The 288,358-nt window shown below is 37.3% G+C and overlaps 3 protein-coding genes and 2 long non-coding RNA genes across 20 annotated transcripts; 3 read left to right on the forward strand and 2 right to left on the reverse strand.

Annotated features, from left to right (window-relative positions):
• Positions 1 to 17,489: 17,489 nt before the first annotated feature.
• Positions 17,490 to 19,315, reverse strand: LOC137489100 (uncharacterized). The gene is made up of 3 exons (XR_011008434.2): positions 19,213 to 19,315; positions 19,018 to 19,088; positions 17,490 to 17,627 (listed from the first exon to the last, which is right to left on the reverse strand). It is a non-coding gene; the product is annotated as an uncharacterized lncRNA (long non-coding RNA).
• Positions 19,316 to 31,351: 12,036 nt separating this feature from the next.
• Positions 31,352 to 32,420, forward strand: LOC141380588 (uncharacterized). Its single transcript, XR_012398869.1, has 3 exons — positions 31,352 to 31,433; positions 32,223 to 32,263; positions 32,348 to 32,420. It is a non-coding gene; the product is annotated as an uncharacterized lncRNA (long non-coding RNA).
• Positions 32,421 to 42,372: 9,952 nt separating this feature from the next.
• smc1al (structural maintenance of chromosomes 1A, like) lies at positions 42,373 to 99,850 on the forward strand. The gene is given in 26 exon segments (NM_212810.2): positions 42,373 to 42,771; positions 55,091 to 55,279; positions 60,665 to 60,777; positions 64,567 to 64,770; positions 64,906 to 65,144; positions 67,005 to 67,263; positions 70,986 to 71,126; positions 71,204 to 71,286; positions 71,376 to 71,475; positions 79,791 to 79,898; positions 79,993 to 80,178; positions 80,262 to 80,441; positions 80,594 to 80,740; positions 80,824 to 80,961; positions 81,994 to 82,110; positions 82,199 to 82,305; positions 82,396 to 82,537; positions 82,621 to 82,766; positions 82,846 to 82,999; positions 84,803 to 84,916; positions 85,002 to 85,158; positions 85,845 to 85,999; positions 94,317 to 94,468; positions 94,549 to 94,618; positions 95,928 to 96,038; positions 99,386 to 99,850. Coding segments are annotated over 26 exon segments (3,702 nt in total). The 5' UTR covers positions 42,373 to 42,662; the 3' UTR covers positions 99,467 to 99,850.
• Positions 99,851 to 102,689: 2,839 nt separating this feature from the next.
• Positions 102,690 to 115,405, reverse strand: ndnl2 (necdin-like 2). Of its 2 annotated transcripts, NM_001282090.1 has the most exons (11): positions 115,325 to 115,405; positions 115,141 to 115,203; positions 114,424 to 114,534; positions 111,634 to 111,697; positions 111,432 to 111,511; positions 111,254 to 111,348; positions 107,433 to 107,512; positions 107,296 to 107,338; positions 107,145 to 107,207; positions 106,642 to 106,756; positions 102,690 to 102,986 (listed from the first exon to the last, which is right to left on the reverse strand). In NM_001282090.1, exons 2-11 carry the CDS (start codon positions 115,189 to 115,191, stop codon positions 102,906 to 102,908), a joined length of 783 nt encoding a protein of 260 aa, NP_001269019.1. In that variant the 5' UTR covers positions 115,192 to 115,203; positions 115,325 to 115,405; the 3' UTR covers positions 102,690 to 102,905. The 2 variants fall into 2 exon arrangements, with proteins under 2 accessions (NP_001269019.1, NP_001269018.1); NM_001282089.1 differs by having other exon boundaries at positions 115,141 to 115,405.
• A 193-nt stretch (positions 115,406 to 115,598) lies between these two features.
• si:dkey-150i13.2 lies at positions 115,599 to 187,606 on the forward strand. Of its 15 annotated transcripts, none has more exons than XM_073939539.1 (10): positions 115,599 to 115,691; positions 116,636 to 116,711; positions 119,149 to 119,223; positions 120,122 to 120,249; positions 120,944 to 121,034; positions 121,796 to 121,913; positions 127,420 to 127,492; positions 127,566 to 127,675; positions 135,103 to 135,224; positions 135,523 to 137,773. In XM_073939539.1, the coding sequence occupies exons 4-10, from the start codon at positions 120,146 to 120,148 to the stop codon at positions 135,583 to 135,585; spliced, it is 681 nt and encodes a 226-aa protein (XP_073795640.1). In that variant the 5' UTR covers positions 115,599 to 115,691; positions 116,636 to 116,711; positions 119,149 to 119,223; positions 120,122 to 120,145; the 3' UTR covers positions 135,586 to 137,773. The 15 variants fall into 15 exon arrangements, 13 of the variants coding, with proteins under 13 accessions (XP_073795640.1, XP_073795641.1, XP_073795642.1 ...); XM_073939533.1 differs by lacking the exons at positions 115,599 to 115,691; positions 116,636 to 116,711; positions 135,523 to 137,773 and adding exons at positions 118,315 to 118,545; positions 183,034 to 183,160; positions 186,074 to 186,346; XM_073939534.1 differs by lacking the exons at positions 115,599 to 115,691; positions 116,636 to 116,711; positions 135,523 to 137,773 and adding exons at positions 118,315 to 118,545; positions 183,034 to 183,094; positions 186,074 to 186,346.
• The last annotated feature ends 100,752 nt before the right edge of the window (positions 187,607 to 288,358 follow it).

Below are 288,358 nucleotides of genomic sequence, written 5' to 3' on the forward strand. Positions count from 1 at the left end.
CGCTCTCGCGGCAGTCTTACGTCCTGGAGAATGGAGACTCCACCCCGAGTCTGTTCAGCTGATATGGGCGCCATTCGGGGAAGCCCAGATCAATCTGTTGCTTCCCCCGAGATCGCTCATTGACGGCTGTTCTTTTCACTGACCGAGTGCTCTCGGCACGGATGCACTGGCTTACAGCCCCTCTGGCTCAACCGGACCTGGATGTCAGAGCTCTCCCTCCTCGCGATAGCCCTCCCCTGGCAGTTCCCTTCGAGAGAGCACCTACTCTCTCTGGGACAGGGCACCATCTGGCACCCTCGCCGATTTTTGGAGGTCCTTAGATGCGAGGAAGACTTAGGTAACCTCCGATTGCGGTGGCTATTACCATCCCTCGGGCTAGAGCCCCCTCCCCGAGCACGCCTATACCCTGAAGTGGAGTCAATTCACTGAATGGTGCGTCTCTCGCAGAGAAGACCCCCGTAATTTACCAGATCAGCGTTGTGCTTTCTTTACGCCGAGAGAAGCTGGAGAGCAGGCTGTTGCCCTCCACACTCAAGGTTACGTGGCTGCCATTTACGCTCATGACGCGGTGGCTGGCAGCACCGTAGGAACGCATAACCTCATCATCCGGTTCCTCAGGGGCGCTAGGCGAATTAATCCTTCCCGCCCCCTCTCATGCTCTCTTAGGATCTCGCCCTCATTACAATAGCCACGTCAGACCCCTTCCATCCTCGACTCAGTATCTTTCTGTCCCTGAAGACAGCTCTGCTGGTCGGTCGCGTTGATATTGATTTGAGGGTCGGGGACCCGGAGGCATTTTTTCCCCGCCCGCGATATGTGCCCAAGGTTCCTACCACTCCGTTTTAATACCAGGTAGTGAGCCTGCAAGCGCTGCCCCCAGAGGAGGCAGACCCAGCCCTTTCTTATTGTCCAGTTCGCATCTTGCGTATTATCCGGACCGCACTCAGAGTTTAGATCCTCTGAGCAGCTCTTCGTCTGTTATGGCGGTCAGCAGCAGGGAAGTGCCGTTTCGAAATTAAGTTTTCCCACTGGATTGTGGATAGCATTCTCTCGCTTATCAGAGCCGAGGTGAGCCGCGTCCCCCGAGAGTGCGTGCGCACTCCACTCTGAGCTTCGCATCCTCTCAGGCGCGCGCACGCGGAGCCTCTCTAACAGACATCTGTAGAGCTGTGGGCTGGGCGACACCCAACACATTTGCAAGGTTTTACAATCTGCGAGTGGAGCCGGTTTCCTCAAGGTTATTAGGTAACCCTTTGGTGGTTAAGGAAACAACTTGGTAGGGTGTTGAAACACGCTTGTTGCGCCATTCTCCCTAACACGGCGATACGTGCGCCTCTTTATCTGTCAGTAAAGTTCCCCGTCAGGTGAGCCCTGCAGATTCCTCCGTGGCCCCCAGCACTGAGTAAGCGGAGGAGTCACCTGCTGGCCCACTACGTTGTAGGACTGCCCGCTGGTCAGCCCGCGTTTTGGCTATAGGTGCCTACTATGCGTGATCCCCACTAGGTGATCCCATATGCTTATTCCGCCACGGTTAAGTCCCCCCCCTGGGTGGACCCATGTCTTCCCTCTTCGCTAACCACTTTTTTCTATGCGTACTCCTCCCCCTTCTTAGGGCTAGTCCATATGTAAAATCTGCCATCTATTCCCCCCTTGGGTAGCGTATGGCCTCCGCAGCATCCTCCCTATCGGGATTGCACGCTTCCCATTGTACTGTCATATTTTCCTAGAATTATCTAGACGCTCAAGACTTCCCAAAAAATATATCTAAATCCATAAAACTTCTGTTGAAGTAGGATAAATTAGGGCCAGGGACACGTTGGAGGACCACGCCTCCCATGATGTGGGGAACGTTCGAGGTTACAGAAGTAACCCTTCGTTCCCCGAGGAGGGGAATGGAAGTGCTTTACTCCGTCGCCATAATGACTGTCCCTTAGCTGTTTGAAAGTCTCTTCAGCTTAAAAGGATGGCGTTTGCTCGCTCCAGGTGTGCTTATATGCTGGGATAATTGTCAATGAAGCACACCTGTGCAAGCTTACGCTGCCAATTCATTGCATTCATTGGCCCGTTCAATACTCTTTCAGACAAGCGGCTTCTGAACCGAAACCTCCCATATGTGGATTTTCAAATCAAATCCACTGTATAGCACTTCCGTTCCCCTCCTCGGGGAATGAAGGGTTACTTCTGTAACCTCAAACATTCTTTGCCTCAACCTTCTGCCCACACACACAAAGACATTCCTCAATAATAAACAAGACATTTATAACCCAAATTTCTTTCTTTTAAGTACACCTAACTTTTGGAATTTGTGTAATCCCTCATATAACCTGTACGCCTCGTACTTTTAAGCCTTTTAAAGCATCAATAATGTAAGGACGTGTGAATCATGTTGATGTATTTCTAAAAACTGTAGTGTTTAGTACCGTTATGTTCCTCTTGCCATTATACAACACATGATGCATAGCACATGATCAGAATCTATACGGCTTACATTCTTTAATGCTCTGAGTTATTGTCTCTTTGCATGCTTTCGGGCGGACCCTTATTTTGCCAGAGAATAAATGTATTACTTTATCAAGCAATATTAACCTTGATTTTTCTTCATGTGTTGATAATTTAAATTCTCTCCATCATGTGCTCTGATGTCACTATTCATTTTCATAGAAACCAAATAAATATTTCACTCAAACTTTTTAAAGCGACATTACATTGTTGTGGTGGAAAGGCACTGATACTGTGCGACAGCTATATTTTGTATAACCAATAATATTGATAATAGTCTCACATTATTAACTATAAAATATTTTAATTATTTCACCAGTGCTTAATTAAGATACATTAATAGTTACTAGATAAATAATATTTTTAAATTTTATTTTCATTAGTGAAGTTTAAAACTCGACAAGGTGAAAACAGTGATTTTGACTCATAAATCGAGGTTGAATAATATAGAAAACATGTAATAGACTGCTAGCAATTTTTTTAAAAGTAAGTTTTAGTATTAGTTTGACAAAGAAAAGAGAATTTGAACAAAGATATATTTATTTTTGGACATATGATCAAAGGACATAAAGGTGCCTGTAGTTAAAGAATTACCCAACTACAGAAATGCATCTACAATAATGCAATATACATAAAACCAAAGAGCACTTTTAATACTTACAAGTGCAATTAATCATATAACATTGCCCCTCTGTTTATTTATTGGTATATCAGTTGTTCTGAAAATTTTACTGCTGTTGAATTTTATTGGAACACAGTTGAACTGTTTATACATCATTATACTGCAATTTTGCAGTTGCATTGGATTTTGTACGGTTCAGTTCACTGCAGTTATTATTTGTTTTTGCAATTAAACTCTTAAAATTCTAATTAAAAAATAACTTGAATCCAACAAACATCTCTGAAAAAAGTACATATTCTTAAAAGATGTTGAATACCAAACCCCTTGGAACACAAGTGCAGTACATTTATTGGCATATTTTAATACATTTTTTAATACATTTCATATTTTAAAACATATTTTTAAGTAAAAATTGAGTTTATTTTACTGCAACTTATACAGCACACATATTGAGCTTTGGGTCTGCCTTAAAAAAAAAGTATGAGATCTAATGTGTGCAATCTGGAAGCGAGATCGCAGAAGACCTTGCTTTTTTATCAATTGTTCATGACTGCACGTGCTTTCCGAAGGCAGCCAAGCTGTGAGACTGCTCGCCCGCATGCCTTGCACGGCTTAAAGTATTTAGCCAATCATGAAATGTCAAATGTGTTTGTTTGCACTGTTGCACTGAGCATCACTGAACACCCTTTCAGTGCTGCTGCTACTGGCCGGGATGCACTACTGATCTGGCTAATTTAGCATGTTTTGTGTAGGATTGTTTGTTCATCTTCCACCAGTAAAGAACATTTATTTCATTTTTCCTGTAAGCTCACTGTACATCCACATTTAGCACTGTACCGTAATACATAGCATATGAGCAACCGGCGAAATACCTTAGCGGCTAGAATGACAGTTCTTATTGAACTAGCAGCTGGTCTGACCACAGTCAAAATTCGCTCTTTTTGACATCTCCTTCTCATTCATTGTTTAACCTTTGCAAGGATGGATTTTAATGTTGTAACAAACTATTTGATTACTTTCTCACACTAATCGAAATGCATCACATTTCTGTTTATTTATTGTGCAAGCCCAAGCTCGACCCGACCCCATTTAAAATGATAGAAATTAAGTCCAAACCCATCGGGTACAGGCAAAGATCTTCAGCTTTAGTCTGAACTAGTAACATTGTTAGGTCTAACGTTAGCTGCAAAAAATGTAGGGATTAACCTGGACCCGTTATGACTAGCTGCAGCAACGTATCGCTGGTGCTTTCGTCCTTTTCATGTGTGACTCAGCGGCTTTGAGTCCCATGGTCCCTAACAAAAAGGTCTTTTTGCAGAATTTACACATTGCCTCATTGCATGTCGTTAAATTTACACTTTCCCATTTTTGCATTTTGAACCTCACCTCGACAACTGCGTAATGACAGCACGCAGGTGCAGACCGACGTAAGCAAGACTCACGTGTGCATTACAATGCACGTGACGTGCCATAGAAATACGTGTCAAAGGAACATTGTTAACTCGAGAGCTTTTGTCATCTGGAAATGGTAAAATCTGGATTTGCTGCTCATCTCCTTTTAATAAAGACACGGATCCAGTTTGTTTTGATTGTCCTGTCTCTACAGATTTGGTGAGTGAGCGACTAGTGGTCTTTGTTTGTTTATTCAGAGGCAAAGTTATTTCGTATGGTCAGCAGTACTCTTTCAGTGTTTAAAGACGGACCTTAGTCAAATGATTTCTAAGTTTAAAATGTTTACCGTACGTTAACATCACTACAATATTATGGACTGAAAAATCAGTTGTAAATGCTGTTCTCCGAGTGTAAACATGTAAGCACCACAATCAAACTTACCATCGTGGAGGATTTTTGTAGCATTTTTTGACGGGAATAACACACACGGCTTTCTGATGCTACCTACCGAGTGCATCTAAGTTACAGAGATTTACAGAGGTTATTTTTCTCTCCTTCGCCATACAGTAACAAACATTGCATGAAAAATACATTTTTTATACAATTTATGACATTTTAAGATTTTTTAGGGACCCGCAGGAACCCTGTTTAAAAAAAAGGAAAAAACTGTGTAAATTATACAGCAATTTTATTGTATAAAACAGACAAATTGTTGTAATTTGTCATTAATTAAATAATACATAAAATAACAGTTAAGCTGTCAACTTACAGATACTGTTTGTAGTTTTTATTAAGTTTTTGAATATAAATTTAAAATAGCAGAAAAATACTGCATAAATAATACATTGATTTCCCTGTATAAAACAAAAATGACAGTAATTTGTCTTTAATGATGTAGTACCTAAAATGAAAGTCAAACTGTTAAGTTCGAGAGATTGTCATTTTATTGAGTTTTGAAGATAATTTGAAATGACAAAAAAGTACTGTAAAAAATGTAGATATTTTCTGTAAAATTATTTTTTTACAGTGTAATTGTAGAATAAAATAATACATTATATCTAAAAAGATTAATAATTGCAAATACAATATGAAATAGTATGTGTGTGCTATGTATAATTATAACTATAATTCAAGTATTACATCATTGTGTACACCACTGGCTAAAGGAATGTATAAAAATATATATTTCAGAGATATGTGTGTATGTGTGTGTGTGTGTGTGTGTGTTTTGTGTGTTTTAAACACAGTATATGTAAGTGTATGTATGCTGTAATGTAGGCTATGTTATGATAGTGTCAAATATGAATTTCGGTTTAGAGCGGAAATTAAATTTTTTTATTAAATTAAAAGTAAAATACATTATCATAATGGTAGTGGAATTACAACAATTGAAAACACATGCAGATAAATATTATGCAGAGTAGAATATAACCAATAACAAAAATGTGTGTGTAGTGAGTATAAATACAATAAAATAACTACAATATAGACGTAGCAAATTGTATAATAATAATATCAACAATTAATATAATATATAATATAATAAAAATTAATTAATATAATTAATATAACATACAATATGTTATATAATATTATGATTATATAATACATCAATCAGTGTATAATTTATTAAATGTAAACCCTTTAAACACAAATTTTGTGTTCAGTTTGGTAATGTGGTCCATCATTATTTTGTGGAAGACAGACATAACTAACAATTAGAAAGAAAAACAAAATATTGATAATGCCAACCAAATATTAACTTAATTTAGTTCATACAAGTTTACTTATGAAAGAAAATGCATTCAAATATTTTTGAAAGCAACCTCACTGTTACAGCATTTTACACAAATCTATAATTTTCCAGATTCCAGTACTGAAGCTTTGCAGGCAGGTTCTTGAAGTGTCTTGGAGATGTTCCTCAGTTCTTCTGAATGATCTGATCTCTTCGTAGAGGGTTGTTTTCGGCCAAACTCTTTTTGCAAACAAAAACATACATATACATTTCTACAACTATGATATTGTCACTTGATGAATAATCAAAGCAAAAGGATCCAAATGCAAGTGAGAGTTTATTAATGTGAAGTAAGGTAACAAGAGTAAACAGAGAGTGAGTAGCGTGGACAAAAATCTTAGACACTGGAATCACACCAGGAACATCTAGATTGCCAACCAAAGCTGATCCTGACAAAATACAGGGAGATCATGAACACAGTGTAACAAACTGACAATGATGTCCTGGTTTTCCGCTGTAATGTAGGTGAACTAAGTGCCATCAGCTGGGACTGCTGATATTCCTGCTGATCACGTGACAAAACACGCATCGGAGCACATGAGAGCCATAACACAGAACCACATAACAACAACAAACATGAATAGACAGAGCGCATGCACCTGATAACCATGACAATACCCCATCTCCTAGGAGCACTCTTCTCCTGGTGCTCCCAGAAAAACTTGCCTGTCGATTGTAATCATCGATAAGAGATCGATCCAGTATGTCCTTTGCAGGAACCCAACTTCTCTCCTCCATACCGTAACCTTCCCAGTCCACCAAGTACTGAAATCCTCGTCCCCTCTATCTCGAGTCATTTTCGAGACGTGGTGGGGGAGGAACTGGTGTGGGCAGATATATGGCCATATGAAAAACGGGCTTTAATTTGGAAACATGAAATGCAAAATGAATTCTCATGTATGAGGAAGGAAATTTGAGGCTGACTGCCACTGGACTAATAATTTTAGTGACAGTGAATGGGCCAATAAATTTAGGTGTGTTGGAATATCTAGCCAATTCCATGCGTGTTCAATAAGAAAAGGTCTGGAGAGGGTTTTCTTCAATGCCAAAAATATTAGTAATTTATTAGATACAAATGAATAATTCGATGACAGAGCTCTGGGTTACATTACCACAATGCAATACAAGAATTACATTCAAGAGGTTCGCAACTAACATACATTTCCTGACTCCAGCATATATACACAACTAATCTTAACAGGTGGAGTTTTGGTGTAACGTCACTTGTCAGTCATTGTTCAGTCCTCCATTGGCCCTTTGTACCCCTAGACATTACTTCCTTTTTCTGCAACCTTTCTCTGCATACCAGAACTGAACACTTCCGTGCATCTTTAGTATATTTTACACTTCTACAAGCATCATGACAACTTGTGACATGTCTAGACAGCAGTCTGGAACAAACCTAAATTTATTCTTATTCTGCTTTTTCCACTAGTCAGCAGTTCTTCTAAAAAGTATGCAGCACAGTAAAAAAGAGGAAGTTTGTCTGGTCAAGATGTTTTATAATACAATAGAAAAGATTGATTAATCTGTTGTTAGTCTAAACATTTTCTTAATAAAAAAACACAAAAGTAATGAAAATAAATTCCTTTTCTCCAACAGGTGCTAGTTTATTGCAAACAGAACGGAGAGGAGTATTCTTTAATGAAAGCCACACTTTTTGTCCAAAGACGTAAACGGGAGGCTTACACCATTGGCGATCAGCTTTAGCCTTGGTGCGTGCACCCACTTGGTTGGAGGGTCTGTCTGGCCCTCTTCCAAGTGCGACGGCACCTCTGGACAAAGGCTCGAGCGGAGGTGACAGCGACTTCAGATTCCAGACTAGGGAAAAACCAGTGGCTGGTAGCCTAAACTACACTCAAACAGTGAAAGGCCCGTAGCTGACACTGGTAATAAGTTATGTGTGTACTCAACCCATGAAAGCTGCTGACTCCAAGAGGAGGGATTCTGAGATACCAGACATCGTAACATACATTCAAGATCCTGGCTGGCTCTTTCTGTTTGACAGTTACTCTGAGGGTAAAACCAGAAGAAAGACTAACAGTGGCCTCCAATAAACGACAAAACTAACTCCAAAATTTAGAGGTAAACTAAGGTCCTCTGTCAAAAACCACATCCGTCGGGAGCCCATGTATACTACAAGTGATCAATGACAGCAACCAATGTCTCTCTGGCTGAGGGTAATTTGGGCAGAGGAATAAAATGAATAGCCTTCGAAAACCTGTCCACTACGATCAAAACAACTGTATTGCCACCAGATAACGAGAGTTCGGTGACAAAATCTATCGATATGTGTGACCAGGGTTTCGAAGGCACTGTGTCCCCATCGAATGACGTCAGACTGAATCTGCTCAGGCACAAACAAACGACTAGGTGAGACATTACCCCATCCAAGGCAGAGCGAACCTTAGACTTGATTTCCCACGTTACAGCAGAAATAAAAATATTCCATGGAACGATGAGCTCAAGGGACAAATTGCAATCGGAATTTTTTAAAAAGATGGGATAACGCATCAGGTTTGGTGTTTTTAGAACCTGGTCGATATGAAATTGTAAAATTAAAATGTCCACTGAGCCTGCCTAGAGCTCAAACGTTTGGCAGATATGATGTACTCAAGGTTCTTTTTAACGGTCCAAACAATAAAAGAAACCCCTGAACCGCCAGTAGCTCCCTATTACCAATTTCATAATTCTGTACAGCTGCGGATAATTGATGAGAAAAAAAATGCACAAGGGTGCATTTTGCCATCCGAAGAGGAATGCTGTGACAGGATGGCACCCACTCCCACCCCTGACACGTCAACCTCTACCACAAACTGCCGAGATGGATCGGGGCTACGAAAATTGGTGTGGAGACAAAACCGGACTTCAATTTGGTGAACACAACCTGTGCTGCATTCGGACACTCGAACAGAGTTTTGAGAGAGGTTAAGGCAGTCAGAGGCGCGGCAAGCTGGCTGAAATTGCGAATAAGACGCCAGTAAAAAATAGTAAAGCTCAGAAACCTCTGCAGGGTCTTGCAGGAATCTGGCGTTGGCCAATTCACCACAGCCTGAATCCTCTCTGGATCCATGCAAACCCCTTTAGCTGACATGATGTGCCCCAAAACAGGAACAGACTGTGCATGAAAAAAAAATTATCCGCCTTGTCATAGAGCCCATTCTCTAGCAGCCTCTAAAGCACTCGTGTTCCACATGTTCCTGGAGAGAAAGAGAAAATATAAGAATGTCATCCAGGTAGATATAAATGAACTGATCTATCGTATCTCGCAACACATCATTACCGAGTGCCTGGACAACAGCTCAAAGGCTGACGACATCAACGGCAAAGGATAAATATTCCTTACCATAATGCCATTCATCCCTCGATAATCAATACATGAAGTGAACCACCAGGGGCGAAGTGAACTATGCTTCTTCGTCACAGAAAAAAAAGAAGAGGGTCAAATGGTCTTGCTGCTAAAGAGAGTAAGAAATATACTTCTTCATTGCCTCCCTCTCAGAAACAGAAAGTGAGTATAATTTGCCCTTAGGCGAAGAAGTACCTAGCAAAAAGTCTTAAGCACAGTCATAGGGACAAAGAGGAGGCAGAGAAGCAGCTTGAGACTTACTAAACACTTTCTTCAGGTCAAAGTACTCACTGGGCACGTTTGACAGGTCCACACGCTCCTGAAACAAAGAACAAGACACAGCAGAACGAGCAGACGAAAGACAAGGTAAATGACACTGATCATTCCAAGATATAACAGTGTTTTGTCCCAAATAGGCTTGTGCCGGTATTCGGTAATGCGATAAATCACGGTAATGAATATGTACGATATTGTTAACACGGGCATTTCAAAATACCGTGAAAAATAATAGATCCGAATTTATATTCTTAGAACGCGCATTAGCTTATTTTCCATCGACCGCTTGAAGAAACACTGCGTATATGCTGCGCAGAACTGATGCGCACTCTGATGTAAACAATCCCCACATGTAGAAGCACATTGTGCACGCAGTGCGCGCCGCCGCTGTCACCGCTCTCTAATCCTCACACAAAGAAGAAGCATGGCGGAAGGAGGAACGCTGCCGACAATTCATCCCCCTTAAGCTTATTTTCCATCAACCGCTTGAAGAAACACTGCGTATATGCTATGCAGAACTGATGCACACTCTGATGTAAACAATCCCCACATGTAGAAGCACTGTGTGCACGCAGTGCGCGCCGCCGCTGCCACCGCTCTCTAATCCTCAAACATAGAAGAAGCATGGCGGAAATAGGAACGCTGCCGACAATTTATCCCCCTTCAAAAAGGGTAAAGTCAGAGGTTTGGAAATATTTTGAGTTCCAAAAAAATGCAGAGGGATTGCTGATCGAAGACGGTTTCCCTTTGTGTAAAACATGTGGACGGAAAGTGGCTGCTAAACACGAGAACAAAAATATGAAGAATTAAATACGAGAATTAAAAAATGAAGACAGTGCCCTCACCATAGACCTGAAGAGGGTAATGAAGTCAGATCTTGAATCCAGCTACAGTATTGATGCAAAGAAGGTGATGGACTTGACAAGCTTCATTGATCCCCGGTTTAAAGGAAGCTTTTCTGATGACCTTGATGCCACGGTCAACTGCTGTATTGAGGAAGCCTCAAAACTGGCAAAGATGACAACACTGAGGCCCCGTTTACACTAGGGCGTTTTAGTTTTAAAACTGCATTTTAGAATGAAAACTATCCGCGTCCACACTCGCGTTTTACCCAGCGTTTCTGAACTGCTCTCCGTCCACACCAAAACGCTGAAAACGCCACATCACGTGACCACACACACACACTCTCGGGCAAGCGCTGCAGCCCATCTACCCAGATGAGAGCTCTGCTAGTCGGACTTCTCATCAAGCATCTCCCGCTGGATCTAATCTCACTATATTTATTAAACGGGATATTTCATTCATCTTGTTGTCTTTATCTACTGACATAAGATAAGTTAATGATTAATGTAAGCACGTACATTCTGTATATTGACTGATCGCTTGCCTTTATTTCCTATAATGTATAAACTTATTGTATGTTATACTTTTATAAAGGCCATTATCGATTATTAAAACTGATATTCAGCAAAAGAGAGGGTATGTTTCGTATTTTCACTGAAATTGAAAGGAGGCAGTTGTTATTGGCTCTGTTTTGTTAAATATCCACACAGTGAAGATGACGCTCATATATGCAGCACGACGCCTCAACATTTCTGCTGTCTGTTTAGTTGTTAATATTAAAATGAAAATAGGCAGTTCCTTATATCATGTTTACATTTGATTGTTGAGAAAGTGAAACAACGTAGCACGGGTGATGTGAATGAAGTTATAAAGTACACTGTTCCCTTTGAAGATTTACCCGTGTCCTCGGTATAGTCTGTTTTCCATATCAAACTGAGAAGAAGAGACTGCAGCCTTGATCAAACTTGCGAAGTCTGAACTTACACGGAGAAGATGCAGGACTGAACTGTGTGTGTTAGGCTACTTAATATTGAGGAAAAGCCCCAATCAGAGAGGCGAATGTCTGCAGCCCCGCCTCCATTTTCAGATGTCTCAGTTTTCTATCATCCACACTGAGACGGAGCAGCAGCGTTTCAGAATAAAAACGGCCTCTCCAGCGTTTTCGAAACGCTGTGCTCCAGAACTCCGGCCTAGTGTGGACGGATGGCGTAACCGTAACCGTAACCGTAACCAGACAGAGCAAAGCAGCACAACCCCCCGCCCTTCACTCACACACACACACACTGTAGCGTCCTCCCCGATTAATGGTCAAGATTTAACTGATGGTTTTATTGATTTATTGAATCAAACACCAACGTAAGAGCTTAACAGAATACAACAAAAAATACATTAATACAATAGTGCATGAATTAGCTTAAATGCAAACTTAGCTGCTTACTATTATATTCTAAATGCTTCCACACAAGGCTAAAACACACAATATATACAGTATTATGAAAACACTAACCTTGTGCCTCTTCGGAGAGTGCTAAAGCATACAATATTGAACCTTTTCTCATGTAATGAGACTTGCTGTCTTCAGAAAAGTAGCGATCTCAATCCGCTCTTTGGCGCACTTTTGTGTGAACCTTTTTACCGGAACTACTAACGCAGGGAGGTAAGTTTCATAATAAACGTCCGTCAGTATGAAGCATACAATTTCAAAATAAAATCCAGTGTAATACATTCGAGCACCATTCAAACCTTTTACGTTCCCTTACAAAATAAATTTAAAAATAGGTCATTTACACTCCCACCAAAATTAAGAGTCCTTGTTTACATTCTACGAATAATTTTCACTTAAGAAATGACCTTCATTTGAACTTTCATAAATCCCATTTAAAGACTTAAAAAGCCTCTAACAAAAGAACTAACTTCTGTACTGGTCGCTCTAATATGGATGGCCTATTTAGGGGCAGCGCTGGGGTGGTCTTCATTTGGATAAGGTGATTGGGTGTCAAGGGCTCTAGGCCCTCCATCCTGGAGCGCACATCCGTCAGAAAATCCATGCCATCGCCTACTAGTTAATAGCTCCTGCTCTTGTGTGGCTGAGAGTGGGATATGCAAACATTTGGTTGCTTTGCTTTTCCAGACAGCCCATTACTCTGAAAGGTGTAATGTGTGTTGTCACATGAACAATTGTTTGGAATGGATCAATTATGTGTTAAGTTCCATGAAATAGATGGGTGTTTATTTATTTATTTAATACGTATCAGCCCAAATACCTCTCTATGCACAAGTTACAGAAGAAGCACCTGATTCAAGAAAACATCTGATTCAATGTTATTGTTTCTGTTTATCTGAATAAAATATTCTTTCAAAATGTTACTTTTTTTTGACAGTTTTTATTTCATATTATATACAGTGAATTATATTTGATGTGTACAGTGAATAAAATAAAGGTGTTTATTCTAAATTTAAAAAATTGCACTTAGAAAGTAGCTTATTTGTGAAGGTAAGTTCAGCTAGCCATTTGTTCAATAGAGATATCTATTTGTCTGAAATTAGTACTGATAAATGTTTTGTTATAAATCTGGAAGAAGGGCCTCATGCAATAGATTTTATGCTTAGTTGCAGGTATTTATTTAATTAATGAGAAGTGGAAACAAAAAAGATACCTCCGTAATTACTTAACAGTTAAGAAATAACATACAAAAACAGTTCAGTTATGGCTTCTCCCATATAAATATGTAATCCCAAACAAAGCAAAGGAAATACATTTTAAAATTCTACACAAAATATACCCGGTCAATGCATTAGTCTCAAAATTTACTGATATTGCAGATACTTGTTCCTTTTGTCAGGAAAATGAGGAAACTCTGACTCACATGTTTTTTTTCTTGTAAAACTTCACAAAAGTTTTGGTCTGATTTATATAATTATTTGAATAAATCCCAAGCAACAAAACAAACTGAAACTTTTAAACTGAAAGAAATTATATGTTATTACTCTAATCCCAAGAACAAAAATGAAAAATATATATATAACTTCTTCATATTATATGCTAAATTCTTCATCCACAAACAAAAATTTCTTAAATCCTCTCCCTCGTTTGCCCATTTTTTAATTGAAATTGATTCCATACTTAAAGCTATTTGTCTATCTAACAACAAGAAATTCTGCAAGTTAATAGAAACTTATGAAAATGTCATGCTTCAACTGTGTAAGTAATTAATGCTTTCTGTAATTATTTTCACTTTTAATTTTTTTTATTTATCTATTTTTTATTTAATTTTGTACTTGCCCCTTCCTCATGTCGTTCTCTTTTTTATTCTCTTTCTATTACTCCTTTCTTTTTAGTTATTGTTCTTATTACTTTGCAATTGTATATTCTTGTATTCCAGTCTTATACAAATTACTTCCTGAGTTATATTGTAAATTTCTTCTTTTCTAAATAAAAGTTTGTTTGAAAAAAAAAAATTAAAAAAAATAAAATAAATAAATAAAAAATTAAAAAATTAAAATAAAAAAAAAATAAAGAAAAAAAATCCGCTCTTTGGCGCACTTTTGTGTGAAACTTTTTACCGGAACTACTAACGCAGGGAGGTAAGTTTCATAATAAAAGTCCGTCAGTATGAAGCATACAATTTCAAAATTAAATCCAGTGTAATACATTCGAGCACCATTCAAACCTATTACGTTCCCTTACAAAATAAATTAAAAAATAGGTAATTTACACACACACCTCTGAAAAACAGCAGCAAAGCTTGGCCACCCTGCTCAACAAAATCACCTCCACAAGGCATCAGAGAGCAGAGCAGCAGGAGGGTGAAGGCAGCATGAAGTCAAAGACTGAAGCTGAGATCAAACTGTATCTTTCTCTGCCACTAATAAAATCAGAGGCAAATCCATTGCAGTGGTGGAGTTTGCATGCTGAAGAACATCCTCATCTAGCTTCCTTGGCTGAGAAGTTTCTCTGCATTCCTGCAACAAGTGTTCCTTCAGAGAGGGTATTTAGTGTCAATGGACATATCCTCTCACCTCAGCGTTCAGAGCTCAAGCCAGAAAAAGTAAACATGCTCACATTTTTGCACTTTAATCTCAAGGACTAAAATATGCCAGGCAGCCCAGAAGAGATACCAGGAATTGGTTGAAAAATGTTTATTGTTGATTCTTTAAAAATAGTTTTTTGCTGTTAAATCTATTTAAAAACATATAACAAATGTTGTTCTTTTGCAGTTTGCACATTCACTTTGATATAATTGCTCAAGTTTACTTTTATATTGTGTATTGTTTTATTTATATTTATTTGTATTTAAATGTTTGAAGTACTTTTAGTTAATTAAAAAGTTATTAAAGTTACTAAGTTGACGAAACTGAAGTTTTTGTGTTTTTTTTACCTGTTTCTCTAGTAAAATTACAATATCGTGATAATACCGTATACCGTGATAAAAGCTCAATCAATCAATGAAAATGTGATACCGGCACATGCCTAGTGCCGGCTATGTGTGATCCCCTCTGGCGATCCCATATGTTTTTCCGCCACGGTTCAGTCCCCCCTCTCGGGTGGACCCGTGCCTTCCCTATCCGCTAACCACCTTCTTATACGCACTCCCCCTTCTTAGGGCTAGTCCATATGTATTTCCATTTTGTCTCCCTCATTGGGTGTGGATGGTCTCCGCAGCATCCTCCCTACTGGGATTGCACGCTTCCCAACGACCTGTCGTATTCCTAGAATTATCTAGACGCTGGCGACTCTCAAAAAAATATACCTATTCCGTAAAACTTCTTTTGAAGTCGGGATAAGTTAGGGCCAAGGGCATGTTGGAGGACCGCGCCTCCCATGATTTGGGTACGTCACGCTTGCTTGACTGCCCTCTCATCGGAGGCGTTGGTAAGGTGCAGTCATTATGGCGTTTTCCATAGTCTCCCATACGTGGATTTTAACATCAAATCCACTTATAGCACTGGAGTTTCCCAACCAAAGGGGAACGTTTGAGGTTACAGAAGTAACCTTTCGTTCCCTGAGGAGGGGAACGGAAGTGCTATCCCAGATAGCAAAATACACTCGGGCCAGTTCCGGCTAGATTGTCGCCTGCCGGAGACTAACCCCTCGGCCCAACTTCGGCTGCCGGACTCGGGCCGGATGCCTGTGGACTCACTGCCCGATTCCGGCCCGAATCAAGCGGGCCAGATGCGGCGGCCGTAAGCGAGCCGACGCTGCGCATCCGCGCCGGAATCGGCGCGAGGGTAATGTGTGCTGCAGCCCGGAGCTGGCGCGACTCCGTATTTATACACCTTATAAAACCTTTTGGTATTACATTGGTACTTGATATATGGTATTACAACCATTTAAATTTATATAACAGCAAACACAGGCTATAATGTAAACACAAAGTGTAAGCACTGCGTTTAACCTTTGAATAAAGTGCAAACTGCATACATATTCTGTAACGAAAATAATCAGACAAATGACAAAATAAATAAATGTTAAACGTTTATTGATTGCATGAAAAAAATAGTACTAAAATTTTATAAATAATTTTGTAGTGCACAAGAATATCAATATAAAAACAACAATAAAACAACACAATAAAGACACACAGAAAGATTTAAACAAAAACTCTAAAAATTACACACAAACACAGATGTTTTTTAAAACAACCCTGTTTTCCCAATAGACTTGAATTAAAAATTTTTAAAAAACAGCTAAATTTTATATAAACCTAAATATAGAAACCAATTTAAGAAATAGCAAGAAACATCTTAAAAAAACCAATGACAATCCGTAAAATATCCAAGTCAAACTTGTAAAAAGTACTGCAGAATTCTGAAGAAACATCTTGAAACATTTTTTAATAAAACATTAAAATAATAATAAACAAAGATATATATATATATATATATATATATATATATATATATATATATATATATATATATATATATATATATATATATCTATATATATCTATATATATATCTATATATATATATATATATATATATATATATATATATATATATATATATATATATATATATATATATAAAATTGCAGAAGTATAAAGTCAAACTTTTTTTTTAAATAAACTTGAACAAAATCAATTGCACAAACAGCAAGACATGAGTGAGATGATTATACATTTCATATATATACACGTCTTGTGCAATTTTATATTTATAATTTTATTTGTATTACATTTATTAAAAATGTATTAAGATGTTTCTTCAGAATTTGGCGCACACACATACATACATACATACCATACATATACACACACACACACATATATATATATAAATGCAAATGAAAGAAACAAATTGTTCAAGTATCAGGGAACATCCTAATACACTTAAAATGTTGTTTAAAAAATAAAACAAAATAGTGATGTAGACATTTGACACATTAGCTTTCTCTTCTTTCTTCCTCCATCCCTGTCAGGGGCAAGTTGTAGCTACCTTGTAATGCATTTTTCCACTTCTTTATCAGTGGCGTGGTATGGACATTTATCCTCACTCCATCTGTGATTAAAAGATAAACATATAATTAGTAGTGAACAAGTACTAATATAAAAAAAAGAAAAAATTAGGAAAAAAGTAGGCTACCTACGAAGCAAAAAAAACAATAAAAAAAAAAACAAATAAACTTAAAACACTTTGAAATTAGCAAGAGCTTGAACTTACCAGTTTCTTCATTTGTTCAGGCTGCTCCTTTAGTTGATTTTCAAGCTTTTCCAAATCAAATTGGCCAAAGGAAGGTCAAATGTGTTTACATCTGGAATTTCATCACGTCTGTTTTGGTTTTGTGAGAATCAGGCCCAGCTGCTGCTTTATGACGTTGCATGATTTTAAAACTTCAGTCAGTCGTGCTAAAAAAGAAAAATAACAGATTAGTATAAATCAACCTGTAGCTTATTCTCATACAACTTCTGTAAATACAACAGTGGGTTAGACACTGCTGATATTCTCTAGTTGATCTTTACGTTCTAGCTGCATTAAACCTTAACAAATTTAGTGATGTCTTCAATTCTTACAAAGACATCACGAGATGCAATAAGTTCTGTCTTGATCTCAAACTGCACTAGAACAAAGACTGTAAATGTTCATAGGTGTACTGCAGGAGTGTCCAAACTTTTTGGGCCGAGGGCCAGATGCAAAAAAACAAACGTTGTCGCGGGCCAAATTTTACATACATCACACAGACACGTGTGTGTGTGTGTATATATATATATATATATATATATATATATATATATATATATATATATATATATATATATATATACAGTTGAAGTCAGAATTGATAGCCCCCCTAAATTATTAGCCACTGTTTATTTTTTCCCCAATTTCTGTTTAACGGAGAGTTAAACATTTTTTTCCACACATTTCTAAACATATTAGTTTTAGTAACTCATTTCTAATAACTGATTTATTTTATCTTTGCCATGATGACAGTAAATAATATTTGACTAGACATTTTTAAGACACTTCTATACAGCTTAAAGTGACATTTAAAGGCTTAACTAGGTTAATCAAGTTAACTAGTTAAGTTAAGGTAATTAGGCAAGTTATTTTATAACAATGGTTTGTTCTGAAGACTTAAGGGGCTAATAATTTTGACCTTAAAATGGTTCATTAAAAAAATTAAACCGCTGTTTATTCTAGCCGAAATAAAACATAAGTCTTTCTCCAATAATAAAAATATTATTAAACATACTGTAAAAATGTTCTTGCTCTGTTAAACATCATTTGGGAAATATTTAAAAAAAGAAGAAATAAATCAATGAGGGGCTAATAATTCAGACTTCAACTGTGTGTAGATAGATAGACAGACAGACAGACAGACAGACAGACAGACAGACAGACAGACAGACAGACAGACAGACAGACAGACAGACAGACAGACAGATAGATAGATAGATAGATAGATAGATAGATAGATAGATAGATAGATAGATAGATAGATAGATAGATAGATAGATAGATAGATAGATCGATCATAACAAGAACTGCTGCTTAATTGAATGCATGTAATAGCGACACCCGGTGGTTATTTATTGAATTACGTTCATTTTTGTATAGCGGGCCAGATTCTATTGATATTTATAAAAAGCCTCGCCGCGGGCCGTAGTTTGGACACGCCTGGTGTACTGGAATGTACAGTATCTGTGCATCTTGATGGTGGTCTTAAGATTTCTGCCATAGTCATTGATGGTGATGGTACTTGTGGTGCTGCATTGATTTCTGAAATCTTCATACCTGCCTTTTATCCAGCCTCTTTGTTCCAAGTAATTTTTCTTCATCATGGTATAGATGTGTCTATACTGTCCCTTGATCAGATACATTTACAAAACAAAACATCACTTTAGTATAGTGCCAGGGCAAAACTCACAGGTTGTAATAGATCAATGACATTATGTTGACAGTATGTGTTTAAAATAATTGCAAACAAACCTGTTCTGTCTTTAGATGTATGACAGGCGATCATCATCTTCATCTGTCTACCAGTCAGAAATCACAGTTGCGTGTGGATGTTTGAGCTTCCTCATATGCATCTATAATAAAACATCACATTGTTGTTAACCTCCCGTAAAGAAAAGTTCAAATCCTGAAATACTATCAAAGTTAATTAATGCATATAATACCTATAGTGTAAATAATCAGTACACAGAAGGTTGCACAAGATTTATTCGGAGATTCATGCAGAGTGACAGCCTTATGAATTTGAGACATAGATTTGTAAGATGGTCAAGCACATGCATTATTCTGTACCCATGAAGATTAACCTACCATTGTGAAAAATGTTTGATGATGATAGCCAATAACAATACACCATTTCAGCTGTTTGTGAAGCAATTAGTAATGTAATGTCTGAAAAGCTCAATCTATGTTGAAAATGTATCAGCAGTTTACAGCTTATAATGGACTTTTAGCACACAACTATAACATGCCTATTCACGTTCAAAAGAGTGTGCCATTGACTTCTTTGGTCGTGATGTGCTGCAAAATGATCTCACTAACCTTTGTTAAACAAGAACAATAAGACTTAACCAACAAATATTGTTACCCATTCATTTAAATCAGAATTTATCACTGTCAATGACATAAAAAACAAAACAAAAAAACATCAAAATCTGCTTCAAGACGTTCAGTTTTACATTAACTGACCATTACAGCTTGAACAAAAGATATAATTGATTCACATAGGCTAACACATATGAATTAAAGTGCATAGTAATACATTTCTCTTGGATAATTTAAAGAGAATAGTAAACAGTCGAGTTTCGATCATTTTCGTGACTAACTGCATAAACAAGATAAACAATAATATTTTAATCCAAAACGATTAGTTTTTATTTACACATAATCACAGAATTAATACTGTTGGATAAGTATACGCCTGTACAATGATTTTTTTCAACATCCACGGTACTTTATAATGTTAAATCAGGAAAAAAACACGTTTTGCCAAGTTAGTTAATGGATTTGTCTACAGAAACTTTCTTTAACGCAAAGTTAGTATACACACAAATTCGTTTCATGTTTCTTTAAAATAATTAAAATAGTTTTCAGTTACTACACACGTTACAATCTAACATTGTGTAAAAGGAAAAGGAACTTTCAGACGTGTTTGTAACTGTTAGCGTTAGCATACATTAGCTCCAGTCGTGTTTCTTAAAGCAAGTTACATTTCGTATCAAACTGTTTTAAATTACTAAACGCTGTTACAACCAAACACCGTGGAAATGTTTTAAGCTCTAAATTCGCTAATTATACAGAACACAAGCAGTAAAAAGCTTACCTTTCTGACCGGAATCCACGTGAAAACCAAACTTTTTCTTCTTGTGATCTTCGTGCCATGGTGGTTGACAACCAGCTTTTTGGAGCATTACCGCCACCGTCTGGATTGGAGTTTGGATCAGGAGTTTAGTAACGCATGTGTTTATTATGAAACCAACTTCTGCTTTAAAAAAAAAAAAAAAACAGTCAGCACAGGAGCGTGCTATCTCAAAAATAAGCGAATTTTACATAGTTTTTCTCTAGATGACATGTATAATCTATTTATAAATAATATTGTTTTGTTTGCGTCTAAACATTGCGACCATCCACACTAAATATTTTATTTTATTTTTTTTTTTTTTTTGCTATCGTACCATGAATATTTTCTCAAATTATCATTAAACGTGGAGCTAACAGATTACTAGATAAAATAAGAACTTAATCGGTTGCCATCAGCCGAGTCCTTGCCAGAAGCGGCCAGGATATGGTTGACCGGAATCGGGCCAGTGCTTTACAGCCGCATCACAACCGCATGTGCGCGAGCGAGCTGCGGGCCGCACTTGGCCCGGATAACACTCGCCGATGCCGAGTCGGAGCCGGAGGCGCCGGGGGCAAGCCGAGCTCGGGCCGATTACTGCCTGCTATCTGGGATATTCCATCGCCATAATGACTGTCCCTTAGCTGTTTAAGTCTCTTCAGCTTAAAAGGATGGCGTTTGCTAGCGCCAGGTGTGCTTATATGCTGGGATAATTGGCAATGAGGCACACCTGCGCAAGCTTGCACTGCCAATTCATTGCTTTCATTGGCCCGTTCAATACTCTTTCAGACAAGTGGCTTCTGAACCGAAACCTCCCATATGTGGATTTTAACATCAAATCCACTTATAGCATTTCCGTTTTCCTCCTCGGGGAATGAAGGGTTACTTCCTAACCCTGTAACCAAATGTGGGTGATAGCTGGCACATGTGGCTGAAGTATGGCATGGCTGAACAGATATTGGCCAGATTATTACCATATATGTTTTGCCATACTTTCAGAAAAGGCGGGAATTTTCTTCTGGCTCACAGCTCCTTTTGCAGTATGTGGGCCAGTTAACAAAAAGACACATAAGAGCCTATTAAGGCTCAGCTATGGCCGACATCGGTTGACATCAACTTCTGGCTGACTCTGGGATTGCATTTGAAAAACACGTGAAACTGGATACAGGTGTATCATTAGCAGACATCTGCCACACCACACTTCAGTTGGCAAGTCTACTATGTGAGCTTAACATTCTTCCCCCCTGTCATTTGCTTCAGGTAAGTGATAATTTGGCATTTAAAGTGATTTTACTTAAATGTTCATCATTATATGTAAAAGTTAGGACTCATTGAGTGATTAGTTATTCATTAAATTAAGAAATGCATCGAGTTGTATTGACCTTATTCTAAAATGCTGAAGTGCGCCTGTTTTCACGATTGTCTTAGAACTTCCAATTCAGTTGCATGGGAGAAATGACTAGGAATAATAAACGGCAGAAAAGGGTCAAACTACTTGCTCTACAAACAAATGTTTGCATGACTATACAGACCAAGCAGAATAATATTACAAGAAAATATCAAATTGCAACATCAAGCAGCGTAATGAGCAGTTTTAATGTCTAAAAATGAATGGAAGTGAATGAGACTGGAAGTCTAGAGCCAAAAAGATTCAAATGGCAGCGCACACTCGTCGGCGAAGAATAAGGTCAATAATGTTTTCCTCTTTTTAACATGGTTTATGTGACGTTAGCGCTCCAACAGTTCGCTGTTTAAATTACGTTAACATTAAAGTTATTGCCTATTTCCAATGACCACAAAATATGGTTTATTTAATATAGATAAATATCAATTTGTGAAAATGTTCAGTCATGTTTCAGTGAGTTTAGTAAGGTTTAAAATAATAGCGGTCCCATTAGGCCTAACATGATAGTGGAAACTAATAGAAAAAGTGGCTTATAATTGTAAAATAGACAATAAAGGTATAACGATTATATATAGAGCTAAAACTCAACAACAACATTTATAATTCAATGATTTTTTTGTAGTCTATTGGTCATTTGATATCAATAACTGTAATGTAACTGACTTCAATAACTCGGTTTGACCAGTGTGGCACTGTAACGGAGACAGATTTCAGCTCTTCTGGGACCAGTTCAAAAGAAGAAGAGACCTTTACTCTTATGAATAACACACTGGACAACAAAAATGACAGTACTTTATCATAGCGATGTGATAATGGCACAATGTAATCTCTGAAATCATTACTTTGACCATAGTACATTAATTTATAATACAATTATACAATAGTTTTAAAGCAAACATAATTACAGTATTAATCCTAAAGAAATAAGAGTGAAAAGTTTTGATTTTATCAAGCTGCTCAAATATAAATGTAAAAATAATATTATTGCATGTGTAAGTAGTTTGGTTTTCAAAAATTAACCTATGTCAGCTCTGTTTTGATAGTTTTAACAGTTAAAAGGATAGTTAACACAAAAATGTAGTTGTCATGAATTACTCTTCCTTTATTTGTTTTATTTATTTCTTCTGTTGAACAAAAAATAATATCTTTTGAAGAAACCAGGAAACGTTCGAGGTTACAGAAGTAACCCTTCGTTCCCCGAGGAGGGGAACGGAAGTGCCATAGAGTGGATTGATTGAAATCCACGAAATGGGAGGATTCGGTTCAGAAGCCGCTTGTCTGAAAGAGTATTGAACGGGCCAATGAATGCAATGAATTGGCAGCGTAAGCTTGCACTGGTGTACTTCATTGCCAATTATCCCAGCATATAAGCACACCTGGAGCGAGCAGACGCCATCCTTTTAAGCTGAAGTGGTCTCATATAGAATAATCCGAGCAGCATGAAGCGGCTGCGGATGCCATATGCCCCAGGAGCCTCTGAAATAGTTTCAGTGGGACCACTATTTTACTGTCGAGCTCTCTCAGACAGTACAGCATCAGCTGAGCGCGCTCTCCGGAGAGGCGTGCTGCCATGGTGACCGAGTCCAGCTCCAGCCCGAGAGAAGAGATCCTCTGCCCGGGGGCGAGTTTGCTCTTTTCTCGGTTGACCTCAAACCCCCACAGGTGGAAGTGCCAGAGCACTTTGTCTCTGTGCATAATCAATTGCTCCGAGAGAGGGCAAAAATCAGCCAGTCGTAAAGAAATCGAGTATGCAGATGCCCGCGAGCCGAAGGGGCGCTGAGGCACCCTCCGCGGGCTTGGTGAGGATCGGCGGAGACAAAGAGAGCCCGAAGGGGAGGGCTTTGTATTGCCAAGCTCGACCTTCAAACGCAAACCGCAGAAACTGACGGTGGCGAGGAAGAGTGGAGACATGGAAATACGCGTCCATCAGGTCTAATGCTGCAGACCAACCCAGAGGACGAACGCACCGGAGGATGCGCTTCTGCGTGAGCATTCTGAACGGCAGCTTGTGCAGGCAGCGGTTCAAAACGCGCAGATCTAGGATTGGCCGTGACCCACCACTCTTTTTGGGCACGATGAAGTGTGGGCTGTAAAACCCGCTCTCCATCTCGGCTGGAGGGAGCGGCTCGATTGCATCCTTCGCCAGGAGAACAGCAATCTCCTCTCGCAAGACAAGGGCGGACAGGGGGCTGACCCTGGTGAATACACACCCGCGACTTGGGGAGCCGTTTCGCAAACTGAATCGCATAGCCGAGTCTGATTGTGCGTATGAGCCACCGCGAAGAGCTGGCCCGCGCTAACCAGGCAGGCAGAGCTCCAGCTAATGGACTCATCGCTACAATCGCTGACGTACCAGCAGTGGGGCAGCGTGGAGTGGGTGTGCTGATCCGGGAAGCTCGCGGGTCCCACGGAAAAGCTGGAGGTGAGATATTTGCTCTCACTCCGAACCCGAGCTCCGGAGGGGAGGCTCGAGGGGTGGGAGAAAGGAGACCGTCCTCCCAGCGCTCGTGAGCCACTGGCGAAACGCACCGAATCTGCAAGCTAGAAAGCATAGCGTCCCAGACTGGCAGATTTCGGGCTGTCACATCCGGGGAAGTGGAAAGTGCCCTTTCATAATGTTTTCATGGCAGTAAAAAATGCCGTTGTGAAATGGGGCCCGCCCTCCAGCGGGGAAAGAGCAAGTTCCCTCTTCTTCAGATGGCCTGTCCCAGGGACGCTTCGCGGTCCGTTGCCAGACTTAGCGGCGTTCTGGGCAGGGGGGCTGCCTGCTTCCGAGGTGCCCGACGCGCTCGCTTCGCCAGAGGCGTGTGCGGGGGCGGAGCAGCTCTCGTAGGCGGGCGCCTTCGGCGAGGAGCAGGTATGAATGGCACGGCGGGCGGAGCGGGCTACGGACCGCCGATAAGACATCACCCATCAACTGCTCTCTCACCGCCTTGAATTCCTGGGTGAATTCACAGACGGTGTCGCCGAACATGGCTTGGGATATGGGGAAAGTCAAGAAAGCGGACTTTGTCGACTTCGCGCATATCAGCCAGGGGTGGCGCTCCTGGATCACTAATGTGGACATCGTCCTCCCCAACGCACACGCAGCGGACTCAGTAGTCCGAAGAGCTAAGTCGGCGGCGGTGCGAAGCTCGTAATCCTGGGTTGGACCCACCCTCGTGCAGCTCGGCCAGCGCCTGCGCTAGGTAGCGCTGGTAGGTGGCTATCGCATGCAAGGCGGAAGCAGCCTGGCCCGCAGCTATGTAAGCTCTAGCTCCGAGGGAGGTAGATAACTTACAGGCTTTGGATGGGAGACGAGGCGGACCCCGCCAAGAAGAGGCGCCGCGCGGATTTACCGCCATCACGCACTCAACCTGAGGAATCGCCACATACCCCCTGGCTGTTCCACCGTCAAGAGTGGTTAGGGTGGAGGGACACGCAGCACGAGCAGAAAAAAAGTGCTTTACAAGACCGCGTGAGCCTACTGTGCACCTCCGGGAAGAAGGGAACGCCCCTCTAGTCGGTCCGGCCGCAGAGCTGGGGGATAAACCATCTCCAACCCACGGCCGAAGCAGCCCGGGAAAGCACGGCTAACATGTCCGTTTCAGGATCCGTAGTGACAGCGCTCACCAGCCCGAAGGGGGCGAGCGGGTCTGGATCATCATCGGACAATGAAAGCCCACCCTCCGATGCCGCGGTGGACGTCTGGTCTCCGGTGTCATCGGGCGTAAGTGCTACCATCTGTTAGACGGATCGCTTCCCCCGCCCGAAGCTTGGATGGAGCGCTTAGAGGAGCGGGAGGTCCGCGGGCCCGTGGGCGACGGATTATCTCTCGCTGAAACCCTCAGATCTGCCCGAGTGCCCGCTGCAGAGCAGGGGACAACTGGGGTGGTTCGCCCTTTTGCAAAGGCTAGCCGCGATCTTTACTGCGCAACAGTCATGGCATGGCAATGACGACATGAACTGCCCGCGAGCAGCGCATTAACATGCTGGACCCCCCCAGACATGCAACGCAGTGCTCGTGCCCATCATCCGAGGACAGGAAACCACCGCATCCAGAAACGCACAGTCGGAGCGCCGTCCTGAAAAGGACGTGCTGCACAACTGTGTTGCTCTTTCTGTGAAGTTTGCAACTTTATACGCACCGCTCTGGAGGACCGGACCCAAAGAACGCCAGGCAAGGGAGAAACCCAGCTCGACCGTCTGCCGCTGCGTGCACTCTGGACCGGGAGAATGCTCTCGTTCGCTCAGAATCACTGGTCACAGCAGGAGGAACCCTCATCGACTCGATCAGAAAGTCTCTGAAGCGAAAAGGATGGCGTCTGCTCGCTCCAGGTTTGCTTATATGCTGGGATAATTGGCAATGAAGTACACCTGTGCAAGCTTACGCTGCCAATTCATTGCATTCATTGGCCCGTTCAATACTCTTTCAGACAAGCGGCTTCTGAACCGAATCCTCCCATTTCGTGGATTTCAATCAATCCACTCTATGGCACTGAAGTTCCCCAACCGAAGGGGAACCTGTGACAATTGACTTAGTATTTGATTTGACTTTAGTATTTAATTTTCCTATTATGTAAGTCAATGGTTACAGGTTCACAGCTTTCTTCAAAATATCATCTTTTGTGTAGCTCTAGAAAGAAACTCATAAAGGTTTGGAACTATGTGAACTTTATTACACATTCAGCTATAACAATCCTAATGCGAAACACAAAGGCAATGCCACATAAGTGTTTAGGAAAATGGGAAACATGAAAAATAAAAATAAGTCAAGTGCAGGCCAGAAGATAATGACCTAGTAACTAGTGCTTGGGTTAATGTTCACAAAACTGAACACTTTAGATTTGCAGAAAATTTTAAACTGATTTTAAACTTAACTGGGAGACTCATTAACAATGTATTGCAATTATTTGAATACTATATATAATAGAAAATATATTTTTATATATATATATATATATATATATATATATATATATATATATATATATATATATATATATATATATAATATATAAATATATTTCTGAAGGATCTTGTGACTCTGAAGACTGGAGTAATGAAGCTTAAAAATAATCATTAAAATAACTGGAATAAATGATTAAATTAAATGATAAACTACTTTTGAACAGTTATTTTACAGTGCAATAATATTTCACAATTTTACAATGTTTGTTTGTTTGTTTGCTTTATTTATAGAGCACATTTAAAAACAACAGATGTTGACCAAAGTGCTTTACAAAACGACCAGCATACAAAATCTATACCTATATATAAAAAATTTGCAAAATATATAAAACAGATTAAAATTAATTACAATCAAAGGCAAGAGACAGAAGGTGATTTTTTAGATGAGACTTAAAAGCACCAAGTGAAGAACATGATCGGATCTGTAAAGGCAGACCATTCCACAGTCGGCGGGCTGCAGCAGAAAAAGCCCTGTCACCTCTTGATTTCAACCACGTTTTGGGGACAACTAGCTGAAATGTGTTTTCAGACCTGATTGGCCTCAATGAAGTGTGCCAGTGAAGAAGCTCAGAAATGTAAGTCGGTGCCAGACCATTCAAACTTTTAAAAACTAGAAGCAATAATTTATATTGAATTCTAAATTGGACTGGGAGCCAGTGAAGAGACAATAAAACTGGTGAGATACTAGAGAATTTTTTTGTCCCAGTTAAAAGCCTAGCAGCTGCATTTTGAACCAGCTGCAGGCGTGCTATTGATGCCTGTGAAACTCCAGAATACAAAGAGTTACAGTAGTCCAGTCTTGACATAATAAAAACATTAATGACAGTTTCCAGCTCTTTAAAAGAAAGAAAAGGCTTCAATTTGGCAATGTTCCTTAATTGATAGAAACCACTTTTGACGACTGAGTTTATTTGCTTGTCAAACTTTAACTCAGTGTCAAAAGTAACTCCAAGATTTTTTACGTGACTGTGGACCTTAGGCTTGATCGAACCTAATTTATTAATTGTAGATTCACAGACACTCGGAGGACCAAACACTACTACTTCAGTTTTTGATTCATTCAAGTGTAAGAAATTACCAGCCAGCCATTCCTTAATCTCGTTAAAACAGGTGAAAAAGGACTGTAAAACAGAATTTTCTCCCATTTTTATAGGCAAGTAAAGCTGAGTATCATCAGCATAGAGGTGGTAGCTTACATTATGCTTCTTACAAATTGCTGCCAAGGGAAGCATGTAGATAGAAAAAAGAGCTGGGCCCAAAATTGAACCTTGGGGGACACCACACTCCAAACGTGCAGATGAGGAAGAAAAGTTACCCAATTCAATAGAAAAGGTCCTCCCTGAAAGATAAGAACTAAACCAATTTAAAACATTTCCTTGAATCCCAGCCCACAATCTTAAACGCTCAATCAAGATATTGTGATGTATTGTGTAAAATGCCGCAGTCAGGTCTAGTAAAATTAGAAGTGCGCATTTTCCAGAATCAACAGTCAGAAAAATATCATTAGACACTTTTAGGAGAGCTGTCTCAGTGCTATGCCGTGTCCTAAAACCAGATTGAAATTTGTCAAGAATGTCATTTCCAATTAAGTGACTAGAAAGCTGTTGAAAGACAACTCTCTCCAAGATTTTAGACTGAAAAGACAATTTTGAAATTGGTCGATAGTTTTTTAAATCTGATGAATCCAGATTGGGTTTTTTTAAAAGGGGTTGTACTACAGCATGCTTAAAACAAGAAGGTACGACTCCACTCAGCAAACTAGAATTCACTATTGATAGAAGGTCTAATCCAACCACCTCCAATACCTGAATGAAAAGATGTGGAGGGATAATATCCAGTGAACAATGGGAGGGCTTCATATGGAGGACCAAGTCCACCAAATCATGTAACGTGATTGGTTTAAATTCATCCAAAAAGTGTGCTAGTGAAGGTGGGATGGTACTGTCAAGGAAAGCGTCTTGAAGCAGAATCCCAGCTCTAAGGGCTTCAATTTTACTAATAAAAAACTGTAAAAACTTTTCGCATGTTGTCTGGCAAATAGCAAGACCAGACGTAGTCTCAGTGTTTAAGGCTAAGTTAATTGTTTTAAAAAGAACTTAGGTTATTAGGAGCCTTTTTTATGAGATTAGCAAAGTATTCTGCTTTTGCGGCTTTAACTGCCTTCTGATATTTAATCATAGAGTCTTTTAAAATTTCATAATGCACCTGCAGTTTAGTTTTCTTCCATATTCTCTCCGCTTTTCTCCATAGCTGACGAATGCTACGGGTATCACTATTTAGCCACGGTTGTTGTTTGGCTTTAGGTTTTAAAATTTTCAAAGGAGCACACAGCTCCATGATTTCATTACAAGTGGAATTAAATAGTGACATTGACTCACTTATTTCCAACCCAAAAGGCAGAGATGGAAGTAGTGAATAAGCCTTCGTAAAATCACTGCCCGTTGAAGGATTCAAGCATTGAGCACGACGGTCAGGTGGTTTGCTATTTAAAAAGGGGCTGGGAATTTGAATATTCAAAACAACTGGATTGTGATCAGACAAATAACCCTCTTCAATGTCGATATTTGTGATAGATATCCCTAGAGATAGTACCAAATCTAGAGTATGTCCAAATTTATGCGTAGGCTTTGAGACAGATTGAGACAGATTAAAAGAATCAATAATATGTAAAAATTCCTTCACCATAGGCTCTTTGGGACAGCAAATATGCAAATTAAAATCACCAAGTATTAAGATTTTCTCAAACCTTGGTACAATGGTAGTTAAAAACTCTGAAAACTCCTGAATAAACATTTTGTTGTATTTTGGAGGTCTGTATATGAGAGCACAAACAATCGGAACACAGCCATCTATTTTAACGATCTGCAGCTCAAAACTGGAGTAGTCCTGAACGGCCAGCGAGCGACATTTCATGATATTTTTGAATATAGTAGCGACTCCCCCACCCCTGCCAGAGAGACGGGGAGTGCTTAAAAAGTTAAAGTCTGTTGGAGAAACTTCCAATAGGCAGTCAGAGTCGCCAGCACTAAGCCAAGTTTCAGTTATGCACAAAATGTCCAGATCTCGTGTGGAAATAAAATCATTTAATAAAAATGTCTTGTTTGAAATAGATCTGGCGTTTATTAGCGCCATCCACAAACTTTCAACATTAAAAGGGTTTGAGAGAGTGGCAGAAGAGTGTGTCGGATTGGGAACGTACTCCAGTGCTTTAAGATTAAGGGCATTTATTCCACCGTTCCGAAATTTCACGGGCACAGTTCTAGAATGAAGCATTGTCTCCGAATAATCCGGTATGATATAACGAAGAAAAGAGGACCTTACTTCACAGGAGACCGGCCAGTGGCGCCTACTCGACAACAACTCACAGCCGACGCCCTCCACCGCTGACAGCTCCAGGTGCGAGGTCGAAGCTCCGGGTAAAGTTAATCTTCTACAGTAAGTCTCACTGAAACACCACCTCTCTTTCCCCGCTTTCTATATCGCTTCTTCCGATTTAGCAGGCAATCAGGTATACAACCGATGTTTACCGGTAGGCGGGTTTGAAAAGTAGGATCCGGTGGCCTCCGTCCATTTGAATCATAACCGCGTATCGTAACAAAGTTCCTGATGCTAAGCAGAAATTCGCGATCATACTTATGCAGTGATGAAACGCCGTTTAAAAGGAAGAAAAGCAGGATAAAAGAGCCGTAGACAAGAACAAGGCGACGGCATGCCGACAGAAACACAGGCGCCATCTTCCTTCCTTTCATGTGAATATGCTATGTGTTCTGTATTTTTGATTAAATAAATGCAGCCTTGGTGAGCAGGAGAAGCTTATTTTAAAACGTATAAGGATCTGACAGACCCCAAACTTTGACCGGTAGTGTGTGTTGAAACTTTTGTGTGTATTATATCATCTTTGCATCAAATATATGATATTTATATTTATCTAAAAATTATTTCTATTTTGTCTTTTTCTCTTTGTATGTTGTAAAATTGTTTTCTAGGTCTTTATTTGTCCACATTTTGTTCAATAATTGCTTTATCTGAATGTTATTTACATTGATTAAAGTAAATTTGATTGTAATTTTTGTTGTGTGATTTACTCAGTAATATATGGGGTCAGCTACATGTGGGGCCACATAAAGGCATAACAAAACTCAGCCTTACTAATCTTGAATACAAGGCCCATATCTGGGCCACATAAAAATGTATTACTTGGCTCAAGCGTGGTGGAGTTGTGGCACTACTTTGGTTTAGTTCTGGCTAAACAGATGCTAGTATGGGTAACTGCAGCCTGGAGAAATGGGCGTGGCACAAGGTAGGGGCGTGGCAAAAGGTTTTTCATTGGTCGAAATTTTTTCCGGTAGGGGCGTGGCAAAAGGTTTTTTATTGGTCAGGTTTTCTTTTCGGTCAAATGTTTTGGCCAATCAGCAATCACCAAACGCTTGCACAATGGCGTCGGTAAAGACGTGATGTTGACTGCTGTAAACAGACGTGTATTAAGATTTACGATTTAAACAGGTTGGTAATATGTTTAGGTGTCTGTTTTGTGTGAATATTTTGAGAGCCTTACACATGATACACACTCATCTGCAAAGTCACAAACCTCGCACAGTTTATAACGAACGTAAGTACTAGTTATTTTGCGGTATGCATTTTAATATAATTTTTTGGTTCATATGTGATGACGTGAACAGCTATCTCTCAGAAATCTGAAACATGCCAATGTGTACGTGCAAATTAGCCTTATATATAACATTCATGTTTATTTTACAACACTTGTCATTTATGAACATGCATTTAGAAATATAACAAATATGTTCACTTAGAGAAAAAAAAGTCCACTAAAATCATAGTATAAAATATAGGCTAGCTAGGAACATGCATGTACATATTTGTAATTCCAATAGTTGAAAACATAAGTGGACTTTTTTGCAACATTTCACAATATTTGTTGCATATATAACACATTTTATGCAAGTAAAATTCAAATATGAATTTGTATGTCAAGTAATTTCATATTTTTTATCTATGCATAAGGGATGTTACTTTTTTGTTAAATTTGAAACTTCTTATTTTAAACATGCTTTACTTTAAATGATGTTAATACATGACTTTTTTATGATGATTCTTGCAGATTTATAATTTATATTTTATATTTGTTTACTTGTTTATATATATTTTATAACATTACCCAGGACATTCCAATGTAGTGTTTCTCCAATAACTTTGAAGTCTTTGCTCATGGTAAGTTTTACAATGTACAATGACAACTGCATAATTTTAGAACTAAACATCTTTTACTTTTAGCCTTGTACATTGCTCCTGAGGTTGGGTTTGACTATTCTGAGGTGAGTCTTTGCTCAACACTTTGTTAGCCAGTATAAAAGAAGAATTTTATATCTTTTTAGTAATTGTCTTTTTATTTAAAACAGGCTATATGACTTGCATAAGGAGATTGTGGTGTGGGTTCTTGCTTGAAGACTCACGGTAAATAAAAAATCTTTTTATACAATTAAAGTGATGTCAGTTAGCACTTTGCAATTAATTTTTGTCTTCCCTCAAGGTCTCCTTAAGAACGAAAAAGACCCAGAAATGTATAGAGCTTATCTTGGGCATCTGTACTCAGTTCAATGCAAATATAGCAAGTTAACAAGTTGGTTATTTATATATATATATATATATATATATATATATATATATATATATATATATATATATATATATATATATATATATATATATATATATACACACACATACACACACACACACTGGCCACTTTATTAAGTACACCTTACTACAAAAGTGTCAAGGTCATTTCTTGGAGGACCCTAATCTAACACATCTGATCCAAATAATCAAGGTGATCAAGACTCTTTTGAATGCCTCAATTATTTAGATTAGATTTGTTTGATTACAGTTGGAAAACTGTGCAGAGCTGCGGTACTCCAAGAATTGACTTTGACACCTATGTCTTACTAGAACGGGGTTGAACCCCATTTGCCTTCAGAACTGCCATAATTCTTCGTGGCATAGATTCAACAAGGTACTGGAAAATTTCTTAGAGATTTTGGTCCATATATACATGATAGCTTCACGCAAGTTTCTGCAGAATCTCCTGTTCCACCACATCCCAAAGGTGCTCTATTGCATCGAGATCTGACTATATCATATCTGATCAAATCACCCCAATTTATCCTCCTTACACTGGCTGCCTGTTAAGTTTCGTATTGAATTTAAAATATTACTTCTCACCTATAAAGCTCTAAATAATCTAGCTCCTGTTTATCTAACCAACCTTCTGTCTCGCTACAATCCAGCTCGCTCTTTAAGATCTCTTTAAGATCTCAAAACTCCGGGCTTTTGGTAGTACCTAGAATAGCAAAGTCGAGTAAAGGAGATAGAGCCTTCTCCTTTATAGCTCCTAAACTCTGGAATAGCCTTCCTGATAATGTCCGAGGCTCAGACACACTCTCAGTTCAAAACTAGATTAAAGACCTATCTGTTTAGTAAAGCATACACTTCATGCATCACCTAGCGGGTTTCCACACAAGTTTCTACATCTTGTTTATATACACTATGAACAGCAGCTACGCTAATTATTCTCTTTATTCTCCATTTCCACCTGGGGATACTCATCCCGAGGTCCTCAGATTATGCGGAGTCACTGATTGGACCCAAGACCAGCGACGAGATGATCCCAAGGTGTCCATATACGGGACCAGGCCGTATCCTGAGCTGCTGCTGCGCTGTTGGTCATGGGGTGTGGAGAGCATGAGACTGATTCCAGTGACGCTCCAGGGACAGACGAGTCTTCGCTGAGGCCATCTTCCAGCCCACTGCTGAGACTGCAGCTCTGCACAAGACTTTTGGCTAGCGAAGAAATTAAAATGGTCGTGCCGAACTGAGTCTGGTTCTCTCAAGGTTTTTTCTTCACCCTCCTATCTGTAAAGTTTTTTTCCCCTCTCCGCTGTCATCACTGGCTTGCATGGTTCAGGATCTGAAAAGCTACTCATCAATGAATTTGCTCTTCAGTGTTTGGACTCTCAGCAATGATTTCAAACCACACTGAACTGAGCTAAACTGAACTGAACTTAAACACTAAAATCTGAACTAGCCTGATCCAGTTACTATGACCATTTATGTGAAGCTGCTTTGACACAATCTACATTGTAAAAGCGCTGTACAAATAAAGCTGAATTGAATTGAATATATATATATATATATATAACTGTATGTGAGCATTATGATATTTAAAATGTCTCAAACACTGCTTTTCAATTTACAACTACCAATGTAGCAGAAATCACTTTTTAAACTAAATTTTTTCCACTAGATGGCAGCACAATACCATTTATTGTGGATTGCTGCACTTGTAGGCTTGTTTTTTATTCTTAGAGTTTAAAGACACTGAAATTGCTGTGCAATCAAATTTACTACTTATTTAATCAAACTTACAACCTAATTAATTTACACATTATACTTTCCCAGTTATGGAATTACATTCCATCATAGTTGTGCTTTAGTGTCGTCCTAAATGATGGGACTTAAATAGCACAAGTGTCATAAAGGCTCTTAAATGCTTAAAACCTGACAATCAGCTTGTGTTTGTAATTATCAAATATATGTGTATGTGTATATACATACATATACATACACATTTCATTTTATATTTACAAAATATGTATACATGCATTTCCCTTCAGCTATGGATCCAAGAGGAGGTCTTAGTGATGTATGTTTAAATTTATTTAATTTTTTTCAATTTATTTTATAGTTTTTTTTTTTTAGTTTTCATTTTTACATTCGTCATTTATTATTTTGTGTGTGTGTGTGTGTGTGTGTGTATTTCGTCTTTAATTCAGCTACCATCAAACCTGTTCTGAAAGGTTATTTTAGATGTTTATGATGAAGGGGATGGAGCATTCTTCACACTGTTACTTGGTCAAATATATAGTAGAGTTCAAGCTCTCCAGATGTGAATCCTGTGGTTGGCTCTACAAAAACACCATTGGATACTGTGGCAATGGGAGGAAAAGGGATGTACAGAGCATTCAGACAAGAGTTTAATGGCTTCTGCTCTATGCACTGCTACTACACGATGAATGGATGGATTTGTACTTAATGGATTGTCGTGAACTGACGGATGTATGAATTTTTAGTCAGTGGAAGGCATGTTTTTTAAGAGATTGTTTTATTTGTTTTTTGATAATTAAACTGAAATGTTTAATGAACTTGTGTCTGTGTTCTAATTAAACTAATTAATATCACTTAACATAAGTTTATTAATGAGTTAATTTTGTTATAAATCTGTGATATTTGAACAAAATATTTTTACCCGACATAAAAAAAAAATTTCAAAATCTTTTTAATTTAAATTATTTTAGGCAATAATTTCAGTGACACAGTTAGGAAACAACTAAGTCACAATTTAAAATAGTTTAAATAAAATGCTTTTCTAAGTAGTGCATTTATAATAGCCAGTAAAAAGAACCAAAACCTATCATTTGTCTAATGATATTTAAGCATTTGTATCCTTAAGAATGCTGATTTACCCATTATTTTAATGAAACTTGTGATTACATTTAATTCATTCTTTATTCTTAACGCCAGTAGCATAAAGTAGAATGATCCACCCTTAAGCTAAACAAGCAGCTTAAGTAATATGTTATTCTAATTGGCCAACGCATTTGACCGGAAACAAAACCTTTGACCAATGAAAAACCTTTTGCCACGCCCCTACCGGAAAAAACGTTCGACCAATGAAAAACCTTTTGCCACGCCCCTACCTTTTACCACGCCCATTTCTCCAGGCTGCAGTTACCCCCTACTCGATTTTTTAATTAGAGTGATTTCGGAAAATTACATCTGGAACCAGTTCCGCTGAGAAGGGACAAAGGAAGAGGTGCGGGCGACAGCCATAGACATATACAATAGATCGCCTCGTTGTCCGCTTCGGTCCGTTGCTACGTCAACGCGGCCGCCATCAGATGCAACTGAACGGAGGAGCTGCTGTTTTCTCGGCTACAGTAACGGCACACTTACATTTATTAACTGATTTTATGATGTGAAAAACTCCACTTAGAAGTATGAAGGCTCGAAGGTGTAATGTGTAATGTATATTTTATTGTATAAAGAGACATGTATTATCAATAAATGTATCTCCTATCACAAGTAACTTATCTGGAATATGCTGTTGTGGTGGCCATTTATGGTTCGAGCCTCGGCGGGATCAGTTGGCGTTTCTGTGTGGAGTTTGCATGTTCTCCCCCCCGTTTCCTCCAGGTGCTTCGGTTTACCCCACTGTCAAAAACATGTGGTTTAACGTTAGGTGAATTTGGTCTAGGCTAAAGTTGTCCGTAGTGTATGAGAGTGAATGTGTATGGATGTTTGCTGAATAAACTGACCAGATTAATAAAGGGACTAAACTGAAAAAAAGAAAAAAGAAAAAACATTTTTGTGTAAGCAAGTATTTTACAGTACATTAGAAATACTCAAGAATGTCAGTGTTGTCAGACTATCATATTTGATTTACCAAAGTCACACAAATGAAAATTTCACATTTGTCACATCCATAACAAAGAGATGTCACATTCATAATGACACTTTTCCCCATAAATGCAAAAATATTAAATAAAATAAATACAATCATTTTTGTGTCACATCCATAACGCTGGAATCTCTCATTCACACACACACACATATATATATATATATATATATATATATATATATATATATATATATATATATATATATATATATATATATATATACATACAGTTGAAGTCAGAACTATTAGCTCCCCTCAATTATTAGAGCCCCTGTTTATTTTTTCCCCAATTGCTGTTTAACGTAGAGAAGATTTTTTCAACACATTTCTAAACATAATAGTTTTAATAACTCATTTCTAACTGATTTAATTTATCTTTGCCATGATGAGAGTAAATAATATTTGACTATATATTCTTCTTTAGAGCTTGAAGTGACATTTAAAGGCTTAACTAGGGTAATTTGCTTAAAAAAAGTTTAAATTAAACTTGTTTAAAAAAGAGTGAAAATAAACAGTAATGTTAATAAGAATACTGTATATTAACTACAACCATTTTATTTTATGATAAAATGTAAGATATATATTAAGTTTAGTAAGCTGACATTATACTTTTTAGATTCAAAAAGCTTTTACAGCTCGCTCATATCTATTGATTGTTAACAACAACATGTTACAATCACTAAAACAGGGTGTGAAAAATCATTCTTAACTCTGAAATGTAATTCCCAGAAACAACAATCTAAAGAGAGCCCCAATAAGCAAGCAACTAAGATATTTTACTCAATCTTGGTTAAAGATATAACAGCCATACGTGGAGGATAGTAGCATCTGTGTGCAAGTCGAATATAAACTAAGGATAGCTGATGTTGTGCTGCATCTTCTCTAAAAGTAACTGTGCAGTTACAAATACAGTGAAAATCTGTTTTCTAATTATACACACATGAACACAATAGTGCATCGAATGACTTTACGTTTTTGTGAGCTAAACTAGGTTTTGTGAACTAAGCATTGTATCAGTTGATATAATATGGTTATTTTCTGTAAATTAAAACAGTCCTATAAAACTTCCGTATTTTTACAGAAAATTCCTGACAACCACTGCCGGTATTTTTCAGTAAATTTAAACGGATTTTTTTTAAGCAGTGTAAATAAATTAAAGCTAAATTATAAATGTTGTGTTGATTGAACTAAACAACATTACCTTCACTCAAATAAATATTCTTTCTTTAAAGTAACTTAACTCGGTTAGGTGGAACCTGTTGACATAAAAAAGTTAATTAAAGCCAACATATAATTTTTTGAGTGTAAAACACAAATTACAGCCAAAACCAAAAATGAAATCAACTGAAAACAAAACTCTAAATAAAATAATAATTATCAAAATAATTAAACAATAAAAATGTTCTTTCTGAAGATCTCAGCAGAGATCAATAAACAACACTAACATCTTATTACAGAGCTCTGATTTTATTTCTGTCATGTGGACAAAAGGTCTTCATGAAATTTCTGTTGTTCATTTAAAGTCACCATGTTGGAGGACAGAGTCTGCTTTCGTTGGGCTCTTCAGCTGCATATTTTACCATTAATTTTTATTGGTTGCTATAATTAAAAGTGTTCATAATATTAGCTTTATAGTATGAAAAGCCAAAAAAATATATATAAGAATCTGTCTGATGAGATTAACCATGATATTAAAAACCTCCTTCTGCTGCTTGTTTATTTGTTGAAACTTCTTATTAGCTTGGTGTAAGTAATGATCTATATATGTAAATGAATCAACTAGAGCATCAGCCCTAAATACACTATTCACAATGAGAAAGTTTGATCTATGGTAGGCCTTAAAAACACACAGACATCAACAATTAGTGTTTGAATCTCAACAATGGTGACAAACCAAAGATAAAAATCTGATAAAAAAACAACTATACAAAACACTGTACTGAAATATTACACCCCAAAAACAACATAGACTAAAGGCAGAGAAAGAAAATGTAAGAACTTTAAGCAGCATAATTTATTCATGCTGCAATGCATGCTGGGAGTTTTGTACATTTTTTAGCAACCATGGTTGAGGTTCATATCCAGATTCTTGATGTCTGCGTGTCTTAAAGAGTTGCTGGAGTTCTCAAGATTTTAAGCATGACACTAATGATCAATTTTTATATTTATTACCTTTATTGTAATTGTGAATCTTCTATGAAAAACCTGCAGTATTGTCCCAAACGGCATTGATATAAATTCACAGTTCTTTTTTTATATGCTTTATAATTTAACTTACAAAAGACCAGATATTATATTTGCTACAGTTTAGTAAACCTCTTATTGTCTTTCTTGTTTTAACTGATGAGATTTAGACACAATTATAACAGCCAGAGAAGCAAGAAGTTAGGATCAAGAGCCCAACTAAAGCAGCCTCTGATCTCCATGATGGTGAGGTCAAATAAAAAAAAAATTTCAAAAAGTATATAAACCTCTGTTAATTATCAAATATTCCTGCAGATATGACAGAAATGTGTTCAAACTGTAATCAGTGAAGCTGCTAATGTTGTAATTTAATGGAGCTGTTTAATCCTGTTTTAATTCAGTTGGTTTGGTGTGAGAAGGTGTCTGTATGTGTTTAGGTCTTGTTCTTTCCTTCAGTGATTGAGCTTGTCTACACCAGCTGTTCATCAGTGTCTGAATTCACTCATTGTGGTCATTCACTCTGTCTAGTGGACTAAACTTATCGACTAATTTAGAGACTAGTGAATGAGGGTGTACACTCAAAAAAATGGATCATGGCTTTAGTTGGTCCAAAGAATGTAACTGTTCAAATTAAACAATTCACTTATGTTTGTCTATTAAAACCAAAAGAGTTGTGTTGGAAAAAATAGAAAAAGTATTTTTTTCAAATTTAAAGAGTAAGGGAAAGCTGCAGGCCCGGAGACCCAACTGCACGCTCAGACCTGCGCGCACAGACTTGCACTTCCAGACCAGACAGTGCCCTCTGCTGTTGGGTTGGGTGAAGCAGCAGGTACGGAGACCCAACTGCACACTCAGACCAGCACTTTCTAGCAAGTAGCAACATCAGAAACGCCAGTAAGGTTATTGATTATTAAAGCGATTCCTGAAAATTACCAAGTTTTATGGCATAAATTAATGTGGTGTAAAATATTACACTAACAAACAATTATTTCAGTGTTTGATTTGATCAAAATTAGTGTCAAAAGAGCATTATTTTATAATATTTACAGCTTGGACTTATTTTATGTATTATTGGGACAATTTTCTAACAATGTTTTCTGGCAAAATAAAAAAAAAACTTTAAAGTAAAAATGTTAAAATAAAATGTAGGCTATAGCACAATTATTAATTGTAACGTTTTTAAGTGCTGTATAGGTCTACTGTTCATATTACTGTATTATCTATCTGAAAGTGCTACGAAAGACAATAACAGTAACACAATAACAGTTTATCAATTATTTATAAGTTCTGTAATGATTACAAACACGTTTTTTGGAAATCAAAATATCAGTTAATCTGCATAGAATTTACAATATGAGCTCTCTTAGGTGAAATCAAAAATAATTTGATTGTGGTGTGTATTTTTTCCCAAATTTATATTACATTTAAAAAGTGGGTCTCTGCCAACACTAATACAATGTGCCAAAGACTGCAGATATTTCCAGTTTTTAAAAATCTCCCCAATAGGAATGTAAAGCATTTTATTACACTAACAAACAATTATTTCAGTGTTTGATTTGATCAAAATTAGTGTCAAAAGAGCATTATTTTATAATATTTACAGCTTGGACTTATTTTATGTATTATTGGGACAATTTTCTAACAATGTTTTCTGGCAAAATAAAAAAAAACTTTAAAGTAAAAATGTTAAAATAAAATGTAGGCTATAGCACAATTATTAATTGTAACGTATTTAAGTGCTGTATAGGTCTACTGTTCATATTACTGTATTATCTATCTGAAAGTGCTATGAAAGACAATAACAGTAACACAATAACAGTTTATCAATTATTTATAAGTTCTGTAATGATTACAAACACGTTTTTTGGAAATCAAAATATCAGTTAATCTGCATAGAATTTACAATATGAGCTCTCTTAGGTGAAATCAAAAATAATTTGATTGTGGTGTGTATTTTTTCCCAAATTTATATTACATTTAAAAAGTGGGTCTCTGCCAACACTAATACAATGTGCCAAAGACTGCAGATATTTCCAGTTTTTAAAAATCTCCCCAATAGGAATGTAAAGCATTTATGTTATTTGCGTAAAAAATAATTTTTACTCCAATTATTATTTTTCACAATTTTTCTATGCATTGTTTACAACTTGACTTGTAGGACCTCATGAAAAAATACACAAAAATAAAGTTTGTTGTGAGACAATTACTTAGAGTACTATAATTGTATGTGAAGAAATTTATTGTATATGAAGATAATATTCATTAACTCAACTCAATATGAAACAGTGATAAATCCTCAATAATGAAAAACAACAACAAATGTCTGAAAATATTGAAGTAACAGAACAATATCTATTTACAAATACAATTAATAAAAATACAACAGAATTAATGCATTTGAATCAAAAATCTAGTATGTTTAATATTTCATATAATAATCTATTCAATCATAGCCTAATATTTTATAGTAGAAAAATAGTTTCAATTACAATTTAGAAGCAGCTGAAATCAGGTTAGTCGATCTTTTAAACAGCAGGTGGCACTGTGAAGGTCTGGAAGTGCAGGTCTAGCTGTCTGAGCGAGCAGGTCTGAGCGTGCAGTTGGGTCTACGGGCCTGCAGCTTCATACTATTGAATTTAAACACTTCACTTAATTAAGATGAATAAAAGGGAGTTGTGTTGCTTTTGCAGTACCGCATTTTGGTCAATAGGTTAGTTGTTGTTTTAAAACAACAAAGAAAGGAAGATTCAAACCACAACAATCATTCTCATTTTATGGGAATCAAAACAGGAAGATTACAGTAAAAATTTAGAAAAATGCTGTGCACTATGTTCAATGCACTGAAAAAAATATGGGTGATTTTAACAGTACAAGTCTGTACAGTCCACAGTGAAAATCTGTTCTATAATTAGCAGCTCATTTCTGTACAAAATACGCAAAATAACTGTAACAGATCAAATCTTTGTTTTCCAGAATGGAATCAGAGTGTCTGAAATCTCACTAAAATGGTTATTCATGGAAAAATAGGAAGGAAGAGGGGATTATTACCAGACTGAGACTGGGGCATACCAGACTAAATGATTCACTGTTTTTAATTGGTGTACATGAGAATGGATGTGTGAATCTTGTGATGTCAAAGAAACAATCCAGCATGTAATATATGAATGTTTAAAATACAGAGAAGAAAGAAAGGAACTCATTGAATATCTTAAGGAGAAAGAAAAGGAAGCTAAAGATATAGGATACCTACTGGGGTATGAGTTTAATTATGACCATATAGGATATAGGATTCTAATAATTTTTTTTTATATAATACAGGATTGGATAAAAGGATATAGTCAAATATAACCAACAGTAATGTAACTAATAACAATATAACTAAAATATAACTCATGTAAGTAAATAAAATTGGTGATATGGTACAATTCTGGGCAGGCACGTGCACACATAGGGCTCAACCTGTGCAGTGCACATGCCCTTTTTAGTCTTGGATAGAAAGTACCCTTCCAAAAGTAGCGTCAACCGGTACCTGGATTCTGAGGTCTGTGGGATTGGGGCAGAGCAATAACAGAATCTGGTTGCACAACTGGCACAGTAGGTGGCGATATGTACAAAGAATACAAGTCGCCAAAAAACTAAGAAGAGGAAGACAGTGTCCACACGTAGGAGTTCTCGCGAGATAGTTGGTTTAACGATTTGAATTGAAATCTCGCGATGAGTGTTGTGTTTATGGAACAGTTAGCCCGCGCTGCAGGATTCTGCGTCCGCTTATTTTTGGTTTTGCTACGACTGATAACTTGAGTGTATTATAATGGTTTAGTTTAAATTTTGTTCTGCTGTGGAGCCCGGTTATTTTAGTGAAATATTTGTTAGTGTTTGTCTAAATTTGACGTGTCTGAGTTATTACTTTGTTCTCATTGTTCGTGCTAGCAATAGACACTCAGGCCGTATTCAGACAGTTCACGTTTTATTATTTGTATAATCAAAGTCCTTGAAGTAAGTGGTTCAGCATGGGCTACTTAAAGTTGATAGAAATCGAAAACTTTAAGTCTTACAAAGGTAGACAGATAATCGGGCCTTTCCACAAGTTTACTGCCATTATTGGGCCGAACGGATCGGGTAAGTGTCCTTTCATATAATTTTAACCTCACACCTTTAAATAAACACCGAAGTTTAAGTATAAGTACGCTCTAAAACATTTTTAAAAGTACCTGCGCATTCAGTAATGCTCACTATAAAACTTTAAAATAAAGGTCAGTTGAGTGAATACTTTGGGCTTTATTTGCATTGGTGCTTGAAGTGGATGTGTATGTGTGTGTGTGCGCGCGCCCGCCCGCGTGTTTAAGTGTCAGATAATATGATCCACCAATCAATTAATTTTTTTAATTTAGCATAAGGAAATGGATAAACAACTTCAAAATTCATTATACACATGTAGGCGGTGCTGAAACGCCAACTTTTCTTTGATTGGTTAACCAAATCTGAGCTCATGACGTAGCCCTCAAAATAAGAGCCCTCTGTGGACCAGCACCCAGGCTTTTAACTATTATTTAATTATATATATATATATATATATATATATATATATATATATATATATATATATATATATATATATATATAAAAACTAAGTTTAAATATTCTGTCATTTGATCAGTTAGCAGGCTTACATTCATTGCGTATGCATGAATTCAATAAAAATGTAAATTTGCAGTATTTCTAGACATTTGTCAATAAAATAAGGTCAGTTCGCTGCCAAACGTCCTGCTGCTGTGCACCTGATGCTGAGAAATGATAGCCATTTCCGAGCAGCACCTAGTTTGCATGATTATTTCTGAGCAAGGCCTATGTATTAATAATGATGTTAATAATAATAATAATAATAATAATAAATGCCTAGAGCTACCAAACATCTTGCTGTTGTGCACCTGATGCTGAGCAAATATAGCCATTTGCAAGCAGCATCGGGTTTGCATGATTGTTTCCTTGCTACTGTAGACCTAAATGATAATAATAATAATAAAAATTAATATTGTTCACTTACTGTTTTTTTTATAGTTTAGTTTTTTTAATAGTTTTAGCAGGACCAGTATAAAAACACATTGTGCTCAGTTGCTACAACAAAGGGTACTATTTTTTTCCTCCTGTTGGCTGTGCACGAGCAACATCTCAGGTAGCCTACTCATTTAAGAGCTGAACTAAACTTAAGTTTAAGGGCAATACAATACGGTCAGCCGCAATGCCTATTTCACATGCGTTTTCTCACACAACAAGACTTTCGAGACTTTCTAAAACACTGGATTAATAAACACATTTTCAAAGGAACTAATTAAACACATACTTATAATTCATAATTAATAATGTGTTGTAGTTCACACTAACAGATAAGCTTGCTGTCTGTGCGTTGCGCTAATAGTGAACTTGACATTTGCTCTTTTTGACAAAATAATGTTATACAGCGGGTCCAGTTCCATATTGCACATATAAATATTGCATACAGGCTATTCGGTGCTGCCAACTGTTTGCATTTTATTTTATGCATTTACTAATTCTGAATTAAGTTCTCTTTAACCTAATTCTGTTTAAATTGTAGAAAATCTTAAAAATTACGACTTTAACCAAGCCCTTTTCATCTGGAGAATTACAGTTATTTATAGCTTAGTCCTTATTAATGGTCAGTTTATAAAATACATCATTTACATATCTACTGAAGAATAAGACAAATGTGCAATAACTATAATATTTTTATACTTTACAGCTTAACAGTGCTTGCGTCAAAGATTTAGTCATTGATGTAAGCCTGCTAACTGATCAAATGACAGAATATCTAAACTTAGTTTATTTATAATTAAATAATAATAATAATAATAATTAAAAGCCTGGGTGCTGGTCCACAGAGGGCTCTTATTTTAAGGGCTACGTCACAAGCTCAGATTTGGTTGACCAATAAAAGGAAAGTTGGCGTTTCAGCACCGCCTACATGCGTATAATGAATTTTGAAGTTGTTTATCCATTTTCCTACCCTAAATTAAAAAAATGAAAATGTAGCCAAAATCTTGTTTTTTCGTTTCTTGGAAAATGGAAAAACGGACGTTTTCTTCATTTTCCTTTTTTTGTTTGAAAAAGGATATGGATTGGACGGAAGATACCCTGATTACTTTATCACAGGCTGGATATGTTTTTATTGCCTGTAAAACTATAGCCCCTGCACTGTTATCATGGTCCATAGAGAGGCAACACATCTTAGCCTGAGGGATTAATATGTTTTGGAGGTTTTTAATAAATTTTTAATGTTTGTCAATCATACTAAAATAATTTGTGACAGAAGTTTACTTAAAAGGGAAAGTTTTTTTTTGTCTTTAATTACTAGCACTCCCGTCATTCCTACTACTTTCAGAACATAAATTTAGATATTTTACAAAATAAAAATGCAATGAAATTATTGAAATTGTGAAATTAAAGCAATAGTGCAGAGATCTGGTCCCCGCATCAGGTCAGGGTGTGCCAGTAGCCTTTAAAACGTGCACGCTGAGATGAACTAAACTGACACAAGAAAGAACTAGACATTCATATTTTGGGTAACTAATTCTTTAAATGCAACTCTCTTAATCTCTAAAGGTAAAAAAAAAAAAAACGCAAAAGAAATTTGTCGTTAAATACATTTTAGCAGAGACGCAACTGCCTGTCATTTTCACATTCGTTTTACACTCTCAGAAAAAAAGGTACAAAATTGTACCATCACCAGGGTAAAATTGCTCCATCACTTGGCTGGTACCCTAAAGGTTACTATTTTGTACCTCTATTTAGAGGTACAAAATTGTACCTTCTACATTTGTACCATTTTAGGGACAATTTTGTACCACGAAGGAACAAAATTGTAGACACTGAAGGTACAAAAACGTACCTTATTAAATTATATAGCATTTTCAGGGAACTGAACCAGGCATTTTGATCTTTTTGGTGACTGCATGCACAAATAAATAAATAAAATATTTTGGTTCACAGATGTCCATTTTTATTTAGAAATGTGAACTGTTTATTTCTTAACTGAAAGTGTTAAGAAATAATTTTACACAGCAAGTAAAAAGCAGGAATGTAAAACAGTAAAAAGAACAATTTAGATAACAAATAAAAAATATTTCACTTGCTTTACAGTAAATCATCTACACTACTAATACAAAGACCACAATAATAATGTTTAAGATTTAAAAACACATTACACAGGCTACATCAAGTACTGCACTTTATAAAGTCCAACATATTTGTCTTTAGCCAGAATACTCAGTCATAATAAATCATTTCATCAACATTTTTTCTGTATTTTAAAAGGAAGGTAGAGTTTCTCTATAAATTGCTTCAATAGTGCAGAAAACCGAAAACATCAGTAGCCTCTTACTCAACATCAGTAGATTCTTCCTCTGCTTCCTCAAGTGGAGTTGTAATTTGTTGTAACACAATATGTTTATGCTTTTGGTAAACATGACATGTAAGGCACTCATAACTGGAATATGTTCTTTGATAGTAATTAGGACCCCAAGTAATTAAAAAAATTGCTTCATGTATGAATGACAGCAGTGTGCTAAATTAACTTGATGATTGTGATTATTATCCAAGAGCATACAGCAAAAACAAAAAACAAGGTTGATCACTCTGGTAACTGGAGTACGTCAAGGTTTGTCACCATCCATAGTTCATTCAAAACATTCCACTGCAAAAACATTAAGGTGTGCATCAAATGAGATGGATATGTCAAAAATGTATATTCGTCCACACCATTAGCTAAGCCAATCGCAATCCCATCAATTCTGAACACTTCCATGACTCGTCTTGCTAACACAGTTGTCCAGTCGGTGGTGTCCTCCTGTACTTGAACTGTTGGAGGTAGTAAAGATGGATCTCTGTAAATGACAAAACAATAATTACATGAATATCAGTCACTCCATCACTGATGAAGAGAAAATCAACATGCATAGAAAATGAAATAATTAATATTCACTGATTTAAAAAAAGTATAACAGATAAAAGGACTAATATAAATTTCATTCATTCATTTACTTTTCAGCTTAGTCCCTTTATTAATCAGGGGTTGTGACAGTGGAATGAACCACCAACTTATCCAGCATATGTTTTACCCATTATATGTAGTCGCACAAATGCTCCCAAATATATTATGAGATTGCATAGATTAAATTTCGGATGCATATTTTTATTGAAATACTGGAAATGGGTTTAAAACTTATATCACCGTTATTAAAATAAAAATTCACCACGATATATATTGATATTGAATTATTGTCCAGCCCTATATCGAAATTTGACTCCCCGGACAAATCTGATTCCCCCTCGCTTACACGCACGGCCATCAGCGCCTGCAGCTGTCACAACGGTTTATCAGAAATCTTTTACTGATAATTTCTTCCGCAATTGAGAACAAAAACGAATGTAGAAGCCTTGTCAAATTGACAAGCAGTACCTGAAAGTGTTCAAAAGACTTTAAAATGCCAAAATGGAAGGAATTTATACCGCATTTCGAAAGTGAAACCACCTCATATTCACTGATTATAAGTTCAGTATTCATTACACGACGGCCTCTTTACATTTACATTCTAACACATTTAGCTCTGCATTCTAGTGTTATGATTGTTTACTAGGGCTGTAACGATACACCAAACCCACGATTCGGTTCGTATCACGATTTTTGACCCACGATTCGATTCGTATCACGATTTTTTATTTTATTTTTTTCGTGTGGGGTGGGAAAAAAAAAAGATTTTTAAAACTATTTTTAATTAAATAACATTTGAAAAACTTTATAAACTAAACATAAAAGAACAATATTAACTATGCAAATTATTAACAATATAAATAGCCATATATAAAATAAATAAATAGCCAAAGCTATATCACTTCTGTTTTCTTTGTAACAAAATACTGTTGAAAAACCAAACTAAACTCCATTGTTTAGATGGTTCAAGCATGTTGAAAATTATTTTTCAATCAAGTTCTCTTGCATAGAAAAAGTAAATTAAATAGGGATGCTCATTTCGTTAATTTTGCTAACCGACAACCGCCGCTCATTAATCGGTTATTAACGGTTAACTGGTCAGATTACTATTAATTTTATATTAAACAAATTGACGTGTCTATTTTGTGTATGACACATTAAATATTGCATTTTAAAATACTGATTTTTTTTTTATATATTAATAGCGGAACAGAACAACATCTTCATGCACCTGCAGTTTTTAGCACAGAAGAGCAGAATAATCTAAATAAAATGAATAAAATAAATAGGAATGCCCTAAATTATTTTCACTTAAATAATTAATTTATTTTACAAAACGAAAATACTGACTGATTCTTTTTAATAACCGGCATAGGCTTTTTTTCCAATCATATGTTTATTTCTTCCGTCAAATAAAAATCGCAGACTTCCTCAAATTGCTTGCTCCACGGAAAATATGCATTTATTTAATGCCCCGCTGTTATTATTATAATCACAAAACCTTTTACATTTTAATAGAAATCCTTATTTTAAAGATTATGTCCTGATGTAGCCTTTGCTTTCCTCTCTCTCCCTCGCGGTTCAAGTGCGCGCGCTGCCTGATGAAAAGACAACAACACGCGCGCATATGTAGACTTTTTGTAAACAGTTTGTTTAAATATGATATTGCATTAATCTGCGTACATGTTTTAAGCTGTAAAATAAAAAGTAAAGCCTATTTGTTGCGTTTATTACGCAGATCCAGGTCAACATAAGCGCTGGTTTAGTATCAACAGGTCTGTATCAAACAGCAATATTCTTCTTCCATTTTGCTTCTTTAGCAAATGTGTCTGTAGGCACGGGTTATACGTTATCATCCCGCAAATTAAGTATGCCTTGCAGTTAAACAAGTGGCCGAAAACAAGGCGCCTTTATGTTGACAAGGAAAAAAGAAGAGGCTCGGTCCTCTTATAAACGACTGAATCAGCTGGGTATCGATTGTGCAAAAGTGTTGCTGTCTGTGTTGTTACAATTGTAATATTTAATACTATTGTGATATTCAAGATTTGTATATTCATACAGCTCTGGATAACTTAAAACAATGATTAGACCTTCAGAGCGGTGTTAATGCGTCCTGAAGTAAAGCGAAACGGCTATAAACTCCAGCAAGATAGACTGATTATATGCAGAGCCATATATCTTTATCTCTAAATAAAGTATAACTATAGAAACTGTGTTTATTTTAACTGAAAGCTTCGTCGTGTTTTCTGACCTCACGCACCTGTCAGTCAGCACTCCCAAAGGTTCAAACAGAAAGCGCACTGCACGGTTACAGAAAAGTTTGGCTGTTACCTGACATCTGGTGAACGCCCATCCCTCTCTGCGCAGCCACATTAACAGTGTGAGCAAATCAACGTATATGCGCTGAAAATCCGGCCGCTTTGACAGCATTGGCAATGTTTCTGGCGTTGTCGGTTGTCAAGCGGGGTTAAGTTGGTTTTGTTTTTGATATTCCTGACACATTCAGACGGTCCCTTACTAAGAGCTCCGTGCGAGCTCTCCCGGCTAAATATTGCGAGGGCTTAAACGGAGCAGTGCTTGTAATGTCGAACGAAAAAAAGTGTTAATTAGCTCAACTTTTGCAGGCACGCGTGACGTTATTGGAAAGGTATCACGGGGTGGGTGTGTCGCGATTCTTCCTTATTACACCGCGACACAGGATCGTAGATCTGAGTGTCGCGATTTCGATTTTATATCGTGTATCGTTACAGCCCTATTGTTTACATTTAAATGCTTAACCAGCATTTAATAACAGTACTTTAAAACAGTTTTGTTACTAATTTCATATCTATAGTCTACTAATTTTCATCTTATTTAATATTTAGTAAAATAAGTGTAGTCAAAACAAAAGAAAAAGTGTAGGATTTTTTACATGATGTGAAAGACTTATCTATAGATATATTCAAAATGTCCAGTGTTAAATAATTAGGCACAATATATGTGTAACTAAAAAATATACAGCTGATTTAATTGTTATTTATAAATCACACAACTCTGGTGTACAGGATCACCTATAACAACATTGTATTTGTGACATAAAATACTGCGCGTTTCATATTTGCACTCAATGTGGTTCTTTTCTATCATGCAATACCTTTTGTTGTGATACTATTTAAGTGTTCCTTTTTTGCTCTGACAATGTAGCTATGTTTTCTATGGTTCTGTTTACTTTGTTATTTGCAGTTGTGCTGTGTATAGCGTAGGGTTGTAACGGTATGAATTTTTTACGGTATGATAATCGTCTAAAACAATACCACGGTTTGACGGTTTCGCGGTATACGGTATGTTACAAATGTTACAAAATAATAGAACAGTGAAGCAAATTTGACTTTTTCCAAATAATATATTTTTAGTTACTATAAACAACACCACTTACAATGAACAAATAAAAAAATAAGAAAATAATAAATAATGTGTCAAAGTCCAAATAAAGTCCAAATAAACATGGTGCAAATCCTCAGTAAAAAATAGATATAAATATTTACTATACTCTAAATAGTTACATAACGAAACTAGATTCAATATGGAACATCCTTAGGTTTTATGTGCCAGCATGGATATGGTTGTCTGTGGATATGGATTTGGATATGGTTGTCTATTGGATATGTTGAAAACAGCAAGAGCAGCAGTTCGTCTTTGCTGTGTCACTGTTTTGTCATGTTTCTGTGCTGCTGTGCATGCAAAAGTACTTAGTATGAGAATTATTTCATCTCTCATTCTGTGTTGTTCAAAAAGCTCGTTGTTGGTCCAAAAACAAAAGCGAAACCTATGCTTATTGGTTGTGATATAGCGAGTTTGAACCAATCTGGGCATGGAGGAGGGACAATGCATCAATGTATCATGTCTGGTTTGTCCAGAGACACAGTGACGAGCGTTTCTTTGTCAAATCAGCGTTGTCAAATTTTGATGACGTAACCGCACTGATTCCGGAGCCTCTGAAAGTCCGCAAATGATATGTGATACAGCACTGGAAAGCTGAGATTCTCCTCTTTATGCCAATCTTTGAATTGTATGAATCGGATCAGCGGATCAAAAGTTATTAAACATTTAAGAGCAATACTTATTTTCAGCCGCGGGCGGCTGTCTCGGTCTTTAAGGGTTAAAACCGTTGATATGCAATTGTTCATGGTATGATAATCGTGCACGTTCAAATCGTGGTAAACCGTCATACCGGTATATTGTTACAACCCTAGTATAGCGTTAAGCAGGGGAAAAAAAAACAGTACTGTTTTTAGTTATCAAATATTTTTTTCTATAATTTGAAATTTTGGGCAACAGTTTTAAGCAGGAGAAAAACCTGTGCTGTATTTTATCTATCACTGATTTTTTTGCTGCTGTTTATTAGTAAACAGGGAGGGAAATCCTGTTTGAATTCTAATTTGCTCAAAAAATGTTTAATAAAGTTTCAATAAAACCAATAATGTTTCAATAAAACCATTTATGGGAAAATACTGGATATATCTTATACCGTCACATGTTTTCCGCTACATTCATTCTTCCGTGGCAGGGCGCCACACTAAAAATTCATCTTGCCACAGCTAGCTACATTACAGCTTCTCATTCAAAACATTCAGTCGTGTTTTTTTTAAATAACGGGTTATGATCACATCAAAATGTATTAAAAGGTAGGTGAAATATAACAGCAGAAACTTTTCTGTAACCGTAGTAGGGCTGTGCGCTATTTGTTTAACCCTTTAAGGTTACGTGCCAACTGACTGACTGAATGACAGGTGCGTGATGCGTGAGGCCAGCAAACACGACGTTGCTTTCAGTTAAGTTTCAGTTAAAGTTTTTTCAGTTAAGTTTCACAGTTTCCATAATTATACTTTAAAGATAAAGGTCTAGGACTCTGCATATTACGACTTTATCTTGCTGAAGTTTATAGCCATGTCACTTTACTTCAGGATGGTTTAATACCGCTTTGTAGGTCTATTGGAGACATTTATAAATATTTCTAGCAAATCTAATAAATGTTAGCCCTTTTACACAGATCTACCAACTATCTATGGCTGTATTTCAATGACAAATGTGAGCGCAGTATTAAGTTGAGATCGCATTTATGTAGTACGAGCATGTGAATCTCTATGCTCGAGTAGCGATTTCCTCCGTTCGTGCACAAAACTTCTTGCACGCCCTCAAAACTATGCTGCTCAAGTGTAGATTTTCTTGTGTGCTCTAAAATAAATGCTGAAGTGCGATTTAGTGAGTTTATGTATCGAGTGTCTCCAACATTTATTAGATTTGCTAGGAATATTAATGAATGTCTCCAATAGACCTAAAGAGTTGTATTAATACGTCCTGAAATAAAGTGAAAGCAAGCAAAAAGTCAAGCACGCAAGATAAAGTCATTAAATGCAGAGCCATAGACCCAAGACCCTTATCTATAAAGTATAATTATGGAAACGGTGTTCATCTTAACTGAAAGCTACGTCATGTTTGCTAGTGCACGCATCACGCACCAATCAGTCAGCATGTCACCTTAAAGGGTTAAACAAATAGCGCACAGCCCTACTACGGTTACAGAAAAGTTTGCGCTGTTATAATTCACTTACCTTTTAATACGTTTTGGTTCGATTTATAACCCACTATTTAAAAAAAAAAAAAAAACGACTGAATGTTTTGAATGAGAAGCTGTAATGTAGGAATGGCGGGATGAACTTTGGTGTGGCGCCCCACCATGCTTTTGAATATAACGCAAGCCGTAATCTGATAATGACAAATGTCTCATTCAAACAATTCAACTTCATAGTTGTACTGTGATGCTAACACTTTACTGTAAATTAACAACCAGGACAAATTTAAAGTCTGTTCAAGTCCACCATTTAAAGTCCTACAGGCGTGTAGACCTACACATCGTAAAACAACAACAGAACACAGCAGGTTTGTTTGAGCTCATGTCGACCATGGCTTGTTATTACATGTTATTACGGTGTAATGTCTAGGCTGTGTTTTTAAAAATGGTGGTTCTTTTGTTTTCATTTTCCTGCTTCTGCGAGGGACGTATACCTGTAAACCAATAGCATTTAGCTGCGTGACTTGCTCCACCTTTTGGTACCCTTTTTATGTGCTTTTGCAAATGGTAACTAAAATGTGGTATAGTACAGTTCGCTTTTAGGTACCCTTTGACAGTAGAAACATTCATAAAAGCGTACCGAACTGTATCGAACCATACCACTCAGTGGAAATGGGCCATATGATCAGCTGCACCTCAAGAATAAGTTTTACAAGTTAAAAATTTTTTAAAACAGTACATGTTTGTAATAAAGTCAGTAAAATTACTATGCAATTCATCGCCACAGCCCCATATCAGTATAATTATGAAAGAATAAGCTTCAATCCTGGTTTTTGGACGTTAGTGGCCCGTTTCCACCAAGTGGTACCATACGGCACGGTTTGGTACGCTTTCATGGCCTTGTCCACTGTCAAAGGGTACCTTAAAACAAACCGTACTGTACCACTTTTTGCACACCCTTTGCAAAGGGTACCTAAACATGACAAAAGGGTATCAAAAGGCAGAGCTAGACGTGCAGCTGAACGCTATTGGTTTACAGAGAAGCGTCACTTACGCATACACAAGCAGAAGGATGAAAACAAGCGACATTATACAATAATACTATATGCATCTAATAATGAGCCATGGTTAGTAGAGCTGTAATCGGGCCATAAAAATTAGGCCTGATTGGGCCCGAGCCCGACAGAATATGGCCCGACCCCGACAGTTGCGTTTTGACTAACAGCTCAATAAAGCCGGAACCAGTTTATAGTCTGACATTATTGAAATGTGCACATGCACACAGCTCTTTTGCCTTTTTTCAAGAATGAGTCATGTATATGTTTTAACATAATTTATTCGTATAGGCCACTTGGAAGTTGGAACAAAGAAATAAATTAAGTCTTGTAACATCCTAACATCTCAGCACTCTGGGTACATACACTTACCCTTTAAATTGGCCAACACACCAATGAAATAAGTCTTTCTTAACAAATTAAATGTAAATAAATTCTAAATTATGAAGGGTATTTGGCAATAACAAAATTAAGATAAAGGCTCTGTGAGATTTGTTTCGCCACTTCTCTTCACAATCTGGCCTTAAGGCAATGGTGAAGCTGAATATTAAAATAATAGCCTGATGCCAACATTAGCCTGTATAAACTACGCTGTCTACATTATGATTTTATGGTTTAATTAATATTTATTTATAATTTAAAAAACCTTTACCCACCAAGATTAGGCTACGTGTTTTTGTGGAGAAATATTATTGAATCCTCTGAAAATGGCTTTAGCGCAGTCCTGCTCTCAGCAAGAAGTGTCCAGCAGCACCGAACAACCTTTCACTGCTGCTGCTAAAGGCTGAGGCCCCATTTACACTAGTGCGTTTTAGATTAAAAACGGTGTTTTAGAATGAAAACGATTCGCATCCACACTAGCGTTTTACCTAGCGTTTCTGAACTGCTCTCCGTCCACACCAAAATGCTGAAAACGCACATCACGTTACCACACACAAACTCTCGGGCAAGCGCTGCAGCATTTCTACCCAGATGAGAGCTGTGCTGGTCGGACTGCTCATCAAGCATCTCCCGCTGGATCTAATCTCACTATATTTGCTAAACGTGATATTTAATTAATCTTGTTGGCTATATCTAACGTAGAGCTGCACAATTCTGGCTAAAATGAGAATCGCGATTATTTTTATTTTTTGCTTAAAATAAAGATCATGATTTCCTTATGATTCTGTATATGTAAAATAAAGGTATGCTAAAAACAAACATATGGCACAACATCAATAATAATATTATGTGATCTACTGATTTAAATCATATAAATAATATAAATATATAAATAATATATAATAATAAATGATATAATAATATATAATATTAATAATAATATATAATATAATGATATAAATAATTCTATTCTACTTATAATAATTATGATGTTGAATTATACATTATAAACAGACTCGTGCAGCCGCCTTTTCTTCTCTCCTGAACTTGAAATTATGATTGGCAAAATCGTAGACATGCTGGATTAAGATCGTCTAAAGGGTCGAATCGAGATCGCAATCTTTTAACGATTAATTGTGCAGCTCTAATCTAACAACATATTTGAAGACACAAAAGACATATCTTAAATATTGAAAGGGGGTAAAATAGGTGCCCTTTAATTACTTTAAGCCCCAAAAGTAAACTGTTGATCGTAGAGTTCCAGCTTATTGGGGAGTGTTGTGATGCTTGATTTGGGTGGTTTAACCAGCAGGAGAATGGGAACTTCGTGCATAGGGAACATACCACCATCTTCATTCTTTGTATTATTTAATTACTACTGCATAATCACATTTTACAATTTCAGCATGAATATTTTGTCTAAAGAAAGTTTTTTTTTTTCCTTAGGAAAATCCAATCTCATGGATGCTATCAGCTTTGTTCTGGCAGAGAAGACCAGCAATTTACGTGTAAAAACGCTAAAGGATTTGATTCATGGAGCTCCTGTGGGAAAACCTGCTGCTAACCGAGCATTTGTGACCATGGTGTACCAGCAGGATGGAGGACAGGAGCTTTCATTTTCCAGAATCATCATAGGTACACATTCGCACATTTTTAAGAAGATTGTTGTGGTTAAAAAAAAAAAACGAATGAAATGTCATTTTAAATTAATGCAATGAGGATTTCTGTTTCTAAAAAAAGTTGACCATTCTGTATCTTTATTTCAATGTCATTTTCTTGTATTTCACCCCTGGAGCATATAATTAGATAATTAGATAATTGTAATCACTGGTGTGATTACAACATTCAGTTTGTCAGGTCAAAATCAAATCACTTTTATTGTCACATCAGCAGCAGTATGTGTACTATGATGAGTGAAAAGCTTAGTATGTGATCAGCTTCTGAATTCAAATCTGTTCCCACAGGGCTTGACACTTTTTTCAGGAGCCGAGCACATCAAAGAATTTTAGGGGCGCAGTAAAAAAGTATATAATAAATAGTGTTTTTCCCTTATAAACGTACACAAAAACATCTTGTGATTATACACTTTATTACATTCAAAATGCAATAAAGTGGCTTTAAAATCAAGTAAAAAAATAAAATATACAATCTTTTGTATTTTCAAGTAAAATAGAACACTATACCAGATATGTCAACTAGGGCTGCGCAATTAATCGAAAATCCGATTTCGATTTTGGCTTCTAACGATCATGGAAAACCATTAACCGAGATAAACAATTATTGCATCATATACCGCCCCCTTTCCAGTTGCACACAATTGTTGCTCTTCAAAGTGCGAAAGACCGCATGCTTCTTAGTGTGTGTGTGTGTGTGTGTGTGCGCGGAGCCCCAGAAGCATGCGGTCAGCATTTGATCTTATTCGCACACAGACGAGCAGAGCGCACACAAATCTAAAGTCATGCACGTAAGCGTTTTAATGGTCAAATATGTGTCAAAACGCAGTGTTTAGTCGTTATTCATAATAACCCTTTGTGTAATAAACAAACGAGTTGAGAATCAAAAGACATGTGAAAGAGAAACTATTAAAGTGATGCGCAATTCCTGCTGCCGCCTGTTTTCGTCATTATTAATCAAACAATAAAAGGAAAAAATATCTTACTGCTCTTGACTGAAGGACTTTTGTAGCTAAAGTGTTTTTCTAACGGTGAAGATGCTTAAAGCACAGCTTGTTTCATATTTTATTATATTGTATTTATTTCTCTTTCCTTTGCAGGGTGGAAAATAACTGTATTCAGTTAAAGTCAGAATTATTTAGCTCTCCTGAATATTAGCAACCCCTTTCCTCCCCAATTTCTGTTTCATGGAAGATTTTTTTTTTCAACTTCTTTCTAAACATAATAGTTTTAGTAACTCATTTCTAATAACTGAATCTTTTTTCAAAATTCAAGCATTGAGGTAATTAGGCAGTTCATTGCATAACAGTAGTTTCTTCTGCAGACAATCATAAAATATATTGCTTAAGGGGGCTAATAATGTTGACCTTAAAATGGGTTTCAAAATATTTAAACCTGGTTTTATTCTAGCCAGAATAAAACAAATAAGCCTTTCTCTAGAAGAAAAAAATATTAGAGGAAATACTGTTAAAATTCCTTACTCTGTTAAACATAATTTGGGAAATATATAAAAAAAAAAATTCTCAGAAGCGCTAATAATTTTGACTTCAACTGATAATCGTTTTGAATAATCGTGATTACAATTATGATCAGAATAATCATGATTATGATTTTTCCCAAAATCGAGCAGCCCTAATGTCAACACTAAAGAATTCATTAAAGCTGGTTGAAAAGCCTAAAGCTTCACCATCCAAAATGTTTATGTTTATGTTGTGGCGTAGAACGATGTCACTTAATCAAAGCTGTCAGAAATCACAAAACATACTATTTAGTCCCCACTTATTTAACGTAAATTAAATTGCATTAGATTAGATTCAACTTTATTGTCATTACACATTTACAAGTACAATGCAACGAAATGCAGTTTAGGTCTAACCAGCAGTGCAATAGCAGCAAATGCAGGAGACAGGTATAAGTTATAAAGTGCAGTTATAGAAAAAAACTATGGTGATATTTACAGATGGATGTACTATCCAGAAGTGTACAGATAGATAAACATAATTACAAATGTATATGTACAATGGGTGTGTACATAATTACAGATGTCCATGTGCAGTGGGTATGTACAGTTCAAATAAGTAAATCAGTGCAATGTAGTGCAATGAATATGTGCAAAATTTAAATGTGCAAATGTTAAACAGTGCAGGGATTGTGAGGAGTTTAAGTTAGAGGAGAGTGGGGGGTATATTGGGGGGGCAAAAGAGTCCGTGAGGGGCAGAGTTCAAGAGGGAGACAGCTCTGGGGAAAAAAGCTGTTCCTCAGTCTGCTGGTTTTTGTCTAGGGGAGCCTGAAGCGTCTGCCGGAAGGCAGGAGTGAAAATAGTCTGTGAGTGGGGTAAAAGGTGTCCTTAAGAATACTGCATGCTCTGCGCAGACAGTGTTTTCTCTGGATGTCCTCAATGGCTGGCAGTGTGGTCCCTGTGATGCGTTGGGCAGTTTTCACCACCCGCTGCAGTGCCTTGCGCTCAGCAACAGAGCAGCTTTCATAACAGACTGATGAAAGCTGGTTCTTTTTAAGTTGCCTTAAGAAGAATAGGCGCTGGTGAGCCTTCTTGACCAGGCTGGAGGTGTTGGTGGTCCATGAAAGGTCCTTTGAGATGTGGGTCCCTAGGAACTTGGATGAGACGGGCTTAACGGCCATCCTATTGATGTGAATGGGATTGTTTAAGCCTTTTTGTCCCTTCCTGAAGTCCACAATGAGCTCCTTGGTTTGTTGGTGTTAAGAAGCAGATTTTTGTCGGTGCACTAAGTGGCCAGATGCTGTATTTCCTCCCTGTAGGCCGTCTCATCGTTTTTGCCGATTAGACCAATCACTGTGGTGTCATCTGCAAATTTGATGATGATGTTGGATCTGTTCACAGGCCTACAGTCGATAAATGGGAAATGAGTGAAAATATAAAGGAAGAGGAGGAGAGTTGAAAAAGGGGTATAAGGCAGTGTTTGAAAGAAAGCGGAGCGTCAAAGCAAGAAGAGTTAACTTATTAACTAGATGTGTAAAGAAGCAATTGACCCTTTGCTAAGCCCCACCATCCTTAGTTACTGTTGCTACACCTGTCAAGTTTTCACGCCTGGCCAACTATTACAATGTGTATGCGCCAGTGTCAGACATTCCCAGGGAAATAAATAGACATTTTTGGTGAACAGGTGAGATATCAGAGAAAACCAGACAAAAAAGGACTGCATTATGCATTACAGGAGTATATGTCATGTCACTTTTACAGACACTTGAAGAGCATGATGCACACTGAACCTGGACAAATGTAAACCCAATCAGAGTAATGTTAACCTATTTTGCAGAAACAAAAACAGAGTAATAGATATGTCGCGTTGTATATTGTAGCTATACTGTAAAAGAAAACAGTCAGGACTTAGTATCAACCTCTGCATGAAATGACAGTTGAGCTGAGCCTAGTAACACATAGTAAACAATTTGGGGCTTGCGTTTTCAAAATAGAAGTCCCACATGCATGGAAATTGAAAAATATATTTTAAATAACTAAGGGAGAAAAATTTTACTGTTGTATCACTAGAATACATTGGGCTTATTTAATGCAGCCTGAGGCATGCATGTTAATGATTTTTAGAGCTTTTTTATGATCTTAGAGCTGCATGAGAGTCATGTTTTCTTAACTGCTCTTTAGGTGGCATATCCACATTTTTATTATAGGACTCCCTTGATTATATTAAGTTAATAAACAGGCAATTAGTTGACTAATGGCTTAAATGAATGACTACTGGCCGATTAAGAAAATCTGTAGTCAGGAACAGCCCTAGCGATCAGTTTCAAGCTCAGGACAGGTCCTGAAAAGCATGACTGAGATAAAGGAGGGAAGTCCAGGAGTACTTCAACCGTCTATTGGAGTTTTAAGAAATATTTTATCATCGCCTTAAACAGTTTGGCTTCATCTCTCAAATGACCCAGGACAAGCTCATCAACAAATAACCTTACTCCCAGAACCCTAAAGAGTGAAATGAGGCACATTTCAGACCTGGTAGATTCAGTGCTGCCATTCAAGATCAAACTGAAAGATCACTGTTTTGGCAACTGAAAACCCATTTCGGGAGATGATAAAATTAGGGACTGATAATTATAGGCTGAAACAAAAAATTCTAGATGGATATTCTTGTCTTGAATGAAGAATGCATGCGAGTGAATGAATATGCGTGTATGCGAAAGGAAAATTTGTGTATGAATGAAAATGTGTGTGTAAGGGAAGTATGAGTGTAGGAGTGCTAAAATGAATTATGGCCTGTACGACCCCCATTTTTAACTGCACAAACAGCAGGGCTCGAAATTAACTTTTTTACTTGGTAGCACCAGTGCTCCCAACTTCAAATATTTAGGAGCACCAAAAAATTTTTAGGACCACCAGAAAAAATTTAGGAGCACCCACCAAAAATGAATGAGCACCGCTGCAAAAAAAAAAAAACAACAACATTAATAGGACTGACAAAAACCAGAAACAACTATCTAACTAATGCTGCGAAGACATTGATATTTGTGTGCAATAATTCCAAAATGAATGTCTAATAATTATAGAATATTAATGATGATGAAAATGACAATAATAGTAACAATGAATTACATTTCTCATTATGATACTGTCTTGAATGTGCATGAATTTAGGTTATCTGCTATAAAAAGTCTGTTACTTTATGAAAAATAATTGTATAGTTTGCATCAAACAAAAATTAAGCATTGCAGTAAGACAGCGGAATACCTTGAGTGAATGACAGCTAATATGAACCAATATAGCGGCAGGAAAGAGCGATTCAGCACGTTTTTACAAAAAATCAAAACAGGTTGCTATACAACCATTATCTGCAGTCGCACTAATGCGCCCAAATATATTATGAGGTCGCATAGATTAATTTTCGGGCGCATATGCGACCAAAATGGTTGCAATTTTGAGCCCTGAACAGGTTTAGACACTTGATTACAATGCATCGCAAACCCAAGATAAATACAAATACACCACAAATTTGCATGTAAATCAGTTTATTTCTATAGGCTGTTTATCCAGTCATGACTGAAAACTTGATTTTCTACAATGTTTTATTTTAACTGTTAGTTAAGACAAAGTTAACTTGGTCAAATTAATTATTTTGACTGCATGATATTGAGCAATACATGATCTAGACCTGTAGATTAATTTTTAACACCTTATTTGCTTTTGCATTCACCAAGCAGACAATATGATTGATTGCCCTTTATTACTATGCATTACTTGGGTAAGTTGGGGCTGCATTAGTAAAATAGTTTAATAATTGTGCAGCTGTAACACAGAGCGTGGTGGTTTTTGAATAATTATTTTACCATATTTCCTTGCTTTTCATGCTTTGTTTAGGTTCCTCTTCAGAGTACCGCATCAATAATAAAGTGGTGGGTCTGTCTGACTACAGTGAGGAACTGGAGAAACTAGGAATCCTCATCAAGGCCAGAAACTTCCTTGTCTTTCAGGTAATCAGATCTTGCTCCAATTACAGTTTTAAAACATGTTTAATTTATGTTTTATTAGTTTTTATAAATTAGTTCTTACATTTAGCAAAAATACGATAGTGGAAGAGATGTTGCTAGCCTTAAAGTAAGTTAAAATATTACAACTACTTTTTTATTTTACACAGAGTAATGGATAGTAATTGTTAGGTAATGTGTACTTTTTGAGTACATTTAAATATGTGTACTTTTAGTATTACTCGAGTAAATTTTTTGAGAAATATCATTACTCATGCCTTTAAATAACAATAGCATCTAAAAATACAAAGAAAAACATATTTTCCTGTACACAGGGTTTATTGTGCATATGAGGTGGAATTAAATGTGTTTCAAGTGGGGAATGGCCTGGATGAAAAAAAACTTCTTGTCTGGCTGTCTTGGTGCACAGTGCTTTGTAGCACCGGTTCATGGTTCGTGGTCCTTTACAGCAGCAACACAGATGCAGGGGAGATAGATAGTGACTATGTTTAAATGTACTTGAGTCATTAAATTATTTGCCTCAATCTCAATAAAACAATAATATCATTAAGGTGTTTACATAAGCTGCTTTTTGAATGTTCTTTTCATAATCCCGTTTTACAAGTTATAGCAATGGGATGCATTAGAAAACAATAAATTACATGAAATCCAACCTGAAGTTTCACACAAAATTTTAAGACATTTTAAGAATCGATTTGATCAAGTAGTTTTTACCAGATGTCGTATTGGGCATACGAGAATAACACATGTTTTTTTGCTCCAAGGTGAAAACCCTACTCAGTGTTTGTGCTGCAAAACTCCTCTTACTGTAAAACATATTTTACTGGACTGTCCTGCTTTTACTGATTCCAGAAGGACTTTTTATGAAATTAACTCTTTTAAGGACATTTTTGACAAAGTAACACCAGAAAAGATTTTAGAATTTTTATCATGTATTAACACAAAAAAATCTTATTTAATTTATGTTTTATTTTGTTTGTTGATTTTTAAATTGTATATTTATTGTTGAAAGATTCCTGCCATGAAGATAGCCTTGGTTGCTGACATGGCACTAATAAAAAATACATAACATACATACAAGTTATAGCACATAATTCGATTAGCGTCATTGCATCACCACACTATCCACCTTTTCTCTGGAGTTTCATGTAATTTTGGGTGTTTCAATATTAATTTGTTGACTTTGTGCTGTTTGCCACTTTCATTTTTATTCAGAAACATTTCATGCATGCCCCCCTGTGACAAACAAAATATTGGATGCCAGGAAATGCTGGAAGTGTGTAGGTTAAATGGAATTTTTGAAACTGCACACTGTATGGGAGAATCTCCACATTTCTTGTTAGATGCAGAGAATAGCGCTGATGCAGAGAACAGCTGTGTGTAGAGACTATCCTGTCACAAAATGCGGTGGAAATCTTACACAACGTAATAGTTTGATTAAGGGGTTTACATTCAAAAAACAGCATTTACAGCTAATCTTTCATTCCATTATATTGTAATGATATTAACGTACTCTAAACTTAGTAACTAAATCATTTTGACTAAGTTATGTCTAAGTTAAACTGAGAGTTATGCTGACGATACAAACTAACTTTGCCATCTGTAAACTTTGCCAAATCTCTAAAGAAATCATTTGGACTAATTATTGAAAATTTACTTGATGTATGGAACAAAATTGGGAAAATCACAGGTGGCTTTTTTTATATTCTAAGATATCCCCATTATGCCATAATGATGGTTTTACATGGACAACAAACTCTTTGTTTAAATCAGTTTATTTCTATTCAAATATTCACAGACATTTAGCTGTTTTTGTTTTTCCGATGTGTTTGCTAGTCATGTTGACAGAAGAGACAGAAAGAGAAAGCACTCTGTCTGTTTTACTAATTTTACAAAAACATATTGTTTTGTTGTAATTATGAATAGATAGAAATGAAAATAGACTCTTAATGGTTTTCAGATGTGTTTGTCTTGCCAATACTCTCAAAAATGATTAAGCTACTTTTATAGGAGTGTGATAAACCATGTAACCAAGTTTGCCAAGTTTGGGTTAAGTCAGTGAATTACTTGAGTGTCACTCAACAATACTTTTGTTATAGACCTTTTTCACCATTGATGCATGGTGGGTGCCATAGTGACCAGTGCCTTTCACCTGGCTGCTTAGAACTTCCGTTAAGAGTGATCATCAGCTAGAGCGGCATTTCTCAACTGGGTGTCAATACTGTTTTCAGTGTCTTATGGTGTGTTTTTGTGATGCAAAACTTTGATTTTGAAAGAAAGATGTGTTAAAGCTGTTATGCTGCTGTCAGATGTGGTTAAAGTGCAAGAGAAAAACACCCCTTCAATGTTTGCCGTCGGATCAGATGCTGAAATACAGCATCAGTGTTCCTGACTTGTCAGCCGTTATAGTGTATGTGCGGCTCTTTGGTGCAAACAAACACACACACACACACACACACACACACACACACAAACAATACATCACTGCATTATAAAGAGCAAACCATATTACTGGCATGAAACTAGCAGGTATGTAAGCCATACAGTTTCCAAAAATTACCAATAAAAGTATGTTACTGATACTCTGATGGCTAATTAAAATGTTGATTCTAATCTGGGACAGTTATTTTTAATTAATTTTGTTTGTGTTGTAATGTTATGTTAACCATGGTATGCAGTTTTCTGTCATTTCAAAATGCCACTTTATTTTTACTTTGTGACACTTATTCAGTCAATGTTTTAGTTGGACAGTCTAGCGCATACTCTTTTTGATTTTGTTATTATTATAATTATTATTCCTTTTCTATGTTTTTTTTATGTCATAATTGTAAGATTTTTGTATTATTTTAATTGTTTAATATTCAGCATATAAAAAAAATATATGCGGATAAAAGTTTGCTCACGTTCATCAAGCTAACCTCCATGAACTATCCATATATTATTTTTACAAATAAATAAGCCGAGTCTGAGAGTTTTAGTTTTTTGATAGTTTATTTTACTTTTCTTGTTTGTAAAGGCTAAATACAAATAAAAAAGTGAACTATACATTTATTGTACTGTTTTAATATATATAAAAAAAGTTATAAGAGCCTGGAGGTATTATTTACTTTGCATATTCAATTTGCTGAGATTTGTAGGTACAGACATCTATTGTGTGCGTTCTTGGCAGTTTTTTTCCTGTGTTTTTAATATTGTCCATATCGATATCGGAATTATATCATATCGACCGAAATGAAGAAATATATTGTGATATAATTTTTGCCATATTGTCAAGCCCTAGGTTGGTTATATATGTGACATCACATAATGTGTAAATGTTCACTTAAGCGATGACAAGGCTCCATTTAAATGGCACAAGATGCCGTCTTACAACGAGGGAAAAATACCTTGCAGCAGTTGTTTTTTTTCTATCCTTTTAGATTGCATTTTTAAAAATAACCAGTTCAGGAGGTGGTGCTGATCGACAACAGTAATAGTTGAAAGATGTTAAAAGAAAATAATATAGATTTAAACTGAAATTTCAAAACTGTCAATATGTGACTGTTTATACACATCACTTGCTGACCGGAAGTTCTTACCATTCTCCTTGCGCATACACGCAAAGCATAATGGATAGTTTTGCATTCTAAGAAAAAGGTCTATAGTACTAATTAACTATAATTTGAGTAGTTTGAAAAACAGCATTATAATTTTGCTAGTAAGAACTCAATGACCTGTTTGTCTGTTAGGGGTCTCTTAATTGTTCTGGAATAAAAAAGGTTTTCTTTTTCCCAGGGTGCTGTAGAGTCAATTGCAATGAAGAACCCCAAAGAGAGAACAGCTCTGTTTGAAGAGATTTCTCGCTCTGGAGAGCTTGCCCAAGAATATGACAGATGCAAAAAAGAAATGGTCAAGGCTGAAGAGGACACGCAGTTTAACTACCATCGCAAGAAAAACATAGCTGCTGAACGAAAAGAAGCCAAACAGGAAAAAGAGGAGGTGGGCTCCTAGTATTGTAATATGTTATCATGCAAATAAATCACTTTTCCTCAGTGTAGAAATAGATGCATTTAGGTGCTAAAAAAGCCTGAAGGCAGAAATGCTAATTATGTTTTCTCCTCCTGTCATATGCAGGCAGAGCGTTATCAACGCCTGAAGGATGAGGTGGTGCGAGCTCATGTACAGTTACAGCTGTTTAAACTGTACCACAATGAATCAGAGATTGAGAAACTTAACAGAGAGCTGGCCCACCGCAATAAAGAGATTGATAAAGACAGAAAGCGCATGGACCGTGTGGAGGAAGAGTTAAAAGACAAAAAGAAGGAGCTTGGCAGAATGATGAGAGACCAACAGATGATTGAGAAAGAGATCAAGTGAGTTTAAACCTTCTAAAAATCTCCCAATTAATCTTAAGAACAAAATAACAATTTTTAATTGTTTAATAAATTTTGTAGTGTTTGGCCTCAATTCATTGTTGTATTTTACATATTAAAGGGGTTACAAAAGGCAGTGCCTTACAACAGTGTGTGTAAGTAAAAAAACAAACAAACAAAAAAACATTGAGCATGTGGAAGAAAACAAAGTGTATCAATTTGTGTAAAGTATGTTTAAACATCACTCTACTGAACTGCTGACAACAAAATAAACAATTTAAATAGAGTTGTGTTGCGTCAAACTGAGTGCTCATAAGAATTTTCACTTGATTTAGTAGTTAATATTATAGCCTACATAACTAAATGATAAAGTGTAATATTAAACGATAGCTTCATTTTGTCTATATAATACATATTTTCATTTGCACAGCCATAATAAACAGCAATTAATGCATTCATTTTGAAAATACTCTTATTTACCCTGACAATTTTTAAGAACCATAACAAATATTAGCAAAAGTTAGTGTATAAATGTATAAATTTTGCATTTTGTACATATCATATTATGCACTTTTTTTAAACTGAAATTTATTTTGTATGAAAAATGCATTAATTCTGATGTAACCAAAAAAGCACTTATAAGCACCCTGCAGTAACTATATTACTATGTAGAGTAAAACTAGAAAAAAACGAAAAAAAAAAAAAAAAACAGCAAGTTAAATGTGTGTATATTAGTGATTTTGTTTCTCTGGAATGGGACAAAATGTAAGACTTTCACAAGACAGAACAAATGTCACAATGTCCATTTTAGGCCTTAACTGAATTTTTACCCAATGTCTAGTTATTGTATTTTTACCCTTTTATATATTGATTTACAGTGCATTTAAAAAAAATGCTATAGTACTTTTTACTGAATTCTGAAATCTTAAACAAGGACAAATCACAATTTAACTTTTTAGCCCCTCTACTTGCCCCTAGCCTTCAGTTTGTGCGTGAAGGGGTCATGACCCATTCACACGAGGCTTCAGCGTCAACGATAGACAGAGGACGTGTCTGAAGATGGGGCTAGCGCGATCGTCATAGCAGCATCAGCCAGTGAAATTAGTGAATGTCCCATAGTGAATATGAGAATGTCCCAACTTCTGCAGCGAGCAACGCCACTGAAGCGGTGCCGACAGATCTGCAATGCAGTTCGTCAACATCTGACATCATCCATTCAAAGCGAATAGGAAGTGTTGAAGTTGACGCCCTGTGTGAATGGGGCATCAGGGTTTCTAGATTCTCTTTTTCTTGAAACGGAAAGTAAGCGGAAGTGCCATACAGCTCTTTAAGGGACATTTTATAGGACTGCATTACAAATGAAGGTGTATGAGAAATTTCCCTGAAGGGCATTAATAAGGATTTTTAACACAAACAAGCGTCTGATTTATCAGATTTAAGATATCATTTTAAATTCTGTTAACAGTACCCTATGGCTTTATTAGACCAGTCTGTCAGAAAAGTCTGGTGGCAGGGAACTAGTTTTTGACAGCACATCTGGTATACCATTGATTCTTGTGGTTACTTCAATGATTGAGCAAAATGATTGTCAAAATCAGCTCTGAGGGGATGTTGAAACACCACGACTTGGGTCATAGGAAGTGATTACTGGCTTATTATAGTCATCACCTAACCAAGCAAAGCATCACTGTTCTGCTATTCCCTGTAGATAATAAATAAATATAGCTTGAAGACGAACAAAAATATTGAGCCCTAAGCTATAGCAGAATAAGGGCAGATTAATGAGATAAATTTGTAATTAAGTATTTTATTATAAGACTTTGAAATTTGTAATATGCTTATCGTTTAACATATCGACAGGGAGAAGGATGCAGAACTCAATCAGAAGAGGCCTCTGTACATTAAAGCCAAGGAAAACACTGCCCACAAGATCAAGAAATTGGAAGCTGCCCGTAAATCACTTCAGAATGCACAGAAATGCTACAAAAAGCGCAAGGGAGACATGGATGAGCTGGATCGTGAGCAGGGGGCAGTTGAAATGGCCAGACAGGAGTTTGAGGAGCGGATGGAGGAGGAGGCTCAAAGTCAGGGACAAGATCTACAGCTGGAAGAGAACCAGGTACGTGTGACAGATTGCGCTAGACTGGGAAAGGGAACATTTACAGCCTATGCACATTAATTTTGAGACTGCAATTTTTCTTTTGTTATGACTATAACAGGACTCGAAATTAACTTTTTTACTTGGTAACACCGGTGCTCCCAACTTCAAATATTTAGGAGCACCAGAAAAAAATTAGGAGCACACACCAAAAATAATTGAGCACCGCTGCAAATTGTATTTTAAGGGATTTATTGTATTTTAAAACAACATCAATTAGGACTAACAAAAACCAGAAACAACTATCTAACTAATGCTGAGATGACATTAATATTTGTGTGCAATAATTCCAAAATGAATGTCGAATAATTATAAAATATTAATGATGATGAAAATGACAATAATAGTAACAATGAATTACATTTGTCATCATCATGCTGCCTTGAATGTGCTTGAATTAAAGTTATCTGCTATAAAAAGTCTGTTACTTTATGAAAAATAAATGTATAGTTTGCATCAAACAAAAATGAAGCATTGCAGTAAGAAATATTTATTTTGTACTGCTGTTTATATATGCATGTCAGTTTATTAAATAATATTTCTGCTACAAAACACAAAAAATTATAATAAATAATTAAATTCAAGACTGAAAGCTGCAAAACAGTATCAGTATCCTAACTAATAAAAAATAATAATAATATACACCTCAAGTAAGAATAGACAAAATAAAGTAAGTAAAGTCTCACTTCTATCACTCTTTAAAAGTTTTGGTTTCAGTTTGTGTCAATTTAAATGTTCAGTCTGAGCTGATTTTCATTTTTCTGTGTTAGTGGAAAATCAGGCGAGTCAGCCGACCCAATTTATGAGCAGGTTGAACAGAATTCTTCCAATGACCACCGGCGCAATACCGCCGTCTGTTATGAGACGCAGTTTCCGTGTAAACTTAGTAAAGGCGAGCTTCTTTGGCGATGATATGTACAGTATTCTATTTGACTTTGAGCCGACATTTGCGCTGAACACGCAGTGAATGCAACGCATCGAGATTCGAGCGCTTTCTCCGAAAAGCACGTACTTGATTGATCTCAGCTGGCGGATGAATATGTCATGATCGCTCTCATCTGCGCCTCAACTTTAGGTGGGGTTTGCAAACCTGTGTGCTTTAAGTTTTCACTCTTCAGCCATTTGCATTTCCCGTGGTCATAAAAGCTCCTTCCCTGTCATCTGACAGCGGAATACCTTGAGTTATTGACGGCGTATATAAACCAATATAGTGGCAGGGAAGAGCGATTCAGCACGTTTTTAGAAAAAATCTAAACAGGTCGCACTACAACTATTATCTGCAGTCGCACTAATGCGCCCAAATATATTATGAGGTCGCATAGATGGTCAAAAAATGGTCGCAATTTCGAGCCCTGTATAACCATCTGCTATGGTTGCCCCATTATTAAAAGGGGGAGATCCTGCAGACCCAAATAATTACTGTCCTATCTCCAGACTGTTGGTTTTAGCAAAGGTCTCCGTTGTTATTTTCTATTTATATTAACGATTTAGGTCACGGAATACAATCAGCTAAAAGACACCTTTATGCCGATGACACAATAATATGTACAGCAGCACATTCTTTAAACCAAGCTGTACAGCATCTATAGATTGCTTTTCAAGTATTACAGTGTATGTTGCAAAATTTAAAATTGGTTTTAAATTAAAAAAGACTAAATACATGATTTTTAGCCGTGGCCGCACTAAGTTAACAGATCAGACAATAACAACTCTGAATGGTGTTCAAATAGAAAGAGTTAGCTTTTATAAATATATAGGTATTTGGATTGATGAGAGATTAGCCCTTGATATACACATTACAAGTTACTGAAAAAGCTTAGGCCAAAGTTAGGTTTTTTATACTGGTCAAGAAATTGTTTTCCTTATAAAGCCCGCAAAAAATTTGTAGAGAGTACATTTCTGTCTATAATGGATTATGGTGATCATCTTTATATGCACGCAGCCGCTACCCTACTAAGAAAATTAGATTCTGTTTATCATGCAGCAATACGCTTTGTCACAAGTGCAGACTCACGGACGCATCACTGTATTTTGTATGATTCCTTAGACTAGTTATTTTTATATCGAAGGAGAAAATTACATCTGTAATTATTTATTTTAAAGGCTCTTTTAGGTAAATTACCATCCTATATTTTTAATTTATTAACATTTCACACCAACAACCAACACACATGTATTCATCTAGCAGTTCCAAGGGTACTATTAGAACTTGGCAAACGTGCTTTTTCCGTTTACGCTCCCAGGGCTTGAAATGACCTGCGAAATCAGCTCAATCTTGACACTCTTCCGACTCTGAGTACTTTTAAACATCTTTTATACAACATCTTAAAGGACACCTGTAATTGTTTTTTATGAGCTGATGTTTTTAAGAATGGTGATTTTTGTAATTTTGTGGTATTGTTTGTGATTTTTATATGAAACTTTATGTGCTGCCTGCCATGTTGACCAGGTCTCACTGGAAGAAGAGACAGTACTGTCTCAATGTGATCTCCTGGCTAAATAAAAGGAAATATACTTAGCTGAAGATCATAACACATCTTTTTTTTTAATTTATGCAGAAATTCAAGTAATGCCAAAGGGTTCGTATACTTTTTCTTGCAGCTGTAGTTAAATTCATTCATTTAGCAGCATCACCCGTTGATTTCTTTAGCATGCTTTAATCGTGACAGTTACTCCAAATCATGTTGTTATAAATAATAGTATGTCAATCGCGCCATATATAAAAACCTGCACAACTTGGCTGTGCGAGATGGATTTCTAAAGCTGTGTTGCACCTGCAAAATCCCCCAGCTCAGACAGAGTCTACTCTAGCTGTGCTCAGTTACAAAAAAATGTTGTGCACTTCACCATCCAAAATGATGTTGCACACACCTAAAGCAGACTTCAGCCAACTGCATAATGACATCACATTCGCCGCATGCACCCAAGCAAACTTGTAAACATGTCAAATATAAACCAGCCTTTAGGGTGTATGTCCACTGAAGTGTTGCGCAGTTCTAAAAACAATTAGAACAAGTCCTATAGATGGAAAAATGTTGTCCTGCTGTTTCTGCATCCTTACTCGTGCTACATGATGCAGAATTGTTCGGGTTGCAACAAAATTGGTCTGTGTGCAAACACAAGCACAGGGTTTTTTTTGGTGGGGAACCTATCACAAAATAAGATTTTCTTTGTTATTTTTAAATTACAGCCAGTGTTTACTAAGATTTTTCAAAGTTTGGGCTACAAGAGGGAGGCATGGTAGGGGCCTATTGCTATGAAAATTACATCAGTAGAGATTTTTCTGTATAGTTTCTTTAAATGGTCATTTCAAGCTATGAATGTAAGATTTAAACTCAATGTCCGCTGAAATATGATTAAAATAAACTACAATATAAAAATGTAATGCAATTACATTGTTATTTCATATTTAGCTAACATTCTTATCCACGGTGACTTGGATTGGTTACTGTTTATCATCTTCACACCCCAAGTGCCCCTTAACGTAATTGCAACCTTAGGATTGAAACTTGCTCCTAGATTTATAATAGTTTAGATTAGAGCCTAATGGTATTTTATAGACTGGAAGTGTTAAAGACTGCTGTACTCTTTTCTTAAAAAATATTAAATGATATTTGCAACTTCCTTCACTACATTAGTAAAGACTGGATGTGTGGTGTAATTTATGGCTTTTTTGTGTTTAGGTTAAGGCATATCACCGTTTGAAGGAGGAGGCGAGTAAGCGAGCAGCTACCCTGGCTCAAGAGCTAGAGAAATTCAACAGAGACCAGAAAGCTGACCAGGACCGTCTGGACCTGGAGGAGAGGAAGAAAATAGAAACAGAGGTAAATAAAGTTTGACCATTTTTATTTTAAAATATAATTAGCAAACAATGTTAATTTGTTCTAATTGTTATTGATAGGCCAAGATCAAGCAAAAAATCAGAGAGATTGAGGAGAACCAAAAACGCATTGAGAAGCTAGAGGACTATATCACTACTAGCAGGTACAAATGCATCACAAAGCCACGCTTTATCCTGTGAACAACTGTTGATGGCTGTAGATCATGACTCTTTTTCTGTTTCTCTTCTCCAGGCAGTCTTTGGATGAACAGAAAAGAATGGAAGAGGAACTCACAGAAGAAGTAGAACAGGCCAAACGAAGAATAGATGAGATCAACATGGAACTTAACCAGGTAAACATCAGAAAATACTTTATATAGGGTTGGATGTTAAGCATTTGTGATGTTTATCTCAATATAGTTTAATCCTTATGTAGAGCTGGGTGATATGGCAAAAAATTATCACAATAATTTTTTTCATATCAGTCGATTTTGATATCACGATAAACGTAAAATCTTTATATCTATCAATTTTTATAAGATTTTCAGTATGCTAATGGCTTTGTGCAGCTGATTTAACACATTTAGTGAAATGTTTTAGCTGACTGACAATATAAATAACAAAATAATAAACAAAAGAACTATCCTAATTCAGCATTTACTGTTCAAGTTTTCAGCAACCAAAGACATTACAAGTTATTGGATATTATTGCTCAACATCAGAAAAAAATAATAAACCCGTTTTGGAACAAGTAAAATGTGAGTTAATGGTCACAGAATTTTCAGTTTTGGATGAACTCTCTTTTTAATGGCGAGTATGGTTAATTTAAGATGAAATATACTTTAATAGATTTTATTTAGTGATGCTAACGATTACTTTATGATATATTGATTGTCAATAACACTTTAATCAATAGACCTTATCGATGACTAATTAAGCATGGACATGTAAAGGTTTAGTTATGGTTTGCGCTGTGAGACGCGTCCATGCATTACATAATCAAGTGTGTGAAGTTTATCTTAGGCAGTCACCCTCTTGACATCGCATATTGCGGGACGCAGTTATGCGTAGATCTCCGTTATATCCGCGGATGTTTAAACCTAATTTGTCTGACAGACTACCACAAATAGGCCTATGCAGACTCTCATTTTACAAATTGTGCATCACAACGAAAACATGCGGGGAGCCTCTCCATTTACACAGCGAGCTTCTGAGCTCTCATCCGAGATTATTCTTCCGAGGTAACCCAAGAAATCTATCAGTGCTGCGAAAAGACTGTCCAGCTCATGCTGCTCAGACCACGCTTAGGTAATGAATTAAAATGAAACCGTGAAAATAGTTTAATGGATAGTTTTGGCGCAAAAGCATATTATCTAGCGGATTTTTTTAAGTGCTTTAACTCAGATGTTATCCGTTCTTCTTGTTTATGCTGTATATATATATATATATATATATATATATATATATATATATATATTCCTTGAAAATGTATCTTTTTGCAACGAATTTCGTTTTGTATAATGTGTAACTTAATTTTGAGGTATATTTTGTTGGTCAGTTATCTACAGCATAAACAAGAAGAAAGAATGCTGTTGTAAACGTCTGTCATATATTTGCTGCACGGCTTTCGAAAATGATGACATAAGGGTTGTGTAGTTTTAAAGGATGAAACAGGCTTGTGGTGTTACCTGCTTTGCACGTTGTGTTGCCTACATGTATGGCTGTAAACTTGTACGGCGTGCAGCATCCGGAAGGGCAGGCTGCAAAATGCTTGCGCAACGTTACGCGTGGTGCATAAATATTATCGAGCAATTATCGAACTGTCATCATCGTTTTATTGAAAAATTTTATATCGTGATATTTATCGATATCGAATCGTCGCCCAGCCCTATCCTTATGTTAAGAAAACATAAGTTTAACAAATGTTTAATTTGTTAATGGAATGTTTTAAAATATACAACTGGAACTAATTGCCATGACTATTGCAGGGGGGCCACCACCTGTTATTAATAGAAATAAAAAGTTTTGTATATTTAAAAATGCCTAGTCATGATTTAATGTATCCTGTAGGGATGCACCGATACCATTTTTTTGGAACCGATCCGATCTCGATACCAAAAGTCTGAATATCGATCGATACCGATGCGATCCCTATACTTTGCGCTCACAAGATGCTTAAAATAACCGATTAACTGTTAACTGAAAGGGTGCGTTTATATCCGATTAATGGTATCAGTTAAACCAGTGGTTCCCAACCTGGGGGCGCCTGAGTTCACAAGGGGGGCGTGGAAGAGGATAAGTGTTGAGGTAGGAAAAAGGCATAAAAATGCTCCACTATTATATAGGGCTGTGCAATTAATCAAAAATCCGATTTCGATTTTGCCTTCAAACGATTATAAAAAAAAACATTAATTGAGAAAAACGATTATTGCATCATATACCGCCCCCTTTCCAGTTGTACACGTGTTGCTCTTAAAAGCGCGAAAGACCGCATGCTTGTGTGTGTGTGTGTAGCACGCACACGCAGTCAGAAGCATGCGGCTGGTCAGTAGTTGCTCTTATTCGCACACTGAGACGAGCAGAGGATCACAGACATCTAAAGAGCGCTTTACGATCAAATAGGTGTCAAAACGCGGTGTTTAATGATTATTTATATTAACCCTTATTTGTGTAATAAACAAACGAGTTGAGGATCAAAAGACGTGAAAGAGAAACCATTAAAGAGACAGCGAGAAATATTCCTGCTGCCGCCTGTTTTTATTATTATTAATCAAACATAACGAGAAAATCCCTCTCTTGACTGAAGTGTTTTTCTTACAGTGAAGATGCTTAAAGCACAGTTTGTTTCATATTTGTATTTTATTGTATTTATTTCTCTTTCCTTTGCAGGGTGGAAAATAACTGTATGTATACACTTGAAGTCAGAATTATTAGCCCTTATAAGAAAAAGCTTGGGAAAAGCTTGGGAACCACTGAGTTAAACGATTAAAAATATTGTTTTATATATTTTTAAAGTTTGGCTGCATAAGGGGTCGATCACAGTGAACATGTTTTTTGCATTGAGACTGACAGGTGCATCTTCTGAATGGTTTACCAGCGTTTTGCCGTTGTGCGCAATGTGCGCTCGAGTGGAAAAAGCATGTTACCTCAGTCGCTCTTTTTCATTCTTCAATCAAATGAAAGCAGAGTCAGGGTTTTCTTTAAGGTGAAAGCAGTGTTTGTGTTGTCAAGACAACTACGCCGAACTTTTAATGATGAAGGAGACACATGTGGTCGCTGTTTCAAGTCATTTAAAGCTGTATGACTTTATTCTTGAATATCATAATGCTATTTAAAATTAAAATTATTTATACATTGACAAAAACACTGAGCACATACGGCTCAGCTAATTCTGTTGTTTCTTAGTGGCATAAAAAAGGAGCAACGCACTCCTTTTTTTCTTGTCATCAATGAATCAGTGTGGTGCGCCTCCGTTTTTAGAATGGAAAAGCGCGTACAGAACAGTAACTTGCGACCACACGTGCCTAGATGTATTCTGTCAAAGAAGCAAAATGAAATAAGGATATTTCTGGTCACAGTTTGACAGACGAGCTGACAAACCAGTGCTAAACTTAATAAATATGATTATTTAGTGTTTAATCAACAAACTAACCTTTTTTTCCATTTGAAAAATTACAGTTATTATTGTTCTTATATAATAAAAAAATTAATTCTTACATAGCCTACATAGCGTAATCTATCAATCAAACAAATCCAAAGTTTTTATTGATGTTTGCATATGAACTTTGCACCATACTGAGGCTTTAATTTTTACAGCTTAAAAAACATGTATGCAAATGAATGCAATATCATATGTAAACAACTACCTTTTTATATGCTATGTAGTAGCCAATACTTTACAAAAAGTCAACATTGAGCCTTAAGGTTCATTGTCATTGTCTTTCATTACAGGCAGAGCGCGCACACGTGAAGCGCCAGTGAGACATAGGAAATATGTCATAATCATAATTGAGACAAGTTTTAATGACTTATATTAAAAATATTTACAGAGGTTTTTAGGGATGTCCCGATGCAACGTTTTAACTTCCGATACGATACCGATATTGCAGCCTTCAGTACGAACCGATACTGATATTAATCCGATATCAGCAGAAATTATGAATACTTTACTTTTGCCTATTTTGTTGAGTCTAATGTATGGCTAGTAGAATGTAACGGCTAGATCAATCTGAGAACAAAAGTCAGCAACAGTAAGTATGGAAAATAAACAGCCAATTTTTTAAATATTGGTTGCATAAATGTGAACCTTTTACATAAGAATATATAAAAAGAATTAAATAATAAATATTAAGACCCTGAAAAATATCCTAATTGAATAAACAAAAATACATTTTCAAAGTGCAAAATACTAATTAAAAGTCACTTCAGTTATTTATTTTTTACCATCAGAAAATGGTAGAAACAGCTGAGAGCAGAAACATAAGGGAAAAAAATTATAATATTAATACAATTTAATACAATTAAATATTGTTAATTGAACAGCTGCTAAAGGTTCAGTGTCTAAAGTTTAAATTTCACACACAGCTTCTTGATGAATTTTTGATCCAGTTGAGCTGGAAAATATCTTTCACACTGGGCAGCAGAAATAATTTGTAAAGTTAATAAAAATGTGCAGTATGGTTAGTACAAACATTTACATGATCAGATCTGTTTAATCTGTGTTTGTATTATGAGAAGATTATGGCTGTATCAATGTTCCCAAACATTATTAATTTTATAATAATATATATTGCGCATATTACCTTTAACATAAATATACTTGCAGTAGCAGGATTAAAACACACCTTTTTCATGTTAGGCGATTTAGAAATCTTGGCTGAATGCAATTCCTAAGTCCCAAATAGAGGACATGTCCGGGGAAAAAGAGGATGTATTGTCACCCTAAATAATGAGCTAGATTAGTCTATCTAGTAAAAGGCTTTTTTCTGCGTGTCCTCGCGCTCTTCTAAAAGCTAAAGTCAGAGCAGGTGTCCTGTGGGTCTGCAGCAGCACAGCACGCGAGTCTGTGGCAGAGACTTTTCTCACGCACACAGAACCGGGCCGCCGAGGTAAAGTCTTATGTGTGGGAAGCGCTGGTGTTCAAGTAGGTATCACACTGGATAAACCACGATATGCCATGACCGAATTGAGGCACGCATGATGTATGCTAAGTCGCCATTCGGTGCCTTATGTTGCTTAGCAGCGTAACCTTATACAAAACAATGTAAAGATCACTTGACGTGAAGTAAATAAACAAGTAACGTTAGAGATATGCCGTTGTTGCTAGCGTCAGCGTGTGCTACCGTCACAATAGATTTCTTAATACACCATAACTTAGTGTAAAGAGCATGTTAAATCTTAGGGTGCTTTCACACCTACACTTTTGTTCGGAACGCATCTCGTTTGCCCAGTTAGCGCGGTTCGTTTGGCATATGTGAACAGGGCAATCGCGCTTTGTTGGCAATCGCGCTCTGTTCCACGCCAAAGTAATCGCTCTGAGATCGCTTGAGTGAGGTGGTCTCGGCTCGATTGAAACGAACCCTGGAGCGGTTCGATTGCAGTAAGAAAGCGATCCGATCCGAGCGCGGTTATATCACAGTGTTTTATGGATATGTAATAGGCTAACGGCTATATGAAGAGAGAATTATGAGTAGGGCGGGAAGTTTCGCGAGTCTCCGGATGCCCGCAAACGAGTGATGATCTCCCGGTAATCTCGCGTCTCCCTCCCGGTCCTCAAATAGGCATCGTCGCGCACCTTTCTCACCCCTCCCCACCGCGTCTCTCCTCAGACATGTCGCGCGCGCACCCTGTTAATCACCACCAAACCACCACCTCTCCTGACAGTTGAGCAGGACACTGCAAAATAAACCCTGACACTCTGACCAGTGTAAGGAGAGTTTACTCGCACGTGACTTGTTTTAGCTCTTTTGGTCTGATTAGAAACTTTGCCGTGTGAAAGCGAACCACACTTTTTGATCCAAGAGCAAAGAGCAATAATGTAACATTTATAATCTCTTTTTCGGAACAACTGAATCGATTCACAGGTATGAAAGCACCCTTTGAGACTTTGCTAGCAAGCAGTGTTGTGATCACGTGGCCTTTGCATGCTGGCTCTGGACGCTGCTGGATAGAATAGCTGTAGCGGGGTTAAGAGCCTATCGGACTGCTTATATCGGAGATTTTTAACGCAGTCTGATATAGTTTTTTGGACTGATATCGGACTAACTTACGATATCAATATCGGATCGGGACATCCCTAGAGGTTTTGTCATTTAAAATAGCAGAGCATTAATTAAATGCATATTTTCTGTGGTGCAATCTGTTTGAGGTAGCCTGATATTTTTATTTAAAGAAAGAAAAAAACATAATTGGACAAACAGCATCTGCCGGTTCTTAAAAAGAATTCAGTCAGTGCTTTAGTTTTGTAAAATAAATTTGTCATTTTAGTGAAAAAGCTGTAGACCAGGATTTATTTGATTTATTCTGGTTTTGTTTTGCTGCTGAAATGCAGGTGCATGAAGATGCTCTGTTTTGTTCTGTAGGCTGTTCGCATGCTAAAATAAATCAGTATTTTAAAATGCAATATTTATTGTGTCACAAAATAGGCACGTAATTTTTTTTTTTATTAAATAATATCTTAATATATTAATATAACATTAATGTTAGCTTCAGTAAAAAATATCTTTAGTAAAAAAAAAAACAGACCTATAGGTATACATGACAGATGGCACAATCTAACTAAAAACATGCTTGTTGTATGAGCATTCTTTGAGCATTTGTTGTGATATTGTCCTTTCCTTTTTTAATATTATGATTTTCCTTTGAAATCTGCAATAGGCTACAATTGACATTGTGGGCAAAATAATTAGCCTTTTATTAAATTTATTAATTTTGTTCAATTAAAGCCTGATATTTTCCTGCAGGTCTGATGCAGACTAAACTAAACCGTCTGATGCCAGTTTTACTTAATAATCCCTCTCCAAATCTCACCGTGAGTGAGACGGAGAAAGTTCAATACAAGGTCTGGTTAGGCCTATATGTTTTAGTGTCAAAACACAAACTGCTCTGATAAATAAAATATTAATATATAAAATTACAGTGAAATATTCTGTTTCAGAGTATCCTATATTAGGCTAAATCATTTTCTGTTAATGTCAGTCTATACTGCACTCGTCAGTTCCACTTGTATTAATTAAGTCAACTACTTTGACCACAATGGGCCAAGCTTTAATATTATTTGCAGCACTTAAAGAATTCCTTTTGAAAGAAACTCAGTCTGGAGGATGGGAGAACAAACTTGTGAAAATAATCTTATGGAGCGGTTAGGGTTAAAGAAAGCGCTTGATGCATCGTTGACTGGTATTTGCTGACATTTGCAAAAAAGCAGCTCAAATGGAAGACATAAGCACGTTGAAGATCTGTCCAATGTATTATTGAGGCTTTTCTAATTAAACATTTCAGGTAGGCCTACTTTGTGGGTGAAGAGCAGGATAACCCTCTCTACTCCTCTATTGCGAATGCGATTTGATACAGCGCTACATGATGTAGAAACAGAAATGAAATGAACTCCTGCTGCAGGTCAAAATGAACCCATTTAATGCAAATCTAAATGCATTTCTTCACTAATTATTTAAACTTGCAGGAACAAATAGTCTTGGAGAAAGTTTTTTCTGTTGTCTTAAATGCGACAAGCAGTTTGAATAGAGAATGATTGACAGGCGCAACGGCGGGGAAGCGCAGAACTGAACATGAATTTAATCACGTGAATATTCATCTGTGCTTCACATTTAGGATATAGTAGGCCTACATGACAACGTTCTAATGGCTTGTACTAGACTACCCTTATGGCTTAGTTGGCTTATAAACACACAATATAGCGCACGCACAAGATCAGATTTGGATCAGTACCAGCTGACCGATACCCGATCCAGCAAAAATATGCATATCGAACCGATATCCGATCCAAGTATCGGGATCAGTGCATCCCTAGTGTTATGACTATGATATTTAATTAAATGATGTTTATGATTTTAATCATTATGATGTTTAAGTGACAATAAATAAATAATAAATTGTGACTATGCGTTTACTATTCGGCTGGTTTAATATTAACAGACTTATTTAACTTATTTATTTTTTATTTGCTGAATTCATGTTAACAAGTCCAGTGCTTTAACATTAGTTCTCTGCTGGTTTTGACTGCTTATATAAACTAATACCTTAAGATAATACCTTAACTGATGAAATAAGTTAGTGTGGGGTGGTGCTTAAAACCCGCTTAAAAGATTGGTCAAAATTTAGCAGAAAATGCATATAGTCAATGTAAAATATAATTTCAAAAGGCAAATGGATTTGTATTTATGTAACGCTCAGAAACAAAGACGCATTAACACCTTTTCACTCGGTAAGCAGCAAGTGATGAATTTTGTGAATCTTATAAATAAATAAATTTGATGGTTTTGAATTACCATTTATCTTTTTTTTGAGTGTCTTCTGTCATGTCAAGTAACAACTAGTCTATATCTGTTTTTTCAAGATGTATGTTATCTAATGGTATTCACTACAGATGAACTCGGTAAATATTTAATGTCAATGTAATTGATCAAGCTGTATGTTGTGTATTTTTAAGGTGATGGAGCAGCTGGGTGATGCTCGTATCGACAGGCAGGAGAATAGCAGACAACAGCGTAAAGCTGAGATCTTGGAGAGCATCAAGAGGCTGTATCCTGGATCAGTGGTAAGAAGCGTCTCCTCTGTTAGCAGTGTCATTTCTCACTTGCCTTGTGCTCTTGAGTGTCCGTATGCTTATGTATGGTCCTCTTGTTCTTCAGTACGGGAGACTGATTGACTTGTGCCAGCCTACACAAAAGAAATATCAGATTGCTGTCACTAAAGTGCTGGGCAAAAATATGGATGCCATTATTGTGGATTCTGAAAAGACGGGTCGTGACTGTATCCAATACATAAAAGAGCAGCGTGGTGAACCTGAGACCTTCCTCCCCCTGGACTATCTGGAGGTGATATTACTGGATTTTTACTTCAATAATTTTGTTAGGCTTGAGCATCGTGACTTATATTATAATGTGCTCAAACATAACAGGTCAAGCCCACAGATGAGAAGCTACGTGAGCTGCGTGGTGCTAAATTGGTGATTGATGTAATTCGATATGAGCCACCACAGATTAAGAAAGCCCTGCAATATGCTTGTGGAAATGCCCTGGTCTGTGATAATGTGGAGGATGCTCGCAGGATTGCCTTTGGAGGACCATACAGACACAAGGTACAAAGGATAAAACAATGTCAAGAGATTATGCTTTAGATCATAGGTAAACAGACTACTACAGTAAGGCTGTCTAAGACCTGTAGTATGACTGTGTGTTACTTATTGCTTATGCAGACACTAATGTATAGGACATGTTATGTATTCTGTAGACTGTGGCTCTAGATGGGACGTTATTCCAGAAGTCTGGAGTGATCTCTGGTGGTGCCAGTGATCTAAAGGCCAAAGCTCGACGTTGGGATGAAAAAGCTGTTGATAAGCTGAAAGACAGAAAGGAAAAACTCACAGATGAACTTAAAGTAAGTTGTTGAATCAAGTTTGTTCTATCGACAAATAGATTTGTCAATGAACCGTTTGCTGAGTGTTTGTGTGTAAATGACAGGAACAAATGAAGGCCAAAAGAAAGGAAGCAGAGCTGCGTCAGGTTCAGTCTCAAGCTCATGGTTTGCAGATGAGGCTCAAGTACTCCCAGAGTGATCTGGAGCAAACCAAGACCAGACACCTGTCCCTTAACATGCAGGTACCCAACACTTACTTATCTTGAATCATTTCAGACATTTGTGGTTGCCACAGACTACAGCTCTGCGCAGGACTGTTTATTTTTTAGATAAATAAACCTGCATCTGCCCCATTCCAGTGAACTTATGTGCAGGACCACCCGTTCACGCAACTTACGTGTTCAACAATAACAAAAGCCTACTAACAATAAAGAAAGAAAGGAACAGCCTATTTGCCTAGTCAAAGAAATGTGATCACTGGACCTTGCACATCTAGCTTCATATTACTGTAAAAGAAAAATATATTGCTGACTGACTGTGGTCAATTGAACTTTTCTTCTCACTTTTGTTGAACTTTTTTTTCTTTGGGGAACTTGTCTTTTTCTTCATTAGATTTATATTGCATGCACAATTCCACTGTTCCTGCATGCTTTGCGTTATCCCTCTTTTCTGCTTCATAGATATGCTTGGTTAAAGTAGTAGCATCATCATGATCATGAGTTTTTTCTTTAGTTTTGTCGACTTGCAAAACTCACTGCATGCCGATACCTCTGCACAAAAGGCTGTTACTCTGGTTTCAGAGTCCATTGTAAATCGCATCGTGCCGCTTTAAGCAAGATGCTACCCTGGGCGATTGCACATGCCTAAATTGGGTCCAATATATGATAAAGCTGATTGGAGAATGGTAATGTGTGCAGGTGCAGAGCTGCCTGTCTTTTCAAAACTTATGCTTCTAATCTTAGGACTTTCGTGAAGTGAGAAGTGAAAGTATCAAACTGTGGAAAATAACAAATATTTTGTTAATGTTGTTAAGGCGAATTAGAGAAACCTAATGTTTGTTTTATTTTATTTTAAAAAATCAAGAAAGTGTATTTTTATTTGTTCATGCTGTCAAGTATGGTTCTTTGAAAGAAACCCAATCTGAATTGGCATAAATCATATATTAGCAGGTTGTGCTTCCAAAAAAAATCTGAATCATAGATTGTTGCATTTCTAGTTTTTTTAAAGCTTGTTTAGAAATATTTGTTTTGTTTTTTCGGGGTGGGGGATTTCAGGAAAAATCAAAGCTGGAAAGTGAACTTGCTAACTTTGGTCCACGGATTAATGATATAAAGAGAATCATCCAGTCACGTGAGAGAGATATGAAAGACTTGAAGGACCGCATGAATGTGGTAGGTACTTGACTCAGTCTTTGGGAAAAAAAATCTTAATTCATTTATCGCTTCTTTTTAGTGAAATTCATATTTGGTTTCATTTCAGGTGGAGGATGAGGTGTTTGTTGAGTTCTGTAAAGAGATTGGAGTTCGTAACATTCGTGAATTTGAAGAAGAAAAAGTCAAAAGGCAGAACGAGATTGCAAAGAAACGGTAAGCTAATTGAAATAGTCTATTTCGGGTTAATGAATCTTATTACAACAAGGATGTCATGATTCATACTTTCTTCAAACTGTCTGATAGCTTAGAATTTGAGACTCAAAAAACACGTCTGGCAATACAGCTGGATTATGAGAAAAACCAGCTGAAGGAAGACCAAGAGAAGGTGGTCATGTGGGAACAGACGGTCAAGAAAGATGAAAATGAGATTGAAAAGCTTAAGAAGGTAGAAAACATTCAGATGATCTCTTGATGTTTGAGTCTGGAAAATTTTCTGATTTTAGTGGTTTTGTTTAATATTTTTAACAGGAAGAGCAGAGGAATATGAAGATAATTGATGAGACCATGGCACAATTGCAGGATCTGAAAAACCAGCACTTGACTAAGAAATCTGAGGTTAATGATAAAAACCATGAAATGGAGGAGATCCGCAAGAAACTAGGGGGTGCCAACAAGTAGGATCAACATGTGATTTACTTCAGACATGCTCCGAGATTTTCAAGAAATTAAGTATGATGTAATGTGTGTGACTAGGGAGTTGACGCAGCTGCAGAAGGAAGTGACTGCTATCGAGACCAAGCTGGAGCAAAAACGCAGTGACAGACACAATCTACTGCAGGCTTGTAAGATGCAGGACATCAAACTTCCTCTCCGATCGGGAACTATGGATGACATCAGCCAGGAAGAGGTGTGTGTATATGTGCTAGTCTTGCAGCTTAATTTTACCTTTGCTGTTGAATCGCTAGACTGGTGTGTTTTTAGATATATATTGATTCAAGAGTTTGTTTTAAATTAGTTGTGTAGATACTCTACGTCTGCAATCAATGAAGCTTCAGTACTTTTAGAAACATTGTTGCCATTTTTTCGCACAAAAATGGCCAGTCAAAAATAGCCCAATGCTATCAGAACTTAAAATATGCCACCACCCATGTGGTATATAGTATTTATTTTTATCACTGAATGCTTTGTTATCATTATCAACTCAAAATAAGTGTAAAAATCATATTGCCTTAAAGGGTGGCCAAAAATTATGGCCAAAGATTTACTTTTACTTTTCCCCCGTTTTGTTACAAACGCCTTAAACTTTTGTTCACCTTAGCACTACAAATAGAACAAATATTTTTGTTCAACAAAAAAATTAAAATAAATTGTTCTATACTGACATTGAGAATGGAGAGCAAACGTACAAGAGTAGGGTAGTTTCTTAGATAGAACTGCAGTGTACTGTTATACTGTATCACCCTATATGCAATAGTTTTGTAGTAGTATACGTACATGAGCTGAGACCAGACGTGACATGAATGAGGCCCAATGGCAGAATATTTTGAGGTATTTAACTATTCTGAGCCATTTTCAATTAACAATGATTCCACAATAACACTACTTTTCTTCAAAGCCCTTTTTCTTTACAAGCAAAACTTGATGTGGAGCTGAAGAAATGAGTGGCTCAAAGAATCTTTGATCCTTTGTGCCATGTAAAATGGGCTACACCCATTGTGGTAGTAGTAAAAAAAAGAGGGTTTGAGAACATCATTGTGTGATGATCACTGCTATACTGTGAATACAGCTGTTAAGTCTGACGTACTGATCATTAATACTCATGGGCTCTTCAGGACTTAAGAGCGTTGCTGAAAGCAGATTGCAGATGAAAAGGGATGGTATGAACTATATGTAAAATCTGTTTGCTGTAGGGAAGCAGAGCTAATTGTTCCTAGTTTGCCTGTATAAAGATTTGTAGGTTTCAACCCTGATGATGCTGAAGATATACTCTGCAAACAGGGGTTGAGTGCTGTAAAAAGCCCCAGCACCATAAGAGAGGGTAGGCAGTATGACTTGGTGTATATGAGAATTTATATTAGAGGTTCTACATGCTTTCCTGGCTTTAATAATAGATGTCACTGTCAATATTATACCTAGTTATACAGCGTTAGGGTTTAGGATGGCTAAGCGAAACATTGATCAGCTGCAGGGTAGGTTGGTACCCACTACAATGTCTCCCTACCTAAACCTACATGAGCTGGAGCTGAATATTGAAAACCCCAGAGAAAAGCTAGCTGGTATTGAAAGTATATTTAAATTACTGGGTTAGCTTCCAGTAAGAGCATTATTACTTGGGGTTGTGGTTAAGAGTAGAGTAGTATGCTGGTGTTTAACTACATTGCTTTAATGCACTCCTGCATTTGCCTCAAATACTTGTGCTACTTCACAACTGTGGTGGGCTTTTCTTTTCATCTCGCGCTGAGTGCAGTCAACCAGTCTGGGTCATCGGACCAATCACAGCAGACTAGCCTCATCCAAAGGGAGAGGTTTGCGAACTAATGAATTGCTGAACAAATCATGAGGCTAATTAGGTAAAAATAAATGCATGTTATAAGACAATAAAAATGTTTTTGACTTTGTATGCATATTGGCCTGTTGTTGGATTACTTTTTATAATGCATAATAGGGGCTCTTTAACATATTGCATACTTAACTTTTACTTGTTTTGAAGGGCAATTCACAGGCAGAGGAGAGCCTCAGCAGCAGTCAAAAGACATCGAGCACTGTCTTGGCCAAGGAAGCTCTTATTGAGATTGACTACAACAGCTTGTCTGAGGACTTAAAAGTACATTACTATTTTTTCCATTACTTTTTATAATATCAAACATGTTAAAGCATTTAAAATGTAATTTGACTGATGCGTTTTGCAGGACTCCTTGTCAGATGAGGAGATCAAGGCAGAGATGAACACATTACAGCAAAGACTCAATGAGCAGCAGAGCATCCTGCAAAGGATCAGTGCACCCAACATGAAGGCCATGGAGAAACTAGAGAGTGTCAGAGACAAATTCCAGGAGACCAGCGATGGTCAGTCATTCTTAGCCTTTGTTGAGAACCATCAGAATAGACCAAATTATTATATTTAGTTAGTGATGCCTGTTAATTGCTTTTGTAACTGATATAAAAAGATAGCAGTAAAGATATATAGATACACTGTAAACAAACAATCTGTTAATAAACCATTTCCATCTTGTGAATTAATTTGAATGTATATTGACAGTTATAAATTGCATCATGGGGCTTTATTCTCAGCTTTGTTTACTTTCAATGATAAAAATGTACAGATTATCAAAGATGATTATTGATAATTTAGTAGTTTGACACAATATATTGTATAAAAAAATAGAGAGAATTAAATCTATAAAATAACTGATAAATACAGTTAGTTTGTTACCAGGTGTTTGTATCATAAATTGCAACACCAAGCCAGACAATACATAGTTTGAAACCTAAAAAAAATATTTATAAACATTTTTCAAAATCATCACAAGACTTTGAAGGAAAGATTAATGTCCCATAATGCAATTCAAATGTATGAATAAATGAGAGAAACATGATTTAAAACATGTCAAAATACAGACAGTGTGGACAAGACATGTATTTCATCCGCAATGTTTTCAAATTTTGAAGCTTTTTTTGGTTGTTTTTTTAATTCTCTTTATTGTTTTTTTTAATAATGTTTAAAATGTGTTTTACTTTTTTGAATGTCATAGAGTTTGAAGCTGCTAGGAAGAGGGCAAAGAAAGCCAAGCAGGCATTTGAACAGATAAAGAAGGAGAGATTTGACCGTTTCCACGCCTGCTTTGAGTCTGTGGCCACCAACATTGATGAGATTTATAAAGCTCTGTCACGCAACAGCAGTGCCCAGGTACTTAAATATTAATTTATTGTGTATATTAGGACTACAATACGTAAACTTCAGTCACAACTTTTAAAAGTCGCCTTTGAAAAGAACACATCTCTTAACTTGAAGGGATTGTTCACTCAAAATTTACAATTTTCACCCTCAAGTGATTTCAAAATTTGAGTTTATTTTTTTCCCTATGGAAGTCAACGGTTAACAGTTTTCTACATTCTTTAAAATGTCTTCTCCTGTATTAAACCCTAAAAAGAAACTTTTAGAAAAAGTGGAAGTGCATGAGCTTTCCCTTTAGCCATGCTATAACAATAAATTAGTCATTAATTACTAACACTCCTGTCATTCCAACCTTCATAATACAAATTTAGATGCTTTATAATATAAAGAAGCAATTAAACTATATAAATTGTTAAATTAAAGCAATAGCCCAGAGATCTGGTGCAAGCGTCAGGTAGGTGTGACGATGAGGAAATTTCCCCACTGGTTGATCGACATGTGACAACACCGGTAATACCGGTATCACCGTGGGAGTGGGCGTTTCTTCTTTTCCTCTTTTTTTTCTGCTTTTAAATAGCTTATAAATGCGTGCGTATAATACTTTCACTTTCAGTTTTGCGGGAGTTGCCAATTCGGCGTTAATTGTTTGAATGGACGAAAAGGAAACTACAAAAAAAAATCACTGTTTTTAAACAAAACATAACTTTTATTAACATAACGAATAAAACACAACAATGCTACAGGCTGAAAAAACTGTGGAAGTTGGAAGCATACAAATAACAACCATAAACGCCTATATTATATATTAACAGCTTAGAACAAGCCGTTTATAAAATTATGAACCTTATGAACAAGCCGTTTATAAAATACATTATTAACGAATCTATAGGCTATTGAAGAATAAACCGAATGTGAAATATGATCCTTGCATAATGATCACAACTAAACAAGCTGGCACTCATTTTATATATAAACTATAAATAAAAAAATAATAAAAAATGTTAAGAAATGGAACATTATGTAAAAAAAAAATGTAAAGACTACAGGCTAAATAAAAGCGCCTTGTCAGAGCTAAACATCACCGCACACGTGTCAGTTTACAGCTTCTGTAAAATTCAGACAGCATATACAGATCACACAATCTCAATAAACAACATGTAAATGTATAAATATTTTGATTAGTATTGTTATGGAATATTTATAACTATATGATCTTGCTTTTTTGTTATCGATACCAGATTTGATCTCTCTTAAAAGCAGCAGTTACAGGCGCTGCATAAGGGCGTCTTACACTGTCAGTGGCAGAATACACACAGCACTGGCAAGATGTTTTATTTTTAGTTTTATTTGTTGCAGATTTGCGTGTTGTTCCTTTTTAAAAATACCTTTTATTTTTAAAATCTCTCAAGTTAATGTTGTCTATCGAGTAACATAATCTCCCTCGGATTGGAGTTCGGTGCGCAGTAAGATTGACCAACACCGCCCTGTAAATTAACACACTGCATACTGTAGGTCCACAGCTCTGGGGCCTCATGTATCAACGCTGCGTACGCTCAAAAACTTTGCGTACGCCAGGTTTCACGCTCCGAATCGCTCACGTTTGGATTTACTAACAATGAACTGAACGTGGGAATGTGCGCAGCTTCACGGCAGCTTTCTGGCAGGCGTACGCACATTTTTTGTGCGTGTCTGTTTTATTTCCATTGGCGACTCCTAGAGGCAGTTGTGTTAAATTCCTCTCTACAAAGTGTCTGAGCCTTGCAATGGCAGCTGTATGAGACGGGTTCAGCAGGTATATAAGGTTTCCATACCATACATTTGACCAGCTAAACATTAAAGCACAATTTGCAGCAGTCGCCTGTTTTTTCCAATGTAATCTGAGCGATCTACCGCACGCACATTGCTATAAAGACACTATCTGAAGATGAATTTGCATGCGTGAATTAGAAACATTTCCATTCAATAAATGTGCAAATAAAATATGATGCTTATTGATATGAACTTATTGATGATTCCTACTTGTCTTTCTCGTGATAAATAGTTGGCAAAATCTGATATGTAGCGGGGGAAAAAACAAGAAAGAGTTCATCAGACGCTGGATTCGAGCCGAGTTCATGCTTGAACGTATCAATTCATGATCACAAGCGTCTTACGAGCGCGCCACTGAGACTGTTAAACATCCTGCAACATTTTACAGATATAAACCACACTATTTCTTTTTTTTAAAGGGTCACGAAACACCAAAACACATTTTTTGAGCTGTTGACAGTCGTATATGTGTCCCACACTGCTAAAAACACTATTAGGACACCTATATTTCACTAAAAAGTGTAAATTGGTTGTTTTTGCGTTATTTCAAGCAAATTCGTACTTCCTGTTTGAAACGAATTTTTGAAGCTGCGTCACGGCCATGAGATAATAGCGTGTATTCCAGCGTGCAGACTGGACCTCTGTACCAGAGTGAGTCTTATTACGTCTTACAGTGTGATGCATTAATGCATGAGTAAGGCTTGGGTCAAACCAATCACCGCGCTCTATTGTGCAACTTCATTAATATTCATTATTGTCACCGTGTTTACACCACAAAGACGCCACGTTGTGTTGGCAAAACAAGCGTGAAGTGTTGCTTTTATAGTTTGCTGCTGTTAAGTTTCGTTTTCATTTTCTCTCTGTGAGAGCTCTGAGTCACGTGTGGATTAACAGTGTACGCGACGCGCGACAACAATAACTTACGTGTCTAAGGAGGATTATTGTTTACCTGAGAGCTGTTCTCATCTGCAAACGCTGAAATCTGGATTTGCTTGTAGTATTCTCTCCATAAAGACACGGCTCTAGTTGCTGGTGATTGTCCTGTCTCTACAGATTTGGTAAGTGAGCGACCAGTGCTCTTTGTTTATTCAGTTTGTTCGTATCGAACTAAGTTAACTATTGCACTGAGTGCAGAAATGTTAGCACCGCATTTAGTGACCGGAATAACACACGCGGCTTTCTGACACTACCTGCCGTGTGCAAGTTTCCGGGAAATGCAGAGGTTTTTTTTCTCTCATTCGCCGTGCGGTATCAAACATTGCATGAAAAATACACGCTTGCAGCAGTTCCTCGAATCAAATATCTCGTTTGTCGCGAGAGGCATGAATGAATTCCCTGAATGAAAGAGCCAAACTGCAGTTAAAGTCCAACATTTAATAATTTGGCAAATAATTCGACTACAGATGTCCATGTAGGTTAAACACCATCACTTTCTCCTGTCTGTGTGGGTGTGTATTTTGACTCTGAAACTCGCGCGTGCACAAATAGACACTCCCACACCATCCCACTTTAGTTCCTCCGACACTCCCCCCTAAACAGAGCTGGACACTCCCACTTTTCTGACTTTTTCCAAAGTAGAAGTGTGAAAACACCCTGCTGAAACGAGGGGGTTTCATGGCCCTTTAATGCACTCAGTGCGATATGTTCAGACCCAACTGTGTTGACCGCATCAGCTAAACTCTCCCACTCTATTTTTTTCTTTTGTTGTTAATTCCGGAGAACAAACTTGCAAATAACACCGCTTTTCTCCGGTCTACCTCCGAAAGCTGCACCTCCAATTCACATTCTGTTCAAAGTTTCTCTTTTTGCTTGCTTTTGCCATTGCTTTTTCGTTGGGTTTTTCCATTAGCATAGTCATTAGCATATTCATACAGGGGAGGAGGCAGGGAGGGGTTTTGTGCTCGTGCATGTTGCGCTCAGTTTCACGTTCATTCAGATGTACAAAAGAATATGCGTGAGATTCGGCGTACGCAGTGTTTCATACATCTGAAATTTTTTCTGTTTTAGAAAGATTTCCACGCAAGTCTTCGTACATGAGGCCCCTGGTGTGTTATGAATTACATGTTTTAAATGACAGCGAGACATGCTACGTTTAGTTTTTATTGTAAAATATAGATTATAACTCTGTACACAGTACAAAGTACAATAATATTTTTTGAATGGCTTGCCTTTTGACGGTGTATTGTCTAACCGTTAAACTTAAATAGGCTGAGCATATTTTTATTAATATTAAAACACATTACAACAAACTAGCCACCCTTTGATTTTTTTTTCGTTTACGTATATTTTTATCAAACGAAAAATGCAATGAAAAGTTTTTTTTGGTTTTCATTTTATTAGAAATAATATAATTTAAAGGCTACACAACTCCTCCATGGTTCCAATTGCGTCTTGACAGATATCCTTGATAGACTTTCTGGCTCAAAGACATTTATGCCTGTTAATTTCAGCGCTGTATTTTGTCAGATTTCGCAAAGGCTTCAGCTATTCTACCTGTTAGCTGGTACCAGCCTCAATTTTGCGACTTAGTTAGGCGTCTGTGTCTGGATGACAGTGAGAGAGAGATGAGATCAGACCTCAGATTTGATGTGTGGCCGCACGTCTCAGTTACTTTATTTCAATTTTTAATATTGGCTCATCTAAATTAACTTTTCATTTATTAAAAGCCGAAATATTGGCAGACAGACGAAGCAACTTTCGGTTTTTGAAGAGAGCGTCCTCAGTGATAAAAGACGCGCGCACACACAGGTTAGCCTACACTCTTGTAGGCCGATTCATTATGGATTTTTTAACATTAAATGCATAATAATCAAGTGCAACAAAAAACAGCTGAACTTCGGAAAAAGTGCTCACGGCTGTTGCCACAATAGTTGCTTTGTTTCTCTGCAGTTGGCTTATTAATGGCGCGGCATTGCTAAATCACTCTTGTTGTGAGAGGTAAGATGATTGTGAGATGATGGTCGCATGATTTTTAAAATGAGAGTATGCCTTGCGTATTTATGGCTATTGATCTTATCTACCCGCGACCCACCTATAGTTAAACATCAGGTGTGTTGAAGGTGCGTGTATAAATTAGTTGTGTTTCCTCCAACTGCTGCCACCTTTGTCAGGCAAAGTTTGCAGATTGCCTCATTAACGTCTTCAGGTTCTCTTTTTGCATTTGGTTTGAACCCAAAATATAGCCAAACAGGTGCTTTTGCATTGCGCTTTGACACTTAATCGTCTGCCATTCTCTTTTTGTAAATTCGACTCCTCTCGTTCTCTTCATGTGATAAATGAAATATGACGCATTGTAGCTATGTTCAGATGATAATTATAGTGCATGCTGTTGTCTTAAGTAAATTATTTATAATTATGTTTCCCATTTAATTCAAATAAATATTTAATTTAAAAAAATGAATACTTAAAAAAAAAAAAAAAAAAAAATGTGGGGACGGTGTCACGGTGAAAAAGTGATGTCACCGGTGTTGCGTCTTAAAACCGGTATCACCGTCAACACCGTCTATTGTGGCAAGCCTAGCGTCAGGTCAGGGTGCATGCGGCGGCGTATGTGCACTCTAAACTCACACTGGAGAAAACTGGACTAGTGGATGACATGAAGGCTAACACACAGTCTTCTATTTTGTATTTCTTTTTTTTTTATTGCTATAGCTTTTTTATCTGGGAAAGAAAAAAATGTTGAATGAGAGACAACTTTTGAAATAAACTGCTGATTATCAACACTGTCGCATACCTTTTTCTTAGAACGCAAAATTACCCATTATGCTTTAGCAAGGAGAATGCTAAGAACCTCAGGTCGGCAGGTGATGGGTATAAACAGTCACATTTGAACAGCTTTGAAATTATAGTTTTAATCTATTTTATTTACTTTTATCATCTTTGAACTAATACTGTTGTCGATCAGGCCACCTCTTGGACTGTTTTTTTTTTTTTTTAATGCGATCTAATGGGATGGAAAACAACTGCCGTAAGGCATTTTCCCCTCGTTGTCAGACGGCATCTTCTGCAGTTTAAATGAAGCCTCTTCATCGCTCAACATTTTCTCTTTCTTTCAAATAAATAACCAGCCCAAACAAATGTAGTTCACCAAAATGATTGAAACACACACACACACTTAGCCTATTGTACTTTCCCACTAACGCACTGATATAATATAGAAAATAAAGTGACATTTTGAAATGACAGAAATACACAAACCGTGGTAAATACAACACACTAAATGAAACAAACTGCTCTTGATTAGAATGAACAGCAAATCAGCCAGCAGAGCATCATTAACAGACTTTTGTTCGTCATTTTTTTAATTGCATGACTTGCATACCTGTTAAATTTCATGCCAGTAATCTGGTTTGCTCTATGATACAGTGAAGTGCATCTTTTTCAAACGTGCACACACTTTTCAAAGTTGTGTGTCATAAAACACTTCGTAAACCACTCAAAACGCTATTGAAACCCATTTTTGGAGTTCAAATTACCAGTTAAAATGCTGTAAACGAAAGTTCTAACCATTCTACCGGAGAGACACTGGTCACTATGGCGCCCTCCATGTAGCATCCAAGAAAAATGTCTATAAGAAAAATATAAAGAATCAAATAGATGCATTATATTTATTAGGGCATTTTGTAAGCTCAGTGTCGTTTGCATCACGTGACTAGGGCTAGACGGTGACATTTGTTTACCACCGCGGTGGGAAATCACCAACAACCGCTGGTGTTGCGGTGGTTGTGGTTGTTTTGGTCTAATATGCTTTAAAATAATACATGACAGAAGTTCTCAAAAGTGAAAATTCTTTATGTCATTAATTACTAACACTCCCGTCATTCCAACCTTCAGAATACAAATGTAGTTGCTTTATAATATAAAGAAGCAATTAAACAATATAAATTGTTAATTTAAAGCAATAGCCCAGAGATCTGGTCAGGTCAGGGTGCACGCGGCGGCATAGGTGCACTCTAAACTCACACTGGCGAAAACTGGACTATTGGATGACATAAAGGCTAACACCCTAATTCATTTCATGCTTTGGTTAACCAATTCTTTAAATACAACTCTTTTGACCCCTAAAGGGAAAAAACGCAAAAGATATTTGCCGTTAAATTGAATTTAACTGCCAAGTCATTTTCACGTTAGTTTTTTTAGTTAGGGAATAATATTAGAGTAGCCTATTAAAAATATTTAGTCGGACACTGCACAGTCGCACGGTAGTTTACATTATAACTAATATTATAATTGATTAAATTCATTATTATTAGTTTAATTAAAAACTTATTATTATGTCAAGTTTACAGTGTTATGAAATAGGTATATAGTGTGTAAGCATTTGCCACGGATCAACCTCTCACATGTGCTGCAGGTTGGCTGAAAAGCACTCATTTGGTGCTGAAGCCATGATCCGTCTCCGTTTATGTAAATGGTACCATTGCAAAACTTTTATTAATAAAATCATAGCGAAACTGTGCATATTATTATTACTATAAAAAGTATTTTACTGCCTTAAGTCAGTAACGTAGGCAGTAATGCAAAGTAATAAATACATGAATATAAATAGTCTAAATGAAAGGAACAAGAGGGACCAAAATCGCCCATCAGGTCAAGTGCCCCCCTATGGGATCAAAATGCCCCCTCAGTTATGACATACTGGCCTGCTATAATGATACTTTATTCTTTCTAGCGAGAAGAAACAAAAGCAGAAACTGTGGATGAAAACCTGGATGTTTGTTTGTTTTTTAAAGTGTTAAGGACAATATTCACTGGCAAAAATGTTCCTCCTGTACAACCAACAAATTAAGCCTCTGTATGTACCCAAGTAGCCTACCTAAGTTAATTTACATTTTATGTAAAAATTATAAAATAACAAAGACCAAAGAATTATGCTAAAATATCCGTACAAAAGTATGTGTTTATTGATTAACTTTCATTGATAAAATAACACAAAACAGCCTATAATAATGTAGTTAAAAATTAAATAACTTTACCTTTAAAGCAGGTTTCTCTACCCTGCGGATGGTGCGTTCTCAACTGCTAAATTTGATGCTTCATTTCTCGTCAATGTCTTCTATTAATCACTTTCTTTTTTTCGTATCGTGCCATTTTTTAAAAGGCCTCTGTGATACCTGGCTAGCTAACTGGGCATTTGCATTCTGAAGACATGAGTTGATTATACATGGCTGGGTGACATAACCGGAGATGGCTCTGGAGATTCGATGTGTTTGCCCATTTAACACTTAATTTTTTTAGACAAACCCTTCATCCAATTTATTGGTTCTCTTTTCTCTTTGTGACCATCACAGCACTACATGTGTCCATAGGATAAAAACAAGTGTTTCGTTCTGGCATTTAGATACAGCCCCTGTGATGAAGAGGTTTTCAATCCCCAAATGGTTATTTCATCGAAAACAAACCAAACTAGCCAGCTTTTTAAAATAATTTCTTTCAATATTAAGTGGATGTTGCAATGCAAATGCTCGTATGAATTGTTTATTGTATAGCCATTATATTCACTGTTGCTCTGTGTTTTTAGGCATTTCTGGGACCTGAGAACCCAGAGGAGCCATACCTGGATGGTATAAACTATAATTGTGTGGCCCCAGGTAAACGTTTCAGGCCCATGGACAACCTGTCTGGAGGAGAAAAGACTGTGGCAGCTCTAGCCCTACTGTTTGCTATTCACAGGTATATTAATTGACATTTACTTTCATCAGGAATGATACTTTTCATTACTCTGTACCTGACCAATTTCTTAACATTTACAGCTATAAGCCTGCTCCCTTTTTTGTTCTGGATGAGATTGATGCAGCACTGGATAATACCAACATTGGCAAGGTTTGTATCAACTCTGTTTGCGGTACAAATGAGGGTTACTCTGTATATTGCTTTTATTTTTGCATCTTGTCAACGCAATGCTACAAGATGAACAGTCAACCTCTTGTATTGCTAATGCATGCATATTCCGCAAAATTCATTCGTATAGTGCATTTACAGTGTGGATTGTTTCAAAGCAGTTTAACATAGATTTAAGAAAAAAAGAGAATAAAAAGCAATATTTCAAACATTCCATCAAATTCAGGCCAGGATGAGCATAGTATAGGATGTGTCGATATACTTTACCAGAGTTCCAGAAAAGTTGTGAGTTTTTTTTAAATGCGATGAAATCAAGATTTTGATGATTATCTTTAACTATTTAATTGACAAAAGTACAGAGAGAAGTAGGTGAAGTGAGCCTGATCAAGTATGGTTTTACACAAACTCTAAATCGGTGGTCTTTTTTAACCCATCCAAGTGTATGTACGTATAAATGTGGGAAAAAAACTTATTTTGGACCTCATTTCGGGCTAAAATGCATCACAGTTTTCACTACATTATGAAGCGAGACCAAACTTTTCCATAACTGATCATCATAAGAGATAATGAGATGTTATTTTGTACCAATAATAACTGATCATAATGATTTCTGAAGAAACGTGACAGAAAAATCTGAAAATTGCTTTGAATCACTTGTAGAAATGCATCACAATTGATCATTTTTACTGTATTTTTCATTAAATAAATTCAGCCTTGGTAGGCAGAATTGCCATCTTTTAAAACCTTACCAAATGTTACTGTTTTCAAACTTTTGACTTATACTGTATGAAAATATTTCAGTCCACTTTTAGATTTGTTATTTTATCAGATTATTACTTTTTTTAATCAGGGGTTGCCACAGTAGAATGAACTACCAAATACTTTGTCATATGTTTTACCAGTGGAAACTCCCACACACTTTATCCCACACACTTTCTCATACACTATGGCCAATTTAGTTTATTCAAGTCTTCTGTACCTCATATATTTGTAATGTCAAGGAAACCTGATGAAAACCCAAACATGGACAGAACATGCAAACTATACACAGCACCATGGACCTTCTTGCTGTTTAGGTGCAGTCCTACAGACTAAGTAACATTTTTTTTAAATTGATTGATCAATGTTAATATTACTTAGTAGAATATTAATATCTGCAATAAGAGATCACACTGTAAAACTACTGTTTTTAATAAAGACAAGCAGCTATCAAACCTATTCACTTGTTTTCTTTTCTTGGAAAATGTTAAATGACTAATTTAAAGTTGTCTTGTGCATTTGTGTTGTATAGGTTGCAAACTACATCAAGGATCAGTCGGTGCAGAACTTTCAGGCTATTGTAATTTCCTTGAAAGAGGAGTTTTACACTAAGGCTGACTCCCTGATTGGAGTTTACCCAGAGGTCAGTTCACACACAAACAAAATGTTTCTTTAATTCATGTCAGTTGAATGAAAGCCTGGTAATATGATCATCATTAAATATGGCAATATTATAGCCTTTCACCCTTGTCCTGGAAGCACTCTAATATTACTTTTTGAAACTGTTGTCAACACACCTGAGGGGTGATCCACTATGACATCATATCTTAAAATTTAGTTGATGTGTAGCTGGCAGCAAGCTCTCTGCAGCTCTCACATGGTCGCCCACTGAAGCCAAGCAAAGCTGCGTCTGGTCAGTATCTAGATGGGAGACCACATGGGTCAGCTAGGTTCAGCAGGGGGCACTCAACCTGCGGTCTGTGTGAGTCCTATCACCTTAGTATAGTGAAGAGGACTCAATACTCTCAGCCGTCTTTCGGATGAAATGTTAAACCAAGGTCCCGACTCTGTGGTTTAATCCCGGCATCCTGGCCAAATTTGCCCACTGGCCTCTGTTCATCATGGCCTCCTAACCATCCCCATATCATAATTGGCTTCATCACTTTCTTTCCTCTCCACCCATCAGCTGGTTTGTTTGGTGTGCAGTCTGGCGCAATATGGCTGCTGTCGCATCATCCAGGTGGATGCTACACAATGGTGGTGGATGAGGAGATTCCCCCCAATTTGTAAAGCACTTTGAGTATCTAGAAAAGCGCTATATAAATATAAGAAATTATTATTATGTGTAATGTAGCTGTGTGAAAATTAACAACATCTCTGAATGTAATACGCTCAAAGTTAAATGCAAAGGGAGACATTGGCATATACAGACTAAGTTTAGCAAAACCTACAGTGAACAAAGTTTGAGGACTACAAATAAAACACATCTAGGCTAGTGAGATCACAAGCATTTCAGGTAACATGTTTCAGGTTACATCCATTCACCATGTGCATACACCCAGCACAGGAAAGGGTGCTGGATTTGGCTAAAAACTCTTTAAAGAAGAAGCAGCTCTAAACAGAATAGAAAAAGCTGTGGATTGTGAGGCACAACCTGTAAGTATTTTTATTTGTTAAAATTGGTCTGTTGTGCATCGGTTATGCCTTTTCTAGGATTAATGTTATGTTATAGCAAGGATGTAAACAAGAATGCAAACAATAGGAAATGCCTTTTGTCACAGTTAACAGTCTAGCTTCAAATTCATATTTTTTTCATCAAACCGCCGTAAACAGTCACAATCTTCAGCAGCGTTGCAGTGTCTCTCTATGCAGCCGCTTTCTCTGTGTTTTATCTTAAATAACCAACTCGCACAAGATGTGAATGTTTTATATCACATACACATGCTTATTCTGAATATATGGGAAAGACGCTTGTCAGATTTTATTTTAGAGAGCAGGCGTGAGTTTCAGGTCATTTTCTATCTGATTCAGGCACAAACTGATAAGGCTACGCTAACTGACTGTTTAAACAGCTCAAAAGTGCGTGCTTGTAGGGATGTGATGCATTTTCTGCTTATGTGGATTCGGCGAATCACAGCATGTTATGCACTTTTTTGTAGGGACTAGGAAATATGACATAATTTTCATGTTAGCAAAGTAGCTGTATATAATCAAAGGAAGATATATAAAAAACAAACGTGATTTTCTCCAAGTGAAGCATAAGCACACATTGCTTTGCATCTTTTTAAACACAACCAAGCCTTAAATACACTGTGGACCACTCCTTTAAATAAGATGCTCTTTTCCAAAAGAGGGGAAAGTTACGAATGCCCACGTGTCACCATTGTGGCAGATTTCAAATCAGGACATCATATGCTAATGAGGGAAAAGTAGTCACTAATGCACAGGGCTTTCCCCTTTGATGACACTTACAAAGGGAGAATGTCAAGCAAAAAATATTATTATTATTATTATTTTGCAGACTGTTATAATCAAGTGTGCTTTGTTGTTTTATCGGGTTTGTTTTGTTTGTTGTTTTACCAAAGCCTCACAGTCACATCGTTACATTTTGCAGTTTTATTTTCTTGTCGTTCATTTAGCATTTCTTTCTTATTTAATTACATTTTATTTAAGATTTCTCTCAGATAGTATGTACTAATTACAAGTTAATAAAATACTTAATCCTATGAACAAATTAGGAAGTTATAGAAATTATTTACCGACAAACAGATTTGTTTATAAGGCCATAATAAATGCCAGTGATTAATACCATTACATAGCAATTACAGAGAGATATCAGGGAAGGCTTGTTGGACTCAAACAACCAATCAGTCTTAAGCACCTTTTTGGACACCCCCTAGTAACTATTCTAAGACCCTAAAAGGCACATAGCAATTGAAGATCATATAGCCATGATGTCTGAGCCCACAATTCTCAGGGCACCAAATCACAAATCACCTTCAACACTTTCAGCCATACCCTAGCAACAATTAAAAACTTCTAGCAATGTAAACTCAATAATAAATTTCCCCTTCAAGCTCCCCTGCAGCATTATACTTACTAGATAAGCATGTTGATAAAATGATGCCTGTAGCTATTATGATGGTAATGCAATTAGCATGTAGCTAGCACTGTGGTAGCATGTCTAGCTTTATTGCTAACAGCATGCTAAGCAAGTGAACATAACATCATTTTAGTATGATGCTAAATGTTTCAGCCTTTGACTCTACATTACTAGCATGTTTTAACATGTGGCTAGGTTATGCTAACATACTTCATATATATGGATTTGTGGCATGGTAAAGTAAATGATAAAAGTAATCATTATCAGCATGTAACTAGTCATGAGTCAAAATCCCCATGTCTCTGTGAAGTTCTGAAGCAGAGATGATGTTGCGCCACTCAAATTTTATCCAGAAAAAGTACATTTCTACTTATTATCATTATTGCTTGCATATTTAAATCTGGTGCTTTTTATAGGTAGTTCAAACTAATGTTTTAATTGTTTTAAGTTTTTAAAAATCTTATCAAAGATATTACAACGCAACATTCTTTTTGATGAGTTTATAAGGTAATACGTTTCTCAATGTAATAATTATTACAATGTGAGAATGATATTTGATTACACTTTGAGAATTATTACATTATGAACATTTCATAACTAATAATGTAATAATTGTTACATTATCTTTTGCTTGCTACACATTTTTCTATTTTAGATTGTAAATTATTATACACACATAGATTATTATAGATGCATTAAATTTAACTTGCAATATAGCAATGGATGGCAAATATTAAACTGCTTGGTAATATATTGGCACCAAAAATAAACTTTATTGCTGTACAGCTTTAAACTGCGTAGCATGGACTATTGATCAAGTAATTCAGATGAGTGATTTGACTTGACTATGCACATGTGAGTGATTCATTGTTTATCTTTTTCAACAGCAAGGAGACTGTGTCATCAGTAAAGTTCTGACCTTTGATCTCTCCCAGTATGCAGATGCCAATCCCAATCCAAATGAATGACATGTTTCTGGAAACAACTGTGTTTTGCTCTGTTCTTTCTAAATATCAGCTTGTTTTAGTTCCAAGTTTTCTCTTTAAACTCTTTCTCTGTTCTTCTTTCATTTAGACACGTGATTAGACATTACCTGTGTGTTTTTGGTTTGTGATTTTTGGCAATCATGTGATTTTGATTTAATCCAGACTAATTTGAATTGAACATTTATTTTGATGCCATTACTTTTAAAGTTTTATAGTGTACAACGTTACAATAGAGGCTAAGTAAATGAAGACTTGCAGCAATAATTTCTGTTCATTTGTAAAAGAATTATGTCTTTTGCAGTTACTGCTTTTTAAGTGTGACATTTTAACTAGTTTTCTCTTGAAAAATAAACAACTTTACAGTCATTTGAATACGTGTGAATTTTTTGGATCTTCTACCTTTACCTGCAATTTTGAAATGTCTTATTGGGCTTTAAGGGATTGGTTAGTCGATAAAACTAAGTCAATAAAAAAACTAACTGGGTTAAAATAATAATTAGCAAAAATAAATGATGGAAGTTTTGTGGTGTGAAATCTGACCTGCAGCTGCATGGTTTTAGAAACACCTATACATGCGCTTTTACCCACAAACACATTAAGTCAAGTGAAAAGCTTGTTACTTTATATGTATTACAATGAAGAAAATGACATTTGCATTTGTATGGTTTTGGATTTTTTGTTTTTGTTCAAACTGTTGGTTTACTGTATTACTAGAGGTTTACACAAGAGTTAACGTAAGCTGTGTAAACATCTTGGTATGTATTCTGTTCACTCTGACAATTAGAATTTACTAACACTAAATATAAAAAACACAAACACTATGTGGATATGTGTCAACAAAATAAAAATTAAACAAAAACCAATAATGGAATGAAATAAAACTAATCTGAGATGCAAATATCAAAATTATCAATATAATTTTAAAATGCTAATACTAATTCAGAATAATAATCAGACCAATATAATAAATAAATAACTCTTCGCAAGCACAAACTTCTGATCACTTCCTGGAATGTAAGTAAATCATGCAATATTAACCATATGCTGTTTGTAGAATAGATTTTTTTTTTTTCTGTAACAGTAAAGTTGTTTATTTTATTTTAAAGTTCAACGTGTCAGGTTAGCCCACTTATTTTAAAGAACCACTATTTTTTTTTTTTTTATCAATAAATTAAAAAATAAGTTAATAAAAACATCTAGCTGAGATTTAAAGTGCATTGTGTATCAAACTATTGATTGTCAAAAAGTAGACTAAGTCGAGTGAACAATTTGTCATTATTTTACATTTTTAGCCATTTGTAGGGACTTTCTGAGTCCCTTTGTCTAATAAACTTTGCCCATAATGAGGTGCTAGACCTGTCTACCTATCTGAAGGCTTAATGGTGCCAACTGATGATCTGATGAATAACACATTTTACCTCTTCCCAACAGGGAAAAACACCAACAATCAAGAATGCATGTGGTTTCATATGCAATCAAAAAAATGTGGTTAAAGCGGAAGTCAGTTAGGCAAAAACTGGCACAAAACAATGAATTAGGGAGAAAATAAAAAAATCTTATGCAGTACAGTGCATCAAAGCCAATGTTGTTACTAATCTTTCACATGTCCAAGACTGTGATAGAACGTTTTTCTTAAAATCCACTCCACAATTACTTTTTCTAGAAAATGTCATTTTATTTCTGGTTTTCCGACCAAATTAGTGACATCATTTATGAATGTGGAAATTAAAGAGTTATATATTTTTATTATTATATTTAGTACTTTTGATCAGGACTGAGGTTAACAAATTTATGCAAAAAAGGTGACAAAAATCATCAGATGCATTTTACAGCAGTTATATTTAGTAAATGTTTTAATCCCGAAGATAAGAAAAGGGTAGTAAACAGTGCATAAGGAACAGTGCGTGGGGCACCAGAGAGCTTAGACTGTCAAATTAATTAACTATCAAATATTGTTAATTAAAATTATACAAATGTAAAGGTCTTTATTATCTGACCAAATCTGAAGGATAATGAGATCGTCTGACTTGTAGAGTCTTTTATTGTATTATCAACACAAGGAAGACACAATTGAAAAAAAAAAAAGTATTTATTAACAAAAGACTAAAAAGGGTAACTAACATTACTAAGGGCTCTATTTTGACGATCCATGCACAAAGTCTAAAGCGCAGGGCGCAAAAGCATTAAGGGTGTGTCAGAATCCACTTTTGCTATTTTAAGGACGGAAAAATCTGCTTTACACCGTGGTGCATGGTCTAACGGGGTTGAGCTTATTCTCGTAATGAGTTATATGTGTGTTTTGAGAATAAACCAATCAATCTCATCCCCCATTCCCTTAAAAAGTCAGTTGCGCCACGCCATATAATGCATTTGCTATTTACATGGTGGACTTTGTAAGTGGAAAAACTAAATGCTTTACTACAGAGAAAACAGTTAAACAGAGCATCTACAGCGCAAGAATGAGAGATGAGCCTCATCATTCTTTCACTCTTGTGGACAGGGAAATGTGTTGTACGCACAGACATCCATTAGCCTATACATAATTTATTTTGTTTATTAAGCACAAAGATTTGTTTCAAAACTATTTCTAAATTCAGTTCAAATTTCCAGCTAATGAGTAAATGAACACTAATAACGAAGTGTTCAAATGTTTTTGGAAAAGTTTTTCCGAATACACAGCTATGCCCCATATCCCAGCAAGAAATGGTTAGTTCTCTACATGTTCTGAGAATATTACCAAGGAATGTTGCATTACTGTTTTCGGCGGGTAGTTTTGTTTTAGTTCCCAGAACATTCTTTTAAAAGATAGGAAAACATTTTCTAGAAACATTCTAACCACATTAGCTGGAAACAATTTTAGAACATTATGTTCCAACATTTTTATAACATTATTAGTGGGTAGTTTTCTTTGAGTTCCCAAAATGTTTCTTTAATGGTAGGAAAACCTTCTCTAAATTCTAAATACATTTCACGTTAAATATATTCACTGTAAGAAAATGTCCATGATTTTAACAGTAAAAGTCTGTACAATCTACAGTAAAAACCTGTTAATGATTAACAGCAAATCTGTACCAAATACAGAAAATAGCTTTAACAGATCTAACCTTTGTTTTCGAGAAACTAATCAGTGTCTGAAATCAGACAGGCGGTGGTTTTTATATTAGTCACACATATCATTTATACACTGATGTAAATAACATTGAATGCTGTGAATAAGAAAAATGTAAAACAACTTTATTGTGTTTATGAAATACAAGTGTTACAAATAGAAAACTGAAGTAAACTGTTTTCACAAAATTATAGAGCTCCATGAAATTGTGCAGTATTACAGGATTTTTTAGTACGCTAAGCTTCAGTTCAGAGTTTAAGAATTAATTTAAATATTGCTTATAGTTTTAAACATCCATGTAGATCAAGGTTCTCATGTCGACTGGCTGCTGGTTCCACTTGTACTGGCCTCTCTGAACTGCTGTGTCCAGTTTTGAGGATCCTGATCAAAAAGCTGTGAGAAAAAAAGTGTCAAAATCAATGTTAGCGACAAAGCGATTTTGATTATTCAAGATTTGAGAAACTGAAGCATGAGGTGATGTGAAAAAAAATCATTAATCCATTTCGGCTGAACTGATAACTGAAAGCTTCTACACGCATAACTAGTTTGATGCACACTAGCTTAAAGATTTTCTTACTGATACATGGAATCTCTAAAGTCATGCAGACCCAATTCAATAAAAATGTGTACGATGCCTATTCTGTTTTTTAGCCAATAAGCAACTATCGGCCACAAACTCACAATCAGCTACAGGATTAAAGAGCTTAATGTGATGCAAACGTACAAAATTATCACAATAATAAAAAATAATTTTAAAATTGGAAAACTGTATTAAACTTTCTAAAATTAAGCTCAGCCCTCTCCTGAAACAACAGAAAATCAATAATTGTGTATTAAATTTATGATTCAGTAGGTTTCAAAACTGAAATCTCTTTTAATGAAAATGCTAGCACATTATGGGTGTAGAAAAGGCACTCACTGACTGCACACTCGAACGCACACTCGTGTCTTTGGCAACACTGCATTTTTTAGATGCTGTGTAAAGATCAGTTGATTTCAACTTTCACCCACCGCAATGAATACATGTTCTGTTACACTCCTAAACATCACAAATTTTTGTGAACAACAACAGAACTGATATTTTTATGTTATTTTTATTATTTAAAATTCATTATGGAAAACCACATATTTTGATGCATTTATACAGTCATGGCTAAAATTGTTTGTACCCCTGAATTTTTTCCAGAAAATCTAGTATTTCTTACAAAAAAGCATTGCATTAACACACGTTTTGCTATACACATGTTTATTCCCTTTTGTGTATTGTAAGAAGAGAAACAAAAAAAGCTCATTTGAGAATGTCACACATAACTGCAAAAATGTGCTGGAAAAAATTATTGGAACCCCTAACTTAATATTTGGTTGCACCCCTTTGGAAAAACATCTAAATTTTCAGAAAGATTTAGATCTGGACTCATTGCTGGCCACTTCAGAACTGCAGTGTTTCGTTGTTATCCATTTCTGTGTGCTTTTTGAAGTATGTTTGGGTTCATTGTCCTGCTTAAAGACGCAAGATCTTGGACACAAACCCAGCTTTCTGACACTGGGCTCTACACTGCGACCCAATCCTCTGGTAATCCTCAGATTTCATGATGTATTGTACACAGTTAAACTCACAGGGCATGCCCTTATCATTTGCATGTACTTTAGTTCAGGTACTAACATGAACACATTAGTGCATTGAATGATTTTACATTTTTGTGCACTAAGCTTTGATTTTGTGAACTGAACATTGTGTCAGGTCATGAAATATGTTTTTTTCCGTAAATTTAAAAAGTTCTATAAAACCTCTGTTTTGTTTTTAGGGAAAAATTCTGGCAAACACAGCTGCTGGTATTTTTCTGTAAGATTTAACAGATATTTTACACTATAAGAGTTTGCTTATTAACACTCTCTCAGTGTTGATAATGTTAACTCTTTCAAAAGTGTTATTTTAACACTTTTATAGTGGTTCCCATATAAACTCTGAGGGAGCGTTAATTTTAACTCTTACGTAGTTAAATCTATTATCTTAAATTTGCAGTGCACGAGTACATGCAGCAAACAAATAAATAAATAAGGGAAAAAAAAACATATAGCTGGTCAGTTTAAGCTAGGCTATTCCATAAAACAACTTATGGGCTAGTGGTCTTTTTGCTTATGATTGCCCTTATGTTTGCCTTTTAAATGCAAGTCTGTTGCATAAAATAAATTTATATGTGACTTTTCTTTGTTTCGTCCTCCTTGATGTTTGATTACGCACGAAAATCTTTACACCATATTAAAGAGCTCGCTTGACAGCTCTGTTGATGCCGCAAGCTACTTTCTTCTTTCTTTCTTTCTTTCATTTATTTTGGGGATGATACAAAACATAAATACAACAAAAAGACATAAAACTCCAACCAATAATGTCATATCTTGATAAAATAGCCCAAATTATTCAAATAATTATCAAGAATTACAAATATCATATATGATAAAATCACATTAAATAAATAAACCAATAAAAAAACTAAATCTAGTGGTGATAATGTAGGTATATACACTACAAAAATTAAACCGTTTTTAAGCCATTAACTTTTATTTTACAAAGGCCTATCTGAAAAAAAGATGTTGGATATTTTCTAAAAACAATCACCGGAGGAGGTTTAAAATATTAATGATAAAGTATTTAGATACGATGATCTTAATCAAATCGTCTAAACAGAGCACTTTTGGGTGAGTGAAAGCAAAAACTTCCCTCTTTTCTGTCACCTGTGCAGCGCCACTTTACAAATGCATCAGGGAAAACTGCAAATACAAAATGTGCTCTGTGTCCTCAAACAAGTGTTTATGTTTTTATATGACGTGGTAAAATTTAAAATTGAGCTTTTAAATGTAGAGCTTTATCAATGGATAGCTGCTGAGCACAACAAAATATAGGCTATATTTTATTATTTGCTCTTATGTGCTGAAGCATTTAACATTTTTTTCCTTAAGATATAAGAATAATATGCAACATCTTTAAATAAAGGGGAATTATTACCTATTGTAAGTGGCATATGGCCTAGGGAAAAAAATATATATATATATTTTAGGTTTCTCTGGAGCATTTGGGCTGAATGTTTGTCGACGTCTATCAAAACGAGGATTTTATAATGCATTTCATACTGAGTAATTACCAGAGATTTTCTGTGGTTTTATATTATGGATGAGTGCTCTCACTGCGCTGGGTCCCTCAGTTAGAGACAAGACCATTCGATGCATGATGCCAACAGTCGAGTTGAGTAAACAAATACAATGAATGGAAATACACAGGCCTGTGCATATAGACATGTAATGTACTGCTGTACAGTCATTTGTTTGTTTCTTTTTTTTAATCATTTCGTGATGGCGCGTTGGTGCGCTTTATCTGCCTGTATCCCGCTGAAGTGGGCGGGATGTGTGACGTTTGATTTCGGGGATATTCTGGGGGCACGGTTTACTGCGAGCTACTAGTGCGACAGTGGAAACGCAACATGATATCAGCCTCACTACTCAACCTCCCGGGCGATTGGCCCGGCCACATAAAAGCCTTGGCTCGCACTGGTCCGACAGTGGAAATGTGGCTAATGTCTGTAAAAATGTATTTAAAAATAAGGGCTTGACTGCACTAGTTCAGAGTTCCTTCAATGAAGCCACAGCAACACTGAGCTCTTCTTTATGAAGGGTTCTGCTTTGAAGATACCCAAAAGTTCTCTCTGGTTTTTGGCTCGTCTTAGAATTTCACAACAGTTTTGGTGCCATGACCCGAATAGAAAAATTCACAACACAACACTAGTGCCATTTAACTACATGCATTTTAAGCATTTTAACTGTAGTTTGGCTTGTTCGTGATTTAAAAGCTAATTCTAAAACAACGGTCAACTGCTGTCCATTAGCATGTTGTTACATTAGCCAAGTCATCAGCTATTCAATTATAAAGACAATTATACTACAAATGTGTTCAAACTGATTTTTTGGCTCAATGCAGCAGATGCTAGACAACACTTTTTGTTTAACTTTTGTCAACTGTTCAGAGCCTTAGCAACATTTTTAAAAAAGAACAAACCTCTCCAACGAACTCCAGCAGTTTGAGTTTAGACACCTCCTTCTCTGCCCGCAGACCCCAGCGGAATTCATATTCCACCGGTTCTGTGTGAGGAATCTTTCCATACTCCAGATATCTAAATGTGAAGATGAAATGTTTTCTAGTTTAAATTCTTGAAATGAAATCTTTACAAAAGCATCTGCTTGCTCAAGGGGTACATTTCTTTTTCTAGTTTAAAGGTTTTATAAGAAAAAAGAAAAAAAAAACTTGTCAGGAGTTATCTGATGAAGACCATGAATCTTTCTCTATCTTCATTCCACTAAACTCCTTTATTGTCTATGGTGTGATATAAACCACCTGTCCATGGTCTAAGGAACAGAAGCTCTGAACACACCAACTCAGCTGAAAATAAACCCAGAAGTGTTGTTAAAAAAAAAAAAAATAAAATTTAAAAAAAAAAAAAAAATATATATATATATATATATATATTTTTTTTTTTTTTGCTAACAGACACACTTCCTTACTTCTGCCGTACAAACTCTTCAGTGACCACCTTCTTTACATCTCCAAACTCATCATGCTTTTCCCTGTGAAGAGACAGAAGAACAAAAACTGAATTATTAAAAAGACTTAACAATATAAGAAATTTTTCCTAAAAGGTTCTAGGCAACAAACCCTGGATCCAACCGCAGCTTCTTGAGTGTATTCCACACCAGATCTACAAAATTCATGGAAACCACATCAAAAACCATATATTAACAGAATCTTAGCAATAAGTAACAGTATGATTGTCTGAATGACGCATGGCTTACTCTCTTTGATGGTACCACCCTTCATAAAAATTACACTAAGTATGACAAACAGCAGACCCATCTTTGGGTTTCCAGGATGCCTGTGGGGACAAAACTCAAAGTTTATGACTCCTCTAGTCTAAAGCATAAAAATAATTATTAATAAATCATATTAAGTGCACATTCTTGTATATCTGGAAAAAACAATGCAAAAGTCTTAAAAATGTGCATTCGTAGTCGGAATGTCTGTTCTTGTTTTGGTATTAATATCCCGCCCATGACTAGTTTACACAATTATATTTCAGCATGCCCTGTTTGAAAATGCCCCGTATTTCATTTCAGTCTTGAATCATTTCAGTCTTGAATCAGAATGAATACAACCTAATAGGGCATTTGCAAAATGACTTTTCAAGATTTTTCAGTAACCTGGTTAAAATGCTTCTGGTGAGCTGTATGCCGTTAAAAATATCCTGATGAATATAGAACATAAAGTAGGTCTCAGAGTGTACAAGAAGAACTGCATTAAATTACAGTTTTCCATGCCATGTCTATAAAATATGAACATTTATTTAACTTGATTATTTTCAATGGAGTTCCTGCACTAACGAGCAGGCTTTTCATCTCGTTTAAAACTTGAACAATTAAACGAATGCTTATGTCTATTTAACTGATTATATTTTAATTACATTGCAACATCGATGCTGTAAAAAGAACTGTTTAAAATTGAACAGTCATATTACCTTCCACCAGAAGTTTATTGGTATGGAAAAAAAATAGCTGCACTAGGGTTGTAACGGTATGAATTTTTCACGGTGTGATAATCGTCTAAAACAATACCACGGTTTGACGGTTTCGCGGTATACGGTATGTTACAAATGTTACAAAATAATAGAACAGTGAAGCAAATTTGACTTTTTCCAAATAATATATTTTTAGTTACTATAAACAACACCACTTACAATGAACAAATAAAAATAAGAAAATAATAAATAATGTGTCAAAGTCCAAATAAAGTCCAAATAAACATGGTGCAAATCCTCAGTAAAAAATAGATATAAATATTTACTATACTATAAATAGTTACATAACGAAACTAGATTCAATATGGAACATCCTTAGGTTTTATGTGCCAGCATGGATATGGTTGTCTATCGATATGGATTTGGATATGGTTGTCTGCAATGCAGACAAACAGCTGCATCTTCATTTGCGTCTTTTGAAAACAGCAAGAGCAGCAGTTCGTCTTTGCTGTGTCACTGTTTTGTCATGTTTCTGTGCTGCTGTGCATGCAAAAGTACTTAGTATGAGAATTATTTCATGCAAAACTTTTTTTTTTTTGCGTTTTATTTAGCCGCGCATAAATGTATGCCTATCTCTCATTCCGTGTTGTTTAAAAAGCTTGGTCCACAAACAAAAGCGAAACCTATACTTATTGGTTGTGATATAGCGAGTTTGAACCAATCTGGGCATGGAGGAGGGACAATGCATCAATGTATCATGTCTGATTTGTCCGGAGACACAGTGACGAGCGTTTCTTTGTCAAATCAGCGTTGTCAAATGTTGATGACGTAACCGCACTGATTCCGGAGCCTCTGATCAAAAGTTATTAAACATTTAAGAGCAATACTTATTTTTAGCCGCGGGCGGCTGTCTCGGTCTTTAAGGGTTAAAACCGTTGATATGCAATTGTTCATGGTATGATAATCGTGCACGTTCAAATCGTGGTAAACCGTCATACCGGTATATTGTTACAACCCTAAGCTGCACATATACCCTATTAGTACCTGAGGTGATCATTGTCATAGTAGTTTATGCTACTGTTTACCCATGCAAAATAGAAACTTTTCTAAAACCCAAATTACAGCTTTGACAAAAACTTTTAGAGTGCCGTCACGTGTAGTGTAGACTCAATAGTCACACACACTCATTTCTGTTGGTGTCTTCAAGCTGGCAACTTATGTTTGCATGGAGTCATTGAAGGTGGGTCTAGCCAAAAAAGTTTTTTAAACTCGACCTGCAGTACCTAGTTCAACCAGTGGGTGTCAATCTATCATACTGCACCTTCAACTTCCATAGAGCTTTATACCAGAGGTTCCCAAGAGGGGGGTCGCGGCCCGCAGGGGGCTTCAGCGAGCTTTGTTGGGGGTCGCTTCATATTTTTTAAAAATCTTAGCAAAGGACAATTAGGAGAATGATCATGTTGCCTTAGTTCATTTTATCCCCTAGCCCTGTGATCCTTAACCCCCGGTCCGTGGATCAATTGGTACTGGGCCGCACAAGAAATCATTAAAATTGAGTCTGAATTATCTTTTATTTTGAAAAGTCTCTTATTTTGAAAAATGACCGTATTCTCTCGCTTACATCTCGGTCACTTTATCGCTCAAATTTAACCCACAAGCAGCAAAATGAGTCTTTAGAAAGTTTCTTTGCTAAGGAAAAAGGCCCAGTGAACAACCCACGAACTGCCAAGAAATAGATTCGCAACCCACTTGTCAACAAATCAGGTGAATCAAGCATGTCTTGTGCAAGAAGATCAACTGATGGAGATCACAAATGACGGCGGCCTTTTGGGGGCATTTGCAAATCACGTTTTTCTAGAGTTTGCACAAGTTGATGGTTTGCAATGGAGGTGCGCGGCTTGCGTGCACAAGCGGTGTGATGCTCACATCAATGAACCCCGGGCCGCGAGCCCACCGCGAGTCACGTGACAAGAATTGACCATTCAGCTTCAGCTTGTATAGAATATTCACATTTCGGTAAGATTAGTTTTCTCAAACAAAGACGGAACACACAAACATTGCAGTGCTTTGTACTTTTCCCTATAAATAAAAATTCTATTAAAGAAAGACAGCAATGTTTTGTCAGTTTGTCATCCTCAGAGAAAACGGTTGATGGATGCATAGCAATCTACGAAACACCACCAACCCCCCGCAGTAAAATTGTCAGGCGTTGACCGGTGCATGGTGATAAAAAGGTTGAGGATTACTGCCCTAGCTGACCAAAAATAGACAAATTTGAAATCCATCCTCCACAAAAAAAAGACAGTCTCACAGATTCGCCTCGCAGCAATCTTCACACTAATTGATAGAGTATAACAAATAACATGCAAGAACTAAATTGTAATTGCCTATAATATTTTTTCCTTTACACACTTTAAGTGTGAATACTGATATTTTTGTTATTTAATTACAAATAGGATCAATTTAAAGGCCAAAGGCTTAGGTTTTTTAGTTTTTATGATTTACATTAGGCTATTGTTCATTCATTCATTCATTTTCTTTTCGGCTTAGTCTCTTTATTAATCCGGAGTCGCCACAGCGGAATGAACTGCCAACTTATCCATCACATATTTTACGCAGCGGATGCCCTTCCAGCTGCAACCCATTTCTGGAAAACATTAGGCTATTATTTGTGAATAAACATATCTAGATATAGTAATAAACATACCGTTTTTATAAAAACAAATTTTTTTGTCATCATTACTGCAAACTTTTATGAGCGATTATATCATTAAATGTGGATGGGGGCCTTACAATTTTTTCCAGGGCAAAAAAAGAGGTCTCAGGCAAAAAAAGGTTGGGAACCACTGCTTAATACAATACAAGCTGTGTAAAGCAGCTTTACCTTGCAGAATAATAGAAGCAATTATCAGAATTATTATATAATTAAAGTAAGTGATTAATATAAAACTGAAGTTCACTGAACATGGACAACTGTAGCAACTTAGCTAGTTGAAACCATCCTGTGAAAGATCTATCAACAATCAACTATTTTACTATCAATTCTTTTAGAGCATTTTTTTTTTACTATGGCTTACTAAATATAATTCGTCTGTTACTTACATGCTCACTGTTTGTCCACGAATAGGCTCCAGTTTATTGATCAGAATATAAATGTGTTGTTTGAGATCAATCTCCACTAGTTTTAATCCAAATACCTGCATCAAATGGAAAAGTTCACATCCTCCCAAATTCACATTCATAAATGTCCTTTAGTTATGATATGGTCATCCCATTGTACCTGCTCAAATGTACGGCAAACTCTGTTCATGACTTCCGCATAGATGTGTTTGTAGTCCTTTATCACATGTTTTCCAATGTCTGCAGGGATCAGCAAACACAATGCATTTGATATGAAAACAACACAATCTACCAGGAACAATTCTCTTTATAAAGCAATAGGGATCTAATGAAGTGGTATGCATCAACAACAAAATACAAACCTGCTCTTCGGATGGGGATTTTTTTTTGGTCTTTAATCAAGATGAACTGGACCACCTCTGCCACCTTAGAATTAAATCAGAGAAATGAAAACTATCAGTGACCAAAATTTCTGCAACATTATTTTGTGGACTAAACTAAAAATAATATTATAAAATTATGAAATATTATAAAAATGATAAATAACTGGGCTGTGGGCTATGTAGTATTTTAAGACACAAATCTAAGCTTTTTACCTAATGTAAATCGAAAGCTGAATTTTCAATATACAAACAACAGCTAACAGTTTGGTGACGCTGTCTGAGCCTTACGTCATAATTTTTTTTTATTACGCCGGTAATACCGGATACCGGGGTAAAATATGGAGGCGGTTTGACGGTATCAAAATTTGGATACAGCCCAAGCCTAGTGTTTGGACATTCAGCAGTGAAATTTAAATGACACTGAACTGAACAAGACTAAACTGAACTGAACTAACTCTGAAAACTGGACTGACGCTGGGGATGGGCTGATACCATTTTTTTTGGAACCGATCTGATCTCGATACTAAAATTCTGAGTATCGACCGATACAGCTCAGATCCCGATACTGTGACATGTTTTTTTTTTAAACATAATACTCAAATAATATATATTCTTTAGTGAAAAATAACACACCTACAGCTCTACTGTATATGACAGTAGACACAAACTAACTAAAAACATGATGTTTGCTATAAACTATAGGCTACATTTGAGCATTATTTATGACATTCATCTGTTGTGGTCCGGCTTATGTTTTCTTTTTAATATTAGGAGTTGAGGCCACTTTTTACTTAGTAATATTGTGCATGAATGGAGAATGATTGACAGGCGCAGCGGACGGAAGCGCTGAACTGAACAGGAATTTGGAACTTGAATATTCATCTGTGCTTTACATTAAACTGCAGAATGGCTTCAAAACATTTAGGATAAAGTAGCCTACATGACAACTTTCTAGTACCTTATAATAGGCTACCTTCCTGGCTTTTGTTGGCTTATAATTTACACAGAATATGCCGCACACACAGGATCGGATTTGGATCGGTACCAGCTGACCAATACCGATCTAGCAAAAATATGCGTTATTAAACAGATAACGTTACAAGTATTGGAAATGGTGCATGCCTAACTGACACAGTTTCAATTAACTAAAATTCTATGTTAAGCTGCTTTGACATGATCTACATCGTAAAAGTGCTATAGAAATGAAGATGAATTGAAATTTTTATTGAATATGTAGTAAAAAAAATATTATTAGTATGATTTTTGTTGTTCTTCAAACATTTGGTAAGAAAGCTATAATATAATAAGAAGAACTACTTTTGGCTAAAAGGCTAAATTTTGTTTAGACCTGAGCTGGTGGACTTTATATTAGTCCTGGTACACAATGATGACCTGGTACAACAGTGATGACATCAGAATACAACTATTTAAAATTTTGAAGCTGGGAAAAGTTAACATCAGTCCACAACCAAAATAAAATGTATGATTTGACTGATTAAGATATCAAAACAATTTTTGTCACATGTAGCCCTGATTAGCACAGTTCAGGTTATTTGATACTCCTGCTGTATTTTTTACTTTACGAGTTTGAATCCGGTAGATTTAAATTATCATTTTTTTATATTTATTTTGGTATAATGCTGTTCTGTCATCTTTACAATAACACCAACACCAAGTAATTAGATCTAATTTTATGGGCATGCTTTGTAGCAGTGAAAAATTGACAAATCTGCAAATGGGAAAAGTTATATCTGGAAAGGGTCACCAAACGGTTCAGGGCTTTACAGTGCAACCATTTCAGCGACTAAAGGCTTGGGCCTTAATATGGTATACCGCGGGATCTAAAAATAGCAACAATGTCTATTTCAATACCGTTATAAAAAACAATGCACTTAAATAGGATATAAGTATTAAATAATAAATATTATTTATTTAATGCCTACAAATGCGTATGCATGATTATCATCATGGCACAGTGTGGAGGAGAGAGAGAAAGGTAAGGTAAGATGGCGAGTCGTGCGAGTGACCTGCTGTTTGGCAGTATTTCCGAAGTTTTGACCGAACAAGGGAGACATGGTAAATTTGAACTAGAGGTCTGCATTCCCGCTGCTGTACCGTAGGAGCTGCAGGACCCGACCAGAATTCTTGCGGTACAGAAATAAATTTCCAAAAAAACAACAGGAGCGGTCGGTAACTCTGGTGTAATTTGAAAGGGAGCTCCCGAGCGAGCGGGCACGTGTGCATCTGCGTGGATGCTGTGTATGTGTGTGTGTGAACGAATGAGAGAGAGCGTGAAGCTGTGTGTCGCTTGGTGCTCTCTAAGTGTGTGTGTGAATGAGAAAGAGAGAGTGTGGTGATGTGCGTCGCTTTGTGCTGTCTCTCTGTGTGTGTGTGTGTGTGTGAATGAGAGAGAGCGTCCCGCACAGATCTCTAATACGAACAAGATAAACAGGTGACCGCGAACCTGAGGTCGCATATGCGGTATTCAGTTTCTGAATGGTTTGGGCACAAGTCAACAGTTTGGTGAAGCTGTCTGAGCCTTAAGTCATAATTTTTTTTATTATGCATGGTAATACCAGATACCGAGGTAAAATAGGTAGGAGGTTTGACTGTATTTGGACACCGCCCAAGCCTAGTGTTCTTACAACTTCAATAAAATAAAAAGTTATCGTAGAGCCCTGTAGTCACCAGTTAAACCATACCACCCTGATTGAACCCTTTTATCTTTACTTTAACATTTGCAACACTAAAGATCAATTACCAGACTACCTTGTGGTCTATCTGGTCAGACGTGAAGTTCTCTCGAGCTCTCTGAGCCTGTGATGATGTTATTTGGCTGAAGTTTGCATCCTCATCTTCCTCCAGCAATAACTGTGATCGCTGCAGTTACAGGGAATTAAGAGAGAGAATTACAACATTATTATAAACCATGTGTGTGTTGCAATTTGTTTTGTTTTATATAAATAATACTTCTTTTCTTATTTATACATGCATTTTCTAAATTTTAATTGTGTGCTTTTTTTCTGCATGTATACAGTATGCATTTTATAATTTTCATTGTTTATGCAATCTGTGATTCTTTGGCTATACTTGACAAGTTTTATTTGTTTAATTTAAGTTAAATATACAGTAAATTATAATATATTATTGTTGATTCATCCTAAAATGGTGGCTGTTAAATATCTTGCTTATGATACTGTATTATTATTACTGCGTTATCCTAAAATGTTGATGGTTTAAGTACTGTTTATTATGATTTTTTCCAAAATTGTTGTTTGTAAAATATACTGTTATCTGTTATTGACTTTTGTTTTCTAATGTTATGTTTAATGTGAATATAACAAATGCTTTGGCATTTGTGTATTAACATGCCAATAAAGCAAGTTTGAATTCGAGAGAACAATCAAATACAATTAAAGTTTAAAGTCACTTCTACTATTATTCAATAACAAGAATATCATGTCGTTAGTAAATAGGATTTCTTACTCTCTGAGTTTTGTTCTGAGAAGCTGAAGTCGCTTTCTTCCTCTGAGACATGGCTATCGGACCCTGAGTAATTAATAAAAAAAACGTTAAGATTTTACCAAGATCAATGCGTCTAACGATACAATGTCAACGGTTGTAAAACTATGTAAAGACCGGTAACAATGCCGGATGATATTAAAACAACCTTTCACTGATGTTTAAAACTATTTACAACTCGAGCTCAAACGCCAAAACGCAATTTCCCGGTTGTTTTCTTCTGCTGCTGGTGAATAACGCATAGATAACAGCTGACCATCCTCACACCGCCATCTGCTGGACAATGATGTTAAGAATCAAATGAATGACCCCCATAGATATATACACTAAATATCGCATAGGGACCCTGAGCATGCGTCAATAGGCGCCGCCACATTGGTACAGTGCTCCCAGGACAAATGTCATTCAACCGCACTAGTCAAGACAGTGTTATTACGTGAAGATGCGGGACTTTAGCGCTGTCTACGGGTGTAGTAACGAACAAACAAAGAAAACAAAGGCAGAACATTTCATAAGTAAGATTAAGTTTTTTACGTTTTTGTATGTTCTGAACTTTTGTGCTAAACAGGTAACGTTATTGATGATACAGTTGCTTACTGCATTCACCATAAAAGTCAGAGTAGCTCCAACTCGCACTAAACACGCTTATGATAGTTTTGTTGAATAAAATCAGCAAACAATGCAAAAGAAATATGACTACGAGATGCTGCTGTGCCAGAAACTAGTATTATTGTCGGCTAGTGAAGGAGTCGTTCATAACGGAGATTCATTCACAAACGAATCGCTCCCTCCGTCAGTATGAGAAGTGAAAGCAGGAGAGGAGGTGTGTTTCAGGACACGGATTAGATCAAATTTAATAGGAAGGGTGGATTGTACATTTCCGAACACACAAACACAAGCTTTTTGTCAGGAATGCCAGTGCGATCACTGATCAATCAATGTAGAAAAGTGATGTAAAATGATAAGCTTCGTGATAAAAAAAAATCGCATACTAAGATTCAGGAAAACTCCCGATCATAGATATATGTGTATATCTGTTCCAAAATGGCGGCTCTATTGACGCATTCCTTCCAATAGACAACAATAGGGTAGGCGACATCTAATGTATATATCTATGTATGACCCCTGCTAAAAGGCAAACGTACATCTTCTTCTTTGCTGTTTTATGGTGGTCAGCAACCAACGTTTAGGTGCATTACCGCCACCTACTTTACTGGCGTGTGAGCCTAAGTTAGCTACCTCCCGAAGGGGAAAAAAACTCTTATAAATAAAAACCTATTAACATATACCTGAATCTTTATTCTTTTAAATTCTGTAAATTAATCCTGTTTTTCTTAGGTATTTCACTAAACTTTCATTGTTATAACCTCCTAGTCTAATTTTTATGCTGATTTCTGAAGAGTTTTGTTTTATAATTTCTTTCTTTAATATTTCTCTTTCTATTATGAATTTCTTGCAGTGACATAAAACGTGTTTGACTGACTCCTCCTCCTGACAGTTATCACACAATCCAGTTGGATGTTTTCCTATTAAATGTAATGTTTTATTTTAACCTGTGTTTCCCATTTTTTAACTGTGTTATTATTCCTTCTGTTTGATTATTTCCTTTACTTATCCTCCAATTTTCTACTTTCTCTTGTATTCTATAGTAATGTCTACCCGCTATATCCCCATCCCAACTATATTGCCACTGTTTTGGTAAACTTCCTGTTATGCTTTTTTTCTATTTATTTTGGTCTTATTTAAAAGTTGACTTATATTGAAGGTGGTGGTCAATGCTTGGAGTATGACTTAGATGACTCGTTAAAACCCTTGGTTTTTAACCAAGTCATCTGAAATGCAAAATTTTTAACCAAGTCAAATGAGTATAATAAACACTGAAAAGTAAAACTATTGTGCATTTATTGTATAGTTATTTTTTTTATATATATATATTTTTTTTTTCAACAATGTAAAATTAACATTTCGTCTCAGTGTCAAACAATGCTTCTAAATCATAAAATTTACACACATCTCTATTGTGTGTGGTGCAGCATGATTTAGCCGACTTTGATTTTGTGAGATCTTTCTGGTCTTTTCCGCTGTCAATGGAGCAGTCTGGCGAAATGACAAATTAAGAATTGATTAAGAATGCTGATTGGCTCACAGAAAAAAACCTTATAGAGCCAAGCAAAATTTCGACTTTTTAGATAAACTGTTTTTTTTTTTTTTAATTAAAGGTTTTAAAATGTAAACAACTTATAAAAAATCACAAAGTTATCATTTAATAAGTTATCATTTAATAAGAATATGTGAACAAATACATTTTGATAAAATATAGAACCTTATAATTCTAAGATGTCAATTTGGCAAAGAGCTGGGATCTCCACTGTCAGTGATATTTATATTGATATTTTTTCCCCAGCTTTCCACAATTAATACAAAAAAAAATAAATAATAATAATCTCTTCATAGCACTTATTTCTTTAGACACTTGCAACTTAGAAACGTCGTTAAAATCCAGATTTTCCAAGATGTATATATCGTGTATGCTTTTTTTTTTTTTTTTTTTTTGTAGAAATAAAGATTTCCCCCGAGTTTAGACAACTGGTTGCAAGATGCAATAATGAGCTTCACTCATTTTGAGAAAAATGATTTTCATTTTGAGGTTTACAATAAACCGCAATACTAGGCTTTTCTGATACATGGGACCCATTTAGAATTTTCTTTTCTGAGCATGCCAGTATTTCTCCAGACTGTAAATCTTAGGACCTTTCAAATAATTTGAAAATGAGGATTAATGTTTGTAATATTGGGTTATCAAGGTATATGTGTATTTTGTCAAATGTTTTAATCTTTCAATTTATTTATTTATTTATTTTTTGATTTTTTTTTTCATTATTTTGTAATTTATTTATTTATTTATTATTATTATTATTTCTTTATTTTTTTCTTTCTTTTAACTCTTAGATAAATGTATTTTTAACTTGTTAGAGGGTAGGGGTGGGAATAATATTTGTTTAAATTTCTCTGTAAAAAAAAAAAACAATAAAAACGGTAAGGAGACATGGCTTTAAACAGCATTTTCATGCAATTCATGCCAATGCCTCTAGAAGGTGCGATTGCAGAGGGCTTAATGGGTTTCTGTAAGTTTAGGGTAATAGTGGTAAAGTCCATTGAGAGCAGATGGTCAAAGAGCAGACAGCTCTGATGTAGTTGTATGTAGTTGATGTAGTGTACCTTTGTTGAAATTTTGTTAGAATTGTAGAAATAATAATAATGGATACTGTGGAGTCAGACAGAAGAGTTTCTCCTCTGAAGAATTTTGTGGCAGGAGGGTTTGGTGGCATATGTCTCTTACTTGCTGGACATCCGCTGGACACAATCAAGGTAACACTTGCAAGACGAGAAGGATGGTTGTTGTCAATTAAATATGAGTGAAATTATTAATTTTCTTTATCTACTTTGTGCCCAGGAGTGTTTTTGGAGGTTGTGTTGCTTTGCATTTAAATATACAAGCATAATAATAGATCTACTTGTTGATACTACAGTAGAATACAAAGAATAGGTATAGGAATAATGGAGCATTAACTCAGACCAAGTTTTTTTTGACAGACTATATTCAGGTTGCCAACTATTTACCCTATACAGGCGAATATTACTTAATGCATGAATTTATTTTACTTTATTCTTTTTCTCTAGGTTTCAGTGTTCTTTTATTCCTTAAGTATTGTACATCTGCACTTTTACAGTGGTTAATGTTTTGAGGAAAGATGAAGTAACATGGTCAAATAGAAATTTTAACTGAAGGAAATTTTGTGACTGGAGATATGTTATCCAAAAGGCACAGAAGGAGCAAGCAACACAGATAACAGCCATTTTTACTGACATAGTCTATCAGTACTTACAAGACCATGCTTTATCTCACATTGTTTATAACACTTCCAAGATTGATATGTTGTTGTTAAACATGCAGTATTCATGTTTCTAAAGGTCCGTCTACAAACACAGGACTGCGCTGTCTACAAAGGAACATTTGACTGCTTTCGAAAGACTGTGTCCAAAGAGGTAACAGCTTTCTGCAAGCAAATGTTTTTTATATAAAATAAATGGGTGTCAGGGAAAATCAAACCTGTCTCTGTGACAGTGACACCGAATTTCATTTCAGTGTTTAAAGTTGCCTGAAATCTATCTGGTACTGTTTGAAAAGAGTTCAAAGTGGCTCTAAAGACAACAGTGTTGCTGTTACTCAGCACAAGTCAGTTTAATGATGCTTTAAAATATAAAATTAGATACTAAACCTTGTGTTATACAAAAGTAATTTCAATGTAATAAATACATTTATTCCAGGCACAACAACTCTGAGGATAAACAGGAAGTATAATGTTATATAAACATTTCAGTAAAAAAAAAAAAAAAAAAAAAAAAAAAAAATATATATATATATATATATATATATATATATATATATATATATATATATATATATATATATATATATATATATATATATATTTATATAACCTGCAACCTGCATGAAAGTCATTAATTGCTTAAAATGTTTCAATAGAACTAGTCATTAATTGTATCATTTCAATATTAGTAGTAGTAATAGTTCAGCCAAAAATCTTACTATTTACTCTTCCTAAAGTGGTTCCAAACTTTTTTGAATACACAAAAAAGCAACAACATATTATTAAGAAAGATGAAAACATGTAACAATTGACTTCCATAGTACCAAAAAACAAATACTATAAAAGTCAGGTAACTGTGAAATATTATGAAAGTGGTAACTGATTTTCAAAATCTCTTCTATTGCATTTGACAGAAGAAAGAAACTCGTAAAGATTTGAAACAAATAATGGGTAAATGATAAATGATTATTTTATTTTTGGGTAAACTATCACCTTTAACAAACATTTTCTCTGTCCTAGTCTATGTTTTACTCCTGTTTTTATGTCTACAGGGAATATTTGGCTTGTATAAAGGAATGGGTGCTCCACTAGCTGGTGTAACTCCAATGATGGCTTTGAATTTCTTTGGCTTTGGACTGGGAAAGGAACTTCTGCAACGTGACCCAACTGTACCAGCAACGTTAGTATAGGGGAGAGTACATTTGATAATTGTTGATATTTGGATTTTACAGTGGTGTTAATTTCAACTTAATGTCCTGTTTGTAAGTTTGTTAAAAGACAAACACTAGTTGTGATAATACAAGACAAGGCAACTATATACAATTAAATAAATAAATAACACAATTCACAGCATCAAATATTTACATCTCTGTAGCATTTTGAAAATTTAACTTTATATGCTACACTAAGTTGGCATTTTACAACATACTCTAAAAACAGCAACATGCTCTCCTGAACACACACACTGAATTTACACTTCAGCAAATAAGCTTGAGTGTACATCATACAACACTGTGTGTAAATGTCCCTATCATCAGACAGGGTCATCAGTTAAAGCATTTCCTAAGCATCTAACATTTTTGCATATATTGAGGACAGTACCAGAAGGAGAAATCTTTGGAAATTTGTTTCAGGAAAAGCAGTTTTCTGTCCTCCCTATACCTAATTATCTCAATATAACTTTTCTTTGCATTATATTTGATATAAAAATCTAAATGACAGTTTAAAAATCTGTAGTGTTAATGAAGCTATAGTGTTTGTCTTCATTTTGCAGCAGACAGCAGATTTTTTTCACACTGTTTTCATTAAGAAATGAAATGCAGACAACAACAACTGCCTTACTTATTTTATGGCCTTAACTCAACTTCTGTCAGGTACACACAGATCTACTTGGCTGGGATGCTGGCAGGGGTGTGCACCACTGTGATTGTGGCCCCAGGAGAGAGAATCAAGTGTTTACTTCAGGTAGGGCAATATCCTAATCTGTACACTTGAATCCACAGTATAAATTTAATATGACAAAAAAAGACTCATAAATAAGTGCTTTGGACAATTGTTATATCACCTCTGTCTTTCTGTGTCCACATTGTAATAGCTCACTTGACTTTCATTTACGATTAACAAGGCTTAAACTGCTGGCTTGCAAATTTTAATCAACCCTAGGGTTAAAATGTAATTTTAAGAATCTTTTAAAATTGTAACACTTCAGCTGTTTGTCCATATTTAATCCCAGTTTTCTTTGAAACACCCAGCATGTCTTAGGACAGCACAAGAAGAGAAATGTATTTGTCTAATTTACTCACAAAAGTAAAAAAAAAAAAAAAAACATGCATTATGCATTCTCGGTTTGTTGGAGATATGTGCCCAGGGCTACATGTTTGAAAACTGAAAAATATGTACCCTGAGCTAAGTGTGCATTTTTTTTTTCAGTTTTTGAGAGGTCACCATATACATTTTTTTGACAATCTCCAATATTTACTGGGGCATTTTTTCTCATTTCTTGAAAATCCACCAGAGGCTACTGTGTATATTGTCTTGCCAATCTCAATGTCCTTCTTACTTGCATCTGTTAGAGGAGCCCGTTGGTTTGTCGCGCACAACTTTATCAGCTTTTTATCGACTGACACACAAAAATGATAAATTCCAGTGTGCTATATATTTTTTTATTTATTGTTTGTGTAATATCTGTATTGAATAGGCTATATATTGTTTTATGTGTATTTTAGATCCTGCCCCTGGCTGGTCGAATGAAGTATACTGGACCATTAGATTGTGCTGTCAGACTTTATAAACAACAGGGCATTTGCAGTGTCTACAAGGGAACTATTCTTACTTTAATCAGAGGTGTGTGCACTGTACAGTGGTAAATATCATTGATTGTTTTCACTTAAACTTTGATTGACAACCCCAATCACTGTGTTAAATTTAAAAATGACATTTAGCCCTGCAGGGCTAGTTTATAAGTACATCTGCCAACCACTTTCCCTCTTAAGCTAAGTGGTTGGATGATCAGATCAGTTTTCTGAAAAATTGATGAGAACCTAACTTCTAGAGCCCCTTACTTTATTATCAAGACACAATTGTATTTAATTACATTTTATTTACAAAAAGTGAAAAAAGAGCAACTAACAAAAAAACAGTAAATGAATATGAAGATTCAATTGTGAGTGAACAAAAATATTTATTCAAAAATAACTAGAAGCTTTAGACAAGGAATTCTCACTCATGGACCTCAGTTATCCTCCAGTTTGGCAACAAAATTAAAACGAACATTATCCTAAAATAGTTTGATTTTATTATTAATATAAAAATGATATAATATATAAATAATACTATAAAGGTTATATTAAAATTATAGAAGAATGGCCTTTCTTGTGTTCTGTGACTGCTTCCTTCAGGTGCAGGTAATGGCAGCTAAAAATTAAAAACTGCTGCATGTCTGATGATGATGATATATATATATATATATATATATATATATATATATATATATATATATATATATATATATATATATATATATATATATATATATATATATATATATATATATATATAGAATGTTTCCTGAAGGATCTTTTGTGGTGGAATTTACACCTGCTGGTTAAACCGACACACCTAAGAATTTTATTTTTTTTTTCACTCACACACATTGGTATTACGTAGGCCACGGTCAAATTGAAGAATTTGATCATTTAAACAACCAAATGTAAAATCAAAACACATTTGAGAAGATATTTAAAGTTCCTCGTCATCTTCTCCTGCTTCATTGTGCCCCTCTGTTGCTGGTATATTTCCCCTACTCCCTAGTTTTGTATTATCTGTTTAATTTCGTTACATTTGAAAGGAATTATGTTGATTATGTTGGATATGTACAATGTAATATACATTGGAATACATAGCAATACTTAAATGTTATAGTAAGCCTAAGTTTCAATCACTTTTTCCTCCCTTAAAAAAAAAAAAAAACTTTTTAACAAAATTATCTCAAAATGCAATAAGAAATGTTTTAATGCCTTTAGCCTTTATGAATCACTGAGATAGTTACCTAAATGACAATTAATTATTAATATATTTTTAATGGCCAGGATTTACATTACAAATACACATAATATACAAAAAACATCATTTACAGTAGAAGTATTTAGCATGTTTTGTTGTTTTGTTAACATTAAAGAGAACTTGTGTAACCCAATTTTTGCTGCTCCACTCTGACTTCTACAGTATTTTCTTCCCTGCTATCAACAGCTAGCAGCTCTTTGGTCGCCCACATTCTTATTAATATATCTGCTTTTGTGCTCGGCATAAGAGGGAAATGAATACAGATTTATATTGAGTTTAATAACAGCATCCATTATCATCATCATTTACTTTCGATGTAACCAAATATAGATATTGTGTGGTTGCCGAAGCTTTAGAGCAAACTGTATGCTCTTGGAAAAAAATATGTTTGCAGCTCACATTCCTTGCGCATAATGATGCATTTTGAAGTAAAGAGAATTGGCAATAAACTTCAGCAAGATAAGGTAAACTCCAGCTAAAAAAAAAACTATAAATAAAGTATAATCATGGGAACTTTGATCTCAGAGAGTTTCATTGCGTTGCTGTGGTAACGAATGCAGAAATGCACTGTTTGCTGTGCTTGTTTTTAGCCACTGAAAACATCCTGTAAAAGATTTACTCTTTTCAAGTTCATGGGGTAGCTTTCCCAGTATCTGTAATATAGTGTGTTAAATTTGTTTAGTTATTCAAGTGTAAAACGAGATGAAACAAGTGATGCATGTGTGGATCAGTGAGCACAGTTAAAAAATTTAAAGTAAGTCACTTATTGTCTTGGTAACGTAAATGTAATGTAGATAGTGACAAGATATTTCTATTTTTAAGCACTCTTTTTTCGGTGAGCCAGTTATTTACTGTAACTGAACCGATACAGTGAGTGGCTGGCAACAGTGTTGCCAGTTATTTACTGTAACTGAACCGATACAGTGAGTGGCTGGCAACAGTGTTGCTAGTTAATTACTGTAATAGAGCAGCAGTGGTAACTAACTGGAAACTGTACAGTTAATTACTGTATTGTAGTTTTACAAATCACAGCATTATACTGCATACACATTAATAGTCTGTCATATATAGTTATTGTAGTGTTACTAAAATGAATCAGTATTCTTAGCTGTTATTAAAAAATAGAAGGCACAACATTTTTTAGACAAATTTATTTTATTGTTTTGGCACCAAACAAATAAATAACAGAAAAAGAATAACAAAATTAAATCAGCAGATATAAATATTGTCTTGCATATTACAGGTCTGCACAGTAAGGCTGCGGTCACATTAACATTTGAGCAAGCAAAATTCTGTCATACTGCACTGCGAAGTGGAATTAAACAAAATAATTAGAGATTGAAAAAGCAAGCCAGAGAGGTCATGTTTTGATCTTTGATTGGTCTCAAGCAATCACATGATGTGATTTCGCATGTCAGCGTTCTCCAAGCTTGATCTTTCCAATGCTGCGAATTATGAAATTTGTCGCATGAGCTAGCATTCCAGGTCTGCAGTACTCACATGCGTATGAATGGAAGTCTATAGGGAGAAAAGTGCAGTGTGACCAGGACTTTAAGCTGTAACTCTAATTAAACACACCTGATCAAACTAATTAAGGCTTGTTAGAAATCTACAGGTAATGTTGAAGCAGGGTGGGTACTAAACTCTGCTGCCCTGCAGTTCTCCAGGAACTTGGAGTTTGACCCCCATGGTATTTAGCAGGGGTGCTCAATCCTATTCCTTGATATCCTCCTTCCTGCAGATTTCAGTTGCTACCCATATTAAACACACCTGACTGTAATTATCAAGTGGTGTTCAGGTCCTAATTACTTGGTTTAGGTGTGTTTGATATGGGCAGCAACTGAAATCTGTAAGAAGGTAGATCAGCAAATGAACAGCAAAAAACACAACATAATTATTTAAAATTTTAAAGTTTTAAATAATTAAAAACTGTGTCAATTAAATGTTATTTTATCTCAATAAAAAGTTTAAAATAATTATAAAAAATAAAAAGTTGGCAACACTGAAATACCAAAGGATCCAGTCTTTTATTGTTATAATAATCTCATGACAACAAACTTTTTTATTGTTTGTAATATAAATTCATAGGTGGAAACACTGTTGTGAAAAATACTTAGCAACAAACCTGGGACCGGACAGTGGAGCTTTTGTGTGTGGATGGCTATGTGTATCATGTTTTTGTGATTCCCTGTGATGATGTGCACATGTTCCCTTACTGAGATGATGGAATTTAATTTTGGCTTAGTTGCCAGAAAGATACATACAACTGTTAGCATCTGTACATTATGGCAGTGTGCAATATCCAATAAATACATATACTTAAAAAAAAGTAATGTAAGAAGTTATATGAGGAGAGGCTAACTAGCTAACAATGTAAATTTCAAGTACACAGTTCAAGATAACAACAATATAACTTAAAACACAGCCTTATTTCAGAATCCCTCAAAAACATTTGAACACATTTTACTTACTCATTGTAGATTCTTATTTAAAGCCTAATACATATCAGACTCTACATCTGAATTGATAGACAGAGAATAGAGCATACTTAGCAGTAAACAAATCAAACACCTGGCTCCCTTAAAGGGCCAGCATTTTCTGAAAACTCTTTCTAACACCTTTGTGTTTAGAATAAGACAGACAACCTGTGGGAGTGTGTGGTGATGCCTAAATCATTATTGTCTGCCTTTAAAATGCTTGTCTCTATAAATAGCAACATAAACCGTCAGAGAAGATGGGACAGTAATGGTTGAACATTAATTTGCTATTTATTGTCAGTTACTTTCTGTAATGAGTACATAAAGTAAATTACTGGAATTTATTCTTTGCACTACACAATTTCCTACAAAGTCTACTCCTTTTACAGTAAAATAATATGTGTTAATAAATAATAAATGTTTCCTTTTATTACAGCAAAACACTGGCTATTTTACAGTTATTTACTGCACAATCTACAGAGTAACAGTGCAGTTATACTAATTAAACACACCTGATCAAACTAAATCTAAAGGAAGTGTGTTGAAGCAGGGCTGGAACTAAATTCTGCTGGGCTGCAGCCCTTCAGGAGTTCGACATCCCATGTACCTAGCATATTTTCAAAGGAATTGCCTACATTTATCACAATCATGCACATATCATTAAATAAAAACAATAAAAATATAAAAACTTCATCCAAAGCAAAAAAATAAATAAATAAATAATCTGATCCTCATGTTGTTCCAAACCTGTAGTAATAATAATAATAATAAAAACAAATAATCTGATTAATACATTTATTTAGGAAAGCCTTTATACTATACTGTTAATGCCACTTTTACCTACTTCATTTGAAGTTTTCCAAACAAATTCATTGAGTCTCTGCAAAAATGTATGTACGTGCTGTTTAAGATATTTTTTAAATAACACATTTTTATTTAGCAAAATACTAATATTCAGCTTAAAGTGCAATTTAAAAGCTTGACTATAGGCTAAACTAGGCTAATTTAATTATAGAAAAGTTAACAAAGTTATAAAAATGATTGTGATAATTTGGTTGCTCTGTGTGAATATTTTTGCCTTTAAATGCATCTCGTCGATATCTTTACCTTTTAATCAGCTCTGTGACATTGACATTGGTTGACTCCTGATACTCAATGTTAAAAACATAAAAGGAACCAAAGAAAACACAGGGATGGCTGCAGAGAAATTTAGCTTATCATCAATGCATTGTCTCACTTTCTCCTCAATACTGACCATTCACATACCAAAACTGAACAGTATATATATATATATATATATATATATATATATATATATATATATATATATATATATATATATATATATATAGCAACATAAAGCATCAGAGTACATGGGGTAATAATGGTTGAGCAGTAATTTACCATTTATTATCACAGTAACTATCTGTAATGGGTACATAAAGTAAATTACTGTAATTTATTCTTTGCACTACAAAATTTCATCATATCCTGCTCCTTTTACAGTAAAATACTGTTTCCTTTTATTACTGCAAAACACTGGCTATTTTACAGTTATTTACTGCATAATCTACAGTAAGGGTTAACAGTGTATAGGTGAACCTGTATGTTTTTTCATACCTGTTGCTCTGTTTTGACTTTTTTAGCATTTACAGCAATTGACTGTGCGTTAAGGAATGCAGCCATGCTTGTTGACAAGACTTGATGTGACTTTAGAGCCACTAGCTTTACTCATTGTAAAAAGCACAAAAGAAATAAAGATGAATTGAATTGATAAATGCTAACATCTATTTTCTTTTTGAGTTATTTAGATGTGCCCTCAAATGGTGTATACTTTCTAACATATGACTACTTAAAACACTATCTGACCCCTGATGGAGAATGGTAAGTGTCACTAGATTTCTGTTTATAAATACTATGAGGTTTTGAAGCTAAAATATATGTATCCTTTTCCTAGTGTTCATCACCTCAGCACATCCAGAGTTCTTCTTGCTGGTGGGATTGCTGGCATGATAAACTGGCTAATTGCTCTGCCTGCAGATGTGCTGAAGTCAAACTACCAATCAGGTATGGCAACATAACAGACATTTCTTCAAAATGTGGTACAGTGACGACTTATATATTATTAAATGGTTGCAAATTTTACTGATTAACTACAGAACTGCACAACACAATCTCACGGCAATTCGTAACTTTTTCATTTAGTGGCTAATTCGTATGAATTCGTACGATCTAATTCGTACAATTTAGTACGATTTGCTTATCCCCCAATGACGGTTGGGGTTAGGGGTGGGGTCAGGTGCCATGCCTCCTTTTTAAAATCGTACCATTTCGTACGACTGAACTCATACAAATTCGTACGAATTAGCCACTAAACTGGCAAAATGTAAAATACTTACGTTTTCTCGTGAGATCAGGCTGGAACTGCACAATTGTCCATGATTCATGCCAGCAATTCACTTAAAGTTGCTTTTCTTTTGTGTGGTATTTCATAGGAAAACCCTGCATCATGTTTAATGATCATCTGCAAAATAAATTGCTAGCTGTGCAACACCACAGTAACATACTATAATACACTCAAAAACAGTGCTTGCTCTTTGTTCAGACTACTTATTTAAAATGATTGAACCAACAATTCTTGATCTTTTTTGGGACAACTTTAATTGTTTTATGTTCAATCCACTTCAATTTGTAACAACCAGTAAGTTAATTCCTTCATGTCGTCCCAAGTTATTTAAGCTTTTTTTTTTTTTTTTAGCTTATTTCAGCCATCTTCTAAATTAATTTTCATTTATACAGGATTAAACCAAAAGTGGTAAGTGAGTTTATTGTAAAATAAATTTAAATTATATAAATTAAAAAGTAAAGGTGTCACGTGACATAAAAGATGAGGAACCCAATTGCAAGAAAAAACAAAGTCTTTTAATATAGTTCTCACAAATAGACAGAATAATGGTGAGTGGCTGGAGGCACTGAACAGGTGAATAATATAGTGGTGGTCTGGTTCGGCAACACTGATCAAATGTTCATAAAACTCATCAACAGAGCAGATAAAACATTCGTCATAGAAGAGACCGGGATGTCTCAGATGTACTTCATCAACAGAGCGGATCACACATTCATCAGGAAGAAACAGGAAGCATCAGATACTGCAACATGGAATACAACCAGACCACTCACCACCAGCGAAGAGAAGAGCCTGACAAAACACAAAGAACCGTGAGCAAAACAACGAACTGACAACGTGAGACAGGAACGCTGAACATTTATAGGCACAAAAAATGCGCTACACCTGTAGCGCGCTGATTATCAGCCGAGCGGCGCTACGGAACAGTTCCGGTAACAAAGATCATGTGACCGCTCAGCTGATGACATGAAAACAAACACCCACTGACAGCCACGTGACACCCACACAAACACAGAGAGAGAAAGGCACACATACTTAGAAACACGTATCATAATAATGAACTGTCACACAACGCAGACACTTCAAATAAGGAGCAGATGAATCCACAACCGTGACATTACCCTCTCCCCTAGGGACGCCTCCTGGCGTCCCCAGACAAGCCTACCTGGCGATTGTAATCATCGATAAGAGAGTGGTCCAGTATGTCCCCGGCTGGAACCCAACTTCTCTCCTCCGGACCGTAACCTTCCCAGTCCACCAAGTACTGAAATCCTCGTCCCCTCCGTCTAGAGTCCAGAATGCGCTTAACCGAATAAGCAGTCTCCCCATCTACGAGACGCGGCGGGGGGGGGAACTGGAGTGTGCGGATTAATTGCCGTATGAAAAACGGGCTTTACTTTGGATACATGAAATACGGGATGAATTCTCCTGTACGCTGGAGGTAATTTGAGGCGGATTGCCACTGGACTAATGATTTTAGTGACAATAAAAGGGCCAATAAATTTAGGAGCTAACTTATTGCAAACGGTGCGGAGAGGAATGTTTTTAGAAGAAAGCCACACTTTTTGACCGACAACGTAAACGGGAGGCTTAGACCGGTGGCGATCGGCTTTAGCCTTGGTGCGCGTCCCCACTCGGAGGAGGGTCTGTCTGGCCCTGTTCCAAGTGCGACGGCACCTCTGGACAAAGGCGTGAACAGAGGGAACCGCGACTTCGGATTCCAGACTGGGAAAAACTGGTGGCTGGTAACCTAGACTACACTGAAACGGAGAAAGGCCCGTGGACGACACTGGTAACGAATTATGTGCGTACTCCACCCACGAAAGTTGCTGACTCCAGGAGGAGGGATTCTGCGAGACCAAACATCGCAATGTGCGCTCAAGATCCTGATTGGCTCTCTCGGTCTGACCGTTACTCTGGGGATGAAAACCAGAAGAAAGACTAACAGTGGCCCCCAATAAACGGCAGAATTCTCTCCAGAATCTAGAGACAAACTGAGGCCCCCTGTCAGAAACCACGTCCGTCGGGAGGCCATGAATGCGAAAGACATGATCAATGACAGCAACCGCTGTCTCTCTGGCTGATGGTAATTTGGGCAGAGAGATAAAATGAGCAGCCTTCGAGAACCTGTCCACCACGGTCAAAACTACCGTGTTACCGTTAGAGGATGGAAGACCCGTAACAAAATCTAGCGAGATGTGTGACCAGGGTCTTGAAGGTACTGACAGCGGTTGAAGGAGCCCAGCAGGTGGGCGATTGGAAGACTTAGAAACCGCACAGACAGAGCAAGCCAATACAAAATCGCGCACATCACGAGCCATAGTTGGCCACCAGAATCGTTGTTTGATAACGAATAACGTACGACTCACCCCTGGGTGACAAGCTACCTTGGAGGAATGACCCCACCGGACAACGTCGGACCGTAATTCCTCCGGCACGAATAACCGACTCGGTGGGCATCCGATCGGGGGCGTTACCCCATTCAAGGCTGTGCGAACCCTCGACTCGATCTCCCAGGAAATGTTCGCTACAACAATCCCCTGGGGAAGCACAGGATCAGGTGATGACAAGCGATCCGATGGGTCGAAAAGACGTGATAATGCGTCAGGTTTGATGTTTTTGGAGCCTGGTCTGTAAGAGATCGTAAAATTAAACCGTCCGAAAAATAATGCCCACCGAGCCTGCCTGGAGTTTAATCTTTTAGCAGATCTAATATATTCAAGATTCTTATGATCGGTCCAGACGATAAAGGGCACCCCCGAGCCCTCTAACCAATGGCGCCACTCCTCCAAAGCAAGTTTGACGGCCAACAACTCTCGATTACCAATGTCGTAATTTCTTTCAGCAGGAGATAATCGATGAGAGAAATACGCGCAAGGATGGATCTTGCCATCCGAGGAGGAGCGCTGGGACAGAATGGCTCCGACCCCAACCTCAGACGCATCGACCTCCACCACAAACTGCCGGGAAGGATCAGGGGCAATGAGGATAGGGGCTGAAACGAAGCAGCCTTTTAGTTTGGAAAAGGCAGCTTCAGCTGCACTGGACCACCTGAACGGCATCTTGGAGGAGGTCAAGGAAGTCAGAGGTGCGGCGAGCTGGCTGAAATTGCGAATAAAACGCCGGTAAAAATTGGCAAAGCCCAGAAACCTCTGCAGGGCCTTACGGGAATCTGGGGTTGGCCAATCTACCACAGCCTGAATCTTCTCTGGATCCATGCGCATCCCCTCGACTGACACAATATGTCCCAAGAACTGAACCGACTGTGCATGAAAAACGCATTTCTCCGCCTTGACATAAAGCCCATTCTCTAACAGCCTCTGCAACACTCGCCTGACGTGTTGAACGTGTTCCTGGAGAGAGTGAGAAAAAATCAGAATGTCATCCAGGTAGACATAAATAAACTGATCTATCATATCTCTCAACACGTCATTGACGAGTGCCTGGAAAACAGCCGGAGCGTTGGAAAGGCCGAAGGGCAGAACGCAGTACTCAAAATGCCCTCTAGGGGTGTTAAACGCTGTTTTCCACTCATCCCCGGGTCTTATGCGAACCAAATGATAAGCATTGCGGAGATCTAACTTTGTGAAAAAGTTCGCCCCCTGCAGGCGCTCGAAGGCCGAAGACATCAACGGCAAAGGGTAGGTATTCTTAACCGTGATGCTGTTCAACCCTCGATAGTCAATGCATGGGCGAAGGGAACCATCCTTCTTTTTCACAAAAAAAAATCCCGCCCCCGCCGGTGAAGAAGACGGGCGGATGATCTTGGCTGCTAGAGAATCAGAAATATATTTCTCCATGGCCTCCCTCTCTGGAACAGACAGTGAATATAACTTGCCTTTGGGCGGAGACGTACCTGGCAATAAGTCTATAGCACAGTCATAGGGACGGTGAGGAGGTAGAGAAGCAGCCCGGGACTTACTGAACACTCTCTTCAGGTCATGGTACTCACGAGGCACGTTTGACAGATCCACCTGCTCCTCCTGAAACACAGAACAAGGAACAGTGGAACAAGCAGACAATAAACAAGACTTATGACAGCTCTCACTCCATGAAAAAACTGCACTGTGACCCCAGTTAATGTGGGGCTTGTGTAGGACCAACCACGGATGTCCCAAAATGACAGGATTATTAACAGATTTAGTAAGAAAGAAAGAAATGTTTTCAGTATGATTTCCTGAAGTGACAAGTCTAATAGGAGCTGTGATGTGTGTGATGGTTGGAAGAGATAATCCGCTAAGTGCTTGGACTGCTATGGGTGAGGAAAGAGGAGAGAAAGGAATTTTTAACTCATTAACTAAATCAGAGTCAATAAAGTTCCCTTCCGCTCCTGAATCAATGAGCGCATAACAGGAATGAAAACTTGAATTAAATCCCAACTTAATGGGTAGAGATGTGGTATTGGGAGAGTCCTTTCCAGTCATAATCTCTCCCACCAAAAAACGCTTACCATTAGGTGAATTATTGTTCTTGACCGTGCATAAGGCTGCAAAATGCCCTGCAACCCCACAGTACATACACAAACCACTTGTGCGTCGGCGGTGTTTCTCCTCCGCTGAGAGGCGAAATCCTCCCATTTGTCTGGGCTCGGATTCTGGAACAGGAAGTGTAGCCTCCGAACAACCGGTCTGTGAAGCCAAACGTTGTGAACGAAGCTCTCTGTGGGCACTCCTGCGCTGAAGGCGATTGTCCACCCTTATGGCCAGGTTAATGAGACCGTCCAGTGTCTTGGGAAGCTCCAAAACGTAGATTTCATCCTTAATACGGTCCGCCAGTCCGTGAAAGAACATGTCCCACTGCGCTTCGCTGTTCCACCCGCACTCGGCCGCCAGGGTGCGAAAGTCGATAGAATATTCCGCCACACTGTGCTCCTCCTGACGGAGCTCAGCGAGTCGTCTGGCTGCCTCTCTCCCCGAAGTCGCTGGATCGAAAACCACCCGGAGTTCCTCCGAAAACGCTTTAAAAGACACACAACAGGGAAGTCTCTTCTCCCAGACCATTGTTCCCCATAATGCAGCTTTGTCCGTTAGTAAGTTGATTAAAAATGCCACCTTGCTCGCCTCAGTGGGAAAAGATGAGGGCTGGAGTGATATAAAAAGATCGCATTTGGTAATAAAGGATCTGCACAAATGGGGTTCACCTGAATAACTTTGTGGTGGTGGTAGTCGTGGTTCGGAGGTCCGTGAACTCTCATTAAAAACAGGACTGGGTGGTAGTTTGACTGGAGACACTGACAACGTGGATCCGGCTTGGAGACCCGAACTGAGTTGCTGAACTTGATTAGACAGCTCGGTGATTTGATTAAAAAGTGCTTGGATGGTCTGGCTGGAAACCTCCATACTTGCTGGGTTCAAATCTGGTCAGTTCGTTCTGTCACGTGACATAAAAGATGAGGAACCCAATTGCAAGAAAAAACAAAGTCTTTTAATATAGTTCTCACAAATAGACAGAATAATGGTGAGTGGCTGGAGGCACTGAACAGGTGAATAATATAGTGGTGGTCTGGTTCGGCAACACTGATCAAATGTTCATAAAACTCATCAACAGAGCAGATAAAACATTCGTCATAGAAGAGACCGGGATGTCTCAGATGTACTTCATCAACAGAGCGGATCACACATTCATCAGGAAGAAACAGGAAGCATCAGATACTGCAACATGGAATACAACCAGACCACTCACCACCAGCGAAGAGAAGAGCCTGACAAAACACAAAGAACCGTGAGCAAAACAACGAACTGACAACGTGAGACAGGAACGCTGAACATTTATAGGCACAAAAAATGCGCTACACCTGTAGCGCGCTGATTATCAGCCGAGCGGCGCTACGGAACAGTTCCGGTAACAAAGATCATGTGACCGCTCAGCTGATGACATGAAAACAAACACCCACTGACAGCCACGTGACACCCACACAAACACAGAGAGAGAAAGGCACACATACTTAGAAACACGTATCATAATAATGAACTGTCACACAACGCAGACACTTCAAATAAGGAGCAGATGAATCCACAACCGTGACAAAAGGTAGTAAGTCAGCTTAGACATTTAGGCTGCTATATTAAGCAATGTGTTTAAATCAATATGTTGATCTAGAATATATTAAAGTTGCGCTATAAAACTATGTTAAAACTAAAACATATTACTTGAACATGTTTGTATATGTTTGAAATACATAGACAATTTAAAATTTACTAATCATCTCTTTTAATAGACTTGAGCCTTATGTTGTCCTACAATTCTGTGAACACCATTTGTCTTTTGGTCAGAAATGACCTGGCACCTTTACTAAACCTCATTAGAGTTTTTTCACTAGAGTCTAATTTCATGCAGTCCCCAGACTCCTTTTTCTCTACTCCTTCCAGAGCATCTTTCCATCACTTTAATGTGTACCACCACTCATCAAGTCAGAACACCTGTGCTTAGCCCTGTATTAGTTTGTCTATAACAACCAAATGCAGGCATGGGCAAACTTGGGTTGCATCTGAAATCACCTACTACTCGAGTAGATATTACATTAGAATTTAAATTTCTACACGACCATTTGAAATGCATGTTCTACATGGTATGAACGTGAGTTGTATGAATAAAAAACTCCATTTGTCATGACATGACCTACCCTCATTAATTGCATCACTTCAGTCACATTCATTCTCTCTGCTTTAGATATGATTTCTAGATTTATTTCTTATAGCTGAACAACAGCATAAAACTACTATAAAAATGAGATCCTCATCTAAACCACTACCTTATACCTAATTACTGGCAGGCCACAGTGCAGACACTATGTAAATTTGACTATTTATGGTAAGCTCGAGTTTCAGTGTTTGTAGTGACATTACTTTTCCTCCTCAAAATGTACTCTTGTTGTACGGTAACAATAACTGTAATATTAGTAATAGAACTGTAATATATAGGAATTCATCTAATCTAATTCAGTATTCATAATAAATTGCACATTTAATCTCTGAAGAAGATAGTTTCTAAAAAAAATTATGCAGACCAGTGTGATGCCAGCATTGATGAACAAATTTTTAGAATAAATATTAAAAGGAATCCATTTGTTTTGTCCTCTGTCCTGCAGCCACAGACGGGCGTTACCAAGGTGTAAGACATGTGTTAAGAACACTGTTAAAGGAGGAAGGAGCTCAAGGACTCTACAAAGGCTTTAGCGCAGTTATGTTACGAGCATTTCCTGCTAATGCGGTGAGTAAACAAACCCATGCTTTCAACACATTTTGTAAAGTCAACATTTAGAATTTTTCAATTTATGAGTACATACGCATCAGTTGATCACTGTGTCAAGGTCCGTTTAGGTTCACTTTCAGCTTTTAGTAACACTTTTTTGACCAAAGCACAAAAAAGAACAAGTTTTTTACAGGCATTTTCTGTGCATTCTGTACCAGGTCAATGTGCAGTATAAACACTGAATACTTAAATGATTGCTAAAATGTTTTAGAATGTACCCCTCTTGATTGTCTTTTTTTTTTTATCCTGCTTTTAGGCTTGTTTTCTAGGTTTTGAGGTTGCTCTAAAGTACTTAAACTACATTGCTCCAGACTGGTGATGTCACATTTAGAATTGATGTGGGTTCTTATTTTAATACATTTACCCTCTGTTATATATAGCATTTCTTCATTGAAGGGCAGGCAGGCATGGTGGCCCAGTAATGCACAACACAACAACATTTCAAAAAGCATACATTAAGCTCACAACTCAGTGAACTTTTAGAAAGCAAACATTGGCTGTTTCTCAATTCCAAGAATGCAAGTACTTCCAGGTGTCGAGAACGAACTCGGGAGACCACGAGAACAGAGAACACGTCCTGTGAGAAACATTACAACATTCATACAATGATTTATTGTTTTTCCCCTTTTCAAAATATATACTATTCATAAAAACTTTATAAATATACGTTGCACAATATAAATAAAAAATATTTGAATACAAATTTCAGCAAATAACCACTGTCAATGTGTTTATTATTTTATTAAGATGTTCATGGTAGTTTTCTTTCACCGTTTCATTTAGGGAAACCTAAATCAATAATATCTCTCCTGAGATAAATAAGTTCTATCTCTGAACTTTAATAATAAATCTAAATAAATTGCTGCGCTTCCCACCTCCAGTCCCAATGACTTCTGGGACTTCTAGAGCGAGTTCGGTGTTCAAGTCTGCATTGATGCATCCTCGATATCAAGAACGCATCTGGGAAATTTCACGCGTACTCGGTTCTTGCGGTCTTGAGTATTAGAATTAAACTTTGGCAGCTGATGATGACATTACACGAGAACACGAGGACGCAAGCCCATTAAACTTACAACGCAATGAAAATGCTCCCAACCACTAGGTGGCAGAGGAACACAGATTACTTCTGGTTGAATGGAACAGCAATAATCTCTAGACACCACAAGAAATCTGTTACAATTTGTTGCTACCAATGAGCAAGAAGTGGGTTTTACCTCAGGTCATGATCGTCTGCAACTTCTGTGTAATGAGCGAATACCCATGAGATTAGGGTTACCACTTTTAATACAAAAAAATAAGGGACGCATACTGCAGCAGGGGCCACATCCCTAATCACATGCCCAATAGCATGTCAGTGTTGGTAAATCGCAACTTAAAATATGTTTTCAGGAAAGTGTAAACACGTAGACATTGAAATAAACTAGTCTTTAATTGACATCTGTGTGAACAGATGCAGTCAGTATTTCTTTTTTACAACTCTCCAACACTGATAAAGCTGATGTTATGTTTAATAGTGTGGTACACCTGTGTTAACTTAGTTGCTGTAACCTAGAGGAGAGAAAATACTAATGAACCTAATTTTAAAGGGTGGTATTGATAACAGATTTTGGCTAAAATATTTGTCATTATTTGCAGTATCATCTAACAAAAGCACATACATAAACTAGATACAAACAAGTGTGTTTCTTTTGTTCTGTTGTCCTGTAGACACCTTTCTGCTGAGAGAACATCTGAAAGAATGTTGAAAACGAGTACTGAAACGAGTAAGAGTAATGAAAGCTTAAAGTTTGCTTTCGGAAATTTTGCTGTGTTGTGAGTTAATGATTGCTTTATAAAATGCCATTGTGCTGTGCACTACTGGGCCCATGTAGACAGAAAGAGAAAAAACTAATTGGACTCAGTTTTCCTTATTTCATTAAAAATCTACTCGCAATTCTATTCATTCTAAAGTGATTACAAGTGTGTTTCTTTTGTTCTGTTGTCCTGTAGACGCCTTTCTGCTGAGAGAACATCTGAAAAAATGTTGAAAATGAGTACACACAGTTGAAGTTAGAATTATTAGCCTTCCTGAATTATTATATACAGTTGAAGTCATGTTTATTAACCCCCCTGTGAGGTGGATTTTATACTCTTTAAAGTGTGAAGTTAATATATATATTCAAAGTGTATGTATATAATCTGCTTGTAGACTTGCATACCATTAGAAGAATTACCTTGTAGACTTGCATACCATTAGAAGAATTACCATATCACAAGAACTGGATAAGTTATATAGTTACCAGGTTTGGGTCAGGGGTTAACCTAGGTGGAAATTGAGGTCAGGGGTTAACCTAGGTGGAATTTGTGTAATATATGGAGAACAAAGGAAAACAACGGATGTAAAAGGGTATTTAAATAAGGCCATAACATGAGTGAGTTAGAATTTTTCAGACAGAGATGCTACTGGGGGTCTCCTGAAAGTTCTCCTTTGTTGTCGACAATAAAGTATATTCTTCTGATATTCATAACCTCCAGACTGAGTTTGATTTAGTAAGAGAAGAACCAAGAAAACCACTACATTTGGCGTCCCTCTGGGTGGGCTGGAAAGGAGCAGGACTGGTGTTGCTGTGCATGCTGGACTGGAGAGAAAACACAAATATGTGGCCACAATAAAAAACGGTAAGCGATTTTATGCTTATTAGTTTGTGTTTTTTCTGCCAGGACCTGCTTGTACAGGTAAATACACTTGAACTGTTTCTCCAGCTTTAAAGAATTAAAAGTAAATGTAAAAAAGATATTAAAGAAAAAAGGGGTTTTGAATAACAGAAGAAAAAGAATTTGCATGCAAATGATCTGTGTTTTCCTAAGAGGGCCTTGATGGATAGGATAAACATTAACTAGTAACTGTTACTCAGATTTGGAAAATTATTAATGATATAAGATATGCATAGAGCATTTATAGGTTTTTAAGATAGAGTCTTCAATGTGTTGTGACAGTTAAGAGATTAAAGCAGAGTAAGGTATGCAAATGATCTGTGTTTTCCTAAGTGGGCCTTGATGGATAGGATAAACAATCACTAGTGACTGTTACCCAGATTTGGGAAATTAATAATGATGTAAGAAATGCATAGAGCATTTATAAGTTTTAAGAGAGAGTCCTTAATGTGTGGTAACAGTTAAGAGATTAAAGCAGATTAAAGTAGAGAGATGCGCGCTAAGACCTACGATACCGCTTTGTTAAATGAGATAAACAAAGGGCTGCATGGGTAGGCGAAAGCCTGTGGTTACCGCTCTAAGGTTAGAGGGCTGCTCGGACAGGTCACTCAAGAGGAGTGTAGTGTAGAGTATTTATTTAATTGAAGTGTTTGTGTATTTGCTGCTTCAGATTGTGGCAAAATAGTCCACATTGGTGGGCAGAGAAGACTGCCTTCCTCCTCCTTGAATGGAATGAGGATGGGGGGATGCAGCTCCTGTTACACTGAGTGGAGGAGAGGAGTGAATGAGAAGAGGAAAAGTAATAAGATTAGAAGTGTGAATGTGTTTAAAAGTATGTTTTCAATAAGGAGTAGGTTAAAATAATGATTATAGTATATTATAATACAAAAGGAGGGCTGCATATGTGTGGTGTGATTTAAAGAACAATAGGAATAGTGATTGATGCAGTTTAAGAGAAGAGATTATGATATAAAGAGAGGAGTCTCTTAAATTAAAACTAATGGAACATGTGCATTTAAAAAACACAGAGTAAAAAGCAGAAGAATAAACATTTTTCTGAAATTATCTTTGTGTTTTAAGTTTGAATATGTTAAAAAAAAGAAAAATAGGCAGAGTGAACTGAAATTACTGACATAGCAATGAGTGAAAGACAGTCTGCTCCAGGATGGGGGTAAGAGAGAGATTTATGGTGTCCATGTGTGAACAATAGATTGCCTATTTACAGCACTAGAGAAACAGAGAAGAGGAGAGTTAATGAGAGGAGATCAAACTATAGATGAAATAATGACATAGACATTAACATAATTTGGATAGAATATAAGTTATTACTGAGTAGATAAATTATAAAGTAGTATAGTAAGATAAATTAGATGAGGAAAAACTAATAATAGAGTTATATTATATAGAAGAGTTTGAAACTTTACTAATGAAAAAGAATAAATGAAGTCATAGTGATCAATATATATAGAGATAAAGGAAGTATAGAGTAAAAGAATGTATTAATAAACAAATAGATTTACTAAATAAGTATGAATAAATAACATATAAGTTAGTTCTTTGATTGAGAATAAAATAGAAAAAGAAAACTTGAAAAATAAATAGTGATTAATTGAAGATTTATTTATAAAATGTGTAACAAAATAAGCTTTAAAATGTATAAGAAAACCTAAGAGCTAAAAACTCAAATTACAGAAAGGAAAAAGAATAAAATAGAAACAGGAAAAAATAAGTCCACTGTTTCATAGATAAAATTAGATGTTTAAAATATGCTTACAATATAGGCACATTGAACAGATAAGATAAAAAGAAAAAAGCAGTAACAATTTAAAGAAATAATTGACTTTAGAGAATTTGATTGGATTTAAGGAAAAAAAAATGTTTTGTCATCTTTCTCAAAGTCAGCTATGTCATTTGTTTGTAGTAAAGTACAGTGATTCAGATGAAAATCATAGAAGCTAGGTAAATGTTAAAGAATGTGTTAGAGTGAGTTTAAAAGATTAATACATGTAAAAGTTTATGCAGTAAGAAGCTAAATTGATAAGTAAACATTGCAATTCAAAAATGAAAAATGCTTTTAGTAAATAAATATGTGAATTTAATTAATAATATTAACTTTGAGCTATAGCAGTAATGATTTTTAACAGTTATTCCAGATATTGGGCCACCATGTAATACTATTAAATTAAATCAGGTATGGAAAAACAGATATGGAAATAAAAATGCAATACTAAAATACGTGACAGAGAAAATAAAAGATAAGTTAATGACAAATGGCAAACAGAAGAAACATTTGATGCAAGCAGTGAGAAAATAGAAACTGAGTATAGAAAATGTTACGATGTAAAAATGACCGGTTAGTAAAGGAACACTAGCATAGATGAGGAGAAATGTAAAGTAAAGCATAATCTGAAGCTAAAGAAATTATTTAGAAGAACACTGAAGAAATAGAAAATTAAACATTTACATATGATAAAATGATTGTGAATTAGAGAAAAATAAACTGTTAAACCGTAAAAAGGAGAAAATAGATGAGAGGAGTCTCCATTTGATGAAAAAAAAATGGGAAAGAAGGAAAGACTTTTATGAGCTAAATTCCATATATTACTTAAGAGGACATAGGGATGGACTTTGGGGGACTGTGGTCTCTTACCTACTAGACATCTCTGAGTGCACTGGCAAATGGAAAAGGTGTTTGAAAAACACAATGGACAAACTGTTGGCTGTGGACATTTGTGAAAGCAGTGAGGCAGACACTGCATGCCCAGGAATTACTGAGGACTGGAAAGGCTACTTATGTTCAGAGACACTAAAAAGAGGCAAACAAGCTAATGATGAACTGATCAAAGAGAAAAAGCGCTCCACCAGAACTTTACAACAGCTCAATGAAAGAAGCCAGCACTAAGAAAGAAGGGGGAAACACTGTGCCCTGATATGGACACCACAGAAAAGACTACACCAATCTATGAACCAGTTGTCTTCTCAGGGTGTGAGGAGGGGGAGTCTGGCAGTCCATCTCAAAGCAGTCGACCTATAGTCCAAATTGAGTACAATGTGACCACTCAGAGGGCAAAATAAGAGCAAAAGTGTAGCTACCCATTCTTGTATCAAATCAGACTCCTATCAATATGATAAAAAGAACAGTATCATGTAAACTGTAAGAAAAGTCTTAGATTATAATGTACGATGAAACTTTAAATGTGGAATGTTGAAATGATAACTTATGAAGAATGTTAAATTATTTTGGTTCATTTTCATAGGTTAACTCGTAGAGATTATTGAACATAGGAGGATAAATTATAATGCATGGTGGTGATAAAAAAGGTAATAAAAGACAGTTTTTGATAACTAAAAAAAAATAATTTGGGTTAGAAGTTGATGGAGTTAAGTATTTAAGTTAAAATTAGGGAAAACTTAAAATTATGTCAGAAATTAAGACAGAAAAGTGATTTATACTTGAAGAAAAAAAAAAAAAAGTTAAATTAACTTACAGTGTTGATCAGGTCAAAAAGTAACAATTCTAAATGTACTAAAATAATATTTGAAAGAGAAAAGTGTTTAAAAACAGAAAATAGGTTGTTTTACATATGTGAAGAAATAATTAAAAGCAAAAAAAAAAAATTAAGGACTAAAGATGAATAATCAGATCAGATAGAGAGGAACCTATAAAGAACTCCAGTGATTTTTCAGTCAACTGATAAAAAATTACAACAAAAGTTTATGAATAACCAGTTTGATGTGAGAGCAGGAAGGAATTAGGAGCTGAAAATGCTGAAAAGCGAAAAATGGTATAATATACAATTATTAAGGGTAAGTGTCAAATTTTAATAATGATTAACGTTCAGGACATAAAGGTAGACAAAATTAAACAGCATAGGGAGGATTAATTAAAATTAAACCAGATGCAGGTTTGCTATGCTAGAATAGGCATTATTGAAACTTTTGAGAACATAGCAATAAGAGAAATACTTAGATATGTTATGGCATTTCTAATTAAAGTCAATTTCAATTCGGTTGTGATTGTGTAGGTGACTAATAAAATGGATTTTATTTTAATTTGATTAAAATTTAATTTTTGATGATGGCATTAGTCAAAACAGGCAAAATTAGATGTTGTAAAGTTTATGACTTAAGAACAATCAGTGATAGAGAATTTCTCAGCAGAGGTTCATAACACACACTGTATTTAAATGTTTTCCTTTGGAGGTCAAATATTTTAAAGTAATTGATTTCTGTTCAGGTAATTATCAGAGGAGGGTAGACACTTGGTTACACTTAAAGTAAATAGGCTGATTTACATAGTTACATACGTTAGAATGCATAAAAGAATTTAGAATATTTCGTGATGGATATTGTAAAGTGTAGGATTTAGTTATCTGCAGGTACATCTAGCTCAAGCTAAGTAAAAGACAGAAATAAAACTTTTTAGGGATGAGGGTTTAGTGTTAACAAGATTCTGTATCTATTCTAGATGCAATAATAACTGTTAAGCTGATAAATAAAAAATAGATTTTACATTAAAGAAAATAGGGTAGCAGGTCTAATAATAGTATAGAGTCACAACCTTAATTAGATTATAGTACAAATAAACAACGTACTAGTCTTTATGAACAAAGGGAAGCAAAAAAGATAGGTATGATTTTTGTAATAGGAAGTACAGATTGTTGATACAACAGCATTTCTAGATATTGTCATTGGTGATGTACATGGATTGAATCAAGGGTGAAGTGATAAGGAAAATTAAGCAGCAAGCAAAATGATTTGAAAAAAGTGATCGCCTTTTTGAATGCAGTGATTAGTGAATTGTTGTACACATGTGACATCTGTGCAAAGTAGAATGTGAGTAAAAGATCAGCAATAGGTCTAATGGATTATTCAAGAACTTCATTGTAGATGTTGTGAAATGATAAAATTAGCTTAGGGCAAGAGATACAAGCTTTTGGGCATGATAGTTGTGGTAGATTAGTGAAGGTAATTCCATCAGCAGAGCAGGGAAGAATAAACAGTTATTACATTTAAGACAAGAGAAGTCTCAGATTTGCAATACCTTCAGAAATAAGTTTAATGTGTCTGCATTTAAAAATAAATTAGAGTAATTAAAGTCAATTAAAGTGAATAAAGGGAATTAAGTAGATAAATAAGTGGATATATGACTCAGTGAATAGATAATTAAATGTATTGATAAAGTATTGGAAAAAAAAAAATTGAGCAATTACACATAATTGTAAGGAATGATTGAAAGAGCTGAAGATGATCCTTCAAGGCCTAGTTTAACAAGATGTGTTAAAATAATATACCTTTTGCATTAATAAGTGATTGCATGAAAACTGACAGAAACAAGCAACTAACATTGCATGAAATACTATTGGGTCGACCCTTGCATGTAATCTCGTATTTAACCTTGTGGAATGTTTGGAGAACATTTCTAATGCATTGGAAAGAGGTTTGGTCTTTTATGAGGAAACTAACTGCCATGTGCAAAGCGATATCTGTACAGGAAACCAGAAAGGACCAGAAGCAGGAGATTAATCCGGTGATCGAGTATATCTGAGGTGCTCTGGAGAAAGTGGAGTGAAGTCAGGAGAAATGGACCTTATGCCAAGGTTACCAAAGGGGATGCCATCAACTGGATACCATCTGGACCACAGCACAAGACAGCCAAAGGAAAAAGCTCCAGCAAGAGAAAGCTAACGGGAAACAGAGGAGGCAGAAAATCCCAAAGCTCAAACCAACGAATTGCAAAGTGTGGCAGAAGCAGTTCATCAGAACAGTTAAAAGAGTAATTCTGATTATATACCTGAGTGAGAAATACAGAAGGTGCCACAAGTTCAAGTGATGATAATCACCACAACTTCAGGTTATAGACTCTCAACATAAAGTCTCTAGCAACACTTTTTAAGGCTAGAACAAAACAAAGAATGCTCGCAAGTATGTGCCAGATTTAGGGTAAAAAAGATGAACTAGTGCTAAAAATTTTTATAGTTTAGATAAAGAAGAGGATGATGAAGAGGATCCATGCCTTGGGTGCTAAGTGCTAGTAACCTCTACCCCAAAACGGCGGCTCTCTACGATACGCAAAGTATCTGGGCTGAAGATCAACGTATTCTACTGATTATGTTTTGTGGGTGTTAGATTAGAATATTGTGTTGTGACCCTAGATTGGGAGATTGTGCATGTTTATTTTTTGTTTTAGTTTTATTTTTTACTGTATGTTAAATAATCATGACCACCAGAAGCAAATAGATAACTAATTGTATGCTTAAAATACTACTTTTATGATTATATCAACAAAATAGAATCAAGTCTTTTACTGTGTCCTCGTCAAAACAGGACACAGAGGTTTGGCGTGATTCTATTCCAAAGTGCAATTACATGATTTGGTCATTTGTAATAATACTGTGACATATATTTGTCATTAGGTAATATGGCTGAGGGCTAGATCATAGAGTTGCACTATGGGCCAAAAGCAAGACTATTAAGACTTAAAGTCTTAAGAGGAGGGATTATATGAGGTGGATTTTATACTCTTTAAAGTGTGAAGTTAATATATATATTCAAAGTGTATGTATATAATCTGCTTGTAGACTTGCATACCATTAGAAGAATTACCTTGTAGACTTGCATACCATTAGAAGAATTACCATATCACAAGAACTGGATAAGTTATATAGTTACCAGGTTTGGGTCAGGGGTTAACCTAGGTGGAAATTGAGGTCAGGGGTTAACCTAGGTGGAATTTGTGTAATATATGGAGAACAAAGGAAAACAACGGATGTAAAAGGGTATTTAAATAAGGCCATAACATGAGTGAGTTAGAATTTTTCAGACAGAGATGCTACTGGGGGTCTCCTGAAAGTTCTCCTTTGTTGTCGACAATAAAGTATATTCTTCTGATATTCATAACCTCCAGACTGAGTTTGATTTAGTAAGAGAAGAACCAAGAAAACCACTACACCTGTTTAATTTTTCTCCAATTTCTGTTTAACGGAGAGAAGATTTTTTTTTTTTTTACACATTCTAAACATAATTGTTTTAATAACTCATTTTTAATAACTGATTTATTTTATCTTCGCCATGTTGACAGTATATCTGACTAGATATTTTTCAAGACTCGATATTTTTAAAGGCTTAGGTTAACTAGAATAACTAGGCAAGTTAGGGTAATTAGGCAAGTTACTGTATAACGATGGTTTTTTCTGTAGACTATTGAAAATATATATAGCTCAAAGGGCTAATAATTTTGACCTTAAAATGGTTTAAAAAAAAATAAAAACTGCTTTTATTCTAGCTGAAATTATACAAATAAGACTTTCTCTAGAAGAAAAAATATTATCAGACATACTGTGAAAATTTCCTTGTTCTGTTAAAAATCATTTGGGAAATATAAAAAACTAAATTCAAAGAGGGGCTAATAATAATAATAATAATAATAATAATTCCTTACAATTATATAGCGCTTTTCCGGCGCTTTACACATAGGGGGGAATCTCCTCATCCACCACCAGCGGCAACATCCACCTGGATGATGTGACAACAGCCATTTTGCACCAGACCAAACACCACACACCAGCTGATAAGTGGAGAGGAGACAGAGTGATGAAGCCAAATATGATATGGGGATGGTTAGGAGGCCATAATGGACATATGCCAGTGGGCAAATTTGGCCAGGATGCCGAAAACCCCTACTCTTTTTCGAAGGACATCCTGGGATTTTTATGACCACAGAGAGTCAGGACCTCGGTTTAACGTCTTATCTGGAAAAGCATTGAGTGGTACAGAGTCTCTGACACTATACTGGGGCATTAGGACCCACACAGACCACAGGTTGGGCGCCCCCCCTTGTCTCACTAACACCAATTATGGCAACAACCTAGCTTTCCCATGTGGTCTCCCACCAAGATACTGAGTTTATTATCTGGCCAAATCCGAAGGATAATGAGATTGTCTGACTTGTAGAGCATTTTACTGTATTACTGTATTAACACAAGTAGGACACAATTGTAATAAATGTGCATTCATTAACAAAATAGTAATTAAGGGTTACTAAAATTACCAAATGTACAATAAATGGAGTGCATAAGCGAGTCATGAAGGTGATTAAGTTAGGGTACGGTAAACCTTTTTCTAAAATAAGAAAGAACTGAGGAAGTTTTGTTATTAATTAATATCAGTTATAAGCATCTAATTAATTAGAATATTTTATACTGAAACACACAATGCCAAAGTCTCTCTTAGAGGGTTGGGAAGTGGTATATTCACACTTCTGCTGTTGATGCAGTGGTTGGAAGATGTTGGATCTTCTTGGAAGTCTTGAAGCATGTATGAGCAGACGTAGCTCTCTTGAGCTTTGAGAAGAAGAAATTTGTTTATTTTGGAACACACTGAACTGGAGATTTCTGGAGGTGGTGGTTCTGATGTCGGGGACACGTCGACATCTTTATCCATGAACAAAGAGTTCCTGGAAATCTGGGGCACGCAGATTTCTGGAGGTGGTAGTCTTGAAGCTATGGTTTCAGACACCTTGGAAAAAGCACTGAAGCCAATTACCAAATCCTTGCTGAACACGCAGCAAAGTTCTGTGGTCTTTGAGCAATTCGGATAGCCTTTTCAAATCAAATCACTTTTATTGTCACATCATCAGCAGCACGTGTGCGAATACAACAGCATACTGCCAAAAAAAACAGGACAATGTAAAATTGACAGTGATATGTACAATGAAAAGGTGTACCCATAGTTGTAGGCATTATTGTTTTAAGTATCGGTTGGTTAAAGTGCAGCGCATGCTACATATTGATGGTTTGCAGTGAGGGGTATGGAAGAGTCTGTGTGAGGTGTGTTAAGTGTTCATCAGCCTGATAGTCTGAGGGAAAAAACTTTCCTTCAGTCGGCTGGTGCGTGACCGGATGCTGCGGAACCATCTGCCTGAGGGTAGCTGAGAGAAAAGTCTATGGCTTGGGTGGCTGGAGTCGCTGATGATTCTCTTGGCCTTCCTCATGCACCGCCTAGTGTAGATGTCCTGAAGGGAGGAAAGTTCACCTCCTACTACATGTCCAGCAGTTCGCACAATCCTATGTAGGCCTTTGCGATTGCTGCAGGTGATGTTTCCATACCAGGTGGTGATACAACCAGACAGGATGCTCTCCACAGTGCAGGTGTAGAACGAGCGGAGGATGTGGGGGCTCATTCCAAACCTCCTGAGACGCCTAAGGAAAAAGAGGCATTATTGTGCCTTCCTCTGCACTGTCTGTGTGAGCAGTCCATGTTAAATCCTCAGCCATGTGGACTCCAAGAAACTTGAAAGTGCTGACACTCTCTGATTGATGGTGATGGGGTGTGTTCTTTTTTCTCTCTCCTGAAATCCACTACGAGCACCTTGGTTTTGCTGATGTTAAGTGAGAGCCTAATCACCGATAACGATGAGATGGCCTACAGAGAGGAGTGGCACACTCAACCACCAGTGTCATCAGCAATTTTAACTATGACGTTGGAGCTGTGTTTGGCTGTACAGTCATGTGTGTACAGGGAGTACAGGAGTTGGCTGAGAACACAATCCTGTGGAGCACCAGTGTTGAGGATCAGTGTGGATGAGGTAATGTTGTTTATTCTGACCACCTTGCGTCTGCTTGACAGGAAGTCCAGGATCCAGTTGCACAGAGAGCTTTTTAGACCCAGAGCCTGGAGCTTCACCGCCAGCTTGGCAGGCACTATGGTGTTGAATGCTGAGCTGTAGTCCACAAATCGCATTCTCACATATGTGTTTTTGTTTTCCCGATGAGACAGAGCAGTGTGCAAGGTTAAAGCAATTGCATCTTCGGTGGAGCGTTAATTTCTGTATGCAAATTGCAGAGGGTCAGTGTGAGCGGGCAGTACTGAGCAGATGTGCTTTTTAATCAGCTTCTCAAAGCACTTGCTGAAGATGGGTGTCAGAGCAACCGGACGGCAGTCATTCAAGCATGTGGTTTTAGCTGATTTCTGTATAGGCACAAAAGTAGCAGTCTTAAAGCATGCGGTAACCACAGACAGAGAGAGCGAGAGGTTAAAGATGTCCGTGAAAACTCCCGCTAGCTGGTGTTTGCATGCACACTCCGCTACAACTGCATACCACTCTCTTTCTTTGAGAGAATGTTTTTTATTCAGGATTGAAAAGGTGTCACCTTTCAAATCCAGTATTTTGACTGGATGATACTGTGAGTTGGTCGCTGGGAGGTGTCATCCAGAGTGTGACCGGCTTTTGCATAGTCATAGTACACCGGTTAACTATTATAATATTTAAGAGTCTTAAGTATTTTCCCATGCATAATACACTTTCCAAACCACATATAATTTACCCAAGGCATTATTTGCAATATATAGAGTCTATTACTATGTAATATTGATCTTTACTTAAGCATTAATATATAAACAATTTTTTGATAAGCTTAAGAAAAAGGCCAGAGTTTAGTGCTAACTCTGCAGCATTTGTGTACATTGGAAATTAATTTCCACAAGTTAATTTCCACAAGTTCCTGGCTTTACCACTGATCACTACACTGCTTAAAGTGCACAACTAGTTCATTTAGTTTAACTATGCAAGTTAGGGCAGTTGAACAAATCATTTGCTTACAATGGTTTGTTAGACAATCAAAAAAATATTGCTTAAGGAGCTAATAATATTAACCATGAAATGTTTTAAAAATGTATTTAAAAAATTAAAACTGCTTTTATTCTAGCCAAAATAAAACAAATAAGACTTTCTCCAGAGGAAAACTGAAAACTGAGAATGTTCAAATACTGTGAACATTTCCTTGCTCTCTTAAACATAATTTGGGAAATATTTGAAAAAGAAAAAAATCACATGAGGGGGAATAATTTTGACTTAAACTGTAACTATTGAGATACAAAGCCACTCATAGGAGTACTGGTTTCCAACATTCTTTAAAATATATTCCTTCATCCTCAGCAGACAAAAGAAAATCAAACTTATTTGGAACGAGTGAGTGATTGATAACAGAGTCTTTTTTGTAAGCTGCTCTCTTATGTCATATGCACTTTAATGCATGTATGCATCATGGATGTTATCTCATTATGTCAACTATTTGCTTATTAATTGTGAAAATGTATTAAACTTAGACAGTTGTTGTACAAAGTAGATAGTGTCAAAGCAGCTCACCATAGATGAAGACAAGAGAATAAAAAGCCATAACAATATTTCAGATAGTGGAATATTCCAGCAAAAAATCTAAATTTGAGAATTCTAGGAAATGAAAACTAGTTCAGTTCAGTTTAGTATATTTCACTGTTGAAGGACGATCAACTGAAGAGCAGCTCCACCAGTCCCAACCAAGCAAGCCAAAGGTCACAGTGGCAAGGAACTAAAACTATACCAATTGATGGAAGTGAAGAACAAACCTCAGGAGAAGCCACAGGCTCTGTCAAGGTGACCAGTTCTCCTCTGGCAAAATGAATATACATATATGAATGTATTGAATTATTGTATGAACACTTGAGTGCATGGAACTAATAAAAAAGTAAATAATTCAGCTGACTGTGTTTACTTTTTTACTCATGCAATAAGTGTAAAAATAATACTTGTGCTTGTAGTATGCATAGTTGACATATGTATATATATATTAGGGCTGCATGATTTGGGAAAAATATCACATTGCGATTGTTAAAGGGTCACGAAACACCAAAACACATTTTTAGAGCTGTTGACAGTCTTATATGTGTCCCACACTGCTAAAAACACTATTAGGACACCTATATTTCACTAAAAAGTGTAAATTGGTTGTTTTTGCATTATTTCAAGCAAATTCGTACTTCCTGTTTCATTCCTGTATTCCAGCGTGTAGACTGGGCGTCTGTGCCAGAGTGAGTCTTATTACGTCTTACAGTGTGATGCATTAATGCATGAGTAAGGCTTGGTTCAAACCAATCAGCGCGCTCTATTGTGCAACTTCATTAATATTCATTAGTGTCACCGTGTTTACGCCACAGAGACGCCACGTTGTGTTGGCAAAACAAGCGTGAAGTGTTGCTTTTATAGTTTGCTGCCGTTAAGTTTCGTTTTCATTTTCTCTCTGTGAGAGCTCATCTGGATCACGTGTGGATTAACAGTGTACGCGACGCGCGACAACAATAACTTACGTGTCTAAGGAGGAACATTGTTTACCTGAGAAATCCGGATTCGCTTGTAGTATTCTCTCCATAAAGACGCGGCTCTAGTTGCTGTCTCTACAGATTTGGTAAGTGAGCGACCAGTCCTCTTTGTTTATTCAGTTTGTTCGTATCGAATTAAGTTAACTATTGCACTGAGTGCAAACATGTTAGCACCGCATTTTGTGACCGGAATAACACACATGGCTTTCTGACGCTACCTGCCGTGTGCATCTAAGTTTACGGGAAATGCAGAATTTTTTTTCTCTCATTCGCCGTGCGGTATCAAACATTGCATGACAAATACACGCTTAGAGCAGTTCCTCGAATCAAATATCTCGTTTGTCACGAGGGGCATGAATGAATTCCCTGAATGAAAGAGCCAAACTGCAGTTAAAGTCCAACATTTAATAATTTGGCAAATAATTCGACTACAGATGTCCATGTAGGTTAAACACCATCCCTTTCTCCTGTGTGTATTTTGACTGAAACTCGGCGCGTGCCCAAATAGACACTCCCACACCCTCCCACTTTAGTTCCTCCGACACTCCCCCCTAAACAGAGCTTGACACGCCCACTTTTCTGACTTTTTCCAAAGTAGAGGTGTGAAAACACCCTGCTGAAACGAGGGGGTTTCATGGCCCTTTAAGGTCAAAATTGCAATTTACAATTGCGATACGATAAACAAGTGATATGACTCAACTTGCTTGTTATCAAGAAAAATGCACACACAGATTACTAATAATGCTGAAATGTTACGTTGTTACGTGAATGTTATGTTGTTACGTGATGTAGCAATTTACGTTTGGCAAATTTTGCACAGTACCTCTTTCTGCTCAGTGTCCGATATCCTGAAGCCAAAATATGGCCAAATAACAGAGGTAGCATTTTTTCTGGGCACAAGTTCAGTGTCGGTCTGTTCTGTATCCATTTTCTCCCGTCTCCACACTGTGCTGCAGAAAGTCACAAGACCACAAGCACGCGCGCTACACGAGACTCCTGTTTGAGCATTGCTGAAGCAGCAGTGCTGCGATTCTTTTGGCGCTGGGTCTATTTTTGCCGCGCTGCTCACGCTCAATTAAAGTGACAGTGCATTGCTCTGTGACTCTGCATTGATAGTGCATTCTGCTGTGGCGAACCCGGATTAATAAAGGGACTAAGCCGACAAGAAAATGAATAATTGAAAAAGGCCTAAAACATCCTAACAATTTAAAACCAAATGACATATCACAGGCGATTGTTTTCTGAGTGCACCAGACATGAATGACACTCAGAGCTTGAGAAGCATACAGTACTATATGATCTATATAATTTGTAAAATATAGAATTGCAGGTTAAAGAAACAGCATAGGAGGAGGTTGCCGTAAGCCTTAGTGCAGATGAAAAAGTTTTTTTTTTGTTTTTTTTAAAGGTGTATTTATATATATATATATATATATATATATATATATATATATATATATATATATATATATATATATATATAGAGAGAGAGAGAGAGAGAGAGAGAGAGAGAGAGAGAGAGAGAGAGAGAGAGAGAAAGAGAGATGTAACTAGATAGAATAGACAGAGATAGGTTGATCTCTGCAGCAGCTGAGACATAGCTGGTGTGAAAGGCAAACGCCTGCGTGCTGCTTCTGCTCTCCATACGCGCTGCTCACGCACTGCTTTCGCTTGAGGTGTGAAACAGGCGTAAGTAGGGTTGGGTATCGTTTGTTTTTTTTTCGATATTTTTTATTTGACAAAATATTTTTTTAAATCATTTTAATAGAAAAATATAATTACAGTTTAAAGTAAACATCGATTCATATTGTATTACATAAATACATTTCCTTTGATCATTTGTTGGTTAGCATGAATTTAGGATTTGCATTATGAAATTACATTAGCTTACTATTAACCTGTGGGGTTTTAGGAGCACATTTAAACATATACATCACAAAATACTTAACATTATTCGAAGTCATTTGTTTTCATGCATCACTCTGCAGTCTTCATAAACAAGATAATTAAATAACTTAAACTCAAAATAATCTTCCTTGTTCATTTATTTGACCAGGAATGCTATACTGGTGTAGGATAACACATTTCTAACATTCAAGAACATCAAGACACATTGTTGCTCCTGTAAACATTCCTTTATTCATTCATTTATAAACAAAAATTATTCTGGAGTCATAATAAGTCTTATTTCTTATTGTTTATTTCGTGAATAAAAGCCGTTTTTAATTTAAATTAAAATAAGGTCAGTATTATTAGCCTCCTTAAGAAATATTTACTGTATATTTTGATATACACAACAAATCAGTTACAAAATAATTTGACTAATTATTTTAACTTTCATAGTTAACTGATTAAGTGTAAATTACACTTTAATCTGAATAAAAGACTATAAAATACTTAAAGGGACCTTGTCTGAATACAAATGTCCTGCCAAATAACTAGTGAAATGTTCTGCACTGACTGTCAGCATGGGGAAGATAAAAATGTAGATATTAGAAATAAGTTAGTTAAACTATTATGTCTAAAAATGTGCTATAAATAAATCATGTGTTGAAGACGGAAATCAAAAATAAATTAAGGCAAAACTAAACAAGTTGAATATGATATGAGCGTGACTGAAAACTACATTTGATCAATGTGTTACATCTGTTAATTGCTACTTGCCGACTGAAAATTCACTGCATTTCTTAACGTAAAACTATTTACACTAGCTTTCTGATTAAAAATGGTCTCTGCATAGCCTAGGACTTCCTTAAAAGTGTTAAAATCGCTATTGAAAACAGAAGTCTAATATCATCAACGGTGGACATTTTGATGGTGTTTCACAACATGAACATGACTGAAGTTTAATCTTTTTATTACCTGTCTCAATTTGGGCGTCAACTTCTGACGAATGCGGGGATGCGCGCAGCACCGTCAGAGAGAGAGAGTGACACCTAAAGCACGCTCTGGGAGAGGCTCTGCCTTTGAGCCCTCAAAAGTGTCATTAAGTTGACATGTTTCCTTTTACACACAACTTTTGTAAAGACAGTTGCTGTGTAAGAATCCTTGCTTGTAAAATACGCGTTAGAATGCTTAGTTTAAGCAAATTGGATGAACGTGATCACGCGTGTTGATCTGACGAGTCGCTCTCACTCACCGAAAACCAGGCTGTATTGCACGCGTTGTGTGCGTCTGTTCCCTAGCGACAATAACAAATGCCCAATATTGCCTGTCCGTATTCCTCAAAGTTGTTTAGAATTAAATGTTTAGTGGTGCTGTGACACAACGCCTATGTGTGCCTTTTTTTTATGCACCCCTTTGATGCTTCCTCTTATGTCCTTGCCGCAGCACCGAAATTAGGCACCGGAATTCATACGCTTATTTAATACCGGTATATATATATATATATATATATATATATATATATATATATATATATATATATATGACTGTAAAAAATTGCTGTTAAAAAGTGTCAGATTCTACAGTAAAATAATGTTTTTTCAATAAAACAGTAATATTCTGTTAAAAATTCTGTGCATTACTGACTGCTTGGACTTCCATACAATTCTCATTGAGATCCAACCGAAATTTGGTGTTTTTTGTGTCACTGTAATGGAGTGAGGGGCTAGTTTAGTTGGGCTCTTCACCCTTAAACTCATTTAATTAGACCAACTACTGTAATACAGAGTTTACAAAACACTTTTATTATAGCAATAAAGTGGGAAAGTCAATAGATAAATAAATCTACTTGTCTGAAATTTGTTCTGAGAAATGTTGTGGTATAGGTCTGGATGAAGAGCCTCATGCAATAGTTTTTATGCTTACTTGAAGATATTAATTTAATTAATAAGTGGAAACAGAAAAGATACCCATGTAATTACTTTACAGTTTAGAAATAACATACAAAAACAGTTCAGTTATGACAAAGACACACTCAGACCCCATGAATCAAACCTTGTACCTCAACAATGGTAACAGTTCAAATGTTTCATGCTGCAATGCATGCTGGTTGTGGCACAGTACAAATATCCCAGCATGCTTTGCGGCATGAATAAATGTAGTATAATGGTCTTACAGTATTCTTTATTTGTGTTTTATTTGTTTATGTTTAGACTTTCAGTTGCCTTTTTGTGATTTAAACTGTTAATTTTGTTAGTTGACACCATTGTTGAGGTTCATACGCTGATTTTTGATGTCTGTTTGAGTGCAACTTGCATCATAGAGCAGTGTTTTTGTCCAAGATATTCTTAAAACCTTCCAGAAATCATTGCCACATGTAATGTGAAACAACAGATTAAATATTGAATAAGAGCAGTTATTTATATTATTTTAAATTAGAACAGATTCTGCCATTTATTAGCAACATGAACATCACCAAATCTTATTTAAGTTTTTGGTTGACTTGTCACATCAAAAGAGCTTTTTAAACAAAGTTCTTATCAATTACAGCAGCCAGAATATATTACTGATATAAATGTCAGAGCTGAGAGCCCAACTAAAGCAAACTCTGTTCTCTATGATGGTGACGTAAAATGTTAACCTTTCTCTCTAGAAGAACTTTAGTAGATGTTATACAAAAATAAACATTTCAGTAATAAGTGTAGCAGGTGATGATGTTTGTAGAGTTGTTTAATCATCCACTGATCATTTAAATGATTTATTCGTTTGTTGTACTTCAGGTTATTTCATTATAAAGCTGTGACTAAAGTTGTAGTTTTGTATGTTCTGTTCTTGTTTTTTCCCTTCGGTATTTCTTCATTTGTTCATCGCTAATCCTCAATTATCATTTCATTAATTAATTTACTTCAGTTTTAATTGAAGTGTCCACACTACTAAGTGCAAGAAACATGGGGCAAAGCTGAAGTATATGCTCTGGGGTTTAAAGGGTTAAAGGTGTGAGAGTTAAAAACACAGTGTAAAAATGTATTTTAACAGTAACATACTGTTACTTTAAACTACGGAAGTAGACTGTAAAAAAACATTAGATTGCTGGCAACCACAGCTGCCAGTAGTTTACTATTAAATAAAGGAAAAAACAGTATTTAACTGTAAAACCTGAAGCAAATTTTTTATGTGTGTCACCGTTGCGGAGGAGAGTAGAGCCAGTGTATAAGATAAAGATGAACAATAAACGGCTGATGTTATTTTGTATGTGTACATTTAAAGACAGTAGCTGTTTAGTTGCTGATGCTGTAAGAATCTCTCTGTTAATTCCAGATTTACATGTATGTGTACTGCTGTGAAATATAAGACATTTGGGTTAAATGAAACTATTCTAATTAACTAAAATAAGTTAGCATTATAAGTATGCTTCTAAGCATATATAGCACATTACTTTAAACTCATTCAGCAGTTGGCCAATTTGAGGCAGTTGCTTTCAGTGAACAAAATGAGTTCACTTGAGTATTGTGTATATCAATGTAGTCCATCTATTTTTACAGCAACATACTGTAAAATAACAGTACATTGCTGGCAACTGCAGCTGCCAGTATTTTACAGTTTTTTAACGGGACAATTTATAACAGTGTAATATATATATATATATATATATATATATATATATATATATATATATATATATATATATATATATATATATATATATACATATATATATATGTAACGAAATAAATATATACCATGTTAATAGTTCAGTATTAAATCCTGCTTTAATGGGAGTGCAGTTCCTGCTAGTTCGCCGGTGGCGCTATTGCGCACAGAGTCTGTGTATAGACTGCAGCAGAGTTAGGGAGAACTGCTGTGGGTGAGTCGGGTTTGTGTTAGCTCCACACTAAAATATAAAAATATCATTTAAATGATTGATTGGATGCAGCTTTAAAAGTCTATCACACTTTATATACATTTATTGATCGACAGAGTGGGTTTTCTTGTCATATTTGTTTGATTTTGATACTTTTAATCTCATCTTGATATTTCCCCCCCATGTGCTTATACAGCAAGTGCTAATGAAGTTATATGTGTTTTAGATGTGGATGCTAAGTTAAACCGTGTTGATCTCATTGTTACTGCTCTGTGTGCAGGTAATTTTCTATTATATTTTGTGTTAAGGTATTAAATGTGTTTATTCAGTGATATTAGTTACGCATTTTCTGTATTTTTATATTTCTGTCTTTGTTTTATATAATAATAATATAAGCTTTCAATATAGACTGCAGCAGAGTTAGGGAGAACTGCTGTGGATGTGGATGCTAAGTTAAACCGTGTTGATCTCACTGTTACTGCTCTGTGTGCAGGGCAAAATAAAATCCTCCTCATCCAAGTCCAGTGTGTGTGTATTGCTGAAGGGTGAATGAAGTGGGTTCGGGAGTGAAGTGTAAAGGTCACATTGGTGCCGTGACTCAGGACTTCAATCAAGGTGGTCGAAGATCATCCAAACATCGAACCGGTGGGCCAGTCTTCATCCTTCACTGCACAAGCCCAGCAGCTAAGCTTTTATTAGTTAATCCAGGACTTTATATCAAGGACTTTAAACAACAAACGGAAAAAAAAAAAAAGCACTGATAGATGGACTATCTGACAAGTTTACACCAAAAAGTGGTTTGGTATTATTGAAACTTTATAGCATATCAATTTTATGATTTTTTTTACTTTCTTTTTCACACTGAATGCACTAATTAATTGCTTATGGAGCACGCAAAGTTGACTAAATCCCATTATGTGGGCACTCCTGTTGGTATTGGTCGAGGAAGAGGCTTATTAGCAACACCAATTCCCTTCCCGGACATTAGCCCTAGCCCTACTATGTGTGGTGTAAGCAATAATGTTGGGTTAGAAGCGAATGTAATTCATTGTCAGGATTCTAATGTGGACCCTGTTTATGTGAATTATACTAGTTCTGACAGTGCCCAGCCAATTAACACCTCAACTCCAGTCTCTGCCAATGACATGATGAGTCAGATGGGTAACATAGTACAGCTAGTAGGTCAACAGTTAGCGGATAGCATACTTACACACTTGAATTTGCACAGTCAAACAGAAGGGGCATCAAGGCATACTCAAACTGATCATGGTAGTAAATACACACCTGAGCAAAAGTCCATGTTAAATGCATCACAGATCCAAGTAGTACGGCAAAGGGAAATTAGAGACCCTCCGATTTTCAGAGGCGACAAAACGGACACTGTTACAATCGAGGAGTGGGTGGAGCTCATGAAAAACTTTATAAGAAAGGGAGTTTTGCCTATTGATGAACAGGGGGAGGAAATTTTGATACATTTGAGGGGCAAAGCCAAAGATGTTGTTAAAGTGGGAATGCTGTCAAGCAGTTTGGATATCAAATCAAATCCTGATGCAGTTTACACTATATTACGAAAGCATTTCAGTTGCCAACAGTATTCTCCTATTCCGTTACAAGATTTCTACACTACACTCCCAGAACCTCAGGAGGATCCCTTCGATTACTGGCTGCGTTTAAACCGTGCTGCTGATATCACAGCTGAGTGTCTAAAACAACAAGGAAAGGTGCTAGACAATCAATTAATCGAAGTCACACGCATGTTTATTCGGAATTGTCCAAATTCAGAGCTTGCACTGACATTTCGCTCAAAAACCATCGACAAATGGACAGCTCACGAAGTGCATGAGATTCTGAATGAGTATCATTTGGAAAAAAAACTCAGAGCTTCTGGAAAAGCACATGGGCTTTCTCAATGTGAGAAGAAATTTTCTGTGAATGAGATGCATGTTAGTCCTAGCTCTTGCACAGTAAAAGTTGAACAGGATTCACTTCAGTCTAAACCATCTGAAAACATGGCTCTAGAAAAGGTGATTGATATGCTGGAAAGAGTACTGATGAATAATAGCAATGCACAGGCTACTAAGCAGAATTGGAAAAGAAGCAACATGCCCAGAATTCCAGGTTTGAATGATTCACCATGCCTAGTGTGCAAAAACCCCTCACATTCTGCTTTTACTCACTGTAGAGATAACAGGCTGTGCTTTCTGTGCTTCTCATCTGGCCATGCCAGAAACAAGTGTCCAAAGGAAAGGAGAAATTCTACCTCAGTTAATCAGCAGGCAAACTAAATGATCTACGTGTGAGGGAGGATCACGTAGATCTTAAGAGTGAATCTCCCATAACTGATTTTGATGATGTAATGGATTATGAGTCTTTATGCCAAATGATCAGTGAAACATCTCAACATAAAACTGTTATATTTCAGGGGGTGCAGAAAGTTCCAAGAGCTGATAGTTTGTTCCACACGTCTGTTTCAGTTGAAAAAGATCTCATCCTTAAATCTTTAATCGATAGCGGATCAATGGCGTGTACTATTAGCGAGTCCACTGAAAAAAAGCTACTGGAAAGCAACCCAACAATTACCAGTCAGTCAGCACAAGACATTGTTATAGTTGGTTGTGGTGGTCACCATATTACCCCTACCGCAGTTTATGATCTCAAAGCTACAGTGTACGGCTGCCCCATGTTAATTCCTGCTATGGTTGTGCCTGGACAAACTGAAGAGATGATTTTGGGCACAAATGTCATAAAGGAACTTCTGATGCATTTGAGAGAAACTAATGGCTACTGGAGGCTCATGTCTAAGTCAAATGACAATGAGAGTGATGAATGCTCTATGTTTCTATCTCTTCTCTCTAATACGGAAAGATGGAGAGGAGAATCCATACCAAACAAAGTTGGTACTGTAAAGTTACTCAGGAGTGTTGTTTTAGAGCCACAGACTGAACATCTGGTTTGGGGTAAGCTGCCGCAGTCTACTGTCTTGTCAGTTGGCAGCACTGTTGTTGTGGAGCCGACGATGTTCAGATCAAGACCGAGAAACATACTGGTTGGGAGGATCATAACACCACTATGGGGAGATGGTTCTATCCCCTTAAAAGTCATCAACCCCACTAATCGCAAAATTGTGTTAAAGAGAAATGCAAAAATAGCTGATGTGTCACCTTGTATTGCCGTTCAAGACTTACCACTGCCAAGACAGATTCACTCAAATTTGCAGTGTACTGAAAAACCCTTACCGGTTAGGTCAGAGGATGAGATGAAGCAGGTCTTGAGTGACTTGAATCTTGGGGATCTGGATTTGGAGTCATGTGAAGTGTCAGCTCGCTGGAAAGACAATTTGTTGAGCATTATTGAGAAGTATGAGTCTGTTTTCTCTAGAGACAAAATGGATTGTGGAGAGGCAATAGGATTTGTCCATCGAATTAACCTCACTGATGAAAAGCCTTTTCGTTTTTTATACAGGCGTGTACCACCAAGCCAGTATGCCAAACTGAGAACAGCATTAAACGAAATGGAGGAAAAAGGAATAATTCGCAAGTCGCATAGCGACTATGCGTCCCTACTCGTACTCGTTTGGAAAAAAAATGGCGATCTCAGGATCTGCACTGACTTTAGGTGGTTAAATGCGAGGACTGTTAGAGATGCCTACCCGTTACCTCATCAGTCTGATGTGTTGGCTGCTTTGGGTGGAAATTCATTCTTCTCAACAATGGATCTCACCTCGGGGTATTATAATGTTCCACTGGAAGAAGGACACAAAAAGTACACTGCTTTCTCTTCCCCATTTGGACTTCACGAGTATAATAGGCTTCCTCAGGGTCTCTCTAATAGCCCTGCCACTTTTATGAGAATGATGATGTCAGTCTTTGGAGATGAGAATTTCAGCAGTGTTCTCTGTTACCTTGATGATTTGATGGTGTTTGCCCCTTCCGAGTCTGTGGCCCTTCAACGTCTTGAAATGGTTCTCTCACGGTTGTCCCATCACAATCTGAAACTGGCTCCAAAGAAATGTTGTTTTCTGAGACGCTCTGTTAAATTCCTTGGACACATCATTAGTGAGGAAGGAATTAAGACTGACCCAGGGAAAGTCGAGGCAATAAACATGATTCAAGCTTCTGATTTAATGGAACCTGATGGAAAAACACCCTGTCAAAAAAAAATCAGATCCTTTCTCGGAATGGTGTTATATTATCAACATTTCATTGAAGGATGTTCGGCAAAAGCTAAGCCTCTATTCAAGTTGACATCAGGCACAGTCAAACAGACTCCTGTAATGAAAGGACGCAGACCAAAAAAGAAAGTTACTTACCTCAAACTTTCCCCAGCCGACTGGACAGCGGAATGTGAAGAGGCTTTACAGACTCTGAAAGTAGACTTGACAAAAAATGTAACATTGGCTCACCCAGATTTTGACCAACCTTTTATCTTGGCTGTCGATGCATCTTTTGATGGTGTTGGAGCTGTGTTGTCGCAAGTTTTGCCAGGTGAGGATATTGCCAGACCCATAGCCTTCGCTAGCCGAACTTTATCTCGCTCGCAAATGAACTATCCAGCCCACAGATTGGAGTTCTTTGCTTTAAAGTGGGCAATCACAGAGAAATTTAGCCACTGGTTGAGAGGAAGACATTTTACGGCATGGACTGACAATAATCCTCTAACATATATTTTAACTAAACCACGACTTGATGCATGTGAGCAAAGGTGGGTGGCAAAACTTGCTTCTTACAGCTTTGATCTAAAGTATGTCCCAGGAACAAAAAATGTTGTTGCGGATGCTCTGAGCCGTGAGCCATTTGTTGAGTCTTGCATAGGACACCGCCTCATTACTGAACCATACTTATCTCTCTTGAAGGATGTCAGTGGTGTTGTTGATAATTCAGTCCAAGATGCTTTCAAGTGTGTAAATAACCATCAATCAGTAAAGAAAGTTGGTGAAAATTCATGTGACTCTACCAGTGATGAATCCTTGCATTCAGGATCTTTTGGAAGTCAGGAAGTTTCTGCTGTACTAGCAGCACATTCGACTGGTGGTTTGAGTGAAGTGATGGGGGCAGTTCCTCCTCTCTTTCAACCACAACAGGATAGTCCTCCTTTGCTACACAGTACCATCATTAGTGAGCAGGGGCAGGATACCACTTTGCATCGGATTCTCTATTATATTGAGCGACGTCGAAAACCATCTAAGAAAGAACAAGCAAAGGAGACTAAAAGTGTTAGACAACTGCTAAAACATCATGACAAACTGGCTATTTGTAATGGAGTGCTTTATAAGGTGAAAAGAGATCCAAAACTGAACAAGAAATTGTACCTTGTTGTTGTACCTGCTTCATTGAAGGCTCAAGTTCTTCATGGAATCCATGATGCAGCAGGACATCAAGGGCGTAGTAGATCACTATCACTGGCAAGACAACGGTTCTTTTGGATCGGAATGAAAAAAGATATTGATGATTATGTGAAAACCTGTCATCGATGTGTAGTTGGTAAAACCTCAGAACCCAATGCTTGTGCTCCGCTGGAAAGTATCCGAACATCTGAACCCTTGGAACTAGTCTGCATTGACTTCTGGTCGGCAGAGCTCAGAGATGGGAAATGCGTGGATGTGCTAATAGTGACTGATCATTTTACAAAAATGGCTCATGCGTTCCCATGTCAGAATCAGTCGGCCAAGCAAGTTGCGAAGAGGCTCTGGAATGACTTCTTTCTGGTTTATGGATTCCCCAAAAGAATTCACTCTGACCAAGGGGCTAATTTCGAGAGTAAACTAATCAAGGAACTATTGACCATGGCAGGTGTAGACAAGTCACACACTACACCATACCACCCCATGGGTAATGGCATTGCAGAAAGGTTCAATAGAACACTTGGAAGTATGATTAGGACGTTGCCTCCTAAAACAAAGTCAAAATGGCCACAAATGCTACAGCAACTTACCTTCTGTTATAACTGCACAGAACATGAGACAACGGGTTTTGCGCCATTCTTTCTCATGTTTGGCAGAGTTCCTCGTCTCCCAATTGATGTTTTATTTCAGAATGTGCTTCTTAATGAGGATGTTGTGGATTACAAGGACTTTGTGTCCACACTGAGAAGAGACTTGCGAGAAGCAGCTCGTATAGCTCAGATGCACACTCTGAAAGAAACGGACAGACATGGCAGACTTTACAACAGGAAGGTGAAGGGTTGCCCATTAGCTGTTGGGGATAGAGTGTTGGTTGCAAACAGAGGTGAAAAAGGAAGAAGAAAAGTTGCTGACAAATGGGAGTCATCTCCATATGAAGTCATGACGGTGTATCCTAATATCAACGTTTACAGGATTCGGGAAATCAGCTCTGACAAAGTGAGGGTAGTTCATAGAAATCTGCTGTTACCTGTGAACTTTCTTCCAGTTGATGAACCCCAGGACCAGGATGAACAGGAGGATGACAGGAATGATGAAATTGTTGCCTGTGGAGAGGAATCTGATATTGATGGCAGAACGGCAAACTGGATTTTGAGTAATCCAGAGGATTTTGTTGAGGACGTTGATCAATCAATGGATGCAAACTTAACCAATGTGTCGTACTGTTCTCTAGATATGTTGGACTCTGCAAGCCTTTATGCTGGGAATTTGAATGAAAATGATGTTGAAGAGATAAGTATTGTTGAAAGGAGTGATGCAACTGTGACAGGTGATGTTGACTTACCTGAAGAAGGAGATCAAAATCTCTCTAATTTGACTGAAAGAGAGCAGTTCACAAAGGCCACTGAGGAACTTGTGGTGTGCACTCAACCTAAGTGCTTGGACTCAGCAGTAGCTCAAACCAGAGTTGGTAGAATCATTAAGCCTCCTAAAAGACTAATTTGTGAAATGAATGAACAACACATGGACAGTTCTGACTCTACTGTGAGTTCTTTTGTTTATTTAGTTAAAAGCTTTTTCACATAGATTTGATACAAATTTTTTTTTGAAAGGAACAAAGGAGAAACAAATTGAAACAGATTTATAGATCTAGCAAGGAGTTAATATATGATGAAATATTTGAGGTGTAACAGGCATCTCTTTAGTCTGCTATAAGATTGGGGTTAGGCGCCTCCCTTATCTTATTGTACTCCTCATAGGAGAATATATTGATTGACAGAATCATACTCCATATGTTTTTTTTCCCCTTCTTCCTTTATTGATTGAATACATGAAGTAGATGTCCCATGTATTGAATTTTTTTTTTAGTTTTCTTTTCTTCAATGTTAGTTTGTTTGGTTAACATACATGTCCCCATTAAGCAGGATTTAAGGGGGGTGTATGTAACGAAATAAATATATACCATGTTAATAGTTCAGTATTAAATCCTGCTTTAATGGGAGTGCAGTTCCTGCTAGTTCGCCGGTGGCGCTATTGCGCACAGAGTCTGTGTATAGACTGCAGCAGAGTTAGGGAGAACTGCTGTGGGTGAGTCGGGTTTGTGTTAGCTCCACACTAAAATATAAAAATATCATTTAAATGATTGATTGGATGCAGCTTTAAAAGTCTATCACACTTTATATACATTTATTGATCGACAGAGTGGGTTTTCTTGTCATATTTGTTTGATTTTGATACTTTTAATCTCATCTTGATATTTCCCCCCCATGTGCTTATACAGCAAGTGCTAATGAAGTTATATGTGTTTTAGATGTGGATGCTAAGTTAAACCGTGTTGATCTCACTGTTACTGCTCTGTGTGCAGGTAATTTTCTATTATATTTTGTGTTAAGGTATTAAATGTGTTTATTCAGTGATATTAGTTACGCATTTTCTGTATTTTTATATTTCTGTCTTTGTTTTATATAATAATAATATAAGCTTTCAATATAGACTGCAGCAGAGTTAGGGAGAACTGCTGTGGATGTGGATGCTAAGTTAAACCGTGTTGATCTCACTGTTACTGCTCTGTGTGCAGGGCAAAATAAAATCCTCCTCATCCAAGTCCAGTGTGTGTGTATTGCTGAAGGGTGAATGAAGTGGGTTCGGGAGTGAAGTATAAAGGTCACATATATATATATATATATATATATATATAATATATTAAAATATATATATATATATATATATATATATACTTTTTTAATTACTTGTTCTACCTGAGTTTGCATGGCACTCTATGGCACCCTCAACAATCCAAAGACACGTGGTTTAGATGAATTGGATAATAACATAGTGAGTGGGTGTGTCCCAGCACTGGGTGTTGTACAATGCTGGGTTGTGGGTGGAAGGTCATCTGTCATCTGCCTTTAAAACATGTGCCAGAGTAATTGGTGGTTCATTCCACTGTGGCGACCCATAATAAAACAGGCTAAACTATAAATAAATAACCCTAACTCAGCACTTCACTTTTTCCACATTTCTTTACGTTACAGCCTTATTCCAAAATGCATTAAATTCATTTATTGACAATGTGATTTTTTTTTTTAATTGTTAGTAAAAATAGAAAACCTGAAAAATCACATGTACATAAGTATTCACAGCTTTTGCCATGAAGCTCTAAATTGAGCTCAGGTACATTCTGTTTCCACTGATCATTCTTGAGATGTTTCAGCAGCTTAATTGGAATTCACCAGTGGTAAATACAGTTGATTGGACATGATTTGAAAAGGCATACACCTGTCTATATTCACCTTATTCTCCGCTGACGAGCGGGCGCTGCCATTTGAATCTTTTTGGCTTAAGACTTCCGGTCTCATTCACTTGCTGTCACGACTGGGTATCACAAAAACAAGGGAAAGATCCAAGTGCAGCAAAACACATTTATTGCCAAACAATAAAGATCCAAAAGAAAATGACAAAGGGACAGGCAAGGTATCAAAATCGACGAAAACATGAAGTGCAAAAATGAAGCACAAAAGTGAATCAAACACAAACTAAACAGGTATCCAAAACATAGTAATGATACTAAACAAAGTGAACAAACAAACAAACCAAACCAAACCAAACCAAACCAAACACGATGAACCAGATCACGAATAAAGCACGACAGACCTAAACAGAACATTGAAAATCCAAAGGCAAACTAAACACAACATAACAGGGCTTAAAAAGACAGAACTAATTAGACAATGAGGGACAGCTGGAAACAAGGAGTGATCACATGACTAGAAAAACCACCAGAGGGCACTGCAGCAGGTGTGACACTTCCATTGATTTTTTGACGTTAAAAACTGCTCGCTACGCTGCTTGATGTCAATTTGATATTTTCTTATTATATTATTGTACTTGGTCTGTATAGTCATGCAAACATTTGTTTGTAGAGCGGGTAGTTTGACCGTTTTCCGCCGTTTATTTTTCCTTGTCATTTCTCCCATAGGCGACTGAATCGGAAGTTCTAAGACAATCGCGAAAACAGGCACACTTCCGCATTTTAGAATAAGGTCAATAAGGTCTCAGGGTTGACAGTAAATGTCAAAGCACAAACCAAGCATGAAGACACAGGAATTGTATGTAGACCTCCATGCAAGGGCTTAGGAAACAGGTGATTCTGTCCTCCGACTCGCCCACACGTTTTATTTGATATAGCGGCCGCAAGTGTTCTCTGATTTGTTACTTCATTTGAGTGAACGATCACTCAGCCAATCACAGCGCGAATCTTTTGAGCGTCTGCCACGAGCTTCATTCATTCACTTTGTGGTTTGGGTGACAAGAGTAAAAATGCACCCCAGAAAAAAGGAGAGGACGATTACATCCTTTTTTTCAGACACACAATGTAAGTATGCATGTAATAAAATTTGTTTTATTACATTAATTGCACAAATCACACATTTCCATGTTGAGATTTAACCTACAAAAACGTCAAAAGACGACAGTAGTCCTACTAATGTTACCCGTATAAATCTCGTCACACCGCAGCGGATTCAAATGCTTGGTTGCTTTGCATAAGAACGCATTTGGCAAATTAGAAATAACAGATTATCGAGTTTTGTTGTCTTTTGTTGCTTAACATGTTACGTGTTGCTTCGTCTGAAGTACAATTGTCAATTTAAAATAAATCTGATGTTTTGCGCCAAATATATCTAAAGTCTTTTACTACTAACGTTATACTATGTGCGAACCGGTCTGTATAGAAAACAGGCTGTGACAGAGAGAGGGGAGGACAGTTGCTCGTCATCTTTAGAAAGTGTACAGGTGAGATTTGAATAACAAAGAGGACAGTGTTTTTCAAATAACTAAACATGTTCTATTTTATGTTAAAGTTCTCTAACATAATTAGCTTTATGTCATACTTAATCAAATTTTAGTCTTTTAATTCATTACTGCATTCATTACGGTCTGTAGGAAAGGCAAGGTGTGGCATCACTGAGAGAGAGAGGGGAGGGCAGTTGCTCAAACTTTCCAAAATGATAGAGGTAAAGTGGGTTTTATATTCACACATTTGTTCATTTAGAAGTTGTATATTGTTTACCATGTTACTTTGAATACTCGATCCGAATTAGCATGCAAGTATGACTTAAAAACAACAGTAACACTATCTAATTGACTGTGAACAATGTTGTACTTTGATAGTCATTTGCTGCTAATAAGATTTCCCTATTTAAAATTAGCAAAAAATACTTTTCTGAAATTATATTATTAAGGAGAATGTCTGAATATCCAAATATAAAACCAACTTTACCTTCTATTCCAGAATGTGTTATAGGTGAGATTAGTGGACAAAATTTAACACTTCCTGGTGGCTCTTCAGGCAAACACTTTTTAGTTTAATCAGAAATAAATATAAGTAGCCAGAATACAAAATATATTATTTGGTAAATAAAAATGTATATAGACATTCATTATATGATTCATATACATAAAAAAAAAAAAATACATTTTTTAAAATAACAACCAAATAAATTAAAAATGTTATCTGAATATTCTTTTTAGGTCTTTTTTTGTAACTATAAAACAAATGTTCCAGAATGTTGCTAGTTAACTGTTAAAATTATTATATCATGGAAGGCGTGCATTAAAGCATAATTTAAAAAAAAAAGCACATTTCCTTTTACTACCTGACTGACTAACAATTGTTTATGAATCTTGTTGAATAATTGAAAATAAATATGCACAAACCTTCAGCACCGCTTTTCACAGAGAAATGGATAATTAAAAAATGTAACAATTTTGTTACAGTGACTCACTAACTCAATCTTATTACTGAAATATTGCTGCTAGATATACTTTTGATGTTGCATTGCTCTGACAGGCCTAACATGATGCAAAACCTCTTGTTTATGGACCAAAAGAAAATCACATTTTGTTAAACATTTCTTTACAATTCAGTGGTAAGAAATGAATATCTTATATTTTACTAATATTTACTCCTTTTTTACATTTTTCCTGAAAAAAATTCATATTTTAAAAACCCATCTTCAAAATTATGAATTGTTGTATTGTGATTTTATAACTTCACTGTGCATTAAAGACCAGGATAAATAATTATATATATATACATACACACACACACACACACACACACACACACACACACAGTTGAAGTCAGAATTATTAACCCCCCTACTGTGAAATTTTCACAGTATGTCTCATTATATTTTTTTTCTTTTGAAGAAAGTCTTAGTTGTTGTATTTTGGCTAGAATAAAAGCAGTTTTTAAGTTTTTAAACACCATTTTAAGGTCAATAATATTAGCCCCTTATATAAGCTATATTTTTTCGATAGTCTACAGAACAAACCATCATTAAACTATAACTTGCCTAATTACACTGACCTGGTTAACTACACATACACACAAAGTATCAACTTGTAATTTTCAAATTGCTTTGTAGTTTAAAAAAAAAAATTCACACAGTAATGCTTAATTTAAATGTGTGCGGTTCTGTTTTTGTACTGTTATTATTAATATATATATATATATATATATATATATATATATATATATATATATATATATATATATATATATATATATATATTTTTTTTTTTTTTTTTTTTTTTTTTTTTTCATTTTGGTTAAAATTTATTTATTTATCAAGATCCTTATTAGCCTATTCTTCCTGGGGTCCATCGAACATAACACAAAATTACATTAATACACAACAACAAAGACTAATAAAAACATTATAATACAAAATTCATACATAACATCCAAATCAACAATCCACTTAATATTGTTCCATTAAATATTTTTTAAATGATTTTTTAAACCTCATTTTAGTTGTTACAAAGCATGTAATGTCTGATGGCAATTCATTCCATATTTTCATTCCTCTATACATCACGGTACGTTGCTTTGCATTAGTTTTTGAAATGGGAAGCAAAAAATTTCCTTTTAATGCATGCCTGGTGTTAAAATGATGACTAACATTACTATACAAAAGTTGACTGTACAATACACTTGGAACTTTTAACACAGAAATATTTCTTATAAAACACAGCAGAGAAACAATTACCCTATCCTTCACCAGGGGCGTAGCACCAAATTTTGGGCCCTGTACCCTCTCAATGTCAGTGGGCCCCCTACACATTTTTTTTTAATTATTTAAATATAAACATGCACAAATAGTGTTTTAATCTATAATCAAATCAGATTATAATAATGACTGGTTCTTTCATTCACCACCAAATTGATGCATATGGCCTACTTGTGCTCAAATACCTTTAAACCGTAGGCTACATCGGGTTTGTGTACTGACATTTTGATCCATGATACTGATGCAAGTTTTGATTTAAAAACATTTATTTTTGAACAGGAGAACACAAGACCACTGTACCCTCAGAAACATTAGCTGGCCTGGCCCATAATTTACTAGCAACAAGCAGCCAGGTTGACAAACTAAGCTAAAGATTTAACATTAGCATACATACATTACAGGGCTCGAAATTAACTTTTTTACTTGGTAGCACTGGTGCTCCCAACTTTAAAAAGTTAGGAGCATCCCAAAAAATTTAGGAGCACCCATTTTCTTTTTAGTTATGCGCCGATCTTGATTCTTAATGGCTGATTTTGATTAGCACACGTACATCTCGGAGATGTCTATTTGACGTCTGCATTCACATCTGCAATACATCTACAAGACGTTTCCAATCAGATGTGAAATAGACTTCTATTAGACATCTTTAAGATGTTTGCGATTCAGAATGTGTGTAAAACTGACATCATACAGACGTCTGCCAGACGTTTGTATACAGCAGGTGCATTCCAGATAAAGAGATCTTTAACAGACATCTTGCAGTCGTATACAGACACAAAATATCAAATACAATGGCATTTCAACCTTTATACCATTAAAAGGGATAAATCAAGTATATAATTTCTTATATTAGTATTACTTAATTGTTTAGATTTTTAAAAGGCACATTAACTTCTTTCACATTTACAGATGGATCGATAATTGCAATAATTTGACTATAAACAGCTGAAAAAATTTATTGGAAATAAAAATTCATTCTCTGTCACAAGGGGGCGCTTTAGGAGCGCTGAAATATTACGGTTTCCCTAGTAATGACTGTACACAAATCAGCATTATATGCCACCGAAATGGTCGCAATTTCGAGCCCTGCATTAGCAGCAGCTGTCTGGAGTTAACTATGTTAACTTTAATTAGATGTAGTTTCATAACAAGCAAGCTCAGTTCACCTTTTGAAAAGAAAGCAGTCATCAGTTGCTTCCAATGACTGTAAAAAATATGGACGACGCGACAGCCCTTTTTCCCATTGAACGCCTTGAGGGCAAAACGCCTGCTTGACGGGCACAAACTGTCGCAAATGACTGCTGAAATTGGAGCCAGACATGCGCAGAAGGACTGTCTGATGGAGCCAGAGGAGGAGCCGCGAAAATGAGCAGAGTCGAGCTTCCAATCAAACGCGTTATGTAAAATCAACTACGCCCCCCGAACTTCTCAGCATGCGTTTGCTGTCATATCAACACAAATGGATGTAATAACGTTAACAAATATGAGGGTTTTATATATTCAATCGCGCCAGCTCCAGGCCGCAGCGCACAACTTACTCGCGGCGTCGCGGGCTGACTCCGGCTCGCATGCGGCAGCGCCTGCTCGCTCGGCCGCCGCATCTGGCTCGATTGACTCGGACTGGAATCGGGCAGTGAGTCCAGGCATCCGGAGTAGGTCCAGCAGAGGTAACATTAGTCAGTCTGAGCTCTAAGAGATAAGTCTCCGGCAGGCGAGAATCTAGCCGGAACTGTGTTTTGCTATCTGGGTGGCTAGGCGTGTATCAGCAAACTAATAAAGCCCGAAAAAAGCCCTGAACTTAGCGAATAAACAGTGTTCCACCAGGATCATGTATGTCAGAAACTATAGTTTACTGCTGAACTCATTTTGTCATGGTAAAATAACACAGAAATCGAATAATAACATTTCAGTCTACTTCAGTCTCCTGCCGAAGCTCAGACGCCGCGCTTTGAGAAACTGTCAATCACAGCTGTCAATCACGATGACACGCCCAGCATTAAATTACTGCTAAAAACAAACTGTTTACAAAAATGAAGATCTGCACCTATTTCAGCACAATAACCAGTGCCTTAATCGACCAGAACTATCTTTCGGGACATTTTATTGCAAGTGTAATATTTTTTTTTATTTGGGCTCAAGTCTCCTTCATTAACACGGAGGAGGCGGGCTTTATGACTTGTACTGCAGCCAGCCCCCAGGGGGCGATCTAACGGCCGAAACCTTTACTCAAACGTAGGCTTGCGGCACACTTGGTTGCTTCCCCTCATTCTGCCTCCTTTCTTTTTCCTTCCTGTCTTTCTTTTTTTGAAAGCCCGATTTGGGCTTTTTGCGCAGCATGATCAGGCTCTAGACTCACTGCGTTACTTGTTTACTTGTTTGGGGGGGGATGGGGGGTTATCAATATATTTTGAAATAAATAATGACATTGACATCAATTGGAGGTGCCAATTCGAAGTAGGCTACAAAAAAAAAATAATAATAATAAAAAATTGGTGGGATTTCAAAGGGCCCTCTCCCTAGACGGGGCCCTGGGTAGTCAGGTCCACTTTCCCCCCACTACCACGCCCATGTCCTTCACCAATAACCAACCTAAAGTTTTAAGCATTTTCATAATATTAACTCTTCTATTGCAGTGTAAAATGAGTCGTGCCGCTCTATTCTGGACTAACTGTAATTTATCTAGTCTTTACTTGATGCACTCGACCATACCATTGGACAGTAATCTAGATAAGAAAAAACAATTACCTGAACAATTTGAGAAATACAGTACTGTGGTAAAAATTCTACACATCTCTTAATAATTGATAAACCTCTCCCCATAACTATTACCATTTTATCAATCTGTTTTGACCACTTTAACCTACTATCAAGAAGAACTCCAAGAAGCTTAATTTCCTCTACCTGTTCAATAGGCACACTCATTACAGACAAATTTAACTGTGGTTTACATTTAAACTGAAAGTTTGATCCAAACACAAGACTTTTGGTTTTTGTTAAATTTAAAACCATCTTATTATTCTGTACCCACTTTACCACTAATTGTAACTCCTCATCTAAATCAGCAGATAATTTTTCTATTGATGCCGCTGGTAAATATAATGTTGTATCATCTGCGTACATAACTGCCCTTGCTTGCTTTAAAACCAAAGGAAGATCATTGGTAAAAATAGAAAATAACAATGGTCCTAAACAACTTCCTTGAGGCATACCACATTGCAACTCTTTCACCTCCGAATAACTTCCATTATAGAATACACATTGCCTCCTACTAGTCAGATAACTTTTAAACCAACGCACAGTTTGAGAAGTAAATTTATAACATTTAAATTTTTCAAGCAATAACTCATGATCCAGTACATCAAAAGCAGAGCTAAAATCCAGCAAAACTGTTAATGTGTTTGTGTTAATGCTGTTTCTGTTGAATGGACTATTCGATATGCATGCTGAAAATCAGAGAATAAATAGTTTTCTTTAAAAAATAATTGAATTTGTTCACACACTATCGTTTCAAAGACCTAAGAACTGGAAATAAACTTATTGGTCGATTATTAGCCCCACTAAAACTCAGTGCTCCATTTTTCTGTAAAGGAACTACCTTTGCTTCTTTCCAAGCTACAGGGAAAATTCCTTCTTTAATACTCATATTGAAAATATGACAGACTGGTTCCGCCAAACAACTGGCCACTAATTTTACAAGGCAACCATCTAAGTTATCCCTTCCTGATGGTTTATCAATATTTATTATTGATATTTTTTGTTCCACCTGTTGAACATTTACTTCCTTCAATTCAAAAGATAGAGCTGAGTTATCACTTACTATTTTTTCAATTTGCTTTTCACTTGATATAATATTATTAGTTACCATTTTTTCTCTAAGCGTGTTCACTTTATAAAAAAATCATTAAAATAATTAGCAATTTCATTTGATTTAGTTAAAAATAAATCACCTGTCTCAATAAAAAAAGGAGTTTGACCTGATTTCCTACCCATTATTTCATTAATAATATTCCACAATTTTTTTCCATCATATTTATTTTCACTTACTTTTACTTTATAAAATGTCCTTTTCTTTTTCCTATTAATCTTAGTTACTTTATTACGCAATTTACAATAGACTTCCCAATCCAGTTTATTCCCAGTTCTATTTGCTATACCTTTTGCCACATCTCTTTCTGCCATTATGTTCTTCAGTTCATTATCAATCCACGGTGACCTAATATTCTTCACTGTGTGTTTTTTCATAGGTGCATGTTTATCCACCAAAGAATAAAATAATCTTTCAAAAGCTGTTAATGCATCATCAGGATGATCTTCCTTGTAAACATTAGCCCAACATATGTTATTTACATCATTGCAAAATAAGTCCTGACAAAATTTTCTATATGATCTTTTATAAATAACTTTTGGTCTTTCTTTAGGGACCTTCGTTTTTCTTGCAATCGCTATAATATTATGATCACTACACCCAATAGGAACAGATACACTCTTAGAACACATTTCCACAGCATTTGTATAAATATGGTCAATACAAGTAAAAGTTCTCTTACCAAGACTATTTACATGAATTCTTGTTGGTTGATCAATAACTTGTGTTAAATTACATGCATTAATTACATTCACCACTTTAGTTTTTTATGGAACAGTCCTGAGACATCCAATTAATATTTAAATCACCCATCAAGTAAATTTCATTTCCAGTATCACATACATCAATCATATCACACAATTCACTTAAATAACAGCTATTTGCACACGGTGGTCTGTAACAACAACCAACAAGTAATGATTTAACAAATGATAACTGTACTTGTAGCCACAGAACCTCTACTTCTACAGGCATTAAATCTTGCCTTATCTTTACTGGAATATGACTTTGAGTGTATATGGCAACCCCTCCACCATATTTATTTCTATCTTTCCTATAGATATTATAACCATTTATATTTACTATATCATCTGAAAATGCTTGATCAAGATGTGTCTCAGTTACTGCTAAAACATGAATATTATTAGTAATCAAAACATCGGATATTTCATCAAGTTTATTCCGAAGATTACAGATATTAACATGAGCTAATTTTAATCCTTTCTTTGGTAACTTAATTGATACTGACACAATTCATAGAAAGAAATTCTCAATCTCATTCTTATTTTTATTAAATTTCCTCAAGCTAACTTAAGAAAACCACAGATCTATTACGCTAACCTAAGGAAGCCATAGATCTACTTCGACTTTGAGGTCTTCTTTGATTTTCTATTGCTATCATTTGTAATTTGTGATGCTGGGAATGTGATTAATTTATCATAACGCAAATACGCTATTTCTCCTCTCTGTCTCTTGCAGCACTTAATTCTGGCATAAGCTCCTTCCTCCTTAATCGCACATTTTCTGGAAAATCTTTATTCAAGTATATGTTTGATCCTTTGAGATACTTTGCTCTCTCCAGCACTGCTTCTTTGTCTTTATACTTAAGAAATTTAACCACAACAGGCCGCTGTCGACTAGAATTCCCGTTTCTCATCCTTCCTATTCTGTGTGCTTTCTCCAAGGTAATTTTATTTTGATCAAGTTGTAGTTTCTCTTGAACTATCTGCTTTACTTTCTATTCAGATTCACACCATTTCTCATTTGGAGATTCTGGAATTCCTTCCACCACTATATTATTCTGTTTACACTGACCATCCAAATAATTGGCTTTAGCATCTAATATCAAAAGAGATTCGGCGAACTTTTGTATATCATCCACATTTGATTTACATTCAGTTGAATATTCTCTACAGTTAACTTTCAACTCATCCACCTCTTTCTGAGTGAACTGGAGACTTATCTTCAAGTCTTGTACCTCCTTCATGAGCTCATCTACTCTTTGATTCATAGAATTCATAATCATGAAAAGATTATTAAATAAACTTTATTGCAAATAAATCATTAATCACTTTTGGGTGCCATCACCATACAGCTGCCCCCCACCTTCTTTGGTCTGATGAGACCAAAATTGAGTTCTTTGAAGTGAATGCCAGGCTTACGGTTTGGAGAAAACCAGGCACTGGTCATCACCAGGCTAATACCATCCATACAGTGAAGCATGCTGAGGGGATGTTTTTCAGCAGCATGAAATGGAAGACTAGTCCGGATAGAGGGAAAGATGAATGCAGCAATGTACAGAGACATCCTAAATGAAAACCTATAAGAGTGCTCTTGACCTCAGATTGGGTCGACGATTTATCTTCCAGCAGGACAAGGACCCAAAGCACACTGCCAAAATACCAATGGAGTGGCCTCAATACAACATGGTGAATGTCCTTAAGTGGCCCGTGCAGCCAGAGCCCAGACCTAAATCCTATTGAACATCACTGGAGATTTCTGAAAATGGCTTTACACCGTTGCTTCACATCCAACTGGATAGAGCTTGAGAGGTACTGCAAAGAGGAATGGGGAAAAACCATTCCCAAAAACCAATATTTTTAAAAATTGTATTATTAAGGAAAAAATCAGAATGTGCAACTATAAAACCAACTTCACCTCAATGCATTGGTTTTGCTTACCTGCGAAGACGCACCCTTGTCTGCCATTTTTCTAAAATAAATATATGATTTAAATAGTTTAGTTTACAAAGTCGTATTATGTGAGAAGACAATAGCTTTTGTAAAACAGGGATTGGACTCCTACACTGTAAAAAAAATGTTAAATTAACAGTAAGTTTCTGGCAACAATTATCCAGTAGCTGCTGAATTTCATAAAATAAACAGATACTGCTACAAGATAGAAAATGATCAAGGCCAAATGATGTTTTGGAAAAGGAAAAGTGAAAGAGGGCAGCAGCGCTTCTGATGTTCCTGCAAAAATGACAAACAAAATCAATCCTTGGAGTAAAAACTAATCATCCCTCAAACGATTTGATTCATTTAGAAACGAAACACCACACTGCTTATATATATATAAGCAGTATGGTGTTTCGTTTTTGAATATAATTTAAATATTTTAATTTACAAAGTCGTATTATGTGAGAAGACAATAGCTTTTGTAAAACAGGGATTGGTCTCCTACACTGTAAAAAAATTGTTAAATTAACAGCAAGTTACTGGCAACAATTATCCAGTAGCTGCTGAATTTCAAAAAATAGTAAAATTACTGTAATACTGATTACAATAGTATTAAATTTACTGTAAAATGTAATACATCATTTTACTGTTTTCTTTTTTACTGTAACACTAAATACAGAAGTGGTGCACATACTGCAAAATATATATATATCCTGAATATATATTATACATATATATTTATTATGGGTGGAGCCGAACCCGAATATGGTATTTGGAAAGGCACGAATAGGATGTTTTTACGAATACTTATTTCAAAAAAATACTTGAAAAATTATTTGTATTCAGGAGCAAGAAAAACATTGTATCAAAAAGCAGCGATTCCTCATGAGACTACAGTGCATGCCCGCGTGAGTGAGAGTGAGAGAGAGTGAGTGAGACACTCAGGAGTCGGAGGGCGTGGTGGAGGTAAAAGGTGTCTGGCACTCCGACTCCTGAGTGTCTCCACACAGCAACAGACAGAGAAGGCTCGGCTGAACGAAAAAAAAAACTTCACTGCATCACTATTGATTGATCGGGATATTCCATTACGCTGCATTAGCGCGGTAATTTAAACAATAGACTGTTGACAGAGTAACGTTAACGTTCGTTTATAAAGGTTAAAACGATGCTTCTGCAGTTGTGTCGAATAGTATGCACTTATGGGAGATATATGGTACGTCTAAATTACTGTCTTTTGCAGACAGCAAGATATATGCTATAGGCTAGTTAACCTTAGCATAGCTTCCCGTCACTTTTTATTAATTTGAAACTCCTCAAATACATTTGGGCACCAAATAGAAAAGAGTGAGACGCCATTTCTTGGTAATCCACCTGTCAAAAAAAAAAAAAAACTTCAAGTTCTGTGTGGAAGCATTTTACAGTCAGTGGTGCTGCAGATAAAACAAAGTGATACTGTATGTAATGTGTGCAAAAGTGAAATCAGCAGAGGCAGAGGTATTAAACATCTGTCAACATCTTCTATGCGTAATCATTAATTCATTTCTTTTCGGCTTAGTCCCCTTTATCAATCTGGGGTTGCCACAGTGAAATGAACCACCAATTTATCCAGCATATGTTTTACGCAGTGGATGCCCTTCCAGCTGCTACCCAGCACTAGGAAAGATCCATACACTCTCTTTCACACGCATACAATAGGGACAATTTAGCTTACCCAATTCACCTGTATTGCATGTGTTTGGACTGTGGGGGAAACCGGAGCACCCGGAGGAAACCCATGCCAACATGGGGAGAACCCAGTCGAGGCTCGAACAATCAACGTTCTTGCTTTGAGGCGACAGCGCTACTCACTGTGCCACCTTGCAACCCTCTATGTAATGGATTATCACATGCACTAAAAGCATCCTCTCCTGATACTGTCTGCCAACCCCCTACAAGCATCAATCCCCTCATCAGCACAGCTAGCAGAACATAGCACTAAATCCTCCACAAGCACCAAACCATCAACACAACCACATTCTGCCCCACCAAGTCAGTTACATACATAAAAAAGTAAAAAAACAAAAACAAACTTTGTGTCTGTTTTGTGTCAGGCAGATGACAAAAGCAGGGCTGTATCTTTTAGTATTGTATAGAATACTTTTATTCTGCCAGATCTCCCAGTCAGGGGTCTATTTAGAATTATTTAGTTAATTTTAGTTTTTGGAATTCTGTGCATTAGAAAGAAGTTCTTTCAGAAGAAGAACAGTTTTTTGAAGTATTTTTTGTTTTTATTTTGTCTATTCAGTGTCCTTTAACAAGAACAGTGGTGGTGGGGTTCATAATATTCACAATGGTATTTTATTAGTTGTTGGTTTAACCATGGATGAGGTAATGGCTTCTATGTTATTTTCTTTTCAATGACGTTTCTTGTCACATGTTCAAAAACAACAACCAATATTTCATAATGCATATCTATAATTTATATAATGGGTATAATTAAACAATACTTACACTATAACGTAAATTAGAAGTGTAATAGAAAAAATATATTTTTTTATGCCATTTTGAATTTACTCTAATACAAATACAAATACTTTTCCCCCCTCAACAAATACAAATACATATACAAATACCGGCTGCTCCGCACATCCCTAATATATATATATATAAGTAAGTATATAATGAATACAGATCACTAACATACTTATATTTGAGCTAACAACTAACGACAACTATGAGAAAAAAAAAGAAGCAATGAAGCAAAGAAGAAGCAATGAAAACATACCTTTACTGGACTGCTGCTTTCAGGCTGCCATCGTTCCCCCACTCGTTCAGTCGCAAGCTCTTTCTATGGCTAAACAAGGTCAAGGAAGCCTTTTCTGATTGGCTGAATTTTTCGGAGAGCCCACATTTTGGTTGGCAGATACACAAGACACTTCTGCATCACATATCACAGTGATGTTTGGGGCAAAAGAGCGAGAGTACTGAAACGTAGATTTGCAAGTGAAAAACAGCACTTGAGAATCATAGCGGCAGATTTCAGCCGTTGCAGTATCATATTTGTGTTCATGCTCAGAACAAAATAAATTAAACATTCTACATGCGTTCAGCTCTCTTTGCGTGGATACACATTCTAATCTACAGATGTGCAAGTTTTGTCTGTGACTTCACATTTCCTGATGCAGGTGTGTAAATGTGTTTTGCACCATATTCACTGCAACAATAGTAGCAAAGAGTATGAGCGGATGAGATTCTGTATTTGTGATTTGTCTGTTGAGATTTGTGCACCTGCACTGAAGGATTTGAACAGGTGTAAACGTTGTGTTGTGTTTGCTGGAGACAAAAAACACCTGCACATCTGCAAATTGATCTGCAAGTACACATTTACTGATACACATGTGCAAATTTGCTCTGCGAGTACAAATTTATTCATACACATTTGTGGCTGTTCTTCACAACTAGCAATTACACTTTTACAGCTGCTTGGGAGTTTTGCACCAAAAATACCTTCATACACACACTACAGACAATTTTGCATACCCAATTCACCAGTACCACATGTCTTTGGACTGTACGGGAAACCAGAGCAACTGAAGGAAACCCACGCGAATATGCAAACTCCACACAGAAATGCCACCTGACCAAGCCGAGGCTCGAATAAGCGACCTTCTTGCTTTGAGGCAGCCTTGTTGTGTGCTACTTACTGCACCACCGTGACGCCCTTGTTTTATACATTTAACACAAAAGTTTAGTTTAAAAGTTGAAAGATCTGTTAAATATAAAAGCGATTTTGTTTTGATTTGTTTCTTCTTTTTTTTGGAAATTTAAATGTGATTTTTTATTTTATTCAAGAAACGCATGCATTCTCGTCAGACTATAACTTTTAAAAAAGTCAGTGGGGTGATGATTAATTCATATCATATGAGAGTAGCTGTGCAGCAGGTGTTGCAATTTTAAGAGGTTTATTGAAAGCGAACATTTTTAAGACAAACACAATTCAGGTTGATGGGGTAAAATAAAAAATAATGCTAAATTATTTGTTATTTGAAAATAATTATGCATGTATAGTAGCACACAAAACAAGGCCCTGTTTTTGAATTTTGAAGACCAATTTAAAAAAGTAATGGAACAATAGGGATGGCTCATGCGAAACTGACATTTCGACACAGTGCCGAGATCCCAAAGCGCAAGTGTTTCAAAACACTGCACTGAAGCATTGTCCAAAAAACCCAGGTCATGTGACTAAAGTGTCTAAAGCATCAAGGCGGTCCAAGTGTTTCGAGATGTGGCATACCAGCCGAAACTGCGTTTAATTGACAGGGTCGTAAACAAATTACAATCGCACATCTGTCTGAATTCAATAAAAGAAGGATAAAAATTTTGGTATGTCATGTTCAATTCATGGGTTTTTGTGAGAGGAGAGATATTTTGTTATTTTGTGACATTTGAAGTGCATATTTAAGCTACAATAAAACTTTATTAATAGATAGATAGGCTATAGACACAGACAAATAGTTAGGATACATTTGCTGATACATTGATATGCTCACATTTATAGGCATACATATTCATCCATACACATACATCCATACATCCACATAGGTATACATATGCATCCACATAGGCATACACATACAACTGAGTTATCAGAAGAACAGAGAGTCTTAGCCTTAAAGCTTATACCACTGTACCGGATGTTGCAGCACAAGCTAAATGAGAAAAAAAGGGCCTTGCAAAGCAGGAATCAGTTGTCCAATTAGGTAATATTGTTGTCAGTAATATAATAGTAATTATATTATAATTATAATTATAATTATATGCTTTGGTCCTGTTTTGCACAGGCTCACACCTGCAAGAAGGTCTTCAGTAATGTCTGGAAATCCAACTTGATAAGCAGTGCTACTACTGAAGCTACTGTTGATGTGAAAAAATACCTAACAGATGCATTTTGGCCAAAAAATGAAAATCTCCTAGAATACTGGAAGGAAAGAAAAATAATTTCCCCAAAATAGTATGTGCTTGCGCAGAAGTACTTATGTATGCCTGCAACAAATGTACCCTATGAGAGGATTTTTTTCAAAGGCTGGAGAAATAATTTGTAAAAAAAGAAGCAGGCTTAGTCCATCTACAGCAGAACATTAAATACATTCATTCATTCATCTTCTGCTGCTTTTCCGGGGCCGGGTCTCAGGGGCAGTAGTCTTAGGGAGAACCCTAAACTTCCAAATCCCCAGACACTTCCTCCAGATCCTCTGGGGGGGTACCCGAGGCGTTCCCAGGCCAGCCGAGAGACATAGTCCCTCCAGCGTGTCCTGGGTCTTCCCCGAGGCCGCCTCCCGGTGGGACATGCCTGGAACACCTCTCTAGGTAGGCGATCCAGGAGGCATATGAAACAGATGCCCGAGCCACCTCAGCTGACTTCTCTCGAAGGGGAGGAGCAGCGACTCTACTCCGAGCTCCTCCGGGGTGTCAAGAGCTCCTCACCCAATCCATAAGAGTGTGCCCTGCCACCCTTCGAAGGAAACTCATTTCAGCCGCTTGTATCCGAGATCATGTCCTTTCGGTCATGATCCAAAGCTCATGACCATAGGTGAGAGTAGGAACGTAGATTGACCGGTAAATCAAAAGCTTTCCCCAAGCCGGACCCCCTCCAGCCCAAGGCTGCGCCTTGAAATTCTGTCCATAAAAAATTATGAATAGAATTGGTGACAAGGGAAGCCCTGCCGGAGTCCAACATGCACTTGAAACAAATCTGACCTATTGCCGGCAATGCAAACCTAACTCCTACTCTGTTCATACAGGGACGAGACCTCGACAGATCGCTTCTGACCCCATACTCCCCGAGCACCCTCCACAGAATGCTGCGAGTGACACAATCGAATGCCCTCTACAAGTCCACAAAACACATATTTGTTTTGGTTGAGCTGGTTGAGTATACTCCCATGAACGCTCGAGCACCCTGGTGAGAGTATAGAGCTGGTCCAGTGTACCACGGCCCAGAGGAAAACAGCATTGTTCCTCCTGGATCCTAGGTTCAACCCTTGGCCGGATCCTCCTCTTTAGTACCCTGACATACACTTTCCCTGGGAGGCTGAGGAGTGAGATCCCCCTATAGTTATACATGACATATACATATACATAAAATATTTTTAAATAAAAATCTTTATATGTAAAAAAATAAAAAAAACATTGACATTGTCACGGTTGTGGATCTATCTGCTCTTCTATGATGTGTCTGCGTGGTGTGATTTGTTTATTTGTGTTTGCGGTGTGTGTGTGCGCTTGTCTCTGTGTTTGTGTGAGAGTCGCGTGGTTGTCAGTGTTGTTGTTGTTTTCATGCCATCAGCTGGGCGGTCACATGATCATGGTCATCGGTCGCCTAGCACCGCTCAGCTGATTATTGCGCTCCAGTTGTAGCGCATTACTGTGGCTATAAATGTTCAGCGTTCCTGTCTCACCTTGTCAGTTCGTTGTCCTCACTTGTCTCTGTGTCTTTGTCAGGCTCTCCTCGTTGAGTTCGCTGGTTGAACGCTGGTTGAAGTTTTTCTCCGATGAACTTTTGATTCGCTCTGTTGACGGAGATTGAAGTTCTCCCCGATGAACTTTTGATTCGCTCTGTTGACGGAGATTGAAGATCTCCCCGATGAACTTTATTCGCTCTCTTGACGGAGAACTATTTGTTCCTTCATCTTCCTCTTGTGATCACCTGACTTCCAGCCAGCCAGCTTCTCTTTGTTCTGTGTTCTCTTCTAAGTTTAATAAACTGTCGCTTACATTTGGGTCTCCACGTCTTCTTTGAACATTGTGACAGAACGAACTGACCAATATGGACCCAGCAAGCACTTTGGAGATCCAAAAGATTTTGTCCCGCAGCGCCGCTCGCTTAGATCATCAGGATCAGCAAATGAAAGTCACCAGCCAAGCCATTAGAGCTCTGGTGAACCAAGTCTCTGAGCTCACCACCCAAGTTCAGCGTCTCAGCTCGGGTCTCGCCGCCGGATCCGCTCTGCCGCCTCCTCCCGTTGATCCACCAGCCAGTCCAGTTGTCAGTGAAAGCCGCTCCAGTGAACCACAATTACCTCCGCCGCAGAGTTATGCAGGTGAATCCCATCTATGCCGAGCCTTCCTAGCTAAATGCTCACTGTATATCGCTCTCCAGCCTTCTTCTTTTCCCAGCGAGCAGAGCAAGGTGGCATTTTTGATTAATCTGCTCACAGGTAAGGCGGCATTATGGGGAACTACGGTATGGGAGAACAAGAACCATTGTTGTAACACTTTCAAAGCATTTTCGGACAAACTCAAGGTGGTTTTCGATCAAGCAGCTTCAGGCAGAGAGGCGTCCAGAAAGCTGGCAGAGCTCCGTCAGGGAGATCAGAGTGTCGTGGACTATTCCATCGAGTTTCGCACGCTGGCAGCGGAGTGTGGCTGGAACAGCGAGGCGCAGTGGGACATGATTTTCACAGTCTAGCGGAGCACATTAAGGATGAGATCTACGCGTTGGAGTTGCCTAAAACGCTTGAAGGGCTCATCAATCTGGCGGTAAGAGTGGACAATCGTCTTCAACGTAGGGGACATTACAAGGAGCTCTGTCTTTAGCGTCTGGCTTTGCAGCCCTGTGTTCAAGAGGCAATGCCCACTGAGCCGGAGCCCGAACCCATGCAGATGGGAAGGTTTCGTCTGTCTTCGGAGGAGAGACGTCGTCGACGTGCTGGGGGGTTGTGTATGTACTGTGGAGTTGGGGGTCATTTTGTGGCTTTATGTCCGGCCAAAAATAATAAGCCATCTATGGGTAAGAGTTTATTGGTGGGTGAAATTATGCCTAAAAGGAACTCTCCTAATATGACTTCCTTATCTATCAAACTGTGTTTTAATTCCATTTCTCACACATGCCACGCCCTCATCGATTCAGGAGCCGAGGGGAACTTTATTGATTCTAAATTAGCGAACAGTCTGAACATCCCTGTTTCTCCTCTTTCTTTACCTATAGCGGTGCATGCTCTTAGTGGACTGTCCCTTCCTACCATCACACACATTACTGCTCCCATAAAACTCATTACTTCTGGGAATCACACAGAACTCATTACATTTTTTCTCACTGACACCATTGATACTTCTGTCATTCTGGGACATCCATGGTTAGTGTTACATAAACCTCACATTAATTGGGGGCATAATGCAGTTTTTTCTTGGAGTGAGAGCTGTCATGAATCTTGTTTATTGTCTGCTTGCTCTAATGTTCCTTGTTCTGTGTTTCAGGAGGAGCAGGTGGATCTATCAAACGTGCCCCGTGAGTACCATGACCTGAAGAGAGTGTTCAGTAAGTCTCGGGCTGCTTCTCTACCTCCTCACCATCCCTATGACTGTGCTATAGACTTATTGCCAGGTACGTCTCCGCCTAAGGGCAAGTTATATTCGCTGTCTGTTCCAGAGAGGGAGGCTAAGGAGAAATATATTTCTGATTCTCTAGCAGCCAAGATCATCCGCCCGTCTTCTTCACCGGCGGGGGCGGGATTTTTTTTTGTGAAAAAGAAGGATGGTTCTCTTTGTCCGTGCATTGACTATCGAGGGCTGAACAGCATCATGGTTAAGAATAAGTATCCTTTGCCGTTGATGTCTTCAGCCTTCGAGCGCCTGCAGGGGGTGAACTTTTTCACAAAATTAGATCTCCGCAATGCTTATCATTTGGTTCGCATAAGACCCGGGGATGAGTGGAAAACCGCATTTAACACCCCTAGAGGGCATTTTGAGTACTGCGTTCTGCCCTTCGGTCTTTCTAACGTCCTGGCTGTTTTCCAGGCACTCGTCAATGATGTGTTAAGAGATATGATAGATCAGTTTATCTATATCTACCCGGATGACATTCTGATTTTTTCTCACTCTCTCCAGGAACACGTTCAGCACGTCAGGCGAGTGTTGCAGAGGCTGTTAGAGAATGGGCTTTATGTCAAGGCGGAGAAATGCGTTTTTCATGCACAGTCGGTTCAGTTTTTGGGGCATATCGTGTCGGTCGAGGGGATGCGCATGGATCCAGAGAAGATTCAGGCTGTGGTAAATTGGCCAACCCCAGATTCCCGTAAGGCCCTGCAGAGGTTCCTGGGCTTTGCCAATTTTTACTGGCGTTTTATTCGCAATTTCAGCCAGCTCGCCACACCTCTGACTAATTTGACCTCCTCCAAAACACCGTTCAGGTGGTCTAACGCAGCCGAAGCTGCATTTTCCAAACTGAAGGGTTGCTTTGTTTCAGCCCGATTCTCATAGCCCCTGATCCTTCTCGGCAGATTGTGGTGGAGGTCGATGCGTCCGAGGTCGGGGTCGGAGCCATCCTGTCCCAGCGCTCTGCCTTGGACGGCAAGATTCATCCCTGCGCGTATTTCTCACATCGTTTATCTGCTGCAGAAAGAAATTACGACATTGGTAATCGAGAGTTGCTGGCCGTCAAGCTTGGGTTGGAGAAGTGGCGACATTGGTTAGAAGGTTCTGGGGTGCCTTTTATCGTTTGGACCGATCATAAAAATCTTGAGTACATCAAATCTGCCAAGAGACTAAACTCTAGGCAGGCTCGGTGGGCATTATTTTTCGGACGATTTAATTTTTCAATCTCGTACAGACCAGGTTCTAAGAACATCAAACCTGATGCGTTATCTCGTCTTTTTGATCGCTCGGATCGTACGTCATCTCCAGATCCGGTGCTTCCGCAGAGGGTTTTTGTGGCGAATATTTCTTGGGAGATCGAGTCGCGGGTTCGCACAGCCCTGGATGGGGTAACGCCCCCGATCGGATGCCGGCCGAGTCGATTATTTGTGCCAGAGGATCTACGGTCCGACGTTATCCGGTGGGGTCATTCCTCCAAAGTAGCCTGTCATCCGGGAGTGAGTCGCACATTATTTGTTATTAAACAAAGATTCTGGTGGCCAGTAATGGTTCGTGATGTGCGCGATTTTGTTTTGGCTTGCTCTGTCTGTGCCGCTTCTAAGTCTTCCAATCGCCCACCTGCTGGACTCCTTCAACCGCTGTCAGTGCCTTCGAGACCCTGGTCACACATCTCGCTAGATTTTGTTATGGGTCTTCCATCTTCTAACGGCAACACGGTGGTTTTAACCGTGGTGGACAGGTTCTCAAAGGCTGCTCATTTTGTCCCTCTGCCCAAATTACCTTCAGCCAGAGAGACAGCGGTTGCTGTCATTGATCACGTCTTTCGCATTCATGGCCTCCCGACAGACGTGGTTTCTGACAGGGGGCCTCAGTTTGTCTCTAAATTCTGGACAGAATTCTGTCGTTTATTGGGGGCTACTGTTAGTCTTTCTTCTGGTTTTCATCCCCAGAGTAACGGTCAGACCAAGAGAGCCAATCAGGATCTTGAGCGCACATTGCGATGTTTGGTCTTGCAGAATCCATCCTCTTGGAGTCAGCAACTTTTGTGGGTGGAGTACGCACATAATTCGTTACCAGTGTCGGCTACGGGCCTCTCTCCGTTTCAGTGTAGTCTAGGTTACCAGCCACCAGTTTTTCCCAGTCTGGAATCCGAAGTCGCGGTCCCCTCCGTTCACGCCTTTGTCCAGAGGTGCCGCCGCACCTGGAACAGGGCCAGACAGACCCTCCTCCAGGTGGGGGAGCGCACTAAGTCTAAAGCCGATCGCCACCGGTCTAAGCCTCCCGTTTACATTGTCGGTCAAAAAGTGTGGCTTTCATCTAAAAACATTCCTCTCCGCACCGTTTGTAATAAGTTAGCTTCTAAATTTATTGGCCCTTTTACTGTCACTAAAATCATTAATCCTGTGGCAGTCCGCCTCAAATGACCTCCAGCGTACAGGAGAATTCATCCCGTGTTTCATATATCTAAAGTAAAGCCCGTTTTTCATACGGCAATTAATCCGCATGCACCAGTCCCCCCAGTTACGGTCCTGAAGAGAGAAGTTGGGTTCCGGCCGGGGACATACTGGATCACTCTCTTCTCGATGATTACAATCGCCAGGTAGGCTCGTCTGGGGAGAGGGTAATGTCACGGTTGTGGATCATCTTCTATGATGTGTCTGCGTGGTGTGATTTGTTTATTTGTGTTTGCGGTGTGTGTGTGCGCTTGTCTCTGTGTTTGTGTGAGAGTCGCGTGGCTGTCAGTGTTGTTGTTGTTTTCATGTCATCAGCTGGGCGGTCACATGATCATGGTCATCGGTCGCCTAGCACCGCTCAGCTGATTATTGCGCTCCAGGTGTAGCGCATTACTGTGGCTATAAATGTTCAGCGTTCCTGTCTCACCTTGTCAGTTCGTTGTCCTCACTTGTCTCTGTGTCTTTGTCAGGCTCTCCTTGTTGAGTTCGCTGGTTGAACGCTGGTTGAAGTTTTTCTTCGATGAACTTTTGATTCGCTCTGTTGACGGAGATTGAAGTTCTCCCCGATGAACTTTTGATTCGCTCTGTTGACGGAGATTGAAGATCTCCCCGATGAACTTTATTCGCCCTGTTGACGGAGAACTATTTGTTCCTTCATCTTCCTCTTGTGATCACCTGACTTCCAGCTAGCCAGCTTCTCTTTGTTCTGTGTTCTCTTCTAAGTTTAATAAACTGTCACTTGCATTTGGGTCTTCATGTCTTCTTTGAACATTGTGACAGACATATTTATTATCACTGTTTATTCAAATGTGACTCCGCCATTACAAGTACAACACGTTAAAAGAATAAATTATGATTTATACTAATGCCAGATTCGAACCCATGGTGTCAGCGTTTCAGAACACTAACCACTCCCCCAAACCACTTTGATAAAGCCATTCCACAACGTATGATATAATTCGCCTATTAGACCATTAGCCTATTAACGTAGACTAACCATGTTCCGTACACTTTTCGCTATTCAGCGCACTCAAATGACCACTTCTCCGTCAGTGAAAGCCAGATAAGCATGCTTGTTTGTTCATTTTCTGAGGGAATACCTATTGCACAATCCAAATCTTGATTGATGTTTTTTGGACCAGTAGTTTTTGAGAAAAGATGGGAAAAGTACCGTCTTCACATGTGTACGGAAGATGATAGATATTAACTGTGTTCCGTACACGAATAAAATAGTGTTCCGCACAGGGTGCATAACTTTAGTTCACTGGCAAAAATGGGCATTGTTTGAAGTCTTATTAAAATCTTATGTCAGAATATACCATTATTGTGTTTAACTTAGTTAATGATATTAACTAAGTTAATGATATTTAATAATTCTTTTATGAAAGTTTAAAATGTAATAGCTTCACAATCATTTAATTTTTATATCATGTTTATTTTATTACAGCATGACAATTTTAAATATTAAAACATTAAATTCATGCACATTAAGGCTAACTTGCCTGACCTTTTATGAATATAAACATCATCACTGCACAAAGAGGATCCAAACAGCATTTGCAGCCTTTCTCTCAGGCTCTCTCTGGTGGAGATGCCATCATCACCCACACCTGACTTTTAAATATCCCCATTTCAAAGCATTTATTCAACAAAAGATAATTTATTGAACAATTTTTGATAACATAATATTCACTTCACAGCTGCATATTCACAGATAGTAGGAAGGTCTCTGTTGTGCTTGGGGTTAAAAGAGTGAGAAATAAAGATTACACAGATACATAGCTTGACTATGACCGATAAGTATTTATTCAGAGATTAGTGTTAAAAGCACCGTTGTGTACTGAATATGGTTAGTCTACGTTAGCTTCTCATTTGAAGCTGTTTCAGTGCAATTTTTAAAATGACCACTTGGTGTCACTGAGACATGTTTCAAAATGTTTTGAAGCTACGACACATTTGCTTTAACTGTTTCAGTGTTTCATAAAGCCTCGCTTTGCCCCTCACAATGTAACAATAAAATAAGGAAAAAAAAGTTGGAGGGGACAACACAATATGGGATTCTGTAAAAGTGTCACCGATTCGGTCCCAGTCATTCCCCTCACTGGCCAGCAGAGGTCTCCCTCACGGGTCTTTTAAGCACTACATTACTCACAAGGCCTGTTCCTGCCTATGATTGCGCTGCACATGACTCTTCTCATACACTCACACATATAGCAGCGTTCATGCTCACTTCATTAAGAAGTCTTGTTTTGCTCGGCTGCTGACATTACTGAGCATTTATCCCTGATTTCTGATACCTGTTTGATCTCCTGTTGCCAACCCGAACTGCTTTTGACCTTGTCTATCTTGCTGCCTGCCCAGACCTACGCTTGTTATACCGACCAACGAATACTTGCTGCCTGCCTCTCGATCCGTTAAGCCTATTGTTCTTTTGAGTTCATCTTCCAGCACTTGGTGTTTGATTGCTATTAAACTGTGTTTAATAAACGTGCTGTAGATGGATCCCTCCTTGTCAGACTCTCCGTTACAAAAAGATTGTTTGCCGCCTCGTCCTAATAGGTCTCTTCTTCAAGAATTGGGCAATTTATGTTCTACCTTTGACCTGAATGACATATGGAGATAAAAGTATCCTAAAAAAATTTCGTTTACAAGGTGTAATAAAAATCTTTCACAACAGTCGAGTTTCGACTATTACCTTTTTTAAAAAATAATAATAATTACAAGTTACACAAACTATAGCTATATACAGGGGCGAACTGGCCATCTGTCAAATGCCAGAAGGGTCTAACCATTATTTTAAATGTGGACCAGTCAGTTTTTAAAAAAAAAAAATTATATGTAGTGTTTTTACATGCAGGCCGATTTGATCTCTTGCTAAGTATGATATTATGAAAATAATGATGATGAGGATCATAATAATAGTAATATTAATAATAAATGTTAAGTATTTGGCCCAATTGGTGACAACCGCCTGGTTTCGAGATGGGCCAACCCAATCAGAAGTTATGTGGATGTAATCAAAAAGTACATTCGACTTCATGCAGCGCTGCGCAGATCTATCGAAATCTGTCTTAAAGTAATGCATGCTGGTTAGAAATTTTGTCCAGATTGATGCTGCGCCGATGCCACGTGACTGTCACACGTGGCATCAAAGTATTGTGACAGTGCTCTGGGATCCGACGATTGATTTAGCCCGTGCAGCATCTGAAGAGCGACTGCACGAGCTCTGATGACAACACTGATATTACACAATTGGCCGAGTTCACTGCATGACAACAATAACGTGTGTTTCCCTCCAAGACCGAGTTTGGACACCCCTGCTTCAAGAGAAAAATTGAAAGCAGAGCTGGACAAGATAGAAAAAAATTTAAGTAACAGCAAAAATAGAAGAGCCGATGCAGTGGGTAAATCCAATTGTGATTAGGGAAAAGAATAATGTAAAATTGAGAATCTGCTTAGATGTGTGTGATCTTAATACAGCAGTCAAGAGGGAACGCTACCCAGCTAGCAAAATTTATGTGGCTCAAATCCGGCCCACATACTGCATAGAATGATGGCACTTGGGCAGTCTGCACCTGTTTGCCAGATCTGGGCCAAAATTAAGCCATAGCAATTTCACATATCAGCTAGAATTCAACCAAATAAACCAGAACTGACCCTATTCTGGGCCACAGTTTGCTTTTATTCTGGCCCAGATCCGGCCCACACCAGACACTTACATCTGGACCACATACCGCATGGAATGATGGCTCTTGGGCGGTCCGCTCCTGTGTGTCAGATCTGGGCCACAAATAAGCCAAAGCAATATCACATATTAGCCAGAATTCAACCAAATAAACTAGAACTGACCCTATTCTGGGCCACAGTTTGCTTTTATTCTGGCCCAGAACTGGCCTACACCTTACACTTGCTGGGTGTGGCAGAGAACAAAAATCCCAGCATGCATTGCACAGTCTGACCAGCTAATCGGAATTAAGGGAGATGACGGTCCGACTCTATTTATTGGATGAACATTTTTTTGTTTTATGCTTTACCTAGAATATAAAAATACATATAAACACATTTAGATCATTTGCTGTAATCATTACTATTGGACTGTGAAAAGACTTTCAACCAGCACAACAAAAAATGTTTCTGAAGACAATCACCTACTGCACCTTTAATGACCTAATAATCTGGGGAGAGACAAGACAACAACATGATGAAAGATTGAGACAAGTGATAGAGAGAGCTAGAGTCAAAAAGTTCAAGCTGAATAAAGAAAAATGCAAAGTGGGCCTGGAAATTAAATACCTGGGGCATGTACTTTCAAAGGAAGGATTGAAACCTGACCAAAGCAAGTGTAGCCCTCTCCCCTTAACTAGCTCAGAAAAAGTAATATGTCTAGGGAAATTCAAATAAAATTCAAGGTGAGAGGCACATCCCTATAACTTTAAAATTATCAATGTCTGTTCATCAAATGGTAATAACAAACACTTAATAACACCGGGCCTCAGATATATATGTAGTGTTATTCAGAGTAGAAGTGACTATTTGTTTTCTTTTTCTATTGCATAATATAATTTAACTCTCTCATTTACAAGTTATTTTACACACTGGTTTATTTAACCATTAATTTTCACCCTTTCTGTAAAAGAAAATCACAAATGCAAGGCATATAATAACTTTTTACATTTATTAAATATTGTGAGGCTATTGTGTTAATTTTCTTTCATTGTGTTTTAAATCACTTTAAAGCTGTAGGACTCAATTCACTTTCAGTGACAACACAGCTTCACTTAATCAGACATACAAAGCAAACACACATTTGAGCAACATTATAGCATCAAATAAAACCCAAAATAAAATGTTACCCAGCTGGGATTTAAGTCTTACGTTGGCGCGCAATGTTGGAGCTCACGTTGGAAAAAAACACTTTTCAGTACTCACAGAATCCGTAGAAATAATGAAGGTCACAATCACAGTACCCATTCACAGAACCAGACACACTCCAAACGTCTCTGACGTCCATCCGCGATCCCGAATTGCATCACCGCAGTTGTAAATCCTCCGATCACGAAACAAACAGGCCCGATTAGCAAAGCCTCAGTCTCTCTCCAATCGATCTTTCAGTCCGCAGGTCTGACGTTCACTCTCTCTCTCTCTCTGAACAATTAACCACACAGATTGTCCAGCGATCCTCAAATGCACTAAGGATGTGGGTTAACAGTCTTTGTAAACTCAGAACTAACACATGAATTTTCTTTTGTGTAACTATTTCAAGGCAAACTATTAAAACAAAAACTCTAAATCCAACGCATCTGACTCTCTGCTCTTGGTTTCACTTCCTTCCCGTCTTCTAAGCTCCGCCCCCTAACCTCTAGAGGTCATCAAACTCGACACATAAAACATATTTATTTATTTATTAGATAATATTTTTCATAAATAACTATGATATCAGAATTTAAACACCTTTGTTATTTAGCAGAAAGTTCTTAAAATAGTTTGTTGAAAAAAATAAAAGAAAAACAAAAACTGCTTAATATCAACAGATCCTATATTAGTAGAGCTCTACATTCTCCCCCCACCAAGAATCGTTATGCCCTCATAACGAGGAAAAATACATCTAAATGAATGAAATATCACAAAATTACACTTGTTTTCTTTCACAGTTACTCATTATCTGAATCAATGACATATGCAGAGTACCTCTCAAAATAAAAACACAAAATAACGGCAAATATGACACAATGATCAATTACCCAGCAATAACTCTAATTACTGTCTTTTCTTCAAAGTAACAGCACATGTACTAATTTTTCTTGATGGCACATGCAACCACAAATATACAGAAGAATTGTATTTGACTGGATTTACTACTTTGGCCTGCACAACAACAGGTTCAACTGTTGGCATCCCAAGTGTATCATATGTTAACCTCTTGGGCACAGTTCTCATTCTCTGAGACCTCCCTTTAATTTCAGGTAAACTATCAGAGATAGTTTCGTTTTCATTACTCTGATCCACACTCTCTAGATCCTGCACTATACTTGTAACAGTATCACAAAGATCTGACACTTGACTCAAATTTTGTAAATTTTCTGAATCATTCTCAACCAGAAGTCTTGAATCAGTCTCTACAGAATCATCTGTTCTAACTCCTTGAGGAGTCTTATCTTTCACATCTACAGGTTTTACAGTATCTCTGACTTCATTCTCAGAAACAACTGAATCACTCTGTAAAGATTCATTCCCACTAAAAGGCAATTGACTGTCTTTAGGAATTGGAACCCATACCCCATATTCTTCATCCTCACTCTCACAACTTTCTTCAACAGTCTGATCAGCTCTGACTTCAATTTCTTGTACTACAGAGGCATCATTAGTTCCTTGTTCTGTACTCTGACTTTCTACAACATTTTTCCTCTGTCTCAGAAGTCTTTCTTGAGCTTTTGGTATTTTGTCTGAAACTCTCTGTCTCAACTGTTGTCGAATAGGAAGAATATGATTCCTGTGCAGAATTTTGACTGGTCCATTTCCACTCTGTGGCTTAAGTCGAAACACAGGTAGGTTAGGCATTTGGCTCTGGACAACATAAGGCTCAGAATTCCATCTGTCTGCCAATTTGTGCTTTCCTTGGAGTCCAAGATTTCGTATCAAGACTTTGTCCCCAGGAACCAGGTGAGAATAATGCAATCTCTGATCATATCTTCTCTTATTTCCTGCATTTTTCTTCTCAGCATTTTCCTCTGCTAGCTGATAAGCAGATTTCAGTTCGTTCTGCATCTTCTTTACGAACCGTTGGTAAGACCTTACAGAAGTACCATCACTTGACACACCAAAACTCAAGTCAATGGGCAGCCTGGCTTCCCTGCCAAACATAAGAAAGTAAGGGGAATACCCTGTGGCGTCATTCATGCTGCAATTGTACACATGCACAAGATGTCCAATGTGTCGACTCCACTGTTGTTTCTGCCTTGAATCCAGGGTCCCCAGCATATCTAAAAGCGTTCGGTTGAACCGTTCAGGCTGCGGATCACCCTGCGGATGATACGGTGTTGTTCGGGATTTCTCTACTCCTAATAGGTCAAACAACTCATGGATGAGCTTGCTCTCGAAATCCCGACCTTGGTCTGAGTGCATCCTTTTAGGCAGTCCGTAGTGAATGAAGTATTTCTCCCACAGAACTTTCGCAACTGTGGTTGCCTTCTGATCTTTAGTTGGAAAGGCCTGTGCATACCTTGTGTAGTGGTCCGTGATGACAAGGACATTACAGATGTTTTTGGAATCTGGCTCTATGGAAAGAAAATCCATACATACAAGATCCATCGGTCCATTACTAGACAAATGTGACAAGGGTGCAGCTTTTCTAGGCAAAGTCTTTCTTTGGACACACCTGGCACATGTCTGGCAATATTTCTCAACATCAACCTTCATTCGGGGCCAGTAAAATCTATTTCTCACAAAACCATAGGTCTTGTCAAACCCCATGTGACCTGAATCATCATGAAGTGATTTTAAAACCACTTCATGGAACTTTTTGGGCAGACATAGCTGTTTATGACAAGGTCTTTCTGGTACTTGAGTGCACCGAAACATTACTCCATTATCCAAAACTAGTTTGTCCCAGTCTCTCATGATCAGTCGAATGTCTTTGTGAGCTTCTTTATTAACTGTGGACAAATCTCCCCTTTTCAAAGCTCTCCATATCTCACCCATACATGGGTCTTCTTGCTGAGCACAGGACAGATCCACAGAACTCAATTTAGGAATTTTTAGAGTATCCAATGTAGCTAAATTACAGTACGTTTTGGGGATTGACTTAGGAGATCCACCTAATGACGTCACAATCCTGCTGACACTTGCAAAGCAGTTTGGCTTGTCCTGACCTGGCAGCTTACACAAAGATCTTACACCAGAAGATGGAATACTTGTCCATTCCTTTTCTTTTTGATGAGATCGACGAGATAATGCGTCAGCATCGATATTCTGTCTCCCAGGCCGGTACTTGAGACTGAAGTCATAGGCTGAGAGGGCTGCCAGCCAACGATGTCCTACAGCATCCAGCTTGGCTGTTGTCAGAACATAAGTTAGCGGGTTATTGTCTGTCTGGACCTCAAATTTAACCCCATAGAGATAGTCATGTAGCTTGTCAACCACCGCCCATTTTAATGCCAAGAACTCAAGTTTGTGGACGGGGTAGTTCTTTTCAGAAGGCGTCAAACTTCTGCTGACAAATGCCACTGGTTTTAACCCCTCTCCTTGATCCTGGTACAACACACCACCAAGTCCTTCACAACAGGCGTCGACATGTAATACATAGGGGAGCTGAGGATTTGCAAAGACCAAGACTGGAGCTTCAGTTAATCTCACCTTTAACTCTTTAAAGGCAGTTTCGCATGCATCAGTCCATCTACTCCCAAAAGGGTCAGTAGCTTTGTACGCTAATTGTTTTGGGCGAAGTCCTGCTTTGATCTTTTTCAAACTTGCTGCAGGCAGACAACCTTGTAAGAGCTGATTAAGTGGATAGGATACTTTTGAATAGTCTTTCACAAATCTTCTATAGTATCCACAGAAACCTAAAAATGAACGCAGTTCTGACACGTTCTGAGGTCGAGGCCAAGATTTTACAGCATCAATCTTGGAGGGGTCTGTTGAGACACCGTCTTGGGAGACAATGTGTCCAACGTAGCTGACAGAGGTCTGACAGAAGGTGCATTTATCCAAAGACAACTTCAATCCTTCACTCTGTAATCTGTCCAAGACTTTTAGCAACCTCTCTTCATGCTCCTCCAATGTCCTGCCAAATACGATGAGGTCGTCCAGATACACTAATACTTCCAACAAGTTCATGTCCCCAACGGTCTTTTCCATAACTCTTTGAAAAGTCGATGGAGCTCCACAAATCCCCTGTGGCATTCTCTGGAACTGATAGAACCCCACTGGGCAGATGAATGCTGTCTTTTCTTGATCTGCTTCACTCATAGGAATCTGGTAATATCCACTCCTGAGATTCAATACACTAAACCACTTGCTCCAATTCAGACAAGTTAGTGCATCCTCTATCCGTGGAACAGTGTATTGATCTGGAATAGTACGTCGGTTTAGCGTTCGATAATCCACGCACATTCTGATCTGGCCATTCTTTTTCCGTACTACAACAATCGGAGAAGCATATGGACTCCTGGATTCTGTGATAATCCCTGCTCCTTTTAACTTCTCTAGATGTAGCCTGACATCTTCCAGATCAGCTGGAGCAAGACGTCTTGAACGCTCACGAAAAGGTTTGTTCTCTGTCAGCCGAATCCGATGCTGGGTACTCTTTGAACATCCAACTTCAAATTCATCACAGGAGAACACATCTGTCCTTTCCAACATCTTTTTAACCAGTCGTTGTTTCCATTCGTTGGGCACAGAGGAATCACCAAAGTTAAATGAGCTAGCATCTAGTTTAGTCTGTCCACTACACTCTTGTGGTTTTGAGCTGGTAGACACAACCTCCACTGGAAACACATGAGCAATGGGCATTCCTCTTTTAAGATTTACAGTGCGAGAGGAGACATTTCTGATCGTAACTCCAATCTTTCTTGACTGAACAACAGTATTGGCCTGTACTTCGGCGGTTACAAGCAGTTCATCTGGAAACACAGATTCCTCTGGCTTATCGACTAACAGAGTCTTTCCAGAAAAAGCAGAAGGGCATTTCAACACTCCATAAACCCTAGCACTCTCTCCGGGAGGCAACTTTAATGGCTTAGGGTTAAGATACCAGACAGTTCCTCTGCTGTCGTCACAGTGACTCTTTTCAACTGCTATGGCCCGTTCATAAGCATCTCTGATCTCAGGATGAACAGTCAAGGTATGTAGAAAATCATCTCCCACCTTTTCTTTGCATGCTTCTACCAGCTTTTTCACTACAGATGTATTTGTTCCCACCAGAATGTTTACATCCCCTTTCATGACAGGATCGGGACAGACCAGCACAAGTGCATCTATGGATTCCGCCACTCCTGCAACAGATCCTGGAAACTCCAGCCTCAAAGACAAACAGCCATCATATGGGTACTTTTGCATACTCAATCCCCATATCTCCAAATTTTCTATTGGTATCAATGGCATATGTCTCAAGTATTTGTCATAGAAGGATCTGTATAGCAGGGTAACTTGCGATCCACTATCTAACAAAGCCTTTGCATAGATTCCTTCCACTTGAACAGGAAGGACAGAACTGGGTCCTACTAACCCGCTCGGAAGAACTGCTGGCTCAGCTTGGACTCTTTTGCACTTTGTGGAACGTGTCTTTCCCGGAGCTTCAGGCCGTTCCTTTACTGAGCCCCGGAGAAGTTTCCCGAAGATTGTCTCATTCTGATGAGTCGCTGGTTTACTTTCCTGAGATTTTCATCGTTTTTACAGTCCCGCTTAAGATGCCCATCTTCCCCGCATCTGTAGCAAAATATGTTGGCTTTGGTTACTGTACGTGTTGGAGTTTTACAGTCAGCAACAGCAGCCAGACTGTGCATGGCTGGACGATTATGGGCTACAGGTTCTTTGGCTGCAGCTGACAACCGAGACACCTCATTTTTCAGCCCTCTAATCTCCTTCTTTAACTTTTCTACTTCTGAGTCGACAGTACCACTGTTAGCAGACGAATCCTTCTTGGTAGTGGGCACTACAGACATGGCAACATTAGACGGTAAGGTGCGCCTACTGCTGACCATATTTTCTTCTTCTCTAACCTCCTTCATTAACTCGTTGAAAGAAGGTGGCTCACAAAGCTTGTGGGTCATCCTCAAACGCATAGCCACCATGTCACCTGCCAGGGCACCTCTGACTATTTGCTGCATTCTAAGATGATTAAGAGCAGAATACTCAATTCCTTTTTTTCCGCAGCATGCTATGGAGCAGCCTGTCCAACCTCAATATGTAGGCTGACAGCTTCTCTCCTTCATTCTGGTATGTGCTTCGAAATTTAAGCATTAAATCTGCAGCATCCTCAGTACTGCCAAATGCTGACTCTAGTACACTAAGATAGTCACTATAAGTAGCGGCTGAGTTGCCAGTCTTTTCAAATCTTACAATATCTGCTGCAGGACCTCTGAGGCACTCTACTAGTTTCTGCTTCTTAACATTATCAGAGCACTGCCACTCTTCCAAAATGTGTGTAGTCTGCTCCACCCAAATCTCAAACTCGTCTTCCCCAAGAGGAGTTGGTATAAACCCTGAAAAAGGGCGCAGCTTTCTATATATCCCTCTCTCCTCAGATGAAGCCACATGACATGTTTGAACAAGGGAGTTTATGGCCTCGACCAGCTTAGTGTTGAGGTCAGGAGCAGGAGATGCCAAACTTGAAATGTCAGCTAATGATTTTCCTTCGTTTTGAAGGAACAAATTCAACTTAGTCTGAAATTCATCTTCCTTGCTCTTTTTAGGAGCTTCAGCTGCAACACACACAACCTGTGTGTACCAGAGACCTACTTCAGGTCCTCCAATCTCTGCAGGGATAGATGTCTTGGATATGTCATCATCAAATTCAATCAAAACAAATTGAAATTCCTTATTTTTATCTAAGCGACAACCAAGCACTTTGCATTTACCAACTCCCAGAGCAGTATCTAGTACATTATAGATCACTCTGTCCTCACAGTCTGTAGGCACATTGCTAAGAATAATAACTTTGTCAAGACCCACATCTTTGTCTCTGCACCAAGCAATAATCTCACTAACCTCCATTTTTTTTTTAACTTACAAAAAAAAGAATGTAAAATGTGTTTGTAAAAAAAAACTGAATGAAAGAGAAAAATATATATTCAAAATAAACCCCAGAATAAGTATACACGCAAATAAATCACTTCTAAATTTCTTTCTGAATTAACAATCTGAGTAATCTGATTGATCCCGGAACGAGCCCCCACAAATGTAGCCCTCTCCCCTTAACTAGCTCAGAAAAAGTAATATGTCTAGGGAAATTCAAATAAAATTCAAGGTGAGAGGCACATCCCTATAACTTTAAAATTATCAATGTCTGTTCATGAAATGGTAATAACAAACACTTAATAACACCGGGCCTCAGATATATATGTAGAGTTATTCAGAGTAGAAGTGACTATTTGTTTTCTTTTTCTATTGCATAATATAATTTAACTCTCTCATTTACAAGTTATTTTACACACTGGTTTATTTAACCATTAATTTTCACCCTTTCTGTAAAAGAAAATCACAAATGCAAGGCATATAATAACTTTTTACATTTATTAAATATTGTGAGGCTATTGTGTTAATTTTCTTTCATTGTGTTTTAAATCACTTTAAAGCTGTAGGACTCAATTCACTTTCAGTGACAACACAGCTTCACTTAATCAGACATACAAAGCAAACACACATTTGAGCAACATTATAGCATCAAATAAAACCCAAAATAAAATGTTACCCAGCTGGGATTTAAGTCTTACGTTGGCGCGCAATGTTGGAGCTCACGTTGGAAAAAAACACTTTTCAGTACTCACAGAATCCGTAGAAATAATGAAGGTCACAATCACAGTACCCATTCACAGAACCAGACACACTCCAAACGTCTCTGACGTCCATCCGCGATCCCGAATTGCATCACCGCAGTTGTAAATCCTCCGATCACGAAACAAACAGGCCCGATTAGCAAAGCCTCAGTCTCTCTCCAATCGATCTTTCAGTCCGCAGGTCTGACGTTCACTCTCTCTCTCTCTCTGAACAATTAACCACACAGATTGTCCAGCGATCCTCAAATGCACTAAGGATGTGGGTTAACAGTCTTTGTAAACTCAGAACTAACACATGAATTTTCTTTTGTGTAACTATTTCAAGGCAAACTATTAAAACAAAAACTCTAAATCCAACGCATCTGACTCTCTGCTCTTGGTTTCACTTCCTTCCCGTCTTCTAAGCTCCGCCCCCTAACCTCTAGAGGTCATCAAACTCGACACATAAAACATATTTATTTATTTATTAGATAATATTTTTCATAAATAACTATGATATCAGAATTTAAACACCTTTGTTATTTAGCAGAAAGTTCTTAAAATAGTTTGTTGAAAAAAATAAAAGAAAAACAAAAACTGCTTAATATCAACAGATCCTATATTAGTAGAGCTCTACACAAGGTTGAGGCTGTAAGGAGAATGCCAACACCTGAATGTAAAAAGGTTATGGAGAGATTTCAAGCCATGGTCACATACTTAGCAAAGTTTGTTCCAAACATGTCACAACATACTGAACCCTTATGTGGATTAACCAGATTTTATGTTGCATGGCAGTGGAGAGAGGAACATCAACAAGCATTTGACAAATTAAAAATAATGGTCAGTGAATTTCCTTTGCTTAGATGCTATGAGGTAAACCTACCTGTGACACGATCAGTGGACGCTTTAAAAAGTGGACTCGGTGCAGTCCTACTCCAAGAGGACAAACCGATGACATATGCATGGCATGCCTTAACGGAAACCGAACAACGTGGTGCCCAAATTGAAAAAGAAATGTTGGCAATAGTGTTTGGACTAGAATGTTTCCATCAGTATGTATTTAAAAAAGAAATGAATGTGGAGTGAGATCACAAGCCACTTGAAGTGATAATAAAAAAAAAAAAAAAATTGAGCAGTGTTCCAGCTAGAATACACAGACTATTAATGAAACTACAGAAATATTAAGTGCATGTACAGAAAAAGCCAGGTAAGGAGATGGATATTCCATCTGCATTGTCCAGAGCTTTCTTACAAGTGACCAGGTCATTTGATAAAGACATAGAAGCTCAAGTGCTTATGGTGGTCTCTAATTTGCCTGTGTCAAGTGAGAAATCTGAAGAATTCAGAGAAGAAACAAAGAATGATATGACACTGATGAAACTCACAGAGACAGTCCTGAGCGGATGGCTGAAGACAAAGCATCAAACTGCAAAAGAAATTCAAAATTATTGGAATTACAGAGAGGAAATTTCAGAAATGGATGGAGTTTTATTCAAAGGACAATGACATGTTGTTCCAGCAGCAATGAGAGCTGAAATGCTTAAGTAAATTTATAAAAGTCACTTGCACATTGAAAGCTGCAGCCGCAGAGCACGAGAAGTATTCTTTTGACCTGGAATGTCACAAAGTATCACAAAAATGGTGAACAGCTGTGACGTGTGTAGGACTCATCACAAACGACAAAGCAAAGAGCCATTACATCTATACAGTGTTTCAGAAAGACCCTGGCAAAAGATATGTGTTGACCTCTTCACCTTTGGCCAGCAGGAATATTTACTCCTAGTGGACTACTAATCCAAGTTCATCGAGGTTGAATGACAAAAGTCAGAAGTGCAACAGTCATCACACATCTTAGGTCACAATTCGCTAGACATGGAATTCCTGAGACAGTAATTTCAGACAATGGACCTCAATTAAGCTCTTGTGAATTCCAAGTTTTTGCAAAAAAGTGGGAGTTTTCTCATGAAAAATCTAGCCCCCACCATGCTTAATCGAATGGAATGGTTGAAAGAGGAGTTCAAATTGTAAAAGAGCATGAAAAAACGATTAAAGCAGATGGAAAGGATTCGTATTTGTTTTTTTTTTACTGAACCTTAGGAGTACACCATTAGAAGACACCGGATCGTCACCAGCTCAGTTGTTGATGGGTTGATGTGAGAGAACGAGACTTCCAACAATGTCACAAATGTTGAAACCCTGTCTGTTTTTGCAGGGTTTCAACATTTGTGCAGCAATTGTTAGAAAAAAAGACAACAGAAACTGAAAGAATACTTTGATCAAGGAGCAAGGGTGCTTGAGAAACTTCAGATTGGCAACAATGTCAGATTATGGCAAAATGGCGTATGGAATCCAGCTCAAGTAACTGGACTTTCTGATCATCCCAGATCATATGTCGTACAGACTCCTGATGGGCAGATGTACTGAAGGAACAGTGAGTTTCTGATGAAGTCAAAAGTGGAAAAAAACATAACCAAGAACGAGGAAAATCAATCAATACAAAAAGTTGTAACAGCAGAATTTGCAGAATTATGCAGGTGAACCTTGTGAAGTAAACAGTCAAAACAAAACACAACAAAAAAGTGTAGTCCTATAAAACTTCCAAGCCTTCCAACAAAAACAGCAAGTGGACGGATTGTCACCAAGCCAAGAAGGGCTGTTGAAAAATAGCTTTTCCGTTATGATAGTTTAAGGAACAACGCAAAAGTGGTTACAGAATGAAAAGAGATTTTTTCTTTGTAAAATAAATGTAAAAAAAAAATGTTATGTGATGCCAGGCTGAATATATATATATATATATATATATATATATATATATATATATATATATATATATATATATATATATATATATATATATATATATATAATGTTTGTGGTTCTCATTTTCAGGTCATGGACTTTAATAAATGACTAAAAAATGGAAAAAAAGGGGGGATGTCATGAAATGTAAATCATTCAAATTAATCATGATGCAGTTCATGCAGAAGCCACAGGGTGGCATAATAAAACAGTTCAAGAGTTCATACAAAACCATGTCTGATAAAAAGACATGTCTGTCGTTTATGCTCAATAAAAACACATCGAATCAAAATCAACTTTTTGCATTTAAGGCAAAAAATTTACTCACTTTTTTTAAGTAAAGTCAGTGAATCACTTTTTACATGCTCATATTAGTCCTCATTCCACACACAATAAAAGTCCTGGTACAGACTGCAGAAAGATTATCTTATTTGTTTGTCTGTAGATAATTTTGCATGTTGCTGGTGATAGCGATTTAGCTGTTGGCTGTAAGGACAAACTCATAGAATACTCCCGGTCAGTTGTAAAACTATTGATTTTGTGTTCAGGAGTTTGAGTTTAGTGTTTGGCCATCCTTTGTGGGCTCATGAAACCTGTGCACCCAAATAGTGTTCAATTGTTAAAGCTGATGCACACATGTACATTATATTCTGCTTGGTAACACAGAGACACACATTAAACTGAAATCTCAGAGTTGAATAAAAAGCTTTTTAATCTTTTTTTGTTTGTTTGTTTTTGTTGTCACAACATTTCATTAAAGCCGTTTGAAACAAACTGAGCATTTTCTTTTTGTGTTGCAAAAATAACATTTATTTAATAGCAGACTCTTGTAACTAGTTTGAGTCATTTTAACACACTAGCTTAAAATATATGAAATATAGAGAAAATATTACTTCTGGTCTCCCTTTGCCTCATAATTATCTGCTTACCAATTAAGTAAAGGAAAAAAAAAACATTCAAATTAATTGACAAATGTTCTTCAGTTTAAGGCCTTTCCTCAAAAATAAAGTATAATGTGAAATGTTCATTTTGTCATCTGAGGAAGACTTTTTTCATTTGTTTTGACGATGAGTTATTTTATAAGAGACTTTTCATTTTGTTTTCTTTGGGCTATTTGAAATTTTAGGAAAACCTATGCTTCGTTAATTTATATTTCTTGTTTGCATTGTAAAGCTCAGTATTTTGTCTTGCATGTTGCATATTGTGAAAATATCCTAGGTACTTAAGGTATAATTGTTGTAATAAGAAAATGTGCATGCATTCTTGCCTTTGTGAACCCTTTATTTTTAGTTTTGACTTATTGACAGACATGTCAATGATTCCCTGAATTTAAAATAAATTTCATTAGACTAAGATAGATGCAGTTTTAACTTGTTTAAGTGTTGGTACTGTACATAATATGGTAAAAGTATTCAGTGTTTGCATCAGTCTTTTGGTTCAATTGTTGATTTAAGGAAATGTGTTTTGTCTTTTCCTTTATTACTTTATGTCTATAGTTTGTAGGTGATTCCCTGAATTTAAATTACATGAAAATAAGACCGCATGTGCATTGTGTTGTACATGTGTATTCTGGAAGGGTACAAAGGACATAAATTATCTGACAGGCAGAATACATCTTTTCATTAAGTTAGACACAGTTTCAGGGTATGTTTTAGTGTTGGTTATTGTCTCACACACACGCATGCACGCACACACACACACACACACACACACTTAATAATTTTCTCACAATTAGTTTTTTTTTGGTGATGGTCACACTAAAATCTGTGCATTGTTGATAATTGCATCTCTGTAAGATTGTGCCTCAAATCATTCACCAGTAGGCCTATTATTAGAATTATAAGAATTATTAACCCATTTAATCCCATTTTGTCCTAGACAAGACATACATTGATGTGTGGTATTTGTAAGGATATTAAACAATCAATGTAAATTTTCTATAAAATAATTAAAAAGTCCATGAAAAAATGGGTTTCATCTTTGGTTACAATTGTAATTGGTAGTAGAACACAGGGGGCCTGTTTCAGTAAGGAGGTTCAGCCAACTAACAGTTTAAACTTGAACTCTGAGTTGATTTACCGAGATATTAAAAACTCTGAGTTTTTGGTTTCATAATAGCGGATCTGAGTAAGGTCAATCAACTTTAAGTAGACCAACTCAGAGTTAAGTGCACACCGTGACTATAAAAAGGCATTATCAATGGAGCGCAGATATTACAAGTGACCATGGCAACATCTGAAAAAAGAGATCACTATTTCTTTCTCCAGCTGAACTTGATGTGCTCAAGCAAAGTTATGGCAAATATGAGCATATATTAAAAAAGTAACACTACTGCATCAGTGAAACCGAGACAGTTACCGTGGGAAAACAGCTCAAGTTAATCCGTTTTTTACATTTAAAGTATTTAAATATTCATGTATAATATAAGTAATGTTATGTGTGACGTTTATAACATTTTTACACGTGTTCCCACTTTTATACACGTTGATCTGTTTTAATAGACTTAAAAGTGCACTTGTATCTGCCTTTTTTATTGATCAAGTGATAGAGGTTGGTATGACATTTAAAATGTAAGCAAAACTAAACAATAATTTTTAGAAAGAATAATAATCCCATTAATCTAGTAACGGTAAATGTCCCTGTTGAATTTAACCTAATTATTTATAAAAAAAAGGACAAGCCATTCTTGTACGTGACTTTGTTCTTTGTGTGACTGCAATGTAGGCAATAGTTATGTTTCCATCCAAATACATTAATTAAATATGTGCAAAATCTGGAATAACGCATAAAAGATGTGCGAATAAAGCAGCGTTTTCATCTAACGAGTCAGAGAACAAAATTGTCACTTCCGTCATTAAATGGGCACCAAATATCAACAGTAAAAACAGAATTTACTAAGGTAAAAGAAGCTGCATCAATCTTTGCTTTACTTAATAAAAGTACTTGCACCTCAGAAGACAATGCTGACACAAATCGAACACGTGGGGGTGTTTGAAGCCATGAGACGCGGAGAACAGACGCTCGCTCCAGACGCTTCATAGGTCATTAATAAATAACATTAATACTGAAACGGTTAAGGTGTTTTAGAATGAATGACCAGAACAACATTTCAGATGTTTTACAGTGTGCTGGTTTGTCCATTCCCACACATTTTCATCATCATCTCTTATAACAAACCTTTTTTAATGTATAGGTCTACTGTAATTTGTTCAGTAAAAGTGTTTTCTTAGTAGTTAATGCGCATATTTTCTTATCGAATAAAAGTTTATCCTACTTAGTTATGAGCATGTTTTTTTATGCAAATTTTCAAAAGTTATGTGCATCATAACGTTTCTATCACTCGTTTTTATGTGCATGTGTAAAATGAGCATTAAAATGAGAGGGTGAAAACGTAGGGCTAAGGCGAGAAATACCACTTTGTTATTAAAAAGGGGAGGAGGCCGACAGAAACTCTGAGTTTAGAGAATAAAACCTGCTCCTGACCAGGTTAGATTCACAAAGTAAGTTACCACGGTAACTGATTCTGAGTTAAAGTTACCTCTCTTTCAGAAACAGGCTTTACTCACCCTGCTTTCTCGAGTTTAACAAACCTGCCATTTTGATACGGAAAACCCAGAGTTTCTCTCATTTCAGGGTTAAAATATTTTTCACTTAACCTCCTTTATGAAACGGGCCCAGGGAGTCTAGATCTATAGTGTAAATAAATTACATAATAAAAAAACTCCAGCCAGCAATTAGTTTAAAGACTAGTTTAACTTGTTGAAATTTTATTTATTCTATTAACAAGAAGTAAATATTGTCTGGCTGTTTCAAAAATAACAAAATAGCAATCTTATGCAGCAGTTTAACACAAATAATCAAGTGTAATTATTGCAAAATAACAAATTATAGGAGCTATAATATTATAGTAAATCATTAAAAACTTCATTATAAACGCAAATAAATACCCAGCAAAAAAAATCACTTGACTCAAATCCAGCCCACAGCAGACACTTACATCCGGCCCATATACTGCATGGAACGATGGCACTTTGTCCTCTTCATGTTTGCCAGATCTAGGCCACAATTAGCCATAGCAATACCACACATCAGCCAGAATTCAACCAAATGAACCAGAACTGACCCAATTCCTGGCCACAGTTTGCTTTTATTCTGGCTCAGATCTGGCCTAAACTTACAGTACATCCAGACCTCTTCCTGAATGGAATGATGGCTCTAGTTAGGATAGTGAACTGAAATAAAATATATATATATATTTTTTACCTATTTCAGAAATGGTAAAGACACACTCAGACCTCAAGAATCTGACCTTGTACCTCAAAAATGGTAACAAATCAAAATATTTCATACTGCTATGCACGCTGGGTGTGGCAGAATACAAAAATTCCAGCATGCATTGCAGTATGAATACATTCTATAGCTTATTGATGCTGCAGTTTTCATGATATGCTTTTGATTCTGCTATTGCTTATGTTGACATTGTTGATTTGGACACTTTTAGTATCCTGTTTGTGAGTTTTGTTCATTTTTTGTTTATCATATGTTTTAGGATAACTGGGCCACATTTGCCATATCTTCTCTGGGCCACTATAGGCTCAAATCCACATTAGCCATAGCTTACTGTGCCGAATATTTGCTAAGTGGCCCACATATGTTTTTGGGTAACTGGGCCTCATTTGCCATTTCTTCTCTGGGCCACTTAAGACTCACAATTGCATTAGCCAGAGCTTACTGTGCCAAATATTTGTCAAAAGTGGCCCACATGTCTTAAGATAACTGGGCCACATTTGCACCTACACATGTAAGACATTTTAGGGTTAGGCCCAGATTACCTTTATATGACTATGTTAAATTTTTGTCAACTCTGACCCACAATTCTCCTCCATGAGTTGGGCCAAATCTACCATTTTCCACATGGGCCACATTAGGCTCACAGTCAGATTACCTTTTGTCATAAGTGCCAAATGTTTGCCTTGGATAATGCAAATGGATAAATGCAAAAGGATTATTTGTTGTGTGACCATCACAGTCTGACACAGAATGACATATGGGGCACATAGACTCCCTGTGTTATACCACCGGTTACAATTGTGACCGTCTTTAATTATCAGCAGTTTGACAACAGAAAAAAAAAACAATGTAATAATATAATTTTAATATGTACAGTTGAAGTCAGAATTATTAGCCCCCTTTTTTCTTTTTTGTTCTTTTTTAATATTTTCCAAATGACGTTTAACAGAGCAAGGCAATTTTCACAGTCTGATAATATTTTTTCTTCTTAAGAAAGTATTATTTGTTTTATTTCGGCTAGAATAAAAGCAGTTTTAATTTTTTTTTAAACCGTTTATGGGAAAACATTATTAGGCCCCTTTGACCTAATTTGTTTATTGAAAGTCTACAAAACAAACCATCATTATACAATAACTTGCCTAATTACCCTAAACTGCCTAGTTAACTGAATTAACCTAGCTGAGCCTTTAAATGTCACTTTAAGCTGTATAAAAGTGTCTTGAAAAATATCTAGTCAAATATTATTTACTGTCATCATGGCAAAGATAAAATTATCAGAAATTATTAGAAATTAGAAATTTTAAAACTATTATAGAGTATAATATAGAGTAATATATTTATATTCTAATATTTTTAGAGTTTTTAAAACTATTATGATTAGAAATGTGTTGAAACAATCTTCCCTTCGTTAAACAGAAATTGGGGAAAAAAATAAACAGGTGCGCTAATAAGTCAGGGGGGCTAATAATTATGACTTCAACTGTATGTATAGACCAATTACCAACCTACGTCACACATGACATCACGCGGGTCCCTGGTTGAAAAAAAAGGCAGCCTGCAATAGGAAAGATGTCATGTTGTGCAGTAAGATGCCAAATTCGACCACACTGCTTTAATGCTATTTGCAGACGTCTTTGTTGTCAGTTGTCATGTCATATCCAGTAAGTTGACGCTATGCTGAATCAGACACATCACTCGTTTTTGATTGCAGCAATGATTTCAGCAAAAACTTTTACAAAGGTGAATTAAACTGCCGATACTGAATGCTAAGAATAAAACCTGAACGTTTAAGTTACTGAGGTAATCTTTTTATATTCACACATTCATTCAGTGACAACTTGTGACACACTCCCTATATTGTTTACCACAACATTTTAAATATTCGGTCTAAAATAACCTGCAAGTGTGACTTGAAAACAACATTAACACTGTTTATTTGACTGTGAACAATGTTGTACTTTGATAGCCATTGGCTGCTAATAAGATTTCGCTATTTAGAGTTTGCAAATAATACTTTTATGTCATTATATTATTAAGGAGAACGTCTGAATGTGTGAATATAAAACCAACTTTACCTTTATGTGTAGGTTCACATATCCTGCCGTACAGGTGCAGTTCGCTGTCAGAATGCAGTTGTTTTGCGTGTTGGTGATTAATAACCCAGGCTCTAGCTTGTATAATGTTAACTCTGTCTTCTTTCATTGTCTTTGGCTAAGCAGAACCTCGGTTTTTAGCTCTACGTAGTGTTAAATCTGGTTATCATGAAGCATTATTTCTTGCAAATGACTACACAGAACACTGTTGGCATCCAAAGACTTGTAGGCCTTTAACTTCTCTCTTGTAAAATCACTTGGAGCTTCAGTGAGATAGTTGTATATTTGGGGCTGGATGCTTGGTCATTTCGGGTCCTATCATACACCCGGCGCAGTGTGGGTCGTTTTGAGGCGTTTGCGCTACGCTGTTTAAATAGCAAATGCATTAGCGCTCATTTGTGCGCCCATAGGCGTTCTGGTCTAAAAAGGGAGGCGTTCTGAGGTGGACCGCTGGCGCGTTGCTATTTTGAGAAACTATAATAGATTTTTCATTAGACCAAAACTAACCCGGTCTAAACTCCAGCGCAGAGTTGCGCCTCGCTTATGCACTGCTTAATACTCACAAGAGAGCAATAGGCAAATATCTTTACATATGAAAAAATTTAAATATTAAGGATATATATAGGATATAATAAGAATAGATATAGGATATAAATATAAAGGATTAAAATATTGCAAAACATTATTTTCTAGCCAACATAAATATGAAAAATCACTGCTTTTATGTCTTTTTCATCTCGGGAGGCTTTTTCAGTTCATTCATAACAATTTGCTTTTGTATAATGCCATTATTATTAGCAGTATTATTTAATATATCCATATTTATATTTGTTTTTATTAAAAACAAGCTTAGATTTGCCCACCTGTCAGGTTTTAGACCATATGGGGCGCAGCATGTGTTTTAGGATATAACTCAGGTTTTTGAGCACATTTTGTTAATATTATTAATTTATTCGTTTGCTGGAAATTAGAACTGAATTTAGAAATAGTTTTGAAAGGAATATTTGCGCTTAACAAACGCAATTAATTATTTATAGACTAATTGATGTCTGTGCATAAAGGTTTCCCTATCCAAGAGCAAATGTGAAAGTAGTTCCATTATCTCTCATTCTCATGCAGTAGATGCTCTGTTTAACAATTTTCTGTTAAAAAACTGTTAACTGTTACTGTTTGCTTGTGAAATGCTCATTTTTTCCACTTAGACTTACTTTGCGTCCTGTAAATAGCGAATGCGCTCTTGACGCGACGCAGCTGATTATTAAAGGGAATGGGAGATGAGACTCTAATTGGTTTATTCTCAAAACACACCTATAACTCATTAAGAAAAAAAACTCAAACCTTTTAGACCATGCGCCATGGCGCAAGGCAGATTTCCCGTCCTTAAATTAGCAAAAACGCGTCCTGACACGCCCTGAAAGCGTTTGTGCCCTGCGTTTTGCGCTCTGCGCATGGACCGTCAAAATAGAGCCCTTCGTCTTATCCAATATCCATTGGGAGGGTGCTATGGCAAATTAACCTGTCAGACAAACGCCGTTCACTTTAACGTTAATTTTGCTGAATCACTGTGCTTATCATTGGCTGACGAGCTGTTATAATATGCTGAAAGCATTATGTAAATAATATATATAATGAGCAATCAATATATCTTATTTCTAAGACAACAACAAACTCTGTATTGCATCGGATGTCATTCCCTCGCTGTAAGTGCTAGCGCTCCCGTTTTTTTCTGCCACCTCCCTGCGCGCATCCTGAATGTTTACAAACATGGTAATTGGTCTATAGATAACCCTTCATGATGATGCATGCAGAAGATGTATTTCCTATTTTTAAAATTAACTTAGAAAACTTACCCGTCATTTCAGAGCTTTGACATTATCCTTCCATTCAGATGGCAGTACTAGGAAATTAATGTTTATGGTCGCATGCATGGCCAAACTACCCAAACATGTTAGACCTACCCTGAACTCATTTAGACATCTTAAATTTTCATTACAGATAAACATGTTGTTTATAATAAGAGTTGCTTTTTAATACAGAAAAATATGCAAGCCAAAATTGTGGTCACAATTGTGACTGGTGGGATTAAATGGGTTGAGTGGATTTAATCGTAACATTGATTTTAAGAGAAGAATTGGCTTTATTTAGTTGATCAAGTAGACATTTCAAGAAAGGGATGCTTTATCTGTCAGTGGTGTTACTTTATTACTGTAAGTTTACTTTAGAATTTCCGATTGTACGTTTCCAGTCAATATTTTCCTAATACATTAGAGTAAATTAAATACAAAAATAGATGTTGATACAAAATGGTAGACTTTTATTCGATAATGCAATTTATTTGCTATGGCAATACGATTCTCTTTTTGTAACTGAAAATATAGATTTTTCCCTTACTTTTAGAAAATGCATAGTTAATCGCAAAACAGAACATTTACATTAAAAGAAAATGTATTTCATTCATTTGCTTTTCGGCTTAGTCCCTTTATTAATCTGGGGTTGCCACAGCAGAATGAACTGCCAACTTATCTAGCATGTTTTACGCAGCGGATGCCCTTCCAGCTGAAACCCATCATCATTGGGAAATATTCATTCACACACATACACTGTGTACAATTTAGTCTACCCAATTTACCTAAACAGCATGTCTTTAAACTTGTGGGGGAAACCAGAGCACCCGGAGGAAACCCTCACGAACATGGGGAGAATATGCAAACTTCACACAGAAATGCCAACTGGCCCAGCTGAAGCTCGAACCAGCGACTTTCTTTCTGTGAGGCAAACGTGCTAGCCACTGTGCAACAAAAATGTATTTCTTAATCTAATTATTTTTATAAAAAAATATAAAGTCAGAATTCTAAGTTATAAAGTCGCAATTCTGAGTTAAGTCAGAATTGCGAGTTAAGTCAGAACTGAGAGTTATAGTCAGAATTGCGAGTTATTAAGTCAGATTTCTGAGTTAACGTTTCCTGTTATGGCAACTGACCATGGAACGTTAGAGAAGCATGCACATTAGCTCATAATCACAACATAAAGCATATGCAACCTTTTATATTTTTTCATGCTTTCAAAAAGGAAATAGCCTATAGGCTAGTTGAACTAGGCTGTCTTGTTCCTATGGATTTGTCGTTTTCATTTGGTCTAAATAGCAATTATCCCAGAAATAACCCAGAAGGCTTAGGAATATGGGCCACTTTAGGCAGTTATGCGGCACTGGTGGTATTCCTTTGGCCCAGACAAAATGAATGTGAGCCTAAAGTGGCCCACCTGTTCAACAGCAAAGCGGGGCCAAATATTCAAATTCATATATGAGCCATTTAAGGCAAAGATTTAGCACTTATGGCAAAATGTAATCTGAATGTGAGCCCAATGTGGCCCATGTGGCAAATGATAAATTTGGCCCAAATAATGGAGGACAAATGTGGGCTACAGTTGGCAAATATGTGGCATAGTCATTTAAGAGTAATCTGGGTCTAAACCTAAAGTGGCTCACACGTTTAAGTACAAATGTGGCCCAGTTATCTTAAGACAAATGTGGGCCACTTTTGATAAATATTTGGCACAGGAAGCTCTTGCTATTGCAGTTGTAAGCCTAATGTGGCCCAGAGAAGATATGACAAATGTGGCCCAGTTATTTTAAAACATATGTGGGCTACTTTTGGCAAATATTTGGCAGAGTAAGCTATGGCTATTGCAAACGTAAGCCTTATGTGACCCAGAGAAGATATGGCAAATGTGGCCAAGTTATTTTAAAACATATGTCGGTCAATTTTGGCAAATATTTGGCATAGTAAGCTCTGGCTAATGTGGCTGTGAGCCTAAAATGGCTCAGAGAACAAATAGCAAATGTGGCACAGTTATTATCAAATATATATGGACCACAAAGACATAGTCAACATCATGGAGAAAAGTGTTTGCTTTAGTTGGGCTCATAGCCATAAATCTCTTAATATACATTTTCTTTAGGGCTGCTGTAACTTTTAAGAACTTTGCTACAAAAGGTTATTCATTCCAGCAAACAAGCCAAGTAAAAAAAAAAAATAATAAAATAAATAAGGCACAACCTGTAATGAAATAATATAATTCACTGATTATAGCCAATGTTTATTCCATTATTAGAAGCAACATAATAATATGCTTGGACATGCCACAGAATTATGAAGGTTTATAAGCTAAAAAAATTCTATGTTTCAACTTCTACTCACAGAGAAATCAATTATCAGCGTATGAACCTCAACAACGGAGACAATTAACAAAATGAACAAAACTCGCAAACATCACAAAAAGGAGACAGTGTCAAAATCAACAACGTCAACATAAACAGCAGAATCAACAGCAAATTATGAAAACTGGTGCATCAATAAACAATAGAATGTATTCATACTGCAATGCATGCTGGGATTTTTGTACTTTGCCACACCCAGCAAGTGTAAGGTGTAGGCCAGATCTGGACCAGAATAAAAGCAGAATGTGGCCCAAAATAGGCTCAGTTCTGGTTCATTTGGGTAAATTCTGGCTGACATGTGAAATGTCTATGGCTTAATTGTGGCCCATATCTGGCAAACAGGAGTGGACCGCCCTATTGCCATCATTCCATGCGGTATGTGGGCCAGATTTAAGTGTCTGGTGTGGGCCGGATTTGAGCCACATGAATTTTGCTCTCTGGGAGAGCATTAAACAAAGCACCTGAAAGTCGACGTCATGCTTGCTCAATCTAATGTAAAGCTGTATGGGTCGCTTGCATATAATATGAGGAGCACTTCTCACAAAACAGATGATTTATACACAAATACTTTTTTGATTTGATTATAATTGCAGATCAATGACAGTGCAAAATAGGCTACTGTAATGTCTGTAATTATATAAAATAAATATATAAATGCAACAAATGAACACATACAGACCCTTACAGTCTACAATATATTATTATTTACAGAAAAAGTACACACATCATACAATTAGTACTTATCTGAGTTCAAAAACAAACACAATATAGCCCACAGTCAGTGCAAACCTCTCATCTGTGTCTGTAATCTTCACCAGCACATGTAAGCTCTGTTAGAGAGTAATTTTGTCATTCCCAGTTCATAATAGTCCAAAAGGCAAAGATAAACACAGCAGTTTGTTCAAGATTCAGGTGGCTAAAACAATTTTGATCCTGAGTTTTGTCGGGCTTCTATTTTTTTTCGAACTTCACTCTCGTGCTTGTCCTTTTTTTCTGAATGAATCAGAGGATGGAGACACTTCAATAATCATGCATATGTTATTATCATCAGCTCAAGAAGTTCGTTATATCAAATATAGACGCGATCGATTCTTATATAAAAGCATCTGCATGCATATTCCAGTTGATATACAACAAGCAATTAATAAATGAATTGATCTTAAATTCACGGCCTGATGATGGATCTCTAAATATGTTCATCTTAAGTATGTTATCACAATGATTGCAATTACCACATCTGTAGTTTTCTGTTGTTTGACTTAACCAAGTATTAGTCTTCTTAGTGGAGAGATGGCTTCTCACAGGTTTATCTTTTCAAAATACAATAATGGGGGATACAGGTAAAACTTCCCTAAGATGCGGGTCACTCATCAAGATATTCCAATTATTTTCTACAATTTTTCTACAATTCTCTTGAATTTTGTTTGCCTCTGTACTGTATTGCGTGACTAAATAAACTTTACTGATTCGATTTAGGTCTTTGTATTATTAGGTCATATCTGCTACTATTTTTTGCTTTATTATAAGATTTATAAACTACTCCAATAGTATCTGGATGCAGCCTATATGATGCAAGCAGAGACTGCATTACTCAGCGATGCAATGTCAGATACAATGCACGCAAATAGAGTGAGTGACATCACTGTGAGGGGTAGGGCTAGGGGTGGGGTTAGGTGAGCCCATTAAAAAGCATTGGATGCAGCTCAGATTGCACTGCATCAAGTCTGCATCCAGACCTCTCTCAATGATTCTGTTTTTATAGCCACACTGTTTAAATCTGTGAATCATATCTTGTGATTTAATTTCAAAATCTTCTACTTTATCACAAATTCTTTACAACTGATGTAAATTGTCCAAAAGGGATATTTTCGATCAAGCCTGGGGGATGGAAACTATATCTGGTCTATAAGGCAGATAGTTAAATGGCGAATTAGATTTTTTTTCCTTTTTTTTTTGTAAATTTTTTATAGAATTTTTTTTTAGATATTTTACAGATTTTCATTATATATTGTTAAATATGTATGTGGTTGTATATGCATTCTAATATGTGCATGCATGCATATGTGTATATGTATGTGCACATGTATATATGTGTATATATGTGAAGGCAGTTCCTTACCGAAAGCGTAGTTTTTTTTTTTTTTTTTTTTAAGATTAGCCATGTGAATAAAGGCTTTTTAAATTTTCCATATTTTTTGTGTGCCTTGGACTGGTTTTTGTTAAAGTAATTAAATATGTATGGCATATTTTAGAAAAACAGGGGAAGTCAGAATCACAATTTGTAGCTGCAAATAACAAAAAAAAAAAAAAAAGATTTGGTCCTTTTGCTATACTTTAAATTGTCAACGTTTCCAGGGAGATACAACTCATAAAATCCTGAAATCAAATATTTAAAAATAAATATTTTAATATGTTTTACTTTGATCCAGATAATATTTAAAATTACATTAAATGATTTTTCACCCCTGACTGTGTAAGGATTATGAATTTTTAGATATTTGGAATAGGAACAAGACAAAAATTAAGAGAGAGAAAAGAATTTTTGCAGAGTATTTATAAACAACTTTATTTATTTTTCAGTAAAAGTAAAGAAATTGAAGCAAGGATTCAGCATCATTTAAAGAAGACTGGCAATCTGATATTTTTGCAATAAATAAATAAATGTTAAAATCATGTCAGATTTGTCAGATATAGCTAAATAGTCCCTGGAACTTTAGAAAGGAGTGTTTGTTTTTCTAAAGGTTCTGCAGCTGTCTGGTATCAATACCACTTCATTCACATTACAGCATATCATTTATAAATACACTGCATTTTTTTTTCGGTAATAATTTTGTTATTTTCAGAATGCAATTTTATACATCATCAAAATCATATCTCTATGGAAACGTATAACTAGGCTACAATTAATCTTTACACTATCCAACTGTGTGTTTTTATTTTTTCTATTTAAATGAATATATATATTAATTTGCAACTGGGCTTTTGTATATTTTAAATAGTACTGTGAGTATCAGTTGTTTGTATATTTAAACTCACTTTCTGATTCATTAACTTAGCTTTTATATTTAGCTAAAAAAAATGAGAAAAAAATTGATATTTGAATAGGACATTTAATAATCTGGAAGCATTGACTTCAAATGTAATATTTGGCTATGTATCTTTCATCGGAAACAACAGGGCGTAAAACTGCCTATATCCAAAGCTGCAGATGCCCCATATTGATTTTTTAAGTGTAATCATGAATATAATAGAATTCATAAATAATTACAAATCATCAAAAATAATGAGATCACTGTACAACGAGGCTGCATTCTTTCAAATTAGTTTATTAATTAATGCACTAACTAACTACAAAAAATGTGTTTGTTATATAATGTATCTTAGTTAAGATAAGTTATAGCACAAGCATAATTGTTTTAGATCACATATTTACATGTCATTTTTGGATATTAGCAGCTTAAAATAACAGCTTTTTTGAAAACTTTTGGCATTATTTCCTTATCTGTTCAAATTTTGATCTTTTGATCTCTATTTTGATCTCAAGAACCATTAGTACCATTATGCACTGAAAGTCAGCTAGTGTTGACCAACCTTCATACATTTCTAGTTGTCTAACTTATTATTTATTGACACTTTTATGCAGGCGTTAGATCCTTTTGATATGTCTGAAACAGCCATCCTAGCACAATTCAATGGCAGACTCTTAATGGCACATAACTAGAGCTGGTTTTTATGGATTTTTAATCTCTTCTATGCTAATCTGCTTTGACACAATTTACATTGTAGAACCACTATAGAAATAAAGGTGACTTGATTTGACTTTTTTTACACCCTGATTGACCCCTTTCAATAAGACACAACAAGAACAGAAACCACAAGAAGCAAACATTGACCCTCATCCCAACCCATTCATAATCATAAAGCAAACTCTTAAAGCAGAAACATGTTATGAAAAGCACATCAGGACTATTGTACTTCAAACTGACATTGTAATGTAGCCATCCATTATAGTCTAGATTAATAAAAAAAAAAAGTATATGCAGAACATAAAACTACTTTTCAAGCCAAAATGTGCTGTGTCCTTGCAGGGGACGCTGGCAAATGCCATTACAGCCAGTCCATTAAAAGATCTTTCCCAGGTAACAAACAGCCAATTGAAGTTTCATTGATTTGCAAAATGCTGGCTGATATCCAGAGGTTCAAGTAAGGACATGCTAGCAATTAGCTGACCCGGATGACCCAAGAAAGGCATCTGAGGGGTGAAGAAAGGCCAATCGATGGAGACTCCTTAGTTATGGCAGATAAGAACAAAGAAAAAAGTACCTGATTAAAAATGAAAAGACTCGATCAATATTCTCATTAGTAAGTATAGAAATTGTTTCCTCTCTGCTGGAATGTGTTTTGAGTATGAATGAGACTAGGACGGAATCATCTAAAATAATGAGATCACTGTACGACAAGGCCTCGTTATTTTAAATTAGTTCAATAATTGTTGCATTAACTATACAAGCAATGCATTTGTTACATATTGTATCCTTGTTAACATTAGTTAGCATAAACAATTGTTTTAGATCAGGTACATAATTATATGTCATTTTTGGATGTTAGCAGCTTAAAATGATTGATATTGCAATATTATTTACTTAACTGTTCAAATCTTGTATATTTCCCCCTTTTTTAATCTTAAGAACTCTTTTCTTGGAATTAAAATCCTATAAAACCTCTACTTCATAGGCATTGTCTTTGAAAGTAGCAAGTAGCAAGTCTTGTTTAAGCCTACTATTAGGACTCACTGTTGTAAATTCATATGCAAGTGGATGACATTAAAAAGCAGGGGTAAAGAGGGTTAATGAGCTTGTTCCCTTTATCAAACATGTCCATAGATAATGCATAATTTAATGAGATTTCATGAGATTTAATGCATTTAAACAGGCTGCATATTGTGACATAACATGATCTTTACATACTGTTAAGAATTCTGGGTTCTACACAATCGATTTTTGTTGGGACAACATGGAGGAATTAAGTTAACTTATTAGTTCTTAGAATTCTTAGAATCTTAAGTGGATTGAATATATATATATATATATATATATATATATATATATATATATATATATATATATATATATATATATATATATATATATATATATATATATATATATATATGGCTGATTCCAGCGTTATGGACGTGACATTTGCAGTAAAAAAATGAAACGTATATACTCAGAGAAGGTATATGTTAACAGTATATTGAAATATAAGTTTATATTTTTCTTACCCAAAAAAATATTAGTCTATGCAGGTGTTTTATATTTAAAATGACGGCAAAATGAATGCGTTACGGACGTGACAAAAAAAAAAAAGACATGAGTTTTGTGAGTTGACATACTTTGGGAAAATTCTGTGAATAAAAATGCAGAAGCAAAAAAATATATAACAGTCAAAAGGATAAGGGTTGGCTCTGCATGGGACATATATAATTCATTTTATTTAGTTTTTCATTTTTGCATTAATGAGGAAAAACTATCGTTACGGACGTGACTTGTCTTCGTTACGGACATGACTGCTCCGAAATTGACAGTTGACACATTATAAAAATCAGATAAATGCTTTCAAAACTTTACCAAAGACCTATTTGTGGATATCTGTTGGGTGTGTAAACCAATAAACTTTAACCTCTGAGACATCTGAATGGTAAGGTTGCACAATTAATCAAACTTAAATAGATATCACTTTGTTATGTTTAATTCGTATTATGGCATGTGTGTTGTTAAATGTTACTGCACTTTCGAATGTTCAAAACTCAATTTGGAAACAATGTTGCATGCTAACATGGTGCTTTTATACTCTGAATAATATAGAATTGATAATAAACATAATCAACTATAATAGGCCTATGTTTATCGGGCTCCTAAAGTTAGTGTTTCAAGACAAACTTGAATTAAATCATTGCCCGACTGTTGCGCAAGACCGTGTCTACGTGGAGAATTTTTAAAATCTAGTTTTGTCACAGATATGGCAATATTATATTTGACAGTTTATGTTAGTTTATTCTAGTTAATGTGTTAGTTGATGGAATAAATTATTTAATTTCTCCACTCGCGCTTGCTTTCTTTTTCTCGTCGGCAGTCACTTCAGGACAGGTTTCAAAAAGTTCATAGAGGACCAGGGTGAGAGAGAAAACTTTATTATGAAAGGTTTTGTGTAGGCTATGTTAAACAAGCATAGAAAAATAGTCATTGGATGTAGGCATGTACGATGGATGACTGTAATGTTTATATTTTTAGGCTTTTCATAACCGATTGTGTAAAATATTGAATTAAATATTTAAAGCTGCAGGTCCTATAGATTTTCTAACAAATTTAATACTCCTATAATGTAGTTAAAGCTTAGATAAATATCAATATTTTATTAGAATTTTGCCGCCTGTAAAATAGTTTTAATAAGCGCTCAAGCGCATTTGCCGGGTGCTGGAAATCACCTAGCAATCTTTGAAAATGTTTTCATTTTAATGTAGGCTATAGCCTATTTTCAAGCTTTGAAAGTGCTTAGATTTTGGATAAAGGGCTTGGAAAATGAATTGTGTCTCTTTGATAATTTATCTTTATAAATAGTTATTTAATTAATAAAATAAAAAACCTATTTATGCTCTTTTTTTGAGAAGTGGGAAAAGACCAAATGCATGGAGGTTATTGATTATGCGCCCTGCGCGCCTCGCGTTTTGTCATTGCGCGCTTTGTGCGCTCCAGAGGAAAAGAATGTTACCTCAGTGGCGTCTTTCATTCTTCAATCAAACGAAAGCAGAGGCGGGGTTTCCTTGAAGGTGACAGCAGTGTCAAGATGACTACGGCGAACTTTTTAATGACGGAGTAGAGACTTGTGGTCGCTGTTTTTAAGTCATCCAAAGTTGTATGAATTCACAAATCTTGAATTTCATAATGTTATTTAAAAAATTCAATTATGAAAACATTAACAGCAAAACTCGCGCACAATAGACCAGCTGATTCAGTTGTTACCTATAGTGACATTCAAAAGAGCACCGCGCTCCTTTTTTTCTTGTCAACATAAAATGCATTGCGAAGCGCCTCACGTCTCTGGGATGAAAAAGCGCGTTCGTTGTGATCAGCTTCTATGAGCAACACATATCTGTTTACTCGCATGACAGTAACACGTGCAAACGCACGTGCTTACAGATGTTTTTTGGCAAAGAAGCAAAATGAAAGAAGGATATTCTGGCCACAGTTTAACACAGGAGTTGACGAACCAGCGCTGATCCTGGTCGTCTGTGCTGCCGGGAGCCGCGTCATAAACTCAACTAGGCATATTCATGATTTAGTGCAGACTACGATCAACAAACCAGCCTTTTTCCATTTGGAAAATAACAGTTATTAATAGTTCTTATATACATTTTAAATAGCCTACATAGCCTAATCTACAAATCAAACAAAAACAAATATTTTATGATAACTTCGCACCAAACTGATGCTTTCATTTTACAGCTTATAAAACTTGTATGCAAATTAACGCAGTATCACATGTAAATAACAAAATTGTTATATGCTTAGCCTATACTTTACAAAATGTATAGGTTCAAAGCCTTATGGTTTATTGTCATTATCTTTCACTATAGGACAGAAGAATTGATGGGAAAAAAACACAATTGAACAAACAGCCTATGCCGGTTCTTAGAAATGATTCAGTTAATGTTTTCCTTTTGTAATCTTAATTTGTCATTTAAGTAAAAAAGATCAGGCGCCTGTTTCAGTAAGGAGGTTTAAACAACTCGGAGTTTAAACTTGAACTCTGAGTTGATTTACCAAGAGATTAAAAACTCAGAGTTTTCGGTTTCAGAATAGCTGATCTGAGCTGGGTCAATCAACTTTGAGTAGACCAACTCAGAGTTAAGCGCGCACACCGTGACTCTAAAAAGGCATTATCAATGGAGCGCAGACATTACGAGTGACAATGGCAACATCTTAAAAAAAAAAGAGATCACCATTTCTTTCTCCGGATGAACTTGATCTGCTCATGCAAAGTTATAGCAAATATAAATGTATATATTTTAAAAGAAGCAACCATCAGTGAAACCGAGACAGTTAGCATGGGAAAACAGCTGCTCAAGTTAATGCGTAATTTTTAATTTTAAGTATTTAAACATTTAACTATAATAAAATAAGTAATGTAATGTGTGACATTTATATTTTTTTCTAAACTTTTACACACTTTTATCAGTTTTAATCGATTTAAGAGTGCACTTGTTGTGTGTCTGCCTTTTTATTGATCAAGTAATAGAGGTTTATATAACATTAAGAAGGTAAGCAGTAATAAAATTATTTTTAGACAGACTAATAATCCCATTAATCTAGTAACAGTACATGTCGAAGGTTTAGCTAATTATTTAAGAAAAAAAAGGATAAGCCTCGTACGTGACTTTGTTCTGTGTGTGACAAAACTGTAGGCAATAGCTGAGTTTCCATCAAAATATAGGCTATTACATAAATTTGTGCAAAACTGGAATAACGCCTAAAAATAAAGCAAACAGAATAAATAAAGAAAATAAAAACAGAATTTACTGCAGTAGAATAAGCTGCATCAAGGATTTTTTATTTAATTAATGTACTCAGAAGACAATTGACACACAATGAACACGAGGGGGCGTTTAAAGCCAGACGCGGAGATCTTGACACGCTCCAGACGCTCGGAGGTAATTAATAATATACACTAATAATGAAACAGTTAAGGCATTTTAGAATGACTAAAACAACATTTAAGATGTTCTGCAGTGTCCTCAGTCTACTAGTTTGTCCATTCACATTTTAATCATCATCTCAAACAAACCTTTTTTTAATGTACAAACTGTAATTTGTTAAGTGCACTTCGTAGTTTATGTGCATCTTATCAAATAAAACCGACTCAGTTATGCACATGTTTTATTATGCGTATTTTCAAAAGTTATATAAATCACGACGTATCCATCAATCGTTTTTATGGGCATCTCCAAAATGAGCTCTAAAATAGGTGTGTGGAAACGTAAGGCTAATGCGAGAAATACGCTTCATCTTTAAAAAAGGGGAGGAGACCGACAGAAACTCAGAGTTTGGGGAATAAAACCTGCTCCGGACCAGGTTAGATTCACAGAGTAAGTTACCACAGTAACTGACTCTGAGTTAAAGTTACCCTTCTTTCAGAAACAGGCTTGACTTACCCTGATTTCTTGAGTTTAACAAACCTGCCATTTTGAAACAGAAAACCCAGAGTTTCTCTCATTTCAGGGTTAAAATACTCTGAGTTTTCACTTAACCTCCTTTCTGAAACAGGCCCAAGGAGCCCAAGTAAATTAACCACTTTTCTCCAAAATAGTACCATGCAAAAAAATAAAAAATAAAACATTTTCTTTTGTGGTTTTTTAATAACTAAATGAGAAAATAACTAAACAAAATTCATTCTCAATAAGTGAAGTTTATTCATAAATTAATTTCGAGAGGATCACGTGGTTATGATTTATCACGGCCGGTCCCGTATTTGCTAATCACTATCTTCCAATCCTATGAGCCCTAAGCTACTATAAATAACCACAGTTTTTAGTTCATTTTATCTCCGTTTGAAAGACCGCTCAGCCTCCGACTGAGCTTCAGCTACCAATATCTAACCGTTCATTATCGAACATCAAACTTATACCTGTATATTCATCAGTATATCCATCATCATCATCATCATCATCATCATCATCATCTGCTGCCGCTGCTGCTGCTATTTACTATCAACTACAATGACACACATCTTCAAAAATCAAGACATCATGAACAGCGAAAACAATAACGAACAAGCCAACAACCAGCCGGATCTTCTCGACTCTTTTGCCGCAAACCAACCTCTCCCCGCCAGGGTCCCAACCCGAGCCCGACACGAGAGGCCGACGCATGACTCGCTCCACTGCTACCAGACTCCGCCATAACCTATCACCAGCGCAATCCACTTCAAGACAACAAAATTCCTTACCTACCTCATTGAATATCTCTGCCACCTCCTCCGCCCTTCCTCAAAGAAGAATCACCGTCACATAAATCAGGAACAAGCTTGCCGTCCTCGGAATCCACGCACCCAGAAACCTCAAAAAACCGGAACTCCTCAAACTCTATAAAAACGCAACATCAGACTCCCTTCCTTCTGCAAGCCCTCCTGCAAGACCAGTCGCTCAGGAAAACACTACACGCTTCACTCCATATCCGCAAACCTCCTGATCACAAACAGGAAAGAAGAAATCAAAACAAAAACACACAGCTAGCCACGCCCACACAAGACCGCAACACCAGGGAACCCAGCCTCCTCCGATGACCACTCACTCTCCCTCATCAGGACTCAATTCAAGTCAACTCAGCCTCTCTCTCTCTCCCCCAAACCTTCTATACACCCTTTTTTTGCCCCCCCGCCCACTCTAACTCTCTTATTAGCCCACCTCTCTCTTCTACCTACAATACTCATTTTCCTGTCATTTCTACTCCTCCTGCCCCCCGTCTAAATCAATCTCCATCTTTTCCTTCCCACCCCTCTGCCTCTGCTCCCCTCGCCCCAACCTGCCTTTTTCATCTTAAATTGCTCCAGTAAATATTCCTCCTTTTTCTTCTTCACTTCTCACTGCTCACACTAGCTCTGACCCTGCCTACCATTTTTCCTTTCCTACACCAGTTTCCTCTGCACGCCCCCCATTCACCCTGTCATCTGCCATGCCCCTTCCTCCGCCGAACAATGCTCTAGCCATGGAACCTCCGCTATTATTAGCTTATAATAATATATTATATATTATAAAAGGACACTGGTTTGCCTCAACATGGCCACCCCAATTGAATTCCATCCCAAAAGACCAATGTTCTTCAGCCCTATTTGAGCTCTACTCTATTGTCACAGCAGCCATACTGTGGGGGGACGAATGGTCTACATCTAGCATTCCCATTCACTGGGACAACGAAGCCACAGTGCACTGTATTAACAAAGGGCATTCCCACTCCCAATCACTTATGCCATTTCTAAGATAACTTATTTGGATATCTGCTGAAAAACAATTTATCATGATTGCTGAACATGTACCTGGTTGAAAAAACCAAATTGCTGACTCTCTCTCTCTCGTTTCTCTTTTCAGAAATTCTGGCAACTGTTCCCGGAGGCGGACCCTCACCCCACGCCTGTCCCTCCCTATTCAGAAACAATATTGCCATAAACCACCCACTTCATAAACTCCATCAAACTTCCCTATCTCATATCCTACAAGCAATAGCTCCCAGAACCCTCAATTCATACCTTACAGCATGGAATTCATTCAAACAATTCCACACCCTCCATCAACTACCTTTCCCCGTTTTTTCCTTCTCTCCATCACCTCCTTTATATCACACCTTCACACTGCAAAACACTTAAAAGCGAGTTCAATAAAGAGCTATTTCAGTGGGATACAATTCTTTCATAAATTAATCCACGGGTCCCCTTCCGATGCTGTCATGAATTCGCAAACCTTCCTTCTTATTAAAGTCATTCAGAAAACCCAACCCACCACCCCCGATGCTAGACAACCCATTACACTCAAAATCCTTACCTCATACATCTACACCCTCCGTAAAGGTTACATTTCTTCCCATACAGCCCGCACTTTAGATGCTATGTTCAACCTAGCATTTTTTGGGTTCCTCAGATGCTCTGAATTAACAGTGACATCCAAATTTAACCCTTTGCTCCACCCCACTATCTCAGATCTAGCTTTGCAAGATAAAGAAACCATTTCTTTCCTTATCAAACAAAGCAAAACAGATCAATCCCATAAGGGACACTTTATTCTTATTTTTAACCTACCTTCACCCACCCGCCCTTTCCAAGCCCTCCTAGCCTACCTTAATCTAAGAAGATCCCAAGAGGATAACCCTCTAGCCCCGCTTTTTACTGACAACGCTAACCGTCCAGTATCTCGGTTCTGGTTCTAAAAAACATCTTAAAGAAGTTCTTTGTCTCTTAGGCTTTCCCCCAGAGCCCTTTACCAGTCACTCATTTAGGATTGGCGCGGCCACTACAGCAGCCTCTAATGGGCTCTCTCCCCAGCAGATCCAGACCCTCGGTCGCTGGTCTTCTGAAGCTTTCAAATCTTACATTCGCCTCAGTAAATACCACCTTAAGGAAGCCCAACAGGCTTTAACCAACCCCCAAGCCACCTCACACCCAGCTTCGACTCTCGCAAGAGTCATCCAAATCACCCCCGACAGAAGTCCTTTGTCCTCTCCTTGACACCCTTACATATTTTACAACTGACTCCTGCAAGTGCCGTTGCGAATAGCAACTTATGCAAGAGTCATCCATAGTTATTTACAGATCTTAATGTTTGTATACGTATGCTTTTTTGTGTATGTGCATGTGTTTGTGCGTATGTATGATATTTGTACTTAATCCCTACTTCCAGTTTTCTCAACTTTCAGTTCTTATAACCCTACATTTCAGCCTCTTGTTCCTTTTCTCTCCTCTACACTCTACTTCCAACTATACTCTTCTACACTCTACCTCTAACGATCCCTCTCCTCCTGTTTAGACTCTACCCACAAGCTCTGACCCCCGCAGGGGCCCCTTCGAGCTCCAACTCCCACAGGAGTTACCCAGAGTCCTCTCTTCTACACTATACTTCAAACTACCTCTCTTCCCTTTTTAGATACCACCCTCAAAGCTCTGACCCCCGCAGGGGTCCCTTCGAGCTCCAACTCCCGCAGGAGTTACCCAGAATCCTCTCTTCTACACTCTGCTAATTTCTTTTCTCCCGTTTAGACTCTACCCCCAAGCTCTGACCCCCATAGGGGTCCCTTTGAGCTCCAACTCCCACAGGAGTTAAACAGTCCTCTTTTCTACACTCTGCTATCTCTCTTCTCTTTTTTTAGACACCACCTCTAAGCTATGACCCCCGCAGGGGTCGCTTCGAGCTCCAACTCCCGCAGGAGTTACCCAGAATCCTCTGTTCTATACTCGGCTATCTCTCTTCTCCCTTTTAGACTCTACCCCCAAGCTCCGACCCCCGCAGGGGTCCCTTTGAGCTCCAACTCCCGCAGGAGTTACCCAGAGTCCTCTCTTCTACACTCCGCTTCAAATCACCTTTCTTCTCCTTTTTAGACCCAACCCACAAAGCTCTGACTCTTGCAGGGGTACCTTCGAGCTCCAACTCCCGCAGGATTTACCCAGAATCCTCTCTTCTACATTCTAGCTTGGGGCTCTCTCCCGGGACAGCATGCCAAACAAGCTTTTATAAATCATCAGCTAAGTGTGAACTCTTGAAGTGAAGTTTATTCATAAGCTAATTTCGAGAGGATCACATGCTTATCATGCTTATGATTTATCACTACCGGTCCCGTATTTGCTAAACACTATCTTCCAATCATATGAACCCTAAGCTACTATAAATAACCACAGTTTTCAGTTCATTTTACCTTCGGTTGGAAGAAACCCCCCTCTTCCCCTATTCTCCTCCTTTACCACTGATTGGGTGGTCCCATAGGGCCGGTGGGTGTTTCTGTGAGGAGTTTGTATGTTCTCCTCATGTCCATGTGGGTTTTCCCCGGGTTCTCCAGTTTCCTCCCACCATCCAAAGACATTCAACACGTATAACAATCAAGCATTTGTCTAACCCCTCTGTTCCCTTAGCTACCGCAGTCGGGAAGTTCTAAGATCCACCGAGCTTAGGCTCCCCTCTCGCTCTGCCAACTGGAGGAAGCCCCGGGTTCGAGGATCCCTTGAGCTCAGGGCTCTCTCACTGGACAGCATGCCAAACAAGCTTTTATAAATCATCAGCTAAGTGTGATAAATCATCAGCTAAGTGTGAACTCTTGAAACCTCATATGGACTATTGTGGACATCTAAGAGAAGTAAAGTCAAACAGGTAGGTAATAATTGAAGCTTCTGCTGATGTTTTAAGTCAGCTGTGGTTTTGTGTTCCTCTTCTTTGTTTCTGCTTATTAACAGCAGTTTTTCATCATTAGTGCTCAATTATCACTTAAATAATCCTTTAACTGTCACATTAACTTTAACTCTGATCTTGAGTAACTTTAGCTCAATCTAGAGAGGAACCAAATCCTATCTAAACTGAAATATTTACTTAGAGGATTTTGCCGTGCATGTAAACAAGTTGCGTGGTTAGTAGTTCAGTCAGCGCAGTTTAATTTTTCACTTTGGTGCTGATAACGGAATGCAATACAAACTCGCCAGTTGTTGCCTTGGTAACAAAAATGTAATGTAAACAGTGATTGCTAAATAATAAATAAACTGGCTGCCAGGAGTAAGAGGGGTCTGGATGCAGACCGGATGCAGTTGTAAGCTTAACTGCACGCAATGCACACCTAACCCTATCACTAACCCTGCCCATCATGGTGACGTCACTAGCTCCATTGAGTGCATTGTGTCTGACGTTGCATTTGCAAAATATGCAGTCTCAGCTTACATATCCACGTCTGCATTTAGTTAGCATAAAACAGAGAGGTGACTTCATTGGGAAACATGACTGGAATCAGACATGATTGTTCTGTGAATGGTTTGCATTCTCCCAACAGTGGAAATAAGGCTCATGTATTATAGCTTGTCAAATTTGCCACTATTGGGTTGCATGTCACTTTAAATCCAAATGAGCAACTGCTAAAGAGGGCAGAACCTTTAAATATTACTATCAAACTAAAAAAAACAACAAAACAGGCAAACTCAAAATATCAGAGTATATGTAAAATGTATAGAGTATAATAGCAGAGTACAAACTTACATGGATTATGATCCTTAAGTAGAGGTTACAACTTCCAGGCTTTACCAAGACACTTCAGAATGGTATAATAAATTTGTTTAAATTATGTTGAGTGAACTTGGTTAAACACATCAACAAGCATGAGTTATTGCTTTGTTAAAAATGTGCTGGCCTTGGCAAATCAACATTACACTATTAGTACAATAGCTATGTTTATGTGCTTTGGGATGGCTGAAAAACAGCCTAGATTGGTTCGGCGCCATGTTTGAGTGCTGTAAATCCTTTTAGAGTTGCACCCAGCTCTGCGAGTTCATCAACTACCCCTGGATGATGGAGGCTTTCAGCGATGCTTCAGACTGAGCCGAACACAGTTTGAAGAGCTGTTGTCCCCCTAGGGACACCAATAACAGGCTGTGCGTCATAATCACTTCCCTGCATGAGCAAGCTCATCTTTTGTCAACATGGTGCAATTGTCGAAGGAATGTCTATTTGCATCTTTGCATAGACTTAACATGTAAATCACTTACGGTTGACAGTAAACTTTCTGACAGGGTATTCGAATGTCATCAAGTGTCAAAATGTTGTGGAACTGCTGAACAGATGTTATGATTGGGCATTATAGATTGCAAAAATTTTTATTTTAGCGTTTTTTTTTTTTTTTTAAAGCATGATGATAAAACACAAACGCGGTTATGAATATGTCAAAATATTTGTTTGTTTGTTTGTTGTAAAGGGGTAGAATTGGGATTGGGCCTAAGTAGGGTTCTGCCTTTTTTAGAATTGTGATTAATCGCCTCTGTTTAATGACCAAAACTGATATGCTTACGTTTAAGTGATTGTTACTCGGCCAGTACAAAACTCAGGATGTTATAGGAATTCGAATGAATGAGAATATCACACAATAACGAATCGAAGAGAATATTCAATCATAATCTAAAGTAATATTTAAAGAAACAAAAAATCTTATCAATGTTTTATTACTGGAGTCAGATAAAACAAAGATAAATATATTAATATTATAAACCACCTCATATTGAAATTTGAGTAAGATATGAGTTAAATTAACATTGGACACTAGAAAGACCAAACATGCAGTGAACCTTCATCCAGTAGACACTGTCGCTGGACTAACTGGCAATACCTTACAGTATGGTAATGTTCTTCCCCTCACTTTATCTTCTCAACTTTGCTTTCATGTCCAGCTGGTTTCGGGTGTTGGTTTTCACTCATGTTTGACAATGCTTTGCTCAGGGTATAATAAGGAAAGGTAACTGTTGATCTGGGAGAATGGCTTTTACTCTGCATCTCCCACACACCGATGCGTAGCCTCATAAGCTAACAAAGACAGTTTCACTGACTTTGTTGCTCAGCAGTGCATGTTACAGCTAATTTCTTTATACAGAATGTTAGTTTGTTTCATTCAACTGTTTGTATATTTAAACATGTAACTTAATAAACAACTTTGCTTGCTTTAAGGCGTTGAGATTCTTTCTCTTTATCAATGATAATAACAACTTTAATGGATTTTATGATTAGAACAATGGAATCAGATAAATAATTGATTTAAACACGCTATCCTTCAACTGCTTTCTGTTTCTCATTATTGGTTCAGAATAGCAGCGTAAGCTTCAAGCCTTACAAAGACAAAGCAAGATATATAATGAAAGCTGAAAACCACTGACTTCCATAAAAAATACTGTGGACGTCAGTGGTTACAGTTTTTTTTTAGCATCTTTCATAATATCTTCTTGTCATTTCAACAGGAGAAATAAAGTCAATCAGGTTTAAAATAAGTGTTTTATGATACAGACTGAGCACAAGGCATTTTTGTTTGCATAGGAATATAAAAATATATTTTATGAAGGATAAAAGGATCCAGCGATTTTTAATTTTTTTTTATTTTCTTTGATCAAGGCTACTGAAAGATGGAAAGTCACTGTTACACTATATTGCAATATATCTGGTCTCAGGGGAAAAAAAATGAAAAGACCTCTACACAAAGATTTACTCTGCGCTACACTTTCAGTGGCACAAAAATATGGGCCGCTCACAGCAGTGCTTTGAGCAAGTCTGCAAGCATGACATGAGAAATTTGTAAATGAAGAAGAGCTGGGAAGACTGAAGCTGTTCCAGATGGAGAAATGACCTCCAGCTACAGATGAAGAGTGGAGGGGGAAACTCATTAGACAGGCAGAGGACAAAAAGTCCTGCTGTAAGGACTGATGCCATACTGGCGACTGCACAGGTACAGGAACTGGCACTGTCAGTCACGCTCACGTCAGTCTGATTATTCATGGCTGACATCATTTCCTAGAGCATCCAAGAAAATTCGGTTTCTGTGCAAAATCAGATTATCACAATTTTGGATTGCAATGTGAATGATAGGAATTAAAACAAAACTCATATCAAGAATGTGTCTGCATGTAGTAAAAAGGGAAATATTTATGATTGGCAGGAGATTGCATTTACTAAAGAAGATAAAAATAACAACCTGGTCACTTTAAAAAGAAAAAAAAATTTACTCTTACTTTATTTTAAAGAAATAGTTCACCCTAAAATGAAAATAATTTATTGCCCCTCAAGCCTTACACGGTGCATATGCCTTTCATCTTTCAGAACACAGCTGCAGTTGTTCTACAATTTATCCTGGACATTCTATGCTGTATATTATTGGTGTTGGATATTGACTTTTATTTAGAAAATTCCAAATCTATCGTCAGACTAAGCCATACACTGCCAAAGGGTTAATGTATGACTGATAAAGTGGATCAATGTGTTTTTGTAAAAAAAACTCGTTTAAATCGTTTTAATTGTGAACTCTAATCACTGACCTCCAGTTTCAGTCGAATTCACATTAAGCGTGACTGATATACACAACCTAATACATATGATGTATGAGGGGTAGACACATGAGCGAAGCATTGTAATATACTGTAATATACAGAATAACATTATTGTTTGAATTGTGTGCTGATAATGGAGTGAAAGATACAAAATGCAACTTTATCGAAAAATGGATGGCCAAACAGGCAATGGTCAACAGGAGCAGACAGCAACAACAGGGGTAGTTCAAAAAGCATAATCTAATAAAAAGTGGAACAGTCCGGACAGGCAAAAAACAAATCCAATCACAATCCAAATTCAAAACACAGGAAAACAAAGACAAGAATCCCAACATATTTATTATTGGTCAAGAGAGGAACAAGACTGATCAATGGTGTGTGTAAGTGGTGTTTATATAGTGTGTGTAATCAGTGTAAATGATCTGCAGCTGTGTGTGTGTGTGTATTTATGTGTTTCAGTGATCATATTAGTAAACTATTTCAGCTGTGAGACGTGAAGCAAGATGGGAGGTGTTATCCAGGTGAATGGCTGGGGGATTGTTCATATCACCTGCAGGGGTTCTCAACCTTTTTCACTTCACTTCACACTGACATTTTCTCTAAGATGTTTGTATGAAATGTTAAGTTAAACCTTTATTTATTAACAAATATATATCACCTGTATATAATACTATATATACACACAATACCTTTGTTGTGCCTTCTGTTATTTTCTATTATCAGTATTTCATTTAAAAATATATGATTGTGTATAATTTTCATTTTATTTAAAAATAAAACTATATAATGTATATTATTTTAATATTAAAACGATATATATATATATATATCAATAACAATCAATCACAGAACATTACTTTGATCATTTTATTATAGCATATTAATAATAGTGATGGAAAGGTGGGATCATTTTACTGATTCGGGCCTTTGAGTCTTGTTCATCAAGATGAATGAATCTTTTTTTGAGTCATTTCGTTCATTTGGTTCAATTTGCCAAAATATTATTAAAGTGTTACGAATTGCTTCCAAACACATCTACAACTAACCCAAAAGGTTGACTGCACGACAAATATGTCATAACTAGAATACTATAAGAAGGAGAAAATAATAATTCAATGTTTACCTGCTCTTTTGTCTATGAAGGCATGTTGTCTCTTTGCTCAGCTCACCTCTTCATATCTTTAAATGTCAGGGGTTCATTCATGTTACACTGACAGTCACATATAATCTTAATCAATGCACAGTCTGAGCCGATAGGAGCTATGATCGTTCGTTGTGTACGTGACAGAATGACTCACACCCGAGGAGTCGAGAGATAAGCGGTTCAATTCTTTTTCCGGCTCTAAACGTGTATGATTGGCCCGTGAGGAACGAGTGACTCAGACCCGATAGAGGACTCGAGAGGTGAGCGGTTCAATTCTTTTTCCGGCTCTAAATGTGTATGATTGGCCCGAGATGAACAAGTGACTCAGACCCGATAGAGGACTCGAGAGGTGAGCGGTTCAATTCTTTTTCCGGCTCTAAACGCATATGATTGGCTTCTGCCAATGTGATGAAGACTTGACATTAACGATACTACCTGCACAAATGTGAGCATGCGCGGATGAACGAATCGCTCCCTGAGAGGACTCGTAGTTCCTGAGTCATCAAAATGAACGAATCGGTTATGAACGACCCATCACTAATTAATAATGAAATCCAAAAATTATAGTATATTATTAAGTAGGGGTGTGACGAGACGCCTACTTCATGAGACGAGACACAAGAATGGGTTTACGAGAACGAGACAAGACGAGATTTTTACACTACTTTAAAGAAATCCTTAAAGATATAACATATAAATGGAATCAAATATTTTGCTAATATATTAATGGAAAAGAGATTTTTCTAAAAAAAAATAATAAAAAATAAACATATATATATATATATATATATATATATATATATATAATTTTTTTTTTTTTTATCACAAAATGCTAAACAATTTAGGTGTTTTTTTTTTTTTTAACCTGTAATGAACTTCCATTTTTTTATTCCCATAATTTTATGTATGAAATAGTTTTATATTAATTTATATTGAATTCTATACAATCAACATGCAAACACTACAAAATATTTGTTAATATTTAAATGGAAAATATCTAACTCGAATGGCTTTTCTGCATAGAATTTCAAAAAATTTACATTACAGATATTGATGGTCAATTCGGATTTTGTGACAGTATCCAATTTTTGTGATGGATAAAAAGGGAAAAAAGAAAAAAAAGAAAAAAAAAGAGCGGTGCTAACAGACAGCTGATAATTAAAAAGTGCTCTTTTCTCTATTCCAGTGGTTATTGTTCGCATGGTTTCATTATTTAATTTCTTTTTGACAAGTTGTTTTCCAATAGTTTATGACAGAAACGCTCTCAGTTGGCCATATCCTTTTTATCTAGGACTTTTTTAACCAGTAGGTGTCTTAATGTAATGTCCATGGCTTTATTTGTGCACATGAAGCACATTATTATTTTATATTGGTTACGTGGTGGTGGATGTGGTGGATGTGGTGGATGCGCTGTTTCTCTCTCGTGAACATGCTTAAATACTTGTGCTACATGACAATATAAAATCGTTTTTTAGTAATTGTGTACAATTTGGTCACTTGAACCATGAGAAGCAAACGTCCGCTTTTCCCATACAGCATAAACGTGTTTGGTAATGATGAAGGCAGGTGTGTTGATTCTCCAGCAGTTCAGTATGTGTGTGCGCTTAGAGATGTGTGTTGGTGCAGAGAATAGAAGTCCCACATGATGGAAATAGTTTAATTGCGGCATTTACATATCTGTACTGCACTTCAATAATGCGACTTTCAGCACATCTCACTCCGATGAGAAAAAAAACGGTTACATCACACCCGTCTGCCCAACCGAATGACATGTGCAGCACAGAATCCAGCCTTACCAGGTGTATGCAAAGCACTTGTTTACAGTTCAAATTCACTAATGTTTCCAATCTTCATCGCCAATTTCACCCTCACGCTCCATTATGCAAACTTCTCAACTCACGAGACAACTTTTTACCTTAATTTTACAGATTTAATCTCACAAGATCTTGTGACATTATTAACATTAAGAGTTCATTTTCATTTTCTCGTGGCCCACCTGCAGGATCGCTGAGGCCCACTGTTTGAGAATCCCTGCTCTACTGAGTCTGGTGTGTACTTCAGATGATGACAGTAACAGTTATACAGTAAGCAAACTAGATTTCTTGTCTGTCGTAATTTTCTGTGGTAAACAAACTGTGAGGCTAGAAGTTACCAGGAGACACTTCCTGGCCACTACAAATGCATCTTATGTTATGCATTATACGGTGTATACAACACAGGCTCATTCTGAAAATGTAGCCCTATATACATTTCTGGAGATCGTGAATTATCTAGCCAGAGGAACATATGGCTGCATTTTATCTTTAAAACGAACGCTATGGGGCAGTATGAGTTCGTTCCCTTTTCACGTTTAACAGCTGACAGTTTTTCTGCTGGTACCAGTTCATCCAGTTAGCTCACCATGTACATTAGAGCGGAGTTGGCTACCACGATGGGATTCGAGTCCTGCAAAGAACAACTCCAGAAAGCGGGTAAAACAAAAAGAGTAGCCAAAAAGAAAAAAAAAGTAAATAACGGTGAGAATGTGGTAACATCTAAAAACATGGTAAAAATCAGACAAGGGCTTTTCTGGATTGCTTTTTAAAATGGACCATTGAATTTAGGAAAGTGGGTGGGAAGGTCAATTGATCAGTCAGTCAGTCAACTGGCACTCGCGAGGGAAATTTTGGATGTCAAAAAAACATACACAGCAGCCTCTGGTGGATTCTCAAAAACAAAAACAATAAAATGTTGCTCCAGGGACGTCTCCAGGGGCCTGTTTCAGTAAGGAGGTTCAAACAACTCGGAGTTTAAACTTGAACTCTGAGTTGATTTACAGAGAGATTAAAAACTCTGAGTTTTCGGTTTCAGAACAGCTGATCTGAGTTGGGTCAATCAACTTTGAGTAGACCAACTCAGAGTTAAGCGCGCGCACCGTGACTATAAAAAGGCATTATCAATGGAGCGCAGACATTACGAGTGACAATAGCAACATCTTAAAAAAAGAGATCAGCATTTCTTTCTCCAGCTGAACTTGATGTGCTCATGCAAAGTTATAGCAAATATGAGTGTATATATTTAAAATGAAGCAACCATCAGTGAAACAGAGACAGCGAGGGAAAACAGCTGACCAAGTTAATGCGTAATGTTTTAATTTTAAGTATTTAAACATTTTAAGTATAATAAAATAAGTAATGCAATGTGTGACGTTTATACTTTTTTTCTAAACTTTTTACACTTTTATCAGTTTTAATAGATTTAACAGTGCACTTGTTATGTGTCTGCCTTTTTATTGATCAAGTGATAGAGGTTGATATAACATTAAGAAGGTAAGCAGTAATACAATAATTTAGACAGAATAATAATCCCATTAATCTAGTAACAGTGCATGTCGAGGTTAAGCTAATTATTTATGAAAAAAAGGACAAGCCTCGTACGTGACTTTGTTCTGTGTGTGACAAAAATGTAGGCAATAGCTGTGTTTCCATCAAAATATAGGCTATTACATAAATTTGTGCAAAACTGGAATAACGCCTAAAAATAAAGCAGCGTTTTTATCCAAAGAGTCGAAGAGAACACAATCGTCAATTCCTGATTAACCTGCACCAAATATCAACAGTAAAAACAGAATTACTGCGGTAGAAGAAGCTGCATCAATGATTTTTTATTTAATTAATGTACCTGAGCCTCAGAAGACAATTGACACGCAACAAACACGTGGGGGTGTTTGAAGCCAGACGCGGAGATCTTGACACGCTTTAGACGCTCGGATGTAATTAATAATATACACTAATCCTGAAACAGTAAAGGCATTTTAGAATGACTAAAACAACATTTAAGATGTTCTGCAGTGTGCTCAGTCTGCTGGTTTGTCCTTTCACACACATTTTCATCATCATCTCTAACAAACAATTTTTTAATGTACATACTGTAATTTGTTAAGTGCACTTCGTAGTTTATGTGCTTCTTATCAAATAAAAGTTTAACCTACTCAGTTATGCACATGTTATATTATGCGTATTTTCAAAAGTTATGTGAATCATGACGTTTCCATCAATCTTTATTATGCACATCTCCAAAATGAGCTCTAAAATAGGTGTGTGGAAACGTAAGACTAATGCGAGAAATACCCCTTAATCTTTAAAAAGGGGAGGAGACCAACAGAAACTCAGAGTTTAGAGAATAAAACCTGCTCCGGACCAGGTTAGATACACAGAGTAAGTTACCACGGTAACTGACTCTGAGTTAAAGTTAACTCTCTTTTAGAAACAGGCTTAACTTACCCTGCTTTCTCGAGTTTAACAAACCTGCCATTTTGAAACGGAAAACCCAGAGTTTCTCTCATTTCAGGGTTAAAATACTCTGAGTTTTCACTTAACCTCCTTTCTGAAACAGGCCCCAGAAATGCATTTAGTGGTATGTTTTCAGAATGAGCATGGGTTGGTTGTATATGTTCATGCATTTGGCTGCTAGCAGAAGTTTGTGATTGGAGTGGAAAAAATTGAAAAGGTTTTGTTACAACACCACATTATACTGTGTCACTAGACATGCATTAGCCCCTATAGCTGCAAACAATACATTTCTTTGCTTGGCAGGAACGTGTTTTCACTCGTCACAATGTCAGACAATCCAGAAACCAATGCGTGTTTATTTAGACAAAATTACAAAAATCCAAATGATTCTTACATCCTGCCTCCTTATTAAACCTTTATATGTGTCTCCTACAGCGTTTAGACACACACACACAAAAAAAATCGTCAACAGACAATTGTCACCGACTCAGTCCCAGTCATTCCCCTCGCTGGCCAGCAGAGGTCATCATCACCAGACTATTGACATTACATCATACACTTACACTGATTGCAGACACACCTGACACGCATCCAGCAATCACCTTCCATACACATATAAGCAGCACTCACACGCTGCTTCATTGCGAAGTCTTGTTTTGCCCCGGCTAACACTACTGAGCATTCTCATCCTTGCCTGCCTTCCCGTTGTGATCCTGCTTCGTTTACTGACCCAGTCTTGCCAGCCGCCTGCCTTGTACTTCAGCCTGAATCCCGAATTTGATCCTAGCCGCCTGCCTTTGAACTCTAGCCCGCTTACCGACTCTGATACAAGCCGCCTGCCTCTGATCCATGCCTGCTTACTCATTCTGTGTTTACCTGCTGCCAGCCAAACGACTACATATTACTGAGTTTGCACACGCACAACATCTGTGTGCTATTTATAAACTGTGTTTAATAAAAATACTGCAAATGGATCCCTCTGTGTCAGCCACTTCGTTACAGTAATAAAACTTTCTCCAATACCTGCGTTAACACTTCACTGCACTTCTCACGAGAAGACAATGCAAGCATTAACGAAACATCACACTAATTATACATCATAAAGCATCAGAAATAATTTTGCCACTCATAATTATGTAACATAAATTTGGCAGGAATTATATTGTTAGCTATCACTTGCATAACTCAACATTTCAACAACAAAAATAATATAAAATTATTGACAATACTGGCTTTTACAGCCCCTTAGAGATGTATGGTTTAGTTTAATGATGATGAATTTCTGCATTTTTGGAAGTTTCAAAATAAATACCACTATACACTACCATTATACATCATAGAAGAGCCAGGATAACATTCAAAACTACTCCAGCTGTGACAGAAGAAATTCATATACACAAAGAATGGCTTGAGAGTGAGTAATTTATAATGTAATTTTCATTTTAGTGAACTTCCTTTGCAGTATATCTATTTAACTACTAATTGATAATTAATTACATGTAATTGTTTACTGGTTAGGGTTAAAATACAGGCAGATTTAGGCAAAGTTACATGTTATTAAGCACAACAATTTGCACTGTAATTACTAAAGTAAGTGCGAAAAATGTGTAAAAAAAAAAAAAAAACCTTGAATTTATTGCCCTATATAACATGCAGTGTTTAATATTAACAAAACGCTATACAAAACACACCACATCCTGCTAACTAAATGAATGGCTTTCCTTTAAATGTAATCTGTTACATATATATATATATATATATATATATATATATATATATATATATATATATATATATATATATATATTTTTTTTTTTTTTTTTTTTTCCTGCTGCTGAAACACTAATACAGAAATGTTTTGAGATGATACATATCAGGAGGTTGTGTAGCTCCTTTTAACATGCCTTCATTCTTGTTTCCCCTGATACAACTACAGTACAGTTTGTTCTCACTAAAAGCCTCTTGACAGATATGGAAATGTGATGGAGGCTTCAGATTGGCAGATTGTATAAATTCATACATTTTTCACATTTTTACATTGAACCAAACCATCTCGTTTTTTTTATTAAATTCCACTTTTTAAAAAGGATGTTAGATATTGATCCTAAAAGACAGATAACTGCATTACGTTAACTACCTGTGACAAGTACTTTAAATTGCTTTACATTAGGAAGGGAAAGGGTCAGAACATATCTGAACCCATATAAATAACATTTTATTTTATGAAGGCAGCACTGAGGTTGGTCTGGCAAAAACTGAGTGCTCTGAAGGCAACTGTAAATACTGGTGACATTGTTTTAATAATGGCAAGGCCTTGGGCGAACCAACAACCGTGCCAGCCAAACGACAAGCTGTCTTTATCACTGGCACGACCTCCTGGGAAAATGAAATATTCTGGAGACATTTAAAAGGCAGCGGCACGCACTGATCATATAATGGTTTGTGCAGGCAGAGCAAAACGTAAAAGACTGAGGTGTGGAAGAACAGTTCAGCACGCAGATGTGTGAAGAGCAAATTCAATATGTGAAGTGACAGTGAGAGAAAGAGTAAGACAGGTTAGCAAAAAAAAAAAAAAAAAAAGTAACTCGCCTGAAGGCTTGTGTGGGTGAGATAGTTGAGGCACGACCCACCCGATGTCCACTGGGAATTCAGGTTACATAATGCGTCAAGATTAATGGCTTCTTTCATTTCTAGTAAGCAGATTTCTGAATAATATCGATTTTAATTTTAGTTTCATTCTAATCCCGTTTCGTGTTATGTATCAAGCTCTCATCTGATTTTGGGGCATGAGAAACACAGAGGCTATCAAATAAGTCTATTGACAAATGCATTTTTAGGGAGTAATGCCTTGAGGAGCCTCTGAACATAATTTCCGAAGCAATAGATCTTTTCAACGATGCATGGAGCCCTTTTTTCACAGTGTTTGACAGATGCGCAAAAACAGCACTTGAATACAGGCCTTGGAAAAGACACTGACAAATTAGAGAGTGCTGGACCACAGGAGAAACAAGAGAAAAAGAGGATTGCAAAAAAATAAGATGATGAAAAAGTACATCGTAGTGAACTACTGTGTGTTGTTCCCACGTGATTTCCATATCTTTGGAACATTTGCTGCACTGTAAACCCTAATGTTGTCTTTACTTAAACAATCAAATAAAGTTGACTGAACATTACTTAAAATTTAGCATTTTGGGCCTGTCACTTAATATGAGTTAATTTTACTTATGTACCATGAAAATCATAATTAATCCTTTGAAAAAAAAATAGGTCATTTTCATTGTTGTTTGGACTGTAAAATTCTAATACAAGTATGTGCAACATTTTAGTGCAAGGCCTTTTTTTTTTAAATCAGAAAACAAATGGCTTCAGGTATAATTATTCAGCAATGGGAATAAATGGCTACTACGTCCATCTCCAGTGTCTATCTGTGTTCACACTCAGTCAACAGCAATGAGTTCAGTGAACTACAATTTAAGTATAATCTACAAAACAGGCAAGTTAAATAAACTTAAATATGCAAGTTTTGTGCTACTCAGTTAAATGGAGGCAGTGAGTGTACTCAATTAATTTAGTTCTGTCAACTTAGGGTTTTCAGTGCTAAGTTTGGTGAGCTGAACTATTTAAGTATAATCTATCAAACAGGCAAGTTGAATAAACTAAAAAAAATGCAAGTTTTGGGAGACTCCCTTAATCGGTTAAATTGAGGCAACTAGTTTACATTAATTTAGTTCTGTAATGAGGAGTCTGACACGGAGGGATCCATTTGCAGTATATTTATTAAACACAGTTTAATCACAATCACACAATACGCACTTGGGAGCGAACTCACATCAAACGTAGTTATACTGGGTCTATAAGGGCTGGCGGCTGGCTGTCAAGGAGTGTGATAGCAGGCATGGGTCAGAGGCAGGCGGTTTGGTTCAGAGGCAAGATATCATGCTGGGTTCAGGGCAGGTGGGGTGGATCAAAGTCAAGGTATCAAGCAAGGTTCAGGGCAGGTGGCAGGCAAGGCAAGGCAAGGCAAGGTCGAGATACAGTCCAGGTAATACACCGGAGATCAGGCAAGGTGATAACGCTCAGTAATGTCAGACAGGGCAGAACAAGACTTTGCAAAGGAGTGAGTGTGTGAGCTGCTTATATGTGTGTTCATCATCAGTGGGATGAGCTGCAGGTGTGTGTAGCAATCAGTGTATGAGCATGACGTAATGTTAGAAGTCCGGTGATGGTGTCCTCTGCTGGCCAGCGAGGGGAATTACTGGAACATAGGCGGTGACAAGTACATTCAACTTATTAGGGTTTTCAGTGTGATTAATAAAGAAAGCGTCCCTTTTAACCATGTAGTCTAAAGTAAAAACATTTTTAATGAAATTTTGTTGAGAACATCTAAAAAAATGTAAGCAGTTTGTATTCAAAAACACATATATTTATATATAATATTTTACCTTGGACACAAAATGACCCACCAAGTATTTATTTTTTTATTTGTTTGGCTTTCAAAAAAAGTATTATAGATGTCTAAATAAAAATGTTGTCAAAACAATGCACAATTAGGGAATGATAAACCAAATTTGGCTTTGTTTTAGTCAAGACATCCAAGTTTAGATGTCTATTATACACATATGATCTGTTTAAATGTATTTTTGCTAGGTTTAAGTGTATTTCTTGAGATTTGCCACATTTATTTTTATGCAGAGCTTGATATTAATTCCTGCATCTGCATTCTGTGTCTTCGTGTACCTTAAAGCGTCAGATTGCAACCTTAAAAACATCTCTGTCAGTTTCTTTTATTTAGTATAATTATAATTTAGGCAATTTTTAATCCACAAAACAACTCAGGAGCATAGGTTTCTTGGTGGTCGGAAGATGTCTTAATGCTTCTAACTAAAATAAGGCTCACTACCACTTAACTTAAAAATATGTGCTTTAGGAATGTTGAAAAACAGCATAAACTGGCTCAGTGCTGTGTCTGAGTACACAAGATACTTTCAGAGGTGCACACAGCTCTGTGAGTTCATCAACTCCTCTAGAAACTATACATGGGTGATGAAAGCCCAGTTTAATGAACTGTTGTCTGGTGTCAGCAGGAGGATTTCCCAAAATGCTCAACTCGAGCAGCTTCATTTAGGTGATGCCTCGTTTGTGTGAATTGTGCTGCGGAATGTCTATTTGCATATTTGTTTGATGCTTCGTCCGTGTCTGATGTGAACGCAGTTAGAGAGAGAGTACAAGAATGAGGAATAGACTTTTTTGATAGATTTTTACAGCTTTTTTATTAACACACCATTTCTAAAACAACCTCTTATCAATTTATATATAAGAAAAAAAAAATAATGAAAAAATAAAATAAAAAATTATAATAAATAAACAAATATTACGTATTACATCAGTACATCTGAGAACATGAGTTCTTCTTCATCACGAAAACGTAGTGCATTATCACAACACCAGTCAAATTCAAAAATGTCCAAAGTGCTCATTTGTCTATAACAAGCATACTCTGTTACAATTCGTGATTTTAACATTTTATTAAAAAACTTAAACAGTTTCTTGATCTCCCTTTTGATCAATTTTGTTTTTTTCTCATAACACATTTAACAATTTGTTTTAAACCATTTAGCATTTCATCACCTTAGAATTATAAGGTTCTATCTGACATTTTTGTCAAAATTGAGTGATTGACAAATTCTTATTTAATGATAATTTATTTACATTATGGGATGCTTTTTATAAGTTGTTTACATTTTAAGATTTTTTATTTAAAAAAAAATGTTACTCACATACTCTTTGCTAAGGAATGCAAAACTTTAAAGCTAAATCATCATAAAAACATTCAGAACGCAGATAGAACCTTATAATTGGGTGACGATTTGTTACTTTACCAATGCTTTTGAACAAAGCTTTTCCTTTTACTGAAAAAAAATCAATCTGTTCATCAAGATCTATCTTCAACAAGGGACTAGTGAAATCTGTATTGATACAAGTTTCGGTTATCAGGAAATAAATCTTCATAGTCTGAAAGCATTTTAAATTCACATTTAACTTTATTTTCCCTTCAAGTAAGTTATTTTCTTACATAATTAAAAGCTTATTTATCTTATCTAAAAATGTTTAATAAAGCGTACAGATTTTACCCCTTAAAAAAGTTTACATTGTTTCTAAATCCTTAAAATCAAGGTCTGTATTATTCACAATACGTTTCATTTGTATACATTTTTTATTTTTTTTTGCAGCATATTCATAAGACCTGGCAAATTATCACCTGATACATCAAAGCATACTCCACACACGATTGGCTCTTCAAGTAGCCAGTAAAGAGACATTAAAGGTTCCATTCATTGATGTTTAAACAAAGGACATACTTGTAAGGTCCACCCAGTTGGCCCAATGCCGGTGTCCACTGGTGGATGAAGGTTTAATGCCTGTTCGGTCTTTCCAGTGCACAATGTTGATTTATATTAAACTTAGCTCATATCTGACTCCAATTTTAATATGAGGTGGATTAGAATATTAATATTTTATCCTCGTTTTATCTGACTCCAATCATAAAACATTAAGAAGATTATATCAATATGTAATTTAGATAAATGTTTGAACCTTTTGTCTTTACTAAAAACTATTACATCCGTTCATTCGGGTGCTCATGTCGCTCAGAGTAATCGCCCCGGCCGAAGGCGGCCCTCACGGTCACACTCCGGTCAGTCTTGAATATTTAACAGAGGTAATTGACTAATACTTTAGATGGCCGCTACCAGCGCGCTCGTTCTAAAATACTTTAGTTAGTCCCGCTTAGGTGTACACCTTTGAGTTAAGACAATCATCATTTCTAATTAGAGGTTAGGGCATTAATATAAATGTACCCGACTACTGGACTCTATAGTAACTTTGGTTTTCACTAAGCCCATGGTTTCCCATATGAACTTAATTTAGAATAATATTACCTTCAAACAAAGGTCAGGTACCAAATCTAGGTTAGTCGTGCAACACCTTGTTGACCTAGACGGAAGTTATCGCCCTTTCCACCTAAGTACACATGAATCAATATCATGAGTCAGCCGGATCCCCAAAACACAATTAGTGTGCCCAATGCTCCATCTCAATTGGATTTTCGTCCGTCTACTGACCTGACGCAAGACGTGCGGAAACAAGTATACAGCGTAATCTACTTGAATTAATAATTACAGAGTGAGCAAAATATGGTCAAACATTACAATTTATTAGTCAGGTAAATGTATTATGCCAATTCAATCAGTCAATTCATAAATGATCAATACAAAACATCAAATTATCAAAGATAAATCCAAGATGAAAGATGCATACCTGACTTCAAAAATATACATAACTAGGAGCAGGCTCCATGTTATGGGCTGATCTGGTTAGGCAGAATCGCCCTGAGCCTTTCTCAAACCTTACCTTAAATAATCCAAGAATTCCCTCAAGGAAGGGGGTGTGTATAACAAAAGGCATTCACACTTAGTGGAAAAGTCACACCCTTCACAGTGGTTCAAAAGATGCCTGAAGTTATATATTTATTGTTTTGATTATGTCTATTTCTGAGAGAATGAGACCATTGTACCAATCGCACTTCAAGACATTTCAAATGATATCAAACATGATAGTTAAAGTCAGTTTGGTCAATCTAGAACATTCAAACATTGAAATGACCATATGCGTGAGATGGGGGGGATGAAGCTGAGTTTCAGCATACTCAGATGCAAATGCAGCAGGAACTGGTTTTTCCCGCATTCCCCCCTGGTGGGTTGTGGAGTCCATTGGCCCTGTTTTCAGCTCATGTTTTGAATTGTCAAAGACATTAAAAAAATGGGTAATATTTCAATTCTTACATACTTTAAAAAGACTTAGATAAAAAGTAGGAATTCTTTTCAAATCAAGTTTCTTGCAATCCATTAAAACAAAGCAATGTCCAGTCCCATTCCATTTACTCTATGCAGAATGAATTTAGCAACAGGTATCCATGCCAATCTTTCAGACCCCAACATGAATTTCTGCAAAAACTGAAGGCGATAAGTAGCACATCTACTTGCAAGATGTATTAAGCCTTGACTTCCATCCTCTTTTGCAAGAAAAAGAATGCTTTGAGGGATCAGGTGCAACTTGTCTCAAAAACAAATTAACCCTCTTTGCTTGATTTTTTTATAAAAAAACCATCAGGAAGATCAACACATGCAAGATTATGCCACAACGATGAAGCTGCAAGATTGTTTATAATCAAAATCTTGCCTTTAAAAGACAACCGAGGAAGCAGACATTTCCATTTTTTAAACATCCTGTTAATTTTTCTTCCATTCCTGTCCAGTTCTTTTGTATAAATGACTCACTGCCTAGATAAACACTGCAATATTTTATGCCATTTCTTTGTCATAGCAGTCCTCCTGGTAAAGCAGGACTTGCTTTTTCCCATTTTCCAATCAACAGTGCATAGCTTTTCTTCCAGCTGACTATAGCTGATGAAATTACTTTAAATTCATCAACTGTCTGTTTTAGTAACTTTACATCTTCAGCATTATTTATAAAAACAAATGCATATGCGTTTTATCAGCATATGCAGATAAAAACAAAGTGCTGTTACATTACGGTAAAGTCAACCCTTAAAGATTTTTTTTCAACATAAATAACAGTGGTTCTAGCAAGCACATATGATAATCCAGACATTACAGATCCCTATCTTACCCCCCTCTGAACTTTAAAGGGGTTACCCAAACCTCCATTAATTTTCAATACTTAATTCCAGAATACATTGCCTTAATTATATTTATAAAACCAGGATCAAAACCCAAAATCTTGTAATGTGTACCATAAATATGAGTGCTCAACACGGTCAAAAGCCTTTTCTTGGTCTAAAGAAATTAGACCAGTACTTATACCAAATAACTTTAAAACTTTCAAAACAAATCTAACAAGAGTTATGTTATCAAAAATAGACCTATTTGCTACAATATATTTGATCATAATGTATCACTTGTCATGTTACTTTATTAAATTTCATAGCCATAACCTTTAATAAAATGTTGCATTCTGTACACAAAAAATACTTTTTGGTATAATGTGATGACAGCTCTACAGCTAAGAGGAAAATAACCTTTTTGTCAAACTTTCATTAATTACTTCTAAAAGATCTTCTCCTATCACAGGCCAAAAAGCTTTTTAAAATTCAGTAGGTAACCCATTGATTCCTGGAGATTTTCCATTCTCCTTATTCATTAAAACTTTATAAGGTTTTTGTGTGGATAAATGCAGTTTTAAAAGAGCATACTTTCTTCATCTATCTTTGGCAACCCTTTAAAAGAACTATTGTTGTTCAATACTTCTTCATTAGTTATTTGAGCCATATATAATTTCTTATAAAAACCTATTGCAATGTTTTTTATCTCAGTCAATTCAGGTATTTCTTTTCTGTTTTCAGAAATTAAGGAATGAATTATTCTATTTTGATTATTTTTTTTATAAAAGAAAAATTCAGTAAGAGAGTCCATTTGATTGACGCTTTGAAAATGTGAGCATACTAATGCTCCTTGTGCCTTTTTATCTAGCAATCTTGCCAAATAAGTTTTCCTTGAAATAAGAGCTTCAATATGAGCTTTATCATCATTCCACAAACTATACAGTTCATTTATCTCCTTTTCTAATTTATTTAAATATTTTGTTATTTCTTTCGTAACATTTAACAAAATCTTTATTTGTATGTTCCCACAATCCCACAATTGTTGTAAAGAGCTATATAAAGACTTTTCTTGCTTGAAAACATCCCAAAATTAAATAAAAAAATCTTACATTTTTTATCACTTATTAAAGAAGCATTAACATGCCAAAAAGCACTATTTGATTTTACATTATTTATTAATACAGAACAAATAACTAAACTGTGGACAGAAATCTGTGACGATTTATCATACAGGACTTAAAAACACTAAAATGATGTCTAAAACTAGCATATTTATCCAATTGCGCCAAAGATAATTAGTTATCTTTACAGTGAGCCAAAGTTTTTATTTTTATTCCTCCAAATGTAACTGAGATCAAAAGTTTGAACCAACTGTTTAATAATTTTTTGAGAAGCAGGATGTGGTTCTAAGTGATTCCTGTCAATTTTTTAATTCTCAGAGCAACCTCCACCTACTGTAAAACAAGAAAATAAGCAGTATTTAGGTTTTTAAAGGTGTCATTAAGTACATTTTAAAAAAGAACTCTTTCTGCTCCATTGGCAGGTGCATATATATATATATATAAAATAAAATTGCTACTCCACCACTAATAGAAGATTAATGGCTCATAAATAGCTTTGCATCCTGCTCTCTTTTCCAGTCTACTTAATTTATTTTATCACTGTGCATGTTCTGCACAAACATAATATAATTTAACTTCTCTCTTATAAACTCAAACATCATCATCCATTTCTAAATGTCATGATCACCAGTGATCTAACCACCAGGGGTCGCTGGTAAACACTCACATTCACATAAACTACAAATCTGCTGGTAAATGGACTACAAGAACCTGTCATGCTTCACACACACAACCGGTTCCAGATCCTGACTGATTGCAAAGGACAGCAAGACCTGCTTGCAACCACCACAGAGCCAGCTCACAAGATGGCCACCTCCAGTCCTCCAGCTCACTAGATGGTAGCCTCCAGTCTGCCAGTTCACAAAATGGTCGCCTCCAGTCCTTCAGCTCACAAAGTGGCCACAACCAGCCCTCCAGCTCACACAATGGTAAGCGCCAGTCTGTCACCAGCTCAGAAGATGGTTTCCTGTTCCGAGTCTGTCCCTGCCATAGTTCCTGTTCCTGAAATGTCATCACCTGAGCCAGCAAAATGGCCAGCACCACCTGAGTTGCCAGAGCTACTGCTAGACTGCTACCACTAGAGCTGTTTCTGCCTGAGCCTCCTGATTGGCCTCCGCTGCCTGAGCTTCCTAAATGGCCTCCGCCGCCTGAGCTTCCTGAATGGTCGCCACCTAAGCTTCCTGAATGGCAGCCGCTTGAGCTTCCTGATTGGCCACCACCTGAGCTTCCTGAATGGCCGCCACCGCCTAAGCCTTCTGAATGGCTGCCGCCTGAGCTTCTTGAATGGCCTCCGCTGCCTGAGCTTCCTTAACGGCCGCCTGAGTTTACTGAATGACCCTCGCCTGAGTTTCCTGAATGGTTACCGCCGCCTCAGTTCCATGAATAGCTGCCAGAGCCATGTGATTTCCCAGTGCAGCCAGAGCCATGTGACTTCCCAGAGCCATGTGACCTCCCAGAGCCTCCTGACCCACTGGGTTTTAACGAGCCGCCAGTGCTCTCTGAACCTAAGCCTCCAGACCCACTGGGGTTTAATGAACTCTGAACCTAAGCCTCCCGACCCACTGAGGTTTGATAAACTGCCAGTGGCTCTTGAACCAGAGCCTCCTGACCCACTGTGATTAAAAGACATTCCAGTGCCTCCTGACCCAAAGCCTCCTGACCTACTGTGGGTGTTTGACCCGTCTTTCCATGCTGAACCTAAGCCCCCAGACATACCAGAGCTCCACGCTCCAGGCCCTCCACAGCTCCATGCTCCAGGCCCTCCGCAGCTCCACGCTCGAGATAACCCTCTGCTGCATGGCCCTGGCCCTCCATCCCTCCCCGGGTTTCGACTTCGCTCCACCTCCTTCCTGAACTGTTTTTTTAGTGTCTGGAATCCACTCCTTAGAGGGGGGAAATCTGTCATGATCACCAGCGATTTAACCACCAGAAGGGCTGGTAAACACTCACATTCACATGAACTACAAATCTGCTGGTAAATGGAGTAGAAGAACAAGCTCCACACACACAACCGGTTCCAGATCCTGACTGATTGCATACAAACAGCTGATGCTGCTCAAGTACTGATTACACACACATATGTAGCATACAGTCTATAGATAAAACTACGTATTGATTTTATAAAGGGGTCTGAGTCTCCTCTGCATGAGTTTACGACTCCAGGTGCCACAAAGTCTGTGTTTCTGGTGACACCTCACTTATCTAGAGGTAAGCCAGAGATGGGTGGCTAGAACTTCAAAGACATTCCTGTTCCCTTTGGTCCACACACACACACACACACACACACACACACACACACACACACACACACACACACACACACACACACACCCGGGGCTAAAATGGACTCAGAAATCCTAGATGAGCCCAAAATTAAATGCTGTTTTGTAAACTTTGTATTTCATCTCTGACTTTTCTTACATGTATAATCCCTCATATAACCCGTACGCCTGGTACTTTTAGGCCTTTTTAAAGCATAAATAATGTAAGGATGTTGGAATTATGTTGATGTACTTTTAAAACCGCCATGTTTGGTACCGATGGGTTTCTGCTGACATTTTACAACACATGATGCATAGCGCATGATAATAACTTGTATGGCATGCATCCTTTATTGCCCTGAATTAAAGACCATCCTTAGGCTGCGGGAGGATCCTCAATTTGCATATGAGCAGCCTAGAGACAAAGGAAAGTTTCGCGCTCAAAATTTGCCCTGAAATCATTGGTCGAGCATGCCAAAAGGGGTTGTAACGTGGCCCACAGTTAAAACCCGTCTGCTCCCCAAGCTCGCAGCAGAACGTCCGAACAAAGAACTCTCCAAGAGGTCGCCCCTTTGAGGGGTCGAGCGGCTCTTCTGTGCCCCTGTGGCTCTTTGAGTCCACGTTTTCTTATTTTTCTGGCAAAGTAAACTCAGTGTAGAGTTGGGATTACGTTTCTCCGACCTGCATTGCAAACTCCACGCATCAAGAAAGGACATCAAAGAGGACTTCCAGCACATCGAAAGAAACTCGCAAAAAGAGAGAGACCGCAAATCCCTAAACCCCAGGTTTTTTGTTATGCGAGTAAGCTGTGCCCCTTTTATCAAAAAGGTGTTTTTTATAATCATGGTGATCCTTAATAGTGTGTGGAACGGAGGTAGATTTTCCATTCTTTAACTGAACTCTTTATTTCCTCGTTTTTCTGCTACTTTCTGTTTATTCAATGTTCTATAGACCCGTATATAGCCTATCTACATGCAGTATACATTTGTTCTCTGTTTCATGTTATGTTTGTGCATTTGTTCGTTATATGTCAGACTAGTCAATAAATCCCATTATAATCAAATGGATTGTATTGTTTGCCTCACAGAAAAAGTCACTGAAATTATAGATTCCCTTGCCTAGCTGCTATTAAGTTGATTAAAACTTATGAATGATTAATCTACTTCACAAGGAGTAGTAATAATTCCCTTTCTAAATGAATAGATCATTACAGAGTTTGCTCAGATGAGCAGACGAGTTCTGGTTATATTTATTTGATCAAAGTAACAATAAGTAAATCCAGAATATTAATGACTAAAAATAAGTCGTTATTTTTGATAATTAATATTCATAATCTGACAGTCCGCTCGGCCGAGCGGGCGGAATCATGTATATATTCATTAGTGCTGTCAATCGATTAAAAAAATTAACTAATTAATCGCACTTTTTAAAACAATTATTCACGATTAATCGCATTTAAAAGACTGAAACTTGTAATTTTGGCTATTCGAGCGTCAAATTAATGTAAACGCAAGACAAATACTATTTAAATTCAAAATATAATTAATTATTAGAATTTTTGTTTAACTTGTAACACAGATTTCTTCATGTAAACAACATACCCACAATAAACCATCATCCTGGCTTGACAGCCATATTTATTACAGAAATTAAAACACAGGCATGTTAATGCCATTTGAATTTCAAAACAATAAATGCCAATAAAGAAAAAAATTATTTCCATGTTGGATTCTATGTGGACTGCAAAAAAAAAGTCAAAATACAGGCATTGCAGATATGGAAAATTATAATAATAATAATAAAGTATTGAAAATCTGTGCATTCCCTTGAATAGGTTTACCAAATCCCATTCTATAAAAGCACAAAAGCCATATATAGGAAATAACGAGAGTTGACAAATTAAAAAACTAAATTTTTTATTATAATCCACACTGGAAATGTGGGTGCCTGTGTTTTGAGGGAGCCTAATAAATAATAAACATAAAAACTGCCTGCTGACGCACACAGTTAATGTTGATTAATAAAATAAAGATAAATTATGAAAGCAATGTGTCAGAGACCCTTAAAAAACCTGTTTAACTCAACAATAAAACATCAAATGTAGCTAAAAGATTTTACATTGTCAATCAAATGAACCTAAACAATTGAAAAATGCAACAAATATTTGTTTGGGCCCGAACTACAAAACCAAATGTAAAAAAAAAGTTGCACACTAGTTTGGTCATGTATAAATATAATTATATTAACCATATTGTATAAATATTATTGTCACTATAAGCCTACATCATGCTGACGATCAAAAACACAATGACATGATATCTCATGCGCTTGTCTTCTGACCGACTGCATCTTAATATACATGACTGACACTCCTCATAGAGCTTGAGAAGCAGACATTCTTTATAATTTGTAAAATAAAGACTTGCAGGTTAAGGAAACAGCAGGAGGAAGTTGCCGTGGGCCGTGGTGCAGATTAAAAGTTGAAAAAAGTATATTTATATGGACAGATAGGTAACTAGATAGAATAGACAGGAATATATTGATCTGTGCCCCGCTGCAGAGTGCAGACGCAAAAGCCTGCTCTCCCGCGGCGCAGACCCGCACGTAAGAAACAGACGGGACTCTCGGCTATTTTGACAAATACACACCTACATTGGACAGAGCCCAACATGGAAGTTTGTGATTGGGTCAGCCCAATGTCAATAAAGAAAAGAACCAATGGGCTGCAGATTATGTTACATGGCCGCTCTGTGCCAGCTCATAGCACCGTCCATCACTCAGGCAGAAAAACCTGACAGTCTGCTAAGTGTTTTATGGGCTGATCAGATCATAAGAAGATGATCAGGCCGGCCCAAAAAGTATGTCGAAACAGTGGGAAACTGCCCGGCGTCTGCCCCTGGCCACAACAGGGAGAAAAAAGAAAAAAAAAAGCGTTAATTGCGTAAATAGTTTTTTAACGCGTTAATTATTTCAAATTAATCGCATGCGTTAGCGCGTTAATTTTGACAGCACTAATATTGATATATTTGTTTAACCAAACTTACAGAAGGTTGAGGCGGAATATTAATAATTAATAATAACTCATTATTATTGATTTAATATTCATAAACTGAGCTAATTTCGCTACACATATATACAGCTCACTTTGAGACACTCATTGCTGAGTCTTGTTATCTGATCTAGTGACATTACAATGTGTTTCCTCTGTCTTGCTTTACCGCGTTTTTGATCCTTGCCTTGTTTATTTGTTTACTTCTGTTTGCTGTCTGCTTCTGACCATCTGCCTGCCTATTGACTACGATTCTGGACTGCCTGTATACCTCTGTTTGCCCCTGTGTTGACCACTGCTTGCCTGACCTCGCTAATACACATGCATGTGGACCCACTTCTCTGTTGTCAGTGTCACTCACCTGGTTACACTGAACATTTTTAACATCATTTAAATTTAGGGTTCCAATTTTTAAATGGTTTATAGAGCTATTAATGTTCAGAAAACTATAAGTGAGAGAAGTATAGTCAAAATTACAAAAGAGATCAATCTAATCCATACTATCTTTTTACTTAAGCATTTATTTTCTTAACTTGTTTACAAATTCCCGCAAACAAAAAATCTCAAGGTCAGAGAAAAAAACGTTCTTTTGACCAATATTTTGTATCTTTTATGAATCATATTCGATTGAGAAAAAAGTCATCAGCTACAATGCCCTTCTTTCCTTTATAATAATAATAATAATAATAATAATACCTTTTATTTATATGCGCCTTTAAGAGCACTCAAGGACACCTTACAGTATGTCACAGGCACATTATAAAAACAAGACAGAAGAGTAATAAAACAAAGTATTAATCCATAAAATCATTAAAAGCAATCCTAAACAGAAAGGTTTTAACCTGGGATTTAAAATTGGAGATAGAGTCCACTTGACGAATATCTAAAGGCAGGGAATTCCAAAACTGTGATTCATCTTAAAATTTGGAACTGACAATAGTTCAGCCGCAGAAGAGTGCCGAAGAGTGTACCAGTGAAGAAGATCAGAGAGATAATCGGGTGCCAGGTTGTGAAGAGCTTTGTAGGTTAATAAAATAATTTTATATTGTATACGATAAAAAACAGGAAGCCAATGCAAGTGAAAGAGAATTGGAGTTCCCCTTCGGATGGGGAACTCCAATGCTATGTGGAAAAACCTTCCACTACGGGGTTTTCGTCAGAAACCAATCATCTGCAAGAGTATAAAATCGGGCCAATGAAATGCCAAATGAATTGGCAGCGTCAGCATGCACAGCTGGCGTCAATGACAATCAGTCTAGTATATAAGACGCGGCTAGTGCAATGCTTGACATCCTTTTCACTTTCAGAGTCTTTCACTAGCTTCTGAGAGAGCCTTTGAGGGTTCTCCTACCTGTGTCTACAGAGAGAGATCAAGAAGCAGCTTCTCCTGGTCCAGAGCGCGTACACGCAGTGGCAGACGGTCGAGCTGGGTTTTTCTGCCTTGCCTGGCGTTCTTTGGGTCTGGTCCTCCAAGAGCGGTTTGTAAATAGGGAAAAAGTTTTCCTAAAAGAGCAACATGGTTTTGCAGCGCGTCTTTTATAAGACGTCGCTCCAACCGTGCATTTCTGGATGTGGTGGTTTATCCCCGGATGATGGGCACGAGCACAGCGTTTTATGTCTGGGGGTCCAGCATGTTATTACGGTGCTCGCGGGCAGTGCATGCCGTCTCTTTGATGTCATGTCTGCTGCGCAGTTAAGATCGTGGCTCGCTCTTGCAAAAGAGCGACCCACCCCAGTCGTCCCCCGCACTGCGGTTGGCACTCAGGCAGATCTGAGGATTACAATGGGAGTAAATCCACCGCCTTCGGGCTGCAGACCTCTCGCTCCTCCACACGCTTCATCCAAGCTTCAGGTGAGAGTAGCGCTCCCTCTTCGGATGGTCGCTCTCTCACTTGATGACACAGAGGATCAGATGTCCATCGCTGCATCGGAGGATGGGCTGTCGTTGTCTGATGAGGATGCGAACCCACTCGCTCGCTCCCTCCGGGGCGGAGAGCATGGCGTTGGCATCTAAAAAGCAGACATGATGGCCGTGCTTTCCTGGGCTGCTTTGGCCGTGGGCCTAGTGATGGTTTATCCCCCAGCCCCGCGACCGGACCGACTAGATGGGTGTTATGTGGAGGATTCAAAGCCTTCCGTCCCTTTCTTCTCGGAAGTGCACAGTAAGCTCACGCAGTTTTGCAGGCACTTTTTTCTGCCCGATCTGCATGCGCTTCCATCCTCACCATCCTTGGAGGGTGGGCTGTCAAGTCTGATGAGGATTTGAACCCGCTCTTCCCTCCGGGTTGATGAGCACGGTGTCGAATCTAGAAGCAGACTTTGTAGCCGTGCTTCCCCAGGCTGCTTCGGCCGTGGCTCTGGAGAGGATTTATCCTCCAGCCCCACGGCCGGACCGACTAGAGGGGTGTAAAAACCTTTCTTCCTGGATGCGTGCTGTGTGCTGCGTGCGCCTCCACCCTCACCTTGCATGCTATGGCCACCTACCAGCACTATCAAGCACAGGCGCTGGCCCAGCTGCGCAAGGATGGTTCCGACCCAAGACTGGGCATGAGCCCCGCACCCTAGGAAGGTTGATGGCTACTTTAGTGGCCAGGAACGCAACCTCAGGCTAAATCTGGTGATGTGTGTGATGTTGACAAAGTTCGCTTTCTTAACTCAACCATATCCCGGGCTGGCCTGTTCGGCGAACTCACCCAGGAGTTCACGCCGGTGATGGAGCAGTCGGCGGTGATGGGTTATAATCTATCGGTGGGATCGTGAAACCGCTTCGTCCCACCGAGCCATCCACATCCACTGCTTTTCGCAGAGAGTGCTCGCCTATAACTTTTTGCTCCACCGCCCCGCCTGTGCCTCCGGCCAAGCGGCTGCGCGGAGCATCTCGCAAGCAGCCAGCGCCCCCCGCCCCAGGGTGCCGACAAGTTCGGTAAACAGACCACGAAGCGTGTATTTCACCAGGCTCAGTCCTGCGTCCGCCCCTGTCTTGCGAGTGGAGATTGCTGTCCTCCTGGCGAAGGATGCAATCGAGGTGGCCCCTCCAGCCGTGATGGAGAGCGGGTTTGGATGTAGAGCGATGAGTTACGGCCAGTCCTAGATCTGCGCATTTTGAACTGTTGCTGTCACAGGCTGCGCTTCGAAATGCTTACGCAGAAGCGCATCAAACGATGCGTTTGTCCTCGGGATTGGTTTGCAGCAATAGATCTGACGGACGCGTATCTGCATGTCTCCATACTTCCATGCCACCGGCAGTTTCTGCGGTCTGCGTTTGAAGATCGAGCATGACAGTACAAGGTCCTCCCCTTCAGGCTCTCTGTCTCCACTGGGTTTTCACCAAGCTTGTGGAGGACGCCCGCGCGCCCCCCTCGGCCCGCGGGCGTCCGCATGCTCTATACTCTTGACATTTGGCTAATTTTAGCCCACTCTCGGGGACAATTGACTATGCACAGAGACAAGGTGCTCCGGCACCTCCACCTGTTGGGGTTTCAGATCAACCGGGAAAAGAGCTGGCTCGCCGCCGTGCGGAGCCCCTTCTTTCTTGAGTTGGAGCTGGACTCGATCACCGTAAAGGCGTGCCTCTCACGAGAGCGCGCAGAGCCAGAGCTGGACTGCCTGAGAGTGCAAACTCGCGTTTTCCCCAGTAAGCCTGCTCGCGCAGTTACTGTGCAAACCCAGGGAGGACGAGGAGCAGGTCCTGTTAGTTGCGCCTCTCGGGCCCAACTGGTCTTGGCGACGGCCCCCCTGGTGAGTTCCTTTGAGAGAGCACCTCTCAGGGACAGGGCACCATCAGGCACCCTCGCCCAGATCTGTGAAACCTCAACGTATGGTCCATAGACGCGAGGAAGGCTTAAGTAACCATACGATGGCGGTGGTTAATACGGTCACTCAGGCTAGAGCACCCTCTACGAGGCATGTCTATGCCCTGAAGTGGAGTCTATTCACTTAGTGGTGTGCTTCTCGCTGAGAATACCCCCGATCTTGCCAGATCAGTGTTGTGCTTTCTTTCCTTCAGGACAGGCTGGAGCGAAGGCTGTAGCCCTCCACACTGAAGGTCTACGTGGCCGCTATTTCCGCTCATCATGATGCGTAGATGGCGGCACTGTGGGGAGGCATAACCTCATCATCCGGTTCCTCAGAGGTGCGAGGCATACGGTTTCACCCCACCTCGCTCTCATGCCTTCTTGGGACCTCACGGTAGTGCTACAAGCCTACGTGAGGAGCCCTTTGAGCCACTTGATTCAGTATCCTTGAGATTTCTGTCCTTAAAGACAGCTCTGCTGGTCGCGTTGGCATCGGTTAAGAAGGTCGGGGACCTGGAGGCATTTTTGGTCAGTGACTCATGCCTGGAATTCAGGCTGGTCTACTCTCACGTTGTCCTGAGACCCCGGCCCGGCTATGTGCCCAAGGTTCCTACCACGCTGTTTTAGGATCAGGTAGTGAGCCTGCAAGCGCTGTCCTTTCATTGTTGTGTCCTGTTCGCGCTTTGCGAACCTATGTGGACCACACTCAGAGCTTTAGGTCCTCTGACTAGCTCTTTGTCTGTTACAGTGGTCGGCAGAAGGGAAGTGCCGTATCTAAACGGAGGTTGGCCCATTGGAGAGTGGATGCCATCTCCCACGCTTATCTGAGCCAGGGTGAGCCACGTCCACCAGGAGTGAGAGCGCACTCCACACGGAGCATCGCATCCTCTTGGGCGTTAGCACATGGAGCATCTCTGACAGACTTTTGCAGAGCTGCGGGCTTGGTAACACCTAAAACATTTGCTAGATTTACAATCTGCGAATGGAGCCGGTTTCCTCAAGGGTATTAGGTAACCACAGGCTGGGCTACAGGCTATCACCAGGTCTCCCCTTCTTGGGTAGAAGGTGAACTCCGCAGCGTCCTCCCTATCGGGACTGAACGCTTTCCCAACGTACTGTCGTATTAAAACCCTTTTTACTAGGTTATTTTCGACTCCCCGAAAAACATAGCTAAACCTGAACAGGTAAGTAAGGTAAGTGAGGGCCAGGGGACACGTTGGAAGAATGCATCACGCGCCAGGGATGCGGTAAGGTGCTTTCGTTGTGGCGTTTTCCATAGATTTACCCATAGTGGAAGGTTTTTCCACATAGCATTGGAGTTTCCCATCCGAAGGGGAAATCTACGGTTACTGAAGTAACCTTCTTTCCTTGAGGTGGGGAAACGGAAATGCTATGTACCTTCGCTACAACGATTGTCTCTTAGCTGTTGAGCGTGAAAGTCTCCTCAGCTCAAAAGGATGCCGAGCATTGCACTAGCCGCGTCTTATATACTTGACTGATTGTCATTGACGCCAGCTGTGAATGCTGACGCTGCCAATTCATTTGGCATTTAATTGGCCCGATTTTATACTCTTTCAGATGATTGGTTTCTGACGAAAACCCCATAGTAGAATAGCATTTTCCGTTCCCCCCTCGGGGAACGAGGGTTACTTTAGTAACCCTAGCGTTATCCGTTTAGAAGCACGCGAGCGGGTGACTACCCTAGCTGCTGAGTTCTGGATTAACTGTAATCTGTAAAGTTGGTTAAGAGGGATACCAGATAGGAGGGAATTACAATAATCAATCTTTGATGTAACCAGGACATGTACAAGCTCTTCAGTATTTTGTCGGCATAGTGAAGGGCGCAGTCTTGCAATGTTACGTAAGTGAAAAAAAGGCAGATTGTGAAATATTACTAATATGTGAATTAAACGAAAGGATACCATGTAGTATAACCCCGAGACTTTTAACATGAGTTGTAAAATTTACTGGTGAATTATTGATAGATATAATAAAGGATTGAGCTTTAGAAAGAACAGATTTAGAGCCAAGCAGAAGGGCTTCAATTTTACTGGCATTTAACTTTAAAAAGTTACTGGTCATCCACATATTAATATCTCGCAGACATTTAGTAAGATCAGTCTCTATTAAGAAAACGTCTGTCTTCAGGTTTATAAAGAGCATTTCCGTTTTCATTTAGAAATCAGAGAACGCTAAGCACACAGAAGCACTTGAATCTGAATTATTATCATAAGATATGTTCTCATTATCAAGATCACTTTTTTTAGCTTGTTTCTTGATGTTTTTTATACCTTTTTTTTCTTTCTGACATTTCGAATGTTGGTTCAACTTCCATGTTAAATTCACAACCATTCAACCTAATTGGTTCATTTCGAGATTCTTTAGCTCTTTCTGACTTGACTGTAACTGAAGTTTTTTCTATTGCCATCACTTTTGTCGGCAGGAAAAGAATCGGACACCCTTCCCTCTTTCTGCTGTAAGCTGCACAGCCTGCTTCACACTCATTAGTCCTGAACTCTGGTGCTGCAGTCACAGGTGCGCTATTCTCAGCCAAACAACTTTCCTAGGGCCTCAAGAATGAAGACTTGCGTTGAATTTATACTAAAACATTGCGTACGCACAAAGCTGTAAATGTGTATACGAATGAAACACTGTATATTTGTTATATATATTTATATATTTATTTATTTATTATTATTATTATTATTATATATTTTTTTAAGTTATATATATATATATATATATATATATATATATATATATATATATATATATATATATATATATATATATATATATATATATATAGTGTTATCCCTTGTGGTCATACAGAAATGTTTTGTTTTTAATAATTAAAACCCTGCCTAAAACAGAGGAACAAGTTTTCTACCATATAATAAACATTTTAATCCAATAAAAAAGATTATTTTACAGAAATCAAACTATATTATTATTTTTTCTTTTGCTAAAATAAATTCTTATCAAATTTGACTGCAATTTTTTTTTTTTTTGCATTAGGCTAAAGCTGCTTATTTCTTCAAAGAACTGCTCTTATGCATAACCCAGAAATAAAGGAAATACATCGCAATGCATACATTTTTTTGTAAAGTGTTTGATTGTTTTATTACCAAATGTACAAATCTTTACAAAAAAGCAAAATTTTTAGCGGAAATGATCGAAAGTGGACAAAAGGCTTAAGCTTTTAAATGGCATGTTTTTGAACTGGAATGTGTCTCTCTTGTTTACCTCTGATCTGATTGAGCCAAAGGTGTTTTATTTCTCTGTAAACAGGGCAGCATCAGTAATGTTAAATTCGCAGACTCTCTCTCACATCTGCGTAGTCATCCTAGCCTTTCTCATAGTAATCTTCATAAACTAGCCCACGTTTGGTGCGCAATAGCTTTTCACTGTAGCACGCTTGCGCGCAATGAGGAAAAATAGACTGCTTGCATCAAAAAGGCTCTTATATTATTGCGCAATGATAAGAAATAATATAGATCACGCCACCTAACACATGAAAACGAAAGTAACGACCAGGGTTTTTAAAATGTAAGAAGTAAAAGTAAAAAATAAGTAGTGGAGTAAAGTACTGATACCAGAAAAATCTACTTAAGTACAGTAACGAAGTATTTGTACTTCGTCACTTCCCATCTCTGTATTTTTCATTTATACTAAGAGCATTGCACATAGAGAATAACTGGGATATAATAATAAATAGTAATTCTCTGATTACCACTCATAATAAATACACTTGCATATAAGGTAAATTGTATCTCGAAGCATTCACTGGAGCACTGGCGATTTTTACTGGGGGACATAGCCCTGTAAATGGGGTCTAGCAATGTCCCTGGTGTCAGTATATAAAGTTTGTCAGTATCAATAAATCCACAAGCACAAAAAAAATAGCTGTATTAAAGGCAATATTTGCATATTGTATCTAACATTTTTATACTTCATTTCTCAGTCGATTTGAAAAAAAAAAAAAAAATCTCAGTTCTGAAATTGATTCTGAAAAAAAAAAAATTGGTTTAACCATCATATCTTAAAAGCAATATATCTTAACTCTCTGAGGAAACTGTGAATACTTTGGTACTTGTACATTCATTTTATTGTGAACGATTGTCTGATGTTTCCAACATGATCATTTATTCATATCATGTTGATTTACCACGACAGCAAGGAAGAAATGCCACTATGTATGCTGGTATTTCACAGCATGGTGTGCTAAATAATGTTCCCCTTATCACCTCCTTAGAGACCCTCTAAAGGGCTCTCATCCCTAATGATGAGGGGGCCATTTTGAGACCATTTTCCAAAGTATGTGATAATTTGGTATAATGTGAGTTCCCAATGCTCAAACACTATCAGCTGACCACTACGGGGTGATGATAAAATTACTACTACCATTTTCCCTATTCTTTAACCCAACTTTGCTTCTATTCAGCATGGAGGTGGAAGGTCTGTGATGAGCAGCCACATACCCAGATGACCCTGCACCATGTTAGAACATCACAGCAGAGGCAGAATAAAACATTTTTCACACTATATTACAGGGAAAGATATTGGTTTTGATGTGGATGAAAATCTATGGCCTGACAGACTGTGACATCAGAAGGTGTAGACATATTGCACTGTACAATGCTGCAAGCAATATTCTGTCTTAGTTGTGTTACCTTTCGTTGTCTTATTCTGTCAGACATCCAGTGTTCCAAATTTTATCTCCAACAAACTTACTTAGAATATGATTGGCTGGCTCAGAGTTATTCTAGACTTTGGACACCACAAGTAAAGATGTTATGCTGTCCAGACAAATTTTTCCAGAGTAAAAACCGTTTGGTTGACTTTACTTAAAGTCAGTAAACCCTCTGCTTTACAGTTATTGGATAAATAAGTGCAAGATTTACTAGAAGTTTAACTAAAACTTTTTAATAGCGAAGTCAATTTGTTGCTAAGTCAAAGATTTAGCTAAATTTTAAAAAGAATAGTTTTCTTTAAAGTGTATTTATATGCATAATCAGTAGGGCTGTAACGATACACCAAACCCACGATTCGGTTCGTATCACGATTTTTGACCCAGGATTCGGTTCGTATCACATTTTTTTTTCTTGTGGGGTGGGAAAAAAAAAAGATTTTTAAAACTATTTTTTATTAAATAACATTTGAAAAATCTTTATAAACTAAACTTCAAAGAACAATATTAACTATGCAAATTATTGACAATATAAATAGCCATGTAAAAAATAAATAAATAGCAAAAGCTATATCACTTTTGTTTTCTTTGTAACAAAATACTGTTGAAAAACCAAACAGAACTAAACTCCATTGTGTAGATGGTTCAACCATGTTGAAAATTATTTTTCAATTAAGTTCTCTTACATAGAAAAAGTAAATTAAATGGCTACTAGGGATGCTCATTTCGTTAATTTTGCTAACCGACAACCGCCGCTCATTAATCGGTTATTAACGGTTAACTGGTCAGATTACTATTAATTTTATATTAAACAAATTTACGTGTCTATTTTGTGTCTGACACATTAAATATTGCATTTTAAAATACTGATTTATTTTTATATGTTAGCATATTAATAGCGGAACAGAACAACGAAGAGCATTTTCACGCACCTGCAGTGTTTAGCACAGAAGAGCAGAAAAATCTAAATAAAATGAATAAAATAAATAGGACTGCCCTAAATTATTTTCACTTAAATAATTAATTTATATTACAAAACGAAAATACTGACTGATTCTTTTTAATAACCGGCATAGGCTGTTTTTTACCAATCATAGGCTATGTTTTTTTTCTTCCGTCAAATAAAAATCGCAGACTTCTTCAAATTGCCCGCTCCACGAAAAATATGCATTTATTTAATGCCCCGCTGTTAATTTTATAATCACAAAACCTTTTACATTTTTAATAGAAATCATAATTTTAAAGAATATGTCCTGATATAGCCTATGGTTTTCTCTCTCTCCTTCGCGGTTCAAGTGCGCGCGCTGCGTGATGAAAAGACAACAACGCGCACATATGTTGACATTTTGTAAACAGTTTTGTTGTTTAAATATGATATTGCATTAATGTGCATACATGCTTTATAAGCTGTAAAATAAAAAGTAAAGCCTATTTGTTGCATTTATTACGCAGATCCAGGTCAACATAAGCGCTGGTTTAGCATCAACAGGTTTGTATCAAACAGCAATATTCTTCTTCCATTTTGCTTCTTTGGCAAATGTATCTGTAGGCATGGGTTATACATTATCGCCCCACAAATTAAGTATGCCTTGCAGTTAAACAAAGAGCCGAAAACAAGGCGCACCTCACTGCCTTTATGTTGACAAGGAAAAAAGAAGAGGCGCGGTCCTCTTATGAAACGACTGAATATTCAAGATTTGTACATTCATACAGCTCTGGATAACTTAAAACAGCAATTAGACCTTCAGAGCGGCATTAATGCGTCCTGAAGTAAAGCGAAACGGCTACAAACTCCAGCAAGATAGAGTGATGATTATATGCAGAGCCATATACCTTTATCTCTAAATAAAGTATAACTATAGAAACTGTGTTCATCTTAACTGAAAGCTTCGTCGTGTTTTCTGACCTCACGCATCGCGCACCTGTCAGTCAGCACTCCCAAAGGTTCAAACAGAAAGTGCACAGCACGGTTACAGAAAAGTTTGCGCTGTTATAATTCACTTACCTTTTGGCTACTGTTTCGCACTGAGGCTTAATGCCTGTGCTGCAAACCATAAATCAAGTAAACATTAAACAAATAAACAACTTATTTCTCTCAGGAATACCAAACTCGTTTGATTTAAAGGAGTTGAAAATTCTTCAGAAACACCATCATGTCAACATTGCAGTAAAAAAACGTGAAAACTTTCCTTACTCTGTAAAGTAGTCGGGACATCTGGTGAACGCCCATCTCTCTCTGCACAGCCACATTAACAGTGTGAGCAAATCATCGTATATGCGCTGAAAATCCGGCCGCTTTGACAGCATTGGCAATGTTTCTGGCGTTGTCGGTTGTCAAGCGGGGTTAAGTTGGTTTGGTTTTTGATATTCCTGACACATTCAGACGGTCCCTTACTAAGAGCTCCGTGCGAGCTCTCCCGGCTAAATATTGCGAGGGCTTAAACGGAGCAGTTTGCAGGCACGCGTGGCGTTATTGGAAAGGTAGTCACGGGGTGTGTCGCGATTCTCCCTTATCTGATCTACGATCCTGTGTCGCGATTTCGATTTCATATTGTGTATTGTTACAGCCCTAATAATCAGAACAGTACTTAAAGGTTCAAGAAACCCTGGAGTACTTTTTTAAGATGTTAACAGATTTGTGTGTGTTGAGCATCACTTAAGACAATGTTAGCACCTGTTAGCTTTTATTTTGGGGAAAACTTGTAAATTCTGAGTTTTTGTCAGCTAATTTCCTCTTCCGGCATCAAGGTAATTTTTGGGGCAGTATCAAAACTGCTGAAAAACTGCAAGTGAAGTGATGATGCGTCGGTTTCTCATTATTATTCATAGCGGAGTTTTCTTATCCTATGTGAAGAGCCTGCTTCTTAATTATTCTTAATTATACAGGAATCTGACCAAAATTCCTGATGAATCGCGATAAAAGTTGGCGAACCCCAGGAATCGCTGCAGAGCCTTACGCGAGTCAGGAGTTGGCCACTCGGCAATGGCCCTTACTTTACAGGGATCTGCCTGGATTTCTCCTGCCGAAATTATGAATCCTAGGAAGGGAGCCAACTGGGCATGGAATACGAAGTTCTCCGCTTTAAGATAGAGCTGGTTCTCCAGCAGCCGTTGTAGCACCTGGCGGACATGTTGAGTGTGTACCTATGGGGATGGGGAAAATATCAAGATATCATCAAGGTACACAAAGACAAAGCGGTTAACCATGTCTCTCAACACATCATTGACCAGGGCCTGGAAGACCACCGGTGTATGGGTCAGACCGAATGGTAGGACTTAGTACTCAAAGTGTCCCGTAGGGGTGTTAAAGGCAGTCTTCCACTCATCCCCCTCACGTATGCAAATTAGATGTTAGGCATTCCGGTGGTCAAGTTTGGTAAAGACCTTGGCTCCTTGCAATAACTCAAAGGCAGACGACATAAGAGGTAAGGGGTACCTGTTCTTGATAGTGATGTCGTTAAGCTCTCGATAATCAATACAAGGACGCAAGGAGCCATCTTTCTTTTTAACAAAGAAGAACCCAGTGCCTGCAGGGAAAGAGGAGGGTCGGATGAGTTTAGCTTTAAGAGATATGTTAATGTACCGGTCCATGGCCTCTCTCTCAGGACCAGAAAGGGAAAATAATCGACCCTTTGGCGGAGAAGTGCCTGGGAGGAGTTCAATGGCACAATCATAAGGACGATGGGGAGGCAAGGAGGTGGCCCGAGACTTGCTAAACACCTGATGCAGGTCATGGTACTTTGCCGGAATCCCAGCCAGATCAGCCGACTCCACCTGCGGGACAGGACACACAGAAACAGGAAAAGAGGCAGAACCCAAACACGTAGCAAGACAACACTGATTCCATGAGAAAATTAATTATTTAACCAATCAACGTGTGGGCCATGCTGCAGTAGCCATGAGTGCCCCAAAACTATGGGGCACTTGGGGAGTCACGGAGGAGCAGCGTGGTAACCTCACGATGATTGCCTGAGACAATGAGTGTGATAGGAGGGGTGCTATGGGAAACTGTGGTGATAAAGAGTGCCATTAAGGGTGAATGAGCAGTGATAGGATCAGAAAGAGCAAGGGCAGGAATCCCCCACAAAACGGCCAAGGAACGATACATGAAGTTACCCTCAGCTCCAGAATCGATCAGGGCCAAACAGGAGTTAGAAAGATTCCTAAACTGGACAGAGACAGGAATAACAGTATGAGAAGGGGAGGAATGCAAAAAAGGAGTAGCGCTCACCAGGATCCCCCTCTTCACTGGCGAGCTGTGCCTTTTAAAGGACAAGCAGCTGCAAAATGCCCTGGGGGAAACCGGAGCACCCGGAGGAAACCCATGCGAACGCAGGGATAACATGCAAACTCCACACAGAAACGCCAACTGAGCCGAGGCTCGAACCAGCGACCCAGCGAACTTGTTGCTGAGAGGCAACAGCACTACCTACTGCGTCACTGCTTCGCCCTATAATAGTAATGATAATATTATAATAATTAATGATTATGATGCACCCGTCTTTAACGAGGATTTGGAACCATTTACTAATTTCTACATACATTTCTGCTGTAGTGTCAAGTCAAGTAAGAAAGATGAATGACTCAAACCCGATAGAGGACTCGAAAGATAATCGGATCAATTCTCTTTCTGGCTTTAAATGCATATGATTGGCCCTTGGTGAACGAACAACTCAGACCCGATAGAGCAGTTGTCCTCAATCTTTTTCTAACTGCGGTCTGGTCAATGCTCAACAATTTTACTGCGGAATGGGGGGTTGAAATAATAATAATAATAATAATAATAATAATAATAAACGTGAATCCACTGTGTACTCATGTGGAACTTTATTAGCACATTGCTCCAACATTACAATGCTATTATAACATTAGGAAGTAATAACTTTATTAACACATTGCTCCAACAATATAACATGTTATAACATCAAAAACTGTCTGTAAAGCTAAATCAATGGGAGCCCTGAGCTTGTTTCTTTGCAACGAGATGGTCCCATCTGGGGGTAATGGCAGGAGGAAGGTTGCCGGAAAAAGCGCGTGCATGTCTAGAAGGTGCTGACGTGAGACGCATTCACGTTAGTCAGACGCATTCACTTCCGCGCGGTTTATGAGAATAAAAGCCTTCGAATATTTTTCCAGACATATTCAGCTGCTAGAAATTAGGCAGATAATGTTTATATGTTCATCTTAATGCCAACCGTGTAAATAATTATCGATAAGATGCTTATGATAAGCCGTTGTTTGTTTACCTTCAAGCTTTGCGTGTGCCAGTGAAACAGCCGGTGAGCACCAGCACACACACATGTCATGTACATCTCGACATGCGAAAGTGTTTCTGCCATGACTTTAATCCAGAACACCGGCAGAGTTGTTGTCTCGAACACTGGTTTAAGGCTGCCGTCATTTGTGATCTCCAGCAGTTGGTCTTCTTCTTGCACGGACATGCTGGATTCAGCTGGTTTGTTGACAAATGGGTCACGTATCCATTCCTTGGCCGTTTGTGGGTCCTTTGAGGTTGGGAAGTAGCGCTCAAACTCCTATAACAGCGAAGACTGGTGATCGTGCACCAGCTTGGTGAGTAAGGGCGCAGGCTCAGTCTCACACAAAACCCCCGCTAATGTTTGAAACATGTCCAATATGCCTCTGTTCACGTTTTGTCCCCACAAATCCAGTTTGGCTTTAAATGCAGCTACTTTATCTGCCAAAAATAATTCATTCTTTTGCGGCCCGGTACTGATTGATCCATGGACCGGTACCTTTTTGGCTTTAAACGCAAATGATTGGCCTCTGCCTTTCCGCGATGAACGACTCAAAAGACTTGAAATGAACGATACCACCTGCACAAATGTGCGCAGGCACGGATGAACGAATCGCTCCCTGAGAGGACTCGTAGTTCCTGAGTCATATTGAAGATTTAATCAAAATGAACGAATCGTTCAAGAACAACCCATTACTAACTGAGACAGGGACATCCCTTTTCTCAGAGCTGCTAACTATAATTTCCTTTTGGATTACTTTCTTTTTTTTCTTTTTCTTTGTATTTGTCTTTCTTTATAAACCTTTTAAATTGTCACACGGTTTCATTTGGATTGTGTTCTGGGACGACATTTGAGAATGGTAGAATTTCATGAGGAGACACATATCCAGATCGGCTGGAAACACATGGTACATCCATGTAGACTATGTGCAACGAAAGGATTAGCATCAGTGAGTGCAGTGGATCATCTGCAGGGGGTAGATTATCCAAATTTTCAGTAGTGGCAGGCTTGAGCTCAGGATTTTGCCAGTCCGATGCCATGAATAGTGCAAATGCTTTCTCAAGAAAAAATTCTCAGTTATATGGAAAAATTTCAGTGCACCTAAATCCAGAAGTGATGTTGCATCATGTTGCTGTTGATATGAAGGCCTCATTCACAAATTCTACAGTCTGGTAGACTAAATTTACCTTGTGCCTTGCGTCTCACTTTACCCCAGAACATTTGTCTCACTTTACCCCACTGCCACATTTTAGAAAAAAAATTATCTTTTTTAGCAATTTAGGCAAATCTTCAGCTAGCATCATCACATGGTTTTATATGTTGATAGTTCATCAACATGTATGATATATGTTTTTCTACTTGAATCAATTTGCTTTGGCACAACAGTTGATTAAGTTGATGGCAAAAAAATTACTTTTACACGCAAAAAAACATATTTTTGTGAAAAAACATGCTTTCCACAGCACCAATAATTCCTGTCCTTTATGGTAGAGGGGAAATGGAAGGGGCTTGAAAACAAAATTGTTATAGAGTGATACTGTATATAAAATCCGTTGCCTAGATAAAGGGGATGTCTCACATTACCCAATGTCTAACATTACCCCGTTCTCCACTATGTGTTTTTTCTATGATCCACAAGGTTTGTTGCATGGTTTTCCCCGCGATGCTGTCCGGGCCATTACAGCAAAGCTGTTGATTTGTAGCGAACATGTTTGTCGGGAGAGCTGTTTGAGAATTGGAGAGTGGCAGACTTTGTCTTTTATCAGTGAATTTTGTTACCATTAGATTAGCATTTAGAAATATCGCCTATATCCGTGCTGCTGTGTTAAAAATGCACATGTTAAAAGTCCTCCAGATTCACGGCACGGTTAATGGTTGTAATAGACAGGGAAAGAGACTGCATTGGTATCCAGTGTGTCGGCATTCAGACCCAGGGATTGAGGAGGAGAATGTTATGCCCAATAAAACACACACACACAAACTGAGCTTCAGGTGAATGCCAGTCTATGATCTTCTGATATAACAACAAAACAAAACAACAGAGCTGGCCCACGCACGCCACAGTATCACTTTACGACAGTATCACTACAACAGATAATGTCCAATAAAGAACTGGTTAGCAACCACAACCGAGAGAAGTACTCCACATTTATACTGTTTATATAAACACGATTATTTTTATAATGATAGAACAATTTGTGGTTATGTTTAAACATCGAATGACAAATATAGCAGGGCATTACATTACTTATTGTTTATTTCTTTACATTTTAACTTTATAAACCATAAAATTAGTCTCCTCACGGTTTGTGTCTCATTTTGTGAGCCAACTGACAGTTCGCTCCACTCTTTTCCCCCTGCACGGTTGGCCACACCCTCTTCTCCCTCTGCTCGCATCGCTGCTCCACGCCCATCTCAGAGCATTTTTTGAAAAAATTTCTGTGGTAGACTTGAACTGGAAAAAGGGGGTTTCATGGCCCTTTAAATAACAGTCCATTGCAACTACTTGGGGACAGAAACTAAACCCAGGCCATTAAAAATATTGACGGGGATACAGACTGATTTTACGCGGCCACCATCTTAAAAGCAAAAAAAAATACTGTGTGGGAAGAAACCCGGAAGTATTGCCTAGAGTCACCCAAGAATGGCATCTGCAATGGCTTATTGTTCACTCATATGTTATCAGCGAAGAAAAAGTAACCCAAATTTATTATTTCATCACCTTCCGAGTGACCCAAAGGTCTGTTCTGAATGGATAGTGACAATAAAAAGTAATACCGGACCTTATTTTAGCTAAGTTAAGGGAATGGGCACTAGCTAGTCACGATTTTTTTCCCAAACACACGTTTTAGATGCTATAGATCAATCTTTAATGAACTGATTCTTTCATTAGAGTTCACAATACTAAATTTTGGCACAGAAAAACCCATCCATTTCCCATCCAGTTATTTCTGTTCAGCACTAGTGAACACAATGGCAAAGCAGCTGCATTTAAGAACGTGCTCAACAGCGCTTAAATGTTAGCAGGAAAATGGACATTTTTTAAAACTTCAGTACCAGGACAACACTATTATAGACAACACAAGGGTGTGTTACAGAGGACTGCATTGTTTTATCATTCGTCGGGTTACATAGGCTGAAGGAGGGTAGCATACCCATGGTGTAGCCATGAACTGAGGCCTTGGGGGACACTTCAGCGTATTACTCTTAAAGAGATTGTGATTTAGTTTGATGCCTAATATGCTTTTAATTGTTTAAATCAAACTTAACTGTATTATATCAATGTGATGTTTACAATATATCTAGTGTCATGAGTCAGGTCTGATCTCGTTAATTTTATCACTTTGTATTGCCCTTTTGGCATTGGCTTCACGATCGGGTCCCCAGACGCGCATGGCACACGGGCACACACCGAGTGACTCCACTCCGCTGTGTCGCCATGCCCCCACCCCCTGGAGGGATCCCTCTTTCCTACGGGCCAGAGTGCCCCTGGGTTAGGTGTCCAGGCATGTTGTCGTTTCGACAGATGCTTCCAGTACGGGTTTGGGGGCTGTGTGTTGCGGGCATGCTGCAAAAGGGAACCCACCTTATCAACTGCCTAGAGCTGTTGACAGTGTTTCTCACTCTGCGGCACTTTTTACCGGTGCTGAGGGGGCAACATGTGCTGGTCAGGACGGACAGCACGGTGACGGGAGCGTATATCAACCATATGGGGGATGTGTGCGCCTGCCGCATGCTTTAACTCGCTCGCGGTCTGCTCCTCCAGAGTCACATGTGGCTGAAGTTGCTGCGTGCTGTTCACATGCCGGACGAGCCCAACCGTGTGGCCGACGGGCTCTCACGGCAGCTCCTTGCCCTGGGAGAATGGCGACTCCACCCAGTGCTGGACTGGGGCAGAAAATCGGCCCTGGCATTTTGGGCCAGAGCGGCCCACTACATTCAATCAAAATGCTATCTATCTATGCACGTCCAGTATTTTTATCAACTCATATTTTATAAAACACAAAAGTCATTTGTGTGAAATAAATAAATAAATACAAACTTTAATCTCAATTTAATTTCTGTATACTGTCCATAAAGATATTTGTTGAGTTCTAAAAAATACACTATTCATTCATTTATTTTTCTTCGCATTAGTCCCTTATTTATCAGGGGTTGCCACAGTGGAATGAACTGCCAACTATTCCAGCATGTTTTATGCAGCAGATGCCTTTCCAGCCACAACCCAATATTGAAAATCACCCATACACACTCATTCACACACACTCATACTCTACAGCCAATTTAACTTATTCAATACACTATTCACTCAGCCTATATTCAATAATAAACATAATAAAAACTGCCTGCCAATGCATGGGTAAATCTTTAAAGGGAACAGTGTACTTTATAACCTCGTTCATCCTGTTTGCTGTTTCACTATCTAAACAGTGAAAACATAATATAAGTAAAATTTGTTTCATTTTGATATTATGATTAACAGACACCAAACAGCCTCATGTAGCTATATATTTATATGAGTGTCATCCTCACTCTGCATATTTATAACAAAACAGGGCTTAAATATAATTGCCTCCTTTCATTTTCATTGAAAAGAACAAAATTTACCCTGTCTCTTTTGCAGAATATCAGTTTTAATAATCAATATTGGCCATTATAAGAGTATAACGTACAATAAATTTATATGATAAAGGTAAGCAATCAGTCAATGTGCAGAATCAGTGCATGTTACATAAATTAGTATATTAGCTTATCTTTGCACTCAGCCAAAACAGTTACCTGAGAACAAGCGATTCAAAAGACATAAGAGTTGTTGGATAGAGACAACAAGATGAAATCAATATTACGTTTAACAACTATAGTGAGATGAGATCATCCAGCAGATGAACTGTCTGACATGACATGCACTATACTCTCACCTGGGGTTTATGCTCACCCGCTGAACAACTGGCTGCAGCTCTGGGCAGAGTGTCCAGACTGACCCCACCCCAAGTCTGTTCAGCAGTCATGGTCACTGCCTTACAGCTGGCCTCGGGGCATGCAAACTTGCGTTTTCCCCAGTGAGTTACTGTGCAAACCTAGGGAGGACAAGGAGCAGGTCTTGTTAGTTACGCCTCTCTGGCCCAACGGGACTTGGATTTTTGAACTCTCCCTCCTCCCGACGGCCTCCCCTGGTGGGTCCCTTTGAGAGAGCCCCTATTCTCTCAGGGACAGGGCACCATCGGGCACCCTCGCCCAGATCTGTGGAACCTCCACGTGTGGTCCATAGACGCGAGGTAACCTACCTATGGCGGTGGTTAATACCATCACTCAGGCTAGAGCACCTACTACGAGGCATGCCTATGCCCTGAAGTGGAGTCTATCCACTGAGTGGTGCGCTTCTCGCTGAGAATACCCCCGATCTTGCCAGATCAGTGTTGTGCTTTCTTTACTTTAGGACAAGCTGGAGCAAAGGCTGTTGCCCTCCACACTGAAGGTCTATGTGGCCGCTATTACCGCTCATCATGATGCGGTAGATGGCAGCACCATGGGGAGGCATAACCTCATCATCCGGTTCCTCAGAGGTGCGAGGCGTATGGTTCCACCCCGCCCCCCTCTCATGCCCTCCTGGGAAGTGCTACGAGCCTACGTGAGGAGCCCTTCCAGCCACTCGATTCAGTATCCTTGAGATTTCTGTCCTTGAAGACAGCTCTGCTGGTCGCGTTGGCATCGGTTAAGAGGGTCGGGGACCTGGAGGCATTTTCGGTCAGTGACTCGTGCCTAGAATTCGGGCCAGCCTACTCTCACGTTGTCCTGAGACCCGGCTATGTGCCCAAGGTTCCTACCACAGCGTTTAAGGATCAGGTAGTGAGCCTGCAAGTGCTGCCCGTGGAGGAGGCAGACCCAGCCCTTTCATTATTGTGTCCTGTTCGTGCTTTGCAAACCTAAGTGGACTGCACTCAGAGCTTTGGATCCTCTGACCAGCTCTTTGTCTGTTACGGTTGTCGGCAGAAGGGAAGTGCCGTATCTAAACAGAGGTTTGCCCACTGGAGAGTGGATGCCATCTCCCTCGCTTATCTGAGTCAGGGTAAGCCGTGTCCCCCCGGGACACACACAGAGAATCGCATCCTCTTGGGCATTATCACGCGGCACTTCTCTGACAGACATTTGCAGAGCTGCGGGCTGGGTAACACCTAATACATTTCCTAGGTTTTACAATCTGCGAGTGGAGCCGGTTTCCTCAAGGGTATTAGGTAGCTAACACGGAGATACATGTGCCTTTTTATCTGTCAGTAAAGTTCCCCGTCAGGTGAGCCCTGCAGATTCCTCTGTGGCCCCCAGCACTGACTCAGCGGAGGAGTCACTTGCTGGCCCACTTTGTTGTAGGCCTGCCCGCTGGTCAGCCCGCGTTTTGGGTATAGGTACCTGCTATGCGCGATTCACACTAGGTGATCCCATATGCTTATTCTGCCACGGTTCAGTCCCTTCTCTCGGGTTGACCCGTGTCTTCCCTCTCCGCTAACCACCCCTACTTATGCGCACTCCCCCTCTTAGGGCTAGTTCATTGGCCCGTTCCATACTTTTTCAGCCAAGCGGCTTCTGAACCGAATTCTCCCAATTCGTGGATTTTCCTAAATCAAATTCACTAATAGCATTTCAGTTCCCCTTCTTGGGGAACGAGGGTTACTTTAGTAACCTGAGCGATCTCTGACATGCATTTGAATACTTTACTAACTGTTAATGCTCATTTACTTAACCAGTTTGCTTATTTATTTAAAAAAAAATGTGCTCAAATCATATTTAAAACAGCTTTTCTTTATTATAATAGAGCAAGTCTGACAGTGACATATCGTTACATGAACTAAGTGATTCAGAGATCCCATAGGAATGGCAACAGGCATGGTTTTAATGCACAGAAAGGATATGTGGTAATTTTTATCATCGTTTCAAAGTGCTCTGAAACCAAAGTAGAAAAGGAAAGCATAATTCTTTTGAAAACTCTTGTCATTATATTATATTTGAGAGAAAAAAAAGGCTACATGCTGGTTTGATAATACTAAACTGATAGAGAAGATCACCTGTATAGATGTTACTGAAACATTTAATTGAAAGTTTAAAAATACAGAAGAACCTTGGGTGATAGCAATGATAAAATTATCCTGGAAAATAAGGAGGTTGGACAGGTACGATCACCTAGCATACTGCTCCAAGCAGGGATCAAAGTGAGGCATTGAGAGCTCTAAGCAAGGAACAAGACTTATGAGCTGGCCTCCTCTATACTAGGATACGTACAGAGATTCCTACAAGTGTAGACAACTTCAAGGTGTTGTGTTAGCACTGTGATAGTGATTTGTGTCTGTTGTAAACATTGCTATGCAAGCAGGTAACGGAATTATTGCTAAAATAGTGAGCATATAAACAAATACATTGGCATGATCTCTATCAAAGAGAAAATAATCACTTCATCCAAGGTTTAAGTGAAAAATAGCCTTGACAACAGCAATACTGACTTGAGTTCCACAACAACTAATTTTGTTATCTCTCACTTGTGTGTGCAAAAGAGAAAAGCCGGCATTTGGACCAAACTACAATGAGGGAAGTGATGAGGTGCGTCTACATTTTCTAAACACATCTTTGCTGTTTTTGTACAATACACAGCATGGTTTTCTGCACTCCGGGGTTTTCTGTTTATGTGGTGATGGTGTGAAGAGAGCCACTCATAAAATTGCAAAGTTCTTGTGTACTACATAAATGTACATTACATTACTATGTGGATTACACTTTTCAGCTAATGGAAGAGCATTCCAATCATCCAGTTAGATTTGATGTACAAAGTTACAGTTTATAACAGCGTCATCAGGGTTAGGTGCTTCTACATCGTTACTATTGACCATTATAGCACTATTATGGGGCAGTCATGGCCTATTGATAAGAGAGTTGCACTTGAAATCCAAACGTTGCAGGTTTGAGTCCTGGTGTTCTGTTGATTTGTCCCATTCAAAAAGTTGATAACATGTTTTGATGATGCAATTTTACCCATCAAATTTTGCTACCAGTGTAAATTCTAATGTGGAGTATTGTGATTTGAAGCTGTTATATCGCCCAAACCGACCTAATCCCTAACCCCAACCTAAGAACCATTCAAATACAGTGTTAGTAGCATAATCTGATGGGTAGGATAAAATGTCAGGACACCGGTACCAGTAGGTATCGTTGGTGGAAATATCCATCTCGATGCCACGACTGAGGTGATTCCCTTGAGCAAGGCACCAAACCCCCAACTTCTCCCTCGGTGTGTTCATGGGTGTAAGTCGCTTTGGATAAAACCGTCTGCTAAATGCATAAATGTAAATGTATTAATTTCCATATTATTTGAGGAGTAATTCACAGTTAGGGCCTAAGGTTTAGGATTAGGGATTACATTTCACATTTAACTCTGCCAAATCTAGATGTGCAGCAGTTGCCTGAAATTTTTGTGTTATGTTCAAAGACAACTTTTTGGCCTAGATTCCCATGACACAAGGCAACGCCACAGTCAGCTTTCATCACTGCAAGTTCTTTGATGTCAGCTTGGTTTGTCACGGCCATTTGTCCTGCTGTACCCTGCATTTACAGAATAAGAGGACATATATGGTGTGTAAATGTCCTAGAGCTGTGGTACAACTCTAATGCATGTGCTCCGTGTTCTGTCTCTTTCACCCTGTGCTGTATTGTTTTCTATAAAACTGTCAAAATAAATAAATTCTTAAAAGTGCTTTCTTTTTGGTTTTGTACTAGCTATGAACCCAATAGACAAACACTGCATTTTTAAAGCTTGCTTGACAACACACAAGGAAAGGCATTTACTCTATTTGCATTACAGATTAAAACCTCAAGTATGTAAACTTGTGGGTTCAACCTCTCCCAACAGATAATTCCAAGTGAATCAACACTCTCTCCATCAACAGAATGTCTGTTCTTCCAGAGCTGCATTGGTCATGAGAGCACACAGGGCGTGTTTGCAGCTTGACTCGGAGGCAACAGAGGTAGGGTGGCCTTTTGGGGGAAATGAATGAATCCTTTATCATTTGATCTGTGCCCCAGAGATAGGAAGATAAAGAGAAATTGTACAGATATTACCAGAGAGACAGATGAGTGGGGAAAGGAGGAGGAGGGAGGCACAGAATAACAGACTTTCCCAAGAAACCACACACTGGCCCATGCTGTGTTTTCCTAAATGGTTGTGTCAGACAAACAGAGATTCTGGTCTGAATGCACAAGTCTTCTTTAGCGGTGTCTGATTTGCATGAGACAGGCTGGGTTTTTGGTATGAGTGGAATGGCTTTTGAGGCCTATCACAGAGCAGAGTTTTTGTTCCATATTGACATTATATCATCAAACACTTGCTGCAGATTTGTCAGATGAACATCCATGATGTGACTCTCCTTTTCCACCAAAGGTGCTCTAGTATGATATTTCCCAACCCTGTTTCTGGAGCCATACCAAGAGTTCTTTTTTTGGATGTCTCCCTCATCTGACCCATTCATTTTAGGTTTTGGAGTCTGTTGTAATGATATTATGAACTGATTCAGGTGTGTTTAATTATAACAAAAAAATTCAATATAAAAATAAAATAAATAAAAAAACATGGACTGTCAGTGTGCCTAAAGATACAGGTAGACACTGCTCCGGAAGATCTAGTGATTGTGAATTATATTTGAGTTCAGTGAACTTAATGTCATGTTTAATAAACCAGTTTAAAATGATCTAAGTTTTACGACATGAAATTATTTTGCCTAAAGTACCATCACAAGATTAGATAACTATGGTCATAAAGAGATGGACATGGTCAGCATTAATACTCAGGTAGGCTGTTTGGTTTAAAAAATGCCTAGATCAGGGCTATTCAATTGGCGGCCCGCGGGCCGAATCCGGCCCCCGAGGCACTTTGTTCCGGCCCTCCAAACAGTGTGACCAAGACATCAAAAATAAACCTAGTTCAGTCGGTAAATGGCCGCTATAGTTTTAAAGTTACGTGCGTCTGTTCAATAACAGCACGAGCTGCTGTTAAAGGCTAAAAAACATGTTTGTAGAAAAGGCTATTTGTACATATATCGTTAATAGGGATGCAACGATTAGCCGATTTCACTATTAACTGCGCTTTTATTCGTCACAGTTTATTAATTATAAAGTTTTCTCTGAGCCGCATTTCTGTTGCACGGAACGAAATGAAACTGCTGCAAAATGCCAAGTTGCCTGTGTGCTAGTTTTAAGTTTGAGAAGTACACAGAGGCTAATACGCACACACACAGGATTAACTATAGCAGCGGCCGTTCCCATGTCACGTCTTTTCTGCTTGCAAGTTTGTTATTTTTAATGTAAGAATATATGACAATATGCGGGCACCAGCGGAGCAACGCGCTTGCGTCTTTCTGGGCGCACGCAGTAGAAAACATCTCACGGTGAGAGCTGTGCTTGCCTTTCAGTGTAATGTAAACAAAAGATATGTTAGACAAATTATTATTAAAATGATTATGTATGCATGAATGCAGATGTCAACAACAGTTAATCTATATAGCTACTTACCTAATATAAAGCTTGAATTTGCATTAGACGTGATAACTGTAAAAGCATGATTATTCTTCAGACTATATAATCGTACAATCAAAATCTATAATTGTTGCATCCCTAATTGTTATGCAGTTCAAACATATGAATGTGTCTGAATGTAGAAGAAGCCTACTTCAGCAATTCACTGCTTTTGCTGTGCTCTAAAATACAACATTTGAATGTTTGTAAAAAAAAAAAAAAAAAAAAGTCTATTGTACAATGCAGTGATTTTTATGTAGTTTCATAATACAGTATATTAACATTTTAATGTAGAAAAAGCCAACATGGGTGTCTTACGGAGCAAAAATATACAGCATATAGGCTCTTATATGGTGTTGTGTCATCACTCATATAGCAAGTCATATCTCTCCGGCCCTACATTTGGGATGCTTTTCATGAACCGGCCCCCATGACAAACTAATTGAATAGCCCTGGCCTAGATGGTACTAATGGGGGTCAAAAGTCACTTTTACACACACAGACCTTTCAGGTAAATAAAGGAAAAGGTGTAAACAGGCCCTTTTTGAAAATACCAGTAAATTCGTTCCAGCAATTTTACAGAAGGAGAAGTTGTAACATTACTGGTAATTTGCCGGAATGCTGCACTGTGTGAACGCAGAAGGAAAATTGCTGGAAAGAGCGTATCCACATTTAGAAATTGCTGACATGAGATGTCTACTCCAGCCAATCAGAACATTCAGACACATTCCCACATAGCAAAATTTCTCTGGCCCAGCTCTGGCCCACACAATCAGGTTTTGCTTGGCCCACATGCCGCAGTGAATTACGGTACATGACTGGACCAAATCTGGCTTCCAGACAAGGGCAAAACACAGACCATATCTGGGCCAAGTCTCAGCCAAGTTAATAACTCATAACTGGGCCTGAACTGGGCCAGATAGGTTGGTGTGTCACGATTGCAATGAAATTGATAAACCCATGGAGTGATGCGCTTTAGGCACACTATGGGCACGCTTTTTCTCAAAGTGACCTGATTGGTAGAATTTTTTTTCTTTACTTAAAAATGATTTTAGTGTATTTTAAATGTGGGTCAAGACTGGCCAAACTCACATGGCCCACTTATCAAATTTTTAAATCTGGGCCAAATACTACGTTTTTCATCTGGCCCAAATCTTGTGTGCCGCCTTAAAAACGGTGCCACCTCTGCCAAACCCGGGCCATGTTTGGCCCACATGCTGTATGCCAGTGCCGGATGAATACCTGCTGTGCCAGCTTTTTGCCAAATCTGGGCCAGAATTCATTGCTACTAGGGTTCATACTGTTTATAAAAAATAAAAGCCTTCTAATACTTTTCCAGACACATTCAGCTGCTAGATCAATAAAATGCTTATGATAAAACTAAACATTTTTTTTTACATTCAAGCTCTGCTTCAGTTGCTTGACGCGTGTGCACATTAAGTGAAAGAGTGCTCCAGTTAGCGCCAGCACACACACATATACTCGATTTATGAAAGTGTGAAAGTTTGGATGTTTCTGTGGCAAAGCAGCTGCATGAATGCTAAAGCTTTAAATAAAAGGGAAACCACCTACAAAAGCTAGACCCTTTTATGGTTACAAATACAAGCACAGCCGTTTAGAGCTAATTTCTGGTTAATTATATCAGAGCTTACTCGTACTTTGGAATAGATTTGAAAATGATCTTTTCCGGAAAAATTCCTTGTTTGTGTGAACATCGCTTTTTTAATTTACCAGTAAAGTTGATCCAGAAAATTTCAAAATATTTACCGTTGTCACTGGGTGAAAGGGGCTAAACTGCATAGAAAAAAATGGTCTCCAAACCTTTACAACCCCAGCAGACTGAACTGGACAAACAAGAGAAAATGGATAAAAATTTTGACTTTACCGCCCAAACATCATAGTAAAAATTAAGACTCAGAAATTTAGGTGTATTGATTCATCAATTGGATTCCGGGGGTTTTCTGGGAGACAAAACAAAACGGGAGATGGGTCACACACACACACACACACACACACACAAACACACACATAGGTTACAAATAACACAATAAATGAATATGCAAAAAAATGGGCATTTATTGAAATGACTCAGCCAACTGTATTTTCACAATAGTTTTTTTTAGGCCTGTCTTCTCAATGATATAGAATATTATACATATTTATACATATGCAGACACATGTATAAAAATACATGTTATTAGCCTTTTGTGTAATATTAGAGACAACATGGCACAGTAATCAATAATGCAATAGCTCTTTCAGTTCAATTCACATTTATTTGTATAAGGTATATAAAAATGTGTATAAAAAGTGCATTGTCTGTAAAATGTCTTTGAAGCAATAAGTTTAGCAAAACTAGAATTTTATTTACAGGGTGGGTGTCAGAAAGAACAACTGAAATCTAATTCAAGTTGTAGTATTTGCAGATAAAACCTATGCATTACCTTTTACATTTTGAATTAATTAAAAATAATTTTGTGTCTGAAATCCTTGCAGAGGCAGGCACTGTCTATTTATAGGTGGGTTATGTGAAAAAAAACAGAAATATACTGTACTCAAACAATGTCACTGTCAATAATTAATCGATGTAATTAGATTTCATGCTTGCAATCTGTTTTCGATTATATATCAGTTTCATTTAACATTTTTTATTTTTCAAAAAGGAACACAAATAAACAAGGTCCCTAAGTTGAGTGCGAATAAGAATCTGAAAAACGAAAGCGTCGCGTTTTTTAAGGTGGACCGGATAACATCAATAAGGCCCCGTTTACACTGCTAGTTAAATGTGACCCAATTCTGATTTTTCTTTATATGTGACACAGATCGGATCTGTTCGATGGCTGTGTAAACACGAAAAAACGCATGCATTCGGAAATTTGGAGATCGGTTTCAGGCCTCCTCCATAAAAAAATTAGATAATTAGATAAATTAGATATAAATCGGATTTGACAATGCGACTCATGTAAACAGGCAGATCAGATTTTTCGAGGCATTGTTTTTTATATGTTGTGAAACTTGCAACGATGTGGTGCTTCTTCGTGGTTTAATGACACAGAAGAAAGAGCGTGTGTGGAGACGCCAATGTGGTAAACAATAAAAACAGGAAACACGGAGGGGAAAAGAAGTCAGTTGCCACAATTTGCTCTTACCAGACCTGAGATCTCTCTCGTACCCACAAATTCCTCGGAATGGTGGAGGACACCATATATAAACTCTAGGTGCAAGCTGTGATGACGGCTCTTTCCCATGCAAATGCGAAGTTGGGCAAACTTCGTGTTGTAACTTTTGCTTTTTATCGCTATTAATACAGGCACTGCGGGCTACACATAAAACAACTTTATTCTCTCTAATACAAGTGCGCACACAGGCAAAGGCTACATCTTCAACTACACACACACATCAGGGCTATACCTTTACATAAGCTGCGTGGGGTTAAATCTGGACTAAACCATTCACTGCTTATACTACACTTTGCATATTTCACAGAGCTACTGTAAAAGCAAGACAATTCCTTCCATCGTGGCCGGTTTATTTTTTGCAGTGTGAATTTTTTTTAAATAAAAGTTTCTTTATTATTTGAATTCTTTTATTTATTTTTTTTAATTGCATTGTACCTAATTTTGGTCCAAAACTTCTTATGTTTGTTTGAATAATAAAGACACAAAATTAACCCTGGCATTCATGGGTTGAAAACTTTTCAACTCAAAAGCAAAACATTTCAACCTGCAAGCAAATTCTAGATGTGCAATAAATGACAGCAGAAAAGAGAGCAAAATTAATGAGTGTGCATTGAAAATTGTGGTAATTTTATTATCATTAAAAGAAGTTTTTAATTAAACATGTTTTTTACTTGAAATATTTTATTTTTTAATTACTACATAATTTTTCTTTAAAACTAAATATTTTTGATTGAATAATAAAAAAAAACAAAACTAGCTCCAAAGATAGGGAATAGATGCAGTTTGTTAATGTTTATTAGATTGATGAATTTGGGAAACACTAAATCCGCGTATGTTTGTAACTATGGAACTTGCAGCCTTAGTTGGTTAACGATGGTTTTCGGAAATTCATCCCATGAGCTTTATGTCTAGAAACACCCCTTGTACAAAAGTATACCCTAAAGGTACAAAATTACAGATTTAAGGTACCAAAATGGAATGCAAAATTGTGCCTTTTGTAAAAGTACTGCCGCAATGAAAGGTTTGGTAGCTTAATTTCTTGTAGTTTTAAAAAAAAGGCTTGAAGGTAAAAAGCTTTACAGAAAGATCAAACATTTAAGGCAAAGTGAGTAACTCATGTTGAATTTGTAAGAATTACAATTCAAATTCAATCTATTCAAATTGTATCTATTTTATCATGACATATCTTTCAGAATATGTCAACAGTGTCATCATTGTTTGTGTGGCAATGCCATGATATCCATCTATCAAACAAGTTTTATTCAAGTACTTAGAAATCTGAAGATATTTGCTTTGACCTTTTGTTTCCTTTCTTCATGTTGAGCATCAAATCTGATGGTTTAAGGCCCAAATAGCAATTGCAGTGATAACTGACCCCTGACAGATGAGTTTCCAGTGTGCCATTAGTACTTTCATTACTATGTTTCAGACAGGCTGCAAACTGAGAAAGAGAGATTCTCTGTCTCTGCCGATCGGATTGAAAGTCTGCTTTTTAGACACATCGAGTACAGTCCGCAGATGGTGGTTTTGTGTCTAAACAGTGATGGACAGTGCTGGTGTAATTAAACGACTGTGGACCAGTGCCCCCCTTGTACACCCACTGTTTTTCCTAAAGCAAGCTGTCAGCGGGCAGGGTTCCCAACAATGCCCATCTTCAAACAGGAAAACAGGATCGGTCACGGTTCTGGTGGTCAGACAGATGCACCACAGAGTTCCTCTTCACTTTAACGGAAGAACAGAGTGTGTTCAGACTAGCTGCCAGTAGCAGGCCAATAACAGGCCGTGGACTGCATCCCTTATAAAACTTATAAAAAAAAGATGCATTGTGTCATGTTTTCTCATATGGCCTTATAATTAGTGTCGGGGCCTGGTGTTTCCTGGGAAACAAGAGACCACAAAAGAGTAAAGTTTGTGGATTGAACATGCTAGGGCACTTGATTTTCATGCTGTAATGGTGTCATGGTGTTGGCATTTTGAATAGCTGGCATGGAAAGCAATGACACTCCAGGGACTCTCCAAATCCTGAGCTTGTGGAAAAACTCCAAAAGTGTACAACCTGAAAACATTGTAGCTTGAAACAGATTCTATTGTTCAGCTGTGGCATTGCAGTTCAGTTTGTTTCATATACTGCCAAATAAAGAAAAATCCCAGGGAGCACCTTGATGTCAAAATTAAAATTAATAACAAATTTCAAATGTACTAATTATTTGAAATTAATTGAATCCCTTGATGTCAAATGACATTAAATTTACAAACATTGGCATCAAAAAAGCACATTACACATTTGTCATTTAGAAGCTTTCAGTTGAATGAACTTTTCTACTATATTTTTTATTAATTATTTTTTTTTAATTATTTGAATGTATTTATTTGTATGGGTGTCATAAAAAAAGATGATTTTAACTGACATAGTTCCTGATACTAAACAGGCTGATCTACTGTGATATTCATGCACAAACATATCTAGGGCTTACAAAAAATTGGCAGGAAATAGAGAAATATCCAGTCAGCAGAAAACTCTAAAAATGGTAGAGTTGTTGATGGCTGAGGTCAGAAGAGAGTGACCAGACATGTTCAAACAGTAACTCAAATAAACAAAAAACTGGCAGTGGGCAGAGTTACACAGACCAAAACAAAGACAGACATTCTGACACAGAACAGACATTTTCAATGGAGAATAACTGGCTTTAGCATTGTTTTGAAGATAAATGTGCATGTTTATTTAGCATTTTTCTTAAATATCTGCATACATATTGTCCCAGCTAGAAGGGAATGTTCTCTCAACTTTGGCTAACATTCCCTACAGGTTGTGTTAATGTTTTAAAAAAAACATTTCAATGTAATATCCAATGAATATTCAAATTTTTTTTTTTTCCCCAAAACAATGAACAAGAACATTCTAGCAATGTTTTAAAAATATTTGTAAGGGACCAGATTAAACAATGTTGTCTTAGAAAACATTTTCACAATGTTTTATAAAATCAAGAAAGAACATTCTCACAGTCACATTAGAGAAATGTCTTAAGAACATCATTGAGATGTGAGATGTGGAATGTTCTTTGTGTTGTTCTAGCAATAAAACAGCTGAACAAAGATCTGCAACATTTTAAAAACATTTTAAGAGTATTGAAATTTCATCAAATTAAACAATGTTCTCTTAGAAAATGTTTTCACAATGTTTTATAAAACCAAAGTAAGAACATCTTCACAGTCACATTAGAGAAATGTTATAAGAACATGATTTCTTTTCAATATCAAGACAGAAAGACAATTAACATACTAATTTTAACCTGTACTTATTAAAATATACAAAATGTCATGTTCAAAAACTTATTGCAAGAAAATAAGTTATTATGTGTCAGCAAATTATTCTTATATATATATACCAGATTTTTAAAATTGTTTTCTTTCTTTTGTTTAATTTGTTACACATGTTATACAATGAGCACTAGAATATAAGAAAATGCAGTGCTTTAAACTTTTTTTCCACATACAGTAAAATTACATATGTTAAATGGTTATAGAGAGTGTTTTATTTTTGGAAACAAAAAAGAAAACCAACAATGTTATTAACAAACATGTAGAATATTTAGAGAATATCCCAGGTAGTAGGCGTATTCTCAACCTTGCACAACATTCCCTAAAAGTTCCCTAAAGGTAACAAAAGTCCAGAACCTTTACAAAACATTAGGGATGTTCTTAAAACGTTCTCCTTTAGTCATAAAACAACTCTTTGAATATGACTTTAGAAGGATGTTCTGTTTTGGTCATTCTATGGTCACATAATAACGTTACAAAGAGAACCTTCTTTAACATTAACAGAACGTTTTCACATGGTTCTCCTATAGTCATATAATAACGTTTTGAATATGACTTTAAGAGGATGTTCTATTTTGGTCATTCTATGGTCACATGCATAATAACATTACAAAGAGAACCTTAACAGAACTTTTTCACATGGTTCTCCTTTAGTCATTTATTAACATTTTGAATATGACTTTAAGAAGATGTTCTGTTTTGGTCATTCTATGGTTACATGATAACATTACAAAGAGAACCTTCTTTAGCATTAACAGAACGTTTTCACATGGTTCTCCTTTAGTCATGTAATAACGTTTTGAATATGACTTTAAGAGGATGTTCTGTTTTGGTCATTCTATGGTCACATAATAACGTTACAAAGACAACCTTCTTTAACATTAACAGAACGTTTTAACATGGTTCTCCTTTAGTCATACAATAACGTTTTGAAAATGATTTTAAGAGGATGTTCTGTTTTGGTCATTCTATGATCACATAATAGCGTTACAAACAGAACCTTTCTGACATCGCTGACTAAAATGCAAAAAAGGTGTGTTTTTATGGCCATTTGAAAGTGAAAGCATACTTCGTCCCGCAGCACTAATAGACTGATTTCACGTGGCCACCATTATTAAAAGCAAAATCGAGGTTGCGGTAGGAAGAAACGAGGAAGTATCAGTGGGAGTTACATAGGAACGTTGTTTACCTGGCTGTATATCTTATCAGCGAAGAGAAAGTGACACAAATTGATCATTTCATGGCCTTCCGAGTGACCCGAAGGTCCGTTCTGAATGAATGGTGAAAATAAAAAAGTGATATTAGAGCTAATTTTCAGCTAAGTTATAGGAAATGGCATTAGTTAGCTAACGTTTTCTTTCCCAAACACACGTTTTAGATGCCATTTATCAAACTCAAGTTAATAAACCGATTCTTTCACTATATTAGACTTGTCACGATACTGAATTTAAAGAAAAACCGATAAAAGCAGCCCCACGGTGTTTAACTGGTGCCATGAACTGAAACCTAGGAGGACACTTAAGCGTATTACTCTTACAGAGACTGTGATGCTGTTTAATGCTAAATTGCTTTTAATTGTTTATATTAAACTTATTGAATAATATTAAAGTGATGTTTACACCATTTCTGCATTTTGAAATCTCGGCAACAGCCGGAGGTTTGTAGTATACAGCATGTTACTGCAATGTTTACAGTGCTGGCCCTATACTTCTGGGTTTCTTCCCACCGAAGACTTGCTTTGTTTTTTTTTAAATGGCGGCCACGTGAAATAAGCGTATTCTAATAGCTAGGGATGGCTGATGTGAAACTGACGTTTTGACATAGTGTCGAGATCTCGAAGCGCAAGTGTTTCTAAACACTGCACTGAAGCATGATCCGAAACACCCAGGTCACATGACCAAAATGTTTTGAAACACCTGGTCACGAGACTAAAGTGATTTAAAGCATTGATCAGTTCAGAAGCATTTTGAGACCTGGAGAATCTGCATTTGACTGACAGAGTCTGTAAACACTTTGATCTTATATGGCCTAGTGGATTGTGCGAGTTCATGTTGATACTTTGGCTTAAATCACTTTTTGGGTTCGAATCCCGACTTGTACAAATACTCCAAAATCATGATTTAGGTATTTTAATAATGTTACTGTTTTATGGTGTAGTCTACATAGGATACAGCTGCTGATACACCATTAATTTACCATAATTTTTGTATCACTGTAAAACAATGATTAATATTTTTACAGTACAGTGATGGGTTTAGGATTTGGGTAGACGTTAATAAAATGGGAATTTTAAGTAATAATATAAATAATTATTGTTAACTTCTGGCCACAACTGTGTCTGATCTAGCAACAACCCTGTTTTATGACCAAAACAATACATTTACTCACACAGTGTTTATTCAGTGTCAGACCAATATTAAAACAAAACTATACAAGAACAAAGCATTTCAAACTGATATTAAAACATTTCAAAATTGCTGTAACAAGCCGAATTTGAACCCACTATCCCCGCATGGTAGTGAAGAACCCTAACCGCTTCACTAAATAATTTGAAGGGTTGAGGCTATAAAGTAGGGTTTAATAGCACAATTCGCTCAACTGTTCTTCGCTGAAGCTGTTCCAGAGCAATACATGAAAAAACGACCACTAGGTGTCACCGTAGAGTGGGTTTCGAAAAGTTTTGAAGCTTAAACACATTTGCTTTGACTGCTTCAGTGTTTCATGAAGCCTTGCTTTGCCCACCACTACTAATAGCCAATGCTTGTGGTCTCAAAATTCAAAAGCAAATGCGTAAAATGTGTCGTCAATGTTCACCGTGCTCGAGAATGAGCATTATAGCTGTAGTGTAGCGTGTAACTGCTTCATTCTAGAGGGTTTGAAAAAACAGACTCGTCTCTGGGAGTCAATTGCTGTCTTCGAGTAGATTCCTGCATAGGTCCATTGAGAATCAAGGAATCGACTTTTTTGGAGTCGACTCCCTATCCCTAAGAAACGGCACTCAATCTGGCTGTCAACAAAAACTGGTCATGTGGCTGTTTTCACCAATTCCAGGTAAGTTTAGTCCCTAAAAGCACTGAAATATTACATGCAAATGTTCCTGACTCTTTTCTTACTGGTACTTAACATATTCCTGTTAAATATTTATTTTAGATAAATCAGATGGTTAGCGCCTAAGCATAGGTAATGCTAGCGTTAGGCTAACGTAGTGAGCTCGTGTTTATAAAAGTTTTGGCTTTTAATTACATCTTTATGTGTAGATGAAAGTTTTTTGTCAATGTTTAATTGGAGGTAGTCTATATATTTAGCCAAAAATATCCACTGTACTGTCAAAAATAAATTAAAAACCCCTTGTGAAAAAAACAGCTTAAACCAGTTAACCAAACTTAGACTGTTTTCAGCATTTTTTTTCCAGGAGAAACGTTAGAACATACTTTCACAGTCAAGTTAAATATTGATTTTAAAAAGTGCTTTGTGATTTCAGGACTGACACAATTACCCCCACAACAGAATAGAAGAGATTTAGGGTGCTTTATCTGTAGTCCACTTCATTTGGTCTGGACCAAGGGCAATAAATGATACATTTTTGCATTTTCTGCCGTCTTTGGGTCGTTTTCTTACCACTCTGTTGGCTTTGGTCCGAACCAGTTAAAAAGAACCGAAATGCAGTCATCTGACAAAATTCACATTTCTCATTGGCCAGATGTTGTTGAACATATTTTCTAAGCTGCTTTTCTATTGGTCAGAATTCACATGTGGGAAAATGCCAATGAACTCCCGCAAGTAAACAAACCGGCAGACACAAAATGCCGCTTTTTACTATGAAGGGACGACTGCGCTGGCTGATTGTATACCTGCTTTAGACAAACTATACATGTTTTTTTTAGGTTTTTCCTCCCTCTCTCTCTCTCTCTCTCTCTCTGTTGGTAAAGCGTTGTCAACAAATATTACCACCTCTTCAAGCAGGTCTCAGTGCGTTTTTTTGGTCTGCTTTTGGTGCGCACTCGAGTACGATTGCTGCATTCACACCTTCCCAAACAAACCGCACCAACAGTGAAAACGAACTCTAATGCGATTTAACCGAACTAAATAAGAAAGCACCCTATTGGAGTAAACATGGGTAAGACAAGAAAACTTATTAAATCAATTAATTTGCAATTTTTCATAACAAATCCCTATATTATCATTACATGTCTCTGTTGCAGTTACCATGGTTTTAACATCCAAACACAAGTGAGTGGTTTTAAAAAAACATTACATTGTTGTTATCAAAGTTGAATTTAACTTAAGCATCAGTTTTCACATGATTTTTTAGAAATGCAATATTTTATTCATAATTTGCTGCTGATCAAGTAATGTCTCTGATTTTTGTTATGCTTTATTTGTAAATCATCATCTTAGAATGATTTCTAAAGGATCAAGTGACACTGAGGGCCCTAACATACACCTGGCACAATAAGGCGCAAGACGTGTTTGCCGCAATGTGTTGCTATTTTCAGACCAGCTCAACCATAATTTTCCCGTTTTGCATCACTTTGTTTAAAAAGCAAATCAAAAAAAAAAAAAAATAGAAATACAAATTAAGTGAACTTATTTGTAAATATTCTAATTTGTGCTTTGTTTCAGGCAGCAGAAAGACAACTGGACAATAGAGAAAGTGACTAAGAGATGCACACAAACAGACACAGCATATAAAAATTAAATTGTTTGACAAATGCTTTGTTTTCTGCCATGAAAGCCAATTTTAATAACATTTTATTGATTAAGCTCTCTCTGTCTCTAACGTTCAGAACAAAAAATAACATTCTAAGTCGGTTCCCTGAACATTTTGAAATTGTTATGGGAATGTAGTGTATAGAGACTTAGAGGGATATAATAGTGGTCCCTTAAATGTCCTGAGAACATCCTGAATGTTCTGTAAAGCTAACAACATCCCCCACACCTTTAAAGAATTCCACATGCCTGCCTATTGACTATGACTCTGGATTGGCGTTATACATCTGTTTGACCCTGTCTTGAACATTGCTTGCCTGACCTCCTTAATAAACCTGCATTTGGATCCTAACTCTGTTGTCAGTGTCACATCCCTTGGTTACAGTTACCACTAAACAGGTTTAGAATGTTTTAGAGAATATTTATTATTTATATTTATCTTTTAAAAGAACATTCTGTGAACTAAACTAAAACTAGCCCTAATAAGGTTCTGACAATGTTACCACCAAATGTGGTTACAATGTTTTAGAGAATGTTTTCCTATCTTTTAAGAGAATGTTCTGGGAAGTGAAATAAAACAATATGATTAAATGTTATAATAATGTTAAAGTATAATGTTGTAAAAATGTTACTTAGAAACGTATTTAGAATGTTTCTAGAGAATGTTTATCTACCATTAAAGAGAACATTCTGGAAACTTAAAGAAAACCCATAATAATGTTATAAGAATGTTAGAATATAATGTTCTAAAATTGTTACCAGCGAATGTTTTTAGAATGTTTCTAGAGAATATTTACCTACCATTAAAGAGAACATTCAGGGAACTTAAAGAAAACTAGCCGCCGAAAACAGTAATGCAACATTGTTTGGTAATATTCTCAGAACATGTATAGAAAAAAAAAAAAATTCTAGCTGGGGTGGTATTTTTATTTTACCTTAGAAGAGTCAATAACGTACATACAGCATTATTAACGTACTATGAACTAAACAATTGTACTTTTGAGTAGGGCTGTGATGGTCACAGCGACAACCGTGTCAACTGACCACCGTGGTTGTCCATTGTCACCGGCGGTAGTATGTGACGTCACGCACTTTAAAACACAAATTACCGTTATGTTACCAAGTATTACATTTCTGTGACAATATAACATTAGGCGCGATTCAGCAAATTCAATCTCAACCATGAATCTTGTTAGAAAACAAAATCTCACTACATCTGGGAACATTTTGGATTCGTGCCGACTGAGAAAGGTTAACCAATTGATTTGGATTAAACTTTTTGTAGGGTTTTTTTTTTAAGTGTTTAAGTGTGTTTTAATATTCACTGCTGAGAGTCCAAACACTGAAGAGCAAATCCATCAATGAGCAGCTCCACGGGTCCCGAACCATGCAAGCCAGTGGCGATTGACGGCGGCAAGAGGAAAAAAGCCACGTAGGCTATAATCAACTCCTGTCTTATAAAAAACGCAAACGCCCAGCTAGTCAGCAAAGTATCGCAGAGGCATTTCCAAATATGGCTAGATCCAAAGAGAAAGGGATAAATGGAAGACATTGACAAGAAATGGAGCAACATATTTGGTAACTTAGTTAAGAACGCGCCGCTCCACAATGTAGAGAAACCTGCTTTCCGAGAAACCTGCTTTTCCGAGAAATATATATATATATATTTTCCGAGAAAAAAAAAAAAATATATATATATATTTTTTTTTACTTATATTTATTGCTATTTTTATTATAAAAATTATATTATTATGCTATATATATATATATTTATATTATTACTGATTAAAGTGCCATTTAGGCTATTTGTTAAGTTCTTAAAAATTTTACGTTTAATTATTATTAATATTATACAGTTTCAATAAGTTAAAGCTACTTAATAATTAACTACAATATCTATAAACAGTATTGTGTTGTTTTATAAATGAAAGTTCAAAAATAAAAATGTATGTGTATACAGATGTTTTATTAATTAATATTTAATAAAGTTATAAGTTATTCCTTAATTTTTATATAAAAGGTAAATTAACTTAGGTAGGCTACTTTATTTGTTGGTGGTACAGGAGGAACATTTTTTGCCAGTAAATAATGTTCTCTCCACTTAAAAAAATAAAAAAATAGATAAATAAAATAACTTGCGAAATGGATGCAATAAAAAAATGCAAGCTCTTAATCATTCTTCATAATCGGATTTGTACATGTAATAAGCCTAGGCTTTATTGGGCCGGCAAGAGCAAGCCCTAAATCACTTAGCATCACTTAGCACTTAGCATCTCTGTGCTAAATGAGTGAAAACTCAAGGCATACATTCGCAATGAAACACAAAACATGGAGCATGAATGTCTGAACCATGAAACTAAACTGAACCAAACTGGACAAGACGATATGGCTGTGGCATAGCTCAAACTACAAGTCATCCTCTTGGCTTTATCAGTCACATTATACATATACAGTATGTTGCTTATCACCTAACCCATGACACGCAGCAAAAACATCTTTAATCACAGTGTCCTCCATCCACATGCTGTTGATTTTGTTCGATGCTTGATGTTGCTGTCAGATGGCTTACGTCACTGTAGTTTCTTGTGACAGTGGGAATGCAAGCAGAAAAATTACCCTGGTTTAAATTTAGTTATCTGGAAAACTGCATGGTGGCTAATTCCTTTATATGAGTCTCTATAACAACTCAGGAAAAAAAAAGCCCCTTAAGGGTGTTTTTGCTATTGGTTCAATGGATTTCCTTTCCCTTGTCTACATGAAAAAGCACTATAGTAAATACTATAGCTATTGCTGGGGTAATACATTCATTCATTTATATTATTTTCGGCTTAGTCCTTTTTTAATCTGGGGTCGCCACAGCGAAATGAAACACTAACTTTTTTAGCATATGCCTTACACAGTGAATGCCCTTACAGCTGCAACCTATCACTGGGAAACATCCAAACGTTCCTATTTACACACATACACTACGGACAATTTAGTTTACCCAATTTACAAATAGCGTATGTCTTTTGAACTTGTGGGGAAACCGGAGCACCCTGGGGTAACCCATATGAACAAGGAGAGAATGCAAACTCCACACAGAAACACCAACTAGCCCAGCCGAGGCTCAAACCAGCAACTTTCTTGCTTTGAGGTGATTGTGCTACCCACTGCACCACTGTGCAGCCTCTAGAAATATAAACAAATTACTACTGTACTAAGTTTTGTAAAAAAGGGTATACACTGTAAACAATGCAGGGTTGCACAAAATGCATTAATGTTATTGC

Source organism: Danio rerio, chromosome 23, assembly GCF_049306965.1.
Source record: "Danio rerio strain Tuebingen ecotype United States chromosome 23, GRCz12tu, whole genome shotgun sequence".
Classification (NCBI taxonomy): domain Eukaryota; kingdom Metazoa; phylum Chordata; class Actinopteri; order Cypriniformes; family Danionidae; genus Danio; species Danio rerio.

Coding starts and splice junctions, on each gene's coding strand:
- ndnl2 (NM_001282090.1), bottom strand. CDS start 115,191: ATGTCTCAGAGGAAGAAAGCGACTTCAGCTTCTCAGAACAAAACTCAG. Junction 111,698..114,423: donor CTGACCAGATAGACCACAAG/GTAGTCTGGTAA, acceptor TTTAATTCTAAG/GTGGCAGAGGTGGTCCAGTT. Junction 107,339..107,432: donor GGGTGGTACCATCAAAGAGA/GTAAGCCATGCG, acceptor TGAATTTTGTAG/ATCTGGTGTGGAATACACTC.
- si:dkey-150i13.2 (XM_073939531.1), top strand. CDS start 118,435: ATGGATACTGTGGAGTCAGACAGAAGAGTTTCTCCTCTGAAGAATTTT. Junction 127,676..135,102: donor GAAGTCAAACTACCAATCAG/GTATGGCAACAT, acceptor TCTGTCCTGCAG/CCACAGACGGGCGTTACCAA. Junction 135,225..183,033: donor GAGCATTTCCTGCTAATGCG/GTGAGTAAACAA, acceptor TCTGTGTTTCAG/GAGGAGCAGGTGGATCTATC.